This window comes from Dunckerocampus dactyliophorus, chromosome 16, assembly GCF_027744805.1.
Source record: "Dunckerocampus dactyliophorus isolate RoL2022-P2 chromosome 16, RoL_Ddac_1.1, whole genome shotgun sequence".
In the NCBI taxonomy this organism is placed as follows: Eukaryota; Metazoa; Chordata; class Actinopteri; order Syngnathiformes; family Syngnathidae; genus Dunckerocampus; species Dunckerocampus dactyliophorus.
In genome coordinates this window covers 11751559-12036527 of record NC_072834.1, presented here as the reverse complement: position 1 = coordinate 12036527, position 284969 = coordinate 11751559, and the positions used below count along the sequence as shown (strand labels likewise).

Below are 284969 nucleotides of genomic sequence, written 5' to 3'. Positions count from 1 at the left end.
CCTCATACCAGGGGTGCTCACACTTTCAGCCTGCGAGCTACTTTTAAAATGACGAAGTCCCAAAGATCTACTTCCTACTATGAATGTGGAAAATATATATTTACAGTCTTTATAAATATGAGTATTTATGTATATTGTACATGTATATCAGGGTGCAAGTTACAGTATAAGTCGACATGATCTATCCTTTACTATAAAACCTATAACATATACTGTATATGAAATCTAAAACTGTTATACTAAATAATAATGATTAATATTTCACATTCACAGTTTCAAAGTTTACAGGTAATCAAAGTAGTTTATATCATTCCCAATTCAATATGGCAATAAAATAATTACACAATTCCTCAGTAGTTGTGTACATAAGTAAATTAATATGTCAGTCAAAATAGCTGTGTAGCGTTCATTAGACACATACTTTATGGAGTATGTCCAGTTAGCATTTGCTATCAAACATCCCAATATGCAAGAAATGAAAATGATTATGCAAAAGGCGATGCAGCCGAAGTCAAAACGCTCTCATAACGGGAACATTTTCCTATTCGTCATGAAATAATAGTTTAAGAAAGGGAAGAGTAGAAAAACATGCATTTCTATAGTGGAGTTCATGACGCCAAGCAAAGCCCTCAAGTAATTCACTTTTTCTTTCTATTTAGGCATCTTACCGCTCAGCTAGTTTATCCATAATCGGAAGATGTATCGATGTTTCTTCTGTTCTTGTTCATTTTCTTGTGTTTTCTTTCTTTCTTTTTTTTTTAGGGAGAATGAACAGAATAAGAATTTCAGTAGAACTACCTGTTTTACTGTGCATATGACAATAAAACTCTTGAATCTTGAAAGTTGCATCTCTGTGTATAGTTTGAGACATCTGCTCACCATTGCAATCCAATCCAATCAGGAGGAGAGCTTAACATCAGCTGACGGATATGACATCTACCAAGTGACGTTTATGCGATCGACCCAAACTACCTTCGCAATTGACATAATGGGCACCCCTGCCTTACACTATATTTGCGTTTTAGTTCATTTAGCCATTATTGTGCTTGAAAATGCTTAATTTAGGCCAAGAATATGTACAATTTGCTTAAATATATATATATTTTTATTTTTAATAGGTTTTAGTTCATCAAGAAACAGTGATCATGAATAAATAAATTCATTAATTTTGAAAAAAAAAACGTAATGTTTGAACCGCAAAGTGGCAAGAGCCGACTGTATATTTAAAACACTTTGTGCAGCATTTAGTGACTGAAAAGTGCTTTCGAATTCAAGTTTGTTTGGATAGCTATGAGACACCCCAGCTATGTAACTCTTCTAATGCCAACGCGCTGCACACAAAACGGTGAAAAATGTGCAAAACGTGGCCATACTGTGTTGCCTGTACTTTTATTTTTCGGACAAATCCAGGGGTCTCCAAAGGGCGGCCAAGGGGCCGTTTTTGGTATTAATTTTGGCCTATATTTTAAAAGGTTTTATTTGTAGGAGTGTCATGAGACGCGACAATACACAAGCTTGGATCTACGAGACGGGATGAGATTTTAACATTTTAACATGTGTATTGTGTATACCGTGTGTTAATTTATTTACTATCGTCCCAGGCCTCGTGCCCATGACAGTTTTTTCTGAACGAGAACTCTTGTCACGTTATAATCTCACGAGATCTTGCGACACCTCTATTAATTTATTAATTAAACAAATTTGCTTTGTCACCAAGTGTATAACACAAAGCCAACTTGTTCACATTTTGTTCAGATAGCTTAGCATATGTGTGATTGACATCGGATTGGTTTTCATGTTTTTTTTCCTTTGATTGACAGAATGATAGAATTGAACTGTTGTATGAATCCCGAACAGTGTCTGCTTTCATTAGCAATAAGAAGCCTTCACAGGAAGCTACTGCTATTTGAAAGTGAAGTGACAAGAGTGGATTCACGCACGTTCGACATTCAGCATTCACGATTCTGAAAATGTGCTGATTTTTTTTTTTTTTTTTTTTGGTGAAAAAAAGACTCAATCGGGTTTTTTTTTTTTACTTTTCTTAGAAGACACCTCATTCACCATAAGTCAGTAATAATTTATGTACATGTGATAATACAGGTAAAAGGCACAGCATGCATGTGCCACTGTTAGAAAGCCCGCAATTTTTCAGTTATGTCTTTATGCTTCACTGATGTTTTTTCATTAGGCGTTTAGATTTCGCACTTTGTTTGACGGTCCTTGAACACACTATAGTTGTGTGTTTGACGGTCCTTGAACACACCATAGTTGTGTGCTGAGACAACAGTTTGTTTGGCTACAGAAGCACTGGTTTTGACAGTCATTTATTAGTGGTGAGCACCTATATTTTAAATGTGATAAGTGTATGAGGCGCATTTAAAGGATTGTGTTGCGAGTGAGTAATGCCAATTGAATGGGGGGGGGGGGTCTGGAGCTGAATCTAATAAAAAAAAGTCACTTCTTGCAAATGTTGATCCAAAATTTGGAGGAGAATGTCAACGTTAAGCTTGCAGGAGAGTTTCAGAGCAGTGTGTCAAGAATAGATAATATTTATGGGCATATCGATTACCCACTGTCTTGCCCTGCGCTGGTGATCTAGTGTACTCCAGAAAAACTCAGTGTCAGTATTGAAAAGTTGAAAACTTAAAAATAACTCAGTAGTCTATTTCATGCACTTTATTACGAACACCTCCAGCACAAGAGCTGTGTATAAAACACTCCGTTTTGATCCTGACAGCGTGTGGGCCTGCGTGTATGTACATGTTCAACCAGTAGATGTCAGCAGTGAGCTTCATTTGACACCAGCGTGCCAATTGAGCTTTAAGTTGTCGGACATAAAACGCATACATGCCATAGGTGCACTGATGGGTAAGTACTGACACTCTCATATACAGTAACAGCAGATTATTTAAACTGGGCTACTTTGAGAGTAGAAAGTGTTTATTCAATACCCTTTGATCAACAAGCTGCATACATTAAGAAAAAGCAAACACTTGATGTGTACAGTTTGAAAGGGAAGGCCATTATGCTATCTTATTGCAAGCACCCCATAAGCATACCTCTGAGTACAAACATATAGCTACTAGTCGTGAATTAAAAACATCATCAACAACACACTGGTGGCGTCAAATCAAACAACTTTGATTGCTACATACTGTTTATTGAACGTCTTCACTTGACCACCTGATATACTGTATATGAACTGCATGGGAGTAATCCTACTGAATGTGAAATCGCGGTGGACAATTTCGCAAAATGGCCCAAAGCAAATTAAGTAGAAAATTGCTTGCATGTATCAGAATATTTCAGTGATTTCTGGTTTGTTTTACCTACTTGCTTTTGCTGTACTGCGCGCACAGCTCCACTCCAACCGCAGTGCTTTCTACCCACTTGTGTTGTAGACAAAGAAAAGTCTCGCGTCGTATAATGGACTTGCATAGATCTCTGTAGTTTATGTTTAATTAACAAAAGTGCCGTGGTAGAGCCTCCGTGCGCCTTTCCCTGGTCCGTACTGTGCAAAGGGATGCGGTCACTCCTGCCCTCACAGGTGGGTGCCCTCCCTTGGGTGCCAACTGCCAAGTGATCCAATTTGGACGCGCTTTGACCAAAAATCCACCACCGTCCAGCCCAAACGAACCCCCCTCAACCATGCTGGGTCCACGCTCTGTGGTGCGTAATGGTCTGGGGATGTTGGATTTGTATACGTGCTAGTCCCGAACAGAGAGGAGGGACATGGGCGGGGCTGAGGCGCTTCTCCTTTCCCCTCCATTCTTAGTGGGGCGGCAGGGCTGGAGAGACCTCCGGGGAGCACAGTCGCCAGTCCAGCACGGAGACCCACCTGGCGGAGAAAAAAAAAAATAAAGAAAAAAAAAACTGCGCCTCACACTTGCCAGGATTGCCAAATATTTCCGAAAAATACACCTGCTATTTATGGCATGTGGCTTGTAACTTTACTCCTGCTGTACTCTCTTCAAGAAGGTAAGACAAATGAAATGTCATTTTATTGCGTGTTTAGTGTGATAGTTTCTAAGTTCATCCATTTGTTGTCAGTGCTTTGAAAGGGGATTGAGGCGTCGATGCGTCGTCGCATGCTTTCTAATTAAGACGGAGAAATGACGCTCTTTTTTTTACCCAAATAGAAATGACAGCTGAAAATGTGGATATTCTCAAGAAAGTGCGCATGAAAAGTGTGTTTTTTGTGTGTGAGTGTACGTGTGCTTTCGATCTTATAGGGCCCCGCAACGCCTGGATTGTTTTTCGCATTACCAGTAAGGATATGAATATGTAAAATGGCTGAATGGGGAGAATGAGGTGCAAATACAGCGAGAGGCTGAGGGAGAAGTGAAAACATGCAAATCATGCAAATGTATCAATGCACCCTCTCCATCGCAACGAATTCACTCCAAATGTTGCAATCTTTTAACTTTGGACCATGCAGCCTTTGTGATTTCTCATGTTTATTTCCCCCCCCCCTCGTCGTGCACATTTTGCTAATTGCAGCTGTTTTGATAGGGCCGTGTTAAAACTCCACCACAAAGCCAGTCATTTTCAACATGATTATTTTAGATAGATTTTTTGTGTGGAATTAGTGGCAATTTGTCACGATTAGTAATTTGATCAACAAAAGGCCTCTCCTTGACAACGGCCCTGTTAGTTAAATAGGTCGAAACCCGCAGAAAGGCCCTAATTGGTGCAATTAGTCGCTTCAACATTGCAGGGTTGAAATTGATGTATAAAAGCAAAATACGACGCGTGTGTTCCAATACAATGTTCTTCAATATAAAGCAAATCTCTGCTTTATAATAGTCATGAATCGAAAATGACAGAAATTAACTCCACAGCCAGGCCTAAGAAATAAAAAAACAAGTTACGTCCTCTCTGCAAACGAAAAATAAATCTATTTTGAATTCATACAATTAGCCACTAAGGCCACTCATTCCCTGCCTGATTATTATTATTCTTTTCTTAAAGTCACTATGGCAAATGTCCTCTTTTATTTATTTATGAACTTATGAAGGACGAATTAATGAAGCCATAGTGTGTCTATATGTGCATGTTTAGCATACGCAAATGAGGGTGTCCACAGGCGTGGGGGGCCAGATTGCAGACTTGCCCGGTCATGTTCCTCACTAATGGCGCACCTGGACCCCTCAGACGTGTTCGCGCGCGTGCCGGGACGTGCGCCCCTTGCTCCCTGTGTGTGTGTGTGTGCGCGCGCGCGCGCGTGTGTATTACGGAGGAGGAGGGGAAGAGGACGGGGACACCCCTGTTTGTTGTAAACAGTTGGCCACAACGCATTTGTATACAGCGGAAGGAAAAGTTTTCATCCGTTGATTTCATTAATGGCTTTTTTAAATCGAAAACACTGAGACTATATGAGTGGGAGGGGAAAAATGGCGGAAGCAGGCACGCGCTGGTGTACTACAGGGAGTCATTATCGAACAATTGGTGAAAGGGCCGACTCAATTACAACACAATGCCGGTCATTGAACACTCATTTAAAATATTCCACCAAATTGAAGGCTTTTATTCCGATGTTCTAGTTGGTCATTTCAAAGCACGGAACGAATAAGAAGCAGTTTGATGTATAGAGAGGCCTGCTGAGCCCTGCTGGCCTTCCCCCATTACAACGTGAGGCGTTCAAGTTAAACGGAAATGTGAAGCAATAAGGTGATCCTTCACCCTGGCACATTCGAGTCCTCCCCATATGCAGCTCAACCTCCACAAATAGAAATATGCTAAATTCGCCCGCCCTTCCTGCAGTCCAATTCCCAGTGCTGTCTTTGCAAGGCTGCACAATTAAAGCTGCAATGTGAGCAGTAGGCACCGCTCAATGACAGAGCTGTAGGCGCCACTGGGGTGACATTATTAAGCAGGCCTCAAATCTGTCATGTTTTACCTTTTAATCTTACATATGCAAAATTGTTGAGACGATGAAACCATTAATACAGATTGAAAATGAGAGCAGTCAGTATGTAGGCAATATGACTGATGATTATAAGGGCCTCACTTATCTTAACTTTTAAAGGCCGTGTGTTCAGCATTAATGACCCTAGGCAACCAAAATCACTCGCTGTATCCTACTTTTGTTGCTGCAAAGTTGGAGGTGGCAGACTATAGTGTGTCACTGCAGGCATTCATCACCCACAAGTCAATGAGTAATCACACAAGTAACATGAACTGCTGATGCAAAACTCCAAATCCGACGCGCTGGTCGAGCTGCACGTTTTTTTTTTTGTTTTTTTTTGCGAAGATGCATTCTGTAAATGTCAAATCTCGGAAACAAGTCGTTGTTTTTGTTCGATCTCCCTCTCCATCGCTCCCTCCCGCCGTAGCTTCCTCCTCTCGCAGCAACTCCCCTCCCTCTCTTTCCCTCATCACTAGGCAGAATTAAAGGCTGGGGGGAGGGGCAGTTTATGCAGACTGTGCTGGGACTTGTGATCCACAGATTTGATATTCACATTAGGAGAGAAACTGGCTGCTTTGATGTGAGGGGGAGCAGGTCCCAGGGGACTGCTGAAGTAGCACAGTTTTTTTTTTCTTTTTTTTTTTTTTTTTTACTGACACAGCACAGGCCAGGGGGAAGGAGGGTGTTGGCGGTGGTGGGTGGGGCGGGTTGCAGATTGCTGGGGACAGGGTGTACAGAAAGACACTAGATGGGGAGCTGCCGATACCCCTCCGTTGATTAGATCTACCCCAACCTCTCCCCCTCCTACTTCTCCTTCTACCGTCCACCTACTTACACGAGACCCCTGAGGATTACATCGAAGCTTACACCTACCTTATCTCCCTGCATCCCACCAATATTCAATTCACACCCCTTATGGCAGTATCCACCCACTTTGCCCTCCTCCCCGCGCTGCAGGTTTCCACACAAGAGCTATATTCTTTAGAAGTCACCGCTAAAACATCCACAGAGAGGGCAGTAAAAGCGAGAACATGACATTGACCTAACATTTTTGAAAAAGTTTCATGTGCCTCGGTTTTCGTACGCCCCGGTTTTCTTAAGCTCTCCTTTTCAACTAAATTTACGGTGGAACCTCAGTTAGCGTACATGTGGTTAGTGTGTATTTTGGTTAACGTTGAAAATTTGTGCCAATATTTTGTGTTGTTTAAGTATTTTTATCACAAAACGTCCTTGTTAGTATCTTGCTAACACATGGAAACAGGAACCGTAAGTCAATTCCATTGCCCGTCTATGGTGTCATCAATGGTTGACTATATAGTTATTTGCAAGCTAACGTAGTTACGCCACAATTCTCAAATGTTAACACAAAACATGTTTTTATCGTTTTACATATGCATAAAACAATTGTAAGTGCATATAAATGACAAATGATAAATGAACATTTAAGGTTATTTTTTACTGTTAATGAAGACGTGATTGTGGACAAAGACACTGTGGCAGTGAGATGAACGTGCACACCACCTTCATGTTTTGCCATAAGTTATTTCTTGAATTCAAAGGTGTTTCTCACCTTCTTTATCAAAACGCTGGAACTTGCAACTTTCTTTGGCCCCATTTTGGATCATTTTGCAGCCATGATCAAAAGAAAAGGATAGACTTGAGGTGATGAACACTACTGAATTGAATAAATAACTCATGGCAAAACACGAAGGTGGTGTCTGTGTTGTCGCTGCCACATCGTGTCTTTGTGTCACATCACGTTTTAAATGAAAGTAAAAGTAAACCTAAATGTTCATTTATACCTTTCATTCATGTACAGTATATGCGTTTATATGCATTTTGAATTGACTATAAAACTATAATTGGTAAAACTATAACATGTTTTTCGTAACAATTTTAGTTTTCAGAACAGATTAATTGGATTTACATGATTTCTTATGAGAGAAATTGATATGGAGAGTCGGACCTTCTGGAATGGATTAACAATACCAATCAAGGTTCCACTTTATTGCCAAAAATATGTCTCGTTTGTCGTACACTCTGTCATTGTAAAGCCAAACATTGTGCCTAACAATAGGCATTCATTTCATTTTATTTCTTAAACAGGGGGAATTGTAAGCAACAGTTGTGTTACAATTAACAGGGCCTGACTCAGTTTAAAAAGTTCTTGTTCGGCAGCACGAAAAAAGAAAAATCACAAGAGGTGCACACAAGACGATGACGACGACAACAAAAAAACACTCCTGCATCACATCCACACAGAGGTCTGTCCGGGACCAGGTCCGTGTGCACACGTATTATACCATGGAATCGAGTGCCCAAGCAAAGAATCCTACGTGGTGGTGTCTTAGTCTTGTGGTGTTATTAATACACTGTGTGAGTCCAACTGTGCTTCTAACGTGTCTTTATTGCAAAACGTGCCTGTTCGCCTGCTCTCAACTCCCACTCAAAAGTCTGTGTCCAACTCTGTTGCCGTTGTATGACGTCATCACTGGTTGACTGAAGTGTCTGCCTTTTATACGAGTATGGCGGCAAAATAGTCCCTGTGTGGCCAAAGAAAGTGGCAGCACTTTGGTAAAGAAAGTGAGACACAATTGAATTCAAGAACTGACTCATAGTGCGATCCGTGTGTGTGATTCGGTTTGTCAAATTTTTGCTAAAAGTTTGTACACTGTCTTCGTTTTCATACAATATTGCACGTAACAGACTAGTCTGCGTTAGCTCTGTATTGTATCGCTCCGCAAAATCGAGTCCTCAATCAAAGCACTAAATGTGTTGCTGACTCGCTGTCTGTGCATTTTTGGAGTGGGACTGCTAAAAATAACCCACCACGGGGCCAAAGAAAGTTGGCAATGCCATCAATTTGATAAAAAAGGTGAGAAACAGTATCGAATTAGATCTCGACAAGGTGTAAGGGAAGTCCATATCAACAGTTCTGTTGATGTCGCATTTATAATTATTTCACATTGTTTTCTGCATGTACACTTTTTTTTTTAAATATTTTATTAATATTTTTGTTATCTGGTACAGATTAGTTGGCGTTACATGATTTCCTATGGGAAAAATTGCTTAGGTTTTTGTAGAACCTTTGGGAACTAAACTGACGTGCCATTGTATATGAAAAGAATATTGTGTCTGAAACAGTTTGGATTTACATGATTTCTTATGGTAAAAATAGTTTGTTTTCATACTTTTTGGTTTTGGAAAGACCCTTTGGAACAGATTAACCACAAAAAAACGGGGTACCACTGTACAGACAATAACACCTACAATGACGCAGACCTGCAAAACTGCTGTAATATGCATGCCAGACCACTAGTTGGCGATGCGCACCAATGCTTTGTCAACTTAGACAAATCTTTCATTGAAATGTTTGCATTTCATGTTCTGAAATGCTGTTGTCAAGTAAACCAACAGCTAAAACAACACAGTTTCTGTTTTCACTTGGGAAAAAAAAAACAATCTCATGTAAACGACCCCGACGTTATTTGGTAATGAAGCTGATTTTGAAAAGGGAGAGCACATACAGTACTTGGACAGCTGTAGTTGGCTTCCATGACACATCTCAATCAAGTTGAGTTGTGCCCTGTTCCTCTAGCCAGCTTTATCATCAAATCAAATGAAGGATGAAGATAGTGGATACCATGTGGTATTACACCTCTGGTTGGCCATGGGGGTGCGACAATATGTATATATGTTGAAACATTGGTGGCTCTGGGGTTTGTTTATCTCCTCATCCCTGTTATAGTTGAGTGCTGTGTGTACACACACACACACACACACACACGCACACACATCGCAGAGAGGCGTAGATCAGCTGCATTATGCATGCTGAAACCTTGCATAGGTTATGACTTCTACCTCTACGACATACATATTCATGCAGTGTTCTGGCAGGATGTATAAAATAGTGGCTGCGGCTCTGACAGACCAAGCAGTAGCTCCAGCAGTATGGCGCTCCCTCTCTGACTCACTTTGAGTACAGCTGATGAAGCCTCCTGAGTGCAGGTGAGCATAGTGACTGTCCACATGCTGCTAAGATGACAAGCATTTTGTCACCAGAGGAGAGAACACTTTGGTGCAGAACTTCAGCATTTTTACCTCAGTTTAGCTCAACGGTTGTGGAGTGATGAGGTATAGGACAACAACAGAACTTTTTTCACTTTTGTTTAGGTCGGCAGATTAGGCAGAGGTAAAAGTAGATCATCTGAATGGAAAAGTCTGTACAGTTGAACAATTTTCCTCCTATTGATACACTTTTACACAAGATTGTGTTAGAGATAGATGTGAGGTGTGCGGCGTAACCATATCTGATAACAGATGCACAGCGCATAGGTGTTTGTGCATTTGGTATTGGGTTGAATTAGCATCTGCCACACCATTAGGTACACCTGTACAAAAATACTTAATAAAAATAATAGTGCTCAATTTTCAGTGGCACTCTCAGAGAGGTATTGATTTAACATGTACAGAATGTTTAGGATCATATTTGTGGTTTGCAGTGATGTCATACTGAATGGTATTTCTGATACACAGTGGTACCTTTTTGTTTTTTGTTAATTTGCTCCAAAAGGTCAAATGAAAACTGAAAAGATCAGATGAAAACTGAGGCAATTTTTCCCATAGGAAAATGTTTCTTTCAAACATATTGTGCAAAAGCAAACTAATTCAGGTGTACCTGCTTACGAGCGTTCCAAATTAGGCTCATCAAATGGTTCGATGCTGCTCAGAAAGAGAAAACCATTTATCAGAAATTACACTTAATGTATTTAAAAGAAAAAGAAAAGCAAAGACAGTGTGAATGGCTGAAAACCCATGTGAAGTACTACGTCCTACCAGAACCAGGTCTTACTGCACTGTTCTCCAGCAGTTCAAGGATCGAGTCCAGCCACCCCATAAATCACAAGTGCTCTAGTAAGCCTAGTGATTTACCGAGAACTAAATGAGTCATTCAGCCACACGTACCATTCTCCTGAGTACGTTTGTTTTATGATTATCTTGTGATTATCTTGTCTAATGGAGGCTAAGTTTTTTTTAAAGTTGATTATATGCAGAAGGGTTGCCGCCCTTGAACTGAGACCTCACTTGAGCAGTGCGGTAGAGGTATGTGCTGTACATGGCCGAGTCTGAAATACTACGGACTATTTTGTTACGCGCAATATTGTACGAAAACCGAGACACTGTACGAAAACCAAGGTATCATCAGATGTAAGTAGCCAAAATATTCAAAGGAAAAACGAATCACATGAAAATAAAAAAAGAGGTCTGACTATATTGCTTATCAAGACGGCCAATATTACAAGCACAGTGGCACCTCAGGTTTTGTTATTAATAAGTTCCAAAAAGTCCAACGAAAACAGAAATGTAGGAAAAGTAGGTTTTCCCATTGGAAAATTATGTAAATCCAATTAATTGTTTTTTAAAAAAAATATTGTTTTACTTGCGGAAAACAATGTGAAATAATTATACATGAGGAATGAAATGGATAAATGAACATTTAACATCACTTTTATCTTGTTGGGAAGACAGAGAGGAGCGGAGAGGGGAGACAGAGGAGGAGATCCACACCAACAACAAATTCTCGACTTATTCTATTGTTTGTGATCTGTTTTGTTTACCCCTTTCACAACATCATCTTCCTTGATTTCTTATTTTTTTCACCAGGATGGGACTTACTGTTGATGGGGCAAACTGACTAGTTTGTGCAACATTCTCATTTGAGTTTGACACATGAATGTGCCTTACAGGATACCTTTATATTGTGCCAACTAAGTATCGTGAGAGTCAGTGTTGGGAGTGTCATCCAAGATGGCTGAATAAACAAGCAATGGTGGGAGTATCATCCGTCCACGTATGCATTAATACCACAAGATTCAGTGTGTTAAAAGTATAAAATACAAGTTTTCTACGCGCAATATTGTACCATAACCCGAGACAGTGAATCTTGTTTTTTTGATTAATTGGGTATTCGGTAAGGCACTACACGAACCAAATCAATAGACACTAACACAAACAGTTAGCGTTTTGGTGTACAACATATCAGAAAAGAGGCAAAAATGTTGATCAGTGTTCACCAAAGTCAAAGCCGGTGTGTGTGAATTCTTGCTTTGCCTAAAACACAAAGATAATGAGTCTGCTTTCACAACTATAGACTTTATTAAATAACGACCTGTGTCAGTTACACGATGCTCAAAGCCATTTCAGATGAGCATGGAGAACATGTGCCATTGCTGACATTGTCATCATGCTCTCCATGTCTCTGAGGTGCACTTTGACCTGCTGTTCAAGTCAGGTCAACTGAATGACAGCTCCTTGACACACACTTACCTCCATATAAATAATAATCTGACGACTGTTCACACTTACTGAATCGGCACCCGAGCTGCTGTGTTTCTCCTCCAAGCCATGTCAATGTTCTGGTTACTTGCACTGTGCACATGTGTGAGACACTTTGACCAATGTGCATGTTCGTCACTATAAGGGTTTAAATTTAGATTTTTCACCCGGTTACTGTAGTCTTTTATGTTGCTGCTGCATTGTTTTGTTAATTTTTTTTGTATGGTTTTGAGCACAGCTTTCACATGCCAATGCCATCATGACAACACACGGTCCTCCTCCCAGTGTGACAGAGTTGCGTGTTATGCGCCTGTGGTGAGTGCATGTTTGCGTCACCTGCTCTTGACAGACCGAGTGGTGGGAGTTTGCTCTGATCCCACTTCTATTCCACTTCCCGGTCCATCAGTCCTCGGTGCTCCCCAGCCCCCCTTGTGCCCAGGCCCCCGGGGCATATAATCTACTGTCAGAGCCCTACCCTTCCCCATGAAGCTCTCAGGGTGACCCCCGCACTCCTCCACTTTAGTCCTGTCCCCCCATTGGGAGATTATAGATATTGCAATCTTTAATATGGGCTTTATGCTCAGGGGCCATTATCAGTAATCTGCAGTGGGGGGAGGAGTCTGACCTGGATTTTTCAGCCCACCACTGGACTGCTAGACACATTTCATATACCATCTGTAACATTCTGTACTGTACGTTATCAATCTCAAGCTTAGCCGTACTCTCACTTACGTGTACGTTTCACTTCTTTGTTGTTTCACTTTCACCCCACATAGAAAGTTTAGCGCACCATCTTTGTCCCCCACCAAATCAAGAGCTTCGTACCGGCACAATGACAGTGTTGAAGATCTATAAGCTTCACTTGTGTTGAGCAGGTGTTTAACCCATTTTCTTATAGTGCATCCATTTTTAGCTTCCATAGATTTATTTGGGTTAAATCATAACCGAGCGGACATTTTTACAGCAACTACCTTCAACTTTTATGTTCCTCGCATTAATCTCATACAGACAGACTTTTATGTATCTGGAATAAATGAAAGTGTCTGGTATAAAAGCACTGTTAGACTATATTAACTGTAGTCTACTGAGAGAATAAAGTGATGATATTATTATATACAAAACAAGCAGTATGTAGCGATTATGTCAGCGTTGGATTGTCCGCCAGCAGTGAGGATTAATCGGGGAAAAAAGCTCAACGAACCAACATAACTGATTCATTTGAATTATGTAAACCTTTCAAAAAATATGAGTGTATCCTTGCCAATATACTGCAGTGAAATTAAAGGATGAGCACATGGCAGGACAATCAGACGTCCACACTGCTACTTTTTTCTTCTTTAATCTTGACTATGATGACCCCAAATTACCAAGACCACCCCTTCCCCCGTCTCTATCTCCCCTCTCAGTCTCCGTTCTCTGCATGTGTTTAATCTGACAGCCAATGAAGAGTATTCCTGTATGTGTGGTATCTGTCCTTGTGTGTGTGTGTGTGTGTGTGTGTGTGTGTGTGTGTGTGTGTGTGTGTGTGTTAAATATGTAAGGAGATTAAAAAGACTTAAATCTCTGCGTCTGGCATAGAAATTCCAATCACATAACCTATCATCAGTGTTCTCTCGCTTCCTCTTTGTTTGTGTATGTGTACAACTGTACGGAGGTAGCAGGCTCCTCCCCCTGCGATCCACCTAAACCGCCACAGGCTTTAGCCTAAATCCCTGGCTTTCGGCATCACATGACTGATGTTTGCAGCTGGACATTTGACATACATTTGTTATGATTATTTTGCAATACATTTGAAGGGCATTCACACTCTTGAAATGCTTTTAGCGACATTATCACCTGCACCTCGGCCTGATTCCGTGTTGTATGTTTGCCCCTGCAGTACACAGTGAGGATGTGGGCTCTACCAGGCTGTACTTTGTGAATGCCTCCCTGCAGAGGGTAACCTACTCCAGCTCGGTGGGGGTGTCCCTACCCTGTCCAGCAGGGGGCACCCCCAGTGCCATTCTGCGCTGGTACCTGGCCACCGGCGACGACATCTACGACGTGCCCCACATCCGCCACGTGTACGCCAATGGCACCCTGCAACTGTACCCCTTCTCGCCCTCCGCCTACAACAGCTACATCCACGACAACGACTATTTCTGCACTGCCGAGAACCAGGCGGGCAAGATCCGTAGCCCCAACATCCGAATCAAAGCTGGTGAGTTGGTCGGATGTGGAGTTGGGAGGAGGGAGGATGAGTCATTAGACAAAGTAAGACAAGATCTGCATGATGGAGGGGAAAATAAGGTCAAAATGAAACTGCCTGATGAGGAGTGGATTGGCAGCAGAAAAAAAAAAAAGGCCAACCCACACACAGGATCACCTGCCTTAAAATAGCCCGTCTGAACCTGAACAGCAATTGACCTGGAAGACGCTATTCAGAGCGGACTCAGACACACACATTATACGGCTACAACCCCTCTAGCTCCATCTGCACTGCCGAGTGGCACCGTGCTGTCTAAGGCATGAAAGCCGTAACGCAACACACCCTGCAGCACATAACATAATAACTTGCACCTCCGGTGTGCTTTTTTCACGTCAGATGTAAAAAAAACCAAACAGATTTGATTGTACTCACCAAAATAACTTTTGTTTTTGGTGTTTGCAGGAGAGATTTATTGCAGGTCACAGAGCGAATGAATGAGCAGTGATAGGAAGTTCTGACCAGAAGATACCTCGGTTGCCGCCATTTATTCCCGTTTCTGTTCTCCCTCTCCGCCCATGTTCTTCAAACGGTCCTCCTGTGTCACACTAAATATAGCCACAACACACTTCTTTAATTATCTCTCATTAACAACCCTAATTGGTGCTTTTCATTGATTAGACTGTGTGATGTTGCTTTAATAAGCCAGACCTCATCTTTTGTAAAATAGTGCATTTGGGGGTTTGGAGTCCTTCGGTTGGAGAACAAGCTCAGATACATGAGACTGAAATTACTAAAGAAATAGTAACCTCACATCACCACCAGAGTAAATCTGGATGATACAGTAGTTGCACTGCGTCTGTTCTCTGTGGTTCATTCAGGCCAGCCGCTCCCTCCCCATCCCCCTCCCCTCCTGCCGTCAACATCTGCTTTCATATTCTGCCTCCCAACACCGACCTGAACTAATACTCATATTCATTCTAATACTAATACTAGCGCCAAGTTGCGGATTTGAGCCAGGACCCTGAGCTGCATGCCAGCCGGGTGCTGCCTTCATTCCCACATGACCCAAAAGCCTGGCGGCAGGAGACGAGGGATTAGCGTGAACCTAACATCCTGTAGCCAGCGGCCTGTGTTGGGCCCCGGCGTCTCTTGAAGTACTTGCAGAAGTTGTTGTATTGTTTTTGGGCTCAGACCTACAGGGTTGCGCAGGGTTCAGCAAAAAATTTGAGTTACCATTTTCTTGCTTAGAATTGACATGAGAATGTCTCACAAATTCCAATTAAAGTCCAGGAATTTGAATAGAGGTGCAAACAAGAGGTAGAATCGTGCTTTACATCTACAATCATGCTTTACACTATCTTCCATACATGACTGTTTTAAATATTATTTCTATGAACATCATGTACACATTATTTTTGAATTATAACAAAGTGTTTCATTGACAATTAGGAATAAAAGCATCTTTTATAAAACCAATCCTGTAATCATGATGTTTCAGATTATGGAAAATGGTCAAGAATTTTTAGTATTTAAGCCAAATTTCATTTAATTAGATTTTGTTTGAACTTTCAATTCAATATCTTGTGTGGTGGAGCCAATATCATTATAATTCCAATTCTTCTAATGAATTTAATTAAAATCCAAATGCCACATGCCATGTTCAGGGCCATTCATGCTGTTTTTATTATCATCATCGTTATTATTATTAGACTCCCCACTGTCTTGTCCTGCTTTCGAGAAACTTCCAATGGTCATTTTTCATGGGAGGTCCAAGAAGGACAGTGGATGGGGGGATTTTTTGTTGTTGTTTTCATAGAAATGAACAGAGACGGAATAAGCCATCAAATCTGAAAAGGGCATGCTTGCTCACTGCACAAAACATTCATGCATGTAATAAAAACAGGTCAAATAAAAAGTCAGTGAATTAATGCAAGTGAAGGATGATAGCTAGTGTGCCTCGCCAGGGTCAGGGTGAGTTGATTCCACTCCCCTGGCTGGCTGGCTCGTTGGGAGCTGGTGAGAGTGAGGAGGAAGTATCAGCTGAGTGTTTGTGTAAAATGACAGCGTATATATATAAAAAAGTAGATATATAGAAATTAGATAACATGTTAGTGTGAATTAACATCCTTGTTTTGGTGCTTCCTTTTTGCAATTCCATTACAACATGAGCATATCCCTTTCCGTGATTGACTGGAACTGAAATAGCAGTTCCTTAGCAACCTTCATGTACATCCAAAGCGTACGAGACTTTACTAATGAGCTCATTGTCATTCAACACTGTGTTAAAAACTGCGTCACTTACAAAAAAAAAAAAAAGAGACTCATGTTTCAAGGGATCTCTTCTTAAAAGTTTGGGACAAAATGTTGATTCCATGCCCTACTTGAACAAGAGGTGATTATCTTGTCTAATGGAGGCTTGCTCAATTTATGTAGAGAGCAGGGCATGCATTAGACCTGTTCAAACAAAATTCAAAAGCTGGCAAGTCTTTTCCAGTAAATATAGGATGTGCAAAGTGCAGTGGAAATTGATGAAAGAACTCTGTGTTAATGGGGTGTTTTTAATGATGTAAACATAAGTACATCATTATTTTATTCTCAGAGCAAAAAAAAATGTTGAACCTCTCCATTATTTAACGCTCAATGTTGCGACGGCAGTGTTTTCAACAATGAAATGTTTTCTGCATTTTGTTGTTTGATCTGTATCTCGTGTTTTTTTCTAATCTGACTTAGAGAAAACGTTTTAGTTAACCAGAGTATTGTGTGTGTATAGTTTTCAGGGAGCCCTACACGGTGCGGGTGGCAGACCAGCGCTCGATGCGGGGCAACGTAGCCGTGTTCAAGTGCCTCATCCCCACAGCCGTGCAGGAGTACGTCAGCGTCGTGTCCTGGGAGAGAGACACGGTCTCCATCATCCCAGGTAGGACATATAAGATGATGGATGTGTTGCATGCCACGTTCAGGACTTAGCATTTCTTTTATCTAGTTCAGTGACAATCACAATGGGACTCTCTTTCAGTGGGTCGTGGGTCTTAATCTTGCGCTTCTGAAGTGGATTTTTTTATGCAGCGGGGTATCATCTATTAATGCTCCTCTGTAGTGCTATTTGAAACCCACTGTCATAGAAGACAGCCAGCGTTTGTTCGCAGTCTACTAATGTGCGAGTTCCGTCTCTTGTTGAGCCTTAGAATGTGTTTGACTGTAAGTATTTAATGCTTTTAACTAGGAGCGTCACAAGACGAGATGATATACGAGATTGGGTCGAGACGAGATTTTACTTTGAAACAAAGTACAATAAAAAAATATATAATTTGCTTTCTATTATTTGACACTCTCCTGCACTCTATGTGCCAGCGGCCCCACATCCACCCACCGAGACAAAAAGACTGCATGACTAACAAAACGGCTCACGTCATTCATGCCGTTTTTCTGTGGAACAAACGCGCCAATGTGCTGAAACCAATGCACAGAATGAACGCTCTTCCTGCCTATTGGGAGGGGAGAGGCGAGGAAAACGGACACGCACGCACATGGCGATATACATGGCAAATTATTGAGTTCATTTTCATTTATTGTGTGATTAATTAATTTATTATCGTCCCAGGCCTAGTGCCCACAAGGCAAGTTTTTTTTCTGGTCATGTTTTAATCTCACGAAATCTTGTGCACAAGATTTTGTGACACCCCTACTTTTTACAGTACAGCAACAGACCCGACAGTGATAAGCAAATTTCCGTGAAGTAGGATTCCTTATTTATAAATCCAATACTTTTGTTGTTGGAGCATAGAAAACCAGCTAACGACTTTCTAAATACAGTTTTGAGCATTATTAAAGCCCTCTAGACATGAAATAGCACCCCTATAGTCACCTTTACGCTCTTATTACCCAATATCGTAGACATAATAAGAGAAAATAAGCCATTTAAGACATAAAGCAGACTCAGGTGTGTGTGTTGTAGTAAATGTGTTCCGGTGGCGCAGTCTGCAAGTGACGTCGGTGGTTCAGAGTTGACTTTTGACTCTTGGCCTGGGTTGCGCCCTCAACAGTAGCCCAGGTTTTTATTAGGGATTATTGTGCTTGTTGTGAGTTAACTTGCAATAAAAGTCTATTGTTCCGGCGATAGTCTGGTGCTTGTGTGTCTCAGTAACATGACTGACCAGTAACACTGCATGGCTTTGACCTTGACTTTGGCTGTGTGTTGACTGCTTTATGTTTTTATTTGAGTTAATTTAGCCATTTTTATGCTTGAATATGCTTAATTTAGACAAGAAATATGTAAAATGTGCTTGAATATGTTTTTTTAAAAACTAATAGGCCGCATTCAACCACAAAACAGCGTAATTAATTTAGTACAGCCGTGAAATTTGTCTTGTTAGTTAATTGTCATATTTGGAGGTGTGTGAAATCGCTAATGGTGATGGCTACCACATATGTGGGATTTTCAATGTAAATCAGCATTGCGCTAGCGCGTTTTGTTTAAATGTGTTAAATTTATGTTCAACGTCAGAAATTGTATTTTGTATCGTATATAGTAGTTAAAATTGACATGTATGTTGCCAGTTCAGTATGTACCCCGCCTCTCGCTCGAAGACAGCTGGGATAGACTCCAGCATACTCGCAACCCTAGTGAGGGCAAGCGCGATAGAAAATGGATGGATGGATTTTTCCGTGTGTTCAGCTTTGTAGTGTTTATTGAGAACCTGTTATCTGTCTAATGCGCTAGCAATAGACCGAAGTCAGCTACGTTATGTCGCCCGTTTTGTGATGTCATCTACTGACTCTCAAAACATTTTAACACAAAACATGTTTTCTTAGTTTTACAATTATAGTTTTACATGCATAAAACAATTCTAAATGCATACTAATGACAAATAAAAGAGACAAATTCCCAAAGATGCGATGTGGTAACGAGATCAACCACCACCCCCTTCCTGTTTTCCCATTAACAATTTTATTAATCCAATAGTGTTGCTAACCTTCTTTGTCAAAATTATGGCACTTGCAACCCTCTTTGGCTCCATTTTTGGTTACTGAGGTGAGAAACACCGTAGAATTCAAGAAATAACTCATGGCAAAACAGGAAGGTGGTGGTGGTTGGTCTTGCTATCACATCGTGTCTTTGGGAACAATCATCAAGAATTCTTCAATGAAGGTAAAAGTACCTTTTTAAATCTTCATGTATCCCTTTCATTCATCATTTATATGCATTTGTAATTATTAAAACTATAAATATAAAACTATTAAAAATGTGTTTTGTGTAAACATTCTTAGCTTTCTGTAACAAATTGGATTAGCATTTTGTCTTATGGGAAAAATTGTTAACGGTTAATGTAATTTTCGGTTAGAGTCAGGCCTTCCTTAACAAATTAATTACGCTAACCAAGGTTCCACTGTACCTCAAATTTAAACGGCACTGTCTTTTCATTAAATATGAGATAGTTGAGTTGAAAAATGTCCACGCTTCATTAAGGGATGATAGTGGGTCCCACAGCCAAACCAGTTGAGTACCACTGATCGGTTTTGATGTTTGACCAAATCCTTCATTTGTTCTGTCCTTCTGTCTGCTCACTGTTCTGGATCACTGATCTGGCCTTCCTCCTCCTTTTAGCTCACCCCCATCTCCTTTTGGCAGACTTTTCCATTTCTCAGATATCATCGGGTTTATAGTGCATACGATACAAATCCAAATTCTGACGTTAACTGTCATTGACATCCCATTGCGATGGACACCACAGTCCCACAGTTGTCTTCATCAGGTCTTACTATGGTGTCCTTGAGGGAGGGGGCTACAATTAGAGACAGTGGATGTCAATAGCAAAGTGTCCTCACATTCATCTTCATTAACCTCATTTGTGTGTGTTAGAGTGCACACGAGGCAGAAGAAGAACCGTGGTGTCAAGTATTATGTCTTTTGTTCCCCGCGTTATGTGTATTTTATGATCTGGTCACTGCTGTATTTTGTGCGCTATAGCTCTTGAATAATGTTGGAGAAATATGAGGGAAGGATAGGGAAAATGAAGCAAGGAGGGTAGTAGGGCAAGAATGGCCTCAGGTTCTGGCAGATGGTGTTTTATGTCTTATGTATGCAAAACAGGCAGACATTGTATCACACATACACAGGCATCAAGGTTGCAGTCATTTATTTTGGAGCGGTCCAGGAGTTTTTACACAATCCATAAAGAGCAAGATTAATTGCATATCTACAATGTATTCCGTTTGGATCGCTTTTTTTTAGGTTGACTTCACACGGTTCCTTATTGCAAATAATCTGGTTGAGAAATGCAAGAAGTTGTTGAGGATATTTATGCTTTTCGTGTTTGGGTCATTGCTGGGTATATCGTCACGAGGCCGCTGTGTGTAATTATGGATATATAGGTCACTTGATGAGCAGTGAGTGTGAAGATCAGATGCTGAACATGATGAGCTGCTCACTGAACTCTGCACTTGTCTCGGCACAAACAGTAGAATGCACAATGCGGAGGAAGAACTCTGAAAGCCCTGACAGGCTGGCATCAACCTTGACCCTCTTTATCTGTGTATGCCAATCAAGCTGTTGCATAAATGCAGCAAAGAAACACAGTAACCTGTCAGCAGGAAAATGACCTTGCTTGCGTGGTCTTAGATAATCAGTTGTCTTTAAAAAACACATTTTATGGTCATATCGCTGCTAAAATGCAATCAAATTCATACACCCCCTGAGCCAGACTGTCTGGATGGGTCTAATAATGATCTGAAGCTGTAAATTGATTTTGTGACCAGTAGCTTTCTCTGCGTGATTGAGTGGGGGGTCTTTTGGTGTGCATGCACAGTTTGTCATGCCAGCACACTCAGAAAAGGCGCTATAAATGCGCTCATCCTCAGTTGATGTTTACATCTGTATTCATTGCTGCTGTTTTGAAATTGGTGGCCAAGATCCAAGGTAGCTTTGGCCAAGTTAAGTTTTTCCAGGACATCTCCTGTTTTCACTTCCTGTGCTGACCGTCTTGGTTTTACATCATCTACTGCAGTGGTCCCAAACCTTTTTTGACCCACGGACCGGCTTGTGTTCCCACAAATGCCCCGCGGACGGGTGGGATGGGGTTTTGTACATTATCGCGATCTAATTTATCTTATTTATTATGTATTGTGTAAAACTAAGACATGAATAACATCAAATTAAAAGCACAAAATGAATGGCGACCCACTATCCACCAGTTCAAGTTCCAGCCAAGTTGTTGCAGAGAGATTATTACATGGCTGTTTGACGTGTGTGGTAAAAGGCAGTGTGCTAGCATGAATGAACTTGAGACAAATGTGCACATTAGCACTCAATAAGTCATCAAAACTTACCTTTATGCATTCCCACATAGTATCAGCATTTGAGACCAAATATGAGGTGAAAGAAAAATGGTAAAAATACAGTAGTAGTCTATCTGTGCGGCATGAGAGAAAGTTAGCACACGCACAATGGACATGCGTCAAGTGAGAGGGATGTAACAGAGAATACGGCCACTTTTCAAAATAAAACATTAAAAAAAAATGAAATAATGGAAATTATTTTTTCTTTCTGTGCGGCCCGGTACCAAATGACCCGGGGGTTGGGGACCACTGATCTACTGTATTTTCTTTACTGGTTGTCCTCACTAGGGACTCAGGTATGCTGGAGCCTATCCCAGCTGTCTTCGGGCAAGAGGCGGGGTACACCCTGGACTGGTCGCCAGCCAATCGCAGGGCACATATAGACAAAACCATTTGCACTCACATTCACACCTATGGACAATTTAGAGTCACCAATTCACCATATGCATATTTTTGGAATGTGGGAAGAAACTGGAGTCCACGTGCACATGGCAATATATTGAGACCGGGAAAAATGATGAAGTTCATTTCCATTTATTGTGTGATGAATTTATTTATTATTGTCCCAGTCCTAGTGCCCACGAGTTTTTTTCTGAATGAAAAACCTTGTCACGTTTTAATCTCGTGAGATCTTGTGACACCCCTACGGAAGAGACATTATTTCTATCATTATTTCATTCCAAAGATTTTCAAATTCTTTCTGCATCATTGAAACTTACCAAAGAGATATTATAGGCATAATGAAACATGTTGAGTAACCTCTGAGAAGCCTGTCTGAATTTGTGTCTGTGTTTACAGATAATAAACCAATTTCCTATCCATATAGAGGCGGCATACTTTATGTATTGAAATCATCAGGCATCTGTTGAGTAAACTTTGAGCATCATTGAGTGTCCTGGTTTTCGGTCATGAAAATATGGTCACCCTAGTTGAAGACTATTGTCCAAACGAACACGGATGCTCAAAAAAAGGCATATATCTCTATGCGTTTTGGCCTTTCGCCCACATGCAAACTTATAGGTTTTTTTAATAACAGAGCTTTTGGAAAACTTCAGTCAGGGTGAAGATTTTCCAAAAAAAGAAATCCTTCTTCAGTGTTTATGTGTTGGATGGGTAAAACAGAGCTTTTTGGTTTGTGTCATAAAAAATGTGAAAATTATGTATTTGAAGTAGGGGTGCTCTGATCAGGGTTTTATGCTGCTGATTCCGATACAATCCATGAGTGAAATTGGCCGATACTGATATCGATCACATAGATTAACTATAAATTTTTTAATTTCTTTATGATGAGTCCTATTGGCCAGGGGTGCCGTATAAGGGCAAAGACTTAGGACAATCACAAGGTCCCCTGACTGTCAAGGCGCCCCAAAAATAGGTAATTATTAAAAAATAAAAAGGGGGGCGCCCAACGTGATCCCAATTAGAGTCGCCAATGAACCTAACATGCATGTTTTTGGAATGTGGGAGGAAACCGGAGTACCCGGAGAAAAGCCACACACGCACGGGGAGAACATGCAAACTCCACACAGAGATGCCCAAGCGAAGAGAGCAGTCGGCAAACCCGATGTCTTTCACCGCTGAGAGACGCTGTTTGAAAATATCGGTGTTAGTGTGGACATGGCTGGTGGTGTGTGCCTGAAGGATGACATGCTTTAACAGTGTTTATAGTGTAGTAAATAAACAGTGCCCTCGCCTTCCCTTAATATTTCTTTAGCTTCTTACTTTTAGCTTCGTGCTGATTTTACTGCATTAATGACTTCACTTCACTACTTGTGCCTTTGGACAGACACCTTGATTAGTAACACAATCACATATTGGTCTCATAGTTTGGTTGATGACATAACACCATGCTGCCGTGCCCTCTGAAGCCCAACAGGTTCCATTCTGACAGGCGCACATGTTTCCCATCTGTGTTTGTGTATATTAATATAAGTGTGTGTGTGTTTTAATATGTCTGTGCGTGTGTCCCCATGTCTGCCCCACTTTCCTGTCCAGCCAGGACAGTGAGGGGGTTTTAAGAGGGGGGGGGGGGGGGTGCAGGCAGACTGACCTATTTCCCTCTCACTTTCCTGTCCCATACCATCCTTGTGGTGTGAAGTCTTGTGCCAGTGTGCACACGCGAAGAAATCGGGGCCCGCAAGTCTGAGCAGTGATCTGAAGCGGGAGTGTTGGAGTAGTGACAAAGAGATGGGGAGTTTGTGGACAGCCATTAAAAAACACCATGAGCACAGATTTAAGCTGTCAGTGTAACCAGCAGAGAGCTAATGAGTGGCACCGATGCATACAGACTGGACCAGCAGATGGCCCACAGAAGACACCCAACTATGCTCTACATAAACCACCTGCCACACAGTTTGCCTTTGTTTGTTTACTGGCACAGTTATTTCATACATGGAATGGTAATACTTTGAAATATCACAGGAAATAAGAACATTTATTGTAGATGAAGTTATTAGCTGGCTAGAATTGAGCAAATGATGATATTTGCTTTCTTACCGATATCTGATATACCAATATTGTCCAGCACTTCATCACCGATACCAACATTGGCAGCAGCTATCTCTCAAACTAATGTCAAGTCACATCCCGTGTAATGTACGAACACTTTATGCTTCTTTTACTGAGATGCTACTGGATGCATTTCACAAATAAACACTGTTTGTGCAAAATAAGACAAATACTGCAATATGCAATCCAAGCTATAAAAAAAGTGCCATTTTTAAAAAAATATATTTTGTCTCAAAAGTCACAAAAAAACCCACAACCAATAGTCAACTAGAATAAGATGTTCTACTATCAAGTAAGACAGGTTAGTCTTAATAAATACACAAATAAGAATCAAATTAAATAAGACTGGCAACAACACACTTTGGAAAGCTGCACATTTCTATGTGGCAAAACATCTGCATAAGAACAAAGTGCAAAGTATGAAAGTCTGGACTACCGTAAATTCCGGTGTATGAGATGCTACTTTTTTCTCAAACTTTGAACCCTGCGGCTTATACATCGGTGCGGCTAATATGTGGCTAAAAACTACATTTCCAATGATGCTTGGCGTGGTCATGTCCTAATCTTGTGACATCTCCTATACTTCAGGACTACTACAGCCCCTTTTTCTGCCTTTGCTCGTAACATTAACATTTTTTTTGCACACACTTGTTTTGGAGTTCTACATCTTGATTATGTTCATAAGCCAGATATAAGACGGTCCCTTCAGTAACGCAAAGTCGGCGTAACACTCCCTGTATCTGGTATGTCCGGCCATCAAAATAAAAGCATGGCGGTAAAACATGCACTGTTACGCCACACATTCAGTCAACACTTTTCACCCCAAGAACTTGCTTGCTACTTTGGCTTTGCGAGCGTATTTTTCAGAGCAGCCCTTTCTCTTTCTCATTCGAAAAAGAAAAAATCTCACCTCGATTCAAACGGCATTTAGCTCCTTTAACTCTGCTGCACCAGTATATATGCTAACTTGCAAAATAGTGGCATGTACTACGTAACACGCTGTTAATGAATCAATTGGCTGCGTAAGTAAATACATGCAAACAGGATCTTACCATTGGCTGGACAGTGTTCGTCATTGTGTTGTAGGTTGTTACTGCCTGTTGTCGCCTGTTGGCCACTGAGTTGCATTGCAGAATGGTACAGAATAAATTACGTGTTTATTTCATTTACAGTTCAGGTTGGATTGCATTTTATGCACTGCATGGATTTGTTGTGCGCTGAGAACGTGAGAGCCGTGCGCAATTAGAAGGAACGTTGATCCCAAGTTGGATTTCCAAAGGCTACACATCAGAAACTGCTGCTCGTGACCAAACATACTTGCAGGTGTTTTGTTTGAGTGCTTCTGTTGTAAAAATGAATAACACTGAATATGATAATCTACACAAATGAAATCGGTCAGAGTGTAATTCTGCCTCACGAAGTATGGCTACTAATGGATGTTACTGGGTGGCAAGGTCACTTACAGGCTACATTACTGATCAATTCTTTGCCCTCGGCGTCCTTGTTGGAGTCAGGCGGTTCAACATGCACACACACTCACATATACGCACACACGCTGAGTGCAGGGGTTAATTGAGAACAGCTGGATATTGCAGTTACAGTCAATTTGTGGGCTAAACAAATTACTGTAACAAAGCTAAACTGAGAGGTTTTGCAGAGTTATGTCAGTTTGAGGATGATCCCTGCTTGATCTCAGCTATGTCAGTTGGTCAGTATCGGTTCGTTAGTAGTGAAGTTAAATTAAATGCATTTAGTTACTTTTCTTTTTCTTCAAGTTAATTTACACTTACTACTTATTCTTCATTTCATAGGACTACTTGAAGTATTACATTGTCTTTACTCACTCATCATCAAACTATGTTTTTGTCAACTATTAACCTTTTCATCACCTATTATGTATATTATTATTTATCTATGGTGATTAATCTAACCTTGACTTCTATTGTACCACATTTTCATACTGCCTTGTCATTTTCTTTTGTATTTAAAAATTTGGAAAGAGGACATTTGGAACACAGGAAGTGAACAAATGTAATAACAGTTGATGTGAAACGTAAAGGGGGTAGGATTAAATAAGCATTGCTTCTTCCAACCCCTTTTTGGACAAGTGGAATTGTGAATTGCAATGTGTGATGCATTCCAATGTAGTTTGTATGCATGTTCAAAATAAATGATACCATTACCATGACCAATTATACACATTTTACACCATAAGTAACACCTCTCTTTAATTGTAATTTTAAAAAACATTTGTTTTACCTTCACATATGTGGTTTGATGCAAAGTTGAAACAAATCTGCATCTTCACCTAACTGAATGGCCTTAACTTTATTGGCAATATGAAAATTAAAAAAAACAATAATTATAACAATATAAATAATAATTGTCAATTAAACTGTTATAAATGTATTACTGTATGATTCCATAATGTAAAATGTGGCGAAATTGCACATTTCCTGATTGAACACAGATGAGGCTGCGGCGAGTCTCTCCTCTCAGCTTAAGTGTGCGAGCTGAGTGCACTGCACTGGTTTGGGTGGCGATTACAGTTTGTCAGCATGTCGCCATTACGTTTGCAAATATATTTCTGATACACCATGACTTTCTACATCCCGTGCAATAAGGCACGTAGTACTTGAGTTGGCAGGTGCTTGTCACTGCTGTCCTTTCATAGAGAGGAAAAGCCAGCACCGGCGTATTCTCTTTTAGATTTATTTGAATACACAAACCACATCCCAAATTAGAGCTGGATGAAGCAACAAGTCAAATGCAATAAAGATATTTTTATGTTCTGCTGAATGAATGAATGACTCTTACTGCATAGATGGAGGATTATAAATCCAAGATCAACCATACTTAAACTGGACTTTCAGACTAAACAGAAGGTTATCAAATTTTTACAAGTACCAGCGCTTTTGCTGGAGAATAGGGCTCATGTGCTTCATATATAAAGAAAAGGTAAGACCACAAATATTTTTCAGCTTATAAATACTAAAAATAAATGGGACGAAGAAGTGTTTTTTTTAACAAAAGTAAATTACTACCATAAATCTTACTGCACATCACTGGTTAGGACATCCACACACACACACACACACACACACACACACACACACACACACAAGTACTGTATGTTGGTAAATCTGTGCTTGCGAGCACAGAGCAAGAATACATCAATAGAAACACTTGTCTGGGACACCACATACTCATGTAAACACCGGTCTTACAAAGGCACTCACTTCTAGGGAGAACAAATGTTCAAGCCCACCACGTGCACATTCGGACACAATAAAGCCATTTCCAGATTTGACATGAACCTGCTTGAACGGGGGAGAAGTCATTAAACATTAACTGGGGGTACATTAAGGCTGCGCTGGGTTCTATGGCAGCAGGCCTGTATCTTGCTCAGACCGCCCTGGTGCAGGACGTGGTGTGACAGGAGGTTGGGGAGCACATGCGGTCTGCAAGGCTCATGGGACACAACCCCAAACTGCCCCCTGATATCACATGCCCCCTCCCATTCTTCCCTCCAATGCTCCTGTCCCTTGTGGCACACAGCAGGAGTGTGTGTGCTGTAATTGTGCAGCCGATATCATGGAGGCACGCAAACATATTCATCTCATAAAATAAAGGGAGGAGATTGTATCGATTAGTTTCTTCCATACTGTTCCTCTTAATATGCAGCTTTGCATTTTGTTCACCTACGTGTGTGCGTGCGAGCGTGCATGCGCATGTGTGCGTGCATGCGATTACTTTCCGGATTTTGTCCCTCATTTGCCTCTGTGTGCTAAGACCCAGGGAAGGCAAGGCAGGAACAGATGGGGTGCTGGCAGCCATCTTTTACTCAGTTAGGTTGAGTAGACACAGGGAAGAGTGTTAATTAGCACAAACTAGTGTGTATGCGTGTGCACGCGTGTGTGTGCACGAGCCACAATAGGCATAATTATTTCTGCTTGAGAGGCCAGTTTGGGCCGGGCGAGGTGGAGATGGGGGGGGGGACATTGAAAGGCGGAGTACGACAATGGCCCAAGCACAGGCTTTGTGTGTGTGTGTGGAGCAAAGGGCTGACAAGTGTCCGCTATTATTGACTATTTACACACTACGACACACGCCTGCTCACATGCACTTAACACAGAACACTCTGCTTTCCCCCTCTTTGTGTCTCTATCAAGCACACACTGCAAAGACACACACAGTGAGCAGCACACTTGCAGTATGAGCATGTTTGTCGCGCATCAGTGTATCAGTGTCAATCAGTGTAAGAGGGAGAGATGGGAAAGTCCCTGCGAGCACATCACTCTGACACAAAGCTGGCCACCACCTCGCCCTTCAAGCCAGGCTTAGTGACTGTACAACGGACTTACTGGAGACTTACTCCGCACTGGCTGACTATATTGAAATGATTCATTAATATTATTATTTCAGATTTAAGAAGTCAGATTAGTCCTTTTTTTTTTATTGGTGATCCTGATCTTCAGTTCAAAGTTGACGACAAAGTCTAGATGACTTGTGTAAAAGCCATATGGACTGGTACATCATATTGCGTTTTAGAACCGGAATCATTTTGTCAATATGTCCTCATATGACGGTGGTGAAGGAATGTGGTAATGGTAAAAAGTCATGCAGTGGGTGGGTGTCCTTGTAAGCGTAACATTTAGGGCTGATGCACATTTACGGTTGCATAGTCTTAACCTTACGACATGCCCTTACTCTATGGAGTAATTTTATTATAATGCAGCTTCAGGCAGATGAAATTAAACTCCTTACTAATGCTGATTTTTACCTGAGCTGCAGTATTTCCACTCACTGCATTTATTAGGGCTAAGTTCCACTTCTCATTTTCCAAGTCTTGTCTGTTGCTTAAGACGAGCGAAAGCAACGAGGCTTGTGCCAAGGCTTAGTGAAAATAAGTGAAGGAGTTATCTGGCCTGGATTGGGTTAAGAAATAGGATTTAAGTAAAGAGGTTTTACCCCTTTTCTCCTGCTTTTCATCCATTGTGTTGTTTAGGCCAGTGAAAGACGGATTAGTGCAGGAGATTACAGCACGCGTTACCAAGAAATTGTCTTTAAGGAAACACTTGTTAACAAGTTTGGTGATGGTTTTTGCCTCCGTCTTTGTTGGGCCCCATTTCTGTCTGGCTCTTATAGACAGCAATCATTTTCCTTTTAATCCCTGCTTAATCTTTAATAACAGCTCTTTACTTGTTACTGCTCGGTTTAACTTGATGTCATCTCAGCAGAGATGAGGACTCAAAATTATCTCCATGTTGGGAGTTGTATGACCTTGTTTTATCAGTTTCAAGTGATTGTTGCAAATAATAAACACGCCACATTGTCCAGTGCAGTGGTTCTCAATTACTGTCTGCCGTAGGAGACAAAACATTTTTGGATTTGAATGAACCTTCTATTTCATGAAAAGTACCGGTTGTACGGGGGTCACAAGGAGACATAATCAAGAATCAAATGTAATCCCTGGTGGTCCTCCATGTGTCATGTTCCTACATGACCTCTCAATCAGACCTATTGATTGGTCTCTCTATTTGCTGACCAAACACACAGAGGCCACATCAACACTGCAGACCCTTATTGAACCGATTCTGGATAGAAGGCTGTAAAAAAGAGCAAAAAACCAGCACGACATTCGTGTACATAGGCAAAGTCACGTTGGCATGTTGTTCATTTATGACTCTTAATTCTTCCGGAGGCTTTATTTTTTATTGGCCTGAAAAATACAATTTTTAAACAAGAAACAAAAAATAAATACAGTATATATGGTATAAATTCTCAGCATATCTTTTTAGCCTTCACTAAAATATTAAAATGAACCACATCCTTTGATTTTTCAGTATGTGGCTGTCTGAGGAAAATGTTCCCCCTCAGTTTAGGAGGTGGAACTTGCTCAAGCAGGAGACAGTGTCACTGTAAAAAGAAAAAAATCCATTTTATAGCATTGCTGTATAAACAGAAGTAGTGAGACGCCTGACCATGACACTGACAAGTAAAAATGGAAGAATCCCAAAGTACATTTGTGAGGTCAGAGGTCACTCACGCTGGACCCGACAAAAGTGCCTCACAGTCTTTTATTCGAGTTCATCCCAAAGCACTCATGTTCGTCCACACCTAACCCGTCCATGTCAGATTGGATTATTTGTTTTCTTTGCTGCCTGGGATTTTAGCTGTGCTCGCTGGTAAACATTGCCAATCTATGTGAGAGTGTGTGCGGGTGCCGCAGTTAAGCCCCATTTCTACGCACTGGGCAGTGACACTCCTCTGCCACCAGCACTCTAATGGGTGGGTGGTGGGGGGTTTAGACCCGGCAGCTCACTCAGCGCCACTAATGCAGCTTTACGGCCCCAGGCCACGGGCTAAGCTGGAGTGCACCTCGGCGCACACAAACACACACACACCATATCGTCAACTCTGTTGTTTATCTACTGCTCAACCACAATAAGTTGCTGGGGGTTAAAGATCATCCACTGGATGTGTGTGTTCTTTAAAATTATTTAATGACATTTTGGAAGAACAAACCCCTTGCAGTGATTGATGCTCCAAAGTGTAATTCAGAGTCACTGGAGGCGAGTTGTCCGTAGATTAGCGTCTTTCTCCAAAGCACGTTGCATGGGGATGTGTGTATGTGGTTTCTGTCTCTCGGGACCCTCATTATCACTGCTGTCCCAGATGTCACCAAGCACATGAAACACACATCATGAATAATGGAGCCCTATTTCTACATCTCTCTCCACTCTCCTCACCTCCCTCCACTTCATCGCACCTTTCCTCAGATTTTCTACTGATCCTTCTACTGCGGCCTGTTCCCTTCTTTCTGCGATGGTCCGTTTAGTTTTATGCAGCATCGTCTGCCTTGTTTATAGAGGGGAGCATGGCTCCGCGCTGTGAAGTTGTATCTATGGAAACTACATCCTTTGCATAGGAGGACATTTATGAGGGCCCCCGCTGTAGCACTATACATGTTCTCCCCACCCACCCATCGTTCAACATCCCATCCCCCCCGTGTTTACTGTTTAAAGTCACACAGGGTAATTTGGGACAGAGCAGTCAGTGGAGCAGAAGAGCAATGGAAACTGGACTTTCATTCTGTCTGCTCTGCCCCTCCTCTCCTCAATTTCCATTCTTCTTCACCTTTGTGTCCTCTTATCATGTCTGTCCACGCGACTGTCCAGCATTAGCAGTGGCAAAGGGGCGAACATGATTGAAAGACGACGTAAGCAGTCAGAATTGCTCGGGAAAGGGCGCAGCAGTTTGGATTAGACAGCGAAGCGTAGCTTTTTAATGAAAACATGACATCGCGGCCGCTGCCTCTTTCCCCCCATCCAGTCTCCCGCATCTACCAGAAAATGAAGAGAAAGGAAGCGAGAGCGAAAAGGCCGATATTGCTCATGCAGCGTGGTCTTAACTGGCAGCGTGACTTCTGCCCCGTCTGAGCAGTTCGGTCGCCTGAACAAAGTCTCTTTTATGGAGGAGCTGCAGCGGGGTGGGCTCCCAATGCACGATGACTTGTTATACATCAGTTGGGCCAATAAAACCTGCTTTGAATGTGAATTGAAGGAGTTAAGAGGACGGCATTCATGGATGTTTAGTAAGTGTGAAGCAGAATAAAAGCCAGAAAAGTGTATATATTTAATAGCCTGACACCTGCTTCTACTTGTGCTTCTAATCTACCCGCAGTAGAGAGAGGGAGCAATGTTAGGGTGAAGTAGGTGTACACTTTAAATACAGATGCAACACCCCTTTTTTTTGCGTAAGGATGAGAGCACACAGACATGGGCTGTTATAAGAGTTTTGTTTACATATTATATGATGCTGCTGCCAAGTCGGTACTTTTGAAACGGTGCCGGTGCTTCAACACTGCACAAACTTGTCATTTATAAACGGAAAACATCCACATTTTGTCCAAAAGCAATGCTTTTTTATTTTTATTGAATTTTGTGACATGTAAGTTGAACAGAATAGTCATTTAAATTAAGGTTGTCAGAAATAACGTTAAAGGCGGTAACAGAATTATTTAATTATGTAAAATCTTTTAACACATGCGCATCATGGCAAGCCAAACCTCTCTGTTATGACTGCAGACACAGTGTAGCGCCTGACGCTCTTTTGTAACTTTATTCTGACCTGAACACATCAACAGCAGTGCAATCGCAACACCATATTTTGTAAACTCTGGACTTGAAGCCGCTACTTTTTCACGTTTTCAACACTACGGCTTAAACAATAATGCGTCTAATTTATAGCTAAACGAACTGATGTTTCCATAATGCTTGGCGCGCAGATTCAGGAAGTAGTCATTTGGACTAATGAAGTGGATGCTAATATCAAATTTTGACATCTTATGCAGTGATAGTGTTTTGATCGGACAAATCTTAAGTAAATTTGACTACAGCTTTTGCTTGGACTGCTTGCGCTGTGGCAGCTGTTGCAAAAAAAAAAACCCAAAAAACATCTCATTCATCTGAGCTAACGAGTGACGCTGGGAGCACAGAGTGTAGGTAGGATTGCAAGGTTTATAGTGTGTTTTTCATTGTAAATATCCCATGTTACAACATGGACACCTTCAGCTTATAGACAAGTGCAGCCTATATATGTACAAAATTTACATATGTACAACATTTTTTCTTTACATTTGGTGGCTGCAGTTGATATTCAGGTGCGCTCAATAGTCCAGAATTTACTGTATACATCTCCAACTCTCTAACACATCTCTCTGTCCGTCCTCGGAACAAAACGTCGTCATTCTCACCACACTACTGCAAGTGCATTCACTGTCACACCAAACTACGAACATCACAACAATTTAAATCTTTATTATGCGTGTATCTGTGGTCTAAATGAACAGAAAAACAATAAGTGGATATTCTTATCACTGACACCCAAAGTAACTCAGGCTTGATGTAACACTAAATAATCATTAAACTATTCTATTATACTATCTATAAACTATTATGTGGCACCTTTGAACACAACCCCTCATTGCTCATAACAGTTAAGTGTGATCCATCCATCCATCCATTTTTTATGCCGCTTCTCCTCATTAGGGTCGCGGGGGTATGCTGGAGCCTATCCCAGCTGACTTCGGGTTGTTCTGCTATTATTAAAGAGACTAGTGGAGGCAAATAGATTTTCAGCCATTTGTGCTATCTTTTGGCTTGATTTAAATTTTAAGTTGATAGGGAGCTGTTAATACATACTGTACAGATACCGTATAATCCCGTCCTGTCATTTATCTTTCTGTTCATAAAATACAGTAAAAATAGGCATAGTTCAGACATATTAGCCAATGGTGATTAATCAATGAATTTGAAATGAAATCCACAACAAATTGTCATAATTATCACAGCAAAACCAGCAGCAACACAGAGCATGTGCAAAAAAAAAAAAAAAAGGGACCTGCTTGTTTTGAATTCCGCTTTCGGTTGCAACCCGGGTGCTGTCAGGTGAACGTGTGAACAAATAAAAATGAAATAGAAAAATAATATTCAAAGCGGTAAGTCATGAGTATGAGTCTGATTCTTTAAGCGTGTCGTTTTACGTCATTGTATTAAAATACACTTAAATGACATTGATGTTGCTAACAGAAATTAAAATAGTAAAAAAAAAGTAATGAAAAAGGAGACACTGAATTCCACTCTGGCTTAGGAGCTGTCATGACAGCAATAATGACTGTTGATTAATTGAACTTTTATTTACAGCAGCAACAGAACAGATAATGGATATATACGTGAAACAAAATACTTGAAAATTGAAGCTATTGTCTTTCCTTTTTATGGGCACTGTAAGAGCACTGTTTCACCGTGTCTCATTGTAAACATGCCAGCGCAGAAGCGGGCAGAGATAAACCAATCCCTCCAACAACAATCTCGAGCTTTCCTTACGAATATCATGGAGAAAATCAAAAGGGATTTGCCCTATCTCTTCAAATCCTGCCTTTTAACTCTTACTATCTGCGCCCAATGGACGCAGTGGATATCCACGAGATTGTCAATGTCAACCATGACGTCATTACCCCAGGGAGAGCTAAATGGTGATCTCTTATTGGTCAGTGGGTGGTACTGGCGGTTAGTGATTCTGATCTTGCATTGCACAAACGTAACTTACATGGGAGCAGGTTAGCGCCAGCGTATAAATGACCGTTGAAACGTAGCAAACGCACAACATCAGCATGTAGCCTGAGGCCATGTTTATTTATCATTACAGACCTCGTTATTCGGGCGCCACAAGTGTTACGCCACTTCCTGGTGCAACACATTACAAATTAAGAGCTAGTGATTTTGTTTCCCATACGATACAAGTAAAATTCAGGCTTATATCAGTGATACTGATTGGATACTGATACTTTGTGCGGGGTGATTTACAATACAGTACAGTCGTCCCTTGATACATTGCAGTTTTTCACAAATCAATTAATAAATGATCGCTGTTTCATGGTTGAGTACAGCCTATTATTAGTAAAACAAGCAAATTGTATGCCTTCCTGGCATAAGTTAAGCATTTTCAAGCATCAAAATGGTAAAATTGACAAAAATTCAAATATAAAACATTCAGAAGACCTGATACAAAGAGTTACAGTATACAGTGTCTTTGACTTGTTGTGTGAGCCTTTAAGAGGCGGGGCCTGGGAAGTGACGTGTGCGACGTCAGCTTGCTAGAGATGGCTGTAGCGGAGTGTTAGCAGCAGGTTAGCAGTCTAGAGAGTGGCTGTGTGAATGTTCACTTCACATGTGTTCTCTGCTTGTTAATAAAGCGATTGCGTTGCATCGTGAGTCCCTCCACAGCCGCAGTAGAGTAGTATTCGTCACTGGTCTCTAGATGTCAATAACGTTACATTGATGATGCAATAGCCACCACAGGAGCTGTCAGTGCTAAGGTGTGAGTATTTCTATTATTTATGTCTAAGATGGCTTATTTTCTATGATGTCTACTATATTGGGTAATACAAGTGTAAAGGCGACTATAGGGATGTTATTTCATGTCTACAGGGCTCTAATGATGGTAAAAACTGCATTTAGAAGGTCATAAAAAGGTTTTCTATTGTCTCACTACGAAAATATTCCATTAATATTGAATAAATACCTCTCGGAAATTCACTTATCGCGGTCAAGTCTGGAACCACTTAACCGCGATAAAAGGACGGCTGTATAACACAAACACATCACAATCCGCTTGATGTGTAACCCAGACGAGTTTGCAACTGTGGAATGGGCGCAGTATGCGTTTCCCAGCATGCTTTGCTGTAGTTAAAGTGATCACTTGAATACCTTATTCCTTTTGAAGGTGCTATTTTATACAAAGTGGTGTCATTTCTAGTCGTGCACAGTTAAATTAGTGTTACTTTTGGTCTGAATCTGGCACCATAAGTAAGAATGGTTGTGCTATATATATATATATATAAATGTCGCCACATTTGTTCTTTCAACACAAGAGGATCACAGTCATCCCTCGCAATATTGTGATTGGATTAGATGAGACATTACCTTACCTTAACACTGCATGAAGTCATGGCAGCAATGGCATGTCCGACATGATAGAGTGGAAAAAAAAGTTATCCTCCCATTCCGTGTGAAAGTGGTAAGTTGTTGGCTTTTTAAGTTTCGAAGAAATAAATTTGAGGCTAACTGGTAACCTTGTGAGCTTCGTAGCTCGATAGCTTACTAGCTTGTGGTCGTCTCGAGTCCCTGCAGCATGAGTCGCACAATGTGATGCAAACAATGAATAATAGGAGTGTAAAGGCGACTATAGGCGTGTTATTTCATGTCTACAAGGGCTCTAGGAATGTTAAAAAAAAAACATATTTATAAAGTCATAAACAGGTTTTCTATGCTCTAACTACGAAACTATTCAATTTATTAACATTGAATGTTGTATCATGGAAATTCATTTATTGCGGTAGGGTCTGGAACCAATTAACAGCGATAAACAGGGACGACTATAGTTGAACCTGTAAAAATGTCTACATTACACTGATAGTTGCAATTGCTTTGATTGTTGGAGTCAGTGATGCGGGCGAACTCAGTGCTGTCTTCCAAACGAAATTGCTGCCCGGGTTTGACACATATGACTTACTATAGATGATACTTGCACAATAGCACCTTCAAGCACTTGTTAAAGGTGGCTGAGTCTGCATTAATTTAGCACCGAAATGAGGCGCTGATAGCTTCTTTTTGGTACGATTTTTGGTACGTATCCTTAGCCGTTACCTATTCTGCCGTTTCCAGTTCTTTGCCTTTGCTGTTCTTCTCCTTCCTTTTTTCTTCCTCTCAATCATGTTTTGCCGTCCATTGTTGCTGCTTTCGCTACAACTTCCACAACTCACGCCATTGTGCTAAATTTACAACATGCTTTATGTTTTGTTCCTACGGAGAAACAAGAGTTGTCCTATTTTAAGCCTGGTTGTTGATGGCTGTGTGTGTTGTGTGTGTGTGTGTGTGTGTGTGTGTGTGTGTGTGTGTGTGTGTGTGCGTGCATGCATGCATGTATTGCGCTGTGCTTATACCAGTACCACAGAGAATACCAACATAATACGCAATTTTTTTCTCCTTTCCAAGACAGTCTCACGTATTTCATCCATTCTTCCCCCCTCTATCTTCTCACCTTCTTTCAAATTCCACTCTACTTTCCCAACGTCAAACTGAAAAGATTGCGTTTTAGAACTGTTTTATTGTTATCCAGTTACGCTGTTGCTGTTATTATGCCTGTTTTCTTTCAATACTCCACAAAAGTGTTTTCGCAAATGCATACTTGTGATTAATAATGCAGCAACTGTCACACCTCGGGTAAGAAGTTAGGTATTTCATATTGATGTCTCTCAAATGGACAGTGAGGAGCGCTTCCTGTTTCATTTCCATTCAATTGTGGCATAAAAATATACAGATGTCAAGTAAGAAAAATAACCCCTTAAGTGTTCTTAGACGGATGAAATTCCTAGGGCCTCAACTATGGATGTAGAATGTTTTTTGGGGGGGGGGTTGTAGTATTTTATTTTTATTATGTATTTTTTAACATCATTAGAGCCCTCTAGACATGAAATAGCACCTCTATAGTTACCTTTACACTCATATTACTCAATATAATAGACATAAGAGTAAATAAGCCATTTAAGACATAAATAAAGCTCTTGGTCATGTGTGTTGCAATAAATGTGTTTTCTAGGGGAGCTAATTGGCAGGTGGACAGGAAGTGAGGTTGGGTGTTCAGAGTTGAGTTTTAGCTTGACGTGGGTTATGGCCTTAAAAGTAACCTGTATTTTTATTAGGGATTATTGTGCCTGTTGAGAGATAATTTAAACCTGTAATAAAAGCCTGTTGTTCCGGCAATCAAGTCTGGCGCGTCTGTCTTTCACCGAACATTACAGTAACATTACTGACACCTAGTGACCAGTGTAGACTAGTACACCTCATTAACAGCGTCTTTGAATAGTCTTTTGAATGCTATATATATATATATATAGTACTAATTTAAAAATATGAGTACGTATTTATGTATATCAGGGGTGCACGCACTCTTTCAGCATGTAAGTTACAAGTCAAAATGATCAAACTCTTTCTATAAAACATATTACGTATATAAACTCTTACTGGAAAACTGAGTTTCAACGTGCCAAAGGCTAAAAAAACGTGCCATATTTGTACAACAACCAAAAAAAGAGGAAGGAAAAAGTTTGGAGAAAACTTCAACCAAAAACCGAATCATACAAAAACTGGGCAAGTCAAACCCAGCTTTGGCTGTACAAACCCTACATCTTCATGTCCAGATTTTGGCAATGAAGTTTTTTAATGCCATTGAAGCTCGAAACATGTCGTGTTTGTTGGAGTGCACTTGTCCAAGTATGGAGTAGCTTGAAATAGCTTCTTATATTGTTCAGTCAAAGTTCGCTGTCAGTGTAAATACGAATCTGCTAATAACTACTGTATGCTGCTGGTAATTGTCCTTACATTGAAAAAGAGTTTATAGTTTAGACGTGAAGGTCTAAAATTGTGGGGCTAAAAGGGCTAAACTAGCAGAGCTTCAGACCTAAAAAAAAAAAAAAAACAGTGTGTATGAGCGTGCGCATAGGGGTGTGTTTGTGCGTAGGAGTGTTTATGTGCGTGTGTGTGGGTGCGTAGGAGTGTGTATGTGCGTGCGTGTGTGTATTTTTATTTATTTATTTATTTTAGTTATTTATTTGGGGGGGGGGGGGCATACAGGGGTTTGCTCCGTGGGGTCAGGTGCTGGGCGATACATCTCTGCCGCCCGTGCCTCCGCCGGGTGGGTGGAGGGTGTGCCTCCTGCATCCCTTGGCGGGGCGGCCCTGTGTCGGGGGTCGGGCGGGGGTTGGCCCGGGGCGGGCCGGGCTCCGCTCCCTGGGGGTGGGGGTGGCGGTGGGGGGGAATTGGCGCTTCCGGCGCGGGCGGGCTTCTTTCCGGCTGTGGAGGCGTCTCTGGGCCTGCCGGTTTGTGGCCCCTGGTACCCGTCTGCCTTTGTGGGGTGTGATCTCTCGCTGGTCTCGGGGGTTGGCAGTCCTCCGGCCCGCTGGCGCCCTGTCCTTGGCTGGGATTACCTCTCTTCGGCCCCTTACTGGTCTTCCCGGGGGGGGGGGCTCTCTGGGCTGGCTCTTGGGGCACTGATCTTTGTGCTGCCTGCCCCTATGGGCCTGGTGGCCTTCTGGCGGCCGGGGCCCGGCCTTGCTATTTGGGGCGGGGCTCTCTGGGAGGTGGAAGGCGGCCCCTTTCCTTTCATGCACTCTCAGTGACAATCACACGCCCACACATTCCTGCACCTTTATATATATATATGAAGTCTTCCTTACATACAGAGATACCTGTACATATGCACACTCACAGTACATACGTACTTCCCCACATTACTCACTGAGTTATCCAGGGTGTTATTATGTTGTTGGTTTTATTACAGCGACGGTGATTTCAGCAGTATGACTATATATATATATGTGTGTATGTGCGGTATATATGTGTATATATATATATATATATATATATATATATATATATATATATATATATATATATATGTATATGTATTTATGTATGTGTATGTATGTATATATGTGTGTATATGTTTTTTTTTTTTTTTACAATGATGTGCATTACAGTAACTTTGATTCTATTCACTATCATGGATAATCATTTCATTACTACAGTTATGTGTGACTGTTTCAATGCAGTATTATCATGGTGATCACTATCATAATTCATCATTTCATGACTGCTATTGTGTGCGACTGTTTCAATGCAGTATTGTCATTGTGATCACTGTCATAGGTCATCATTTCATGACTGCTATTATGTCTGATTGTCATTGACAGCTTTGTCATTGTGGTTGTTGATATTGATTTGTCCTTTATCCTTGTTCGTCTTTATAGTTGTCACGGACATTTATTTGCTGATGTCGTTCGGTATGTTTCTGTTGTTCTGTCACAATTGTTGTTGTTGCTGCTGTTGTCCTTGTCTCTTGTCTCTCTTTTTTTTGTTTTTGTCCCCTCTCGCCCCCCCCCCCCGTTTCCTTTTCTCTTCTTCTCTGTCCCCTCCTGCTCCGGTCCGGGCGCTCCAAATTTGCTTTATAACAAGCATCAAGGTCGAATAAATTTTGTATGACAGGGGAAGTGTATATCACACTTCTCTCTGGCAGAGTAAATCTGTTGAGCACTTGACGGCATTTAGGTATACAATTCTATCTGCTTTAAAGGCTGGACAGGACAGGGGGAAAAAAAAAAAAAAAAAAAAAACACAAAACAAAACGACGCCTGCATGTTTGTTTGATTGAAGAGCTGTATTTAGCAACCACATAATGATTGTTTTTTTTGTTTTTTCCACTAAACTTCCCTCACGCCTTTACCAGTATGATTTTGCAGCTACACAACTAACAGTTTCACGGATTTATCTGTGATGACGGAGAACCTTGTGCTTTAATAATTGCTTAAATCACATGGATGGCAGTGAGAAGACCCTAGCAACAGGGACAGGATGAAGAACGTGTGAAGGAAGGAGGGAGATGGAGTGGGGGAAAGATGCAGAACATCAATAAATAATGGGCTCACTGAGGAGGTGGAAATATGGGCCTCGTTATCTTTGCGCCGACGCCTTCATTTGCATGTGGAAAAATGTGGCTGCTGCTAGCTCTCGTTCGTGCTCACATGCAGCAGTACTAGGCTACTGTGTGCATCCTATTTATAGACACTGTACTTTTATTTTTTTTCATTTTTCTCTCACACATTCATAATTTTCATCTCTCACCTTCATTTACCCTGTTACTATTATCATTTGTGTGTGCGGTCACGGTCATGTTGTCACGTTGGTTGTACCTTTTTATATTGTAGTACAGCGGTAGGGGTATAACGGTACGCCATAATCGCGGTTCGGTACGTACCTCAATTTTCATGGTTCATTTTTGGTACGGTAAGGGAAGAACATGCGAAACATACAACTGCTTAGTTTTGCGTTTAAATGTTGTTTTTAATTTAAAAAAAAAAAACAACCCTCCAATCTGCTGGTAGGTAATGCTAAAAAAAAAAAAAATCTCAAATTAAAAAAATTTATTATCTACATAGCATAGAAAAAAATTGAAGGGAAGGAGGGCCCTACATTTGGTACATTAAAGATCAATATACTGTACTGTATTAAAAGCTATATAAGCTTTGTGGTATGAGTGCCAAAGCAGATTAGTGTCATATAGAATAATATATCTCATTAATAATGAATTTTATTTTTAAAGGTTTTTAAAATTGAATTAAAGGAAGACTCCTTACTCACCCCTCACAGTACTTTATAATCATTGCATAAATTGCATACATTCAATCCAAAGGCCAAATTTGGGAATAATTCCAGACTGCGAGACATGCTGAGCTAGCAAGCTTTTTGCCAAGTGGAGCATGACGTTTTCAGTCGGGCGAAGACATCTTTATTGGCAGGAAAAAAAACGATATTGATAGGAACTGTTATCGCATTTTTATGCCAAAATCGGCTATTAATACTGGTCGGAAATCCCCTAGTCTCAGTCAACAATATAGTCTGTAGAACTAAAGTTTTCAAGTGCATTATTTGTGATGAAAAACAGAAAATAACATTTCATTGCCATTAAATGCACTGTGCTTGTAAATGATTACATATTCCAACATTTCCCCTCTAAAAATGCTTTCTTTTGCCACTAATGGGTTTTAATAAAGCTCGAATGGACCTCCTGCCAAATTTCAACAATGTCAGCTCTCCTGGAGACAACACAGTCTCTTTCTGCATTAATGGGCTCTTTAAAGAGCCATTTATGTTGAATAAAAACACGTGCAGTAAACCAAAATAAGCCTTAAAAGTCATGTATAGTTTTATATAGGTGCACATGTGCTGTCATTTCTGCCATGTTGGCGTCTTAATTCTCTGTTATGAAAAACACAACAGTCCTGATGGCTATTGTCCTCTGAAGGTTGCAATACCAAGAACATTTTTGTTAGTAAAATTCACTGAAAGAAGACATTTGGCACGCATTCCTAATGCATATGCCTAACAGCGCAATGTAAAATTTACCAAAAAGCACAGAGATGAGCCTCAAAATTGATCAGTCCATACAACTTTTGTCTCAAAAAATTCCAGACGGACTTTCTTCTTCTTCTTGCTAATGAGTGGTTTGCATCTTCTGGTGTAGCCATTGTACTTTTGTTAGTCTTTAATGAACAGTAGACAGTGATACCTTCACTCCTGCTCTCTGCAGGTTGCAACAGTTGTTTTAGGGTCTTTCTTTACAGCTCTCACCATGTTTCTGTCATCACTTCTGATGTTTTCCTCGGTCTGCCTGTTCGGCATCTGTTACTTAGGACACCAGTGGTTTCTTTCTTGTTCAGGGCATTCCATGGTTGTACTGGCCGTGATTGATAATTGCTTGTTTTTCACCCACGGACAGCTCTCTGGTTTTCATATTGCTTTCACCTCTAAATGTAGTCTACACAGGCAAAATGTATCCTACCCATTTTGAAAATGAGCATCGACATTCGGTGCTACGAAGCAATGCAATAGGACACACCTGGGCAACAAAACACACCTGTCAGTCACACGTTCCAATACTTTTGCTCACATGAACAATGGGTGTGTTCTGTAAAGGTGCCATCTTTGAGGTTGTGATCTTCTAGGTCCCAAATGTTTTCAGTCTACAGCAAAAATAGAAAGAAATTGACCTCACTGTTCCAGTACTTTTGGAGGGCACTGTGTGTGTGTGTGTGTGCGTGTGCAGTTTTTAACATACATTGGCTCTATTTCTCCTTAGCTTGTCAAGTAAGCAGGAATAAAAGCTGAGGGAGCGCAGTGATTTAGTAATTAATATTTTACTCTGTCTGCCACTCTGCTTGGAGACTGCAAGGAGGAGGCTGCGCTGCGAGAGACGTGAGCCGAGACAGCCGAGATGACTGGCGAGAGTTGACTAATGAGAGTTGACTATAAAATAGATTGATTCTATGCACAAGCCATTCATTGGAGATGGACAGACGGCGGGGAGGGGGAATCATGTGATTGAATCAGCAGATCGGATAAATTCAGTCTGCTGCGAAAGACAGAAATTGGGGTTTTGACACATCCTGCTGATCTTGCCGTTGTTCTGAGTGTTGTGACAGGCCACTTGTCAGTGTTGTGGGAGTAGCGCTCTTAAAGTACTCATTATCCTGCAAGGCTTCTTTGCGGGGGGCAAACAAAGCCTGCAGTGAAATTGCACCCTGTGCCTCCTCTCGCACTATGTAGGGGATGCAAGCGTGCATGGAATAAGTACAGCGTACTCGCTCAACCTTTTATTGGACCTGCATAAATATGGCACTTGTTGATTAAACATGAATTCTGACAAATACCCGGTGTACACGCGGGCCACGCAGTTGTTGGCCTACGCAGTTGTTGGCCTGTAGAAAACAAGGCTCATAATCAACATTAGGATAGACGAGCATCTGTTGAAACTTAACGGGATGTTGTTACAAATGAACAGGAGGACCTTGACGACAGGGGGTCCTGGGGTTCCGTTTCTACGACACATTGGAAAAACTCATACCTAAATTAACACTTAAGTCACTCACGCTGTACACAGAATGCATGGAGATAAAATACAGTAATAAAAACACTACATCCGAGAATTAAATGGAACACTACAAAAAGAGAGTCAAAAACCACTACTGGTTAGGTACTGTGGTCTCTTTCATGGGAGCAGATGCTTTAACATGCTCAAGGATACTGTTGTGACCCGGCGATTATGTGTACAGTAGTGTTAAAGGCTTTTGCGATTTACGAGAGTCCTGACTGTGTTGTGAGGGCAGCTGCGTGCAAAGAGAACAGTTGAGTTTGCTGATGTTGTTTTGGCATGGTTGCATGGTAACCGGTTTTGTTTTTGAGATAAAAATACATTGTTGATTGACCACCTCCTGACAAAGATCTGGTAGAGTTTGCAATATGATCTTTATCCTTAATGATGGTTGAGAGCAGTGCGGGCTGCGCATGAGCCACACATACTGTAGTGTATTTTTCCGCTGTAACTAGTTTTCTTGTTTTTACGGGCCACTATTACGTTTTTTTATTAGTTTACAAGAGCACATTTGTAACCATGAAACGCTGTAACATGGAACACCATAAACCGATGACCACCTGTACTTCAATCCTAATGCTCATGCCATTCTATCCTATCCTCTTTATCTGTTGAGTGGTGTAAGTGACAGCTGTGGGCTCAACACCTCTCAAAGGTGCCAGTTTTGAACACCACAATTGTATGTAATGGCACAGTTATGTTTTTAAGCCAAGCTTTCTGTCCCTCCTTTCCCAGGATGTAATTTTTTTTATTTTATGTTTTTCTAGGTAACAGGTTCTTGCTGACCTCCTTCGGGGCTCTTTACATCTCAGATGTTCAGAAGGAGGATGCCCTCTCCACATACCGATGCATTACCAAGCATAAATACAGCGGGGAGACGCGCCAAAGCAATGGAGCCAGGCTCTCTGTAATGGGTAAGACTTGTGCTGTCTGTTTTCTTTTGCATAATCTATGTAGGGATTCATTGACTCACTAGACTCACGGGGTTCATCATCATTTGCTGCATATTTTTGTGGTGCAGAACCCAGGCGACCGTGCACCTAAAATGGTATTGCTTCTTTAATTAGGAGTAAAGGTCCCGTATTTATACTAGTTTTCTAGAATTTTTTCTCAGATGTCCTACAATAGTATATTCAAAGTGTGTTGCCCAAAATCTATCCTTGATGCTGGAATTTAGTTGTGCTTTTAGTAAGCTCAACACAACTGCAAACACGCCATTTTACGCATCTGTAGCTTTAATGCTAATGAGATGTGCACGCCTGTCTCCAACAGTGTGTGTCTCTCTAAAAAGCGCTTTTGTGCACTTTTTACAAGCACAGCAATCCCTCGTTTATCGCGGTTAATTGGTTCCAGACCCGTGAATTTCCGCAGGGTAGGATTTATAAAGATGATATAAACATCTAACCTACCAACAGAAAGAGTAGACTCTCGTCTTTCATCAGAACAAAAAAGTTTGTTTCTACCTTTTTCCGTTAAAAGGTGTGCGCACGCATGCGCACATGCACAGTTAAAATTTTCCTACAATTGTAACCTTCTGCACACTACACTCTATCTCACTTCCTCCTTGCTGCCAAGCACATTAATACATGCAAAAGATCCATGCCGAGCTCTTATCAAATGCACGTCTGCCACCTTGTGACCCCTTTTATTGTGCACTTGCGTCATCACCTCTTTTTGTCTCTTGTGCAAAAAAAACGTAAAAGACGTACTATAAGTACATCTTTTGGATTAAATGAGTTAAAGACTATGTGAATGTCCCTCCTTTTTTACTTCCCAGACAGTGCAGTGTGTAGGTTAAGCTGTGTGTCACATACAGCGTGTGTTGACTTGTGTTTGCGTTTGTCATCGTGGCTGAGGTAGTTGTCTGGATAGCTGCATGTGAAAACCTACATAAACCATCAAAAGGTTGCCTCAGATAGACTCTGACTACTTGCAACTCATGCTGCCAGCTTGTATATTAGAACTTTGTTATATACTTTGGAAGCATATGGGCCCGCTGTGGCCCCCGAGCCGTAGTTTGCCCACCCCTGCTCTAGGTGCACATACCACTATTCTAACTTGAAGTTATTTTCATAGATTTATTGTCTATCACTAAACATATTCATGGAACCTGATTGTTTCATTGGACATCTTTTGTACATACTACATACACTATCAAACAAGGGTGCCCATGGTGATACTGTACATTGTGCTTGTCTACAACTCTGCATTTGTTGTTTAAGTCGATATTTCTTTCATATTCTAGACCCCAATGAGTCCTCACCCACCATCCTGGACAGTTTCCAAGGAGGGGAGGTGTATGCAGGCTATAGTATCGAGCTTCCCTGCATAGCAGGAGGTTATCCCAGCCCCACTGTGCGCTGGCTGAAAGATGGCCGCCCACTGCCCTCGGACACCCGCTGGACACGGCGTTTGACGGGGCTGACCATCAGTGACCTGCGACAGGAAGACAGTGGCAATTACGCATGTGAAGTCACCAACAGCTTTGGCTCAAAGGAAGTGTCTGGACAGCTTCACATAATAGGTGTGTGAGCACTACACACACACACACACACACACACACACTGGGAGACTACAACGATCTCCCTTCTGTCTGGCAGACAAACACATCCACACACTCCTCTACTATTGGTTTCACACACACGCATGAGTGTGTCTACCAAATGTGTGAGCGCTACAGTATATGATGCCCCAACATGTCAGCTCTCAAAATGGGCGACAGGGCTGTAATTCACTGAGACTTAAGCCATAACACAGCTGCCAGCACCACTTAGCATCATTGAGGAGGAGTCTGAAGAAGATGGAGGTAGAGACCAGAAACCAGGGGTCAAAGACAGGATGAGCAGACGTCCCGCCAAGACCAGACCAGAATGACATTATTAACAACGTAACAAGATAATAATAGTGTGGGGGACATTAAGGTCAAAGTGTATATGCATACAACGCAACAAAGACAAGACGAAGAGAGACGAGAGAGGTCAGCTTTGCCAGTGGGCACATCATGGCAGCACACTCTGTGACTTTGACAGGATGGGGGGGTGCTTGGAAGGCACAGGGATGCCCCCCAGCACACACCACCAGCTGCCTTATTGCTCGCTGACATTTACACACACACACACACACACACACACGCGCGCATGCACACACGCACAAGCGGACATAGATGTGAAGAGATATTTCCAGCTGCTTTTTTAAATGAGTGCGTCCAACTGATTGAGTCGCCGCCGCTGATTGTGCTCTCACTTGATTTTTTTCCCCCCTCCTCTATGAATTGAAATGTACACTGTACTCATAAATCTGTGTGACACTTGGTATCACTACACAGTCACTTGGCAACAAGAACATTGATGTCACTTTACAGTAAAGAATAATTCCGGGATACAGTAATTCTTCGAACAGTGATGACTGAATTTCCGAGAAGCAGGATTCCTTATTTATAAATGGAATGTTTTTGTAGTTAGAGCATAGAAAACCTGTTTATGATCTTCTTAATATATTTTTTAACATTATTAGAGCCCTCTAGACATGAACAGACACCCCTATAGTCACCTTTGCACTCGTATAACCCAATATAGTAGAGAAAATAAGAGTAAATAAGCCATTTTTATCACATACGACTTGCGGTATAAAGCTCGTGAGTGTTGCTGTAAATGTGTTGTCAAGGAGAGCTGAGTGAAGGGCGGACAAGAAGTGGCGTCATGGGTTCAGAGTTGAGTTTTAGTTTGGCTTGGGTTACATCAGCAACAGTAGCACGTGGTTTTATTAGGGATTATTGTGCCTGTTGTGAGATAATTCAAAACCTGATTTTTCCGGCAATCCAGTCCGGTGCTTGTGTGTATCACCAAACCTGACAGTAACATTACTGACACCTTGTGACCAGTTTGGTATACTACATGCAGTATCAGTCACAGCGTCTTTAAGTGTGTCTTCTGAATGCCTTATGTTTATATTTTAGTTCATTTAGCGTTTTTAATGCTTGAAATGCTTAATTTAGGCAAAAAAATGTATTCAAGATGCGTATTTTCTGACTAATAGGCCATATTCAGCCACGAAACAGCATGGTTTATTAATTAATATTTTTTTTAAAGCTATGATAGAGTGAAGCCGCGAAAGGGACGACTGTATTTTGTCAATTTTGTATTTAACAAAATAGAGAAAGTGAGTCACTAATCCACTAATGGTGACTTTCAACTACATTTTAATGACACACACTCAACAAAAATATAAAGGCAGCACACTTGTTTTTGTGCCCATTTTTTTGTTTTGTAGTTATTTTTTTTTCTAGTGTTAGTTAGCACTTCTTCTTTGCCAGGTGTGCCTTAGACTGGCTACAATAAAAGGCCACTCCAAAATGTGCAATTTTACTGTATTGGGGTGATTTTAAGGGGTTCATAAAACCAGTCAGTATCTGGTGTGACCACCATTATCCAACGCAGCGCAACACAACTCCTTCGCATAAGGTTGATCAGGTTGTTGATTGTGGCCTGTGCAATGCTGGTCAAATATTGTTCTCCATTTGGAAAAAAAAGGGTGTTGCCGTTGTTTGTTTGTTAGCACGGGAATGATAACAACTTTGAGACCTGTTGTTAGACAATTGCAAAACCTGTTGTCTTGTTGACAAGCAGACAAAACCACTGTTTTTTTTTTGCAGTTTACAATAAAAACCTGGAATGAATGGGGTTATTCATTGTTATACAAGAATTACAGATAAAACAACAGTTGTGTATTGACATTCACATTTTTATGACACAGAAATGGGGTTGGGAAAACCTTTTTTTTCCCACAAAAACAATATATTCATTTATCAAATGACTGTGGAAAAGGCTCATTGAATTTGCATATGCACATATATAAATTATCTCATCCAAATTGCAGACTACTGAATCGAATTAGTTTGAAATGTTATTAAAGCTACTACAGTATGTACCGTATTATGCTAATGTGACATTATTGAATTATCTGTGATTTATGCCTCAAATGTTTTCATGGTAAATCCTTCTTGCAGATCCACTTAGAGTCACCTTGTCCCCCAAGAACCTGAAAACTGGCATTAGCAGCACACTCTTCTTCACCTGCACTGTAGAAGGTTCGCCAGAATACACCATCAGTTGGTACCGAAACACAGAGCCCATCTTCCCCGACCAGCACATCTCCATCCAGGGGCAACACAATGACACACTGCAGATCACTGCAGCACAGAAGTTCCACTCTGGGGCATACCAGTGCTTTGCTTCTCGCAAGGGTCACACAGCTCAGGACTTTTCAATCATTCTGCTGGAGGGTATGTAGGAAAGACACCGTTATTTGTACAAAACACATCAAACACATTGTGAAAATGGTATTTATCGTGCCACAAGAAGTTATTGTTTGTCATTTCATGAATACTCCTAACCGATCATCTTCACATTAAAATCCCTTGAACCTCAGACGGTACCCCTCGTATCGTGACGTCCTTCAGCGAGCGGGTGGTGAACCCCGGCGAGCCTTTCTCCCTCGTGTGCGAGGCCAAAGGAGCACCGCCTCCCTCCATCACCTGGACGCTAGATGACGAGCCTGTGGTGAGAGACTCCACCTACAAGACCAGCCAGTACACCCAATCGGACGGCCTGACCGTGTCCCACGTCAACGTCAGCAACCCGCTCATCCGAGATGGGGGAGTCTACCGTTGCGTCGCACGCAACTCGGCCGGCAGCGCCGAGTACCAAGCGCGCATAAACGTAAGAGGTGCCTGTCTGCTTTTCAATATAAATGCACTCCACACCTGACTCTATACAAATAAAATAGAGATGATCTATGTAAATATACAGTATACATTCACTTCAATCTACAATCTAAATAAATATACAGTACTCACATACAAACTTTGAGCTGCCATATACTGTATATGTAGGGTTAAGATAAGAAAAAATACAAATATCCTCAGTCATATTTTAGCAAAGGGAGCATAACTAACCTCCCTCTCCACCTCTCAACTTACCCCAATCACTCTGTCCATCGACCTTTTATCGCTTCACCTTCTGTTTCCATGGCTGCTCCCTCGCTCTGCCATGACCTCCCTCACCTCATCGGCCCGTCTCTCCGACCACTGTGTCTGCCCCGCCGCCCCCTCCCTCTCGTCCCGGTGTCTCCAGGTCCACCCCGAATTAGACCCATGCGGGACATGACCGCAGTGGCGGGCAGGAACACGTACATAACGTGTCGCGTCATCGGCTACCCGTACTACTCCATCAAGTGGCTGAAGGATGGGATGCAGCTGCCCGATAATCACCGTCAAGTGTTGTTTGACAATGGCACCCTGAGACTGACGGACGTGCAGAAGGGCGCCGATGAGGGTACCTACTTGTGTAGCGTTCTGATCCAGCCCCAGGTGTCAATCAACCAGACTGTTCATGTCACTGTCAAAGGTAAGTGAAAGAAATCAATTCAAGTGGCCCACATCTAGCTAAAATGATGACTATATTTTTATACAGGTCCGTGTGTAGCGCTAGTATAAGATTGCAATATTATAAGTCAATTTCAGATCATTAAGCATATTTTATACAATATGTAGTTTAGATTTAATAATTAGTAATTATTCATTTTCTCTGAATAAACTTTTCTCATAATCCTTATGCTGCTTTTTTGGAGTAATTTCATGAGCAGTTGTGTTTAGTTTTTGGCATTTTTTAAAATTGGTTTTATGGATCACAAACGACAGAACCCAAAGACAGACCTGCCAACATGTACACATTTTTATATGGCACACATTTTGACCCTTGAATACACTTGTACTCTTCGCTGCTCTCAGGTACACATTTTGTCAGTTTCAGTCTCGAGTTTAGACGTGCACCTCCCAAAAAAAATCTTCGAGCTGCAGCAACGCAGACCAATAAGGCTGTGATTGGTCGGTTTGTAGTACATTACTTCCTGTCTGTATACGACTCCCTAAGAGGGCGGACAGCCCACTTCCGCAAACGTCTTCTCCTTCAATTTTGGATCGATATTTGCATTAAAAATGACTGTTGTATAGGATGTGTACCGAACACTCGTACACTCCCTGTCTCTCTTTAATTACCATTGTTCGCTTGCTATGAAGGAAGCTGACGAGCTAAATAGTGGATGAGAGCTGTGGTTGCTCACAGCATTGATGTCACGTCATGTGCTCAACCCTGACAAAGTGCTATAAAACCAGGGGTGCCCAAAGTGCAGCCCAGAGGCCACTTGTGGCCCGTGGCACATTACTGTATAGAAAAAAACGATTAAACACAAAAAAACAGCTAAATTTCTTCAAGGTTGGCAGGTCTGCCTGGCAACAAGTGGTCGCACTAAATGGTGCTCTACGTTGCCGCATCTGCGTCATGACTATAATATTTCATTTGTGACATGATGAATCATGAAAGGTTTTTGTTGTGTTGTTGCTGTTGGAAGGGAAAAAAAAGTTACGGTAAGAAAAGGGAGTGCAATTTCCTGGCGTGTAGTTGCTGGTGCTCCCCCATTTTTGCGGTGAAAAATACAGCGCTGGTCCCTTTTGGTTGCCATAGTTGTTTTATTTTGTGTTCTAGGACTGACTGATGGATTCATTTTTAGTGATGTAACGATGGTAGCAGGGCAGCTGCAGAGGTGTTTAAGGGTGTGTTCATGCGCCTGCGTGTGCCTGATTTAATTAGATGAATAATAATGAAGCCTAGATTAAATCCCCCAGATGTCTCAGCTGTAGTACCCCCACCCCAACCTCCATTACTATGGCAACCGAATGACTTCCTCCTGCCAATTGGATCCAAACCAGAGCAGCTATTATGGGCTACAAGAGATGGTGGCTGAAGGGGGGGTAAAGAAGAGGGGCCCTACTGGCCAATAACCTTCTCTCAGCATTGCTGCAGATGGCCAGGGTGCCACTCGTCCACATCTCCCCACTGCTATTATTCATCCCAACCTCTCTCTTCTTCGCAGTGCCACCTCTCATCCAGCCCTTCGACATTCCCTCAACCTCGGTGGGGAAGCTCATCTACATCGCTTGTGTGGTGTCATCCGGGGACATGCCCATACGCATTACCTGGCACAAAGACGGCCAGCTCATTGTGCCGGGCCCAACCTCTGGCGTTGCAATCGAGACCAAAGAGTTCATGAGCTCGCTTCAGATCTCCAAAGTGACGCTCAAGCACAACGGAAACTACACCTGCATCGCCAGCAACGCCGCTGCTACTGTCAGTTGGGAGCGACAGTTGATTGTTACCGGTGAGGCACTGCTATAGCGAGGGATGACGTGATGATGAATTGGGTCAGAATATCTGTGACTGCTAATTTTCAAGGGGATCTTTTATGCTACTTTACCAACCACCCTATGAAAACAGCACGGTTTTAATACAACGATCATTTAAGTCAGGGCTGTCCAAACGTTTTCCACATACTGAAAAATGAAAGGATGCAAGGGTACGCTGATATTTTGTTACTTTACTTTGTTTTTATTGTTCCTGATAATATTACGACTTTTAAAAATATAATATACTCTCTGCTTCTGAAATGACATAATTTTAGGAGTTTATTCTCATAAAATTGTGACTTTTTGTTTTTAGAATGCGACTATTTTTTTGTTAATATTTTAACTTCATCCTCTGGAAATTACACTTTCTTTTTGCACATTTTTTCCACATAATTATGACTTTATTCCCATAATATTTTAACTTTATTCTTGTAACGTAAGTTTTTCCAGAACCTAATTTTCCAAAAATTACAACTTTAGTAATATTAAAGACTTTTAAAAATAACATCTATTTTATTTAATATTTTAAATTTATGCTACCAAAATGTTTTTATTTTTGCTGTTAATGTTCTTCTTCTCGTAAAATTATGATTTTCTCATAAGATTGCAAGTTTTTTCTTATAGTATTTTGAATTTATTCTTGTAAAATTACTGCTGATTTTTTCCTTTTTTTAATATATTTTTTTAGTTTTTTTGTTATTATATTTTTAGAATAATTCAAAATATATATGAATATATATATTTAAAAAAACAGCCGCGAGCTTCAAATGGCCCTGCACTTTGGACGCCCCTGATTTAACTTGATTGCAATATTTTGTCTCTCAGTGCCGCCACGGTTTGTGGTGCAGCCCAACAACCAGGACTGCATTTACGGCAAAGCCGGTGTGCTCAACTGCTCTGTAGAGGGTTACCCACCTCCAAAAGTCATGTGGAAACATGCAAAAGGTAAAATAATCACTGCATAACAGCTTAAAGAAATGATGTATGAATAAGTGATGCCCCTCACATGTATTTATGTTGTCATGAAGGTGTCGGAAACCCCCAGCAGTACCATCCAGTCCCCCTTACCGGTCGGATCCAGATCATGTCAAATGGATCTCTGCTGATCCGACATGTGCTGGAGGATGACCGTGGATACTACCTGTGTCAGGCCTCCAATGGAGTTGGCTCTGACATCAGTAAGAGCATGATCCTCACTGTCAAGAGTAAGTACCAGTCAGTCCTTTTCTGCTTTGAAAACTGTTGTTTTTATGAGCACATATCCCAAACTGTGCATGGTGTTCATACACAGGCAATCCTAAGATTTTTGGTGGGGAGTCGACTCTTGCAAGATGCATTTTTTGCCCCAGGGTAGTACAGCCTGTACCAAACCTAATAAAAAAACACGTCTCTGTCCTTAACTGGGGGTGGATTTACTATTGATGGATGTGTTCCATCTGCCAGTCTGTGTGCTGCTCAATGTTTGGTGGGGAAAAGGGCTGATGAATTAGTGATGAAAACAAAACCACGGGAACCCCTACGATCAATAATCTATGTCTGAGCATGGGAGACCTGTAGAAGGAGACGGGCAGGAGAGATGCAGCGCATGAAGGCCAGCAGGGCTTAAAGCGTGAAATGTAACTGGATAAGGAAGGGTAGAAATAGATGTCTATACATTTGTAATATATCTTCGCTTTCCACCACCTCATTCCCGCTGCCTTGTCTCATTACGCCATATAATGCTATTTGTCACACTGACTCGTGTCAATGATTCCTCTCAGTTCCTGCCATGATCACCAGCCACCCCAACACCACCATGGCGAGGAAGGGCCAGACCAAGGAGTTAAATTGCACAGCTCGAGGCGAGCAGCCCATCATCATCCGCTGGGAAAGAGGGGACACGGTCATCGACGCGGAGCGAAACCCTCGATACTCAATCACCATCAACAAGAAGGGGGATGAAGTCATCTCAACCCTAAAGGTCAGATAAGGAATATGTCTTACATGACTTGTCCGATGTCTTTAGGAGCTGTATGACTGAAGAGTAGAGTTAATTAACAGTGGTACCTCAGTTTTCGTATGCCCTGGTTTTCCTAGGAATTGTTTTTTGGTGAAAAACGAGGTACTACTGTATTTAGAGTATGCACTGACGGTGAGCAGATGCATCAATACTGAGCAGTATTCTTTGTATATGTAAGGATATACTGTATTGCTAAGCTTGAAATGGGTATCAGGATATAAAACTGTGTTTCACGTTTCATCTTTACCAGTTAAATTGCTCTTTACCGTTTTTAGTCAGCTGGCAAGTGCCTTTTGATATTGTTTTTACTGTTAAATCTGTATTTATTTATGTATTTCTTTTTCAAATTGTAACATTTTTGTTTTTGTTGCTGCTCATAGCTTAACCCAGCAGAAAGAGGAGATTCTGTCTTCTTCTCCTGTCATGCAATCAACTCCTATGGAGAAGGCAGAGGCCTCATCCAACTCACTGTGCAAGGTATCATGCATAGCAAACACTTGCAAGCTATCATGTCACGAAGCTCTAGGGTCAATACGAAAGCACATACAGTTATTATGGCGGTCCGTCGAATGTATCTGATCTCACCTATTTTGCATATACAGAACCACCGGATCCCCCTGAGCTGGAAGTGAGGGAGGTGAAAGACCGGAGCATGAACCTGCGCTGGATCCAAAGATTTGATGGGAACAGCATCATCACAAGCTATGACATTGAGTACAAGAACAAATCCGGTAGGGACCTAAAACCAAAACTCTTCATGGCTTGTTTTGATATTCTGTCATAAAAACGCCACACGGCTCCACTTTTCAGACTCTTGGGACCATATGTACACAACCAGGAACATCTCACCCACCAACAACCAAGCCAACATTGTAGAGTTGCACCCGGCCTGCGTTTACAGCATCCGCATGTATTCCTACAACAAGATTGGTCGTAGCCTTCCAAGCAAAGAGCTGACAATCAGTACAGAAGAAGCTCGTAAGTGTTTATCTCTCATGGAAAGGATTTTAATCTCAGAAATGTGACCGCCATAATTGATTGGATGTCTTTCCACAATAGCACCCGACGGGCCACCAATGGATGTAATCCTGCAGCCCATGACATCACAGAGCATTCGGGTCACATGGAGGGTAAATTACTGAATTATAATTTTATCATGTCAGACCTGCCAACATGTACACATTTGCCATACACGGCACGCATTTTGACCCTTGAACACACTTTTTGTTGCATTTTGTTGTATTTCACTGGCTTCACTTTCGAGTTCAGTTTAGAGTTCAGTCTCTGCACGTAGCGTGACATGCACCTTTGGGGAAAAAATCCTCGAGCTGAGACGACGCTGACGGTTAAGGCTGTGATTGGTCGGCCAGTGGTACATTAATTCCTGTGTGTGTACAACTCATTCAAAAGACGGACAGCCCACCTCTGCAAACGCGTTCTTTTCAAATTTCAGGTCGACTGACTTGTCACGCAACGATTAGTTCCAGCTGCAAGAACACTCAGCTTCTCTCTTTAATTAAAATTGTTCACTCGCTAACAAGCTAAGGCTATGTCCACAGGAAGACGGATACCTTTTGTTGTATTTTTTATTATTATTGTTATTGTTATTATTATTATTAGATGATTAACGCACCGCTCCTCCACTCCACTCCCCGACACCAGTGTTAAATATATCCACGTCCATCCACACGAGTGGCGTTTTGAAAAACAGTAACCGGCTGTCATGGTGCATTATGGACAGAAGAAAAATCAACCAGAGCTGAATTGATTGAGCAATATAACACACCTGTTCATTAACACACTGAGATATTAACAGTGCAATGGTGTGTCCATTTTCTTTAAAATCAGCACACACTTGCATGAAGCTCAGGAAACATACCGTAAATGTTTTTTTTAATTCCATGATAAGGCGCACGCGCGTGAGCCTACCAACACCTGGAACTCCATAACTTTATGTTCCGTTCCTAAATAAGGTTTAAACATGAGCTATTGTCACACGTTTCTTATGAAACAAACCAAAAAACTCAGTTGCTATAAGAGAAGGGCCATTTGTGGCTTGTTTTGTATTGGCTTGCTGCACATTGTAGGAATAAAAAAAATAACCGCAAAAATGGGAAAAATTATACAGCAAAATAAATTTGTGTCACTTTTTGTTTTGTTTTTTACAGAATTACAAAAAACTTGTAGATTTGCTCCCTCTCACAAACCACTTTAAGGTTGCCAGATCTGTAATATTCTCTTTAAATGTCTTTCTATCTTAAAATGTGTGAATGCTGATGAGAGACTTTGTTTTTAGAACATTCTGTAGCTCTACAATCATTCAATCACAGCTATTCAGTTGTTATGCCTATCATTTCATAGTTATGCCACCCCAAAAAGTGTCTGCCATTTTAATTAATATCTGCTCTGTATTTTTTAATAACAGATTTGAATCCATTGTACATCAATATTTTTTTTATTTTAATTAACAAATCTCTTCAAGGCCCCAAAGAAAGAGCTGCAAAACGGTGTGATCCGCGGCTACCAGATTGGCTACAGAGAAAATGGCCCAGGCAGCAATGGCCAGTACAGTATTGTGGAGATGAAGGCTACTGGAGACAGTGAAGTGTACACCTTGGACAACCTCAAGAAGTTTGCCCAGTACGGAGTGGTGGTCCAGGCCTTCAACAGAGCTGGAACAGGCCCTTCTAGTACTGAGATCAATGCTACCACACTGGAAGATGGTAAGAGAGAAGCCTAAGGTGACAAGATGATGAGGGAGTAGGAGTGTATGAGACGCTAGAAAAGATGCATTTGTTTTGTTGAGTAAAGTGGCAACGGGACAACAGCACATTAGTCAAAACAGCTAACATTCATTTGTAGACACACACACACACACACACACACACACACACACACACACACACACACGAACACTAAAAATGGTTGAATTAGATTTGCAGCACATCCCCCCCCCCATGAAGCTTTCTACTTTAATTAGCACCCTCATTAGGTTTGTAGAGGCCCAGGAAGGAACAAGGAACGCTCCTTTTCACCTCCTTTTCCTCATCTTCCTGCTGCTTTTCCGTCTATCCTTGTCCGACACATCCAGTCCATGAATCCCTTCCTTTTTCATTTACGCTGATATTCCTGTCATTCAACCATCATATCTCTTGTCTTTGTGAATGGTGTGCACACCTTGATCATGGTTGCATGTTCCATGTGCGTGTGATTGACCAGATAGGTCATCTAGCATCAATTTCATTAAAGAGGAACATTATTGTCATCGTCCAAACTCATGCAACCCCACCCTCATTTGCATATGAACCCCTGAAGGTGTAGCTCTTTTACTATGCACTCAGCACTCTTGATGCTTTTCCAGCCCTCCATCAACACCTCCTCCCACAGACACTTCTCTTCCATTTCTCTAAAAGCTTGCAGATAACAAGAAGCCATTGAGAGCTAATTTGAGCTTATTGGACTGATTTATTCGTGCAGTGATTGCCTGTGGGTTGTGGTGTTGAGTAGTTCCTCAAATGTCAGCTGCTTCCGCAGTCAAGCTCGATAGTAGATCCGTCAGGTCATTTTAACCACAACAATAACCCGCGCGGCTGGTAACCTAAAAAGTCACACATTTGCAAGATACAGCAGTAAAACGCCTTCCCTTTTGTCTCCTCAGTTCCCAGTGAACCCCCACAGAATGTACGAGCCATCTCAGTGACTTCGGACGAGGCGGTGATCACATGGGCGGAGCCTCCACGGCTGACGCTGCACGGTGTGCTGAAAGGTTACCGGGTTGTGTTTTGGTCCCTCTTCCCCGACGGAGGTGGGTGCTGTGGGGGCCGGGCCCAGTGGCCAATGCAGAGTAATTATCATCTATCTCATTCTAAAGTTCACCAACCCTCTCACCTCATTGTCAGTGTTATGTTATGTCAGTGTATATGTTGACGTGTATCTCATAAAGCACTTCCTATTTCTGTGGATTTTTGGATTTGTTTGCTGTAGTTAAATGTGTTTGTGTCTGTGCTTGTTCTATTAGCATTATTGAATGTTGGGAAATTGGCAATTGCTTTTCTTAATACAGTGGAACTTCGGTTTTCATCATTCCATCATGACGAAAACCAAAACTCCCAACAACCAAATCAATATTTCCCATAAGAAATAATATAAACCCAATTAATCTGTTCAGAAAAACAAAAATATGAACACCAAACACATTTTATGGAAAAGAATTATGTTTACATGCGGGAAACAAAGTGAAAAACATATAAATGACGAATGAAATGGATAAATGAACACCAACATATCATGACTTTTACCTTTACTGACGACTAACAAACACAGATGAGTGGCGTTAGGAGGGGAGGGGGATAGAAGAGCCACGCGGATGCCGTTTCACTCTAGTCTGTTAAAAACTTAACTTTAAAGAGTAAGAGTAGAGCTCTATAATTGCTTACTTGAACTTATTGTAAACAGCAGCGTGTACAATCATTACAGTGGTGCAGGTTCCTACCTTTACATTACAATCCTATTGCTACGAAATCTTTCTTGAATTCAATAGCGTTTCTCACCTTCTTCTCAAAGTTCTGGCACTCCAAACTTTGTTTTGCAGCTGTCCTAAATTTACAAAAGCACAGATTCCTCTACCACTCAGAAAGATGCTGTGCGCCTGAACACATCATCAGTGCAAAGTGCAGTGCTTGAAAGGAGGAAGGAAGGAGACGGATACGGAGTTGTTCATCACGTTATGGTATAGTGTACGAAAACCAAGACATATTTGTGGCAACAGTGTTTGAGGAACTGAACTGAATCCTACGAATACTGAGGTTCCACTGTACTGTTATATATTGTACATGCAAGAGTACCACAAAATATGCGTTAGTTGCGATTTGCTGTAGTTGTTTGTTGGTGTCTGGTGATTTATGTTTTCATAGTTATGACTAATGCTTAAGGAAAATACAGTTACAGTTGTTATAATCATTTCAGAAATGTCCTCCCTTATTTTCTTTAGAGTGGGGAGAGATGCAGAACATCACCACCACACGTGAGCAGGTGGAGCTGCGAGGCCTAGAGAAGTTCACCAACTACAGTGTTCAGGTCCTCGCCTACACCCAAGCTGGCGATGGGGTCCGCAGCAACGTCCTGTACATCCAAACTCGGGAAGATCGTGAGTATACACTCTCAAGAAATTCTCACGTTTATTCCTTTCAGTTTGCAAAATGTCTGAAAGGAGGAATTCATGGGTTATGCTTGAGTACAAAAGATAGGGGAGTAGATAAATAGGTGCTGGGTGTATCTCAAACCCGTGACAAAAGCTTATTTGTGCTCCGAAGCTCCATTAGCAGTGCTAATGAGAATTAAGAGGCTTTGGGTACACGGCTCAGGGCTGAGTGAGGCCTGGCGGGAGACGCTGGGGGGGGGAGGGCTGCGCTCTCTCGCACAGCATATAACGCGTAGGAGTCAACCATCATCCTGAGCCTGCATCCTTTCCACCAGCCTTCTTGCCATAGGCAGAGGGATTAACTCTTCTTGGATTAGGAAGAATTAATTTTGTGCTTACACCATTGGAGGCAGGATTAGTCAGATCCATGTCTCTTTATAAAGGAGGGGTCTTTGGGTGGCAAACAAGATGCAATGATAGAAACGTCATACAGCCTATTGTATGTCTTGAGGACTTTCTCATGCATTTTACTGTCGATTGTCCCCTTATCAAGGCAATAGATCATAATGGGCCAATCGTGAAGGTGGCTCTGTTTCTTTTGTACCATTGTGCTCCTCCTCTTCATCATGACACAGACCATGATGGTTGCACTGCAGGCTGTTTGTCTGGGCAGATTTTGGGCACCAGATGGGACTTGAACCCTGCCACTCCCACTATGCGGTTTTATAGAGGTTCGGTTATGATAATGACAAGTGCTTCCTCACAACCACCCATCCTCACTCCCCCAGGATCTGCATATTCACTTCACCCTTGCCTCTCTTGTACAAGCTACCCTGCTACATCGTAGCTGAGAACGGAGGCATTGACTGGCTGAATGACGGGATCAGGGGGTCCTTACATTTCGCAAAAAAAGGAATCTGGAGATGGATTTACCAAGGTTTGGTATTACCCTGCAGTGCCTCTTTCTGCAGCCCTGAGATGAGGCCCACTGTCAGATACACCTAATATTTATGTCAGGAATTGAATAGGTTGGACACTGTGAATCCCACACTGTATAGCTAAGGACACAAAAGCCTCATTGTGACCCTCTTATGCCATCCAGTGCCCTGCTGTGTTTACTCTAAAGTGAGCATTTTAAACTCTCCTTGAGGCTTTAGCTTGATTACTTACAATGGAGCGTATTAAGTGGCATCCAGTGTAAGCTGAAGTGGCTGACAGAGGATCAGACACTCGTGTCTAATCTGTTTGTGGGTCTGCGAGTTAGGAGAATGCTGGTTGTCACAGTGTCAGAACTGCTGACCAATGTCTGAATGAACATATGTCACCGCTGGCCATGCAAACGCACTTCTTTCAAAGTCGTCCCGGGGCGGCTTAGTGCAGGATAAGACTGGAAATCTGCAAACAAGCCTGATCACTTTAATAGGCATCCAACACTCCGCGTGGGAAGGATGCAGTGGCACAACAACACGCATGGGTGCACATGAATATCCAATGCATGCCTGCCCTTCTAACTTGTATATTTGTTTTCTGTAGTTCCTGGCCCACCGGCTGGCATCAAGGCAGTTCCCTCCTCTCTGAGTAGCGTGGTCGTGTCCTGGTTGCCTCCCCACAAACCAAATGGTGTCATCCGCAAGTACACCATTTACTGCTCTAGTCCAGGGTCTGGACAGCCGGTAAGCATGTTTGTTCTTTGTGGGCTGATCACTGATTTAAACATGATTGACCATGCATGTCTGATGATATCGGCCGATATTAGTATAAAATCGGTTCATATCTGTATCGATTTTTCTGCCGATAATGATATCGTCACGCATGAGATGTCGCGGTGCTCTATCCAGCAACAAGCTTGCTAGCTCAGTACGTCTGTCAGTAGGTCTGGAATTTTTTCCACGTTTTGCCTTCGGATTGTAAATTAGCAATCTGCAATGAGGGGGGAGTAAGGTGTCTTCCTTTGATACTTTTAATTTAATACCACACCTCAGGAAGAATCACGCAGCTCACATTCATGCGGCAAAATAATAGGCGGCTGGAGAGTGTGTGAATGTGAATGTGCAGCTTTCCAAATTGTTGTTGTTGACAATTGGATTGTCATTTTGGCATTTATTAAGACTAACCTGTCTTACTTGTTGGTAGGAGTAGAATATGTTATTTTAGGTTATGGTATGTTATGGTTTTCTATTTTGATTTTAATTGTTTAAAAATAAATATGACACCTTTTGTAGAACTTGTGTTGCATATTAGAGTATTTGTTTTATTTTGCACAGTGTTTGTTGGTGAAATGCATCCAGTGGGATCACAGTCAAAGAAGCATACTGTAACGTGTTCATTCATTACACAGCGTTAGTTTGAGGGAAGAGCTGCTGCCAAATTCGGTATCTGTTGGTATCGGTGTCGGTAATGAAGTGCTGGGGTGTATCGGCTATCGGTAAAAAGCCAATATTGAGCATTTCTATTATTAAATTTACCCGTGTGCACAAATGTGTGTTTGTATGTGTCTTTTTTTTTTTGTCACTCTTTCACTCTGTTTGCGCCATCGCCTTATTGCCTGCCCTCCCAGATGAACAGATGAGGTTGTCTTGGCAACGTGATGAGACGTAGATATGCAAATGAGGCAGGGAACAAGCTCACACATGCACACTGCCGCATCAGAGAGCCACACAGACATCACATTTCAGCCATTTGCTATTTATACACCCGTGTGTGGTATTTCACTTTTTGGTTATATCATGTGCACACAAACAGCATCACACAGTGAATTCTGATATCTCCCCCTTTTGTTGTTATTCCAAAATGCTCCTCAATTTCTGTGCATGAGTGCCATGTAAATGAGCAAGGGCTGGGAGACGGGGAGGGAGGGACGCTGAAAGAAAGACACCATTAGAGGTAGGCACAGACTGAGGGGAAATGGGGGGGGATGAGGGGAGAGAGTGACAGACGGGCAGGGAAGGAGGGAGGAGCAGAGGAGGGTATCAGTCACATCGAGATGAGAGTGCTTTTGTCCGTCTTTTCATTATCTCCCTGTATCACTCCCTGGATCACCACAACACCGCCGCTATTCTGGTGGAATGTTCGCACCCCCTCCACACACATACACACTCGCACGCGTCCTCCCTCCCTCGGTCCCCCCCCCATCCTCTCCACCGATTTAGACAGAGAGGGAAAGGGGAAAGCAAATGCTGAAGGAGCCCGAAGATGAGCACTAAAAAGATGAACAGATTAAAGAGACAGAACGGGAGATAGACTTGAGAGAATGCTGTGTTTTCAGCCGCATTTTCTACGTGCCTGCAAGTGTGAAAATCATTTTAAAGAAATATTTACTAATAATACACATTTCATCCTGTATTCAGCCATCTTTTTACCAACAGTAGGCATGATTTAATTTGATCATATTACATTCTACCTGTATTCTTCATCCAAGAAGAATTCTTGATGCTAGATATAGTGTGCTCAATTTTGATTGATTTGGTTTCCAATGGTGTAGAATTACGGTTGTTTTAATATTTTTATTGCTTGAAAATGACCTAAAGGATGATGTGGTGCAAAACAATAAGCAAAATAATAAAAAGGTTAATGCAGAATTTGCACAATACAGCGGTACCTCGATTTTTGTTATTAATTTGTTCCAAAAGGTCTGACGAAAACCGGAACGTACAAGAACCGAGGCAGTTTTTCCCGTAGGAAATAATGCAAACCCAATTAATCCATTACAGACACCCAAATATATTAAGTAAAAATGCACTTCATAGAGAATAATTATAGTTTTATATGCAGAAAACAATGTGAATTCTAAATGAATGGAACTTGTTGATGCGGACTTCCCTGAATTCAGTTGTTTCTCACCTTTATTTATCAAATTGCTGGCAGCTTTCTTTGGCCCATGTCGGGTTATTTAGCAGCCCCCCTCAATCAAAAATGCACGGACAGTGAGTCAGCAACGGGCAGTGTGCTTTATTTGGGCACTTGATCTCGCGGAACAATCTAGTAGGGCAAAAGGACCGGTTTAAGTACAATATTGTACAACAACTGAGAAGGTGTATGAAAACTGAGGCGAGTTTCGACGAAAACTGTGGCGTACGAAAACAGAGGTTAGGAAAAACAACCACAAAAACCTTCAAAAAAAGCCTAGAAATGATATTCAGCACAAAAAGATCAGACATTTCCACACATAAATGAATGTTAATAAAACTAACAGTAGGACAGTATGCTTTATGTGTGATACAGTACGTCTTCAAAAAAAAAAAGACCTGTTGGAGCATTTATTTCTCAGCAAATGTTTTACTTCACTCCAGATTTGAAGGATGTAATTTTGAGCACTCCACTGTGAGTGTATGTTTGACAGAAGTGTAATCAATCCATCAAAAAGTCCGTTAACAGAAGACTCATACTCCCTTCCTCAGGCGCCCAGCGAGTACGAGGCCAACCCAGAGATGCTCTTCTACCACATCACACACCTGAGCCGAGGCAAACAATACCACATATGGGCTGCAGCCGTGACGACCGCCGGACGGGGCAACATGAGTGCAAAGGTCATTGTGGAGCCAGCCGGGAAAGGTGAGTCGAGAGGACGAGCCTTGTAAAGGTTGAGGCGGAGCGCTTTAAAAGATGGCTATTAAACAGCAACATGATCTGTTCACACATCGCTTTCATCACTCGCCGCCCTCCTTGCTCTGTCTGTGCTCTTCGCTATTGATTGACAGCCGTAGTATTGATTGAGTGCCAGCTATGTTGCTGTTGTTAATTATGTGGTGATGAACAGGGCCTATCTAGTAAAATGACCCGTAGGGAGAGCGGTAGCAGGCAGGAATCAATAGAGGGGAGGATCTATGTGTGGAAGATAGACTAGAGAAACGATGAGGTCAAAGGAGGGGCTCAGCGGCGAATAAAGGCCTTCCTCCCAGACAAACTGGGCCACTTGTATAGTAAACAAAAGAAGGGGGTTATGACACCCTAAAGGATAAGAGATGCTGGAACAGTGTTTGTTTGGGTGTCAAGCACTCAGCTGCTTTTGTGTCCATCTTTGCAGTCCCAGCCAAAATCTTGTCCTTTGGGGGAACAGTGACCACACCCTGGATGAAGGAAGTACGTCTGCCCTGCAAGTCTGTGGGAGAGCCAGCGCCAACCATCAAATGGACAAAAGACAGGTCAGAGTTGATTATACACAAACCTCGGCTTTTGTACACCCCATTTTTTTTTTAAATATTGCTAAACTTTTGCCTCGTTTTTTGTACAACATTGCACATAACGAACCAGCCACATTGCCCCGTGCTGTGTCATTCTGCAGACTCTAGTGCGCAGATGATGTCTATGCCAAAACAAAAACTAGTTGTGAGTGCCAGTGCTTTGATAAAGAGGGTGAGAAACACGATAAAAGTTCCATCCATTTGTCCTTTACCATTATTTCATATTATTAGTTAATATTTTTTCTGCATTTAAACTATAATTATTCTCTATAAAATATATTGTTTCTTCATATTTGTGGATGTCTGGAACAGGTTAATTGGATTTCTACGGGAAAAATTCCCTCGGTTTTCGTACCTTTTTTGTTTTCGTCAGACCCGTTGGACCGGGAAAACCGTGGTTCCACTGAACAGTACAACTTGCAACACTACAACAGCACACAAGAGCGCAAACCACTGCTAAGACACAAACATTGACAAGGATATGAAATGTTAGCTTTTCCGTCCTAATTATTATTTCACGTTATACATTGGTCACCTATTCTAAAAGGTTAAGATCATGATGCAAATTGCCACACAATTTGATGGGAATGTCGTAGAAGGTAGACCTTACAACTTAAAAAAAAAAAACCCAAAACATTAAATAAACTCCCACCAATGAAACCTAATGTCCGTGGGAAAGCCTCCACCTTGAGGATGAAGTTAACATCTGTAATGTGTGTGTCGCTTGCCAGTGAGGACTCGGCCATTCCAGTGACAGCTGACAGTCAGCGGCAGATCTTATCAAATGGCACGCTCGTACTGCGCTCAGTCAAAGCAGAAGATTCGGGGTACTACACATGCACGGCCACCAACACCCTTGGATTTGACACCATCATAGTCAATCTCGTAGTGCAAGGTAACAGCAAAGAGAAGACAAACTGTTTTCTTGATATCGTTTTTGTTCTGTTTGTGAAGTCACTGCCCATGTGTTTCCATGCAGTTCCTCCGGATCAACCCCGTCTGACTGTCTCCACCACTTCCACCTCCTCCATCACCCTGGCTTGGATCCCAGGGGACAACGGTGGAAGCTCCATTAGAGGTACACTCCCGTCATCCATGTCATGCTTCTGTCACACATCATGAAAAACGTATCCTCTGTGTGACGAATTGTTTTACATTGCCTCAACTCAGAAGTACCTATGCTGCATATGAGCTGCTTCTGAATAAGAAGTGGGCAGACTCAATACAGCTGACTGCTGCCACCTGGTGGTTACAAAATGGAACAGCCCATACATTTTATTTGCCCCGAGCACAACCTATCTCACTAAAATCTGTGTTTTGTGATCGTGCAGGATTCGTCCTGCAGTACTCGGTGGACAACACAGAAGAGTGGAGGGATGTGTTTATCAGCTCCAGTGAGCGTTCCTTCAGGTTGGACAATCTGCGTTGTGGAACGTGGTACAAGGTCAAGTTGGCAGCAAAAAACAGCGTGGGCTCAGGGCGCATCAGTGAGATCATTGAAGCTAAAACGCATGGCAGAGGTGAGTACCGGTTGTGTGGAATATAAACATTGCGATCCCGTTACCTGAATTTGGATATCTGCTGGTGCCAATACAATTGTGATACCAGAGCTCTGTTTGATTTCATATGCAACCACGGCAAAAGAATATCAGCAAATGTAGCTAGAAGAATATCAGCGATTGCAACGCACACAACGTCCGGGTCGCTACATTATCATTATTGCTGATTTTATATGAGGCTGATAAAAACTCCTCTCTAAAGGCAATATTGTAGCAACCCGGAACTTTTGTGTAGCGTTAACAGTTTGTGATTGTTTTGTGTAGCTGTGAAGGCATCAGGAGGAGAGCCTGTGTGTGCATGTGTGTGCAGTGTAAGTGAGGAGGATGGCTGCAATGTATGCGTTGCTGATACTGATGCCAATACTGGATGGGATCGGCCCCATCTGCACAATTCAACATGTCTGAAAAGGAGAAGGAAGAAGCGGAGCTTATTTAATTCTTTAATTTTTCTCCATGTCCATTTCTGATTATTCATAATAAGTTAATATTAAGTGTTAACTTAAAGTGTTTAATATTTTTGAATTTGGCCTCATCTTGATGTTGTTAATTTCCACAGAGCCCGTGTTCAACAAGGACCAGCCACTGCTCATGCACATCAACTCCACGCATGCGGGCCTCAACCTACAGGGCTGGACCAGCGGTGGCTGCCCTATCACTGACCTGATGCTGGACTTCAGGCCCAAAGGCACCTGGGCCTGGCAGAGCTTGAAGGCCAACTCCACCACTCAGCTCTTCCTCAGTGAGCTGCGGGAAGCAACATGGTATGAGCTGAAAATGAAGGCCTGCAACAGCGCTGGCTGCGGCAACCAGAGCTCCCAGTTTGCCACCACCGACTACGACGGAAGTAAGCGTATCGCATTTATTTTGTCGTCACCCATCATCTCATCATGCAATGTGATCTCAGACAAATTCTTCCATTTACAACAGGTACAATCCCTCCAATTAAATCTGCCCGTGGGGAGGGTGATGATGTCAAAAAGCTCTTCTCCATCGGCTCTCCTGTCATCCTGGTCACCATTGGTGTTGCTTTACTCTTCATTATCCGCAAGAAACGCAAAGAAAAGAGGCTGAAACGCCTGAGAGGTGAGATGAACGAGTCTAACAACTGCTTTCAGCTCTTATCTAATATGATTGTCTTTTCACACAGATGCAAAGAGCCTGGCTGAGATGCTCATCAGGTGAGAACTCTTTACTACCGTATTTGTTTAGGAATATTACTTTTTACAGTGACCAAACGTGGAAAAATACACAGATGGATAAACCACTTTTGTTCGTGTGTGTGCAGCAAGAACAACCGTAGCATCGACACCCCAGTGAAAGGCCCTCCTCAGGGTCCAAGGCTCCACATTGACATCCCTCGAGTTCAGCTGCTCATTGAAGACAAGGAAGGAATCAAACAGATAGGTGCGTACTTGACGCAAACACAGCCCTCCACTTATGTCATTAGTGCCATTAGTCATCACAGGCACGTGAGTGGTAAGTGGGGAACCTCCTGGAAACAATGGCAGGGCTTGAAGAAACCCCACAATATTAAATATAATAAGATAGAGTAGAATAGATCAATGGCAATTATAAACATTTGCTGATCTGGTAAACTTTCAAACAACTAAAATTATGCATAAAACAAACAATAACCTGCTACCCAAAAAAACGTAATACAATTCTTCTCAACAAGCGAGGAGAAATATGGCCTTCGGGAAAAATTAAACAACGCTTAAAACCTTCAGCATATTGTCAAGAATCCTACGGTAACAAGGGACTTTTTAGGAAAGACTTGGTCCTGGGCATGACCTAAAAAGGCATCCGGTGATGAGGTTGTGCAAGTGACTTGGGGAGAGTGGAGCTACCCCTTTATCATCATCGCTCTCAGGTTCATTCTGACCCGGAATGATAGTACCTGCCTAGGGTCCCAGCCAGGGGTAACTGGCGAGGACATGAGTTAAGGGAAACTATTTGCTATCATATACAACAATATCAGTATGTGGAATGAAATTACGGAACAGACTGAGTAAAGAACTCACTAAAATAAATGTACTAAATGAACGATTTCGAGAAACGGGACAAGCAGTTGATGTTCACAAAGTACAAGGAGGAAGAGAGTCGAACCACTCTTGCACTTACTAACTCTTCATTTCTTAGGACTTCTTGAAGTATTGCATTGTTTGTACTCACTCATCATCATCCAACTATGTTTCTGTGAGCTATTAACTTTACATCCGTTATAATTATATACTGTATGTATGAGTATTTATTATGACTGTTGTATAATGACTCTAAACCTTGACTCCTATTGTACCACATTGTTATACTGCCTTATCATTTTCCTATGTATTTTAAATTCGGCAAAGGGTACATTTGGAGCACAGGAAGTGAACAAACGTATTGCAATTGATGTGAAACAGAGAGGGGGGTGGGATTAAACAAGCTTTGCTTCTTCCTACTCCTTTTTGGACTTGTGGAACTTTGAATTGTACTCTGTGATGTATTCCAATGTAACTTGTATGCATGTTCAAAATCAATTTTACCATTATCATAAATAATAATAAATAAATACACTGGAATAAATCATACATAAATAAGTAGAGTAAAATAAATTAATAACAAATACATTAATAATAATAATAGGTAAACAGATTAGAATAACTAATAATAAAAATACTGGTAATAATGAGAGGAATAAATAATACATAAATAGAGTCAAATAAATAATAAATACATAAAATAATATAATAATAGATTAATATAAGTAAAATAAATAGATTAGATAAAATAATTAAATAAATAGAGTTGACCAAACATAATAATAATACATAAATAATAATCATTTGTCCTGATCTGCCTTTACAAGGAGAAGACAAGGCAGCGGTGCCAGTGACAGACACTGAGTTCAGCCAATCAGTGAATCCACAGAACTTCTGCACAGGCGTATCTCTTCACCATCAAGCCCTCATTCAGAATTCCGGGCCTCTGATTGACATGTCAGACATCCGTCCTGGCACAAGTAAGTTATGGATAAGAATGTGTCCCGCACATTCAAACAAAAGCTCCAAATATATAAACGACGGACCAAGCTGTTCTCTGAGCGTATGGACTGTCTCTCAGACCCTGTTTCTAGGAAGAGCATCAAATCAGCTCACAGCTCCAGAAACAGATACTCCAGCCAGTGGACCCTGAGTCGACCCAGTCAGAGCCAGTCCACAGCCTCCGCACGAACTCTGACCTCAGACTGGCGGACCATGGGCTCTCACGGCATCACTGCCACAGAGAGTGACAGCTACAGCGCCAGCCTCTCCCAAGACACAGGTGAGGCACATTGAGACACTTTTAACACAACACACCGCACACAGTTTGTCGCTTGACCCGAAGCACCATTTTTGTATGTTGACAGATAAGGGTCGCAACAGCATGGTGTCTACAGAGAGCGCCTCGTCCACCTACGAAGAGCTGGCAAGGGCGTACGAGCACGCCAAGCTGGAGGAGCACCTGCAGCACGCCAAGTTCACCATCACGGAGTGTTTCATCTCGGACAGCTCCTCCGACCAAATGACCACAGGCACAAATGACCCAGCGGACAGCATGACCTCCCTCAGCACGCCGTCGGAGCCTGGAATCTGCCGCTTCACGGCCTCGCCGCCCAAACCACAGGACTACGACCGTGGTAAAAACGTGGCTGTGCCCATTCCTCACCGCGCAAACAAAAGTAAGTCATAATCATGCTGAAACACGCACTTCCTGCTTTGCTCATTTCATCATCGATTCACCGCTGGTTTGTAGGGAGAAAAAAAGATCTAGAATGATTATGTGTCATTCTGATTATGAATAATTGATTGTTTTTCATCACCTGCCTCCCCTGACCACACATCACTGGTGATGTGTCTCCCTTAAACCATTCCCTCTGCAACATGTGTTTCAGGTTCCTACCTCTACATTACAATTGTATTGTACCTTCGTACTTTGCTACGAGTTCTTTCTTAGTGCACTTGAACGTCTCATCAGTGCTTGGCGATCATTGCTTATTAGAAGAAAGAAAGAAACCAAAAACAAGTATTCATCGCCCTGTGTGCATTCTATGAACAAATGAACCACACACACACACACACACACACACACATAATAAAAATAATTAAAAGATTCCATGGCACCGCCCCGTGGGAATATGAGGTATCGGACCACCTAATTTAGGCGCTTCGTTCCCTGTATGACCGTTGTCAGAGTCGGACCCCCTTCCAGTGAGGGTTGGACTCCACCCCGGCTGCCCTTTGGCACCGATTCTGTTCATTACTTTTATGGACAGAATCCAGGGCGGTGAGGGGCTCCGGTTTGGTGGCTGCAGGACTGGGTCTCTGCTTTTTGCAGATGTTGTGGTCCTGCTGGTAGCTGAGTGTGAAGCGGAAGAGGATGGATGGATGGATGGATGGATGGATGGATGGATGGATTTCATGGCCGGAATATGGCCATAGTGTCCCCATCGTAAACCAAACAATGTACAGAGATTGGGTCACCAATGCGTGGATGCTCTGTTTGGCCGTACGATAACCGAGCTATCATCAGAGCAAGCCTTTTTTCAGCCAAAGCCAGAGGGAGGGGTCAATGTTTACACCAACAAGTAGACTAACTAAAGCTACAGAAGCTGAAATAAGTCTGTTTTTTAAGTCTACGGAAACAATAAAAACGTACCTATTTAATAAATGTCAGAATGTTCTTGAAGATGACATTTTTAATACGTGACATGACGCCAGGACGCATACCGGTGTGTGGAAACGTATCAATCGGCCATATTTTAACACCAAAACTTATTTTTTGTATTTTTAAATAAATTAAGAGACTGAAAATGATGTGCGTATTTAGTTATACAGTGGCTGACACAGCAGCTACAATCTCCAAGCTAGACATAATTGGTGTCCTAATTAAACAGTGCTGTCTAAAATGTAATATTTAATAACGATACACTTGATATTTAAAATGTAGGAAGCTGCACACCAAACTCACACAACTCAACACTTGTCTTTGTAACTCTCCTCCTCAGGTGAATTCTGCAATCTACCCCTTTACATGAAGACAGACCCATTCTTCCGCAAGCAGGGGGAGCTTCACGATCCTTGCCCGGCCGTTCCGCCGCGGGAGGCGTCCATCCGCAGCCTGGCGCAGCGTGCGTATCACACGCAGGGTCGCCACAAGACTCTAGACTCTGCCAAGCAGCAGGCCGTGACGCTGGGCCACTCCGGACTGGGCAGCTTGGGTGCGAGCTCAGGCACAGCCACCTTGCCCCAGAGGACTCTCACCATGCCCAGCTCCAACGCGGCGGCCACCGCCTCCACGTCCAGCACGAGCAGCAACCCCACTAACAGCGGCAACAAGATGGGCGGCTCCAGAGACTCGCTGCTGGAGAGCAGCTCCTCTGCTCTGGGCCGGCTGCAGAAACAGAGCGTGGGTGCGTACTCCAAGTCGTACACGCTGGTCTAGTCCAATCAGTGCCATCCCGCCCCTCAGCCGGCGCCACTCCAGTACCCTGCAGTCCGGGCCTCAAAGGGCATGCCACCACCTTTTTTACCCAACTTAAGGGTGAGCTGCCCGTTGCCCTCTCCATAGGTGTCCTCCACGACAGAGACCCAGCTAACTTTTGCTTTTTAATCCTCACATGGGACTCTAGAAATGAACTACTAACTCCAACTAACAGTTCCAGCCGGCTGGTGCTCAGCTCCGCCCAGAGCAAATTATTGATCATACTGTACGTGTGGAGCGAAAAGCTCTGAGTCCACGACGACAAGGACTCCAAATGCCCTCACCTGTCTCATTTGCGCACACACAGTCCTTCATAGTTTGAGTATTACTGACAATTTGGAGGACTTTGACTTCAGTTCCTTATTCTTACTGTATCTTTTACCCTACGTGTGTCTCCCTGATAACTTTTGGCAAACTTCCTCTAAAAATGATCTTTCTGTAGACCGCCATATGAATTCATGGCAACCCAAATGAACCATCTGCAATTTCCCCCGAGAATGTTTGCTATTATAAAGAATGAACATATATATTTCTATGTAGGTATACTGACATCTAAGCTGAAATTATGACAAAGCATAAATGCTATGTACTACAATAGTATAGTCCTATTTACAGAAATTTTAATGACAAATTTAAGAAGAACGAGACAATCGCTCAATCAATAAATAAAAAAAATAAAGATTTAATAGAAGTTTGACTCGAGAAAGAAGTGTGGATGTTCTGGATGACGAAGCATTAAAGTGTCTATGGGAAAAGCAAGGATAGGCTGCTTATTGTTTATTGCTACTATTATTATTATTATTGTATTGGGTGAATGGATGATTATTAGCATTATGGTTGGAAGTACCACAAGTCTTTTGAGTGCATTTCATGAATAAAACATTGACCACGTGGCTGGATAATTGTGTAACTTCAGCTCATGCCAAGTGAAGCTCGTGGCGACCACCGAGCTCCCAGGAATGATGACAGTGACGTGAAAAGATGTTAATGTCAGGGATTGGAGTTGTGAACGCGATTAAATTGTCACTCATTGAATATCTTCGTCGGTGTCCCGTCAGAAGCACTGTAAATGTCCCTCGAAATGTGTACATTCACACAAGCTACTGGAATGTCTCTCTCAAGCATCTCCATCGTAGTGGCTTGTGCTTTATATTTATTTCTGTGTATCCATTTGGTTGTTTAGGGGAGGGTGTTTCTGTTGGTCATTTCAATTAGCTTTTTCATGAAAGTGTAGGTTGTAGATGAAACTCAAGTGTATGGCCTGTGGCTTCAACAAGTTCAGCCAAACCGAATCAGGGACTCGTAGCTCGTTTGGTCACACAAACTACTATTATATGTATATACATAGTGGAGTGGGAATGTAAAAGTAACACATTCAGGCTCCTAACCCTTCCACTCCCTTTACAGATGAATTCAAGTTGCAAATATCCCTAGCCCGAACATATTAGATGCAGAATGGCTACCTTTGTCAGTGTTGTTTATAGATGAAGTCTTGTACATAAAACACAGTTTTTGTATGAAGAGCTATTTTCGTCACAATGCTTCAGGGGGCACATCACATTGAATCCCCCAATTTCAAGAATTGAAATGCTATCCAAAATACAATATTTTACTCCAGAATGGGCAAAACACTTTTCTTTCCCTTCATTTTGATACAAATGTGTTGATTTTTTTTTTTTACATTCTTTTTTAAAGGTATTTTGATGTTGTCATTTGTCCCATTCTTTTTTTTTTTAATCTTTTTTTTTATTTTTATTTTGTTGATCCTCTAAAAAGTCATTGCATGCTTGCTAAAAGGGAAAAGCATTTGAAGGAGAAAAAAAAATGTATGAAAATGAAAAACTTACAAAAAAAAAAATGCTGAGGGTATCCCAAACATTTGTTTGAGTTGCTTGTTATAGCAATTGCTTGTGTTCAAAAGTACATTTTCTATGAAAAGAAAGCAAAAACTAAAAAGATCATTCTAACACCTTGTGCAATAAAGCTATCTTTCATACGTCATGGTTTCTGTTTGTTAACCACAAATGATCAAGATGTTTATTAGATTTAAATACAGTATGGGAAATGAGGCACATAAAAACGGATGCAGTTAATTACTTTATTGGGTCATGTCAATCTAATTTCTGCTCATTTCTCCAGTCTCTATGATTGACTTTTTTTTTTTTTTTTAAATGACCTTGTTCAGAGGGGACTAAGATGTCCTACGAAGAGCCTCTTGAGACATACCTCTTCGGAAGAGCCGTGGTTCTTATTTTCTGTCATGCCCCCACCGGGGGACAGAAATGTTTTCGCCCCACCCTGATTTGAAGTACTTTTGAGAAACTGCTATTTATTTATCTGTACTGTTCAGATTGAACTTGAAACTGAAACCAGCGAAATGCAGCAAAATGGTTAACAGTGAAGCATATTAAAGAGTCAAATTGCATGCTGACTACAACAAATTCATGTTGGCAGGTCTGCGCTAGTACTGAAAGTCCTCCCTGCCACTCCATGTCCTCACCATGGGGACCCGCCCCACTATTTGAGAAGCACTGAAGTACACTTTTTTTTTTTAAACCACCCCGTAAATAGCTGCTCTTGAACGTAACAGTCCACTCCCCCACAAGAGGGCGCTATACATCTGCGGCATAGAAAAGGGATGGACGGATGGACAGTTTATGCCTTTTACATGTTGTCCACGGTCACTGCACAGTACCGACTCGGCTTAGCTCTACTCGCTTTGGTTTGGGGCTGGATCTCTATTCCACTTTTTTTTTTAAGTACCCTAGGAATCCTTACATGCAGCTGTGAACGCATCAGTCAATCAGAGACAAGTTAGCAAATGAAACAGCAATTAAAGTAAACGAACGAGGATTTCTTTTGCGTTTACCTCACAAAATCAGAACTTTGGCCACGCTAAGGAGAGGACATTATTCAAAAGGAGACAAGAAAAAGTAAAGACTAACACCACAGCTCTCCAGCGATACAGCACAATAAGGTAAGCTAACTTTAGCAGGTGTGTTTTCTCATTTCTGCGATGACGCAGCAAGGGGAATGTTCTCGACCAATGAGAAACCAATGACGTCATCTACTGTATATATTACCTACTCAGCACGCGACAAATGCTAATGGTAAAGCGTCACCATATCAATTACAGTGGAACTTTTAACAGTTGGCGTTATAAATTCGTTTTAGAAGTTATGACTCTAACCAAAACAGAATCAATTTTTCCCATAAGAAATAATGTAAATCCAATTTATTTGATGAGAAAGCCGAAAATGTTAACACAAAACACGTGTTTACAGTTTTACAATTATAGTTTGACATGCAAAAAACAATTTAAATGCATAAGAATGATGGTGCATATTTGTTGGTGCACCTCTCTGGAAAAAAACAAGTCCTGCAGGCTCGTACTGATGGATGGTGGCTCTGTATTCATTTAGTGCTTTTAATTTGATGTTGTTCTTGTCATAGTTTTGCACAATACATAATAAATAAGATAAATTAGGTGGCTATAACGTACATATGTTGTGTTGAAAGTCCTTCCCGGTGACCAGTTAGCTAGTAACGCTAGCGAGAGCTAATGCTATTTAGAGTTATATTTGTCACTGACACAAGCCCCAAATAGCTGTCCTCGGCTATGCCTGCCCGTAGCTAGTAGCTCCTAGCCCAAATTTTAGCTAGCAGTTCAAAGCAAAAATCCGCCGAAATCCGGTTTTTAAAAATACCTGCAGTGCACCAGCAACTTCTGTCTTATTCCGGTGACGTACTTCATGACAACTCGACTCACAACAACGCAAGTAACTTTGATCTTGTCGAGAGAGGCATCTGCCAGAGCTGTGAAGCTAAACTTACCATTCAAAATATCCTTTTCTTTGCCCATTTCTGCTCAATATTTGTTATCAGCTGCCACCCTGCTGCCTCAAACTACCATACTGTATGGGCCGAGAGTAAAAAAAAGTTTAAAAAAAAATGAGTGCCGTTAAAGGAAACTTCCGTTAACGCGTTAACGCATTCACTTTGACACCTAGTAAAAATACGCAACATTTGCATAATTCTGCACTTTTTTTTTTTTACTAATTATAAGCCGTATTCAACCACCAAACAGCATGATTCATTAATATATATTTTTGAAAAACCGTGAATTCGACACGCAAAATAGCGAGGAATGACTTTACTTCATAAGACTACTACCTAGTCCTGTAAGGCACATTCGTTTGTCAAACGCAAATGAGAATGTTACGCAGTACTTTATTATTCCACTGACTCGAGCGCCCAAACAAAGAATCCCACACGGTGGTGACTCAGTCTTCTGGTGTTATTAATACACTGCGTGAGTCCAATTGTGTTCCTAACATGTCTATCTATCTATCAATCTATCACTATCCCCTTCAAGAAATAACTCTTAGCACAGTACAGGGTTTCCGCTATACGTAATTGATCGTGGTGGTGCGCCACTACAAAATAAAAGCCACCACACCTTAGAAATGAGGGGGGTTTTCAAAACTTGAAAACCATTTAAAGTCATATATTGTATGAGTGGATATGTATGCTATATGGATACACATATAGCTTGTTATTTACGCACATATTGACCACAATTATTTTGAAAACGATTTAAAATATAAAAATGTTTCACTGCGCTTTATTTTGATAAGCATTCACCGGAATCGCCTGTCTTGCGCATCTGAGCAGCTACGCGACACGTCTTGTGTTGACTTTCACTTAGTTTGTTATTATCTGGAGAATGAACAATAGCCCGTAAAATGTGTAATCAGTTGATGACAGCTTGGAACATGCTAAGCTTATCTATGCCAGCGTGTCTGATAGCTCACGTTTCAATATCATTCCACTTTCTGGCATTTTTGTTTACATGGCGTCTAGCTAGCTCGGAGCTACAAGTGGCTAATACGTTCATGGGATACATCAATCATCATCACAACTTACTTTTTTAAAGTGTCACCTCACAATCTTTCTCTCTTGTTATCATTGGAATACTTATGGCTTGTCTTCAAAACGCTAGTTTTGTGTCGACTTTGTGCAACAGAAACAAGTAGTGTGTACAGCTTTAAGACAGTTACGCTCTCACAGGGTCTCCAACAGGTAGCTCATATGCTAGCAGTAGCTCACCAGACGTTGTTCACCAAAGATTAGTATTTTTTTTATAAGTGTTCTATTCAAACATGACACCTGTGTTTAATGACAAATGAGCACACTGAGTGGAGCTGTGCTTTGTAAATAAAGTGCCATTAAAATGTTGGCAGTGCTCTCTGCAACTTTGCCATTAAATGAACAGTTTTGCAATGTTCTGGGTTCATGTTCTGCTAGAAAAAAGTTAATAAATAAGTCATAAAGAAATTGCTATTTGTCATTATAAAAAAAATGCAGATGCAGTAGCGGCATGATGTGGTGGCGGCAGTCCGCCCTCCCATGCAGACCACCACTACAGCTCCAAAGAATCCTAGGGGAAACCCTGCAGTGCGAAGGTGTCGTCTATGTTGCTCTTCCTCGCCGGTCTTCGCCAACAAGAGTCTTCAATCAAGGTAAAAGTGATAAATGTTCATTAATGCCTTTCATTCCTCATATCCATTTCGCATTTTTTCCCTGCATGTAAAATAGTTCTCTATAAACTTAAATTATTACTGATTAGTGGCTGAATACAGCCTATTATCAGTTTAAAAAATCTGCATTTTTTTCATATTCTTGGCCTAAATTAGGCATTGTCAAGCATCAAAATGGCTAAACGAACAAAACAACAAATATAACAAATATATTCAAATGATATGTAGTATTCTAAACTGGTCACAAGGTGTCTGTCAAAAAACAGCTAGCAACTCTCCCAATGCTAATGTGTTATATCGTTATATCTTATTTATGTCTAATAGGTCTTATTTTCTGTTATTCTATCTGCTATACTGGGTAATACAAGTGACAAGGTGACTGTAGGGGTGTTATTTCATGTCTGGGGAGCTCTAATGTTAAAAAAACGTATTTAGAAGGTTGTAAACAGGTTTTCTGGGTTCTAACTACAAAAGCATTCAATTAATAAATAAGAAATCCTACTTTGTGGAAATTCACTTATCACAGTCGATTACTGTAATTGGATTTACATTATTTTAATTTTTTACGTATCGGTTTTGGACAGATGAATGAAAGAGCTTGAAAATGCATTTTATACATCAATGAATCACAGGAAAGCTACAGACAATTTTACAAGATTTAATTTATTAACTATCATACAGTTCACATAAGGCCTTCATTTTGAAACACTTCCTCCGTCAGACCAATTCTATGGTTTCCTCTTGGTGCACAATACATGATAATAAGCTATTTGTCTTTTTTTTTTTTTTTAAAGTTCCATTCTTGGACTAATTTCATATTTTCAAAACTGGAAGAGGCTTTCAACGCACCCTCCCGTGGTGGGTTTTTTTTCAGTTTTTTTTTTTTTTTTTAATTCATGCAGTGGCCTTGAACCATTCACAAAAAATTGTTAGAATGGCCGTTCAATCATTGAAATACACACTAGAAATGTTTCCTACCACTGACTTGATGGGGTGTCCTTCTCCAGCGTACAAACGAACAAGCAGTATACAGTCACTCTTTGCTCCAGGTGGTGTGTTTAGAGGTGATGCAGGTAGGATGATACAGTATATTTCATTATGGATTGAGCTTACGGCTCTTAGTTTAATAATGACAGCATAGTGATTCCTTGAAAAATGAGTCGATCCAGTGATTGAACACAGAGATTCCTCTTGTAAGGGTTAAAAAAAAAAAAAAAAAGGTCTTCATTAGTAATGAACGATATGCTAAAGTACTTCACTCGAGCGTGTAAACATGTTTCTCGCATATCGTTTAAGAGTGTGGACACTCAACGGGATTGGAGGCAATATTGGAGCTTCAAGCGTATCAGATCTGTTTGGAACATCAAATATGGCTGCCGTCATTAAACCCAACTTCCTCAAACATCCAACAGCTAGAAAGAAGACAAAAGTCTAACACTAAATTCCACAGGGCCACTCCGGAATAATGGAGTCAATGAAAGTTTTTACATGAGGGGGGGATCCTGTTTGCACTAGAACGCCACACTCAACCACTAAATAATATGGACAATTCCAAAATGTAACGCTACACTATCAAAAAGTGCTTCAGATAAGTATGTGGATACAAAAAAACTCATGTAAACAAAGTTTGATCTGCCCGAGCTCTGTTCTGAAGAGACAATGGGTATGGCTGAGCAAATTAAAAACACAGTATGTCCAAAAAAATTCCAAAAAACAAAACAGTGAACGTTAAAGTGCATCCCTGGATGTGTAAGCCCCACCCCAATGAAATAAATCCCCAAGGCCTCCACTAGAGGGCGCAAATTGCCCCTAGAGAGAAACAGTGGACAAATCCAGTGGCAGTACTTTCATGAGGAAAAAGAAACACAGATAAAAACATGGTGGTCTTCCAGCTTACAAGGTTAGCTGTCCAGGCAACGCTGGCACGCCCCCATTGTGAGGTGGGGGGGGGCACTAACCCCCGCCCCGCCGTCGTTAAATGGTGTGCAAGTGCTCATGTTTGCGTGTCGTTTGCGTAGAGGTCTGGCGTCATCCTGGGCACACGCGGCTTCGTCATCTCACAGTGTCTCCTGTTCAGCGGGGGAGGGGTGCGGATGGGGGTGGGAATGCTGGTGCAAAGCAGGCAGCAGGGACTGCAGGGGTGACTGCGGGGTAGTGGGCGGCGACTGTTGCTGCAGGGGGCTGAAGTGCGCACCCGTGTGCGGCGGAGAGGAGCGGTAACAAGAGTAGGCCGAGGTGCCTCCCAGTGTGGTGGTGGGTGAGGCAGGGAGCCCCCCGAGGCCCGTGGGGGAGTCGATGAGGGGCTGGTTGTAGAAGAAGAATGCACACTGGTGGATGAAGGTCTCGATGATTGTCTGGTAGGTGCGCGTGGCCGTCAAGGCGTCCATGGTGGAGAAGTCTGGTCGCATGAGAGTGGGCCAGAAGCAGATGGACAAGTTCTCGCTGGTCATCAGGTTTAGCCTGCTCAGCTGGCTCACCCTGTGGCAAACACAAAAGCAATGAGTTCTACTGTTTTACACAGAGTTTTAGGCAAATTGATTAATTTACATGTAATCCTAACAAACAATACAACCAGTGTGGTCCTATGGTGTCTGACTTACACGTCCGCCCCCTTAGGATCCCGCAGAGTACTCTCTGCTTCACCTTATGACCTGTCGCTGTAGTTTATCGTCCGCTCAGCAAGAATTATGATGTCACACTAACAATGAAGACGTTACACAGGCTATAGAATGTCATGGTGTATAATAAATCTGCAAACATTATGCGGGTTGCATGCTGCAAATCAGAAACGGGCATGAGGTACACAACCAACCAGTTTGTAAGGGACGGCAAAATCACAAGTGAAGCTCACCTCTGGTTTCTGCTTTGTATATGATCAGCAAATGCGCAAATTCAGTGATTTGGATTTTTGAAGACGATGATATGCAGTATTCTACACTGGTCACTAGGTGTCAATGTTACTGTAATATTTGGTGAGACACCAAATTACAGGCTTTTATTGCAGGTTTAAATTATCTTGCAAGCAAGCACAATAATACCTAATAAAAACGGGGGCTACTATTGCTACTAAAGCTGAAACTCAACTCTGGATCCCCGGAGTCATTTCCTGTCCACCCCTCATTCAGCTCCCCTTGGGGACACATTTACAATGACACACACAAACCTGAGTCTTATTTAGGTCTTAAATTGCTTATTTTCTCTGATTAGATATACTATATTGGGTAATACAAATGTAAAGTGACTATAGGGGTGTTGTTTCATGTCTAGAGGGCTCTAATAATGTTAAGTAACGCATTTAGAAGGTCGTAAACGCGTTTTCTATGGCCCAAGTACACATTATTCCATTTATAACTAAGAAATCCTACTTTGCAGAAATTCACTTATTACTGTCGGGTCTAGAAACAATTAACCGGGATAAAACAGGGATTACTGAATTAATATAAACAATGGCAGCAAATAAACGTACATATAACATGTGTCAATTAAACTGTAGTCTTCAATCAGCGTGTTTATGTTAGCCATAGACAAAAACAACATTTTAGCGTTCACCCCCCCCCCATGGTTTTCTTGATGATAACCAAAATGACTGACTTCTTCTGAAGTTAATAGCTATAGCATTGTGCTGCCAAAAAATATTTAACTCTTCTGAGCTATTTTTGTTGTCATTGTTATATTTGTGCAAACAAAGGTACCTTTAGTTGTATCAGGCATTAAAGTGAACAAGAAATTGAAGAAACAACTCTAATCATTTTTTCCATGACTGTAAATTTCAAGAACTCTTCATTAGAAATAAAACTACTTGATTCAATAAGTAAAGAACTTACTTGTGTAAGTGGCTCACAACATACTTGAAGGCATCATAATTCTCCCTGGGAAACCTCCTCAGGACATCCTTCATTGTGTACAGCCTCTGTTCTCTGTCATTGATTTCTGCATTCACAGCAACAAGCTCGTATTAAAACCTTCTTTATCATTATTTGATTCCAAGATGCCCTCATGAAAATATGACAAAACCCGCCCCACCCTCTTAGCCCCTCAAGGAATCATATTTTTATGTTGGGGTCAAGACCCTCCCCTCCCAGCCCAGCAGTGTTTGCTTACTGAAAGCATCCAGTAGGTCCACCTGCAGAGCACAAGGCACCAGGGGCTCAGGCAGCTCGGAGAAGAAGCTCTTAAGGGCTCCAGCCACAGTGTTTATGGAGAAGTCTTTCTCCACCAGGTCTAATCCGTGGTCTTTATGAGCAGAATAGGCATAAAAAGGTGTAAAAGAAGTGTCAGATCTCTGGACTGAAGCATCACTTTGCTTGGTTAACTCACCCTGTTCAAACTGCCTCTGCATGCTTTCCATCTCGGACTTGTTCCCACTTACACGGTACAATCCTTCTGTGTTCAGACCTGAGGAAAGCACGGAAATGGGCATAGAGATGACCATATTTCAACAAACATCCGTTGTAAGTGTCACAGTCAAAAGAAGTACTACTTGAACTTGAGCCGAGGTGCGAGGTACAGATTCCTTGAAATAAACTAGTTACAAGTGTCGACACCTGCTAGCAAGTCTAGCTAACTGGCTAACTGCTGAACTTCAAAGCGGTTGCCTAGCAACAATGCCAAACACAAAGCAAAATGATACTGGCTCTGGATTTACGGGCTCAAATGCTGCCTTGCGCGCTGCTCTTAAGGAAGCTAGAAACCCTAAAGAAAATACAGCATTATGTAAGGATGTTAGGTTCTGCAGGATGATATCAAGGCATTATTGGAAGACAACGCTCTTAAGGAGGTTCAAGAAAATAGAGCATTATGCAACATTAACATTCTGTAGGATGATATCAAGCCACTATTGAAGGATAATGCTGCCTTTCGCACCACCCTTGAGGAAGTGCAAGAAACAAAGGAAAATATCACGAGGCAAATGAAACTCTTAATTGACGAGATGGATCAGAATGCACGAATGAATGATGCGGTCCCTTACAGGGCTCCAAATTACACCCAGGTCAAATGATGTTCCTTCCATAAAGCAACAGATTTCCAACTTCCTACAATCAATGAAAGTGGATGTAGATATCAACAGCATCGACACTTGCGTCCCACTATATGGCAGAAACAACACCACACCTGTCATCATCAAGTTCACCAACAAGGAATTCAAAACTGCACTGCTGAAACAGGGAAAGAAGCTGAGAGGCACAAACGTCTACATGAATGAGCATCTGACAAAACGCAATGCCGACATCGCTAAGAAAGCACGAGACTTGAGAAAGCAAAGAAAGATACAAAGCACCAATGGTAAAATCTTCATCGAACTAAATGGAGGTCCAGGAGAAGCAAGAGTACTTGTTGTCAAAGATATCAGCGATCTAGATACATATTAAAGATCACATTAATATGGCATTAAGGATAATGGAGAATGTAACCCACAAGAAAGAACCATGCAGCTAGAATAACAACGACCTCGATATAATTATTGCAAGGGCCAGCTCAACATATATCTACATTCAGTGACACTCACAGTGCAACACCAAAAACAAAGATAAAAAGAAAGAGGAAAAGAAAGAAAAATATATATATTAAAAAAATGTGTACCTGTATACTGTGATATGTGTGACATGAAGCATTCAATGTACACAGTATGCATGTTCGAAATAAATTAAACCATAACAAGATTTCTCTAGGCATTAGGACTGGGACAATAATAAATTAATTCATGAATCAAACAATAAATGAAAATGAACTCAACAATTTTGCCTACCTCAATATAATGCCATGTGCATGTGTGTGTGTGTGTGTGTGTGTGTGTATGTGTGTGTGTGTTTTCCTCGTCTCCCACCTCCAGACAGGCAGGAAGAGGTTTCACTCTGTGCAGTGGTTTCAAAAACGGTATGAACAGAATGAGCCCTTTTGTCAGTCGTACAGCCTCTTTTTGTCTCGGTGGGTGTAGGCGGGGCCAGTAGCATACACACAGTGTAGAGGAACGATGCAAGGTAACAGTATAAATTAAATCAGTAGGTAACAATATATTGTCATATGTGTTTTGATGATACTTTTGTTAAAAGTAATGTTAAAATCTCGTCTCGTTCTCGTAGAGCCAATCTCGAGAATGGTCTCACCCCTAGTAGAGAATAAAATCACACAATTCACCCACTCTGTTGGTGTAATGGTACATGGGCAGAAGGTGCCAGTTCGATCCAAACCCTGGACAGTTTTTTTTTTTTGGAAAGAAGAGGCTTGTCATGGGTGGTGGGTGGGGCCAGTCTGAACCAAAAAGTCTGGGGTGAATTTTTGACCCAGTCCACCCCTGTTGGTATGGCTGTATAAATCTCAAACCCCAAACATATGACGACCTGTCTTTTTCAGACTTTTTTGTAGGGAAAAAAATTCAATACAGTAATACCTCTTTCCGTATTGTACTTTTGATACAGCTCTTGCGTTGAATTTCATTAAAATTTCACAAGCCAGTGAGTGTGTGTAAAGTAAGGCAACAAAAAAAAAGATTTATAAAACACAACACCCACCTGTGGTCTCAATAAAACGAACACACTTCTCAATGAAGAGCGGAATAGGTCTGTCTGGGGACACCACGTTGACTAGGGGGACCCCAAAATAGTTACTCTCCATGGGCTTGGGAATAGCTGGACGGGGCTTTGGTCTTGTTTTCTAAAAAGGAAATGATAGACAGAGGGCATTAAATAGTATAATTGTGTTGTTCCCCATCAGAAACAGATTAGTAGCTACTTGCAATTTTCATATGCAACACATAGTATCTTTACAAAAGTAAGACACACCTTGGCTGTTCGTCGCAGACTCTTCAGAATATTCCTCTTCTTGGGGTCCTCATTCTCCTCATTAACCAGATTTTCACCTTTCAGCGTCCCAAAGTCATCTTCCTTGGACTTCGGAAGCGCTCCCATCTCATCATCACTGCCTATGAAGCTCGTGCGGAAGCTGCTGAACTTGCCAAGCCTCTTGGATCGGTCGCGGTACAAACGAGGCTTCACACCAGCTGCTGAGAATTTCCTCCTGCGCTCCAGAGAGCTGCTGTCTGCTTCACTGTCAGATCCATTGCCATTAGAGTGCATCCTATTGGAGTTGCGTATGGTGATTATCTTTCCTTGTGTGCTGTCATGTGGCACAGAGTATATGATCTCTTCATTACTGGGGCGTGGTTTGGAGACGGCGTCTATCGGTTCAGCGTAGTCTGAAGGATCGTAGCCCATGTCTCCCCCGGGGACCCAGGTGACAGCAGATGGCAAGGAGCGACGGTGGCCAAGTGTGTCGATGTATGGGTTTCGGCTGACCTTTCGAAAGTCGAAAGTGACACCAGGTTTAACTCTCACGTGGGGTGGCACTTTGTTGTTGAGTTTGCTCTCAAGGTCTCTAATATCAGAGATAAGAGAGATGTCACTGGAGTCCAAGTCGGGCAGGTTGAAGCCCACATTGTGAGATGTGAGAGTGCCATCATAGTACGGTGGTGATGGCTCAACATCGTCCTCTGAATCCAGGAACATGGTGACAGGGCTGGGAGAACTACAGCGTGGGGAGTATACGTTTTCATTGGTGCATGCTTCAGCAACATTATCGTACATGTGCGTGGCTTCCACAATGTTGCGCTTCTCCACTACCTCCATGAAAAATGGATGGAACATTTCTATCCTGTGCAGGCCTCCCACGACACCCCCGGATCCACAGACCACACTATTGAAACGACCTTCGATCTCATGGGCAAGTTCCTCTCCTTGGAGCTGTTGTTCACGGGCGTAATCGCTCTCAGTAAGCTCAGCCTGGCTATCTCCCACTGCCAACAGCTGGACTGGGATGATGTCCTGAACTTCACACAAGAATGCACACAGGGTCTCCAGGGATGCTTTTCTGGACACAGAATATACTGCGATGTAACCATGTACCAGTCTGCTCTTCCGTAAAGTGAAGGAAGCGTGGTATGACAGAAGAGAGAGCTCTATAGCCAGCTTGTGTCCTGCTATGGTCTGCTCGAGCAAAACCGAGGTGCCACTGTTTGACATGGGCCTGCACTGCTGATGCATCAGGAAGGGGGATAAGAGCTGCTCAATGTTGTAGGAGTCGCCACACATTAAACACATGACAATACGAAGATCCGCCTCTGGGACCGGCTGATGAGGAGAGTCTCTCAGACCTGGAGGCTCCGGGAGGAGAGGCGGGGAGCTGCTACTGAATGCTGTGCTCCTCCGAATATCCAGAAGGCCCCTTAGCACTTGGTTGATTTGTGACTCACTGACATTGTGTCCATAGCCTACACCTGGAGAGGCAGGATCTAGGAAGCTACACTGCAGTCTCCTTGCAACCTGCTGTCCCTGCGTTATTAAGTTTAAGGCAGTTTCTCCTCCAATGTTCACATATGAGCCTACGCCTCTTTTGGTGACTAAGAGCAGTGATGTTGGCAGCTGTGCTAGCTGGCTGTCTCTCCGACCTAGTGTAGATTCCCTAAGACGCTCAAGGCTTTCAATCAGATAGGAGAGGGACTCTTTTGAATTATAGAGACACAGACATCCGTGAGGGGTGAAAGTCGGAGTGTGGAAAGAATTTACAGGAAGACGTACATTTCCCTCAATAGGCCGCAGTGTCAGCTCATACATCTTTCCATCAAGGACGTACCAGTCATCATTTGTACAGAGAGCCCTAATTTCGTTGGCGAATTCTCTGGCTAGCCCATCCTTCCCCAGTATGACGAGGTTGATTCTGTCAGCCTTTGTGTCCCCGAAATGAGCTTTCACATCAAAAAAGGGATAACATGTCGGGAATCGTGACACAAGGAGTTGTTCAATCTTAGAGTCTCCACAGTGGGGACTGTTCGGACAGGTCTCTTTAGTAGGGTGATATACAAAGTGGATATGCTTCAATACCAGAGCATCTCTTTCAGCTGGAAGCTTTTGCAGCGCTTTGAACCTCTGCTCCTCTCCCAACACTTCCTGAATTGCCCCCATCTTTTCCTTACTTGGCTTGGCATCCACTTCAAGTTCATAAAAAAGCTCAGAGTACTCCAGTAAGAGCTCTTGGAAATCTTCCTTAGCGCGATCGATGATCTCCTTCTGATGGCGGTTGTAAAGATCCAAGTACTCTGTTTCCTCTAACCACTGGTAGAACTCTTCATTCATAATGAAGCTACGAGCCTCCTCCCAAGGTCTACCGGGCGTGACAAAGGGAGAAGAAGATAGTTTCTGTTTAAACTCAAGCCTCATCTCTGCACGCCGGCACTCATTACGTAAATGCTCCAGGTGGGCATTAAATAATTCCTCTGCTTCGTCGGTTTCCAAAAGGTCTGAGGGGATCCGCTCATCCTCCATGTTGTCGATGTGAGATGTGTCCTCCCAAGGAGAGTCCTCCAGAACAACGAACCAGTGCGCAAAGTGCTGCTTGGACTCAAGAACCTTCTGTACACCGGACCAGCTGAGCTGATCTATTTCATCCAGATCAGGCACCAAAGAGCTAAGTGCAAGAGGAAGCGTGCTTAGGTAGATTTTACGACGCCTCTCAATGTGCTCCTGTTTCAGACGGTACACATGCTGTTGAAAAAGCTTCTTGCATTTAGCCGTTCCCTCCAAGAAGACATACTCCTTGTATTCAGGGGAAGTGTTCATGCGTCGACTGGTGTTAAGCCACGTTTCGTTATGATTTTTCACTATCCGGTTGATTAACCATTCATAGCGATCCTTTGCAGAAGCGATCTGCTGACTCTGGAGCTTAAGTGCTTCAAAATAAGGGATGATCTTGGGCTTTCCTCTACTTTTATCAATCAGCTGAACCAATGTGAGGAAGGCCAGGTCCACGTTTATATTTGAACGAGCAGATGTCTCAACTACTGGTAGACTCTTTTTAGTGATAGCAAAGGTATGTGCATCTTTGATATAGCGTTCAACTCCTTCATCACACTTGGTGAGTACAAGCACAATAGGTTTCTTAGTCTTGCTAAGCTGACCATAGAGGTTTGTGACAAATTTCAGCTGGTCATCAAAGTTGCGGTTCATGCCCCGGCTGACGTCGACACAAAGCAGGAAACCGTCAACCTGCAGCTTGCCTTCAGGCATTTGTTTTTGCTCAAAGTCTTGCTCTAGGCCCAGTTGATCTGTACAGAAGTACATGAGCTTCTCTGCCGACGCCAGCTTGGTGGTGGCTGCCCGTTTGATGTAGGGCTGCATAGCGGTGCTACGATGGGGCTGAAATGTTTGGTCATCAATGAATTCCGTTTGCTCCACAACATGCATTCTACACTCAGGCCCTTCCTCCAGGAGGCGTGAGACTTCCCCCCAAAAGAGAAAGTGATCATTGTTAACCACTCGACCCCCAAAGTCACTGGTGCTCAACACTGACGTGTGGTCCAAGTAGAAGTCATCTGCGCTGGGCCGTACGTACCTATTACACAAGCAGGACTTTCCAACCCCACATTGTCCTTTCTCTTTCTCTGTACCTGACAAACCCACCACGATGAGGTTGTAAATGGGGGATCGGACATCTTGCTTTTTCGCCATCATAGCTGACTGACGATCATCCTGCCATAAACAGGCACTGTGTAAAAGCTTTGCTTAAATGTTTGTCCATAAAGTTGCTGTAGGGCTCAAATTTCACTGTCTTCTGCGGAGGCCTCTACTTTGAACATAAACAGCGCTGCAATATGTGGCAAAATTTTCTTTTATTCATCCCTTATGCAAGTCCTGCAACAAAAAAAGACAAAAGAGATACATTTTAGTAGGACACTCTTATAATATGAGAGTATCAATAGGTTACGACTTTGGCAAACCCTCAGCGCAAGCGGAGGAAAGACACTTCCAGTCATAGAGGCAAAGCAAATTACATATGATCAACCGATGTAATCAGCAAAATTGTACAGTTGCCACAGGAAATGCAATAGTTGATTATATTTTTGAGGTACATTAATAGTGAAACTAAAACAAAGGAACAAGTTTACCATATAAATATAATATATAATATAATATAAATATAATAAACCATCATACACAAATACTCACTCCCAAAAACATGCCACTTCATCATATCAATTTCTGCTTTCGCCTGATCACTTCTTGTCACATTAAATCAGAGTCAAAGTGATTCAATGTGAAGGACCCTGATGGGAGTGTGTGCTCTTTAAATGACATTGTTGTCAGCTCATATCTGATTGTGCCGCAGCCATAAAATGACTTCGAAGTACCTCATTACAGGCTCCCGTAACCAAAAGAACACAAAGCTTACTGCTTTGTTTTGCAAGAAACAACATGAACAAAAAATACGACACAGATAACATAAGATGACACAATCCTGATTAGGGATGCTCTGATCAATTGGTCACCGGTCAGTATCGGCCAATTTCCGTGAAAAATCACATGGTTGTCATATGCCTATGAATGCCTTTCAACGCTGTCCACAAAAGCCGATCACCTGTAGCTAGTACTATTGCAGTCGGCAGTGAAGCCTGAGTGCATATAGTGTCTTGCACCAACTCTAACGTCTTGGGCAGCGTCCTCCTCCCGCTTTCCTTCACACTGCTCAGGCAGTCATGTCTGCCGTGTGGAACTTAACTGCCAACACATGCCACGAAAACTATCTTGCGGGGCTAGCACATTAAAAAGCTTTAATTTAATTTGAAGAACAAACACTTGACGGAGTATGGTGAGTTTACGAGGTGATCATCAGTCAGATGGCAGCTAACGCAGCCATGTGGACAACACTCGCCCCTATGTGCGTGACAGTCAGAAGGCGAAGCAAATAACCCCAAAAATAATAACATTTAAATAATTCATCGGACGAGATGACCAGCCTTTCTCAGTGGTGGAAGACACCGGGTTCGCCGACTGCCCTCTCACTCATCTGGAAGTTCTGCGTCTGAGGCATCTCATCCTCTAAGTTTCATCAGTGATATATGTTCTCTTCAAAAAGTAAGTAAAATATGTTTTTGCCAAAATAAGGTGATATTATGGTTCCTTTTTTCATATCATATAGCCAGTGGCAGGGGTGCAACCAGGAATTCTGGGTCCCATGAAAAAAAAAACTCACGTTATTAGTAATTACCTATTTTTTGGGCCCACCGGCAGCCAAGGGACCTAGGAATTCTCCTGTCTTTTCTCCTTTATACGGCATCCCTGGCCAATAGCGTTCATCATAAATACATTGAAAAATGTTTAACTAATCCATGTGATTGATATCAACCGATTTCAGTCTTGGATGATCGGTGTTGGCATACGCAGCATAAAAACCTGATCAGAGAATCCCTAATTCTGATCTAGTAGTCAGATCATTTAGGGCAGATAAATGAGACTGTAACTGTTGTCATGGGGTAAATAAATACCCATGGGCCTAAACGTCCATTCAGTTGGCAAGGCCAAACCAATCAATGCAACTATGCTGCATTGCTGAGCGATGCTGTCAAGCGGTGTACATGAGGTGTCTGTCATACACCACTGGTATCATATAGACCACTAAAGTAAACAATCAATTGGCATTGCAATAACAGAGCCACTGTGCTCCTCAAGATTCAAGATTCAAGAGTTTTATTGTCATATGCATAGTAAAACTGGCAGTTATACTATGCAATGAAATTCTTATTCTGTTCATTCTCCCAAGAAAAGAAAGAAAACACAAGAAAATGAATAAGAACATCAAAAACATAAATACCAATAAATTAAGCAACAACAACAGAAGTCAGTGATGTTGAAATCACTTTGTGTTCTTGTTGTTTGAACTAGTCTAAGCTACTGTACTGTACTATACAAGAATAAACAATATTCTAAATGCAGGGTTTCCCCTAGGATTTTTTGGAGCTGTGGTGGTGGGCTGCATGGGAGGGCGGATTGCTGCTGCTCTGTCATGTCGCTGCTGCATGTGTAATTTTAAAAAAAATGACAAATAGCAATTTCTTTATGACTTATTTGTTCATTCACTTATTTAACTTTTTTTTCCAACAACTAGAAGAACATGAACCCAGAACATTGCAAAACTGTTCATTTAATGGCAAAGTTGCTGAGAGCACTGGCAACATTTAAATGGCACTTTATTGACAAAACATCTCCACTCAGTGTGTTCATTTGTCATTCAACACAAGTGTCGTGTTTGAATAGAACATTTTTTTTTTATTTTTAACATCGTGATTGTTAAAATTAAATTAATACGCAGACTTAAACCATAGCTATCGTGAAAAAAACGTGAAGCTCAAATTCAGTCCATTCAAACGGAAGGATGCCAACATCAAACTGCTATAAAAGATATGGAGGGTGATTACTTATCTATTTATCAGAGCTCATGTGAAACTTTATCAAAATGTGACCATTTAAAATACCCGTTTTTCACCCGCAATTACTGTAAAATTCATGAACCAATTCATTATGTTCAATATTTCAAGTTAATTAAGAAAAAAAGGTTTATGGTTTTTAGTTATGCAGGAGTAAGGGGTGCATGGCTTCAGGTCAAATGTCTGAAGGAGTACGCCGCTGTAAAAAGTTTGGGCACAACCGCTGTAGATGACTGATTCTTTAAAAAAGGGGGGGCGATTCGGATGCAAATGACATCAATTTTATGTATGATACGCTTTTAAGACTGCACCTTTAGGGGTACAATGGCTTGTCACTGAAGTGGCCTCTGTTCACTTAACGTTTTGATAGCTTTGTAGCATACTTTGTACTACTGAACCACATTGATGCTACATAAATTGACTCCTTTTGTACCTCTGTGATAAACAATAGAATGCCCATGATGCAATATGAGTCAATGGGAGTAAATCAGGACAATAGGGAGGCATTCTAAATAAAGAGAGGTAAATATGCGGACATATTTAGCTGGGTCAGAAGCAACTATTAGCAGTTCACATTGCTCAGCTGGGCTAGGCCTGACATCCAAAATAAATACACGCAACCCTGCTGCTTCCCAAATGCAACCTGGGAGCTCATCCAAACAAAGCCGCTACCTTAATCGACTACAGGGGGACACTATTTGGACACGTTACATACTACTCTCTTATCAAGGATTAACAGGCGGGGGGGGGCGCGCTTTGGGGTGGCCAGTCACAAGAGGGGCTGACCACGCCAGGCCTGCTGCTGCTGTCTACATAATGAGATTGCAGAAGCATTGAATAAATCTGCTGTGCCTTCACTGGTACACACACATCATGTTTAACTCGTGCTTTTTGTAAGCGTACGCACCGGTGCACTAAAGCCATGAGTAGAGTAAGAGGAGGGCGTGCATACCCCTGCATATCTCCCTTTCCCCTTTTGCATCTGTCAGGCCAGCTTGCCGCAGCCCAGCCGCCTGATGTGCAGCCGCATAAAGCCGCACAAAACACACCTTGGCTGGGCCGGTGTGCTACAGCTAACATTCCATGTGTGATTGTGTGCTAAACAGCAGTTACCCGTGTTTGCCTTCTCCTCTTCTGCATCACTTGTCCGTTTTCTTGCACCGTTGCAATTGAAAAACACTGGAAAGGCAATAAATATCCACAAAAAGACAGAACAATCCAATGTTGTTCACTGCCTCATAAGAAATCTCCGGCGTGCAAAAATAAAAGCCTTAAAGCCGCCCTCTCCTCACTTCACCACGTTGCTTGCTTTTCACTCATTATTGTGTCCATTGTTGTGCACATTTAAAGCTGGGCCGGCCGCACACGCCTCACACAAAACGGGCCACTTTGTTGCAATCGTCTCGCTGAAATCATCCACCGTTGCGTTCAAGGGTCCTGCATTTAAGAGCGAGATCGCCTGTGTGAAAGTGAGATTTGAGCCAGCTTCCCCGATAATGGCGGCGGTGGTGGTAGCGGGGGCCCTCCTCCTTCCCCGGACCCAGTCCTCCTCTTCTTTTCTTCGGGAGAGCGGAGCCGTGCAGGCAGAGGCGGCGGAGAGAGGGACTCACCCAGCGGCGCCCGCACACTACTGCAGCACGGCTCGATCATTGGGGGGGGGGTGGGAGGCGGATCGATCCAAATATCGATCATATAGATATTGATAACAGTGGTAACAGTATCGCATCGATACTGTTACCACTGTTACTGTTATGAAATCGACATTTTTCAGTTCTCTTCTATTTTTCACAATTCTCACAAGTATATGTGTTTTTGTTGTGTTCATATTGTTCAAATGCAAAAATTTAATTAATCGCTTTGAAAAAAAACTCAATATGCACGTATGGTCATTGTTATATTGATGTTGCAACATGTAGCCACTAGAGGGCAGCATCTATTGTCAATGCTATCATTGAAGCGCTATCTATGGACGTTAAGGAATACCTAGCAGATTTTGATATACAATACACTCCATTCCTAATAATTCCAACAATTAGGGCATTGCAGTCCAACACTAGCAGACATCATATGCAAAAATACCCTTGTTACATGTGGATATATTGAAATGCAATGTGATTGGATCTGCATATATTGATTTACCATTTCTAAAGGTAATGTATGCTGTCTAACATCGTTTCAAACCACCAAATAGAAGCCACTGAGCTGCGGTGCCAACGGCAGCCATCATCAGCATCTCAGATTACTGCTTGCAGTCCAGTGACTTGACTGTTGCCGCCCCCGTTGTGCACCTTTATAGTCTCTAAACCAACCAACAAACCACTGGAGTTTTACACTTTTGCAGGTTTTGTTCAAAGGGTAACTCTAATGTGCTTTCATTTTCTACGTTTAGATTCTGCACCTTCAGGTGAAAAACACATGGGAATGGAATGTAAAGTACGCACAAGTTGACTCACCTTCTGCTGTCAGTGAACAGAAGCAGACTGCTGCTGGGGAGGAATGCTGGCTAAAAAGTAGGCAATCTCATTGGTAAGTGCACATCTGCTCATTGTGTAATGTAAATGTGATTTGCATGTTTAGTTTGTACACAATATTAATATAATCACTTGCTAATTTACTCGTAATAATAACAATAATGTCTGCATGTCAATGTTACAAATACAGTGTATACGTACATTTGCTGAAACTCATATACTATCTATTTGATATAAGTGATACAGTGGCTTTCCACACCGTCGCCATTCAGCAGTCATGGCCTTGCAAATTCACCGATTTTTGGTAGAAAATGTATATATATATATGTATATATATATGCACTCCTGATTGAAAGTTTAAGACCGCTTGAAAAATTGCAAGAATTTACATTTTGCACTGTTGAATCTTAAAAATCTTAAAACTGCACTTTTTGGGGAATTTTGCCCATCATCCACAATCCTTATTTGAGACATGAACACACGTCCTTCTCTTTTCCGTGCGTTCTAAAGATATAAAAACAGATTAAAATAAGGCAGCTCATTACTGCACGTAATGGGATACACCTATGCTGTCTACAAAGGCCGCTATTAAAACAACTCCCAAAACCTCCAACAATGTTTTATGGTTTTTCTATACATGCTGTGACCATATATTAACAGGTACATTCATGATAACATGTAATGCTTACAGTATTTTGCCATATTTTGGTCCTTTTAAGCATTACTCTGGGCAAATTGATTTCACATAGCAACATAAAAACGAAGCCTACACCTAGAATTCACTTTTACAAACTCAAAAAGAAAAACACAGCAGCAGTAGCAGCAGCTCCAACATGTAGCGTTATGTTTTGGTAGGGGTCTGAGGCGTCGTGAGCGGGGCGCTGACGCGCTGCGGGCGAGTGTGTGGTGAAGCTAGTCGCTCGCCAGCTGGTAGCTAGCAGGAGTGGTGTGGCAATGTGTCAATTTGCCAGTAACGTAGTTTGGCGTAACAATGTTAATAATAATAATAACAGTGTCGCTGTACCTTGGTTAATATGCACATCACATTATACGTAAATAGAGCGTTGTTGGAGGGTTTTTTTCAGAAGGCCTTATAGGCAGAATAAGTGTTTCCCATTACGTGCATTCTTAGCGCCGTCTTTTTAGCTGTTTTTATATCTTTAGAAAGCACAGAAAAGAGAAAGACATATGTGTTCATGTCTCACATAAAGGATGATGGTAAGTAATGAGTAACTCAGTATTGAGTAGCTGCACCATTCTTGTTAATTACCTGAAACTCACGAACAAGTTGAGTCTTTTTGAACGGCTCTTTTAAGTGACATTTCCATGAGTGAGCTGTTAGATCCACCCATCCGTTTTCTATGCCGCTTATCCTCACTAGGGTCGCGGGTGTATGCTGGAGCCTATCCCAGCTGACTTCGGGCGACAGGCGGGGTACACCCTGGACTGGTCACCAGCCAATCGCAGGGCACATATAGACAAACAACCATTCCCACTCACATTCATACCTATGGACAATTTAGAGTCGCCAATTAACCTAACATGCATGTTTTTGGAATGTGGGAGGAAACCGGAGTTCCCGGAGAAAACCCACGCACGGGGAGAACGTGCAAACTCCACATAGAGATGCCCAGCGGAGATTCAAACCCATTTCAGAACATTTAAGAATGATCCTACCAGTGTAAAGATAAGTGAAGAAGAGTCAAAGATAAAAACAAAATCAGCAACAGTTACAACCGAAACAGTATCTTTAAAATCAGTGCACACTTCCACAGAGCCCAAGAAACATCATGAACGTTTTTCTTTCAATCGGCCGTGCGGCGCACACATGCGGCGTCTACCGCATGCCTACATGAAATGAAACCCACCAGTCATGTTCTGTTGTTAAGTAAGGGTTGAAACACGAGATAATGTTGCACATTTTTTTATGACTCACACCTAAAAGCTCAGTTTTACCCATTAACACTTAAAACACTGAAGCACTGAAGTGTTGCCAGCTCCGCTTCCACTAGGCGGCGCCACCAGCCTTTACTTTACTTATTTAGAAGTCCATTTTTTGCCTCTGTGATCAAGACAGAGCTGAAACGTCAACGCTATCTTTATGTTGCTGTGTCTGATTACCACAATTAAAACCTAAGATTCTAACCCATATGGCATCCATACAGTATTTGTTGTGCACCTGTATCTGTTCATCAAGAGGCCTTTGTGCCTGTAACAGGGATATGGGGTGATGAGAGGAGCCAAAGGTGAAGACGGGGTGAAAGTGACAGCAGATGGGTGCTGACGGAGCTCAGCACAGATGGACAATACCCCGCTAGCCGCTTCTCCATCAAGTGCATAATGCACAGTGGTGCAGGCTCAATAAAAGCTGCATGTTGAAGCGTATAGACTGCAACATGATAGGCTGAAGGGACAGGAAAAGCAGACCAACGGACATGGATAGCTTTGTGTGTGTTTGACAAAATAGAAAGAGAGGCAAGAATCCTTCCCATTTTCCACCCCGCCTTAAAAAGTCATCCCTCCATGATATATCAGCATGTTGAGTCACACAAGCGCTGCAGACTAAAATTAAACCAAACCACCAGGCGGACAGTTTATAACACGGTAGGTTATGCTTGGATTTCTGGATTCCTGCAAGAACAGGTCATATTTTCTTTTTAGCATGTCCTTCAAAAGCACACGGCTTGAAGTAGAGCCTAAGGAGTAGTTCAGGGTAAGGAAGGACAATCTTGAACTTCAGGAAAGTGCAAGGAAGGAACTCGCTCTTACAGGAACTGCTGGACAGAAATAGGAGCACTCAGTGTCGGTGTTTTTTCTGGAAAACAACGCTACACACAGTTTTAACACCTTTTGAGCTGTAGCGGGAGAAAGGCTCACCTGTATGTTTTGCACATGTATGTGGATACGCATGCTGCTGTGATTTATGAAGGCTCAGAGTGAGATTGTCTTCCTCATGCTGGAAATTCTGCCTCAGTCCACTTGGAACTGGAGAGCTCTTAAATATGCACAGTGAAGATGACTATTTTTAATATAAAGACACTGTTTAAAGACTGATTTTTTTCAAGGACTATATGCAACTCGCTCAAAATTAAGTGTTTTTAAACGAAAAATTCAATTCTTTTCATGTGTATGTCCGTAGCATGTGCATATACACAAAAGCAATCTCAGGGAGGTGACGGACAGTTTACGGGTGAGTGTTGCCCTGCGTTTTGGCTGCATCAGCTGCCGTTTGACTGACTGTTGAGCCTCAAAAACTCACCGTACTCCATCAAATGCCGTATTAAAATAAAGCTTTTTAACGTGCTACCCCGGCGAGATATTTTTTGTGGCATGTGTTGCAGGATGCAAACTTTACATCACTCTCAAAAATGGCGTAGACGTTCCACGCGCAGACATGTTTCTTTTGGTTTTGCTGCGACACACTCGCACAGTGTGAAGGAAATGGGGAGGGAGACACTGCACAAGGCATTAGAGCAGCTGTAACAGTACTGGCCACACCTGATTGTTTTTTTGTGATCAGCATTGAAAGCCATTGATCGGCATACGCCGATCACTTACTTTTTCATGAAAATTGGCCGATACTGATCGATTGTGGCATCCCTACTAGCCGTATGTTCGAATGTTGACGCCATCTATGCAGCTGCAGGGACCCGCTGCATACTTGTATACTCGTATTCCTCGTCTCTCTTCTCACATTCTTCTTCTCCGAGCGCACCTTGGTCAGTCGAGTGTTTATTTTTGAGAAAGTTTTGCCAAAAAGTCAAAGAAAAAGCACAGCGGTGCTGAGTTGAGCTCTTGAGTGGAAGGCTGAGGTCTTGCGATGCTTGCTTAGGTCTGACGTGACTTCATGAATGACAGCGGCTCCCAGTTTAAAATTTGGTGAGGCTTTTCCCAAAATGTCTCATTCCAGACTGCATGCACCAGGGGCAATCCACCTTTGATGTTTCACTGTACGAGTTCCGTTCCTGTAAGTCGGAACTTAAACCTGAATTACCTCCTGAGTCACTCACACTGTACACAGAATGCATGTAGAACATAAAATACAGTAATAAAAATATTAAATACAATAATTAAATGAATAAATAAATAAGCAATTAAAACAGGGGCCGCACGGTGGTCTAGTGGTTAGCATGTTGGCCACACAGTCACAGTCAGGACATCGGGAAGACCTGGGTTCGAATATCCGTTGGGCATTTCTGTGTGGAGCGTGCGTGGGTTTTCTCCGGGTACTCCGGTTTCCTCCCACATTCCAAAAACATGCATGTTAGGTTAATTGGTGACTCTAAATTGTCCATAGGTATGAATGTGAGTGTGAATGGTTGTTTGTCTATATGTGCCCTGCGATTGGCTGGCGACCAGTCCAGGGTGTACCCTGCCTGTCGCACGTAGTCAGCTGGGATAGGCTCCAGCATACACCCGTGACCCTAATGAGTAGAAGCGGCATAGAAAATGAATGGATGGACAATTAAAACCTACCGTCCTAAAATATTGTCCCAGGCTATTCTGGAAAGATAACCTCTTTGTAACAGTGCACGGAATCCATGACCCTGCTAGTATTCATTAGCATTCAATAATTGTGTGGTTGGGACCAAAACGGTGCCCACTATTGGTGAGCATTTATGTATTTAGGTTTTTATGATGTTTATTTTCACTTCCATGGTGATGGCTTTTCTTTTCTTTGGCGCACTGCCGCTTGGGAAACATAATGAGGTTTTTATAAAGTTAATTAAAAAGCAGTGTTATTCTTCAAGGGTGTGTCTGAGCAGGCACACACTGTATTCATTCAAGCGACTTTCATGTTTCTCAACCAAAAATGGAGTGTTTAATGTATTTATGGGAGCACGTTTGTAGCCACGAAACACCATAACCAGAGGACCACCTGTAAAGTATGAAAAATGATCGCAAAGGAATGTCAACACAATGATTGCGGTGTACCCTTGGAGCCAATTCACAGCTCACATAATCGCCTGTCCAGAATTGTTCCTCAGGGGACTGCTTTGCTTTGATAGGAAAGCAAAACAATACAGATCACTTTTTTCCCACAGAATACAAGTGATCAACTATTGTCTCTTTGTAAGAGTTTCTATTGAATTGGCTACCCAACTGAACATTGAGCTGCAGTCATGTATTATTTGGTGGAAAACAACATGAAGAATGGGGGCAAAAAACGCAGTTGAATTAAGAGTTTGTAGGTTGTGTGCACAGCATGTACACCAGTTTGGAGCAGTATTGTTTGAAACAGTCAGTAGAAGAGTTGTTCTCATAGGTAATAATGGAAATGAGTGAATCCTACCCTGCACCACTATAAACATTTAACATTTTAACTGCCCTTGCATTCATTTTCTGCACCACTTGTCCTCATTAGGGTGACACGTGAGCCGGAGCCTATCCCAGCCCCGACCCCACCTGACTTCAGTCACCAGTCAATCACATGACACATACAGACAAACAATCCTTCACACTCACGGGCAATTTAGAGTCTCTAATTAACCTCTTAGACGTGTACTTGTACTTTCCCAAGTTGCAGTAAGTAGCAGTTCTGATTCTATGGCCATCATCACCCTCAAGTATAACAGTGGTCATCCCTCACGGTCCAGCCCTACACATGTCCGGGCTTGATCCCTTTAGTTTTGACGGGTGCGTGTTTTTTTTATTAGATTTAACAGTAGTGGTTGATGAAAGAGGAGAGAACCGAAGCAAGTGACACAGAAGAACGAGTGAGACATACAGGGAAAGAAGATAGAAAGGAGCGATAGATATGGATAAAGAAGACAGAGGGACGAGTGACTGGCCCTCATCAAAAGTGGCAATGTGAAACTATGAGGCAAAGCACAAAGTTTTGACCAAACATACCCACTCAAGTCTGAAGCCAAGTCGCGGAAAATAAACAGTCTCACACCTATTTGAATTTGAGTTGAATACCCCCGCGTTACACCGTCACTGGTACGCTTCTGTAGTGGCATCACAAAAATACGAAGAAGAAGCCATTTTGTGGCATTCATCTTTTATATACAGTACATATGTAGATTGTTTTGCTCTGGTGGTGTTTTCCAAACATGCATGATACATTATAGGTTATAAATGATAAAAGGAACATGATGGATCATCTTGATTTGATCAATCAATAACACATACAGGAGGCATACATAAATAAGCCTTGCAGGAACATACAGTACTGGAAGGAGTCTATAAGCCACATCCTATTTGAATGTGTCTCAGCTTGTGAGAGAGAAAAGGGAGGGTGCAAACTCAACTCAACTGGGAGGGAAAGAATGTTTTAAGATCATCTCATTTTTTTAATGTTGTGTTACTCCTTCATTTGGGGCTCCGAGCAACATTTTCCACTCTCTGTTGCTCTGGCACGGCTTTTGCATTATCCACAGCAGCATACTTTCCCATGTTTTTTTTTTTTTTTTTTTGCAACCCACTTGTGACGTGTACGTGGAGTTCCTGCCCTTGTTTCATGCGGCACAGTTGAGAGAGAGGGTGAAAGGCTTTGGAGAGGCGGACGTATATTTGACCACTTCAAGCAGAAGGCCAATCGGACGTTTAAACGAGAGGAACTGTGAGTGTTTGTTTTTTATCCTCACTTGCAGGGGAGGTTGAGCAGGAGGGAGAAGGACGTGTAGAAAGTGAAAAAGGGGAGAGAAGACTTTGAGCTGTCTCGCACCGTCGCCCTCGGGCAACGCTGAATGAGAGGTTGCAGTTCAGGGGTCTGTCTGACACGAGAGGAGGAGCTCCAGCCCAGGGGGGGAACCCAACACTTCATCCTTCTTCAAGCAACTACAGGACAGGATGAGGTACCAAGGCAGGGTAAGCGCCACTACCATGATGCCCCTTTTGTTGTTTTCCACTGCTGGTAATAACCAGTGCTTCTATACTAAAACACCAAAAAAACATTTGGAGTTTGGGGGGATGTTACAAAAGTGGGTTTCATCCAGCTGTGGTAGCACCAAACCCTGCCAAGGAACAGCGTGGCGGGGCTGACCAAATAAGGAAGACTTTCTGGATGGAGTCAGCCCGGCAGAGTTTAGTCATGAGGCCAAGAGCCAAGTCCTTCTGAGAGGTATAGCGCAAACCTGCACGCCACAAGAGAGCCAAATCATGCACAGATGCATGCAAAAGCTGCGAGGGCTTTATAACATTTGCGTTGTTGTGAAGTATTTCTATTATGTCTTTTACACGAGGCCCATCATTTAAAGTACAAATGCTGAACTCGTGACTGCAGAGCGACTCAAAACAATGTTTGCTGTGTTGTGTGATGACACAAAATAGTTTGGTTGCCCGGAAACACTCGATGTTTATCAAGCGATGCCATTTAGAAGAAAAAAAGAGTTTATTGCCCAAACATTGAGGAATGAGGTCACCGCACAAACAGACTGTTAGCTTGACAGCTGATGCACATCTGCAAAAGCATGAGTGAGTACCTTTTAAAGGGGTTTCATCTGAGGAATGAGTGATTACGTTGGAGTTGTTGCAGAGCCAGATTGTTTTTGCCAATGGCTACAGTATCTGGCTCTGTGCAGTCTTGTACTGAGGTATGTTTCATCAGGATAGGCATGCCTACCTCTCACTATGTGAGTGTTTTTATTTCAAATTCAAGACAAAAGTGGTAAATTATGAGCGTTATTAACTGTATCTTCCGTCCTGTCGTTTCACTCGACTTAAATATACACACATACCCAGTGTTTGATTTAAAAACATGCACAGCTTTTGCCACGGAGCAACAAAAAAATCCCGCTGCATCCTCTGACCGCTTGCCCCAAAACCGACCCGAACATTCTTTCGTTGTGTTCTTTGGAAAATCTGACAGCCTACTGGTAATCACATCTGCAGGGAGCCCACCTGCAGGAATGAGAGAACAATGCTCCAAGGTGAAGCCGCGAGGAGTGGTGACTTTCCTTTGCTCTCACGCCTTGGCTACCTTCCACTGTTGTCCTCTTGTTTTTGCAAGGATTTCCCTGCGAATGCTAGTCAAGGGGAAAGGCCTTTTACTGACACGGACCGGCCAAATGAGCCCCCTGAGAGACACTTTTGCATTGAAGAGAAATCTTGTGGAAGTCTAGCGCCTTTGTTCCACTCACAGTCTTTCATAGCTATGTAAACACAATCTGCAGGGGTTGCAGATAGAAGTAGATAATGCGATAATGGAAAGAAGGGAAGAGTGTTGAGCGGCAAAAAGGAGTCTATTTTGGTTCTTTTAGGCACAGTCTACACCAGGGGTGTCCAAACTTTTTCCACTGAGGGCTGCATACTAAAAAACTCAAAGGATGCTGGCGCCACTTAAGTATTTTACCCACATTCCACACACCCAAGTGGCCAAAGTGGATCTGTTCTGGATTTTTTTATTTGGACTCTAGGTTTTAGTGGCTTGCTGCAATAAAGGTAATTTGAGTCTGTTATGTATATGCTATATGTATACACTAATCCCTCCTTTATCACAGTTGATTGGTTTCAGACCTGATCGTGATAAGTGAATTTCTGCAAAGTAGGATTCCTTCTTTATAAATGGAATACTTAGTTTAGTTAGAGCATAGAAAACCTGTTGATGAACTTCTAAATACGTTTTTTAACATTATTAGAGCCCTCTAGACATGAACTAACACCCTTATAGTCACCCCGTAGTAGACATACTAAGAGTAAATAAACTATTTAAGACAAATAAGACCCATGCTTGTGAAATTAAATGGATACATGAACATTTAACCTCATTTTTATTTTTATTGAAGACTCTTGTTGTGAAGACAGCAAGGAGCAGAGAGGGTCGGAGAGGAGGTGACGCCAACTTCGTACTTTGCAATGAGTTCTTCCTTGAATTCAATAGTGTTTGTCACCTTCTTAGTTAAACTTTCTTGGGCCCCATGCCGGGTTATTTTGCGCTCGCGCTCAATAAAAACAGTGAGACAGTGAGTCAGCAACGCGTAGGGTGCTTTGTTTGGGCACTCCGTGTCGTGGAGCGATACAGTACAGGGCAAACAGACTAGTCCATTGTTATACAATATCCCAGACAGTTTACAAAAACTGAGGCAAAATTGTGGAAAAAAATGTAGTCGCAGCATTTGATCACCGAGGTTTGACTGTATTTTTTTGACGATACCATCTGGCCCCACAATGTTCTAGCCCTCGGACAAATGTAATGGAGGACCCCTGTTTTATTTTGTAAGCCAACCCATGCAGATATGCTAAGAAGTTATATATATTTAAAGAAAGAACAGCCTGCATTGCAGCTTTCTGTTACCATGAACAAAGCTGACATATCATTAGCATGAAGTCTTTCACCTTAAATATTAACCATTGTTGCTATTTTTGCTAGTTTTGGTGTTGCTTTTTTTAAATTTACAAATATTTAAACTTTCTTTTTGTAATTGTTTGTTCTTGTCATATTTTGTCTTTATTCCCCTAATAGTTTGAGGTCATTCTAGTAACCTTTATTCATTGCTTTGTTTGTTTCTCATATTACGACTTATGATTTTTTTTGCTTGCTTCATTTGCTTAATTGTACATATAAAATCAAATTGAGCTAAAATTCATATGAAATTACATTTTAGTAAATGTAATTTTAGATTTATTCTTGTAAAATTACCACTTTTTCCTCGTAAGATTACACCTTTTTTTCTGTTAATATTTTTCTCCTAGTATTTTGACTTTATTCTTGCAAAAAATACAAAAAATAGTTTTTTTTTCCCCATTTTTTGCTGTTGTTTTTTTTTTTAAATCTTGTTTAATTGTATTTTAAGAATGTGCTGAAGGCCCCCAGGGGTGCAATTTGGACACCCCTGGTCTACACTAATGTACCTAAATGCATTCATAACTACACTAAATGTCTGTATTGTTGTACTTTTAGAGCGTTAGTCATCAATAAGGACTGCAAAGTGACGAATGTTTCCCTCTTGCATGCGTGAATGTTGCTGTGGTTGTGTGTGCGTGTGATATTTTGCACAGCGGCCAGAGAGAATGTCACCGCAGCCCACCAAATTCTACCCATGTGCAGCATCACGTTTGCCATGGTTGACATTGACACGCACTGTTTCATCGCTTGTCTTATCACATTATTTGTGTATGGTGTACATCATCGTCCCTCCTATAGATAAGCATGTCCAATGTGTTTATCATTTGGATTCTTTGGGTGTCGTCACCATTTAGTCCTGGCAAGGCTCTGCAGGACTGTCAAGTGTTGTTTACGGGTTTGCTTGGTAAGTGTTGAGTCATTTGCAATTTTTGTAAGACTGTTTTGTAACATCTTGTGTTCTGGAATGTTCAACATCAGACACTACAAACGAGGCGTTGTGTGTGTGTGTGTATGTGTGTGTGTGTGTGTGTCAAAATTGTTTTTGTTACATTCAAAAAGTAAATAAAATGATGTATTTGCATTTAGATTTATCGGCGATTTGAAGTGTTACATTTATTATAAACGTCAAATGAAATAGGAGCAGTTGTGCAGCGCCCTCTCGTGTCGAAGCTGCGCAACTACAACGACTCTTGTCTTTATAGGAAGTGGACATTGAAGGAAGGGTGCGTTTGGTGATGGAGAGCACCCTAACGGCCCGCGACAGGGTTGGGGTGCAGGACTTTGTCTTGCTGGAGAACCACAACAGCGAGGCAGCCTTTATAGAGAACCTGCGGCGGCGCTTCAGGGAAAACCTCATTTATGTAATGAAGCCACGCATTTGGTCTTCCCTCACAGCATACTGAACATCCACAACATCTGCTCTGCGTGATCTGATTCTTTCTGTTTTGTCTCAGACGTACATAGGATCAGTGTTGGTGTCGGTGAACCCTTACAAGGAGCTAGAGATTTACTCCAAGCCACAGATGGAACGCTACAGAGGGGTCAGCTTCTATGAAATATCACCTCACATGTGAGTCTTGTGTCAAACTTTCTGTTGCCGTGCAAGTAATAAATAACCTGGCATAACGGGATTTGTCAGCTATGGGTGACCTGCATGAAAAGTCTACCTTTACAAAAACTATCATGCTGAACATCTCTTAGAGCAGGGGTCTTAAACCAATTAGCTGGGGGCCGCTGGAGGTAGAGTCTGGTTGAGGCTGAGCCGCATCAAGTATTCTCCCCCCCAAAACACATAAATATAAAAATATGATATATTGTAGTGTTACTAGGGGTGCTTTCGACTTCTCAGCAGGCCTCGCGGCACTTGTTTTGTAAAAAGTTGCTAAAGTTATGCATTTAGAGTTAACACAGTTTGTTATTATTAAAAAGTGGTAGCTGTCTTATGTGTGTTTACTTACCTGTTGTCATTTTTGTGTTTGCACTGTGATTGAATGCCGATAAATGCCGTTCAACGCTGATCAAAAAAGCCGATCACCTGTGGCTAGCGCAGCCCGCAGCGATCCCTTCGTGCAGTCTAGTGTCTTGCCCTAATGAACGTCTTGGGCGGTGTCGTCCTCCCATTTTCCTTCACAGTGCGCAGGCGTTCCAAAACAAAAACAATCATGTCTGCCGTGTGGCGCTTAAATGCCAACACGTGCCACGAATTGTGCATGGGTCTATCTGGGGGGGGTAGCACGTTAAAAAGCTTTCATTTAATACGGCATTTGAAGAACAAATACATGACGGAGTATGGTGAGTATGGTCAGTCAGACGGCAGCCAACGCAGCCATGTGGCCAACACTCGCCCGTATGTGTGTGACACTAAGCAAAAAATAATGGAATTCATCCGACGAGATGACGAGCCTTTCTCAGCGGAGGAAGACACCGGGTTTGCCGACTGCTCTCTCACTCACCTGGAAGCATTAGCTCCACCAACGTACTCTCACATCCAAAGCCTCCTTAAAGAAGGTGTCTCATCCTTACCAGTGACATATGTTCTCTTGAAAAAGTAAGTAAAATATATTCTTTTTCCTATCATATCATCAGTAGTCAGGAGTGCCGCCAGGAATTCTGGGTCCCATGAAAAAAAATCACGTTGCCCCGTTACTTACCACCTATTTTTTGGAATTGTCTTCACTTTTCCCCCTTTATACGGCACCCCTGGCCAATAGCAGTCATCATAAATAAATTGAAACATGTAAAATTAATCCATGTGATTGGTATCGGTAACAGACGATTTCAGTCCTGGACGTTCGGTATCGGCAGCATAAAACCCTGATGGGAGCATCCCTAATTTTTACTCCAGTATTTATAAATGTTTTGGATTTATTTGTCTTATTTAATGTCTCCGTTTATTCTAACTTATTTATTTGTATTTATTAACAACAATGTATTTCTATTTAATTACATTTTGTTGCTTTTGGTTCAGCTACGCGGTGTCAGACAACACGTACCGGGCCATGCGGACCACATGGAGGGATCAGTGTATTCTTATATCGGGTGAGAGTGGCTCTGGTAAAACAGAAGCTTCCAAAAAGATCCTCCTCTACTATGCTGTCACCTGCCCCACTCATGATCACATGACCACCCTCGGAGACCGCCTACTCCAGTCCAACCCTATTCTGGAGGTATTTCATGGCACTGCGCAGTTAGACAGCATCTGTTTATGCTTAAATTGTTCATCTTGACCTTTTTTATCATAAGACTCGCTTGCTTTGCACAGGCATTCGGCAATGCAAAAACACTAAGGAATGACAACTCCAGTCGTTTTGGAAAATATATGGATGTTCAGTTTGACTTCAAGGTACACAATGTTTTTTACCTTCTTTGCACCATGCCAGAAACATTGAGCCACCATAATAATAACAATCGTTTTTTTGTCAAAAATTTTCAACAAAATGATGCATTGGTTTTCATGTACTATCTCAATTTTCATACAGAATTGCATGTAGTAAACTAGTCTCTTTGCCCTGTACTGTATTGTGCCCAAACAAAGCACCCTATGCGTTGCTGACTCACTGTCTGTGCATTTGTTATTGAGTGTGACTGCTAAATAGCCCACCATGGGGCCAAAGAAAGTTGCGAGTACCAGCAATTGGATAAAGAAGGTGTGAAACACTGTTGGACTCCATCTGGCCAGGATGTACGGGAAACCCACATCTACAAAAGCTTTCATCCATTCCCTATTTATAATTATTTCACCTTGTTTTCTGTATGTAAAACTAATTATTCTGTATAAAATGTATGTTTCTGTAACGGAATAATTGGATTTACATTATTTCCTATGGGAAAAATTCCCTCAATTTTCATAAATGTTTCGGTTTTTGTCTGATCTTTTGGACGGAATTAATAAAACCGAGATACCACTGCAATAAAGTGGATTTATCAAGGGATCTAAGGATGACCATGGATTGCATCTCTTGTTTATTTCCATTTTAATTCTCTGTAGGGGGCCCCAGTTGGTGGCCATATCCTCAACTACCTGCTGGAGAAATCTCGTGTAGTCCACCAGAACCACGGCGAAAGAAACTTTCACATCTTCTATCAGCTTCTAGACGGCGGGGGCAGTGACCTGCTTCAGATGCTTGACCTTGAACGAAACCCTCAGAACTACCAATATCTGGTCAAGGTGCGTAGTGTCATTGCGCGCATCATTCAACCTGAGATCACGGTGTGTGATACTGAGTCGTCTTGATCAGGGAAGCTGTTCCAAAGTCAGCTCCATTAGTGACAAGACGAACTGGAAAGCTGTGATGAACGCACTGCTTGTTCTTGGCTTCACTGAGGACGACGTGCAGGTTAGTTCAAATCACTGTGCTGCATCTTGTCTTCATCCAGACAGTGTTTCTTCCTCTCTGAGATTGGACCTCGTTTGACTTTGTCCTTTCTCAGACTTTGTTGAACATCATCGCCAGCGTTCTCCATCTGGGAAACAGTCAGTTTGGAGAGGGAGAGGAAGGCGAAACGCACATTACCACTGAGACGCCAATAGCAAACGTTGCAAAGGTCAGCGTGTTCCCACAAGTATTGGTACGTGTTCAAGTATGCACATAGAATTGAAATGAACAGATGTTTTCTTGTTTTGCAGCTGCTGGGTGTCAATGCCTCGGCCCTGAGTGAGGCTCTCACTCATAAGAAGCTCACCACCAAAGAGGAGGAGGTAAAGGTCCCATTGTTCTTGGTCTGAGTCAGAGGCGTCACTAGTTTTTAAGGACATGGGAGGCTTAGCCCCCAGCAGATGCACAGGAGGGGTTGCCAACGCATATTTAGAAACAACTGAATTGAAAAGGTATGTCGTTTGTAGCCAATGAGAGAATAAAACACCAGCTTTAGTTTGTTCCTGGTTGCGTAATGGTACACGCTTCTGCCTTTTTTTGGCAGCGAATGCATGTTGGATCCCCAGCTGGAGTACCGTCGGGCAGGGCATCTGGTGTAAACATTGTGGCCACAAGAAAAAGCTGAAAGACGGTTGTTAAGTTTCTAATAATGATAATTACGTTATTTTGCACAAAATAATAAATTATTGAATGTACTAATTCCATGTACTAATACTGTAGTTCTCAGGTTACGTACGACTTCCATTCCTAGACTGTGTTGTCAATCGAGTTTTTGTGAAAGTTGAATCTTATACCTAAATTATACCTAAATGAACTCCTAAGTGACTCACACTGTACACAGACATAAAATACAGTAATAAAACACTATGTATGAGAATTAAACGGAACAGTAATACAGTAATCCCCCGTTTGTTGTGGTTAATTAGTTCCAGACCTGACCGTGATCAGTGAATTTCTGCAGAATATAGAGTTCCTTGTTTATAAATGGAGTATATTCATAGTTAAAACATAGAAAACCTGTTTGTAACCTTTTAAATTGTTTTTTTTTCCCATTATTAGAGCCCTCTAGACATGACATAACACCCCTATAGTCACCTTTACACTCGTATTACCCAATATAATAGACATAATACGGGAAAATAAGACATACTAGACATAAATAAGAAACAATATAGACTCATTGGGGTTTTTTTACTTCCGGTTTTTGTACAGTACTTCCTGTGATGGTTATTGTCTCATCAGGGTGACATTAATGACATCTAATGACCAGTGTAGAATACTACATATCATCACAACGTCTTTGAATGCAACGTCTGAATTTTGGTTCATTTAGTCATTTGTATCCTTGAAAATGCTTAATTTAGACAAAAAATATGTAAAACTTTCTTAAGTATGCATTTTTGATGTATTAATTGATACATTTTTGAAAAACCTCCATAGAGTGAAGCCATGAAATTGGAAGCGCGATGTGACGAGGAATTATCGTAGAGTAAAAAAATATAAAAAATAAACACTGATAAAAATAAAAGCCAACTACACTTCATAGTTATTACTGTCACTTTCATAGGAGCAGACCCTTTAACATACTCAAACATACTGTAACGACCTGGCAGCGACTTATGTGTAGCGTTGAAGAGTTTTGTGTGTGTGTATATATATATATATATATATAAAAGAGTGGCAGACTGTGTCACTCTGTGGGGACGCTATTGTGGCTCCGTCTCTCATCATAACAGAGATGTGGCTTCACATGATAAGCTTGCATAAATGATGCAAAAGATTTTAATGAAATCAATTAGTTACCGCCGTTAACATGCTATTTTTGACAGCCCTAATATACCGTAAATTCTGGTGTATATGCCGCACCCACTAAATTTAGAGGAAAAAGCCGCACATGTCCACGTCATAAAATGGCATGTTGTGGCGCGCATGAGTCCGTGAGGACCAGGTAGCTCTTTATTTGACAGGAGCCAACCATGAGCTACGAAAAAAACTCACAACGATTTTGTCATCTCATCTCATATCATTACTCAAAATAACAGTCTGACCCATAGTGTCATCTCACAACGAACACTAAACTCATCACACAGAAACTTAACACTCAAATGGTATACCTAATAAATATACACACATGTACCAATATGAATTTAAAATGGGAAAAAAAAACATTTTTAAGTTTTCATATAATGCATTTCGTCTGAGCAATGCATTTCATTGGAGGACATGCAGCATAGAAAATGGATGGCTTGATTGGATGGATGGATGGATGGATGGATGGATGGATGGCGCTGCAGTGCTGCCTCTGTCCACTAGAGGGAGCATAGAGCCCAGAGGGAGGTTGACGTCATTGCAGCACCCTGCCAGGCACCAATGAATGCGTTGCTCAGACACAGTGCATTATTGGAAAACTTTAAAAGAGTTCCATTCCATTCCATTTTCCTCCGCTTATCCGGGTCCGGGTCGCGGGGGCAGCAGTCTTAGTAGGGAAGCCCAGACTTCCCGGCCCCCGACCACCTCCTCCAGCTCCACCAGGAGGACACCAAGGCGTTCCCAGGCCAGCTGTGAGACATAATCCCTCCAGCGTGTCCTAGGTCTTCCCCTGGGCCTTCTCCCGGTTGGGCATGCCCGAAACACCTCACCAGGGAGGCGTCCGGGAGGCGTCCGGACTAGATGCCCGAGCCACCTCAGCTGGCTCCTCTTGATGTGAAGGAGCAGTGGCTCTACTCTGAGCTCCTCCCGACTTTAAAAGAGTTGGGTTTTTTTTCATTTTAAACTCATATTGGTACATGTACTGTATGTATATTTCTCAGGTATACCTTTTGAGTGTTAGGTTGCTGTGTGATGAGTTTAGTGTTCTTTGTAAGATGACACTGTGAGTCAGGCTGTTATATTGTTATACTGTTACATACAATGACCTCCTGCGATTTACAATGGGTTGACAAGCTTGTTGTGAGTTCACTGATAGCTCGTGATTGGCTCCTGCCAAAGAAAGAACTACCGTTTCCTCACTGACTCATGAGCGGCACAGTATTTATACAATTAGTAGTAGTTCTGAAGTAAAGGAGATGTCACAATATTATAACTGTATAAGCCGCAGGGTCCAGCGTTTACGAAAAAAGTAGTTTTGGGTTTTTTTTCCAATAAAACAACACAAAATGATTTGTGGGGCCTTAAGAAAATTTTAGGGAGGTTTCATCCCCACCAAAATAGGCCTAGTGATGCCAGTGGACTGAGTTTGGCCTTGGTGGAATATGATGTTATAATTTTTTTTCATCATACTTTCAATGCAGGTGATCATCCCACTCAACTTTGAGCAGGCAGTGGCAGCCCGAGACGCTTTAGCCAAAGCAGTCTATGGTCGCACCTTCACTTGGTTGGTGGAGAAGATCAACCAATCGCTTGCTCTAAAGGTGAAGACGTTGCTCCCATAACAAGACAAACACGGCAGAGGCAATTTTAATGATGTCCGTTGTTGCCTATATTGTTATACAGGATGACATGTACCACAGCAACAAAGCCTTCCCAGTCATAGGGCTTCTAGACATCTATGGCTTTGAGGTCCTACAGAACAACAGGTCTAATAACGTTCATTCATCGTTTATCTGCTCCCCAGCACAGGTTTGTCACCTTTTCTCTCTTACAGTTTTGAGCAGTTCTGCATTAACTACTGCAGTGAGAAGCTCCAGCAGCTCTTTATTGAGCTCACCCTCAGATCTGAGCAAGAGGAATACACAACAGAGGGAATAGCAGTGAGTGCATTGCCTGATCTGTTCAACATTTGACATATTCGCGCTCACACAAGATTCCTTCAGTGGGAGATGGTGGAGTACTTTGACAACAAGATCATTTGCGACCTGATCGAGGAGAAGCACAAGGGCATCATCTCCATTCTGGTGTGTATCTAATATCCCTGCCTGAATGTTGTGTCCCGTTGTGATTGTTATCAGTTAAGTGGCATTCCTGTCTTGCAGGACGAAGAGTGCCTGAGACCTGGAGAGACGAGTGACGCCTCATTTTTGGAGAAACTGGAGGACACATTTGGCAGTCATCCGCATTTTGTCACGTATGATTGAACAATATCGAAGTAATACCATCCCTTATAGCCGCAGACCACTCTAGTTTTGTGTTTTTCTGTGTGTGTCTTGCAGCCACAAGCTGGCGAATGGGAAAACTCGGAAGGTAATGAGTAGAGAGGAGTTCAGGCTGCTGCACTATGCTGGGGAAGTCAACTACAATGTCAACGGTAAGCATTCATTCACTCATCAAGACCTTTTATTTTTTATTTACAGTACATGCACTACTTACAAAAAGTTCGGGATATTCAGCTTTTGGGTGAAATTTCAGAATGAAACTTTCACAGGTAAACCCAATTTGAGCTTTTCTAACTTTTAAATGCGCATGTCAACATGTTGAATGTTTTAGTGGATCACACGCCTTTTGTAAATTTCGCTGTCCAGCTCCTTGTTAGAGAACAGCAAGTTGTGCAAAAAGTACTGAAATATTGAACAGTCGGACATGTGCATTCGGAAGTTTTGAAAAGGTCAAATTAAATTCACCTGTTATAGTTACGAGTGTTTACATGTAGAAAACAATGATTAGAGATGACGAATGGATGGAATTTATTGTTCCCATACATCCTGATGAGATTGAAATCAATAGTGTTTCTCACCTTCTTTATCAAACTGCTGGCACCATGGCGGGTTGTTTAGCAGTCACACTCAATACAAAATGCACGGACAGTGAGGGGGGGCTGCAAGGGTTGCTTTGTTTGGGCACTCAATTTCGCAGAACGATACAGTACAGGGCCAAAGGACTAGTTTGTTCCACTCGATATTGTACAAAAAGCGAAACAAGATTTAGCAAACGTTTTTGATGAAAAGCGAATCGTATGAAAACCAAGGTGCATGAAAACCAAGGTTTGACTGTACATGGAGTCCTATTTGGATTGAATCATTATGCAGCTGTACCGATTTGCAGCTCCGATTTCCCAAGTGAGGAACAGGAAGTGTGCATTCAGTGTTGCAGTGCTCCTCAGCAAGCCTGGGTAGTGTGACTAAAAGTGGGCTACATTTTGGGCTATAATTTTATTTTATTCGGGAATTTTATTGAATGGAGAATTACCTGCCTGCTGATTGTGACTGCATTCTTGTACTGCGATTTAAAAATCATAAGCAGCTTTATGTTTGCATTTTGTTCCCTTATTGTACCAAAAGTGAACCGAACCATGGCCTTTATACGGAGGTACGTATCGAACTGTGAGGATGCCATGCCGCTAAGCCCCTAGTTATAGTGCATTTTAAATTCATCCTGAAAACACTAACAAACTGCCATGAAAAACTGGCATTGATGTCTTCTGTAGGTTTCCTGGACAAGAACAACGACTCTATGAACAGGAACCTAAAAGAGGTAAACAAGATTTCAAGTTGTTAGAAGGAGGAATTCCCACTGTGTTCACATGGTTGAATGATTTTGGTGTGTTCAGGTCATGTGTCAGTCAGACAACCGGATCATAAGTCACTGCTTCTCCATAGAGGAAGTTACAGACCAGAAACGCCCACAGATGGTATCAACGTTTCTCACTTTCCTCTCGCTCTCTCTCATGCAATGTTTTTTTTTTTTTTCTTGTGAGATGATTTTGAAAACGAAACTCGGTATACGTAGATCGTGAAACCAGTAACGTAACCATTGTTGTTGTGGTTTTTCCAGGCTGCCACTCACTTTAAAAACAGCCTGTTGAAACTCCTGGAGATCCTCATGACCAAAGAGCCGTCATATGTGCGCTGTATTAAACCTAATGATGCCAAGCAGCCAGGTGAAGTTACACTGCATACACTCTGCACACTCTTATTTGTTTAGGATCCCCGTGTGTTGCCACTGTACCCTTACAGTGTCATCTGCAATCTGTTCCAAGCACAATATATCACGCTAGATGATATAATTTCCACCCGCAGGTCATTTTGATGAAGTTCTGGTCAGACATCAGGTGAGGTACTTGGGCCTGATGGAGAACCTAAGGGTCAGAAGAGCTGGCTTTGCCTACAGGCGCAGCTTTGAAGCCTTTCTGCAAAGGTGACTCACTCATTGGAGTCGCAGCTCATCCAGAATATTCTTCGCTCTTCCTTCTGTCGTCATGTTTATGTGGTAACACCTTCAGGTACAAGCCTCTGTGTCCTGAAACGTGGCCCAACTGGGATGGCAGGCTTGAAGACGGCGTGGCCACACTGGTCAACCACCTGGGCTACCAACCAGAGGAGTACAAACTGGGCAGGTAATGTCTAAATTTGAAATGTAGTCAAACCTCAGCTTTCGTACACCCTCGTAGTCATATGATTTGTTTTTTGGACAAAAAACGTCCATAAATTTTGCTGACTGTCTCCATTATTGTACAAGATTGCACGTAACAAACTGGGGCGAGATCCCCAAAAAAAGGCACCCTACACGTTGCTGACTCCCCGTCCATGCATTTGTCAGACTGCTAAATAATCCACCATGGGGTCAAAGAAAATCGCGAGTAGCAGCAATTTAATAAAGAATGGGTTGGCAAGCTCATTGTGAGTGTACTGATAACTCGTGATTGGCTCCTGCCAAAAAAAGAGCTACCGTTTCCTCACTGACTCGAGAGCAACACAGTATTTAAACAATTAGTAGTAGTTCTGAAGTAAAGGAGATGTCACGAGATTAGAATTCAGCCATTCATATCCTCATATATAAGCCGCAGGGTTCAAAGTTGAAGCAAAAAGTAGCTGTTTATACACTGGAATTTACGGTATTGACGAAAACAGAGATACCACTGTACTTTACCCTCAAAGGGATTTTTAATCCCTTTTTTTTAGAGATTTTTTAGATATTAGAGGTTTTTTTGTGATATACATTAGTGATATTTACTCCTACTATCAACAAGAATGAAATTAAATAATGCTGGCAATGGTACAATGTTGAAAGCTGCGCATTTGGAAGTGGCACAAACATCAATACAAGAACAAAGTATGAAACTCTAATGTTAACGCATTAACGTGAGCCGTGTGTGAGTCTGAGTGGTTCTTCCTGGGGTGTGATATTTAATTAGAAGTATTCAAGGAAGATGCCTTACTCCCCCCTCGTAGAGCTGTACAATAATTTAAAATTGCATATAGTGTTCCCTACTCTATCGCGGGGCATAGGTTCCCAAAATAGCTTGCAATAAGTGAAATCTGAGAGGTAGCCAACTTATTTTTTTTTTACAATTATTATATTGTATATGTTTTAAGGCTGTAAAGGCTGTTATACACTTTTCTAACATTTTCTCACTTTTCTCTCTTGTTTAAACACACTCAAAGTTCAAATTTCGTTTGAATTTTAATGCTCAACCTACAAAGTTGGACAAGAAATGATTAAGTGACTCATGTGTATGTCACTCCTCTGACCGTGCACCAATACATCGCTCTGACACACCACAAGGATGCTGAACACAATGCGCGTTCATAAGCGCGATGTAACGAGGGAACACTGTATACAATCCTAAGGTGAAACTTGCAAATAATTCCAGACCACAGACATACTGCGATAGCAAGCTCGTTGCTGTGTGGAGGATGATGTCATCACTTGCGTGCCAATATCATTATCGTCAGAAGAACTGATACCGATATGAACCGATTTGTTCTAGTGTGTATTTTTCCTCCACTTTCCCGCAGGTCCAAAATATTCATTCGTTTGCCCAAAACTCTTTTTCTGACTGAAGACGCACTCCAAGCCAAAAAGCCAGAGATAGGTATGTGACACGATGACACACAACTCAGGTGATATCACCATATCCCATTTTTAAAGACTAATTCCCCCCCTAACTTGATGTTCTTTGTCCCAGCTTTGACCCTGCAGACGTCATGGAGGGGCTACAGGGAGAGAGCCAAATACAAACGAATCAGACACGCAAGTGAGTGCAACACATAACACCGTCACTTTTTAAAGTGTTCTCTGCGTGCCACTGGTGGTACGTGGTGGAAGAGATGTGTTTTTTGGTCCAAACACAAATTAATTAACCGAAATTGAATTCAGATTCAATCCTTTGCCGAAATACTAAGGTTTAGCTCACCTCATGTGATCCGAGCCAATTACCTGAGAAAACAAGTCAAGCCCCCCCCCCACTTTCTTCTTAAATAATCTTCAGAAATGTTCTTTTTGTAACATTATGACTTTATTGACATAACATTTTGACTTTTTTTTCCCAACCTAATTTTCCAAAAATGACAACTTTATTTTCTTTTGTTTGTTTCACATAATACCACAACTTTTTTTTTAAACATATTTGTTTTTTAATATTTCAACTCTGCACTACTAAAATGCTATTTTTTCCCTCATAATATTCCGAGTTTACGCTGGTAAAATTGACTTATTCTCATTAGAATACTACCTTTTTCTCCTAATATTAGGACTTCATATTGTATAATTACAGCTGTTTTTTCCATTTCTGCTGTGGTATTTGTTTTCATTTTCCAGCTATTACAACTTTCTCGTTGTAAATGTTCTTTTTGTAAGTATGACTTTATTCCCATAATGTTTGTATTTTTTTATTTTCATTCTCGTAACATTATAACTTTTTCCGCAACCTAATTTTCCAAAAATTACAACTTTATTTGTTGTTTAGTTTCTCATAAAATTACAACAAAAAAAATATTCTTTCTTTAATATTTCAACTTTGTGCTACTAAAATGACTTAAAGGTTCAAGATTCAAGATTCAAGAGTTTCATTGTCATATGCACAGTAAAACAGGTAGTTCTGCTATTTTTCCTCATAATATTACAACATTATTCCCGTAAAATGATGGCTTTTTCTTGTTAGATTGAGATTTTCTGTTAATATTTTGACTTTATTCTTTTTTTTTTTGCTGTTATTGTTTTTTTCTTGTTGAATTATATTTGTAGAATGTGGGGGCAGGCCAATAAAAAAACATCCGCGGGCCACAAATGGCTCCTGAGCCATATATATATATATATATATACCATGTGTACGTATATACAGTATATTTCTGCATGTATTTATGCTATTGATGTCATTAGAAGACGTTGTCTTTGTGGTAATAAATACACATATTTCATGTGCATCCTCTCATGTGTTCGTATAGTCATAGTGATTCAGTCTGCATGGCGAGGGATGAAAGGACGCCGGCGTGCAAAGAGACGTCGACAGGCTGCTGAGTTGATACGCAGGTGACAAACTGTCTTTTAAATCATACTCATCAGCCGCAAGAGCAGGTGCACAGAAGTGTTTTGTCTGGTTCGTTTATCCTTGTGTCTGTTTTTCTGTCAGGTTCATCAAAGGCTTCATCTACCGTCATGAGGACTACTGCCCAGAGAATGAATACTTCTTGGATCATGTGCGCTACTCCTTCCTCATGAAGCTCAGCAAAAATCTACCCACAAGTGTTTTGGACAAAAGCTGGCTGGCATCTCCTCCCTCTCTTACTGAGGTAGAATCACTGATTGTCTAAACATTTTCAGGCAAGGTCCACATACTGACATACTTGATACTTGATACATTTTTTTCCTCATTTTTGCTGTTGTATTTTGTTTTAATTTTCCAAATATTTAAACTTTCATCTTCAATAATATTCGGAAATTTTGTTTTCGGAATATTATGATTTTATTCCGCTTCTCCCAACCTATTTCTTTTTAAATTATAACGTCATTTAGTTTTGTGTCTCATATTCCGACTTTTAAAAAAATAACCAGTTTTGTTCTATCATATTTAAACTCTGTGCTGCTATAATTACATTATTTTTCTTCATAATATTACGAGGTTATTCTCGTAAAAAAAAAAAATTCTCGGTCGAATACGACGTATTTTTCTTAATTTATTTTGACTTTATTCTTGTAAAATTACAGCTTTTTTTTCAACAAAAAGTTTTTGTAGCTGTTTGTTATCTTTATTGCTTCCAAATAAGTCTCGGAAACAATAGCTCAATTTGAACGCACCAGGACGAGTGATACACAGCTGCAGGGACTCGTCTTCTGCACGGGTGCAGGAGCAAGTCCGAGGCACTTCAGGTCAGATGTCCTTTTACTTAGCGTAGCCCCCCCCTCGAGCAGGGGGGAGGCCATCCCCCTGTTGTACGTCTCTATGTGTGACCCAGTGGTCTTAGCTGATTCAAGCCGGTGGATAATGAGTGTGAGCAAAAGTGTGCGTAACGATAAAGATGAAGGCCAAGCAAGTGGAAAAGTACAGCGAGGAGACAAGTCTGCTCTGGTCACGCTATCTAGCATGTGCCAAGAGAGGCCTATATTTAATTTAACTACATCTAACACAACTATTTCAGCTTTCTTCTTGTAAATTTTCCTCTCATGCTTATGACTTTATTCCCATAAATGTTTGACTTTATTCTTGTAACATCATAATGGTTTCCGCAACCTAATTGTCCAAAAATGACAACTTTAATTGTTTTGTTTGTCACTTGTAATGATCCACATGGATCTTCTCTCATAACTATGACTTCAAAAACATAACGTCCTTTTTCTTTAATATTTCAACTTTATGCTGCTAAAATTATTATTTTTTTCATAACATTATGCCTTATTTTCATAAAAATACAACTTTTTCTCCTTGGATTACAACTTTTTTCCCTTAATATGTTCACTTTATTCTGGTAAAATTACTGCTGATTTCCATTTTTGCTGTTTTTTTTAGTTTCCTATTTAAATTATATTAGAATGTAAAACAAAAAAAAAAGCCCCTGTGTGCCGCACTTTAGACAAACCGACTTATTGTGTATAATGACCAGTAAACCTTGAGAGTCATGAATAGAAATGTAGATTGCCTATTTTCTTGTCACCTGCAGGCCTCAGAGCACCTGCGAAAACTGAACATGCGAAACATGGTCATGAAGTATTGCAACAGGATCCAACCTGAATGGAAAAATCAAGTTTGTGTGACAAACTGAGATTGAAGCATGAGCTCCCTGAGGAAGAGTAGTGCTGATTCGACGTTCTGTGGTGCCTTTCTCTCCACTAGATGACGCAAAAGGTTGTTGCCAGTGAGATCTTCAAGGATCAGAAGGACAACTACCCTCAGAGCGTTGGCAGGCTGTTTTTGGACACCAGGATCGGTGCTTGTTGATACCCTGCCAAATGACTGTAAAACAAATATAAAGTATACTAACTTTCCTGTTGCTTTTTATAGAACGGGAGCAGATCAATCTCAAAGTTCTCCAGACTCTCGGTAGCGACAAAGTGCTGGTGAGCCTTTTCTTGCGAGGCCTCAGGATGTTTGCTCTGCGGCGGCGTGGCACCGTACTTTATCTTCTTGTGCTCCTCAGTATGGCGTCCCCGTAACAAAGTATGACAGAAGGGGTTTCAAGCCTCGACCTCGGCAGCTCCTTCTCTCCAACACCTTTGCTGTGCTGGTGGACAGGACCAAGATCAAGCAGAGGATCGACTACGCGACTCTCGGAGGTCATAATTATCTTCATCATCATAGTTAAAAAATGAGTAGCTGTATACAGTACTGTGCAAAAGTGTCAGGCTTTTACTGGTTGTTATTTTAATGACCTTTTTCAAACACCTAGTAGGACAAGCACAGTTAGTAAGAAAGCACAAAAAATAAGATATTGGTAGTAATGATGGCATTGTAACGTCTGCCCAGACATTGTAAGGATGACGAGCAGGCGGTTTTATTGAAAAAACAAAACAGGCTACTGTCGGCCGAACCGCACCAAAACAACATCAGCAAACTCGACTGTCCTCATGTCACGTTCACAAACAGTCAGAAATCACAAAACTCTTGAACACGAACACATTACTGCCAGGTTTCTACAGTGTCCTTGAGCATGCTGAAGCATCTGCTCCTATGAAAGCGACAGTAATAAGTCAGCAACATAGTGGTGTTATTATTGAGATTAAAAGGTTGCTAGTGCTTTGGCTTTTATTTGTTATTACTGTATCATTTAATTCTTACATTTAATGTTTTATGACTGTATTTCACGTCCTTCATGTGTTCTGTGTACAGTGTGAATGACTTTGCAGTTAATTTAGCTGTAATTTTGGTGTAAGATCTGGCAACAACTCGACTTTCATCAGTCTAAGAACGGAACTCGTACGTAACCTGAGGACCACCTGTATAAGAATTTATTCTTACAGTTTGAGTCATTATGATATCAAAGGGACCGGTCCATCCCCCAGAATCATAATGGCACTCATCATCTGTTTGTCATCCTCCATAAACCAGGAAGTAGCCTGCTACATAACTAACAGATGGACGAACAAACATAAATATACTTTAAAAAAAAATGTTGTTAACAATTCAGTGTTGACAGAAGTGTGTGCTCTACGAAGTGACATATCATGACATAAAATAACACATCTAATGCTGGCCTAAGACGTTTAATACGTGCTGTTTACAGTGTCTGCGATTGGACCAGCCATATTTAAATTTTCAGCATTAACCGAAAAACGTGCTAACCGAGGCATACGCTAACCGAGGTTCCACTGTGCTGTTATTGCAGTTTTCTTGCATTCGCTTCCTGCTAAGTGACTCACGATGTTGTCATTCCAACATGAAGGTATCTCTGTGAGCTCTCTCAGCGATGGGATGGTCATTCTGCACATGCCCAGTGAGGACAAGAAGCAAAAGGTCGAGCAGTCAAGATCTGTTTATTAGTGTGTGAAAACGGGGTCACCCTCAATCTACCTGCATCTCCCCTCAGGGCGACGTGCTGCTGCACTGCAACCACGTGATAGAGCTGGTGACAAAACTAGCTCTGATAGCCCGCATGTTAAACTATATCAACATCAAGCCTGGCAGGTGAGGCTCTCCTCGATCGCTGCACCAGAGGTCCACAAACAGTGTTCTAAAAGAGCTTTCATTTTATTAGTATTAGGTTTGCAGGGGCTCGAGGCGATGAGGGAATTGTAGATTTCGTCAGGGGCTCCGAGCTGAAGGTGGCCAAGGGCAAAAGAGGACATCTGCTTGTGGTGAGTCAGCAGATGCTCTCATGGAGAGTAGAATCATAATCATTGTGGAATATTAACAAAAAAAAAAGACAACAGCCGACTTACTGCTGATCTGATTTTGTCCCATAGACTGCTCCTCGGATCAACACCACATGAAGAACCACAAAACCAAGCAAATGCTTACTAACACTTTTCGCTTACTGGAGAGTTAAGCCTCCTTGCCACCACAAACGCACCGTATATATTCCAAATCCCGCATACAATCATAACATATTTCCTCATATAGTGATCAGGGGATTACCACACGTCTATTTGGCGTAAGGCACTTGAAAATGGGGGAGGCCTATATAATATGTTAATATAAAAATATTAATATAATATCATTGAAAAAAATTATATCTGTATTGCATGATGTCATCATAATTTAAAGGACACTCCTCAGTTGTGTTTGCCCTGCATGGAAAAAATCTAGTGTAAAGGTCATTCTCTAACTTTCTTCATTCGCTGTCCAACAAAGGCCTTCTCTTCTCACTAGCAAACATCACAATAGTCAGTACATACCTGTCAGTCACCGACAAACTACCGTATTTTCCCCTTTTGCCCCTGTTTTAGGCCATGACCACATGAACACAGATATTTTCAAAAACATACATTTCCCCTACTGTGGTGTTCAAAAACGTTCACCCACATGAGTGGAGTTTTGAAACAATCTGTGGCCACATAAAAGCACATTTATCAGCCAATCATCAGCCTGTAAAAGCTTCCAAAGCTGATATACTGTATACAGTAAATATGAGATAATGTCACACATTGCTCATGACGCAAACCAAAACGGTCCGTTTTAAACGTCCACACACAAACGCTGAAGCCGGAGTTGTAAAAAATCGAATTAAGGACGAAATTATTTAAATGATTGCTGTTTCGTGGCTGAATATGCCCCATTATTCGTCAACAAATATTGAAATACAAGTCATATGTTGTATTCTGGTCACTCGTAGTCAGCAATGTCACATTGATGAGACATTACCTTCAATTACATCACCTTAACAATGCATGGAGTCAGCCATGGCATGTCTGACATGATAGAGTGAGAAGTTCTCCTCCCATTCCGTGTGGAAGTGGTACATTTTTGGCTTCTTACTTTGTCAAACTTTGACAAATAAATTGGAGGCTAACTAGTTAGTTCGGTAGCCTGCCCACTTATCCACATATCACGCTTGGGTCTGGAACCAGTTAGCCGCGATAAACGAGGGACGACCGTATCCGTAGTCGTGTGGACATGGCCTTAATAGTTTCCCGTATTTTTCCCATATTTAAAAATTTCTTTTTTTATTTTTATTTTATTTTTCATTTTTTTATTTTAACTTTCATTTTAACTGTCATGGAAAAAATGCTCTCCAGGTACAACATCATAATACATCCTGTAGCTGGCAAAGTCAGGCCTTCATATACTGTGAGTAAATAAAAGAATCATGCCGGGTTGGAGGTGGGGGTGCTGATGCAAATTCATGTGGAAGATCAGCATTTTTCCTTATTTTGCCTCATTTTTCTTTTATTTCACCATGTAAATGTTGACAGGTATGGATTACTGTTACTCTGGAACACCGAGCCTTACATGTGCCACGTGTGGTGCGGGCTGCGGTGAACAAGTCTACCACGACTGCAGCTATTGGAACCTCGGCATATTTGTTGAAGTGCGCAATTAATTGAGGCCACTATTTGAGGAAATATGCATGACATCATTCATTGCGTGGAAGAATTACATGAAGTCCTCACATGTTTCTACTTTTTATTGACAGCCTTATACAAACATATCCTTACTCTATAAAATATTAAATATGTAAAACACTGTATCTCTCTGTAAGAGAAATAAAACAACATGGAAATAAATAAGTCAAATAAATAGCAAATATCTTATTCTTTGGAAAGTCCAGTAGATTAAGAGCTTGGCTGACAAAACAGGATGTTGACTTTTGTTGTTGTGTTGTGGGATTTTAGCACTAATTTACAGTCAGAGGCAAGGCAGAAACAGTGGGAAATACCCAGAAAAGCCCTTTCACTTCACAACACAACACCGAAAGCTCTTTTTTTTGCCCAGAGTTTCTATGTTTTAGAAGCCAGAAGGAGGAAGTCACGGGCCAGCCTGGTGAGGTAAAGGTCCAGATCCCGCAGAATGATGTAACCTTCCACTCGGCTCTCCCACACCGTTTTAGAGTTATTGGCTTGGCTGGAAGGTGTCCGAGCGGTGGGGAAAGTTAGTTTCCTGCCCTTTATGTGGCTCATCTAGACATTGAAGCGAAATGTCAACATTTCATGTGCACGGTGTTAACGAGGATAAAAATGCGTGTGAGCATACCTGACTGCTGACTTGGCTCATCAGGTCCCTCACGTCCAGCTCAATGTGGGTGATGCTCTGAGATAAAGTGCTGTGCACATGCCTCTTATCTTTTTCCTCCTTCTCCAGACCTTTCCTCTTCCACTCCAGCATATTCTTGTAGCTTTGCAAGTCTGACAGAGCGGCATGTAGTCGTTCCCAATCCTGGACGCACAACAAAGTGTAACCAAGAAGTCGAATAAAGGTAACTTTTAGATAAATAAATAAACAGTCACTGACGGGAAGCTGGAGCCAGCTGTAGAAGTCTGTAGAAAGCACTGGTAGGTCCTTTAAATGACCACCTCTGTGCTCAAAGTGCTTGTTTCCTAACTGGTGCTCCTTCTGGTGAGAAAATCAGAACATTTGAGTCCACAGTGAAGCTGCGCATGCAGGCACAAGGTGGCCATCTTTTGGAGTTGCTCACCACTTACATATTTATTCAGCAGCTGCTGGACACGGCTGCGGGTGGACCTCACGAGGAGGAAGGAGTCATTGTATTTAGCCTTGAGGATGCCAGGAGGTGGAGCTGAGGGCTCGGCACACTTCAGGATGCAACAAAGAATGACGAGAGCACAGCACCAAAGAGTCATCTGCAAATAAAACAGGTATAAACTCAGCAATGAGACTACTTCTCGCCAACCCAGTTTTTGCATGTACAGATTATTAGTTTGATGTCCTTAGCAGTTCGGTCTTAAAGGGCTTGGCTTTGAACCAGAAGGTTGCAGGATCAAGAACTGAACAAAAAAAAAAGCTACAGATGCTCAATATTGGCTTTCTTAATGTATCAGGCCCGTAACCAGATATTTTTTGGGGGGGTGCAAAAATCACAGTGAACGGACCTTTTGGACCTTTCTGATGCATATTTTCGACATCATCAAAATGACATCATCAAGCTTGCAAGTGTGAATGTGCCTGGTGAATGTGCCTGAGACTTGATTTTTTATTTTTTTTTTAAACCAAGCGGACCTTTTGTGGCCTGCGGGGGGGTTTGTTCGAACCCCCCGAACCTCCCCCGGTTACGGGCCTGTGTATTATATACCGATATCCACCAATGCCGATATAGGCAGCAGCTCTTCCCTTGAGCTAATGTTGTGTAATGAACACATTATGCTTCTTCTACGGGATGCATTTCGTAAATAAACACTGTGTGCAAAATAAGATAAATACTACAATATGCAATACAAGTTAGAGGAAAAGTAATACTTCCTGAAGTGTGATACAGTATTAGATCAGAAGTATTGAAGGAAGTCACCCAATTCCCCCCTTGCATAACCAGTGCGTTATGTCATGTTCCACATGACAGGTTGCAGGTTTTGGTTTTCCTGTTTTATGTTCTTATTTTGGTTTTCTCTTTCCTGTTTGGCGCGATGTCTTTACGGTCGCTGGAAACCTCTATCCATCCGTTTTCCATGTCGCTTATCGCAGCTGACTTGAGGGGAGAGGCGGGGTACACCCTGGACTGGTCGCCAGCCAATGGCAGGGCACGTATAGACAAACAACCATTCACGCTCACATTTATAATTCACAATTTAGAGTTGCGAATTAACCCTAACATGCATGTTTTTGGAATGTGGGAGGAAACCGGAGTACCCGCACGCACGGGGAGAGCATGCAAACTCAGAGATGCCCAACAGAGAGCAACAGAGAGCAAAATTCATTGCAATAACTGCAAATTACATATTTACAATCCAGAGGCCAAATTTGGGAATAATTCCACACCACGGACATACTGAGCTTGTTGCTCTGTGGAGCACTGCCCGGTATGATGTCTCAGTCATTGAGTCACAGTCGCAGCCAGTGGCTCAATGTTATACGATGGAACCTTGGTTTGAGTCACTGATTCTATAAAGTGACGTAGAAAGTACGAGAGGTGCTAGTCTTGAGCAAGGTGCTTCAACTGCAGCTACTCAGGTGTCACTATGACATCGCTTTCACAATGTAAAGGAGAATTTCCCCATAGGGGTCGAGAAAGTATCATACATTGTGTTGCACTATGTGCACAGTTTGCATCATTTGTTAGTAGTTACTGTATATGCATAGAGACCAAGGGAAATTGCCAATGAGAATTTCTGGTAGTGTCCAATGTACACACTTCACACAGCACACACTCGCACACTCACACAGACCCACCGCACGACCTCTCCAGTATCAAGGTTAAGATAGAGTCACCTCAGCGCCTTCCACCTCTTTATGCCCACAAATGATAACTGGTATTTCTCCAAAAAGCAGTAGACAGCATTAGCATTTGCAACCCTGCAAATTTGCGAATTTTCAAGTTTTATTTTTATTATTTACATTTTTTTCAGCAGAAAGACATCTCTTTCACCCTAGGTTAGTAATAATCTATAAATATCTTTTACCTTTGATAGAATCTTTGTTAGCTTTGTTATAATCCCGCCTAAAAACTTGCAGCAGTGAGGTGAACACAATTTAATGTACGAGCATAGCCGCTTACTGGAATTAAAACAAATAAGCAGTGTGGATTATGTAGACGCGTCTTAAAGAAACACTTTAGCCGGGATGACTATGACTATGATGACTAATGGCTAGACCAGGGGTGTCCCAGGTGTGGCCCCGGGGCCATTTGGGGACAGTGGCTGATTTTTAAATCTGTCCTTTGCACATTTAAAAAATACAATGAAACAACAAAACTAACAAGAAAAATGAAAAAAAGAGCAGTAGTTTCATGAGAATAAAGTAGAAATATAAGAATAAAGTCATAATAATTATATTTAAAAAATTAATATTGAAAATTTTATAGCACAACTTTGTAATATTATGAGGAAAAAAAATAAAAATTCCACAATCATTTCCGCAATATTGGTAACAAAAGTTAAGCAGTTAAAATCAATTAAAAATATTATGTAATAAACTCACAGGGCTATGAAAAAAAATACAAGAAGACAGTTGAAATATTCGCAAAATTGAAAAACAGCAACAGCAAAAATGAAAAAAACGAACAGTGGTGAAAAACACACTTTGTCACCTATAATAATACAAAGCTGAGATGCAGGCTATTCATTTAGCTTGTTAGTATCATTGCAAGCAAACTATGGCAATTGAAGAGAGACGGGGAGGGTTCTGGAGCTGAATCTAATCTAAAAATACAGAGGAGAACTCTACCAGGAGGGTTTGGAAGGGGAGCAGCGAGCCATGTGTCAAAAGTAGCCATTTTTATATGCGTCTCAATTACTTGCATTACTTGGTTTACACCCTTAGCGGGTGGACTCAGACGGTAACCCCCTTAAATACACTGTAATTTGACCCTTAGAAACTATGAAGTGCTTTCCTCCTTGTCTTAAGTCAACATGCTGTACCTAACTGTTGGAAATGTACAGTGGTTAAAAGCTATTGTCCATGAAATAAAAATGATTACAGCCTTTCATCAATCAAGACAATCAAAAGCCAACATCAGCCTGCTGAATTGCACGTGTCACAACTCTCTGCCCCACAAGAAAACACGAAAACATCCCAAAATAATCATATCTATGGTATATTCCACGGCACGCTTACATTTGCCCTGATTATTATCCTACGTGTCCGCATACAGTGTAAAATATGAACATACCTCGGAGGAGCAGTGGAAAAAGTACTCTGAGCGCCTGGGAGCGTCATGTTAGTGCGAGGCTGCGCGTTCAATTTATATCACTCGTCATGTTTTCGGTTCCTGACAGATCGGGAGTTTTTTTTTCTCTCTTCTTTCTCCCGCATATTCTGTTACGGCATCTTGTTGTGACTAACATGAAGCATGCAAAAAAAGGGGAAGTTGCTCAATCAGAAACTTCAAAGTGCTCTTAATTGACTGATGTCATAGATTTCTCCGTACCAGGGAAGCTGGACACACAGAATGCTCTCTGCAGACTGAAATCGGAGTAAAGCCTTGCACATGTATGTTGACCCATGCCGCAAATAGTGGGCTGTTAGTCAGGCTGACATCCTGTTCAGGGAAAGCATGTAAGTGCTGTTTGCAAGTCATCTTCGTCACACGTTGCTTGTCCCATGTCGGCTGTCCCTTCATCCATGTCCATTCATTGAGTCCTGCGTCCATTGCGTGCTGACTCGCACACAAATTCACGTATGAATGTTGTTATGTAGATTGTGTCGGCCACGTCTGTAACAGTTGCTGCTTTAAAGATTTGATATGTGTCATATTCCAGTGCTAAAAGATTTCATGCTCGTGTTCCTCATCAAGACAAACTTACTTTGTTCACGTTTAATCTTGGAACCTTTTTTTCTTGCTGAGATGAATCCATACAGACTGCCTGTAACAAGACTCTAATCATTTTAAATACTTTTTTTTTTTTAAACATAATTATTAAGCTAGACCAAGCAAAAAGGGAATTTGTTGTCATGGAAATAGATTTAAATACACAGCATGTATGTTTTTTCATTTGATCAGCCATCAAACTTGCCCGTGCACCTTGAGGGAATATTCCAGAAGTCTCATGATACTGATGACTAATTACTAGAAGATGGTTTCGCCGAATCTCAAAAGGGGAAAAAAGTTAGTTTTTTTTTTTTTTTATGAATGATGTGGTGTAAGAGTGACATACTGACAGTATGGAGAACAATATTATATTTGTCAACAAATCTGTTTAGTATCTTAATGTTGAATTACATTGAATAACATTTTTAAAAAACAATAGTGTATAAGTATATAAATAAGTTACCGCTAAGTATAATTAAGTTCAAGCTTTTCCTGTTTAATCTGTGTGTTAATACACACAACTCCTAGAGGTTATCTCAACAGGGTTTTTTTGTTGACGTAATTTGCTCCTTCACTATACCTTGTATTGATTTTTAAATTTTAAAAAAATGCTTTGAATGTAAATATGTTGGCATCTCTGCGTTTCTTTATGAAAAAACTGCTGTTTATTATTCAAATCAATGCATTGTTCATGAATGCATAGTCTAATGAGATCCTGCATTAGCGGTGCAGTCGTCCCTCGCCACTTCACAGTTCGAATTTTGTGGCTTTACTCTATCATGCTTTTTCAAAAATATATTATTTAATAAATCAATAAATAAACCAATAATCCATAATAAAACAATATCCATATTGAAGCAAATTTTTACGTATTTTATAAATAAATAAAAATGGCATTCAAAGACGCCGTGAATGATATGTAGTATTCGACAGTGGTCACTAGGTGTCAGTAATGTAATGTGAGACACACAAATGCCAGACATGATCGGCGGAACAACAGGCTTTTAATGCTGATTTAAATTATCTTACAACAGGCACAATAATCCCTAATAAATAAATTTTAAAAAACATGGGTTTCTGTTGCTGCTGTAACCCACGCCAAGCTGAAACTTAACTCTGAACCCCCAATGTCACTTCCTGTTCTGTCCGCCTTCCGCTCCTCTCGGGAACACATTTATAGCAACACACATGAGCATGAGTCTTATTTATATCCTAAACGGCTTATTTACTCTTATTATGTATACTATATTGACTAATAGGAGTGTAAAGGTGACTATAGGGGTGTTATTTCATGTCTAGAGCGCTCTAATAATGTTAAAACCACCCGTATTTAGAAGGTTGTAAAAAGGTTTCCTGTATTCAACCACAAAACAGCGAAGATTTATTCATTATTACATTTTGGAAAACCGTGATAGAGTGAATCCGCGAAATTTGATGCACGATGTGGGGAGGGACGACTGTATAAGTTTCACTTTTGCGTCTCGGAGCAACCGTGGTGCATTCGAGCACCGCCGAGCAAAGTGCGAAGTCTCAGTGCTTGACGAGGAAACATTATCAGTGAAGCATTAACATAAGAATGTAAAAAATGCGGGCTTTTTTAACAGCGGTGCATGTATGCAGTACATTTTATTTGTATTATCACATACTTATAAATTATTACCGAGGTTGAATGATGTGATTGTAAAAAATTTCCAGTGTACACCAACTGAAATGTATTCATTGTCTCTGGGTGAAGAGTTTGTTGCTACTTGGAGGTGAATTCCTAACTTGGGACTGGTGGCGTTTATTCGTGATGGGAAGTCACCCTACATTTGCGGGAATGACAAGAGGGGGATGTTCCGTGATCAACTGCTGATAACAAGCTTATTTATACACAACAGCGTCAAAATGAGACCCATGCAGTTGTGCTGTGTCCAATTTATATTGGATTGGATTGTGAAAGACAGCCCACACATCAGAAACAAAAACAAGATCTTTCACTAAACCGTTTCAAAACATCAGAAAATTTGCATAAAACCCTTGGAAATTTCTCCTGCCTTGGTTTCAAGCCACCTCTTTGTGGCATGCCAGTTTCACTTTGGCATATGCGTTGCTAGGAGGGAAGTCTGAGCATTTGCTTTGTACTTTGCCTTGAAAGAAAGGTTATCTGCGGTGCATTAAGCGTTCACAGGCTTCAGAGTTCACCCTGTCTTCAGCCTTATCGCACCATAACCATGTTATTCTTTCTCCTCTCAAGGCAATTATTGTCAAATAAAATAACCATGTTTTCATCAATAGAAGAATGTATCACTGTAAAGGTATAGTTCTATGATTGCGCAATATTGTTATATTGCCTTATCTCTTTCCTAGGTATTTACAAAAGGCAAGAAGTACATTTGGAATACAGGAGGTGAACAAATATACTGCAGCTGACGTGAAACTACTGAGGGGTAGGATTAAATAAGCCTCGCTTCTTCCTACTCCTTTTTGGACATGCGGAACTGTGTGCATGTTCAAGATGAATTAAGCCATTACCATATTTAGTGGAACCTCAGTTAGTGGCCGCCCAGGTTAGCGTGTTTTTTGGTTAAAATTAAACATTTATGCTATAATTTTGCCTCGGTTAGCGCACATTTTCTGGTCAGCGTGTTGTCGTGTTGCTACTATAATACACTGAGTGAGTCCAACTGTGTTCTTAATGCATTTTTAATGACAAAACGTCTTTGTTAGCGTCCTATTAGCTTGCCGCTACATGGAAACAGGAACCGGCAGTCAGCTGCGTCACCTGTTTATGATGTCAGCAAGATTGACCCAAAAATATGAACACAAAACACGTTTTTGTAGTTTTACAATTATAGATTTACATGCATCAAACAATTCTAAATGCATATGTGTTAACATTTAAGAAACAACTTAAGTTAAAACAGAAATGTGGTGTTCGTGATTGTGTTGTTCATTTAAAAAATATCTTAGCAATAGCAATTTTCACTTGAGAAAAATAATCTTATATTGAGAAAGTATAGCTAGCCAATTCTTATGAAGATATTTTTTGCCAGAAAATAGTCCTTTTTTCCAATAAAAACAGCTTAAAACTTAATTTTGACTATTCTTCAGCAACAGATTAATATGAATTTGCCTTAAATTAGGAGCAAAAACTGCTTTCCTAACTTTAGAAATTTAAGAATGGACTCACACACAGGAAATATATCTAAAGATTGGCTGATTTCGGAGCAACACTGCAAGTTTTATTCGAGAAAAATAATCCTATATTAAGAAAATATAGCTAGCCAATTCTTATGAATATGTAACCAGCTAAAAACTTAATTTGGACTATTCTTCAGCAACAGATGAATATGAATTTGCCTTAAATTAAGAGCAAAAACTGCTTACCTAACTTTATAAATGTAAGAATGGACGCACAAACACAAAATAAATGTAAAGATTTGCTGATTTCGGACCAATGTGAAGGCTGCACAGCAAATTTCATAGAGTGTACCAAGATTTATTCAATTCAATCTAGTCATAAAATCTGAGTAATTGTGTAAAATGATTAAACTTGATTCAAGAAAATATTACTCTCCTTTTATCTAGTTTATAAATGTAAAAACTAGTCAATTTACATGCATATCATGCCAAAAAAGAATACTGATTGAGCCTGAGTGCTGTATCATTGCACCAGATGATATCCTCTCGGGCTGAAAGTATCGGTTGGGTCATCAAGAGAAGGGCTTCCCTCATTTTCATAATCCCCGCCCCAATGGTCTCTTTAGAGCAAAGTTCCCTTTTGAGGATTCAGGGTAGCCCACAGTCTATTTTCGGTCTCACTATTGGTTTTGCTATGCATTTCCTTCCCATTCCCCTACATCATTGTTTAGCAACACTTGGTGTGATGAATTTGACGTTGAGCTCACGGTGGGAAAATAATATGATCATGACCAAAATAATTTCAATAATTCATAAATTTTGTTTGATAATCATATTGATAATCATATTTTAACTGTAACTCCATAATCTGTAAACTCCAAACATTACGTAATATTACTGACACCCAGTGACCAGTGTAGAATACTACGCCATTGTCTTTGAATGCATCTTCTGAATGCCTTATAGTTGTATTTTTGTAAATTTAGCAATTGTTACGCTTGAAAATGCTTAATTTTGGACAACACCTGTGTGCTCGCTATCACAGATTTAGACAGATTTGTGAACAAGATTTGTGGGGCGTCTTTGGGCCTGCTGGTGTGTGGCCCCCGGTGACCGTCTGCCTTTGTGGGGTGTGATCTCTCGCCGGTCTCGGGGGTTGGCTGTCCTCCAGCCCACCGGCGTCCTGCTTCTGGTTGGCTGGCTCTTGGGGGGCTGATTTTTGTGCTGCCTGCCCCTGTGGGCCCGGTGGCTTTCTGGCAGCGGGGGCTCGGCCTGGCTATGTGGGGCGGGGCTTGCCGGGTGGTGGCGGGCGACCCCTCTCCTTTCATGTATTCTAAGTGACAATTACACGCTCACCCACTCACGCACCTTCATATATATGAAGACTTGCACACGTACAGAGATACCTGTACGCACGTACATATGCACACTCACAGTACATACTGTATGTACTTCCCCACATTACTCACTGGGTTAACCAGGGTGTTATTATGTTGTTGGTTTTATTACAGCGACAATATGATTCTAGTTTTTACAATGATGTGCATTACAGTTATTGTCATTGTGATCACTATCATAGTTCATCATTTCATGACTGCTATTATGTGTGACTGTTTCAATGCAGTATTGTCATTGTGGTTGTTGATATTATTTTGTCCTTTCCGTCAGGGTCTTTATAGTCATCACAGACATTTGCTGATGTAGCCCTGTTTGTTTCTGTTTTGTTGTCAGAATTGTTGTTGCTGCTGTTGTCCTTGTCTCTGTCTTTTTTGTCCCCCTCCCCCCTCGGCTTTTTTTTCTCTTGTTCTCTATCCCCTCCTGCTCCGGTCCGGCCGCTCCCAATTTGCATAACAACAAAACATCAAAGTCAAATAAATTCTGTATAACGGGGGAAGTGTGTCACACATCTCCCTGGCAGAGTTAATCTGTTGAGCACGAGAGGGCATTTAGATCAACAATACTATCTACCCTAAAGGCTGGACAGAACGGGGGAAAAAATATATATAAATATATATACTGGCCATCACTTTAATAAAAAATACATAAATAAATAAAAAAAAAGTAAAGTCAGCCAAACAACACAATTATTATTATTAATTATTATGTTATTGAAATTGTATTGCAATAATGCACTATGTGCATATGCATGCATTACGATGCCGGACACTTGAGTAAATGTGTTGTTGACGTTAAAAATGCACGGACGTGTTGGCAGGGTAGAGGTGAAACAGGACACAAAGTTGAGCAGAACAACAAAAGACAGCTGCACCAACTTTGGAGAACAACGCATTGCTGACTTGACTTGGTCGGTTGGTGGGGAGGAAATGGCTCTTCCTTATCTTACCAGCACAAAAAGAAAAACATTAATTTAACCGTTGTATCACGTGTTGGCTGGATGGAGGTGAAACGGGGACACAAAGTTGAGCAGAATAAGAAACGACAGCTGCACCAACTTTGGAAAACAACACATTCCTGACTGGACGTGTTCGGTTGGTGGGGAGGAAATGGCTTCTTCTTTTTCTAACCATCACAAATAGAAAAAGGTTCATTTGTGTTACATTCCATGTCCTCGCTTGGTTCCTGCCTTCTCCTTGTTTTCCCTCTCTCTTCAGACCCCACACTCCCAGCGGGAGGCGGAGCTGCTGGACGCACCTGACTCCAATTGACACCGACCTACTTAGGCCCTGTGCTGCCAGCTGTGAGGCGTCGGATTATTGAACCTGCTGCTACACCAAACGCCCGAGCTTTGTTCTCGCCGATTACTTTTTGCCTCCAGCAGCTACCTGCCTCAGCCAGGGTAAATTGTGTCTTTGTTTCTCATGGTACGTTTTTCACCATCGCTTTTTGTTCAAGTTTCGTCCATTAAAGACTCTGGCAAAAACCTGCGCCTCTCCTCGCCTCTGCATCTGGGGTCCAAACAAACACACGCCACACCGTAACAGAATAATCCGACCAAAGGATTATGGACCCCGCGGAGTCCGACCCCCTCAAGCGAGCACTCCACAACCTTGCGCATCGCATGGGTCAGCAGGAAGAGCAGGTTGGTGCACTGGGCGCCTGTGTGACCAACATGGCCGAGCGACAGGACTCTCGGTTGAAAACCCTCGAGACCCAGATCAGCGCCCTCCTGTCGGCCGTTCAGCTCAGCGCCGCCTCCACACCCCTTCCTGCAACCGACGCGACCCCTTCGCTCCCCGACCTTCCCGCGGCCCCTGACGCCGGCTCGCCCTCCATTTGCTCCTTGCTCTCAAGGCCTGAGCGCTTTTCTGGGGACACCGGTGACGTACGCTCTTTTTTAACTCAGTGTGAACTCCATTTCGAGTTACAAGCAGGGGCCTTCCGCTCTGAAAGGGCCCGGGTGGCGTTTGTCACCTCTCACCTGTCTGGACGAGCGGCGGCCTGGGCCACTGCCGAATGGGGGCGCCAATCCCCCGTCTGCTCCTCCTATGCAGTCTTCTCCCGAACTCTGGAACAAATCTTTCAAAGGACGCCGCCAGGCTGCGAGGCTTCACGTGCACTCCTTCGTCTCCGCCAAGGACGGCGCAGCGTATCGGACTACGCCATAGAGTTCCGTGCGCTTGCAGCCCAAAGTGACTGGAACCCCGCGGCACTTCTGGATGCATTTTTTTCCGGACTATCAGACGCCATCAAGGATCACATGATCTCTGTAGAATCCCCTTCGGACCTGGACGACCTCATTTCCCTGGCTGTCCGGATGGATAAGCGCCTCGCCGCCCGAGAGGAGGATAAAGGCCATCGACGGGCGCCCTCAACATTTCCTCACGCCACAAACGATGACGGGGTGCGCCACTCCTACACCAAGTCACACGGTGCTCTCCCGGGCGACGAGCCCATGCAACTTGGAGGCAGCCGCCTCACGCCGGCAGAGAGGAGTCGACGCCACCAGCTGCACCTCTGCATCTACTGCGGCCAAGCCGATCACCCCATCGCCCGCTGTCCGGTTCGCCCGGACCGCCATCGCTCTCCAGCAGCCAGCCCGCCGCGTAGGAACTCCTCGGCGCCGGCCCCTGCTCCCAGACTCGCCACATCGACGCTGTCGGCCAGCCGCCTACAACTCCCAGGTACGCTCTCCTGGTCCGACAAGGACATAGACATCATGGCGTTTATTGACTCTGGGGCGGACGACTGCTTCATTGATGAAGCCTTGATTAAACGCCTTTCTATTCCTGTAACTCCGTTGCACACTACTAAAGTAGTTCGCTCTCTCGATGGGCGTCCTCTGGCTGACGTCACCCGTCAGACTGATTTTCTCTCGCTACGCTTATCCGGCAATCACCTCGAATCCGCTAGGTTCTTTGTTATTCCATCTCGCTCAGCCCCTGTCGTGTTAGGTCTAACCTGGCTTCTCAAGCATAACCCTCACATCGATTGGGCTAAACCCGCTATCCTCAACTGGAGCGCATTTTGCCATATTCATTGTCTTAAGGCTGCTCGCCCGCGCCTCGCCGCCACCCATTCCTCCACCCCCGAAGCTATCGACCTATCCGTAATTCCTACTGCCTATCACGACCTCCGGGAGGTGTTTAGCAAAGATCGCGCTCGCTCACTCCCCCCCCATCGCCCGTATGACTGCCCCATTGACCTGCTGCCTGGCGCAGCACTGCCGGCGTCACGCCTTTATAATATTTCCCGACCAGAGAGGGTGGCTCTGGAAGAGTACATTTCGACCTCGCTCGCCTCTGGCCTCATACGCCCATCCTCCTCACCTTTAGCAGCAGGGTTTTTTTTTGTGGAAAAGAAAGACAACTCCCTCCGCCCGTGCATTGACTACCGCGCGCTTAATGACATCACAGTTAAAAACAAATATCCTCTCCCTTTACTAGACTCTGCCTTTGACTCCCTCCACTGTGCAAAATTTTTTACCAAACTCGACCTGCAGAACGCCTACCATCTAGTTCGGATCCGGGAGGGGGACGAATGGAAAACCGCTTTTAATACCCCTCTCGGTCACTTCGAATACCTCGTCATGCCTTTCGGCCTCACTAATGCCCCAGCTGTATTCCAAAATCTTATCAACGACATCCTTCGCGATATGCTCGGCCGCTTTGTTTTCGTTTATTTAGACGACATTTTAATTTTTTCCGCCACCCTAGAGGAACACATCCAACAGGTCCGGCTAGTCCTCCAGAGACTTCTTATAAACCGGCTGTTTGTCAAGGCCGAAAAATGCACCTTTCACGCTTCCTCTGTTTCCTTCCTGGGGTTCATTGTGGAGAAGGGGCAGCTCCGAGCCGACCCTGCCAAGATTCAGGCTGTGGTCGAGTGGCCCGCTCCTACAACAAGGAAGCACCTTCAGAGGTTCCTGGGCTTCGCTAATTTCTACCGTCGGTTTATTAGAAATTTCAGTCGAGTTGCAGAACCTCTGACTAAGCTCACATCCACTAAAGTACCTTTTCACTGGACCCCAGACGCCAATTCTGCTTTTGAAAAGCTTAAGACACTGTTTACTTCTGCTCCCGTGCTCATTCACCCTGACCCCGCCTCTCAATTCTTTGTCGAGGTGGATGCTTCCAACACCGGTGTGGGAGCAGTTCTCTCCCAGCGCTCCACCTCCGACCACAAGCTGCACCCCTGCGCTTTCTTCTCACGCCGCCTGACCCCCGCTGAGCGGAACTATGATATTGGCAACAGGGAACTATTGGCTGTCGTCCTGGCGCTGCAGGAGTGGAGGCACTGGCTGGAGGGTTCAGAGGTCCCCTTCATCGTGCATACGGACCATAAAAACCTTGCTTACCTTCGATCCGCTCAAAGACTGAACCCCAGACAGGCACGCTGGGCCCTTTTCCTCAATAGGTTCAATTTCACACTGACGTTCCGCCCAGGCTCCCAGAACGGCAAACCAGACGCCCTTTCCAGACTGCACTCCCCTCCCTCCGAAGAGGCTCGCCAGGAATCTATTTTGCCCCAGTCCCGCATCCTCGGGGCCCTGCAATGGGATGTTGAGAGGCGGGTTGAAGAGGCCTGCAAGGACGACCCCCGCCCTGAGAACTGCCCTGCCGGGCGCCTGTTTGTAGTCCCGGGACTGCGCTCAGAGGTACTGCGCTGGGCACATGAGTCTAAGTTGGCGTGCCACCCAGGAGTGTCCCGCACCATGTTCCTTCTCTCGCAGCGGTTCTGGTGGCCTTCCCTTCGCGCGGACACAAAAGCATTTGTGGCAGCCTGCCCCATCTGTGCCCGGAACAAGCCGTCTCATCAGGCTCCGGCGGGACTCCTTCGCCCGCTGCCCATGCCCTCCCGTCCATGGTCTCACGTGGCTCTGGACTTCGTGACAGGCCTCCCACCGTCCTGCGGCAACACAGTCATCCTGACGATGGTGGACCGATTCTCCAAACTGGCCCACTTCGTCGCCCTTCCCAAACTCCCCTCTGCCCTCGAGACGGCTAACCTGCTGGTGCGCCATGTGTTCCGGCTCCATGGCATTCCCCTCGATGTGGTCTCGGACCGGGGGCCACAATTCTCATCTGCGGTGTGGAAGGCTTTCTGCAAGGCGCTAGGAGCGTCGCCCAGCTTGTCGTCTGGTTACCATCCTCAGACTAATGGCCAGACGGAGCGGGCCAATCAGGACTTGGAGGCCGCCATCCGATGTGTGTGCCATCAACAACCCGCCTCCTGGGCCCTCCACCTACCCTGGATAGAGTACGCCCGTAACACCCTGGTTTGTTCTGCCACCGGCCTCTCCCCATTCCATGGGGCCTATGGATATCAGCCTCCGGCCTTCCCCTCGTTGGAGTCGGTTTCTGCAGTTCCCTCTGTGTCGTCCCACCTACGGCGTGCTCGCCAGGCATGGCGCAACACCAGGGCAGCGTTGGCACGAACGTCGGAACGGAATCAACGCCTGGCCAACCGGCATCGCACAGTCGCTCCGGATTATAAACCTGGACAAAGGGTCTGGCTGTCCTCCCGAGACCTTCCTCTCCACACGGATTCTAAGAAGTTACAGCCCAGGTACATTGGCCCATACACCATCGAACGTATCATCAATCCCTCCTCCGTTGTGCTTCGCCTCCCGGACTCCCTCAGGATCCACCCGGCGTTCCACGTCTCCCTCCTCAAACCGGTCACTTCCAGCGACCTGAGCCCTCCCGAGGTGCCTCCCCCTCCTCCCAGGCTTGTCGATGGTCACCCAGCATTCACGGTCAAGGCCATTTTAGACGTGAGAAGAAGGGGCAGGGGTTTTCAGTACCTGGTAGACTGGGAGGGGTATGGTCCCGAGGACCGCTCCTGGATCGCTCGCGCCCTTATCTTAGACCCCACTCTCTTGGCAGACTTTTACAGCCGTTTCCCGGAGAAGCCAGGTAGGCCGCCAGGCGGCGCCCATTGGTAGGGGGGGATACTGTTACATTCCATGTCCTCGCTTGGTTCCTGCCTTCTCCTTGTTTTCCCTCTCTCTTCAGACCCCACACTCCCAGCGGGAGGCGGAGCTGCTGGACGCACCTGACTCCAATTGACACCGACCTACTTAGGCCCTGTGCTGCCAGCTGTGAGGCGTCGGATTATTGAACCTGCTGCTACACCAAACGCCCGAGCTTTGTTCTCGCCGATTACTTTTTGCCTCCAGCAGCTACCTGCCTCAGCCAGGGTAAATTGTGTCTTTGTTTCTCATGGTACGTTTTTCACCATCGCTTTTTGTTCAAGTTTCGTCCATTAAAGACTCTGGCAAAAACCTGCGCCTCTCCTCGCCTCTGCATCTGGGGTCCAAACAAACACACGCCACACCGTAACACATTTGATCATTTCATCAAGTTAATCTTCTGCATCAGTGCAGTGCGAAATCCCCAGTTTACATCAGGTAGTAATTTACCAGTGACATGCGGTGAGGCACCGACTCCTTTGGAGTTTGTTTTTTTTTAATGTTAATCCAGGTTGCTCATTAAGAGGATAAGAAAAAGAAGAGAATAATTTACTTTCTTTAAAAACTTTGTTTTGAAGTATTCAGTCCCATTTATTTTATTGTATTATAAACTGAAAAAGACAATGTAAGGGCAGTTGTTGTGCTTCTACGTGACTGGGAATCATTTGGTCTATCGATTATCATGACCACTCATTAGTGGTGATCAACGATACGGATTACAAATTAAAACGCCTTGAAGTCTGTGAGGCATATTTAGGGCTTAAAGCTGGTTTGTGCATTTAGCACTGATCTTGTTCGCTTACGTCACGGGTGAACAATGGCAACTGAAGAGAGAGGGTTCTGAAGCTGAATCCAATCGAGTCGCTTTTATCGCAAATGTTGCTCAGAAATCGGAGGAGAGCATGAACATCACGCTAGCAGGAGATTTTGGAGGGGGAGGTGCGAGCAGGCTGCGTGGCAATCATAGACATTTTTCATTTTCGCTATACTCTGGTAGGTCGGAACTTAACCCCCCAGCAAAAAGTAGGGCTCTACTGTACAGTTGTCCCTTGCTACATCGCGGTTCCAACATTTTCACATTGCTTCCCTCACTCTATCGCGTTTTCTCGAAAATGTCTTAATTAATAAAGGACCGCTGTTGACTATGGACTACTATTGGTCAAAACAGACTAAATATTGATTATACTGGTCACAAGGCGTCAGGAACGTCACAGTGATGAGATATGACATTAGATTAGATTACCTTCACACTGCATGGAGTCATGACACGTTTGACATTACATGGTGAAAAAAAAGTCCTCCTCCCATTCCGTGTGGAAGTGGTATGTTTTTGACTTCTTACTGTGTCCTTCTTCCCCACTCCGTATGAAACCCTTTCTTAAGTTTAGAATAAATAAATTGGAGGCTAACTAATTCTCTCGGTAGCATGCTACAGTATTTTTGAAACGGCAGCCGTCTCCTGTGTCCCTGCAGTGATCCGTAGCCTGCGCATTACAGTTAGATACTTTATTCATCCATCCATTCATCCATTTTCTATGCCGCTTCTCCTCATTAGGGTCGCGGGGGCATGCTGGAGCCTATCCCAGCTGACTTCGGGCGACAGGCAGGGTACACCCTGGACTTTATTCATCTCCAAGAGAAATGAGAAGAGAATTTGAGCAACGTGCTGTAAACAAAGAATAATAGGAGTGTAAAGGTGACTACGGGGTGTTATTTCATGTCTACGGGGCTCTAGTAATGGTAAGAATTTTATTTAGAAAGTCATAAACATGTTTTCTATGCTCTAACTACAAAAACATTCTGTTTGTTTATATTGAATCCTACTTTGAGGAAATTCACAGTTGGGTCTGGAACCAATTAACCGCAATAAATGAGGGACGACTGTAAAACCAAAGAATGTCGTACATGGGACCCATTCGGGACGTAGGGTGTGCAGTGTTCCTTTTAAACTGTGATGGTGTGAGGTTGGAATTTTTAATCTTCAGCCAAACCAATGCATTTTGGAAAATCTCATGGGAATAGCATGGAGACTAAAAAGTATCTAAGAGAACCCAATTAGGTCTGCGGCGGGTTACGTGACATCCTGCTCAGACATGTTGAATTGTGAAACTGTAAACAAGCTGTACTTCAGTGTAATGCATGTTGGAAATAAACCAAACCATTACCATAAAAGAGGCTAAAAGCTTCGTATCCTAATTTGCTGTTGCATTTACGTTCCGATGTTAAGTTCACAATAAACAAACATATTTCTGGATGCAGATACTTAAGAAATCACGACGCAGCCCCTGTGTCAAAACACCAAAGGACAGCTGAATCAATCAGTCAAAGAAAGGACTTGAACAAATCCTTTTTATGAGGTCACCACCTGCAGGGACAAAGCAGGGTGCTTGTTTTGAAAGCTGGCTCTTTGACGTCATCTCGGGCTGCGCTTGGTCCCTTTAAACGCTGCTCAAACTGCGCAGGAAGGCAGAAGCACTCCAGTCCTGCATCCGCCATCCTTTCACACACAGACTTTCTTTGGAGCAGGGAAAATGTACGCAGCAGTTCTGCTCTTTGCCCTCATGTGCTGGACGGCCACCACCCGTGCGGATCACCATCAGCCTTGCCGTAAGAATTTCAGTTGTTCTCGTCCTTGTATTATGTGTGTGCGAAGAGCCTTGTCAAAGAGCTGGAAATATGTGCCTTTCAGGTTCGACCAATATGACGGGAGTCATGTCTGTGGTGAGTCTGAATTTGATGCTTGAGACCAAAATGTGGAACAATTTTGGAAACCATTTGTTTCTCTCCCAATGCTCATGGATGAGATCAGTTGGCAGTGCGGAATCAAGTAAAAGCTCTCGCACCGTACACGTACGACGCAACGAATAAGAAACTTCGGTTTCAATCAAACAGTAGCAATCCCTGGAACGCAACCTTGGAACTGGATTTACTGGTGTTCTTTGAGGAGGTAACGGCTTTTTGTCTCCAGCCGATGCCACCATCGCTGCTTCACTTTCTTCATTTGTCTGTCACTCTTGTGTCCGCCAGGGGATATTATACAAGATCGACAGCAAAAACCAGAGCTGTGAGAAGAAGGCACTACAAGCCACATACCACCCTTTTGCTCTTCCCAGTAATGCTGTTTTCCAGAGCCGTCTGGTCTTTGGGAGTGCATCCATTGAAGGGGAAGGATTAAAAGCCGACATATGGAGCATCCCAACGCCAGACCTTAAAGGTGGGACTAAGACATTGATAACACAGTGACATTTGATGAATTGAAGAAGTTCAATTGAAGATGGTCAGTTGTCCATAGACATGCATAAGAGTATGCATGCTTGTCTGTCTTAATGCTCAACCCTGAGATTGAGCATTTTTTATTCACTTAAAACACATAAAAACTGTTTAGTCTATGAAATAATTGAAAATGCTCGGACTGCATGTTAAGCTGATAACGATTCTCCAGCAGCTCCACTCAATGACACGACTAGCCTTACAGCAGGAGATCATTCATTAAACAAATAATACCGAAAAGAAAATTATCCATCCATCCATTTTCTATACCGCTTCTCCGCTTTTAGGGGCAGGGGGGCATGCTGGAGCCTATCCCAGCTGACTTCGGGCGACAGGCGGGTACCAATCGCAGGGCACATGTAGACAAACAACCATTCACACTCACATTCATACCTATGGACAATTTAGAGTCTCCAATTAACCTAACATGCATGTTTTGGGAATGTGGGAGGAAACAGGAGCACCCAGAGAAAACCCACGCACGCACGGGGAGAACATGCAAACTCCACACAGAAATGCCCAGGGGAGAATCGAACCCAGATCTTCCCAATCTCCAGACTGTTACTGTGTTACTGTGGCCAACATGCTAACCACTAGACCCCCAAAAGAAAATTATCAAGCCTTATTTTTCCCCATAATTGATAATAAAAAACCCTCGAATGCTCATCCATCGTGTGAACCTACCCTAACTCAATCAAAATGTGTGTCTTCAGAATTTATTTTTAGGTTTATATATTACTTTTTTATGTAAAACTATTAATAATAATATATAAAACTAAGAAATAATAAGTCAAAAATAAGAAAATAAACAAATGTATATTATATTCTTAAAGTTAATGGACAGAAAAAGTATGATGACTCGGCATGAGGTGGTCAACTAAGTGTCCAATGCAAATGCTCTGTCATCACGTGTCGTGCTGTTTACAGCCATACTGTATTTCCACATCATGCTGTAATCAACACAACAGTCCACAAGTGGTCAGCATGTTGGCCACACAGTCGGGAGATCTGGAACATCTGGGTTCAAATCTCCGTTGGGCATCTCTTTGTGGAGCGTGGGTTTTCTCCGGTTACTCCCCCATGTCCAAAACATGCATGTTAGGTTAATTGGCGACACTAAATTGCTCATAGGTATGAATGTGAGTGTGAATGGTTGTTTGTCTATATGTGCCCTGCGATTGGCTGGCGACCGGTCCAGGGTGTGCCCCGCCTCTCGCCCGAAGTCAGCTGGGATAGGCTCCAGCATACCCTCGCAACCCTAGTGAGGATTAAGCGGCATAGGAAATAAATGAATGAATAGTCCATACACAATTTCCACAGTACTGGACTGTAAATGCAATTCCGAATGATTATTGTGATAAATGCTGCTTTTTAATGGCAGATATATAAGCTTCAATACAGTTGAAATGTATTATAACTGCCTTGACATGCTTTGTTTTCTCTTTAAAGGCCAGAGCATCATGTCTTTATCGATGGGTTGTATACCTCTTAGCTTAATGCATGTGGCAGAAGACTCAATGCTTATTTTCAGGTATGTCTGTATGTTTCTGGAACTCTTGAAGCATAAAGTAAAGTCTTCTTATTCTTATTATACCCCCTACACCACCCTTTTTTTTTTTTTTTTTTTTTTGCAGCAACATGAACGTTGAACAGGAGATCAAGGATCCTGACCTCCTTGCAGTGCCGTCCTTTTGCCAAGGATTGCCTGTGGAGGAGACACCAGAAGGGACAGTATACGGTTTTATGACTGAGTTTATGTAAATGCAGCCCAAACATCCCACCCAAGTGTCACAGTCCCTTCCCTTTGTTTCATGTACGCCCTCAATACTTTAGCACGAGGCTGCATTATAACTGTTTGATCTTCTACTGCGCTATGCTGAAATGGATCACGCTGTATACATTTGTAAAGGAAGTAATGGCATGGATTTCTACAATTAATCATTACTACTAACTGTTTGTGGTTGTCACTTCAGTACTGCTTCCAAAACCCTTTACGATGATTAATGGAACAATAAACATCGAAGCTGTCCGTATTTACTACAAGACCTTGGTGTCTCTCTTTCTTTAAAGTAAAATGAGTGAAATGATAGAATAATTTACTTTTTGGTGCTGAAACAACTGTATTGTTTTATGTACTGCACAGTAGGTCCTCACTTTTCGTGGCGTTACATTCCCGCAAATAATTGATACGTCCATAAAAATGTCTTTCTGACACACGGCTCGCTCCTCCACCTCCAAACTCCCCGGCTAGCTTGACATTGACATTGTCCTCTGATTTCTGATCAACATTTGCAATAAGAGTGAGTGAGTGAGTGTTGTAATTGTTAGATTCAGCTCCAGAACCCTCCCCTTCTCTCTTCAATATGGCTCACACACATATTAAATGCATCTTTATCACTAAGGAATGATCATGTAAGATGGTCCGTGAACAGACGGAAGCGGGGTCACGTAGTGCAGGGTCAGGCAAAATGATCTGACACATTTGTAGGTTAAATAAAAGGCAAACAAAGTGAAGAAACAAAGTGTTTTTATTTTCGAAAAGTACATATAATGCCATTGTGTTTCATTATGTTTTAAAAATGAAATCAGTCAAATGGGATCCGTTATTGTCCACACACTCAATGCAGATCCAGTAGCTCTGAGGTTGGTAACCCATAACAAGATGGTGTTTGGAGCTGGTACGGGATCATGTCTACCGAGATTGAAGTGCAAACGGAACGCTCGTTGTGTTGCAGTTACAGATTTGTTTGTTTTGATAAACGTTTCCACAATGAAAGCGCGATGCTCACCAGTCCAATTCATGGCAGCAACTGAAAAAGAAACGAAAAACAATGGCATTATAAAAAAAAACTAAGCAAAATGGCATTATATGTACTTTTCGAAAATAAAAACACTTTTTGGTTTCTTTACTTTATTTGCCTTTTATTTAACCTACAAATGTGTGAGATCATTTTGCCTGACCCTGTAAAAGCTCTGGTAAGTTTCACTTTTGCGTCTTACAGCAACAAAGACCACCGAAGAAGGTGCGAAATCTCAACGCTTGAAGCAACATCAGTGCAGCACAGAGACATAAAGATGTCAAAATTGCGGGCTCCGGGCCTACGCAGGATTTTTTTTTCTAAATTATTTTTAGACCAAAAATCCACGAATTTGCTGCGTCATAAATGTGCTATAGCTATAGCTAGAAATGACAATCTAGCTAGAAATGACACTCATGCAGCAAACTGAGTCCTTGGTGTGAATATTTAGTGTGGGCACCGTTATTATGTAGCACTGCCTTAATCCTCTTGGGCAGGGAATTGACCAGCGCTGCGCAGGTTGTTACTGGAATCTTCTTCCACTCCTCATGATGACATCACTGGTGGAGCTAGTGGACGTTAGACAACTTGAGCTCCTTCACCTGCCGTCTGCTTGAGGTTCACGTCTGGAGACATACTTGACCACTACATCACCTTCAACAAGGTACTTGTCATCATGGAGGTGTGTTTGGATTCCTTATCATGTTGGAAAACTGATATACGGCCCAGTTTCCCAAGGGAGGGCCTCATGCTCTGCCTGAAATTCACGTTTCCCTCAACAAACCGCAGCTCCCCAGTGCCGACAGCACTCACGCAGCTCCAGACCACCATGCTTGGCTGGTGTACCAGGAGAAGTGGAATCATCATTTGGATTTGAACGATTCTGGTTCAGATTCCGATTCCTCGTTTCGATTCTGGTTCCTAACGATTCTCGATTCCGATGCGTTTAAAAGGCGGGGTCATAAAAGTTTGCATGGTTTAAATGAGGGCGCTTGACAGCGTTCTTTTTGGATGAAATGTCTGAACGTCCCAATGAATCGGTTAATGAAAATAACTTTTTATGAACTCTATGAATTTTCTCACAGAGCTATTTTCATACCAAACCATTCAACTTGAATAGAAATGTTATGAAATTTCTTTTTACAGTTGGTTGGCCTCACCGTCAGGAGATCAAGGGCTCGCACTCAGTATGTTCTCCCTGCACGTGTGGGTTTTTTTTTTTCTCCTAGTCATTTTTCTCCAGTCATTTAAAACTTTAAAACTGAATTGCCACTCACAGGCACTTGTCTTTTTTTTAACTCGCTCACTGACTCATCCCTGGTAGCTAAATTAAAAATGGAAACCAGGTAACATGTCATTAATTGTGCAACTGTTGCGTGAATGGGTGCATGGGCGAGTTTCTGCGCACACTTCATGAAGAGTGACTCGAGTGAATTGACTCCCTGATTCACTTTGGCGAGTGACTCGTAAGAACGAAAGTCAGTACAAGGAATCCATTTTCCAATCACTCATCACTAATGTATTCATTCTAACTTGGGAAAATGTTATTACAAGAAAATATAGAATTAATTATTAAATTAACACAAATCAGTCACATACAGGGTTTTGCATTGAACCGGTGGAATTTGTACGTCCTGTACATGTGCATATTTCTTTTGTGCCTGTTAAATGTGTGATTCTTTTCCGTTTAGTGTCACGGTTACTTTCACCAATGTGAATAAGAAGCATCGTCACGTATGCATTTGGTTTATGTCCACGTTATCTACGTGTTTGTTTTAGTAGTGTCTTTGAGCATTCAATATGTGAGCCTTTGTGATAGAGGCGCTCCACATCCCGCCATGCATCTGTGTGCTCGCTAGCCACTGTAGCATCCAATTGCTAGCTAACCACATTTGACCCTGTGAGTGTGCTGTGAGCGACAAGACATCCGGGCGGTGTGGATGGAAGATGGCGACACTTATCCTCCCAGGCGAATGGGTCAAAAATTGGGAAAAAACAGGAAAACACGAATTGTGAGTGGTCCAACTTGAACATACTGCTCAGTGTGGGGCGATGTGGAAAAGTAACCTATCATTGTGGAGCTATCTGCGAGGCCAACCAAGTGTTTGTCAGAGCTAACGCTAGCTAGCTTAGAAACACTTGAACGCCCGCAATTTCACTTGGAAAAATGTCGTGTTGAGCATTTAAAATTGACAATGTTGCTGGTTTATTCTTTGACCAGTTAGTGGCAATGGTTATTAAACTTTGCAAATGTTAGCTAATATTGCCTACATGTTTGTAATCAATCTATATAGACCTCATGGAATTGTAAACACGATGCTAGTTAGCCAGCTAGCTTAAATGCATGTCCATATCGCATTTTCAGAATTCAGACACAATGTATACTTGTGTTTACACATCTTGTCCACGTTACTGTACGTAATGGACGGATGTCATATGCGTATTTTGACGATTGCTGTGTAATATTACCTGCAGTAACGGTTAATAACGAAGTGGAGGGAAAGACGCATATTGACACAACGCTAGCATAGTAGCAGGACTGCTAGCCATTTTTGCTTGGACACATTCGATTTCATAAAGAAACCTGTAATGTGGTGAAATCCATCCAAAACATAAATGTCCTTTGAAGTGATATTTAACGTAACTTCAAGCAAAGTGAAATTGAAACGAAAATGCAGACAAGCCTTAGCATCCTGCGGGCTCTAATCGACCTAGCTATTGGTTCAGTGCGGTGGTCAATCATTTTGATATCCTTCATTGGAAGTGGTCTCAACCAGATTAACTGTGCATGTTAAGTGTAAACCGTCACTTGCAGCCACCAGCTTTCTTAGTTTAATTCCAAACGTTGGCCAAGCAGGTGTTTAAAAAAAAAAAACCCATTGAGAAACAGGAGCTTGAATACAATTATTTGTATTTGCACACAGAGAAATGCACCCAGTAGCCCTGTTGATATCTAGGGTGTGTTCACACTTGTCGTTTTTAGGCTTGTTAAAATGGACTAGAGCCCGTTTACTCTGCTAGTACGGTTTGTTTGGTCAAGTATGACTGTCCAGGACCAGTGCACCGGAACACCAGATACGATGCCACCAAATGCCAGTGAAACCAGGCGATGGTCGTGTAATTACTCTTGGCTGAAATCGTCAGAAACGGCGGCGTTTTGCAGCACATTAGATGTCTGGTGTGTGTGTGTTGAAAATGCATTCTGACTGTTGCTAAGTGAGATACAGTAGCTAGTTGGCTGCCGCTTGCAGCCGTAGCTGTCGTCCTTATTTCATGCACAAAGTCAGCGGGCCGCTAAACTAAGCTCAGGCTCGGTGACAAATAAGAGTGTTTTCGCTGACTTATTTCAGGAGGTTGCTGGTTAGTTTTTGTGAGGACATGCCGCTATGAATGAGCGGACCGCTGGGGAAATATTTCCCCACACAACCATTCCTTCTCCTCACAATTACAGCATTTCACAATATGTCAATATCCGCGAGATTCCGCATTTAATAGTAGATTCCGTTTTCATTGGCCAATTTTGTGATTCAGTCCGCAATTCCGTTAATGCGAAAATTATAGGACCCGAGTCAGCCTCCAATTTATATATTCTAAAATTAAGAAAGAGTTTCAAACGGAGTGGGGAAGAAGAACAAAGTGTGAAGCCAAAAACGTACCACTTCCACACGGAATGGGATCACTTTTTTTTCATTCAGTCATGTCGGAGATGCCATGGCTGACTCCATGCAGTGTGAAAGTAGTGTAATCTAAGTTAATGTCTCATCAATGTAACATTACTGACGCCTAGTGACCAGAATACCACATATGACTTGTCTTTCAATATTTATTGACAAACAGGCCACAGATAACCATGAAACAGCGATCCTTTATTAATACATTTTTGAAAAATCGTGACGTAGCGAGGGCCCTGTGTGTGTGTGTGTGTGTGTGTGTGTGTGTGTGTGTGTGTGTGTATACATATATATATATATATGTGTATATATATGTATATAGCAGCCTCTTGCAATATAACTTTTTGCACACAGTGTAGTTGCGTGGTATAGCCGTAGCATTGGTCTCTAGCTAGACTCTTATTAGAAATGTACTTGCTAATTTCTTGTTCATAGCTGGTTACTCTCTGCTGTAATGTTGTTCCATGTAGACTTCTGTTCATGTTTTCTCTTCTTCGCTACCGTATTTTCACGACCAGAAAGCGCACCGTATTAAAAGGGGCGGTCGTGGTTACAGGTGCTGTTTTTGTATTTAACACGTACACAAGGCGCACCGTATTATTGGGCGCAGGTATGCACGCTAAAGATTTGAGTTTTATTGTCATATGCACAGTAAAACAGGTAGTTCTGCTATGCAATGAAATTCTCGTTGTGTTCATTCTCCCAAAAAGTAAAAAAAACACAAGAAAATGAATAAGAACATTAGAAACATAAATACCAATAAATGAAGCAACAACAACAGAAGAGACGTTAATACAAATAAATCAATCAATAAATAATAAAGTGCTATGAGTGTGTGCGGCGTGTGTGAGTGCTTCGTTGAGAAGTCTGATGGCCTGAAACATACATTGTCGCTCAGAAGTCAGTGAGGAAGCGACAATGCTTTATTTCTTTCGATAAATTAAGAGCAGAACTCTCATTCTGTATATTAAACACACTTGAAATCAGGATGGTCATCACTCAACATAACAGTCTCAGTCATGGTGCACAACTAAAAACATCACACAGCAACGCAAACACAGACAAGACACTACTGCTATTTTTGCAGAACAATAACAACTATGTAGCTCAAAAATGTAAGTTTAAGAGCATTTGTACCAAAACACTACCGCAAAGCACGCTGGGGAACAGGAAGTGCTGCCAGCGACGCTACAATACGCTAGCATGCATGCTATTGTATGTTTTTAAAAAGCCAGCGAGAGCAAAACTGAGTTTGGTTGTACTTTATTGAAGTATTTAACAATGTACTCACGTTATTTTTGATCAATCCTCATCCACAAATCCATCAAAGTCCTCATCTTTTGTATCCCAAATGAACAGCGGGGCAGGTTCCTCATCAAACACGCCAGGTTCCCTGTCGTCATTGTCAGAGTCAGTCTCGTTGCCGTGCAGCGCCTCAGAAATGATGCTGGCTTTTGTGAAAGCTCGAACAACAGTGCATCAGACATGTTAGCCCAAGCATCCACAATCCATTAGTGAAGCTGTGTTCGCTAGCTGTCATTCATCGCTCCCACGCCGCTTGCAACTTCACTTTAAACGCCGTGTTTACACCGATGTCCAGCGGTAGAAGTTCACAAATTGTGGCGAAACTCGCACGGCGCTGCCTCCCAGTGTTAGTGAAGCTGTGTTCGCTAGCTGTCATCTATCGCTCCCACGCCGCTCGCACCTTCACTTTAAACGCCGTGTTTACACCGATGTCCAGCGGTAGGAGTTCTTCGTCAAGCCTCCCGGAATGATGTGAAGCTCCAAGTTCATTTGCTTCATTTGTGGTGACGCGTGTGAAAAAAACATCCGGTCTCTTTCCGTACACGTCACTCAGCCACTCAGCCATTTTCTCCTCGTCCTTCCAGCCCCTTTGATTGGTCCGGCTGGAAACTTTTCTTTAGGCAGCATCTTCCTCTTAAAAATCACCACAGGTAGCAGTTTCTGTCCATTACCATGGCAACCAAGCACAACAGTAAAAGCCAACTTCTCGTGCCCCGTTGTGTATCGCTACCGTGCTGGTCTCCTCAACAGTGTGGTTCACCAGGATGTGGAAAGTGAGCAGCTGTCGTCCATGTTGGTGATGTAGTTGGGTAGTAGTTGACTGCAATGTTTTTACTGCAGTAGGAGCGGAAGATGGCCAGCTTTCCTTGTAATCCGCTGGATGTTGCTACGCCACGGTAGTCCTTGCCCGGATGGATAGATGGCGCCATTTCATAAAATATACTTATGTAACTACTGGGGCGTGCCCTTAGTGTCCTCAGTCACGTCCACGTCCCTTTACTCTATACAAGCAGCGTGTCGGCAGGAGACGCTCCCAGTCAGTCGAGCGGAGCTCTCATAAAAGTCACACAGCAACACTTACAGATTTTGGAACTCGGTACACACATACGGCGCTCCGCATTATAAGGCACCCCGCCCATTTTGGACAAAATTTAAGACTTTTAAGTGCGCCTTATGGTCGTGAAAATACGGTACTTTAAATTCAAGCTAGCTTCGCGGTTAGCATGACTTCTCTTTGTTAACTTAGCTATTCCTCTTACTCTCTCAGTGATGGCGACACTTGCAAGAAATGTAGTTTATTTGCCGCCGTGGAGCCGAGGAATAGTAACTTAAAGGAGCGGCTCCACACATACTTTGTGTGCTGCTAGCTGCAGCGCTACATGCATGCACCTGTCAATATATTGAGTCCTGCAAAAAATGAGTTTGTTTTTATTTTTTGTGCGCTTAATTGATTTATTGATTGTTGTGACAGGCCTAGTTGTCTTATATTTAGGGTTGTCTCGTATCAATGCAGTACTATTCTTTTCATTTTTGGTGTGGCCCTATATGTACAGTATGTTAGCAAGAATTTAAGAAGTGTGAAGTAACTGTTAACTCTAATGTCACTGATCTTTTTGTCTTTTTTTTTCAGCGTACAATTCTGCAAAGGACTTACAGAGAAAATAGATCATGGATGTCGGATTAAAGGTAAGTTGTAAAGGAATAAGTACTTTTAAACTCATTTAAAATGCTTTGGCATACCAGTGATTAGCTCTTAACTGTTAAAGGGTCCCTGACATGATTCATCAACTTTGCTTAAATATGTTGCATATTGTTTGTAATTATGTGCTACATTGTTCAGTCTTTGAAAGGAGCGGTAAACGTCAAAAATCAGTTATCATTCATGACGCCAGCCATGACAAAGTAGCCCACAGCACAGCCTCATTTCCGGAAGACATCGGCGTGACACCTCTCAACTAAAGCAGAGTAAACAAATGCCTCTTGAGGTATATCGGCTACTTGGTTCAGTATATTTTTCATCAAAATGGTAGTCATGCCAAAATAGTGTGATGCTGCTGGATGTTGATGGTATTCCGCGTGATAATGAATTTACGGTATAAAAGCATTTTGAAAGAGGATGCTATTCCGCCGGTCCACAGGAAAAGAACAAGACAAGGAAGAACGACCACTATGTCAAAGTTAGCACTAGAGAATAAATCATGTCTTGTTTACATAATGTCTTCTAAACACTATTCCACGGTAGCGACAAGGTTTCAAAGCATTACACGTACTGTATTGTATAAACATCTTTTGATATGCGACATATTTACAATGAGGGGCAGGGGCAATGGCGGTGAACATTTATCCACATGTACAATCGAACAGGCTATAAAAACCCCTTTACGCTCATGAAGAAGCTGATTTAAAGCAATAATTGAAAGATAAGGAAGGCAACCAATCTTCATCTCCATGCCTTAGGGTGTTCATGTTCTGCAAGCTCTCTATTTCATCTCCAAATGTTTCTTCCTCCTCAAACTATTGACACATTGCTGAAATCTTTGCTATAACCACTGTAAACATCCTCTGTCTTGTACACCTCTTTGTTTACCTGAGTGATCTATCCTGATGGCGTCCCTCCCGGAAATGAGGCTGAACTGTGAGAGCTAGTTCATCATGGCTGACGCCATGAACTCTAAATGTAATTTTTGCAAATTTACCGTTCACATAAAAAAATCGAACATTGTAGAACATAATTACAAACAACATATAACATATTTAAGCACATTTGATGAATCATTTCAGGGACCCTTTAAATACATGACAATGTATGATTAGCATGTCTCTTTCAATTTATACACGAGTAAATTAAGCGGTGAATAAACAAAATGAGGGGTAAGGCTGTAAGATTTTTGTTAAGTAGTACGTGCATAGTTGTTTGCGCTCCAGTAAAGTCCAAATAGCCAGTCCTGCATCGTAAAGGTTTTGGCTCCTGTTGCAGGAAAAGGTAGCAGAACTACAGAAAAGGGTATTTATGTATTTTCTGTTGTTCCACTCAGATATCCAGACAGCCTTATATGAGCTCTGCTGGCAGGTTGTACAAGGTAACCTCAAGTTGGACCTCATCGTTAACGTTCTTGGAGAAATGATGGTAAGACTTTTTGTATTCCTGGGCTCCCCCTACGATGTGACTTTTTTTTTTATATATAACTAGTTGCTACAAGTGAACGGATAACTTTAGTTATAGATATAGGCATCTTAACGCTCAGTTTATCCGTAATTGGAATAATAAAGATGAAAGTTGGATTATCCGAGTGTCGCTGCCGACATCTACTTTTTTTGCCGCTGAAGCACAAGAGCAAATCAGGAGGGGGCTTAATGTCAGCTGGCTGACTGTCATATAACATCTGCAAAGTGACGGTTATGATGTAGGTGACACGCGACCCACACTACCTTCACGATCGCTGGAATGGGCACCCCTGATACAGCATATATGTCCATTTATACAATGTATAAGTTGACAGTGTTCACGTATATAAAAAAAAAACATTTCCAAAGTGTGGCAGCTTTTTTTTTTTTTTTTTTTTTTTTTAAACTGTTACTGTTTATTTTATGTAGCGGAAACCTTGTATTCATGATATAATATTGTTTGGGTGTCGTGAATGTAAGAACACCATGCAGTCACTTTGATGGAAGATGACAAAACTATTTTTGACTACTACTATGACTAGCTATCTTTCCTATGTTTTTTGACAGGAACTTCGAGATGACATGCCATCAATTTTAGTGGATGTGTTTAGTATTCTAGGTAATTATGGCTTTCTATGTTAAGTACAGTATGTCTCATGTCCAGAATTTGTACTATGATTGCCAAATTTGGCACATTTGTAATTCTGTTTTTGTTTTTTTTTCTATGGCAGATGTAGAAACCGTTGCACTGGAGGAAAAACACAAACGTGACCATTACATCCAATTAGTGGGAGCATGTCTGGTAAGAAAATCATGACATCATTTTATTTGTACCTGAGAGAATAATCATTTACACACGATGAGAATAGAACCATCTGAGTAGAGGTGATACACTGCAAAACCTGAAATCCAAGCAAGTTTAATAAAATATATTACTTTAATTAAAATAAGCAAAGCACTCTATGAACAGAACAAGAACAACTGACTTGCCAATATGGTTTAAAAAAAAACATTTGGGCGAATCAAATTTGCATGTGCAGTTGGCAAATTATTTTGCTGATTTCAAAATAGTGTACCCAACGAACAAGTCGATTACCCAAACAAAGCATCCATGCATTGGTGACTCAGTCTCTGTGAAGAATGGTCGGTGGTTCTTTTAGAGTTGAGACACTATAGATTAGGGGTGTCACAAGATCCTGCGAGATTAAAACGAGATGAGATTTGTCGTTTGGAGAAAAGCTGTATCATGAGAACAGGACAGTTAGAAGCCAATCAGACTGTGAAGTATGGCATTGCTACTATGAATGATAATATAGTATAATATGGAAGTGGCAGTGTGCAAAGCATTATTGAAAGCGCATATTAAGTGCTTTGTGCACACCTTGCAATCCAACCTACCTTGGTGTTCAGTGTCAGCGAGTGAGTTGTGGCCTTTTTTTCCCATCAGAGTTGAACAACTGCTTGCTACTGCTTGCTACTTGTTGATATCCAAGTAGAAGCTATAGTAATTCTACATTTGATTTTACTTAGGTGTGTGTGTATATATACAGTATATGTATATTTATAATGTTGTTTTAGAAAGACAAGTAGATGAGAGGAAAACTGTGAGCTGTGTTATAATAATAATAATAAAATAAATAAAATGTATAATAATAAAATAATAATAATAATTATTATTATTATTATTATTGGTTTATTTGGTCTATACAATTTTTGACAATAATATCTAAGCCTCAATTTGTGGGACAATAAACATTTCAAAACTAGGGTTTGGCACCAAGTCGCAAGCAAGGGAACCGGGACTAACATTGCGATTCTCCCAGGGGTCGTTCACGTTTTTTAATTTCGATTCCTAGTTTTGATGCTCAATTCACAGATAGCCGCGAACACCAACGACGAAGTGGCTAAACAGTTTCACTTACCCTCATAAAAAAGTGCAACATTTGCAACACATTATCATGCAAAGGAGGGTCAATGTGATTAAACACCTCTGGATTCATGGTGTGGAAATAACAATACCGTGTTTTGATGCGCTTCGTCCCGACTTCCTCGAAGCCGTCAGAATCAAGGGAGTCAAACAATAAATGATGACTGTCTCATGCCAATGTACCAGAGGGTTTCAGGGTGCTCGCTGATGTGGAAGTTCAGTGTAAATAAAGAATGGGAGTTACAGCTCTAGGAGGTAAGTTTATTCATGTGCACAGCTCATCTCATTTAGCAACAGTCAAGGCACCTTCTCAACCCACACAACGCACTTCTGGCCTTCAATATCGGAGCTCCCCAGGCTACATCCTGTTTATCCCGTGTACTTTTCATAGACAAATCTTCTTGTGCATGTGGTTGCAGCATCACACACTCCCTGACACATAAACAACAGCATATGTGGAAATGTTTTTCATTAGCTTTTGTGAAAGTGTACTCACGTAGAAAGCAACTTCATAACATTTACTGTACATTCAAGTTGAATGTTTTGATATTTATATTTTGTTTGAAAATAGCCCTGTGAGAAATCTTAGTAAAGTTGATAAAAAGCTCATATCATTAAACAATTCATGGAGAAATTCAGACATTTCATCCAAAAAGAACTTAGGTTTGCGTCCTCATTTAAACCATGCAAACTTTTATGACCCTTACCCTTAAAGCATCGGAATGGAGAATTGTTAGGAACTGGAATTGAAATGACGAATTTGAATTGGAAGCAGAATCGTTCAAATTCAAATTCAAACTCAAACGATGCCCAACCCTATTCAAAATGCATCTGCATTGTTTTGTGACTCGGTTAAATAAAATTCCAAACAAGGACTTAATCATTTTTATTCTGTGTCTATGTGTAAGTCAGCCGAGATAGGGTCCAGCATTACCCCGGCGACCCTAATGAGGAGAAGCGGCATAGAGTGTTTGTGCTTGTGTGTGCGCGCGTAAGTGAGCGGTTTATTTGTTCATAGAATGCACACAGAACAATGAACAACTCGTATCTGTCTGCTTTCTTCCTGCTATTAAGCACAGTGCGCTGATGGCTGGTGAGGCATTCAGGTGCACTGTGAATTTCTGAGTGTTAGACAAATCTGTGTTTTTTGTTTTTTTTTAATACAACTTCAACAAAGTTGCAAGTGCCAGAACTTTGATTAAAAAAAGTGGGAAACACCATTGAATTCAAGGAAGAACTCGTAGCAAAGTACGAAGGTCATGATTATTTCTTATGGGAATGATTGATTTTTGTACGTTTCGTACATTGGGTTAGTGTCGAAAACAGGCTCTAGGGACACACATTACTGTTAGAACATCATTAGTCGATATCAAGTCAAATGCATTTTGGATGATGGGGGAACCTTAAGATCTAACATAGAAAGCAACTGGTAAGAAAATGTTCCAGATATCCTGTTCTTGCTTAGATTTCAGATTGTGCAGTGTAGTTTGTTTGAATTCTATAATACAGTACGTAGTGTTGTCACCTGTAGTGATTGTCTTGGATTGTGTTACACTGCTTAATGCTAACGTACTAACTGTTATGTTTCAGGTTTTTGTTCCAGAGGTCATTTTGAAGGAGCGTCTGGATCCAGAAACCCTTGAATCTCTTGGATTAATAAAACAAGCCTTTCAGTTTAATCAGAAGATTGTAAAGATCAAGACCAAACTATTGTAAGTAGAGCGCATACACGTTTGAGTTGACATAAGGAATAAAGATCTATTTGACCTAGTCTCTTTCTACTTGATGATCGTTCACAGTTACAAGCAACAGAAGTTCAACTTGCTAAGGGAGGAAAATGAGGGCTACGCCAAACTAATCACAGAGCTCGGCCAAGACCTGTCCGGCAGCATCACCAGTCACATTGTACTTGAAAGCATCAAGTCCCTGATAGGTACAAACCAGGCTTTTCTTTCTGTCTCAGACTTACAGTTAGAGTGTAAATGTATAAAGAGGACACATCGTCCAGTCTAGAGACGCTTTTATGACACGTGGTCTTGTCATCTGCAGGCGATTCTTGTAACATAGAAATTGATCACTGAGACTGTGACCTCCATAAAAACGTGTAAAACATTATTTCCAATTGCAATTTTCTTATTACACCTATTTTTTTGTGCCAACAGGATGTTTCAATTTAGATCCTAACCGAGTTCTGGACATAATCCTGGAGGTGTATGAGAGTCGATCAGACCAAGACGAGTTCTTTCTGGCCCTCATCAAGTCCTACATGTGCGAGCCATTGACTCTTTGCCACATCCTTGGCTTTAAATTCAAATTTTATCAGGTAAAGAGTCTGACAAACACTTGTAATAGAAGCCAGCGCAGAGTATGTTAATGATTTCTAACCTGAATCCATTAGGACAGTGGTTCCAAGACTTTTTACAGTCGCATATCATTTGACCTGAAGCCATGAGCCCTACTCCTGCACACTTCAAAACATAAAAACCTTTTTATCTGAATGAACGTGAAATAGTGAACATAACAGTTTAATTATTTTTATAGTAATTCCATGCCGTATTTTGCATGATCACATTTTGATGAAGTTTCACATGAGCACTGATAAATAGATAAGTAACCATCCTACATATCTTTTATTCCAGTCTGATGTTGGCATCCTTCCGTTTGAATGGGTTGAATTTGAGCTTCATTTTTTTGTCCATTCACGATCGCTATGCTTTAAGTCTGCATATTAATTTAATCCCAAATTAAAGGGGAATGTCTAAAAGTCAAGGTAAAGCATTATCCACAGTACAAAAATACATACAACCAACGATAAAGCCTCATTTTCGGAGTAATCCCCACTCACAGTGACAGGTTTTCACCGCTGCGCCGTGCAGGGATTGGACCTCCAATATAAATGAAATCTCCAAGATTAAACACTAATGCACAAGATAATCATGAAGTTTACGTATTTGTTCATATAATGCACACAGAGCAATGAACAACTTCATGCACTATCTTTCTGTTGTGTTCCTCTCATGCCGTGAGGCATTCAGGCACACTTGTAATTGTGAGCGTTAGGCACCAATTGTTTTTCATTTTTATTCACGTACTCCTATCACAATTGGCGTACCCTGGGGGGTAGGAATTTTCAAAATGCTTTGTAGTCATTTTGCCATGTGTGGCAAAGAAAGTGCAAAGGTTTCACACTGACTTTCATGTTTTTGAGTTTTATTATACTGTATCTCTTTCAGGAACCAAATGAGGAAACGCCTAAGTCACTGTACCACATTGCTGCTGCTCTGCTTCATCACAATCTGATTGATTTGGAAGATCTCTATGTACATGTAAGGAAATGGAGCTGCCTTGTCTGCTTGTCAATGCTGTTTTCCTTGCAAATCTACTGCAGAACTATAAATAGTATATTATACCTACCAGAAACATTTTTCAATTTTCACTCCTGGTTTGTGTCATTTAAGCTGTTGCCACTAGATGCCACCATTGTAGAAGAACACAAACGAGTTCTTTCAGAGGCCAAACAGATTGCCCGCAGACTAGTCATGGTTGTGGTGCCTTCAGACAAAAGTGAGGACAAGGAAAAGGAGAAAGACAAGGAAGAAGAGAAGACTGAGCAGGTATTGGAGACTTTTCAATAATATGTTTATTTTCTATCAGTATATTTCAGCCTTCTGTAAATATATATATATTTTTTTGAGTTTATATATATTTGATAATGATTTTAAGATAAGTAAATGTTGCAGACCAGGGAATATGCACTTCATAACAAAAATATAATTTTTTTGCACCCATAGGCACCTGATAACCAAAAACTTGGTTTGTTGGAAGCACTACTCAGGATTGGTGACTGGCACCATGCACAGAGCGTAATGGACCAGTTGCCTTCCTTCTATGCTACTTCCCATAAATCTATTGCACTGGCACTCTGCCAGCTGTTACACCTGACAGTGGATCCTCTTTACCGCGGGTATGTATTTCGTCTTTTTTGTTTTTTTGATTTCATGCTTACCTGTTAGAACAGACAGGGTCTTGAACATATTTGCCTGTTTTCCACAGGTCTGGCCTCCCAAAAGGAGCACGGGGACGTGTGATTCATCCACTGAAGAGCAAGCGCGTCCCTCAACCTGCAGAGAGCTTTGAAGACTTGCGTAGGGACACATTCAGTATGCTGGGCTACCTGGGCCCTCACCTCGCCCATGACCCAATCCTTTTTGCCAAGATTGTACGCCTTGGCAAGGCATTCATGAAAGAGGTACATGACTGCATCACTGCTGGTAGTGGATCTCCTGGATTGCAAACACAAATTGCTGGCAGCTTTTCACTGCATTTGTAACATGCACACTTATCATTTTTAATGTGCATATCCTTTATTTACAGTACCAATGCAGCGAGGGCTCAGATGTCAAAGACAAGATGGTAATTGTTAATCATATTTCTATATAGCAAAATATAATATCGTGTATGTAACTGAGGTTCACACTGGTTGTTTGTTGGTTCCAGGAAACGCTACTAAGCTGTTTCCTGAGTATTGCAGACCAGGTGCTGCTCCCCTCCCTCTCTCTGATGGATTGTAATGCTTGCATGTCTGAGGAGATGTGGGGTCTCTTTAAGCTGTTTCCCTACCATCACAGGTGAGATGCGCACACATCAGTACATGGGTTATGCAAGCACGTTTGTGGCTGTGGGAGGTGATGTAATGATGTCATCGTATAATTTGCATAATTGTCAATGATGCGTTGCATGTAATTGGAACGGATGCTGTCGGAAAGAGGAATAACGTTGTGGGAAACAAAGTGATTTTTAAAAAAAAGATGCAAAGCACAGCAATTATGTTTAGAATTACAAATGAACTTTCTTCTGTTGTGTCTTTTTGTCACTTTTGTTTAATACCACGGAACCGCTTGCGAGTGTTTTGAGATGGAGGAGGGGCCCACAGCAGTACCCGCTGCTCATTGAGAAGAGCGATACGTGCTTTCATGTCAGAGTCTCTGTTAGAAAGCACACAATTTTAACATGTTTGTTTCATTGTTAATGTTTTTTAAGCGTTAAGCTTTCACACTTTGTTTGGTGGTCCTTGAATGCATCACTGTTATGTCCTATGAGATGCAAAAGTGAAGCCTCTTTGTAACTTTCTCCGACGTTGGAGCTAAACCAGTAAAATCCCAGGAGACATCTCACACACTAGATTTGTCGCTATAGCTTTTTTTTTTTTTTTTTTTAATTAAGAGAGAATCTCGAGTGGTCTGATTCCTCACTAAATTTAGTGTTGCTAACTTTAGTGAGGAATCAGACCGCACTGATCCTTCCTGCTACATCTACACCTTATTCTCTGACAGACCAGGTGCATGTGAGGCGTGCTAACAAGTGGAGTTACACAGACAGTGTCATTATAATATGTTCATGAGCAAGGGGGAACAGGTAGCGCCAAATCTATTTGTGGTGGTCCAAATGTACTGATTGTTTTCATTCGTATATCGTTAAATATTTGACAAGTGTATAAGTTGAATATGGACAAGAGCCAAATAGCCTTAGTGCTTCTGTTTACTCTTCAATTATCTAAAGGGTTAATTAAAATTCCTTGTATTTTTGTTCCAGGTACCGCTTATATGGACAGTGGAAGAACGAAACATATTCCAGCCACCCCATGCTGGTCAAAGTCAAAGCTCAGACAGTGGAAAGGGCTAAATATATTATGAAGTAAGTCCCTTTTTTTTTTTTTTTTTTTTTTTTTTTTTACATGAAAAGACATGCTTACTATTTTTAAATCAACATTGTGAAAATGAAAATGTTTTCTTTTCAGTTTAGAGCCAATTATGTGTGCAATGGTCAAATCTTCAGTGATGTCTTTTTTTTTTTCCTGTTTCCTTCATTTTTCCTGTTATGTGATTTTTTTTTTTTTGGTTTGTTTGATTTTTAGGCGGTTGACCAAAGAGAATGTGAAACAGTCTGGAAGGCAGGTTGGCAAACTCAGCCACAGCAACCCCACCATTTTTTTTGATTATGTGAGTGAATAACATTTTAATTTGTCTATTTGACTTATTCTCTTCGAATTACAACTAAGGCAATTGAATTTCAAGCAGTTATGTCAGCAACTAAAGACCTTTTTATGTGGAATACTCATACTGTACTTTACTGATGTGTGTAAAGACTGCTGTGTGAATTGACTTTACTGTAAAAGGTCATTGTGAATAAAATATATGTTGTCACTCTGTAAAAGCTGGTTGTGTCAGGTTTGAAATTGATATTCATTCAGCACTATCAACTATCTGTTTTTTTATCAGATGCTGTCTCAGATCCAGTGGTACGACAACCTCATAGCTCCAGTGGTGGACTCCTTGAAATACCTCACCTCCCTCAATTATGATGTCTTGGCATGTATCCTATGCTGTTCTCAGCCTGTTGACAAAGAGATTAGGCTTGTCTTGGTGTTTAACATGTGGGGTGTGCATGTCAAGGGGCATTGTTTCTCTTAACTTCTATATTCAGATTGCATCATAGAAGCTCTGGCCAATCCCGAGAAGGAGAAGATGAAGCATGACGACACCACCATCTCATCGTGGCTACAGAGTAGGTGTCTTAGAGGAAACTGCATACAGTCACTATACAGTGACACAAAAACATTCCAGTATCTAACACACTCCTGTTGTATTTGCCAAACAAGGCCTGGCAATTTTGTGTGGAGCCGTCTTCAGGAAATATCCAATTGAACTGGCGGGCCTTCTTCAGTATGTCACCAATCAGCTAAAAGCAGGAAAAAGGTAAGTGTCCTGTGAGCTTGCATGTACATCCCTATCATTTGTAATGACGATGTTGGAACTCCCTACCCAGATGTCACATTAAATATATCCCTAAACATTTGTTTTAATACTTGGATAAAAATCCCGCAGTCAGTGAATCCACGGACTTCATATTTTCACTTACCCAAATAATGTTGAGAAACTGAAAATAGAGGTAATTTACATAAAGTAGCTGTAATTTGTAAATGGTGAATGCCATACATTTTTGAAATTTCATAAAATAAAGCCAAGTCTACAAGGTCATCAAATCATTTGTTGTATGGTGGTGGTTATGTCTCAGTGCAAAAAATCATAAAGAAAACTAAGCCGTAACTCATCCAAGTATTAAAAAATGTTGTTATATTCATGGTACCAGTCATGTTTGGACACACATACTCACTGCTAGAAATGGGAAGGTCTGCCTTTGACTGGAGCTGTTTTTCAAATTAGTATTTGAATTTCAATTAACAAATGACTTTCTTATCTTCATGTATTTACATTGGATGTTTGTCTTCCTTCAGTTTTGACCTGCTAATCCTGAAGGAGGTGGTGCAGAAAATGGCAGGGATTGAGATAACAGATGAAATGACGTCAGAGCAGCTTGAGGCAATGACAGGAGGGGAACAACTCAAAGCTGAGGTATTGACTCTTGTCACTGTGAGATTTGTATTGCATTATATTGCTTGGCTTTTCATTTATTTACTGATGGAAATTTTGACATTGGAAGTGACTCTCTCCACAGGGTGGCTACTTTGGTCAGATTAGGAACACTAAAAAGTCATCGCAGCGTCTGAAGGATGCTCTTCTGGATCATGAATTTGCCCTGCCACTGTGTGTACTCATATCTCAGCAAAGAAATGGTGTGGTTTTCCTAGAAGGTGGCGAGAAACATCTCAAACTAGTCGGTCACCTCTATGACCAGGTATGTCACAGATTTGAAAGAATTTCTAACTACATATCCTAATTTGTTTCAATCAAAATCATTAAAAGTAAAACTGTAATTTTTCTGCAGTGCCATGACACATTGGTGCAGTTTGGGGGCTTCTTGGCCTCCAACCTCAGCACAGAGGACTACATCAAGCGTGTTCCTTCCATTGACATCCTTTGTAACCAGTTCCACATTCCACATGACGCTGCCTTCTTCCTTTCTCGACCAATGTATGCCCATCAAATCTTGGTTAGTGTGCACACGTTGGAATGGGAGAGCTTCTCTTCATTGCCCAAGACAGCAGTGCAAATTGCTTTTTGTCTGGCAATTCATATTGATGTGTATGTAATAGGGGTGTCACAAGATCTCGTGTCAGAAGATTTTGCGACATTAAAACGTGATTTCTCGTTCTAAAAAAACTTGCGGGCACTAGGTCTGGGACGATAAACACAGTCCCTTGGTCTCTGCGGTTGAAGGCGAGTGCCGGTAGAAATTGAATTAGTAGATTGCAATGTATTATTTTTTTTATTGTACTTTTCTTAAAAGTAATGTTAAAATCTTGTCTCTTCTCGTTCTTGTGTATCGTCTCATCTCATGAATTGAGTGTCTCGTGACACCCCTAAAATGTAATAATGCTGCAGTTTAATGATAAATTGGTCCCTGTGTGTTCTACCAACAGTCCAAGTATGATGAGCTAAAGAAAGCTGAGAAAGGCAACCGGCAGCAGCAAAAGGTGCAGAAGTACGTGGCGGCCTGTGAGCATGTAATGACACCAGTGCACGAGGCTGTGGTGTCCCTCCATCCACCCAGAGTTTGGGAAGACTTGCGCCCCCAATTCTACGCCACCTTCTGGTCTCTTACCATGTATGACTTGGCTGTGCCCCATGCGGCCTATGAGCGGGAGATCAATAAGCTCCAGGCTCAGATCAAGGCTATCGAAGATAATCCTGAAATTGTGAGTTATTGGCTCATGGCTAATGCCCCACCACCCATATTTAAATAATATACCATTTTACAATAGACGCCGCATTTGTACGGTCTAGCCTTATCAGTCTTGCGCCATCATAAATCAATGCTATAATTCAGCAAGAAAACATGATTTGAAGGGTTAATCTGCTAACATGCTGGACTGACATCAGTGTTGTAGGCATTGTGTGAATATTCTGGTTTCCTTCCACTGCAGCCTATGAATAAAAAAAAGAAAGAGAAGGAACGGTGCACTGCTCTGCAGGAAAAACTGCAGGAGGAGGAGAAAAAGCAGTTGGAGCATGTCCAAAGGGTGCTTCATCGCCTCAAACTGGAGAAAGACAAATGGTTGATGACCAGTAAGTATTTTGTAATGCGCATCTATGAAGATTAGTGTGTTTACATCTGTACAGTCTGTTGCTATAATATGTCTGTTGATTCAAGTAGCATGCAACAATGAACGAATTCCTAAATTATAAAATACATGAATGCAAAAAAATATTCATATTACTTTTACTGATTGGAACAATTCTGAAGTCTTTTGTATATTGTACATCGCAACATTAATCTGTTTTTCTCCCTGTCTGTTAATAATAAAATTTTGCCTATTAATTGACAGAGTCAACTAAGAATGAGACCATAACAAAGTTCCTACAGCTCTGTCTGTTCCCTCGCTGTATCTTCTCCTCCATCGACGCTGTGTACTGTGCCCGCTTTGTTGAGCTGGTTCACCAGCAAATGACACCCAATTTCTGCACACTCCTGTGTTACGACAGGGTAAGACGCTTCTTTGCACATGCAGCTTCTTCTGCTTTTATGGGTGGAATCAAAAACAGTAATTGCTTGTGCCGGCTGTATCTTTTGCTATTCAACAAGGGGAAAAAAATCAAGTGTCAAAGATTCACTCAACAGTGGTTTTTGATTAACACAAAAGTTAAAGTGCTAATTGTGTCCATTTGACCCAAGTCAAACCTTGCACACATAGAATGCAACGGGGTGTTTCAGTTGTGTAAACAAACACTTTAAAATTGTTTGGCTTTGCAGGTATTCTCAGCCATCATTTACACCGTGGCAAGTTGTACAGAGAATGAGTCTCACCACTATGGGCGCTTCCTCTGCTGCATGCTGGAGACAGTGACCCGCTGGCACAGCGACCGTGCAGTCTATGAGAAGGTATCTTTCTGCCTGCATAAGCGCTAACATCCCATAGTGTGTAAAATGTCTTACAATGGTAGATGAACTTGACATTAATCTCATGTCAATTTTTGTGGCATGGTCATAGGAGTGTGGCAATTACCCTGGCTTTCTGACCATCTTGAGAGCCAGTGGCTTTGATGGAGGGCAACAAGCAAATCCACTCGATTATGAGAACTTCAGGCATGTGGTGCACAAATGGCATTACATGTTGACAAAAGTAAGCCATCTTGAATTTTTCATTTTCCTCAAATCATGATTTTCTAGAAGACTAGAGTTCTGTGGAACATACAGTATCTAATGTATCCCCATGTCTGTGGCCCATCTAGGCTTCAGTTCATTGTCTGGAAACTGGAGATTATACCCACATCCGAAACATTCTCATTGTTCTCATCAAGATCCTGCCATGTTACCCTAAGGTTCTAAATCTGGGCCAAGCTTTGGAGTACCGTGTCCACAAGATCTGCGCTAAGGAGAAGGACAAGAGGCCAGACCTCTATGCCTTAGCGATGGGGTAACATAGCATTGTGTGCAGTTCAACTCATGTGGACCTTTCAAATGTAATGACATGGGGATTGTCCTTTTTTGATATAATACACCAGGTTGATGACATGACCTACTGGCTTCTATGTCATGACAAAAACACTATATTCACAGGGAAAATGAAACTTTACAGCAGCAATGTACGCAACAAAAACGCTTGTTTTTGCGCTCCCGTTTTTCATGAGCTGAACTCAAAGATGTCAAACTTTTTATATGTACACAAGACCCATTTCTCTTAAATATCACCAATCTATCTAAATCTGTTAGTGAGCGCTTCTCTTTTGCTGAGATAATCCATCCACCTCACAGATCTGACATATCCAAGATCCCTTCAAATGGCTACAATAAAAGGCCACTGCAAAACGTGCGATTTAACTGTATTGGGTCCGGGTGGCTGGGCTCAGGCATTGTTGGAGGTGGTGATGCTGGATCTGGACTTCCTGGGCTGGTGTGGTTATAAATGGTTTGCGGTTGTGAAGCCGGTTAGATTTAGTGCCAAATTATCTGAAACTCATTTGGAGACAGTTTGAGAAATAAACATTCAATTCATGGCAACAACTTTGGTGGACATTCCTGCAGTCACCATTACTATATTGCACGCTCACTTGACACTTGCGACATCTGTGGCATTGTGCTGTGTGATAAAACTGCACATATTGCTGTGGCCTTTTATTGTTGCCAGCCTAGGCACACCTGCGCAATCATCCTATCCAATCAGCATCTTGATATGCCACACATGAAGGTGGATATATTATCTTTGCAAAGAAGTACTCACACAGATTTAGATGCAGTTGTGAACAATATTTCAGAGAAATAGATCCTTTGTGTACGTATAAAAAGTTTTATATCTTTGTGTTTAGCTCATGAAAGACCAGAGCAAAAACAAAGGTTTTTATTTGTTTGTTATATTTAGTGTTTATATTTTTGTAGGAGTGTATAATATCACTTAATGCACTGCCAATGCAAATCAATGATTATTAGACTCAACATGGGAAACGGCAAGTAAAAATGAAGTTGTTCTGGTTTTACATTTGTTAGGAAAACATTAGCCTTCTTTGCTAATGTAAAGGATATAATTTTGTTATACTGATTTATAATCCTTTATCTGTCAACTACACTACAAGGAATCACCTTGTTTTTTAAATGTACGGCAGCCAAAAGCTCTGTCTTCCGTCTCTTCTGTGTAAAACCCTTTTATAAACCCTTTACATCTTGCAGTTACTCAGGTCGGTTGAAAAGCCAGAAGGTGCATATGGTCCCTGAGAATGAGTTTCACCACAAGGAGCCACCAGTACGCAATGCCACCCCTGCCAGTCAGCAGAATGGCCCCGGCAGCACAGGCAAGCCTGCCGCCACCACGATCAAGGCAGAGGATGGAGTCTCAGATGATGGTGGTGAGTGATTGGAAGTTGGCATTACTCTGATGATGCATTTAAGCCATTTACGAGCTGATAATAATGTGCTACATTTTTTTTACCTTGTTTGTCTGCAGATCGGGGAAAGGATAAATCTCAGACCACAAAGCCAGTAAACAAAGCCAACAGTGCAGCAACTAAATTGACAACCAGCAATGGGAATGGTGCCCTTAATAGGTAAGCATATCAGTGCTCCAGAACTCACCTTGCTCTAATAACTGCACCTTAAACGATTGTCTTAATAAGTAGATGTAAATGGAAGGTAATGAGATGCAGCACAGTCTCATAAGAAGCCTTTTGCAAAATCCAAATGATTTCTGTTTCAGCGCTAAAGCCGTAAAAGAGCGGGACGACAAAGAGAAGAGCGGCAAGGAGAAAAAAGAGAAAAAAGAAAAGACGCCAGGCAGCACTCCAGACACAAAGGCAGATGTCCGCCGAGAGAAGCTGAGAGAGGAGAGAGCAGGGAAGGATGAGCGGGCAGTTCGCGAGGGTAAGGAGAAGACACCCAAGTCTGACCGAGAGAAAGTTAAGGCTGAGGAGAAGAACAAAGACGACAAGGCCAAAGCAGGCAACGGGGAGCCCATGGAGCCGTGCAGAGAGCGCGATGCCATCAAGGAGTCGAAGAGCAAGGAGAAAGGAGACAGGACCGCTGTGGCCGGGTCCCTCAAGTTACCAGTTCCAAGATCAGAGTCAGCTGAATCTGAGAGGGGTAAGGGACCTCTCTGCTTGCCTGGTACACTGCCTCGTTCCATACAACTCAGTTGTATGGACAGTTGAGTTGACAAAAAGATTTTGCTTTAAGAAAAGTGTCTTTCCTCCTTTCAGATCACAAAAGACGAAAGCTCGACAGTCACTCTTCTCCGTCCCACTCCTCGTCTGTTAAGGTTAGTATGGCTTGAGGAAGGCTGTGCCCGTTACTTCTCTATCTGCCGGAGCGTTCCCTGGTGTTGCACATTCCAGCATCCCCGAAGATCACCAAGAAGAGTTTCCGTAAACGCAGGCTGCATGGCATCTGGAATACTCCATCAAATCCACATGAGTTGGAAAGCATTCCATGGACATTTGCAGAGTATTTTTTTCAGAATTGGGAGACAACTCCTGAAGGACTTAGCAAAGAGAATATTGTATATATGGAGAGTATTTTCATAGTGAAAGCTGTATCTATTTTCATACTATTGGAAGTGGTCGGTGCGCCTTTTTGGAAGAAATTTTATACGCATTTCTATATTCCTTGTGGATATTTTTTTTATTTTTATTTTTTACTTTTTTCATTCTTTGCCCTTTTGAGGAAAATGGCTTGGCAAGAGCTTCTGCATTTTTTTCCAAACTGAGAGTTTACACCATTTTCCTCCTTTTTTGTGAGCTTAGAAGATTTCCTGATCTCAGTGATGAAAGCTTTTGCTCCCCCTGTCATCTTCATCATTGCCAAATCCAGCAGAGAGTGGAATGTTGTTCTGCTGACGGAGTGCCTCTTCGCTGCGGCTGATTCATCAGCCCCATCCCCGTTGGTCGCTGTTTGATCAATCATCCTGTATGCGAGTCTGCAAATCATTTGGTCCTGCCAGCCACTGCGGCGCTGCCCTGACGACTACAGCCATCAGCATCGGCAGCCACACTACCTCCTGGCAAGCATTCCATGGAGCCACCAGCAGCAGAGATCAACATAGTTGATGAATGCCACAGTCTTGAATCAGCCAAAAATGCAGTGGAATATAAGCCTGCCACTACAACAAAGACAGGCTGTGGGCGTGAGGGAACATCTGGAGCTTTGCCCAATCTGCTGGGAGCTTGTGATAGGTCTATATTTAACCTTCCATCAGAGAAATAGGCTCCCTGTGTCATATCCTGAACTGTAAGTGACAGCCACAGTCATCTCTGTAGGGATGTAGTCTTTCTCTCTCTCACACACACACACACACACACACACACACACAAATGCAGAGTGATTTGTCTTGCACCCACAAGTGCAAACACTCAAACTATTTCAAGCACTTGCACTTTAGATGTATTCTCATACATATTGTAACATAGTAGGGCTTTTGTATATGATGCCTTAGGCCACACATGTCTCTATATTAATGACACTAGCAGTTATTTAATACATGCTCAGGGTTTTTTTTAGAAGTATTTACATCCACATGTTGAGCCAAATAACTATCCTCTATGTGATAACCATGTCAAAGCCTAAGTCCTCTAAGGTCAGATGTCAAGGGAGCAGTACGCCGTTGGTCCGGCCTGTCAAGCCCCTCCCACAACCCCCAAATCCTATCTTCCGACTCTCTACTGCTGTCTGACAACCTCCTCCCAAACCTCCCACCCTCCCTCAGCTCATCTGTCATCTCCATTCATCCCTACAGGACAATAGCAACGATCCCAAGGAGTCCACATCCAAGGTTTGAACCTAATCTGCTACTCCTGTCACTTTTATATGGAATGTTTGTTGTTGCCAAGTATGCCCAGTTCACCCATTCGAACGAGAAATTTACATACACACTTAATATGGGAGTGGAAAAACATGGTAAAGATGCTCCATAAATACACAAATTATTTAAGACAGTGGATACAGAGACACAAAAACCTGCCCAAAATATCACTTTTATTGACTAGCTCTGATATGAATTGTAACTGCATCCTTTGAAATGATTTACAGTGGAAGTCACTATTGATGTGCTTTACGCACACAGTTTTTGCTACACAGACACAGGAAGTACAGTAACTTTACAGGAACTTTGGAAATCCAATAGCAGTCGTTACCTTACGTGTCCGGCACCGTCACGCTTGTTAATTGCCGTGGGAATCAACTTGAAATGCTTCTCTTTTAACATACACCAGCTACAAACCAAGAAGCTATGCTATAGTGTGTGACCAAATGACTCCATGTGAATAAAATGTTATTTGTTTATCTTTAAATCATATGGTGTCCAATAATCACTGACATGAATGTTTTGCGAGTGCAAGGTTTTATTGGCACAATTTTTTTATGAACTTAACATTGTGCTGTTATCTTGTTAATGTTTTTATGACGTAGCAGTGATTGAACGTTGCAAAAAATAAGCAAATTTTAGTGCACCTCAATTTAACATTTTGAATCCCTGTCAGGTTTTTGGTCAGCAGGTTGGGAGATTGCGTCATACCATATTTGTCAGCTGGTAGACTTTCTTGCAACTCAGAACAGTAACATACGAGTCAGTGGTTAGAATTAATAATGAAGAGAAACATTTAACATTATATTGTATTGTATAAGGCAGCATTTATATTTTTTTACTTTATTAATGAACCATTTCTAAGGTGGTTATGGTATCTCTCAAAAGTGAGTACTTGACCCTCACATTTCAGCAATAATTTTTATCATACCTTCTTGAAGGACGATATAGAAATGAAACTTGGATACACAGTTCATTAGTCAGTGTACAGCCTGGAAATCAGTATAGAATTACTCTCCTTTGAACATAACTGCCATTATTGTCTAAATAGCTGGTAGCACAAGTCTCACACTGAGCATGTCCAAGTTGTGTCCAAAGTGTGACTATTTAATGTGAGCACCATTGTTATCTAAAACTGCCTTAATCCTCTTGGAGATTGAATTCACCAGAGATGCACAGGTTGTTACTGGAATCCTCTTCCAGTCTTCCATGATGATCCCACTGGTGGATGTTTGACACCTTGCACTCATCCACCCTGTGCTTGAGGATGCCCCAAAGGTGCTCAATTGGCTTTAGGTCAGAAGACATACTTGGCCACTGCATCACTTTCAACTTTCTCAGCAAGGCATGTATCATGTTGAAGGTGTCATGTTAGAAAACTGCCTTGCGGCTTAGTTTCCCAAGGGGCGGGATCACGCTGTGCTTTGGTGTCACAGTAATGTTATAATTCAACCCCAGACCATGATGCTACTACCACCATGCTTCACTTGAACATTTACCACTCTAAAGTATATACTATTGTCCGTTGAAGACATTAAAAAATGGTTGCTGAAATGTCAATGTACTCACTTTTGTGAGAAACTGTAAATTATCATGCTTTATTAGCCTTGCAAATAATATAATAACTTATCTATTGGTCAAAACATGTAGGCAACAATACCTTCACACAACATTTACAACAAACCTTTACATGTTCACACATGTATATATTTTTATGTGTACGTACTAGGGCTGCAAGTAATGATTATTTTTGTAGTCGATTAATCTGAAGTTTGTTCTTACGATTAATTTGAGTAATCGGTTAGGCCGTAGGAGGACCAAATCAATATGAAGCAAACACAGTTAGTGGTTTGGTCCGCTACATATCAGCAAAGACGCAAAAATGTCTTTCACTGTTTTCCTAAGTTGAAGCTGATGTATGTGAATATCTTGTTTTGCTTAAAATACTGTAGGTCTGCTTTCATGGACGACTAAGGAAATGAAAAATATTGACATTTCAAAGGCTCAAATCAGAGCATGTTTACTTTTTTAAATTAAAAAATGATTAATAGTTGTTGATTAATTGGATAATCGATTAAACGTTGATTAATTGTTGCTGCTCTAATATGTACAGTGCATCTGGAAAGTATTCACAGCACTTCACTTTTGTCACATTTTATGTTAAGCCTTAATCCTAAAGAGAATAAATGTATTTTATACACACAGCATCCCATAATAAAACGAAAAGCATTTTTTGAAATATTTGCAAAACAGTATATTAAAAATAAAAAAAACTAAGAAATCACATGTATTCACAGCCTTCAGAATGCACCTTTTGGCAGCAATTTCAGCCTAGAGTCTTTTTGAATATGATGCCACAGGCTTGTCACAGCTGTCTTTCGGCAGTTTCACCCATTCCTCTTTGCAGCACCTCTCAAGCTCCATTAGGTTGGATGGGAAACGTTAGTGCACAGCCGTTGGGATTCTGGCTGGGCCACTCAAGAACCTTGACAGAGTTGTCCTGAAGCCATTCCTTTGAGATCTTGGCTGTTTGCTTGGGATCATTGTCCTTCTCAAAGATTACCTGTCTCCACAGTCTGAGCTCTGGATCAGGTTTTAATCCAAGATGTGTCTGTACATTGCCACATTCATCTTTCCCTCTGTCCGGACCAGTCTCCCACTTCCTGCTACTGAAGGAGATCCCCACAGCATATTACCACCACAAAGCTTCATTGTTGGGAGGGTGTTGGCCAGCCGAGAAGTGGTACTTGGTTTCTTTCGAGCAGGAAGCGGGCCAGCTAGTTCTTTGAAGAGTCCTGGCAGTCCCAAACTTCTTACAGTTATAGCTGATGGAGGCCATTGTGCGACTGACATGCACTGTGAGACCTTATATAGACAGGTGTGTGCCATTCCAAATAATGTCCCGTCAACTGAATTTACCACAATTGGAGTCTCAACTAAGTTGTAGAAACATCTCAAGGATGCTCAGTGGAAACAAGATGCACCTGAACTCAAGGCTGTGAATACTTGCGTACTTGTGACTGCTTAAGTGTTTTCATGTTATTATGCGGTGTTTTTTAGGAGGGGAAAAAAAAAATCCATTTCGAAATAAGGTTGTAACAAGTGTAAAAAGTGAAGCCCTGTGAATGCTTTCTGGATTCAGAGTGGGGGGGGAGGGGAACATTCTCCTCGTATTCCATGTGGAAGTGGAACATTTTTCTTACTTTGTCCTCTTCCCCCTCACTCTTTTTGAAACACTTAAGTGTAGAGCAAATAAATTGGAGACTAGCCACCCAGTAGTTAGCTCAGTAGCTTGCTATATGCTATGAGCGGTGAACTTCTCATATGTCCCTGCAGTGATCCTGTAGCCTGCTTATTACAGCTAAGCAATGTGTTGGAAACAAAAAATAATAATAGGAGTAAAGGTCCCTATATGCGTGTTATTTCAAGTCTACAGGGCTCTCATGGTAAAAATTGTATTTAAAAAGTCCTAAACAGGTTTTCTATGCTCTATCTACGAAATATTCAATTTATTTATTTTGAATCCTACTTTGGAAATTCACTTATCGTAGTTGGGTCTGGAGCCAATTAACGGCAATAAATGAGGGTGAACTGTATATGTGCATCAAACCACTACAAATGTATTTTTTATTATCCACATCTTTTGTATCTCATATTTTGCCCTAGTTAAGTTCAGTTTTTGTAAAAGGAAGTGATTACTAGTTAATCATAACCAGATATTGAAGGTTTTTTGTTTTTGTTTTTGTTTTTTTACTTAAAAAAAAATATAGTCAGTCAAAGATGGATTTCTGGGTCAGAGGTGTCAGGTCCGTGAGGAAGGATGTTTCGTGGTCTTGACATCATGAAAAAAAGAACTTTGAACCGTTTGAGCACCTGTACTCTCAAAGGTGGAGCAAACAAGTGAGAGAGATTATAGACTTTTCTCCTGTTTGGTGCTCATACACATGCTCTAAGGACACCCATTGCTCTTATTTCATTAAAAAGTCACTTTTGCATAATAGGGGACTTGTTAAGATCATCCATTTTGGGTGAAATGAAAGTCCAACCATAGGTTCAGTGTGCATGTGGTGGGCATGTAGAAACTTAACAGTTGTTCTAACAAAGATGGATGGGACAGGTACCCATCATACATAGCTGACCCATCTTAATGTCGCACCCTAGGCAGGATTTTATATATTTGCAATAACTATGTACAAAATCTTTAATAACCATACAAATATATGCAAAAACTGTACAAAAATTATGTGACCAGGTTTGTTGTAATTTGTAGTATTATTAATTTGGCTTTTCATTTGAATCAATGTGAGCTTTTAAATTTTAAGAGTTAATAGTAATTTTAATAGAATTACCGTAATTTCCGGTGTATAAGCTGCTACTTTTTTCTTCAACTTCGAATCCTGTGTCTTATACAGCAGTGCAGCGAATTTATGGCTATGTTCTAATGTTGTGACATCTCCTTTACTTCAGAGCTATTACTAATCTTTTAAATACTCATGCGATTTGTCATTGGAAATTGCCTGAGGTCATTAATCAATATAACAGTGGCTCACAGTGTCATCTTACAAAGAACTCTAAACTCATCACACAGCAACTTAACACTCAAAATGTGGATAAGAAATATACAAGTACCAATACGAGTTTAAAATAAATTTAAAAAATGACTATTTTAACTTCTTCCCATCATGCATTTCGTCCCAGCATTTCAAAGCTGATTGATTCAGCTGCTTCTGTCCACCAAAGGGTGCCAGAGGAGCTCGTTATGAGTTTTTTCATAGCTTATGCTTGTCAAAGAGCTACCTGGTCGTCACGGACCTGTGCGCTCCACAATGTGGCATTTTATGACATGGTCATGAGCGCTTATAGTCCGGTGCGGCCTGTACAAATCTGTTTTTCTCTCTAAATTTAGTTAGTGCGTCTTATACACCGGAAATTACGGTATATTGTTTCACGATTTTTTGGTGCCCCCTGGAGGCCACGGTGACCTTAGCGTCTGCCTATATTGCCTAGTGGCCCAGGCGGCTCCGCCGTCCTAGATCAGCATTGGCTGAATTCATTCTTTTATGAACTTGTCAACCTCAGACATTAAGATACTTGCTCTCTGCTTTCCTCTGTTTGGGTCTAATTGTCATTGCAGCACCACATCAACTACAATTCTGTAGCCCGGTCCAAAAGCAGAGAGAGGGATCCAGAGAATGCACTAGGCCGTTGCAAAGAGAAGAAGGAAGAAAAGGAGCGCAAAGACAGGAAGAGAGTCAGTAGAAGAACATTGCGTAGATTTATGTTTTATTGTTTCCAATATGGCAACTGAAAGTTGTCTTTTCTGCCAGGACCATGCTGTTGCTGAGCGCGAGTCCAGCCAAGAACCCAAACGCAGAAAGGACGAGAACGGAACCAGTAAGTTGTTAGCGTCTCTGCCTTACAAGCACCAACACAAAGCCATTCTCAGAAACATCTCCTCTCCTCAGACTCGTCCAAAACCAGCCAGAGTGTAAGTCCCTGTGACTCCCCAGTCTCGGTGGAAAAAGAGAAGAGCAAAAGATCCAAATCTTCCAGCAAAGAGAAGGGAGACTCTGTCAAGCTTGAGCGGACCTCCACCGGAGGAAAAAAGGTGTGTTGGTGCATTCTCCTCCGTTAACGTCAGTGACCTGTCTCAATGGGCATGTGTGACTTTGTCCATGCTCTGCAGGAGTCCCGACACGACAAGTCTGAAAAGAAAGAGAAGAGGGACAGCAGCGGAGGAAAGGAAGAGAAAAAACAATATCCTTTTCCGCAGTGTCTGTGGTCCTTGCACTTATAAGACCATTACAAGACACTACCTACAAGACTATTCCCTTCTTCTTGTCTGTCAAGGCAAATGCAAACAAATACGACACGTACCAAATAGCAATATAACAGTAAAGCATAGAATAAAGAGCAAAATGCAGTTAAAAAGTGCATACGTGAAGCGGGATCAAAAGATTGTAATGTGATGTATAACTAAAAATGTAAGTCTTAAACCGTGCATAAAAGGTGTGTTTGAGTTACCATAAATTCCGGACTATAGAGCTCACCGGTATAAAAGCTGCAAAGAAAAAAAAGATTTGTATATGTTATACAGGAAGAGTGCGTGTAGCCTGGCAGGTTAAACATAGCTTACCAGAAAGGCATTCATTGCTGTCTTCGAGTTGAACAGCCTCATAATTCCTTTATCACACACTTTGTTAGTCCCTCTCTTTTGTTGTTGCCCTCAGTTGTCATTTTCATCTTGAGGCATATTAGTCCTTGAGACTGTCCTGTCCATCATGTAGTAGTCCAGACTTTCGAAACCCATGGTTGATGGTGGCTTTGTTGACAGTGCTCCACGCTGGCAGGATTCGTTGGCCGACTTGAGCAAAAGTTGCTAGATCGATGGCCTTCAACTTTAAAGCTGCATGCTATGCATTTCTTTTGAGTTTTCCACGATGAGGGGGTGTGAATGAAGCGCAAAATGGCTGTTCTGAAGTACACCAGATGTCGCAAGGTTAGAACGTGACCATAAATATGACACATTACTGTAGAAACCGCAGGGTCCAAAGCCTGGGAAAAAAAAGTAGCAACTCATACACTGGAAATTGCGGTAAGGTCAGCAGTGTCACGGATGTGTTGTGGAAGTGAGCTCCAAAGGGAGTGGAAAGCAACAGAGAATGCTGTGTTAAGCAATACATCGCTATGCTTTTTCTTCTGATATGTTGTCCATTTCTAATATCTTAATATCATTTTATAAGTCATGTTTTGTAACTTCTACACCTGCACTCTGCAAGCTGGTATCCTCTCATCCTCCCTCTGCATCAGCAGGGAGTAGCAGCTAATCATCAAGGCAGTCAGAGCGCGCCTGGCAGTCCAGCTGCTAAGATCAGGCCCTGTTTGAGATCAGCCAGTAAGCACTATGTCACTTGTTTGTTTGGTGTACCACAGCAGTGTGGTGTGTTCACTGTTCACTGAAAATGGGCTGTAAATATTCCAGATCCGATGATGATAAGTGAATTTCCGCGAAGTAGGAATCCTTATTTATAAATGGAATATTTTTGTAGTTATGGCATAGAAAACCTGTTAATTACCTTCTAAATAGTTCAAGTCCTCTAGACATGAACTAACACTCATGAGTCACCTTTACACTTGTATTACTGTATATAGTAGCCATAAGAGAACAAAGTATGACATAAATAAGACATAATATAGACTCTCATGTTAGCATTGGGAGAGTTGTTCTTGTTTTTGTTTTGTTTTTACTTCCTGTTCTGTAAAGTGCTTCCTGGTGACCATTGTCTCAATGTAACATTACTGACACCTAGTGACCAGTGTTGAATACTACCTATTACGTCTTTAAATGTCTTCTCAATGGCTTATTTGGATTTGATTTCATATAACCATTTTTATGCTTGAAAATGCTTAATTTATGCAAATTACTGCATATTTTTCACTAATAATAGGCCGTATTCAACCATGAAATACCACCCATTTATTAATATTTTAGGAAAACCCTAATAGAGTGAAGCCGTGACATTGGAAGCGCGACGTGGATGAGTTGACTGTGTTGGCGGCTCTGTTAGTATTTTTATTCATGCTTGAACGATGCTGGTGACAACTCATACCGTGCTTTGCACAAATAAATATTACAGGTGACTAGTAGTTCAAGTCGGGGGTGCATGACAGGGATAGGTAGTGAGGGATGGATGGATGGATGGATGGATGGATGGATGGATGGATGGATGGGTTCATGACAGAAAATAATTGCGAACCAATTTGGCAAGTGTTGGCAAATACCCACCATCATGATGTCTTATGTACATGTGACATTTCCCTTAACACGCACACCCATAAGTCGTCTGACAAGCACAGATAATGTGCACTGATCAGTGAAGGTAAGATGCTTCTTCATCACGCCCTGGTGGAAGGACTACGGTATGCTCGTCTCTAAACGCCTTCTCTCTCCTCTGGTCGTCGTGTCCACCAGCAGATATGGAAACGCTGCTTTTATTTGGGAGACATCCACAACTCCATCTGTACTTTGTTAACCTCCATTCCTACCTAGCTCCTCCTTTTTTATTTTTAATGAATGCCCTCCCCTGTGCTGTGTGCTGCTATGGCATCACATCATTATTTTACGATTTGTATCCCCCCCGCAGAAATGCTCTCCTGGCCATGTTGCAATTTAGTGAAGTGGTTACTGTAAGAAATGGAAACGATGATCTCTGTGTAGCACCTGCCTGTGGATTCATGTCTTTTTGTTTTTGTTTTTTTTGTTTGTTTTTTTTTGCTTTGGCTCATTTTATTGAAGTTAATATGCTTTCCATACTCAATACCCTCATATGCATAGATCATTTTTTTTATTTATTTATCTCCACTTTTTAATCCCTGCTTGACAATAGAATAAAAAATGAAAGTGAGTAAAAAAAAAAAAAAGGACCATTTTGTAAATTGTGTACAATAATAAAGAAGGTAACATGTTTTTTTTTCCTTTCCCTTTGTACGTCCCACAGTGTGTCATGATGTGGTTATGTGTCAATCGCATTTTTACATAATTTATGACTGTAAAAATGGCAGTTAGACTCGATTTAAGTACAGAATTGTTACAGAATGCCACACGGCAAAACATTCTGAAGCTCTGTTCTCCAAAATGAAAGACGTTTTGGAGATTTTATCTGCTGTACTCAATGAGTGATTGCTTGTTTTTTTTGTTTTGTTTTATTAAAAAACAGACAACAAATAAATAGTTTCCTATAGTGCGTCACTTTGCTATGGTCTCTTTCTTCTTCCACTTGGACAAATATTTGTGTAAACCCACTCAGTGTTGTTCTCCAGCACCATATGGACTATACAACCACGCCTATTTTTGGAAAACTATATTTTCAAAATGCAACTATTTCTAATCTTGTTTTCAATATCCGTGCAATAACTGAACCTTTGAGACCCTTGAGGTGCATCTGGCCACGTGACTGGTGTGCGCGCGTGTGTAACAGCAAGAAAAACTTGACTTATTTATTCAGCCGTTTGCCGCCACCTGTTGGTGTGCACGTATAAATCTCGACCCCCCACATGGGCTGTTTTAGTTTATCTTTTAATGTTGGTGAGTCTGCTGACTTAACAAATGGATTTTGTTCAGCTACCAGTGATGATAAAAGAGGCACTTTTATTACAGAATGCCATCTTTTTGTATGTTGAAGTTATACTGTGTATATTTCAAAGAAAAAAACAGCCTGCACTCAGTGACAAAACTTAAGTGACATTTTTTTGCCTTTTGTTCTTTTTTTTTTTCTTTTTTTTTTTTTTTAGCATTTTCACATCTTTTTAAATTTTCCAAATTCTATTCTTCTCGTAATATTATGACTCTATCCCCATAATATTTTGATGTTACTCTCATAATACAGTATGGCTTTTTGGTTTTTTTTTGCAGAGCTGCTGGAAATGTAAATTCCTCTTGGAGATCAATAAAGTATCTTTCTAGTGACCAGTGTAGAATACCACATATCATCGCAATTTGACTGTGTTTTCTGAATATCTTCTATTTGTATTTTACTTCATTTAGCCTTTTTTATGCTTGAAAGTGCTTAATTTAGGTCAAAATTATCCAACATTTACTTAAATAACAGAACAGCATGACTTACTAATATAGTTTTGAAAAACAGTGATTGGTGAGGGATTACTGATTATAACGTATATTTAAAGGCAAAGTGATGTGTTATTACGAGTTTTTTCTTTTTGCATTGTGGCTTTGTGCTCTACTTTTCCTATTTTTTGTGCATATTGTTTGGTTCGGTTTTATTTCTACTATGTGTCACCCCTGGTGGGACACAATCGGAAATAATTGTATTTAATGGGTGTCACGAGACGGGACTATACACGAGATTGGGTCTACGAGGTGAGACGAGATTTTACCTTTACTTTTAAGTATAAAAAGTACAATGAAATACATGACGATATTTTGCAATATAGTAGTTGAATTTCTGCAGTGTGTGTGTATGCTACCGGCCCTGCCTCCACTCACCGAGACAAAAAGACTATGGCTGACAAAAGGGCTCACCCCGTTCATGCTGTTGTTCTATGGAACAAACGCGAGGAAAACGCATTCACATGACAATATCTTAAAAGGCAAAATTATGGAGTTCATTTTCATTTATTGTGTGATTCATTTAATGTACTGTTGTCCCAGGCCACGAGACATATTTTACTGAATGAGAAATCTTGTGACACCCCTTTTATTGAACCAATCTACTCTTTTTTTTTTTTACATGATGATGTTTTGGGGTATTTAAAATCACTTACATTTCTCAAATGATTACAAATCTTAGCAAATCTGACAGGCACACACACACCAAGCAGTTGCATGTGGTCGAGGACAACAAAAAAAACAACTTTTATATAATATAAAGCAGCTTTTATTAAGGAAATGTAGTAAAATCCATTGTATGTGTGACCTTTCTACCGAGGTCCACCGTGTCCATGCATGCATCTCTCATGGTTCGAGGTACAAATGAAGTGGCAAAAAAAAAAGAAAATACTATTGGACGCTTATTAAAGAAAAGGATGAAGATGTCAGCTGGACAAAGAAATGTAGGCCATTGTATTCTCTCCTTGTGAAGTCTGTAAAAAGTCAAAACGTGTGTTTGCCTCTGGACTGTACAGCTCAACTTCTGCGTAACGCAGACACACGCGAAGCACCTCACGCAATCCAAAAGAAAAAAAAAAGCCAAAATGTGTAAATTCGCTGCTGCAGATTGCGCGTCTACGAGTGTACAAAGTGTAAACCAGAAGCGCAGTTCGACATCTGACATCACATGAGAATGAGTTGTCTCTACAGGGCTTTGATGCGCTTAAACACAACGTGGCGCTAAATGGCGGCAGGTGGGACGCATGAATCCCGTTTTTTAGCGCTGTCGCCACGTAATTTAGATTGTTGATCTTTTTTCATAAAACTGGCTTTTTTTTTCAAAAAAAAAAAGAAGAAGAAAAGATGTCGTAAATATAATGACACTGAAAAGTCTTATAGTAAAACAAGAAAATGACTTCACTAAATAGAACATTTATACAACTTAAGATTTCACCACAAAAATATGTCTCTAAAACGACTGAAATCAGTCCTCGGGGATGTTTTCCGTTCCACATCCTGGCTTGAAGTTGGTCCGAATAGAAAAGTGAACATCCCGGTTCTTTTCAAGTGAGTTGAAGGAACTGCCGCGAAGCTGAATGCTCCGTAAGGCACTACGGGAGGAACCAGAACCCCTGCGGTCCTGTAGCGTCTTGGCGCTGTGTTAGTGTGACCGTCCTCGCAAAAAGCGCCACACACACACACAGCGGTCCTTCCCGTCCGGATGCACCGCTGGGAATTCGGCACCTTCTTCCTTCTCCGTCCAAAAGAATTGGAAAAAAAGGTGCATAAGTTTGGATTGGACGTAAAACAACAAACATCACAGCTAAAGGCCTTACCCTTTAGATTTTGACACTCTCCGTCCCGTACACATTGTAGCCTTCACGATACGTGGCAAAATTCTGGGAGTTCGCCGGAGGGGCTGGCTTAAAGTTTTGGGCATTCTTTGCCAACTTGAGTCTTTTGGTCTCTTGCCGAGACTTGTAGCAAAACTCTATGAGCGCTACGGTCATAGCCAGGCCCAGCCCCCCCACCAGAATATAGAAGACCCCTGCCACGTTGCTCAGGCTTAGTGCACTTGTCTTGTCCTGGGGGAGGTAAGGACCACCATTAAGGCTTTTTTGGAACTGGTGCTCTGATGCTGCAAACAATACTGTCACTTCCCTAAGCTGCCTAAATAAGCGCCCTGTAAGGGGGGGGGGGGGGGGGGTCAGCTGGAGCACAGTCAATGCATCTACTTTCTGCTTCTGGCTAACAACTAGGAAGGTGAATGCAGAGAAGTCTGAAGGCGGCTGCTTTGCTCTAAAAGGAAGGCGGTCGTGGTCGTACAGGTCTACGCATGGAACCCTCATGTGACTACCTCAAAGCTCACTGCATTTCTACAAGCACAAACCATTTTGCTGCTATTAAACGCCAAACAATAATGCGCAAAGCAATTGGTTTTATTTTGAGCGCTACTATTTTACTATTTTGCACGAAAAATGTGAGCTCGCTGGCTTGTTGCTAGATTGTTACAAGACTATCAACCTCTCTCTTTGAACACGCAGCACACAAGCTTACTCCTGTTTGTCTGACGTGCAACGCATGGTAGTCGTTCCCGTATAACATGGTTTATTACTGCATTATAACACCATTATTACCAAGTCAACCCATTATTCATTCACTCCTCAGTCACAAACTGTCCTGGGGTAGTCTGAAGGAAACATGGCTGCCAATCGGAGCCTACAGCCTCTCCGACCGCCACCAAGCATTCATTCACCAGTGTGGGCAGCAAGGTGGGTGAAGTGTCTTGCCCAGGGACACAACACCAGTGACTGGGTGGAGGGAGCGAGGATCGAACCGCCAACCTTCCGGCTTCTGGACGACCTGCTTTACCTCCAAAATGTGCCCTCATTGGCCTGTTGCTGCTTTATTAGAGTGTTACAACAGTCCAACTTGGCGACATGACGATGAGCTTGTTGTTGCTGTTTACCAGGCTAATAGGAGCTCACCTGGTGATTACTACTTGACTACATTGTTGTGAGTGTTCCTTACTGACATGACCATTAACCTGCGGCACTCTTGGTCATGCTAATCTGTTCATGTGCGGTGATGGGCTTGCTAGCACACTACAGTGTTCCCTCGCTCTATCGCGGTTCACCTTTTTTTGTGCTTTTTTTTTTTTATTACAGCATATGAACGCTGTTAGAGGCCAAGCCTGGCCCTTTAAGAAGAATTGCATTGTGGGAAGTTGAGTGTCTAACTCTTCCCTCTCTCGTCTGTCTGCACCGCCCATTGTTTTCTGCGTCCTGATTGGCTGTAGATCATTGCCAATCAATCTCCTTCATGCCGCCCTGCCGTGTCTCCTGTGTCATCGCTAGCTAGCTTGCTTGCTAGCTTGTAAATGAATCTTTGGTTCGTGTGTAGCAGTAGGTTTTAACAAGGATACAAAAACGCTACAGTACAGTGAGAGTGTTCAAACAAGAGAGAAATGTGAGAAAATGTTATCACCTGTCTGAGAAAAGTGTCTCAAGTGTAAGGTGAGGGGTTTTACAGCCTTAAATAATAATAATTGTACAAAAAAAAAGATGGCAAATTCCTGGATTTCACTTATTGCGGGCTATTTTAGGAACCTTTCCCCAGCGATAAACGAGGGAACCCTGTACTTACATGACTGTTGCTAGCTTGTTAGCCGTTTTAAAAGAGAAGGTCCAGCTAAGTTGGAGTCATGTTTATGAACTCTTCACCACTCTTCACTTACTTTATTACACTCTTATTATTGATTCTAAATGGAGACACTCCCATAGGAAACATGGCTCCCTCGTTTATCGCGGTTCACTGGGTCCAAACTCGACCGCGATAAATGAATTCCCGTGAAGTAGAATTCCTTCTTAATAAATGGGATATTTTTGTAGGTATGGTATAGAAAACATGTTTACGACCTTCTAAATATGTTTTTTTTAACATTATCAGAGCCCTCTAGACATGAAATAACACCCCTATAGTCACCTTTACACTCCTATGAGCCGATATCGTACATAATCAGATAAAATAATCCATTTAAAACAGTTTTCGTTGTACGGGAGCAGTAACTTTGTCAGAGTTGACTTTTAGCTTGTTGTGGGCTACGGCCGCAATAGTCAACCCATGTTATGATTATTGTTATGTTTTTATTACTGTGTCGGGTGTTCAAGTCTGGCGCATCGGTGGTGTTCTCAGCAAACAATTACTGACACCTAGTGGCCAACGTGGAATACTACACTCGCAGGCTGTGGTCTTAATTATCCTGTATTCGCATTTTTGTTCATGTAGCCATTTTGCTGCTTGAAAATGCTTAATTTGGACAAAACATACATCCAATTGACTTGAATATGCATATTTTTGGACTATGTAATAATGGGCCGTATTCAGCCACAAAGCAGCATCATTTATTAATCAAAACCGCCAGAGAGTGAGGGAGCGACGTTCAAACTGCGATGTAGCGAGGGATGACCGTATCACTACTCTGCAGGTGTTATTGAAAATGCTAAATTGTGTCTTATTCCTACCTTATGATATTTTTATTACTGTTTAAAAATGGAGACACGACTATTCCTAAGCCGGGGTGCTAGTTAAGAGACTACATTATTACTTTGTTATTACAATACTGAGTTCTGACCAAGACCGAGCAGCTATGCTCCATGGTCACGCCGATGACTACCACACCCCCGCGAATGAAATAATGAAATAGCAGCAGGATGGTTAAATTCAGACGTTGATGGCATGGAGTTAAAAGGCTGCGTGTGATCATGCAGTCACCCGATAGAACAAAATGCATCAAATAGTTCTACATGCATGACTTATGACCATCCAGTAACTACGTGTGAAGCGTCAAGTCAGAGATGTACATGAGCAAGTAGGTCAAAATGCATTGTGTTTTTTGGCAGTATCAGCATAAAAAGACCTGCAGCGACTGACCTTACTTCCCGAGTCCTTGGTTCCACATTCACCTTTATCGTACCACCATTTGTTTTTCAGCTTGTCTAAGATGCCTTGTTCACTGAGTTTCAATACTGCAAGGTTTACAGGAGTTCTTCACGTGGGAAATAACATAAATAACATTGCATTATGTTATTTTATGTTATTGGACTTTTCAACTACTTGATACAAAGCGATAGGAAGTAGGGTGCTGGCCAAGACATACAGGTAGCAAGCAAAGACTAGATAGAGAAATACATGATACAGTATATGTATATGTATATGTATATGTATATGTATATGTATATGTATATGTATAGACTATGACCTGAGCCTACAATACGTACCCTAGCGTGCCAGACCCTACCTGTATCGCTTTGAGCAATCGGCACACGCTGATCACAAGTTTTGAAGAAGCGGCTGCATGACTTCCTCACAATGAAATGCACTTCCAAAGCTCTTTATTGCCGTGCGCAGGCTGGGATCGAACAGGAACCCTTTGTTGACGAACAACAAACGCGCAGCTCTCGTCAGCTCGTGTCTCACAAAACCAAAGGCGATTTGGCGCGCGCGTGCCGATGAAAGGATGGTTTCTTTCATGGGACTTCTGCGATCAAGCTCAATTTCCTCGGCTGCCACATTCCCAGACGTATTTCCTTATTTCAGAAAAGGTTGCAGGGTTTGTAATCTGACAGCATCAAATATATTGTATTCACCGTGCGCACGCGCGCGCATGCGCTCACGCACACACACGTCAATCATGTCATGCCTGACATCAAGTGGACGATTTTCAGAGCAATTTGAAAGGTAAAGTTATGATGATTTTGGAAATCAGACAGGGCTCTGTCTCTTTTGTCCCCCTCTCATTCCTGCACTCCTTCCTTGTTTTCTATTCTCTTCTTCTCTATCCCCTCCTGCTCCGGTCCGGCCACTCCAAATTTGCATAACAACAAAACATCAAAGTCAAATAAATTCTGTATAACAGGGGAAGTGTGTCTCACACTTGAGCATGTGAGGGCATTTAGATCAACAATACTATCTGCCCTAAAGGCTGGACAGGACAAAAACACATTTAAAAAAATGACAATAGCTATAATGTATATATAAACATATACAATAAAAATATTTATATTATTATATATTATATTTATATATATATACATATATATTTAATTACGACGAAGTATTAGGGGCCACATTGAAAAAAAAATCTTAAATTTTGAGAAAAAACAAAAAAGAGAAAAAATCCGAAACTTACGAGAATAAAGTCGTAAATTTACGTGTCATTCGTGTCAGAGAAAAAAATAGCAATCTTTTATTTCTACCGTGGCAGCGAAACAGAGCAGCTGAGCACAAACAGATGAGCATGTCTAGCCCTTCAAAAAAAGTCGTCAATTTACAAGAAAAAAAAGTCGTAATAATGCATAAGTCCCCCCTTTTCATAGCTGTCTCAGGCAACGCCTGTAACGTTTCTGTTACAGGTTTTTCTGTTACAGGTTCTGTTATGGGTTTTTCCTCGTAAATGTACGACTTTACTCTCGTAATATTACGAGTTCATTCTCGTAAATGTACGACTTTATTGTCGTAAATGTGTTCTCGAAATCTCACATTATTTTAATACTCCATCGTAACAGGCGTCGCCTGAGACAGCTATGAAAAGGGGGGACTTATGTGACCTTTGGCCTTTTTCTCGTAAATGTACAACTTTATTCTCGTCAATTTACAAGTGTTTTTCTCGTAAATTGAGAACTTTTTTGGCTCGGAAATTTACGAATTTATTCTCAAAATCTCCAATTTTTTTTTTTTTTTTTTTTACAATTCGGCCCTAATACTCCGTGGTATATAATATATATACAGTATTTCTATTATATTAAAAATATAAATAAAAATATGCAATGATCCCAGCGAATTGCGAAAAACTACAAATAATGAATGCACCCATAAAATACCAATTTTTAATCCTCTAAACCAGCCGTTCTCAATAAACTCATCCAAAGCATTTCATTTGGTTCGCCAAACATCACCCAAATAATGTAAACCTTTCAGTCTCACTAAAGAAGTGCTTTTTTATGCAGCACTGTGCAGCGGACAACAGCGATGCGTACACGTCAAAAAGGAAGCAGCAGTAGAAGACGAAGGTTTTCATTGAAGCAATTATAGTGTTATCAACTCTAAAGAAAAAAAATTGGACTGAGCAAAGTAAACACAACTTTGAAGGAATAATTCTTGACGGGTGAGGTGGCTTTGAATTTTTAAATTTGGACATGTGCAACACTGGACTTATGTGGCTTGCTGCAGTACATGTAATATAAAAAATAAAAATAATCAGTCCCAAGTACGCTATAACACGCCTCTCACAATTACAGACAGGCATACAGCATACAGTACTGTATTTACAAAACGTGGAGTTACCAAACATCACGTCTTGTCGAAGCATCTTCCTGCTGGAAAATCTTGAGTGAATTGACCTGTGAGGCAGCGCCCTCTGCTAGATTCATAGCTGCAGCACTCTTTTTCCCCTGCAGATAGCGCCATCAAACAATATGGAACGTGTCTATGGGAATTTTATGTCCATTAATCCCAACTTTCTTGTGACCTGCACCCTTACAAACGTTTCAATATGTGCTTGCACCCATCGGAGATAAAAAACTGAGGTGTCAAAATGAACACCTTAACCCAGGGGTAGGGAACCTATGGCTCGGGAGCCAGATGTGGCTCTTCTGGTGGTTGCATCTGGCTCTCTGGCTTTAACACAATCACATTTTTTCGTTGTAATTTTATTTGACGGAAATCACAGTGTTAAAAATAACATTCAAAATATAAAACTTCTTTACGCACTTTAATCCATCCATCCATTTTCTACCGCAAGCACAGAAGTCACATTAATGGTAAGAAGTATCTTACAGTATTTATTATTGGTTAGCTTCAATATAACGGCATTATTAAAAATAATAAATTCAGAGACTTATTATACTCTAAAATTGTTGGTCATGCTTAATAATGCACACATTTTGTTGTGTTGTCAGTTGTTGTTAGTTGTGTATGGCTCTCACGGAAATACATTTAAAAATATGTGGCTTTCTTGGCTCTCTTAGCAAAAAAGGTTCCCGACCCCTGCCTTAACCCCTTAACTAAATGTTAACGCAATGAATGCATGCACAGCGCACAGTGACCACCCATTTGGGAAACCAACTCAATGAAGAAGGATGGCTCTAAATAACATATTGGTCCTCTTATCGGGAAGTTTAAGTACTAAAAAATGCCACGACGGAACAATAGACCAACAAAAAGTAGTTTGCACTCGCTGCAGGGCGTCTTCCTTGGGATTCCTGGAGGAATGCTGGGGCCTCAGTCAGTCTACGTCTTAGGTTTTGCAAGATGAATCTCAAGATGCTTTGCACAAGGTGCCACCGAGAAGCACACTGATGATAATTAAGTAGAAAATAGTGAATTGTGATGAATCTAAAGTCATCCACAGCGGGCCTGGGATTATTCAGATTTCAAATACGTAATGTTGCCAGATGGGCTTGAGGTCTGAACACACTCTTCTCCACCACTCATCTCATAGTTATTATACAGTACAAAGTCTACACAATCACGTGTCGTTTGTCCAAGTGAGTGTTGTTTTTGCGTTGCATTGTTTAACGTCTAATATTCGTCTAATATTGGGTAGTCTTCTATAATATATTTATATTGTAAATATTAGTTTTAATATTGGGTAATCATTTTCATCAAATTTTCTCTCTAATTTCATTTGATCTACATTTGATCACAAATGTTAAACACAAATGTTTTCTTTGTGTCTCAGATTAAAAGACAAAAACGCTCTTATGTTTCTAAAATATTTGTTCAAGTCCTGTGTATTTATGAACTTAGAAATATATTTATATTTATCTTGTACATGTTAGTATACATGTTTGGGTAGTAATTGTATTTATTATTGGGTAATAATTCATCACATTTCCTCTCCTCTGCTGTGCATGTTTTTTAGTGTTTCAGATAAAAAGATAAAAACTCTATTATAGCCACATAACATACATTATATTTTATATTGTAAATATTAGTAATAATATTGTGTAATCAAAATGAATTTGTTATAATTATATCATTTCCTTTTACCTACATTTTTATCTGAAAACCAACACAAATATCTTCTTTGTGTTTCAGATAAAAAGATGAAAACTGTATTATATTCACATAACATATATCATATAATATATATATATTTATATTGTAAATATTCATATTAATATTGGGTAATAATAATTAATGTAATTTTCTTTCATCTGACATTTTTATTCGAAAGCAACACAAATGTTTTCTTTGTGTTCCAGATAAAAAGAAAAAACTATTACATTTATAAAATATTATGTAATATTTATATTTAAAGGTCAGTATTAATATTGGGTCATAATTAATTTAATTTTATTTAATTTCCTCTCTAATGTCCTCTCATCTACACTTTTACCGCAAACCAACACGAAAATGTTTTCTTTGTTTCAGATAAAAAGAAACAAAATATTCACACAATGTATATATTGTAAATATTAGTGTATTAATAATGTAACTACATACTTTAAATTTCCTTTACATTTTCATCCAAAAACCAAGATAAATATTTTCTTTGTGTTTCAGATCAAAAGAAAATACTCATATACTATATTTATATGATATACATTATATAACATGTATATTGTAAATATTACTATTAATATTGGGTCATCATTAATGTAATTAAAACTGATTTTAATTAATTTCCTCTCATGCAAAACCAAACATTTGCCAGTCGGATGACTTGTACGAAAGGAAGCTATGTGGCAATGAAGTAATCACATGGTTGACACGATCTTCAATCATCAAATAGTGTAAAAGGCTGCATGTGTTTGCTGAGCATCACTGGCGCCTGAACAATTGACAACAATGCAGTGGCAGAAATATTGGATTCTTATTTTTATCTTCCTAATGTGTGACAGACGTGGTTTTTGTTGTTGTTTTGGATTTGTTCCATCGCACACACAAGCGCCACTCGTACTTGTGTTGCAGCCCAATGACGCCGACATCATAACTTTACCCTTCAGTTTGTCTGCAAGGCAGCAACATCCGCTTGGAAATGTTGAAAGGCGACACAGAGCAACACAATACATGAACAGTGCAAACGAAATCCTGGCTCTGAAACCCAAATACGCACATAAAATACTACGGTACTTGTTATACTTCCCTATACAAAGCAAAGATTCTAATCTGTTTAAATAGCTGGTATGATGATTTGTTATATGTCGCGGTAAAAGCGTCTGTGGTTGTTGTACACAATATAGTTCCACCTTGCTGTAAGATTACCCACCAGTGCATGTCTGAAAGTGAAACAAGGACAAAGAAATGTGGCAGTCTCACAGTGCTCGTCTACTTTCTCTCCAAGCGAGGAATTGAAGCAAACAGCAGGCGAGAGGAGTCGGCTCGCTTTGCATTCACCCCCTCATGAGTATCCATATCCTGCTCACTCAGAGAGGAGAGCAAAGGAGAGGAGAGAATGACATGGATCGATAGACAGCAAAGTAAAGCGCGGCCTCCTCTTTTCCGACATAATGCTGCATGTGAGATTGATATGGTGCAAGCTCGAAGATCGGTAGCAAAGTGGCAGAGATGGATCCACGGCGGGACGGGCGTGTGCCCGGTGCTTAACATCAGGGGCCTCATTTGTGAAGTAAACAACATCATGCACACAATAAGAGCATGGGGACAAAAATATCACAGAAGAGAAAGACAGCACTGTGCAGCAGTCTTATCCTCAGGCTTGTTGTTCTAGCAATGTTATCCTGACCAAGTCTTCTTAGTGAAATACAATCTGAAAACACACAAAAGGCAAATTACCGTATTGACCCGAATATAAAAGGACCCTGAATTTAAGATTTTCAACAACTGTTTTTGGAAAAAAGACAAAATTCATCTTTGTTTAAAAATCAGGTTTTAGTGAAATAATTGGCAGATTGCAATTAAAAATGGAAATCATATTTCCGGCATATTTCCAGCAGTGATTGTCAACTGCTGGGGCACAACTCACTTTCTGTCATCAGTGAGTTACGGGTCTTAATCTTGCGTTTTTATCCAGAAAGGGATTTTTTGTGCAGCAAGGTTCTATTGATCTCCACGAGGTATCTATTGATACTCTAACAGGTGGCGACAATTTGAAACCCGCTGTCATAGAAGAAGACCGACAGTGTTTGTTAATAGTCTACTGCCATTAAGATGTCGAATGTGTCAGTCCTGTGTCTTGTTGAGCCTTAGAAAGAGTTTGCCTGTAAGTATTTTATGCTTATAAGTCTAAGCTGTTTCAGTGGAATGTGCATCTTCGTTATCTATTTAATTGTCATACTTGGAGGTGTTCGAAGTCACCATGTTCAACTGTGAATGCTAATTGCTAATGGAAATAAATGGGATTTTCAGTGTAAATTAGCATCGAGCTAGCGCATTTGTTTAAATGCATTTCATTTATGTTGAATGACACTGAGAAATTATTTTTTGTTTAACAGCTAACAAGCTGAATTTGTATCCCCTAAAGACAGAATCTGTTTTAGTGCTACTGATATTGAGGAAGATGAGTTTCAATAAACTGAAAAAATTTAAAAAGATTTTCCAGGATTGCCTATACAGTCGTCCCTTGCTACATCGTGGTTCGTGTTTCCTGGTCTATTATTAGTAAAAAAAAAAATGCATATTTGAGAAAATTATACTTATTTTTGGCCTAAATTAAGTATTAAACTAAATGAACTAAAACACAAATACAAAGCAGAAGAAGCGTTCTTATTGTGAATGTAGTATTCTACATTGGCCACTAGGTGTCAGTAATTGTTCGATCAGACAAGCACCAGATCGCTACAACAGGCATTTATTGCAGATTTAAATTATCTCACAGCAGGCACAATAATAATAATAAAATCATAATAATCATAATAGTAATAATAATCATATTAATAACACGGGCTACCGTTGGGGCCATAACCCACGACAAGCTAAAACTCAACTCAGAACGTCCGATGTCATTTCCTGTCCTTCACACATCTGTCCGCCTGCCACTAAGGTCCCCTAGGGCATACATTTACACACACGAGCAGGTGTTTTATTTACGTCTTAAATGGTTTATTTACTCTTACTATGTCTACTATATTGGGTAATACAAGTGTAAAGCCATTTAAAGCCGCCATTACAATACACTGACGAGACAACAGCCACCGCAGGAAGTACGCTGTCCAGAAAAAAACAAGAAACTGCTAACGTGTGAGTATTTTTGTTTTTGTTATTTATGTCTAATATGTCTTATTTTCTCTGATTATATCTGTTATATTGGATCATACAAATGTAAAGGTGGGTGTTACGTGTGTTATTTCCTGTCTAGAGGGCTCTAATCATGTTAAAAACTTATTTAGAAGGTCGTAAACAGGTTTCCTATGCCAACTAGGAAAATATTTAATTTATTAATATTGAATCCTACTTCACTTATCACGGTGAGGTCTGGAACAAGGGATGACTGGATATGTATGTTTTGGAAATGTGCTTTCAACACAACAGGCTTGCAGGTACGGGCTGGAAAACAAAATGGGGCCGTAGCTTGAGTTCTATTCATGATTCTATCTAGTCATGATTTATTAATTAATACATGTTTGAAAAAACGTGATAGAGTGAAGCCACACAGTTTGAACCGCGCTGTGGCGAGGGACGATTGCACGACTGTATACTGTTCGTACTACTACAAAAGGTCACTGAAACAACAAAGCTGGGGATGACTTTTGCACAGTATATGTAACAAAGAACATGTTGCAAATGGGGCCCCTGGTGATGTCCTGCATGGCTTAAACCACTTGCGACACTTATTAGTAAAACCAGACCAGCCGGAGAGAAGATGTTTGTTTTGTCATTTGTCTCATTAGAATTCTCACGTTTGCCTGTGATGCTTCGTCCCCTCAAGACAACGCTGTTCCCTGAGCACACTGGAGCGTGCATATGCTGCCAAGGTGGAGGTTGAAAAAGCTTAAACATTACAAAAACGTCTGTCGTGTTGGCATGTGGTTATAAAAGAACGGGCAAAAAGGCTGCCTGTCTTTCATAGCCACACGCCAACTCTCTCGCTCTGCGCTAGTAAAGGGTTTCCATTTGATCACAGTGGCACTATATTTGTAAAAATGAACATTACCATTAGGAACATTTATCCTTAAATGTTAACTTGAAGTGACGTCAGCCTTGCCGATTACTCTGCTTTAGGACACCCGACTTTGGTGACATTGAGGCTGACCTTAGAGTCACCTCCCCCGCTGCCGCACTCTCCCTTGTCGTACCACCATTTGTTTTTCAATTTGTCCAAGAGGCCTTGCTCATTCAGTTTTAACACTGCCAGGTTAACAGCATTTCTTGAAACGATAAAACATAACTTGTAAGAAAAAAGGAACAGGTCCGTGAGAAATCTAATAGTGATAAAAATAGTCTTCAATATCAATGGTTCATAGGGGGAGCACGGAAGGGACAAATTGGTAGAGATTTTCACTTGTGTGGAAAAGGTAAGAGTAAAAGAAATACTGAGAGAGGTGGCATGGAGGGTCACATTGTAAGTTAGCAAAGAGGACATCCAGCATGCTGCTCAACATTCATCACATGTTTCTCTCCACTTGCATGTGCACAAAAGAGACATCATTCAGGAGGTCAATTACAAGCGAAGGCAGCACACAAACAAGTGGGAGGAAGTGGCTGAAGGGGAGAACAATTGGAGATGGAGGACATTGAAATGATAGCAAAGAAGACTTTCCTTAAGGTGAAGGAGACAGGAGGAAGCAGACAGACAAAACAGAAGATGGCTCAATGTGTTGGCTAGATTCAATTACACTCGTCAAGAATTCAGGAAGAAGAAAATGAAAAAAGGTGGCATCAGGGTAGGTGGAATACTATAACAACATGGAGCACATTGTTATATTATCCCACCCACCTTAATGCCGAGCCTTTTGGTGTGGCCACGCCGTAGCCTTTAGAGTCGAGGTTGCCGCCCACTTTCATGGTGTCGCACGGCTTCCGCTGCTCTATGTACTCATTCATAGTGGACTCCAGGAGAAAGGCGAACTTGCCCTTCGACTTTCGTACCCGGGAGACCCCGTCAGGTGTTGTCTTGGCAAACACCGACGGCTCTGCTGATTTCATGTATGACCACATTTTCTCATAAACCGCTATTTTGGAGCGCTGCGTTCCAAGGGAAAGAAAGAGAAAAGAGTTAGAGTCATGCACTCAGAAGCACTGGCAATCAGAATAAAAATACAATACAGCGTCACATGAAAAAAATCACCACACATTTTGTTGTAATATTTTGAACATAGTTACATTCAATATCTGAATTCAGTACTTATTTTTGGCAGATGTGTTTTCTTACTGTGCTAGACCAATTTGCTTATCCTAAAGGCTCTGTCCCGTACTGCCGTTTAACAGTTCCGTCTATCCGTCTAAGTATTTATGCCAGACGTCGTCACACTGCGGCAAATTCAAATTTTTTGGCCATGGAAGATGGATAGAACAGCATGGGTAACGTCCAAATACGTCTCAGAAATGTCTCCTCAAGTATGAGTAATTACGTCCATCACCATCCAGTTTGTGTCTTATAAAGGTCTAAGCTCTGCCCATCACCTCATCACAACGTTCGAAGATCCTGGATGGCCCACACTGCTCCCTTTGAAAGTATATTGAGATCAATCTTATTTTGGAATGTGGCGGACAAGAGAAGGCATATCTCTCACACAGTCAGCGGTCACGTTGGGGGCGTGGTTTCCGTACAATGTTTGGGGAATGTGTTAGCGCAATAAACTGTATACTGCCCTCCACAGCCCACACTCTATAAACAGCTGCTCAGAACTACACAATACAGTAATCCCTTGTTTATCACTGTAAATTGGTTCCAGAAGTGACCGCGATCAGTGAATTTCCACAAAGTAGGATTCCTTCTTTTTCCCGAGGCAGCTATGTTGCCCGTCTATGACGTCATCAGCAGTTGACTCTCAAAAATGCTAACACAAACCACGTTTTTATAGTTTTACATGCATAAAACAATTCAAAATGCATATAAACGAAAGGGAGCATTTAGGGTCACTCTTGCCTTCTTTGAGGACGTGAGTGTTCCCAAGGCACACCACACAGACACCATCTTTCTGTTTCTTGAATTCGATAGTGTTTTTCACCTTTTTTATCAAAAATGTTGGCACTTGCAATGTTCTTTGGTTCCATTTTAGGTTATTGTTGTGACAAACACTATTTTATTATTCAAGAAATAACTCATGGCAAAACAGGAAGGTGGTGTCCGTGTGGCTCTCGCTGCCACATTGTCACGTCAAGAATCATGTCTTTAGTGGCCTTTAAAGACAAAAGTAACCTTAAATGTTCACTTATGCCTTTCATTCATCATGTATATATATTAAGGCTGTCAAATAATATAAAAAGTCCATCACATTAATCACAGTTTTCAAATTAATTAACCATGGTTAATCACCGTTTGCCACAATGTGTATTTTGCTATATTTTATGAACAGAAAGATAAATAACAGGACACTTGTATATATATTTGCATGTATTAAAAGCTCCAAATGAACTGAAAATTTAAATCAAGTTAAAAGATATCACACACAGTGGAAAATCTAATTGCCTAACACTCGTCTCTTTAATAGTAGCAGAACATTTGAATCACACCTTAACCGCGTTATTATGAATCATGAAGTGTTGGATTCAAAGACACCACATAACTTAAGTTGAATTCACACGATGAGTGTAGATGTATTTTCTGGGATTTCCGAGCATACTTAAATGCAGCAAATTGTACTTCCGTGGTAAGGTTTACGTTAGTGAGCGATAACAATATCCACTTACTGTTTTTCATTATATTTCTGTTTATTTAGACCACACATACACATATACAGTAATAGAGACGTTGTGATTTTCTGACTGTTAGTGAATGCAACTTGCTGTCGTCTAGTGACAATGAGGAAGTGTCGTTCCCTTCACAAGCAGACTAGAGACTTGTTTGAGTTGCAGATACATATATGGTGTTGGAATTGCACTGCTGTTGATGTGTTCAGGTCAGACGGCAGACTCTGTGACGCTTCTGGGGACGCTTTTGTGGCTCTGTCTGCCATCATAACGGAAAGATGTGGCTTGACATGAGGCAATGTTATGACGCAAAATGAATATGAATTTCTAATTGTTTACTGTATGTGAAACTATAATTGTAAAACTGCAAAAACGGGTTTATTTTATTTTTGGAATGGATTCATTGGATTTACTTTATTTCTTATGGGAAGAATTTATTTGGCTCGCGTCTGTTTTTCGGTTAGAGTCGAACCTTCTGCAACAAATTAATGATGATGTGAATTAATGATGCTAACCAAGGTTGCAAACGAGCTGAAAAAACAATAAACAAAAGGCCCAAAAAAAACGTATGCCTTCATTTTTCAGACTGAATCTTTAAACAGCGCCTTTAGTAATATGTCATCAAATCTGAGATGTACTTCTTAAAATGAGCAAAACTGCCAACAGAACAGAGTAAAAACATGTGACTTGCCAAAACCCCATTTAACTTGTCTTCCTTACTTGAACATCTTATTTTTGACCTTGAGCTCAGATATTTAATGTTACTTTGATTTCAGTTTTGGGATTTAGTGAAAATGATTGCAACTAAATCGAATGAATAATATTGTGCACTGTAGCTGTAGTTTGTGTATAAAATGACTAAATGTAAACTGAAACATGTAAAAAGCGTGTACATAGGTACATCTGACTTCATTTACAAATTGTTTCAAACCGGGGCTTTTGAAGTGTGAGGTGGGCAGAAGAGGTGCTGCAGCTTGAGAAGATGTTCAAAAAAACATGCGAAGCAAACTTGATTTATGTCAGATTGAAAATGAATTGATTTCAATTTTTTACGACGAGAGAGAGTTTGGGTTGATCAGAAAACTCCACAAAACATTCTCCAAAAAATGAGTTTTTCAGGGAGTAGGGGAAACACCAACCGTTATATAGTCTCCGAGAAGAGGACGACTGAAACACACTTTGAAAACCTATAATGAAAACCTCTGAAATACCACTATGATCATTAACTGAACTGGACATTTCTAGTTGGACACAAACATCAATGAAGTTTCTTAGTGTGGTTGCACTTTGCAGTGATGTGAGGTGTTAAGTCAATTTTTTAAAATTCTGTTTTATGTACAGATTACGAACAAGTTCCATTCCCAGACTGTGATTTTCATATAAGTGTGAATTTATACCGAAATTATACCTAAATGCACTCCTAAATCACACACACTGCACACAGAACACAAGAAGGACATAAAATGCAGTAATAAAAAGATAACTTCACACACTGCATCCTTCTGCTGCGCGTGACGCATATTCTTATGCATATTCTTTCAAAATAAGGCTATAAAATACGCCTCTCACTATCTTCCATCCATCCATTTTCTATGCCGCTTGTCTTGTAGGTTTGCAGGGGTATGCTGGAGCCTCCTCTCACTATCATGTAAGTTCTATATCTGACAACACAAGACAAGTAAAAGACAAAGACAGAGGCTCTCTCAAGATAAAATATGCAGTAAAATCACATCAACGTTTGCTGTTCATCCATATTGGCTCGTTTTAAGTCAACAGTTATCAGCCGATTGTAATTCAGCTAATTGAGTGCAGTTAGCTCTTGCTTTGAGGCAGAGACTTAGCGGGCTCTCTGCCAGCCGCCTGAGGTCAGACAATCTGGCAGCACAGCAGAGATAAATGACAGGCCGTGTTCCGACTCGGGCTTAACAGGAGGGAATGACCTCGTCCTTGTCTGCCCCAACCGGCAGGGCACAGCTTGGTGCCACAAGAATATATTTATTATTTTAATTAGTCAGCCTATATGAAAAGTTTTCATTCATGCCTGCTGGACCAGTAAATGCTAACAGAAATGATCGATCACGCATTTTCATATATTCTTAAGCACGTGAATTAAGACTAAAAGAGTAATATGTACTTTAAATCGAAGGAAAAAAACACATAATCAATAATCACTTTTAGACATTTGGGGGGCCAGAATTTATTTTAAGATGTGTAGCAAAGCCTGCTTTTTTACAAAGCTGTCATCATGTCCATGAGGCAGGATTTTTTCCTTCATGATGTCATGAAACTTCACTTTGGGCGCGTCTTTTCTCAAAAGTAGAGAAAACCAGTGAGGGAGCTGGCAGATTAAACTGGCTTTAGGGACACATATTACATATTACTGTTATAAGATCATTAAAAAGCACATTTTGCATAATAGGGGATCTTTAAGGTTCCATATTACATCTTTAATATAAGCCATTAAGGGCAATATGATTGACATCTATTTGTCATTGCATGGTGTAAACTTGCACTCCTTAACTGTCTTGTGTGTCTGTGCGTGTGTGTGTGTGTGTGAGACAGCTCACCTTTGTAGCTCGGTTCAATACCACACACACACACACAGACAAACACACACACACCGGTCACCAGGGAGCTGGAGTACATGGCAGGGGAGTGATGCTGCATTAAACTGGAGTAATGTGACCTTCTGTACGGCTTGAGCAAGGAAGAAGAAAAAAAGAAAACTTTTCATTACCTCTAAATGTCTTGAAGAGGCTGTTTGTCACCACTCTGCTTAGTGCATGACACTCCATAAGGACTCAGGCAAGCACAAGGCAGAAAAGCCTAAAAAAAATGACTGAATCGCCACAACAATTCTTTTGAGAAGTCCTGCTATTAAAGGAGATTTAGCCCTTTTCACTCACATTGCATTTTATTATGTGCATATTTAGTATTTAATGAATGAATCAAGCTTGAGCTCTACAGCAATATAAATAATTCACTGCAAACGTAACAGATTGTGCGCCCGGGCGATAGTATGTGAATCATTCTTGACATATGCACAATTTGAGTTCATCGCAGTGTTCATGTAAACACTGTTAAGATGACAGTAATGGCTGATGACAGTGCTGATCTTGCTGCAAACACACTGATTCTTCCTTTCTGGCTTACAAGATGTCAGCAGCAGGGTTTTAAAGTCATTAATTAGGGCCCGAGCACAAAGACCTATTACAGTAATTATTATTATTATTATTATTATTATTATTATTATTATTATTTTTATTAAAAGATAATAGAGTGACGTTCTCTTGAAGACAGTCTTGGCCTAACAAGGAGAATAACTCCTTTACTACTTTATTTTCCAGGTAATCTGTAGCTCCATCCCAAAAAAACTAACCTAAAAGATTGATACATAAAGACAGCCACATAAAACATGGACACTGTGGGGACAATTTGGACATTTTCACACACGGGTGTACAGTAATCCCTCGTTCATCGCACTTAATTGGTTCCAGACCCAAACGTGCTAAGTGAATTTCCATAAAGTAGGATTCCTTCTTTCTAAATTGAATATTTTTGTTGTTAGAGGATAGAAACGCTGTTTACGACCTTCTAAATATGTTTTTTTTAAACATTATTAGAGCCCTCTAGACATGAAATAATATCCCAATAGTCACCATGACACTCTTATTACTCAATATAGTAGACATAAGAGTAAATAAGCCATTTAAGACATACTGCTCATGTGTATTGCTGTTAATGTGTTCCTTTGCCGAGAGGAGCTGAGTGAGGGACAGGAAGTGACATCTGGGGTTCAGAGTTGAGTTCAGGCTCGGCATGGGTTAAGGCTGCACCAGTGCCTGTGTTTTTATTAGGGATTATTGTGCCTGTTGTGAGATAATTCAAACCTGCCAAAAGTTGTTCCAGCGGTCAAGTCTGGTGCTTGTGTGTCTCACCGAACATTGAACGCATCTTCTGAAGGCCTTATACTGGATTTGTATTTTAGTTCATTTGGCCATTTTTAGGCTTCAAAATGCTTAATTTAGGCAAAGAATACATAACGCTTCCTTAAATATGCCTTTTTTATCCTAATAATAAGCCGTATTCAACCAGAAAACAACATGATTCATAAATTAATAGATTTTTGAAAAAAACGTGATAGAGTGAAAGCACAAAATTTGAAGTGCAAAGTGACGAGAGATTACTGTACTCACTTTCGTTGCCAGCATCTTAGGCATGAATGACTATGTGTTATTTTGAGGTGACAGTACATTTACACTGTTACACAAGCTGAACACTGACTACTTTACGTTGTATCTACGGGTCATTTCTTCAGTGTTGTTGCTTGAAAAGATGTCAGCTTAAACTCCTCTTCCGTACCTAAAGTTCTATCCCAAAGTTCTATCCCAAATTGATAAAAGTTACAAGCAGTCTCCTTCCATTTTAAACTGTTCAGCTTGGCTGAAATCTCATTTCCCATACAAAACCTCCCCTCAAATTTAAGAGATGCAGGGTGCAGCGAGGTAGCCCACTAATGACAGCGATTGCTCCATGTCACTGCTTTCAGACAATGCTGTTATGCCTGGACGCCTTTAAAAATAGGCTGCACAGACAAATGCTGTGCGAACCCCCCCCCCCCCCCCCCCCCCCCCCCCCCCAAAAAAAAAAAACAATCTCATTCCTCTCCACTGTTAAACACACAAGAACATTCCCCAAAGGAAGTAATATTGCCAAAATATTTCCTCCCTCACCTTCTCTCTGGGGAGCAACACTTGCTTTCATTGTGATCCTAGTGGACTACTGACAATGCTCCCACAATTACAGCATTAAGTGCATGTTTACACATACATTCCCAGAAGATATTTTATCAACACCCTGAGAATCCTGGCAGACCGAGAAACAAGCAGTCCAAGGGACGGGTGTCTGTCTACTTGCAGTGTTCAAATGACAGCATAGAGCATGCGGAAATGACAAATATATGCAAGAAAATGCATTGAAAGTGTTGTCTCTCTGCTCTGCTCACTCCCTCAGTGTGTATATTTTAAAAGCTTTTTGTGAGTTGGTCGAAATAGCAGAATATGACGGTAACCTACGTATTCAACCATTTTAGTTTGGAATACAGTGCATCCCGTATGTTCAGCATTCACGTACCTGCAAATTTGTGGATTTTTGGTGAAAAAAGTTTTAACTGTATATATTTTTTTAATTGTTATTTTTGTTGTTTCCACCGAAAATAGGTTCACATAAAATTCCTTTTTGGCTTACATTAATTTGTTGTTTTTTTTAGACACAGCCTTTTCTAATTTTAGAAAAGACTAAATGGCCGAGCCCTCAATGGCCAAGCGTCATCCTTGGGGCAACAGAGCCTTTAGTTTTGCTGCCCACTCCCTCTGGGACTCGCACCCATAATTGCACTGACCTATCCACCTTTAAGTCTCATGTTAAAACCCATCTCTTCAAACTTGCTTGTAATGTTTAATCCCATTTTTGCTGAGTTATTCTCATTTTAACTGTATATGTCCTGTATTCTTCTGCTTTATGTTACATTGTATTGATTGCATTGCTGGTTCTATTGTAAAGTGCCCTTGAGTTTTTAGAGAAGAGCTTCTAAATAAAATCTATTAGTAGTAGTAGTAGTATAGAATAAAACTACAGGTACGTACATATTCTTTACAATTATTGTTGCAATGTACGTAATACTTTTTTCTGCCAATCATCCGACTAAATATTCTATAAACATGAAGCCACCCTGCTCTGGATATTACATTTAGCAAGCGTCATCCTTGAATAAAACACAGTTTATAAAACACCGGGCACCACTTTAGAAGTTTGGGTGTACATTTTGGTCCTGGTTCTGAATGGTAGAAAGTGACACACTCACCCTAAAGAACTCCTTGGTCGAGCCTGAGTCCAACGTCCCATAGGCGATCTCCGTCTGCTTGGCCAAGTCCTCGGCACTTTCGATGGGAGAAACCATCCTCTCCACAGTGAGGAAGGCAGCTAGGTTGGCCGTGTAGGAGGAGATGATGATGAGGGTGAAGAACCACCACACTCCTCCAACAATGCGGCCTGACAGCGACCTGGGAGGAGAAAGCAGAGTGGATGGAGACGTAAGAGCAGCAGGAGGACACATTTTCACTTTAAGTCTTTCCACAGAGTACAGGCATATTATTTGCTTTGTTTGTTTTTTCACTCATTATTTTACTCTGTACTATTTGTTTTTAAAATCCAACTCACACTATACGAGCAGAAATCGTCAAAGCTGACAGAGAAGTGCTCACACTGTAAGTTTGGGTCATTGCTGTTCCTCTTAAGTCCTTTAGGTGTCACTAACATTTATTTTTCAAACTGTTGTCAAAGCTAAACAAGAAGAAGTCAATGTCAGCGTTGCCAACTTGGCGACTTTGTCACTTAATTTGCCTCATTGGAACTCAGTCACTTACCTGTCAGTGTGTCAGCATGTGTGATGTAAGAATGATGTGTGATAACTTAAACAAGTAGGCCAAACTGCAAGATAAAAGGTGGAGGCTGGAGGCCGGTCCTGATGTAATTATTATGCTGTCTAGACTTTGAGAGGCGCTGGCCGAGATAAAATATTAAAATGATTTTGTTTTGATGAAGTGATGGCCAATTTTAAGTCAAGCAACCAAGAATCAAGTTTATTTGTAGTTCTAAACGTAATTAAAGTATTTTTACTCACTTGTTTGTCCCTAGTACGAGGTTATGATCTCTATGGCTCTTCCGCCCCTCCCTTCCTCTCCTGTTTGCTAATCTTCAATAAAGGTTTCATTCTTCATTTTATGTACAGTGTTCCACACTGTTTTCTGCATGTAAAACTATAATTATTCTCTCTAAAATTTGTTTTGTGTTAATATTTTTGTGTGTCTACCACAGATTTATTGGGTTTACATTATTTCTTATGGAAAAATGTATTCAGTTTTTGTATTTTTCAGTTGTCATCGGACCGTTTGGAGCAGATTAATGACAAAAACATATGTTCCACTGTACGTAACGTACAGTATATACATTGTACAGTGTTCCCTCGTTTATCGTGGGGATCGTGGTGAAGCAGCCAACTATATTTTTGTACAATTATTATGGATGTTTTAAGGCTGTAAAACCCCTCACCATACGTTTTATACATAGGTATTAACATTTTATCACATTTCTGGTTTCAGCACTCTCAAAGTTCAAATTTCGTTTGAATTTTAATGATCAACTTACGAGATTGGACATAAGAAATGAAGTGACTGCTTATTTCCCTCCTCAGATCGTGGCTTATCCTGCCGCTGTTAGGCTGTAGCGTTTTTGTATCCTTATTAAAAACGTATTCTTCCTTGTCGTCCTCCATGAACCGAAGATTCATTTACAGCATGCCAGGCGCCCTACAGCCGCGTAATTTCTGCCTTCATCGCTAGCGATCATATATTGATTGACAATGGTCTACAGCCAATCAGAACGCAAAACGCAATGGGTGGGTTCTCCCTTAGCCAATCAGGACTGTTGTGGTTTTATATTTACTGAGACAACTGGAAAGGCCTGGACACGTCTTCAACTCTCACGTGAGTATACAACACCCTCTACAGGTAGCACTAGTAAATACAATAACAGACCCATACAACAGAGAACCGATAGATCACTCTAATACACCACAAGGACGCAGAACACAATGCAATGTAGCGAGGGAACACTGTATATATACAAAACAGGATTTTAGCTGACTGTTCATCCACTTTACACTGCAAAACCTGACATCTAAGCAAGATTAAATATCTGAAATGTTCATACTTAATACTGCTTAAAATCAGCAAGAAAAATATCTTGTTCATCAAAAATACCATATTGGCCCAAATAGAAGACAACCCCTCTTTTTTAATACCTGTTTTAGGAAAATTATTATAAGATTAATTATTATTTTTTTTTTTAAGTAGGTTTCAAATGTGTTTAAAATAAAACTGGAAGTATACTCTTATAAATAGGATAGGATATTTCTTAACTACTTGATAGTTGTTTGATGACTCTGCTTGATTAATCACCATTATCTTAAAATTACCATCATAACTGTGTAATTGACCGGAAGAAAAGCTCAGAATTGATTCGGGGGTGGGGGGGAAAGTTGTTTGGTGATCCATATCGGTTTGCGTGTATAAATTGCCTGGATATCCACTTTTCTTCTAGAATATGTAAAAAAATATATACAGCATCTACTGATCAACAGTACGATTTTTCAAACTTAGATCTCAGATATTTTATTTTGCTTAGATTTCCGTTGTTGCAGTGTACACAGGCATAGTGGCAAAATGTATGTATTTTTATAATCAATGTATGCATGGTTTAATGCAAACAACAGTGTAAATGCTGAGTCATGCATTTAAACGGTCATTTTGCAACAAAACAACACAACATTTTCAACATTAACAGTCATGATGGCATTATCATTGCTTGGCTCAAACGCAATCAAATAAAATGTGCACTTTATTTGGAACAAGTGATTTATTACCTTTCTCATTCCAAACAGCTCTGAAGTATTGGACTTTTCGGTACAAAAGTAAATGGTGATGCCATGATACTGCCAGAAGAACATAACGCTTACAAAGCAGCCAATCAGATTGCTGTGATGTCACCCCCTTTGCTGCTCACAGCCACTAGGGGGCATATTTGCATGGTATCTGAGGATTTCCGTGAAATGCTGTGTCAACCAGAATGATCGTTTTCTTGGCATTTTGGGTCAGTAACATCATCTCTCAGCATTTGAGAGGAAACAGTGATTTCTTTTTTGGGGTCTTGGAGAATCCTTGAAGAAGTGGTCAGGGACGGAACGACAAAGATGGATGGAGTCATGGCTTTGGATGTGATGTGATGTGATTGATGCAGTCACTTGGGGGCACCTCATCATTACAAGGCGACAACGGCGTTTCCACATGAAATGCGTTATATGCACCAAGTTGATGAGCGTAAAATGGGACATGCAGCAAAAACACGGTAGCCCTCCAAGAGTCAACGAGGAAGTAAGACTTGACGATGAAATGAGCCCTGTGCATTTTACAGCCCTCAGCATGGTGAATATAAGTTATTTTGTGGATGAAGGGCACCGCTGCCCACACGCAAGTAAGGGTGTGACCGAGTGTCGTGAGGCAAGTGAGAGGAGGAGTTTAAAATAACCTATATGCACCATGGCGGGATGGAGATGTTTGGAAGAGACTATAAAATGCAAAGAGATGATGAGAGGTGGAGAAGGAACGCGGCAACCAACCTTGGCGAGATATCGCATCCTTGCTGCATGAAGGCACCCAGGGAGAACCAGAGGCTATTAAATATGCCAAAGTCGTTGGGCGGGTCAGGGGGGCTCTGAGGGTCTTTGGCCTCATCGTTCTCATCCAGATGCCACTCGTAAGGACTGAAGCGGCTCACTAGGAAGAGCACCACACTCACGCCAATATAGGCAAACACTATACACATCCAAATCTCATAGGCCAGTGGATCCAGGAAGGAAAAGACACCAGGTTTGGACTTTTGCGGCTTCTTGATCATAATAGAGATGCCCAAGCTCATGAAGGGCTTTGAGAAGTCGATCACTTCTTCTCGTACCAGTGTAATAGTGAGAGGAGCCACGGCTATGTCAGCTCTCTGTGGAGGTGGGGAACAGGCACATTGACAGTTATAGCAAATATATTCAGGAAAACAACACAGCCTTCATGTATGAACAGTGGAACCTCTACAGCTGAACATTACAATATGCCTCAAAACTCCGATTTCAAACCACCACCACACAGGACATCGAATATCAGGACACATCAGAGTCCCTAAAGGATGAGCTTTACTGTCTTTTTCTTTTGTTTTTGTTGTCATGCCAACACAGAAGGGCATCAGTGATGGCAAAGACGTGTGATGACAACCACAGAACCAGGAATGGAACTTATTGCACCACAGGATCTGGCTGCTCAGTACAACATGAGGCAATACATTTAATGAAATCTCAATTACATACACAAATGAATTTCACCAATTTTGACTCTGCTTTTTCTTTGTCACAACCAATGTTGAATAGCTATCATATCAACCGACCGTTGGTTTATGTATGTATGTACTTTATTTATCCCACAGCGGGGAAATTTACTATTGTTGTTATGCTGCTTGACATAGAAGTGTTATTAATTCCAGCAATGCTTATAAAATGCCACCAGGTGACCGTATCGCTATTGATGCTATCACTATTGTCTTAAAATCTATGTAGTTTTATTTTATTTTATTTTTATTACACAGAGGTCAGCTTCATTTTATTTAAGGTTTTTAACAGTGACCGTTTCAATTAGGACGACTTGGATGTCAACCAGCGTGATGGATGAGATTGTGTTTAACTATGGAGCACTGATGTCCAATAATATGGGGCATTTTGGCATAAAAGTTAGATATCAGTACATATCACGAGTGATGATGTGGTGCGCCGCACAGCAACGAGCTTGCTAGCTCAGCATGTCCGCTGTCTGGAGTTATTTTGCCTTCAAATTGTAAATATGCAATTTGCAATGATTGTAAAGCACTGCCGGGGTGAGGAAGGTATCTTCCTCTAATACTTCTAACCTTATATTACACCTCAGGAAAATTCACTCAGACTCAGACATGCAGCAAACTAATGATCGACGGGAGACGTGCTGAATGAGCCCAGTTTATCATTTCACTGATTAGTCTAGAGTTTCATGCTTTGCACTTTACTTTGTTTTTATACGGATGTTTGTGCCACATAGAAAAGTGCAGCATGATTTAATTGAATTCTTATTTGTGAATTTATTAAGTCTAACCTTTCTATTGTCTATTGGTCATCATTTTTAATGACTGTTTTATTGAGACAAAATGTCTAAAAATAAATATGGCACTTTTTCTATAACTTTCATTGCATATTGCTGTATTTACCTTATTTTGACGTCACGTAAGATGTAACCTGACATTAGTTTGAGGGAAGAGCTACTGCCAATATCGCTATCGGTTAATATCAGTATCTCTAATGAAGTGCCTGAACAATCAGTATATCGGATATCGTAAAAAGCCAATAATGAGCGTCTCTACTTTGGAGGTTCCACTGTATAACTTAGCCATCTGGTGAACTTCAGTGTATTTTATGTAGAAGAATGTGGTGGAATGTGGGAGTTCAGAATGCTGTGCAAGAGGAGAGAAAGAGAGAGGATCTTCTATCTGAGATGAGTCACCATCATTTGTGTTGGCTGGTGTCTTTGTCTTGATCCAACTCTCCATTATGAACCAAGCAAGAGGGTTGGAAGACAGAGGTGGAGAAGCTTATGTGGGCAGTTCTTGAAATGTGAATCAGCCTGGTAGATTCACCTCCAATCCAACCCCCAACAATCTCACTTACACATTTTATACAATGTGAGGGGCGGAAACTACTTCTACACAGCTTGTATGAAAGTAGGGGTTGTGCCAGCCAAACGCTGCCCTTCATCACTAATATTAAGAGGGGTTGCTGTCAGAAGTGCAGCGTGTTCAAAGACCTGTTACATAGCCACTTCAACATGACCAGACCAAGCATTTCTGAAGTCAAATTCTCGTTTACGCGTTTGTAATATTTAACATTCAGCACACTCCCAAATATGCTAACCCTAAACCTGGCAAGGAACCATATTTGGTAACTCAAAATGGATGCTGCATGCCTCACTATTAAGCATTAATTGGTATGGAATGGTGTGGTGTGTTTATTTCTTTTAGACATGCGTAACAAGTTGCATGAAGGAACATCACATGGTAACATTTACACAATTCAATATGTCTGAAAAGGAGTAGGAAGAAGCACAGCTTATATTTAATGTCTATTACGGATAATTCATTCACACCATGACTTTTACTTGCTGACACTTGCAATATTTCACTGTCCAACATTTGTCATTTACATTTTTTCCAGCTCCTGTATGAAAGAAAGAATGATGACAAATGATGAAAACAAAACCAAATATGAGTTTAAAAAAAACACTATCAACCTTGCGTTAATTAGCAAAATAATGTGAATTGAATGACTATGGATGTTAAAATAAATAGAATCCTTAAAAAAAAATCAATAAAGCAGCAATGCAAAATAATAAACAATATAATAAAACATAATGGTTTTTTTGGTGTTTTCGATGAAAAATTAAATAAAATACAAAATTTATAGAAATTAAATAATAGTATTTTAGCGGCACTACTAACAAAATACAAAATACAAAAAGGTTCACAATATATACAATATAAATATTATTCATTTTAATTAAATTAAATTTAAATATTAGTATAAAAACATAATTTAAAATGTTTTTTAAATGAAAATAATAAGTAAAATAAAAGTCCTATACGTCGCTTGTCCAGACATTGCCCAGATCGGTTAGGATAATTAATTTTTAAAGACATTTATTGTGTGCACTATAAAGATTTAAAGCAAATTCAACTAAGTATAGAGTCATCCCTCATTTATTGCGGTTAATTGGGTCCAGACCCGAGCGTGATTAGTGAATTTCCGCAAAGTAGAATTCCATCCATCCATTTTCTATGCCGCTTATCCTCACTAGGGTTGTGGGGGTATGCTGGAGCCTATCCCAGCTGAATTCGGGCGAGAGGCGTGGTACACCCTCGACTGGTTGCCAGCCAATCGCCAGCCAATCGCAGCAAAGTAGAATTCCTTATTTATAAATGGAATATTTCATATTTAGAACATAGAAAACCTGTTTACGACTTTCTAAATACATCATTACAGCCCTCTAAACATGAAATAACAACCCATAGTCACCTTTACACTCCTATTACCCAATATAGTAGACATTAAAGACAGAAAATAAGACATTTAAGACATAAATAAGAAAATAATAATTTTGACTCACACGTTAGCATTGGGAGAATTTCTTATTGCTTATTGCTTCTTGCGATGGCTATTGTCTCCTCAGTGTAACATTACTGACACCTAGTGACCAGTGTAGAAACATGTATTTAAATCTTCTGAATGCCTTATATTGGTATTTTAATTAATTTATCAATTTTTATGCTTAATTTAGACCAGAAATAAGCTAAATTTCCTTAAATATGCATATTTCTCGACTAATAGCACTAATAGACTAAACAGTGCTGATTTACTGAATATATTTTGAAAAACAGTGATAGAGTCAAAATGCAAAATTCAACGCGGAAATGACGACTGCACTGACGAATGGTTCAAAATAATGAAATGAATAAATGTCTCACTCTAGCTCATTTTAGCTGCAACACATAAGAATTGTTCTCAAATGATCTTGAAGTCATATAATTGAGCATTTGAGCATAGTTTTTGGAAAAACATGCATCCAATGAATATACACGGGAAGTTGTGTGGTGTTCCATCATCCTTCATACTCACCCAGGACAATAGATACCGTATGTATATTTCTACATTTACAGTGACCATTCACTTTGATACCAAAATCATCTATTAGACTTGTAGATGACAAGAAAATTTGGCTAAAATGTGACATGTCTGACAGTTAAGAGTTTTGAAATGCCATTTAAAAGATGGCCTATACAGTTAAAAATGTGTAAAAAAAATGGTTTTGAAATCTGAACAAAGGACCGGTTGTGTACAGCTTCAGAGGTTCCACTGTAATTATACACAAAGAAGTGGCTTTTCATTCAAATTGACCAGTGATGACTCTCTGATATAATAACTACATTAAAGTGACACTTACCCCATAAACCAGTTCACCCACCATCCCGTTCCAAGTCTTGGTCTCTGGATCTCTGGCTCCATACTTGCCATCCGGCACTACAGACAGCTTATATTTTATCCCCACATGTTTGGCAATTTCAGAAGCTAAATCGACACAGTAGCCTTCATATCTGTCATTCCCCTCCAGCTGCATATAGTTTTTCTTGTACATCACATACGGCGCTTCCTGTTAATTAGACACAGTTTGAGTAGAAGGTAAAGACAAAACGCACATATGCAGAGTGGTTGGACCTCAGCGGTCACACAGATGCATCAACACAGAGGCATGCACGCATGCTGGGGGGACAGCAAGAACAAATGACACACACACACACGCATACAGTGGACGGTGATCACTCAGCATCAGCTTACAGCCACGCAACTAGAGCACAGGGGGGTCAACACGCGCACAAAAAAAGCGGGCCGCTGCTGCAGTAAATAGGCCAAGTGGGCCAGCGGGAAGAGTAGCGCAGGAAGCGGAAAGTCAGGGCTCCCTCATACGAACCTCATCCTAAATCTATGACTTTGTGTGGGGGGCATGGTGGGAAGATTGGATTGTGCGTGCGTGCGTGCATTGCGTCAGCATAGCACATAGGGGAAGGAGGGTGCGTTACAAGCTGTACAAAGAACTTTTCCATTTCATAAAGTAAACATCAGTGACAGAAGAAACGTTACAGGCACTCCAGTGCCGATCTCATTGGACAATCATCCAGTCATTGTCTTGGATGGATCATTAGATGCATACTTTTCTTTGCATCTGTGAATATTCTCATTCATCATTGAATTGAAGGGCATTGAATCAGTCCCATTTGGACTGTTCAGTTTGTCTTTGAAGATGTTTTGCCTCTCATCCGTTCATGCTCAACAACTAGGTAGGACAGTTCTAGTCTGAGGGGTTGAAAGTATTTATCCTCTGAAGGTACAGACATGAACGGTTTCACACTTTTGTAGTGCAAAATGACAGTCGTTGAGATACTATAGTCGTTTGGGTGGTACCATTTCATTAGCCGTCCATTCCAATGTAACAGTGGTCATGGATGCGCCTGAAGCCAACGACTGTTGCTTTGCACCACAAAAGAGTCCCACTTTGGATCCCGCACCAACCCCTCAGACTGCATCTGTCCCATCTAGTCAGACTAGAGCTGTCCTACCTAGTAGTTCAGCATGAACGGATGAAACCTGCTCGGATGACACTCGGACACTTCTAAGACAAACTGAACAGTCCAGTTACAATAGATTCAATGCCCTCAGAATACCTTTCAGTGTTTATCATGTCTATCAGAATGTTTTTGCTAAATTACACATACAATAAGTAATAAGTAAAAAATAATAAGTATTTTTTTTTGTCTCTGACCCGTGCCTAGCTAGATGAGCCCGCCCCATAAAAAAGGAGGCTTCACTACACATCCTAAAATACCGCCTGGAGCTCTGCCAACTATTCATCAGTTAGCTACAGACATGGAGCTGTAACTTTGATTTGTTTTTTTCATTCAGCGGCTAGGCTAACATAGCATAATCTAAAATGTGAGTGTAATGTCACATAGCTATGCTAGTGTTGCTTGTGTCCTCCTGTCCCACTTCTTTTGGCTAGATTTTGGAGAACCACCCTTTCAATACACTATTATGGAACATTAGAAACGTGTTGTTAAAAAATACTATAATATGGGACCCTTAATAGGACACGACGACCTTTCATTACATTGTTTAACTTTAGCTGGTGAATTAAATGTGATGAGTGTGCAGGGTCACCGGATCTGATCCAGATTGTGCATTTGCAGCAATTGAAATTGACCTTGGAAAATCCCATTGGACATGTTTCGATGTTGATTTATGTTAGTCAAATCTCATCAGATCAGGTTGTATTTTGTTGCTGATCTTAATGAAACTTTCATCCAGAACTTGGATGGTACTAAATGACTATGATGCTCCTACAATAATACGAGGAATATCACACTATCACACACTCAAGATGCTAAAAGATTTTTTTTTTGTGTTCTGAATTTGCCTAAGATGAAAACATAATAGACAAAGTCAGAAGGAAGATAAGGCCAAGGTTTTAAATGTAAGATAAGGCGCACCTTATTTTACATTTAAAGATGGCTGATGAGTCATTTCGCTATGAGCTATGTATGAATCTTTACTGCTGGCACAAGAATATTACGATCCCCGGGTAAGTTTAAATGAGGAGTACATTTTATAGGGAAAGCAGGGATAAGCAACCAAGGGAGGCTGACCCTTGGTTGTTTATGTCCTCTCAAATCTCGAGGCTCTGCCACTGAGCTGTTTACTTGATGAGACGGAATCACTGTTACTTACGTACGCATTGAATGTGAATAGGTGTTTATCTCTATCGTTACTATTACCAAAGCCGTTATTGTGATGTCACTACTACAACAGCCCACTGGAGTATAAAAAAACCAAAATGCTTTGACACCCACACGGATACAGTTGAAACACTCTTTGTGAGTCGACTGTTTCAACATGTAGTGAGTGGATGGAAAGCAAACTCAAAAGAAAATAATTCTACCCTCCCAGGACAGATTGCAACAATGGACACCTTGACCTTGAGTGGCAGAAATCTTGAGGTGAAAACACTTAAAACCTGCTTGAGAGTGTACCATAATAGTAGTGACCACAATTGTTCGGTTTTCCACAGAAGACGACTCGTTGGTGACCTGCTGATCCATTACATATACAAATTTTTCATATTCATTCCAGTAGCCGATCTGAAAAAACAACAGAAATGATGAGGGTTATTACAAGAAGCCAACAGTCATACAACACAACCTCATTGCGATCAGTATCGCCAGTATGCCTACCAGCAAATGGGGAAAAACCACCATTAACTGATGCAGCCATATAAAAGTCTATTTTTGACACAAAGCTCGCATCGAAGGTGATATTGTGCAAGTGACGTTATGTAAGTAAACTCATTTTGTTCAATTAATACACAACTCTTGCACGGAGGATTAACTAGCAACCAGCCTTGTAACGCCAATTTAACATCACCACAATTGTGTATCAACTATCAATTTCTGCTCGAATGATGAAACATATGCACTTAGAGTACTGTAGAATATTTCTTCTATTTTCTTGTACATACTCTGTGTTCTCTATTGCTGCTGATTCTCCTGCAATAATCAAAACAATTTGTTATGAATTTAAGGATTTTTTTGTTAACTTTGACTATCATCCACAATCCTTCTGTAAGATATGAACACGCACGTGTTTCTCTTTTCTGTGCGTTCTAAAGATAAACAGATGAAAAGAGACGGTTCATTACTGCACATAATGGGACACACCAAGACTGCTATTAAAACACCTCCAAAAACCTCCAACACGGTTTTATGGTTTTATGTACATGCTGTGACCGTGTACTAACAGGTACATTCAAGATAACGTAATACTTACAGTATTTTGCCATATTTTGGTCCTTTTAAACATTACCGGACGTTGGTTTCACATAGCAACATTAATGCCTACACCTAGCATTAACTTTTCCAAACTCAAAACTAAAAACACAGCAGCAGTGGCGGTAGCTCCAACATGTAGCGTTACCTTTTTGGTAGGCTTGTGCGTGGGGCGCTGACACACTGCGGGTGAGTATGTGGTGAAGCTAGTCGCTAGCCGGCTAGTAGCTAGCCGGAGTGGTGTGGCAAGGTGTCAATTCACCAGTTTGATCGGTGTAACAATGTCAATAATAATAATAAAAATGTTGCTGTAGCTTGGTTAATATGCATGTCACATTATATGTAAATGTTGGCGCTTTTTTTGAGACTTTTTCAGAGGGCTTTTCCCATGACAAGCATTCTTAGCAGCGTTTTTTCTTAGCTATTGTTATATCTTCTATATCTGGAAGACAAATGTGTTCTTGTCTCACATAATGATTGTGGATGATGGGCAAAATTCCAAAATGTAATTGTTATATTACATTACATTACGTTATGTTGTATTGAAGTATTGACATTACAATTGGTCGTAAAAATAAAAAGGCATTGGACAAAATTTGTATGTTTTACTTTTGTCAAGAGTATCGATTTGGCAACGATGTCAGATAATATGTAAATGATAGCCAACGCTACCCACTGCTAATAATTATGTATTTTTCTTTCAATAATGCCATTTCTTTATTGTTTTTTGTCCAAAAGACAGGTTTCTCAATTACCCCTTTATTGTGACATTACCAATATCGCTTATATGGTGAGTTTCTCTGTTTCTGGTACCACTCACTTCACCTTGCTTCAGCTGAGTAGGAGGAAGCTATTCAGGGCTCTGCAAATGTTCTCTTACATAACAAGAAGGCAGCATGGGTTGAGGGAGACAAACGTAATGTTTTGCTGCTCTCATAACATAACACACATACAGTCATGGAAAAAATGGTTAGACCACCCTTGTTTCTTCATTTTATTGATCCATTTTAATGCCTGGTACAACTAAAGGTACATTTGTTTGGACAAATATAATGATGATAACAAATATAGCTCATAAGAGTTGAATTTAAGAGCTGATATCTAGCAACTTCCATGGTTTTCTTGATAATAACCAAAATCAATGAATAGCTATAGCATTGAACTACCAAAAAATGTAACTCTTATGAGCTATTTTTGTTGTTGTTGTTATATTTGTCCAAACAGAGGTACCTTTAGTTGTATCAGGCATTCAAATGAACAAGAAAATGAAGAAACAAGGGTGGTCTAGTAATTTTTCCCATGACTGTATATCAGTAGAGCATGAAATAATCCTTAAAGGGTCACTGACATGATTTATCAACTTTGCTTAAATATATTCTATATTGTTTGTAATCATGTTCTACGTTGTTTCTGTTATGAAAGCGAACGGTAAATTTGCAAAAATGACATGACAAACTCCAGTCGCAGAAAAGGGGCGTTTCCCAAGTGACATCAGCGCAGACGACCCTCTCAGCGAAAGCGCAGTAAACAAACGTTTGTCGAGGTAGCTCGTCGACTTCGTTCAGCATATTTTTAATCATAATAGTAGTCATGACAAATTATTGGGCTGCCGCTGGCTGTTCACAGTGTCCGAGTGATACTGTAAATTTGTTTTATTTTCCAAAAAACAAAGGTTTAAGACTACAATGAACGAAGCGACTGCAGAGGACGAGTGACAAATGGACACTCACCTCGCGTTCTGTTCTTTGCAATGTTCATTTCACTAAAGAAACATTTGGCTTGAAAGTATGGTATAATTTATAATAATATAAAATGGATGCTAGGATGCTATTGCTGATGCTATGCTACACAGAAAAAAAGGGAAGAAGAACAACGTCGAAGATGCCAGAGAACAGAGTAAGTCATGTCTTATTTACTGTAAAGATTGTATTCTAAACACTATGCAACCATAGCGACAAGCATTCAAAGCATTTTACGTGTTCTAAAACATATTTTCACAGCGATATGTTGACGGTGGGGGACGGGGCGGCGACAGCGACACAATTATAAACAATAAAAAAGGCTCTAAAGACCCTTTTATGCTCATTAAGAATCATTTAATTTAATCATTTAATTCAAAATAATAATTGCAGGATCAGCACCTCCAAGGTAATTTGCACTTAGCACTCTGTGCTTTAAAGCCGACTTCATCTCCATGTCTGTCATCGGACACCTCCGAATCAGACAGGCTAGTTTCATCGTCGGTTGTTCGAATAAACACGGCTTAGTTCCCCGTTCTGCAAGTTCTCTATTTCATCTCCAGATGTTTCTTCCTCCTCAAAAAAATACTGACACATCGCTCAAATCTTTGCTATAATCACTGTAAACATCCTCTGTGTCGTATACCACGAAGTTTGTTTACTTGTGAAGTTCGACTGCGTTGACGTCACTTGGGAAACGCCCCTTTTCTACGACTGGAGTTCGTCACGGCTCCCGTCATGAACAATTGATGTTATTTTTGTTAATTTACCGTTCACCTTCATAAAACGAACAACACAGAACATAATTACAAACAACACAGAACATATTTAAGCAAAGTTGGCAAATCATGTCAGTGACCCTTTAAAACAAAGTGTTAGGATAATAGTCTCATTGTACTCATGTAAGGATCAAGAATGAGCCTCTCATGAGACTCACTACTCACTCGGGTGTCACTGCAGGTGGCACAATGACGCTGTGGGTCGCTCGCTCACATGTTGCCGTGCAAGCTGAGACATGTGGACAGGACAGGGCGAGTTTCCATGCCAGCATTTGCAGGCGGGGTGTCAAGCCACTGCAGTGTGAGTGTGTGTGGCTTTGTGTCTCTGTGTGTGTGCAGCTACAGTACAGAACTACGAGATCACATTTGTTTATCTGCTGGTATTAAAGTCCAAAACCAATTTCATAAGTTATTTCTACCTGCACCAAGAAGGTTATGTTTTCATCTGTGTGACTTTGTGTGCAACTTCCTGTGTACACTTTTCCATATTGCAACCAGGATTTGTTTTTTTATAATAGACAGGTACTCTTTCATGATGTTCCATTTGGCAGTGATGTCATTATTAAAAAAAAAAATCAAGTTAATAAAAGGAAAAATGGAAATAAAGCTGTAATGTCAAACTAAATTTAACTGGATTCGATCCAGACTACAGTCATTTATATTTAACATATAAAAAGCAGGATGATGCATTCATAAAAGCAAATACATCTATAAACAAATTAACAAATTGTTGTGTCATTGGTATCATTTGTCATGAAGTAATTCCTATTTTCATAGTCAGAAACAGTAAAATCCATTTGATCATTGATTTTTGTTGAGTCCTTGATGGAGGCCTCCATTCTCTGCTGTTAATGTTGTGTGAGGAGGTAATGATTGTGCTCAAGTATTGACCAAAGGAGTTGGACAGGTCATCTTATATTTGGGGTCAAGAGATGTATTCATGTAAACCAACAGGTGGCACCGAACAACTTCTCCCCGAGCGAGTCAGAGCTTTTCTTCCTGTTGTCGCGGCACTGCAAAAAGTGTCTCAAATTTTAATTTTAAGACAATGGTGATCAGTGAAGCAGAGTCATCAAACAACTGAGTAGCTAGGAAAAACTAGGGTATGTAAACTTTTAATCAGGGTCATTATGCCCATTTTCGGCCTTTGTATTACGTTCTGGACTCCAGCTACACACGATAACTTGCACAGAACGCTTTCTAGATTGTCCAGCTTCTGCACCTCTTCCTGCAGGTTTCCTGCCTCCCGCTCAAACGGTCTGTGTAATTTACTCCACTTCCGGCCCTCCTCCAGGTACGCCTCCCTGCGAGCCCACTCCGCTGTGATTGGTCACACTCCCTCCGCTCGCTGTATGCCCACTCTATAATGCTACAGAGACAACCACAGACAGAAACCACCAATTCTGCCGGGGTGTGTCAGCTTATGAGCACAACTGTACAGGTATCTAGACGATGAAACCTTGGTTAGCGTCCTTAGTTCCTTCCAGAAGGTCCAACTCCAACTGAAACGGACGTCAATCGAATCAATTTTTCCCATAAGAAATCATCTAAATCCAATTAATCCGTTCCAGAAAGCCAAAAATGTCAACATAAAACACGTTTTTATAGTTTTACAATCATAGCTTTACATGGAGAAAACAATTTGAAAGACATATAAATACATTTCAATGATAAATCAAAGGGACAAATGAACATTTAAGGTTACTTTTACCTTCATTAAAGACGTGATCTCTCTGCCACATCATGACTTTGGGAAGAGTCAGGTCTTCAGTGAAGGTAAATAACCTTAAATGTGTATTTATCACTTTCATTCTTTTTGTGATAAAAAAAATACATTAAGAAAACAGTTGGACTCCCGCAGTGTACTAACAACATGACAAGACGTACGCCGTATTGTACGCTAACCGAAAAAAGCACGCAAACTGAGGCAAAATTATGGTGTAAATTTTCGACGTTACTCGAGCTTCCACTGTAATTCAAATCTGCTGAGGAAGCTGAGCTCTTTGCAAGACACAAGTCCTTGCACTTTTAGAGAATGATTGCACACACACACACACACACACACAAACACACACACACGTGGAGTGTCTGGCTGTTGTGCGGTGACGCACGTTGATGTCTGACTGTTTGTCACGGTCTTGCCGACAATACAAGGATGACAGTTATTGCTTGGCTGAAAATCCAAAGTAAATGTTGGCCACATGAGCACACAATAGATTTAACAGTCTCCTCCTCAAGGATCCCGAGGACATGTGACAGATCTGCTAAATGTGCTCTTTCATTTTGGCTGCATTTTAATCAGTCACAACAGATGGACATCATGAAAGGAGTCTTTTTAGAGGAGAGGTCAACCGTCCTATAGAACGTCAGGCTTCTTCTGTCAACTTCCATTGTTGCTAACGTGGTCAAGGTGAGCTTAATATCCAGTTGAAAGGCAGTCTAAACTCACGACAGCAAGGTATTGCAAGGCAGCAAACGCTCCCGATTTATATTGCGGTTTCGAGGCCATCTCTCTTTACACCAGGGTTCACCAACACGTCGATCTCGATTGACCAGTAGATCTTTGGGACTCTGCAGGTCGATCGTGAGAATATTAGAAAAAGAATGTATTATTATTATATATCAGCGCCTTCCCCTCCCTGAGAGTGACCAACAGGCATGTACAGTATTATGAACACTGAACATGCCCGCACGCCTCGCCGCTCTCCAGGCACGCAACCTGCAAGCTCCAGCCAGGAGCCCAGTCCCCAAAACCTGGCCGGAGGTACCAGCGCACGCACAATAGCTCACCTCACCCTGCGACCAACAAGCGTTGTGTGACAAGCTTGCAGAGGTTGAAAGAGAGGGAGAGAAGGAGTGAGGGAGGACATTGATGTGCCTGCGCACACAACAGTAGGTATCGCACATTATTTTTTGGCTCAAAATCTGCCTTTGCGACCTCAAAATTGATCTTCTTGTGCTGAATCTTGGGCTGAAAAAGGTTGGTGGTCACTGCTTTACGCCACTTGGTCAATCATCGCAGCAACCCCGCCTCCACCCACCGAGACAAAGAGACTGTTTGACTGACAAAAGGACTCACTTCATTCATGCCGTTGCTCTATGGAACAAACGCGCCATGGTGCTGAAAACCATGCACAGATTGAAACCTCTTCCTGCCTGTTTGGAGGCGAGAGATGAGGAAAACAAGCACGCATGCACAAGGCAATATATTGGGGCCGGCAAAATTATTAAGTTCATTTTCATTTATTGTTTGTTTAATTTATTTATTTATTATTGTCCCAGGCCTAGTCCCCACATTTTTTTTTTCTGAACGAGAAATCTTATGAGACCCCTCATATGCAGCAGATGCCAGCTGGTGTGTCTGTGCAAAAGTACGTTCGGAAAACTCAATCCCTGACACCTTTCGAGCCACGCTGGACAACAAGTTGATACCTCGGGGTTTTAGCTCATTGCTGCTCAACTTAATTGTCATTTAGTGGGTACACACCAACTAACTCAACCTTTGAGACACATTTTCCAGTGTCACGGCTCCTTATCACGAGTCACTTGTGTGCAGGCGTGTGAGTGACAGGAAGAAAAGCTCTGACTCGCTTGGGGGGGAAGTCGTTTGGTGCCACCTGTTGGTTTGCATGTATAAATCTCTAGACCCTCACATAACATTTTACGTACATTTTGTTCTAGAGGAAAAAAATTGTAAATACTTAAAAAAATAATAAAATCTTACTTTCTGGTCAATGCAATATTGTCTCTATAATACTGTATTATAACGGGCATTACAATTTATTATTTTGTGATGTCTCTGGTGTGCGCTCACATACCTTCCTGGGACCTCCCGTCTTCATTTCATACACATCGATTGTGTAGTTAGCCCTTCGACCAAATGTGTCAAACTGGATGTTTCCTGTCATACCTTGAACTTGGACCTGCCAGGCAACAAGAGGAGAGCAATGCTTTAATGGATAGAGTGGACATTGAAAGGCTGAAAGAAAATACATTTCTGGGGGTCATAGTAGATGAAAAGATGAGCTGGAAAGCTCACATTAAAAACATACAACATAAAGTGGCGAGAAATACATCAATATTGAATAAAGCAAAATTTGTCCTTGATCAAAAATCACTCCATACACTCTATTCCTCTCTGGTATTACCTAACTAATATCTAACTTACTGCGTGGAGATATGGGGAAATAACTATAAAACCTACTCCTCTCGCTAAATGTACTACAAAAACGATCAGTTACGATAATCCATAATGCCGCATATAAAGAACATACAAATCATCTATTTCTAAAATCACAATTATTAGAATTGACTGACTTAGTACATTTCCAAACAGCTCAAATTATTACCCAAAAATGTTATACAATTCTTCTCAACAAGAGAGGAGAAATGTGACCTCAGATGAAAATGTAACTTAAAACACTTACACGCGAGAACAACGCTAAAGACCTTCAGCGTTTTAGTATACGGAATCAAATTATGGAACGGATTGAGCAAGGAACTCAAACAATGCACTCAAATTTGCGATTTCAAGAAACAGTACAAGCTGTTGATGTTGGCAAAGTACAAGGAAGAAGAGTCTTGAAACACTGTGTACCGTACATACAATGCTATGTCTAAACACTACAACACTCACTACTAACTCTTCATTCCTTTGTGAGTTCATTGTCTGTACTCACCCATTATCCAGATATGTCATGTTATGTCTATTTTATTTGGCAATGCTTTGTCTAATCACTACTATACTTATTACTAACTTCATTCTTGTGAATTCATTGTCAGTACTCACCCATTATCCAACTATGTTCTTTTCTATTGTATTTGTCAGTGCTGTGTCTAATCACTACTACACATATTATTAACTAGGGATGTCTGGTATTGGCTTTTTTTGCCAATAACCAATATGCCGATATTCTCCAACTCTCTATTTCCGATTCTGATAACAACCGATACCGAAATGTGTAACATCACATATCTTTTTTTTGAGTAAAATTGGTGTAAAGTAACAATACTCTTAAATGAGTACAGTTATTTTGTTGGCTGCTCCACCCATCTCTGAGTAGATAATTCATGTATTACATATTTTATATAAGAATACATTTGTGTTTCTTGTGCCTTGTGCCTAACTGTTTCCCAAGTACACTAAGTCCCCAACTTACGAACATCCAACTAGCGAACATTCAGAGATACGAACACAAGCCGACTGGTCTATATTTTCATGTATTTTGCCTTATAAGTCCATATTTATTTATATTTAAGTCCATATTTCACATGCTTGACCAGTAGAGGGCACTGTGACACTGCTAATGGCACCAACAGATGAAGTCCAGGGGGAGGAGACGTGAAGAAAAGCTAAGTTGTAGCTGCACTACTACATCCAAACTCATATTTACATACATACACATATACTGTATTTGCATTGACTTAAGTGAATAAGAATAAGTGAATAAGAATGGTGTGTGGAAAAGTACCGTAACCCCCCCCCCCCCCCCCCGCACAAATTCTATGGAGCTGGTAAGTTCATTGTGAGCTTTGTTGTTACTCTGCCTGCTAAATAAAGAGTTACTTCTTCATCACAGGCTTGTGAGCAGCACAGTACTAATTACATGATTAAGCAATGTTATCACATTTTTATGCCAATATCGGGCCGATAACTATGAGTGGCTTATTGGACAACCCTATGATTAACCCTTCATTTCTTTGTAAGTACTCACCATTATCCAACAATGCTCTGTTATGTCTTTTTTATACTTATTATTTAGTATGATTGGAAGGAACTCCCGCACAATCAGAATGAACGGTACCGATAAACACAAAGCATCATTATCTCTGCAAAGGAAGACTTTTTGACAGAGATGCTTAATATTGGCTTTCTTACCGATATACTGATATTGTACAACACTTCATTACCAACACAATATCGATATCAACTGATTTAATTTAATAATATCGGCCATGGACGTCCCTAGACATTACCATTTTAGCATGCAGTATCATTTGTACAAAATATTGTTAGCACAGACGCTTACATGACTTGAGAGATGTCCAGCCTGGTCCACTTATATAAAAGACCATTTTGGTATGTGATGCAATTGCATTTTGATAGTTAGCATGCAAAAAATATGCACATACAATTGTGTGGAATGCTTTGAAAAGAAAGTCTGTAACTCGAGCTTTTGCAGCCATCAGAATAAAACCAAATGTGAGTTGGACAGTGAACATGCTCACCATTTTGAGAGCTCTCTCAATGTCAATGCCTTGACTCCAGGGCACAGCAGGATTAGCGAGGCAGTCGCCTGCACTGCCCCTGCGGGACACGTCCACACGCTGGCGCCGAAGGTAGCGGAAGGCCTCAGCAATGACAAGAATGGCGTCGTGGGTCAGCGCCGATGTGTACTGTGACACATAAGAAACCACTGGTCAGTTGTTTTAAGATTAAAAACAAACAAAAGACTCGCTGACCTTTAGTGGAGCGTTTTTGGCTTCTGGGAATTCTCTTTCATCAAGACGCTCCCAGCGTTGAAGGAACTGCTGCACGATGGCGCTCTCCGGGCTGATGATCTGGAAGCCTGTGATGTTGGCGCCACCGGAAAAGACCCTGTCCAAGCTCATGTTGGAAAAACCCTGCAAGTAAAAGAGTGCAACGGGTTAACGTTGGAATATTAGCTGCAAGAAAAAATCCCTAATTCACTAGTGTTTGTAAGTGACAGGAAGAAAGGCTCTGACTCATTTGTGGGCCTGTTGGCTTGCATGTATAAATCTATAAGTCATTTTCAGGCTTTTCTCTACAGGTAAAACACCATCTTATATTTTGATACAAAACCAAGTGATGTCCAATACTGTGCTGCAGCTCACTGAGACAAGTTTTTAAAATATTGCTGTTGTGTTGTATCATTTCTCACCAGGTTGGCAAGGATATAGTGGTATCCTCTGGTGTTCTTTCCTGCGGTCACCACCTACAAGGAAGAAACATCCAGTGAGTCACAGCTCCTAACACGGCAAACAGTTGTATAACCAAAACACATGAAGAACACAATGTGAGAAAGAGTGACATTTGCAAGGGAACGTGTGAGAGCGTTTCAACGTGTGAGGTTTTTTTTTTGGCGGGAGACACACATACATGAGGAGAGATGCCATGATGACAGCGCCTGTTCCTTTCCATTAACTTCAACAAGTAAAATAAGGTCAAGGCTGCAGCAAAACTGCCCTCTCGCTCTGCTTCTTCTCTGCAGTGGGCCTCCTTCCTGCTCCCACTCGCATCGCTGCCTTCTAATTAGACCCAAATTGTTGCAGTGCGCCACAGACAACTTCTTCACCAGGCAAATCCTCCTTTACTTCTCCATATTTCCTAGCCAGTCAGATTCTCTATAGCAGCTTAAAAATGGCACAATGGGGGCGGTGCATTGTGTTCTTTTTCTTACTTTTCTCTTGCAGCACTCCCCCACAGTTTAGATAAGCATAGTCAGGCAGCATTTCTACTGTCCACAGTGTCTTTCTGAGCACACTTGCACAACTAACTATTAGCCAGTATAAGGAGATGCATGGAAAAACAGAATAATGCTCAATTTTGATTGACACTCTTAGTGTCTGTCTCCAAAAATATGTCATTAGTTTCTACTGTATGCTCCGCCACAAATACAAGTTGGACTCCTACTTCTTAACCAATGCGCCCATGGGAGGAGGAGCTGCACTGACACAGGTGCAGAAGCACAACAAACTGCAAATGAAGCTACAAGACTCCCAGTGTTGTGCACAGCTCCTGTTTGTCACCAACACACTTTTTGTCTCACACCACAAAGTCTCGAAAGCTAACACCTCAATTCCAATAGGGAACGACTCAGCTGCTCAGCGGATCCACGCACATTCGCAATTCAGCATTCACGGGAATTTGCAGATTTTCCACTAAAAGAAGCATATGTTTTATTTTGATATTTTTTTCTTTGAAAATAGGCCCTTTCCCTCAAAAACCACACATCATTCCCCCTAAGTCGGTAGTAATTTATTAATATGTGGTAAGATGAAATCAGTAAAATGTCTGTTATAATTGCTATTTTATCATATTCGACTATTCACTGTATTTTTGCACATCTTTTATTATACATGCTCTCAAAATATTAAACAATATTATGTGTATCTTATCGCATTTTATGTGCCTCAGCGTTGCTCAAGTCTGTTGCACCTTATCACCATATATCACCATGTATATTTTGTCAATATTTCACATCCTATATTTTATATCTATATTTTTTTATACCGGTTACATTTGGAACATTTTAGTTTCAACATGTTTTAATGTTGCAAGAAATGGAAGTGGAGCCGCCAAACTAAGTTTCATTGTATATGCAATGTGCAATGACAATAAACATTCATCCATCCATCCATCTATGTGGAGCATACATGTAGCAATGTTAAAAAAAAAAGCCCACAGTTTTTACCTGTTTATGTCTTTAAGCATCACTGATAATGATTTTTCGTCAAGCGTTTAGATTTCACACTTTATTCTGCATTCCCTGAACGCACCATAGTTGATGTGATGCGCATTATTATTAGTAGTAGTATTATATTATGGATTATGAGTTTATTATGATAGGACATTCCAGGTAAAAAAATGTTTGGCTTTGGCACAAAACAAGCAACTGATGGTTGATGATACATTTAGAATAGGATAATAAGTATACCTGAAAAATAACACAGTCCGTGTTCTATTCAATGAGATCATCCGTATTCATATTATCTATTTCATATATGAATTGTTCCCGGTGTTGCCTTCAGCGAGTACTCGGACCCCTCTAGCGACTTAAAAAAAAAAATTGAATAGCGATCGGTAGCAGACTCAAACCATATCGAATTGTTCTGTTTTTGAAATATATCGTTTTTGAATTGTATCTTAACCCCTTGCATCTAGCTGCATATCGGGTCATTTACCTCAATCTCTAACAGCTGCTTTCCTTAGTGACATTTTTACTTTCATACCTTGCAAAAACTGCTGTCCTCTGTTAGTGTATTTGTTCAAGAGGAAAAAGCTTGCGGCCATAACAAATATTTTTAGGATCCTGATGATCCAGTTTCCTGCTCCCCTGGGATCACTGCTTTCTTTCTGTGAGTGCTTGAAACCACCAGAAAAGCTGCTGGAGGTCAGCATGACAATCACAGAGAGAACAAGACTCTTATTGTCACACTTCCTCTTAGCTCATTCAGTCAAACGAGTCAAACAGTTTTCAGCAAAAAGGAAAACAACATCTACAGTCTGACAGTGGCATTGTCACATTTTTCATTATTGCATACAAAAACATAGAAAAGAAAATTAACCAATAATCATTTTTTTAAATGATCCAACCAAAAATGCTAGAACTGGAAGACGAAAAAAGGCAAGACGTTTTGATGTACTTGCTATGATTGTATTGACCCAAAAATACAGTAAGACTGCTCTTTTTTGAGACAATATTTTAAACAAGGTCTCTTTTAAAATCATGTTGTCAATATCAGTGAAACAGCAACTGGTAGATTGCAATGATATTTCTTTGCTACTCTACTTTTCACTGTTTCCCATACATTCATTGGTTCACACAAATAAATACCTGTTCGCCCTCACTCGTGATTATGCTCACAAATAACGTAGCTTGTTGTTACAACTCTGTACAGTAGGTGGCGGTATGCTTCTTAACACACCTCATATGCACCTTGTTTGCCAGAGAATGAGAAGACGTGGCAAGAGGGATCACTGTTAAAAACTTAACGACTGCCGTGGGCCCCTCCCCATCTAAAAGCACTCACAGGTGGTTCAGTCTTGTTTGTGACATAAAAAAAAACAAAAAGAGTCATGCCAGTTATGCAAATTAGACCACACGCAGCCTGCATTTCTCCAGGTCACTGGTGTGTGTGAGTGACAGGAAGAAAAGCTGTGACTTCTCATGCTGATGTATAAATCTGCAGAATAGAAGACGACCCGTCTTTTCCAGATCCATTTTATGCTTGGGTCAATATGGAATTAGTGTGGAAATAAGTGAAAAATCATTTCGTGCTGTAGGAAGCTGCAATTTTACACTCTCATGACCTTCTATTGACTATAGAACAGGTTTACGATTGTGACATTTCCTTGAATTATTAATGACTTCTTAGTAATGTACTGGGGCAGTTGTATAGAACTGCACTACATCATTCCAAGAGGTATATTTAATATTTTGGTTACCTTGTTTGGCTAAATGAGAGGAGTAGTGCAGTTCTACACCACTGCAAACTATAACTAATATAAATGATGAACATATGGTTAAAAGAATAAATGAATACTTGGCAGTGTCAATCAAAAGTGAGCATTATTGTTTTTGTAAAGTCAGACATTTTGACACAGCTTACCAGGTGTACCTAATAATGTCTGCAATGAGTCTCAGTAGGCTCAGGCTTTTTTGTGCTATTTGATGTTGGGCTGCAGTCTGAATATTCCCAATGGAATCAAGTCTAATTACGCAGACAGGAGCCAGTGTGTAGTGCTGAGCTGGATGTGTGCCCGTGTGCCTTCAAGAGGATTTGCCTCTCTTTCCCACTGATGGAAAATTCTCTTTGTAACACGGATACACTGTCGTCTGCCTTCTTCACAACTCACAACAGTTGATAAGCATCCCTATTCACCAGTCAGCCAATTATTGTTGTGCTACGCCCAAAAAATTGTTGAGTTTGAATTGAGCTGCCAAAAAGTGCATGAAAGGAAGAAGAGGGACGAAAAGTAGGCTACATGAAACACTGGCCCAAATATTATTGTGAAATAGTACTCGTGATAATAGCTAATCTTTAAGAGCGCCATAGTTTACATAGTTGTACTTGGTGATTACACTATTGTTGTTTACATGTGTTAACTAACAGCAATACATGGGGGCCCTTTTTCCAGTGATGTGCAGATATGGACGCTTCACACCTGCAAGCACACAAGTAAATACAGTATGTGCATGGGGTTGTAAAGCTCCATGTTGTGCTCTGGTCCACTTGCATGTGTGAGTGGGTTTTCACTGCTTTTGTGCGCCCCAGTTTTTGTATGATTCGGTTATTGTTGGAAAATGTAAAAAAAAAATTCACTGTTATGGTTATCCTACAATATTGCGTTTAACAAACTTGTCCGTTTGCCTTGTACTATATCATCAGTGCCCAAACAAAGCACCCTACGCGTTGCGGACTCACTGTCCGTGCATTTTTTTCTTGAGTGTGACTGCTAAATAACCTGCCCTCGAGCTAAAGAAAGCTGCGAGTACCAGCAATGTGATAAAGAAAGTAAGAAACTACGCTGTGCATGTAAAACTACAGTTGAACCTCGGTTAGTGTACATTTTCCGGTTAGCATACAATATGGCACACGTATTGTTGTGTTGTGTTAATACACTGCGTGAGTCCAACTGTGTTCTTAATGTATTTTTCTTATCTTATATGGGATTTGCAATGTAAATTACAATGGAGCTAGCACATATGTTTAAATGCATTTAATTTTTTGTTGAATGTCACAGAGAAATTGTGTTGTATCTTATGTACGTTATCAGTCAAAGCAGAATAGAAAACATTTACTGACACTTTTTCTTAAAATAATTTTTGTGGATAAAAACCTACTGCTCCTGAAACTTTTTTTGCATTTGCAAACTGTGTTACTTTGCACTACCTGAAATTCACACTATTCAAACTACTATTAAATATATTTGAGAAATTTGTGTTGAAAAAGCATTGACGATGGGTCCGGCGGCCAAACCAGTTGAGAAGCACTGCATTCAAGTCATGCAGCAGATTGTGTCACTGATTCCATTCACAACTCCATGTGGCTTCTTCCCTCACGGGCGGAGCATCTCTGGGTCTCCTTTATCCATCCACAAATCTAAACAGAGTCTAAACTTGCACAACATGGCACAATTCCTAAAAGCTCTTGGCCCTTCTCTCTCTTTGACTCTGTCCAGTGTGCAGAAGAGGCTGGAGGTAACTGGCCTTCTGCCAGTGATTTGAAAACCACTGTGCTTCTGTTATTGATGAAAGGCCTTAAAGGTGTTTATCGCTGTGCCGGAGGAGGGCGGGCAGACAGATATTTTGAAAGGTGGTCAGAAAAATGAAACCAACATTGATATAAATCCTCTTCCTGCTGATATCAGTTAGCCCACACTGCCTAATAGATGCCTACACCAAACAGGGACATATAAATGCAGGTGCAAATGTAGATTCTAATGAGGCCTGAAGAGCGATTAAAAAAAAACCAAAAAAAATGCTGCCTCCTGATGCCTGCGTGATCTCGGTTGTGTTTGCTCACTCCAGCCTTTGTGAGAGATCTTCCCTCTGGCTAGGAGGCTAGGCTATTTATAGTAGGCTCATTGTTGTTGCTGTTATGGGACAGTGTGTCCTACTTACATTTGGAGCTGATATTACATTAAAGCAAGTGTTGATGTCACAGCTCATATAAGGGATTGTTCTCTAGAGATGAAGACGTGTTGAGCCTCTCTGGAGGGGACACTTGGCTGACAGACAATGCCCATAAGGCCCCCCCCCCCCGGTTCACTTGAAGGCAGTGTAGATGGTATTGTCAGAAGGACCTGACACCAATTCTCTGTTGGGATAATTACCTCCACCAAGGAAGGTATGTTTACATCTACATCTGTGTACTTCCTGCCTACTATTTGGGATGAATTATGATGAATTACTTCAGCTGTACAGTAGAACCATGCAACAATCAAGTAATTATTACTAAAAAAAGCGGAAAGTTATAATTAAATATAATCAGTGGTAATGGTAATGGTACTTTTTGTTTCGGACATACAGTAATCTCTTGTTTATCACAGTTAATTGGTTCCTGACACGACCGTGATAAAAGAGCTTGCACAAAGTAGGATTCGTTATTTAAAAATGGAATTGTCACTGTGCGCTTTTAATTTTCAAAAATGACAAATACCAATTTACAAATTACCGACCAGTTTCCTTGATAACACAACTTTCCAAAATCTTTGAAAAGCTATTCAACAACAGGTTGGGCAAATTTATAAATAGGAATGAATTACTCTCACAGAGCCAATATGGATGCATAGCGAACATTTCAACTTCCATGGCAATAATCGAGAAAATTACCAACACTATAGGCCGGAGAAAGTCAGCAGCTGTAGTATGTATGAATTTGACAAACGCTTTTGATACAATTAATCAATATCCTAATTCAAAAACTAGAAAGGTATTGACTCAGAGGGTTAGATTTGAACTGGGTAAAAAGCTACTTAGCGAAGGGGAATATACATCTGCGAGCTTAAATATATGATGCGGCGTACCACAGGGGTTAATACTGGGACCAAACCTGTTCAACCTATATATTAATGACATCTGTAAAGTCACGAAAGACCTAAAGCTAGTATTATTTGCGGACAATAATACTGCATGGCCGCACGGTGGCCGAGTGGTTAGCATGTTGGCCACACAGTCAGGCGATCTGGAAGACCTGGGTTTGCCCTGCCCTGCGATTGGCTGGCGACCAGTCCAGGGTGTACCCGGCCTGGGATAGGCTCCAGCATACCCCCGCGACTCTAATGAGGATAAGCGGCATTGAAAAAAAATGGATGGATGGATACTACTGCATCTTTTTCTGGAGAAAGCACACAAGAGCCAATAAAAAAGTCACAGATGAAATGATTATACTAAAAAGATAGTGTGATAAAAACAGACTCTCCCTGAATCTAAGTAAAACTAAAATAATGTTATTTGGTAATAGCAGAAAAGATACTTACACGTAAATACAAATTGACCATTGAACATTGACAGGGTAAACGAAAATACATTTCTGGGGGTCATAATAGATGATAATATGAGCTGGAAATCTCACATTAAACATATACTACATAAAGTGGCAAGAAATACCTCAATACTGAATAAATCAACATTTCTTTTGGACCAAAAATCACTACATACGCTCTATTGTTCTCTATTGTGAGTACATTGTCTATAGTCACTCATCATCCAACTACGCTTCTGTCAACTATTAACCTGTTCATCAGTTATTATTATGTATTTATTATTTGTTAGGACTGTTACATAATTTCTTAACAGTGATTATAAACCTTGACTCCTATTGTACCACAATATTAGACTGCCTTATCATTTTCCTATGTACAGGTATTTAAAATTGGCAAAGAGTACATTTGGAACACAGGAAGTGAACAAATGTATTGTAATTGACGTGAAACAGAGAGGGGGTAGGATTAAATAAGCTTTGCTTCCTCCGACTCATTTTTGAACATGTGGAATTGTGAATTTTACTATGTGATGTAGTCCAATGTAACTTGTATGCGTGTTAAAAAATTAATTAAACCATTATTACCATTGCACAATTCAACATGGCTTAAAAGGAGTAGGAAGAAGAGCTTATTTAGGAAGAACAATAGATGGATACATTGTGCAGTAATGAAAGAAAATGGGGGGGAAAAAAGAAAGAAGACAAAAAAGAAGTGTTAACTATTTTTTAAGTAGGTAAATAAATAATAAATAAATTATTTGAAGAAAAGTATATTCCAGTGGGATATAATAAAGAATCATAATTATTGAAAAATGAAAAAGTCATTAAAATATTTTCTTAACTAAATTACATTACTATTACTATTTTAATTGAAATAAAATGTAGAATTGCCATGAATTCCACTGAGTGCCCTACCGTCTTTAACCTGCTATAATTGGGTGTGCTTGCGTAGGTTTCATCCGTATATAAATCAAATGTTTACAGACTGTTTTCCACGCGTTATGACTTCACAGGTGACAACTATTTATACCTTGGTGGATGTCTGGATTTTCTTTCCAACAGAAAGGGTGTACTTCAAGGGTGCACTTGACAAGCTCTCGTAATTAATGAACATGCCGTCACTGAAAGAATTCCTCTCCTGTCAGAGAAAATTCAACGGCAGTGAAGGTCAGACAAAAACAAGCCAAATTACTGAGGAGATTACTGGGGATCATTATGGAAAGGGCAGGGGGCGTTTTTCTACACATACTGAAGATATCTCAACAAAGAACAAGAGGTTATAGGATAATTACGAGTGAATACCGTTGTATAAGCTGCTAGTTTTTTCTTAAACTTTGAACCCTGCAGCTTATAAATTCTATTCTTGTGAAATCTGCTTTACTTCAGAACTACTATTAATGGTTTAAATGCTGTGGCGCTAGCATGTCAGTGAGGAAAGGGTAGTTTAGTGGGGACCAATCACAAGTTATCCGTGCACTCACAACAAGCTTGTCAGCCCATTGGAGACGGCAAGAGGTCAGTATATATAACAGTATAACAATATAACAATCTGACTCATGGTGTCATCTAACAAAGAACACCAAACTAATCACACAGCAACTTAACACTCAAAAGGTGTACCTCAGAAATATACGAACATGCACCAATATGAATTTAAAAGGAAAAAAAAACAACTCTTTTAAAGCCCTCCCACAAAGCATTGCGTCTGAGCAACACATTCATTCATTGCAATGATGTCAGCCTCCCTCTGGGCTCCTCTGGCTCCCTCTGATGGACAGAGGCAGCATTGCAGCATCAACCATCCATCCATTTTCTATGCCGCTTGATGAAATGCCTCCAATGAAATGCTTGCTCAGACGAAAAGCATTATGGGAAAACTTTAAAATGTTTTTTTTTTCCATTTTAAACTCGCACTGGCGCATTTTTGTATATTTCGGAGGTACACCTTTTGAGTGTTAAGTTGCTGTGTGATTAGTTTGATGTTTTTCATTAAATGACACCGTGAGTGTGAGACCTAATTCTAAAACACACCTAATTCCTAAAACGGGAGACAATGTGAAAACTAAGGAAAACCAAAACTGAAGTTCAACCCGTCATGTGGGACATGACATAAAGTGCTAGTTATGCAAGGGGGGAGTAATAGTCTTCTTTCAACACTTGTATTGCAATATCACACCTCAGGAAGAATCACTCTGAGTCACGTGCAGCGTTTTAGCATTTTTTTCTATAACTTTCATTGCATATTGGATATATTTGTCTTATTTTACACCAACATTAGACATTAGTTTGAGGGAAGAGCTGTTGCCTAATCTGTATCGGTTCATATTGATAACAAAGCCAATCTAGTGTCTCTAAAATAATGCCTTTTCATGGCAAAATGTCGTCTTTTCAGAGTGTCACGTCTGCGGCATGTTGCCATTGTTTCGGAGGATTCGCCATTGTTTTGGACTCTGTCACTGCGGGGGAGGGTGCAGAGGCGCAGTGATGCTTAATTTGCTGGAAACACATTCAATTTGGACATAATGTAAAGCTTCATTTTCATATAATCTCCTACGAAGATCACTTTAAAAACATTCTGGTGTTGAGCTGCTAATTATACCAGGTAGTGATCGGTATAAACTTGTCTAATCTGCCCAAAGTCAAAACTAATGTGACTAGATCATAAATCATTCTAAAAGTAGTCACACTATGGACACTATGGACATGTTTGTTGTAGACATTTCCAGATGTAGTCCTGTTGTTATGTAGTTTTTGCTGTCGCTCTCTGTCTTGTCCCCACAATCGCCCCTCTGCCTCCTTTTCTCTCCTTCTCTATCGCCTCCTGCTCCTGTGAATTTCTGCAAAGCACGATTCCTTCTATATAAATGGAAGATTTTTGTAGTTAGAGCATAGAAAACCTGTTTACAACCTTCTAAATACAATTTTTTACCATTATTAGAGCCCTCTAGACATGAAATAACACCCCTGTAGTCACCTTTACACTCGGATGACCCAATATAGTAGACAAAATAAGAGTAAATGAGCCATTTAAGACATAAATAAGGCTTGTGCCTGTGTTTGTTGCTATAAATGTGTTCCCTAGGGGAGCTGAGTGGTGGGTGGACAGAAAGTGACATTGGGGGAGTTTTAGCTTACTGTTACAGCCGCGACAGTAGCCAGTGTTTTTATGAGGGATTATTGTGCCTGTTGTGAGATAATTCAAACCTGCAATAAAAGCCTGTTGTTCCGGCGATCACGGCTGGCGCTTGTATGTCTCACCAACAATTACAGTAACATTACTGACACCTTCTGACTAGTGTAGAATTCTACATAACACGTTTTTTGAATGCATCTTCTCAATGCCTTATATATTTCGTATATATTGTAGTATATATTGTTTAGTATATATTGTAGCTAATTTAGCCATTTTATGCTTGAAAATGCTTTATTTAGGCAAAAAATAACTAAACTTTGCTTCAATATGCATTTTTTTAAAATAAAATAATAGGCCGTATTCAACAATGAAACAGCATGATTTATTAATATATTTTTGAAAGAGTGAAATTGTGAAGTGGCAAGGGACGACTGCATTCTATTATTGTTGTTGTTTGTTTCTGTACATTTGAATTATCTCTGAGGTACAGCACTTTTGTTTTCAACTGTGGTTGTTGTTAAAGTGCTGAAAATAAAGTTGGCAACCACTTCTAGGCAATTCCACAGTCAATTTTCACTGTAAAGCCTTTATTTATGGATTTATGCAGTCCAAGACAAATATGTATAATGTTATGCAGAAATACTGGTTAGGATTTGTCACTAAAGAAACAGTGTATGCATATGTGCTGGATATGGTTATCCTAATTAACACAATATATGTTCTAGTTAAATAAGTACAATTCTCAATTTGAGTATATTACATACATACTGTATTCTCCAAAGTGCACTCATAGCAAGCAAACAGTCGGTGTGACTCATGTGAGAAAAGTGCAGCCTGCCAAGGAAACAAACATGAGGAGGCTGTTTAATTCCTCCTCCTGCCTGAAGCGCCGGTGACCTCAAACAAACAGCAAGCAATAATAACAAAGCCGAATGAATGCAACCATTTTGCCTGCTTTAACACCATCTTCCAATCGACCACCGTGACGTAATGATTGATATGAGTCAACCACAATGCCTTCAGAGTCATAAAACAATGGAAAATGTCTCACTACCTGCTCCAGTATGGAGTTAATCCGATCCACCTCACAGTCGATGAGGAAGCGTTTCTCCTGCCGGCGGTCCATCTCCTCAATGATGCGTTTGTACTCAGTGGGGTCCACGATGTTCCCCACAGAGCGAGCCGTCACCTGCCAGTTGTAAGCCACTGCTGACTCCATGATGGCCTGGAGGATGGAAAAACCTGCAGAAAGAACACAGTGGTGGCACTTTCAGACAACATGCCTACAACATGTTTTCTCTCTAATGGCATCCAATAGACCTCCAGTTGTAGAGCTTCATGAACAATTCTGCCTTCACAAAGATAATGCACTCTTGTGAGAGGCATTCATTGAGCAATATGTTTAGTTTTATTTATGCTTGTAGTTTGCAGTGGTGTTGAACTGCACTGCAACTACTGAAAAGGTTGTCAAATATTTTATTTAGTTACTGGAAAGGAGTGGATACTGCAATGCAGCTTTTCAGGAACTCAAACTACAACCACAGACTAGTAAAGCACTGATAACATCACAGACCTTTGAGTAATTCCAACCTGTATCAGCACCAAACTACATGCCCTCATAAATATCATTCGTAATTATGCATTATGAAAAAAATAAGTGAAAATATGCTATATTGCACTTTGTGGGTTACATTCCTAGCCTGCCACTGAATGGCAAAAATCCGCAAGTAATTGATATGCCCATAAAAATGTATATTTTTAACAATGCCTTGCTCCTCCCCCTCTAAACCCTCCTGCTCGTTTGACGTTGACGTTCTCCTCTGATTTCGGCTCAACAGTTGCATTATCAAGAAAAGTTGGAATTGTTAAATTAGATTCAGCTTCAGAACAATTTTTGATCAATAGCCATTAGTTACTAGCAACAGAAGCTAACAAGCTAAATGCAAAATGCACAGTCCACACTGCTTAACTGTTAATTACCATTAATTCCAGTAACGACTTACGATCATATATTAACTTGAGTTTACCTCTACAGTCGTCCCTCGTTTATCACGGTTAATTGGTTTCAGGTCCGAATGCTTTCTAAATACAATTTTTAACATTATTAGAGTCATGTAGACATGAAATAACACCCCTATAGTCACCTTTACACTCCTATTATATTTTTGTTTAGACCACTAATGCTAATGTGCAGACAAGGGGATCACTGCAGGGACACAAGAGACATAGCATGCCACCGAGCTAACTAGTTAGCCTCCAATTTGTTTATTCTAAACTTAAAGGGATATTTTAACTGCGTTCTTCATCACAGAAATCTGACCAGAACTGGACTTAGGAGACCAAGTGGGGGGGTATTGGACTACAATGCTGATGGGGATGTCATACAACTTCATGTCAAAAAATCTGAACTATCCCTTTAAAAAAGGGTTTCAAACGGAGTGGGGAAGGAGGACAAAGTAAGAAGCCAAAAACTTACCACTTCCACACAGAATGGGAAGATAACTTTTTTTCACTCACAATCACGTCGGACATGCCATGGCTGACTCCGTGCAGTGTGACGGAAATCTAATGCCATGTCTCATCAATGTAACATTACTGACGCCAAGTGACCAGAATACTACATATGACTTGTCTTTCAATATTTTTTGACTAAAAATAGGCCATAGTCAACCATGAAACAGCAGTCATTTATTAATTAAGTAATTTTAGGAAAACCGTGAAAGAGTGAGGGAGCAATGTTCGAACCGCGATGCAGTGTACTGTAGTTCTACTTTTGCATCTCACAGCAATGATGCGGATGATGCGTTCAAGGACCAACTGAACAAAGTGAGTGACTAAAATACACTATCAAAGAAGCATAAAGACATTAAACATGTAAAAACTGTGGGCTTTAGTATTAGTGGTTACAAGCGTACTGTACATTTTACCTGTATTATCACGACATTTTTACCAATTTAGGGTGAATGAGATGGATTTTCTGTTGTCAAAAATAGCACGTTAATAGTGGTAACAAATTAATTTCATTGATTAAGCAAAAATATTTAGTGTAATTAACACATGTGCATCATGGTAAGCCACACCTCTCTGTTATGACCGCAGACAGAGACACAGAGTAGCGCCCCCACAGTCACAAATAGTCTGACACTCTTTATTATTATTATTACTTTATTCTGCCCTGAACACACCAACAGCAGTCAAATTCCAACACCATATATGTATCTCCACCTCACAAACACATCTCTAGTCCGTTCAGCCTCAGAACGACACTTCCTCATTGTCACTAGACTAGAATAATTATTTTGAAAACGGTGATTAATTTTATTAAATTTAATCATTTGACAGCCCTAATATATATACAGTCATCCCTCGTTTATTGCAGCTACTTGGTTCCAGACCGAACTGCAATAAGTGAATTTCCGCAAAGTAGGATTCAATATTAATGAAGTAAATATTTTCATAGAGCATAGAATTATTAGAGCACTGTAGACATGAAATAACACCCCTATAGTCACCTTTAAACTCCTATTATTCTTTTTTACACCACATTGCTCAAATCTAATACGCATGCTACAGGATCTCTGCAGGGACACAAGACAGCCACCAACTAGTTAGCCTCCAATTTATTTATTCCAAACTTAAGAAAGGGTTTCAAACAAAGCGGGGAACAAGGACAAGGTAAGAAGCCCAAAAAAAATGTACCACTTCCACACAGAATGGGAGGGGAACTTCTTTTTACTATGTCATGTCAGACAGGCCATGGCTGACTCTGTGTAGTGTGAAGGTAATCTCATCTCATATCATGTCTCACCAATGTAACATTACTGACGCCTCGTGACCAGAATGCTACATATTACTTGTCTTTCAATATTTTTTGACTAATAACAGTCCATAATCAACCACGAAACTGCTGTCATTCATTTTTGAAAAACCATGATAGAGTGAAGCGAACCGTGACGTAGCGAGGGACGACTGCATATTTTTTGTGACCAAAAATCTATGACTTTGCAGGGCGGTGAATGCTGAATCGTGAATGTGCGGGGATCCACTGTACATTCAGTGGTAATGTTGTGGGCGCCGAGTGTCTAATCTGCAGTGAAAATGGCGAGCTGAAGAAGCAGTTTAGCGAGCACAATAGGTGTAAGTCGGTGGCAGAGCTCAGTGGGAAAGAGTGGGAGGAATAAGGTGAGTCATTTTAGAAAGAAAAGCTGATGGTAATCTGGTTGAGCAGCAACACAGAGTTCACACAGGAGGTTAAAGAACCATGGTCAGCAGTCATATCAAGTCATGGACAAGCTTATGAAATGTTCTCTCTGTGCTTATGTGGGTTACTTTTGGTTATTACAGACCTAAAACAGTCATATTTACTTCACTGGGGCCTGCAGATATGAATGTAGGAATGTCTAATGACCGCTACTTGAGGTAAGTTATTGCTTTGTGTCTATACTGCATTCATGATGCCTTCTACCAGGGGTCGGGAACCTATGGCTTGCGAGCCAGGTGGGGCTTTTTTGATGATTGCATCTGGCTCGCAAATAAAACATAAAATATTATCGCTTGTTTTAATCCATCCATTGATTTTCCACTGCGCATGTCTTGTTCAGGGCTGCAGTTGTTTAATTGGATGATAATAGCCTACGTTGGCCATTGCTGGGTAAACAGGTAAACGCCCCCTTTTGCATCAGTCTGCTCGGTCATTAGCTCAAAGCTAACCCTTCGACGAAGATGGCGAAAAGAAAAAAAAGATGACTAGTATCGTACATTTCAGGATGAATGCACTGAAGAATTTGCCTTTGTGAAGAGAGCAGGCTCTGCGGTGTGCCTAATTTGCAGTGCCAAAATTGCATAGATGAAACGGCCGAATGTAAAGAGGCACTTCGACACACGCCATGCTACCTTTGCATCAAAATACCCTGCGGGAGACAGCAGGAAGAAAGCGTGCCAAAACCTACTAGCAGGGTGCAAGCTAGCCAGCAGCAACTCCGCGTATGGACCCGGCAAGGTGACTATAATTCCACTAGTTTTGTTGGATCTTTAGCAATGGTGAGGAACGGAAAACCATCCACAGATGGCGAGTATGCTACAACGTTCGTGCTGGATGTAGCCAATGAACTTTTTGACGATCTTCCGAACAAAGACAAGATAATGAAACGAATACAAGACATGCCTCTGTCGGCAAGAACTGTTCATGATCGTACCATTACGATGGCAAACCAAGTGGAGGAAACGCAAGTGAAGGACATAAATGCAGCGCCATTCTTTTCCCTGGCTTTTATACTCACATTTAGTTAAAATGTTTTAAAATGTATTATATGGCTCTCACTGAAATACATTTCCAAATATTTTGATTTTATGGCTCTCTGAGTCAAAAAGGTTCCCGACCCCTGCCTTACGTATACCAAGGGTTCTCAAACCTTTTGGAACCATGGACCCCTTAAAAGAGAGAACATTTTTCAAGGACCTCCTTATGAATCATGCTCATTAAAAGAAAAAGAAATAAAAAAATCCGCCATTTTTCTAGAGATGCCATAGGAATTATTTACACGGTCAAACCCTGGTTTGCGTTAAAAATGTTTGCTAAAATGTTGAATCAGTGTTCGCACACTGTCCGCGATTTTGTACAATATTGCACTCAACAAACTAGTCCGTTTCCCCTGTCCCCAAACACAGCGCCTTACGCACGCACTGCTGACTCACCGTGAGCAACACAAATGTGCGAGTGCCAGCAATTTGAGAACGAAGGTGAGAAACACTATTGTATTTGAAGTCGCCTTGATGTGCAGGAAGTTCCAACCAAATGAGTGTCCCTAAAGTGAAGATTGTAACAGTGTTCATTTAGCCTTGGCTTTATGGGTTCATTTGCACGTCACATATCGGCCTTCGGTCATTGTTCTCAGTCATTGTACTGTCATTGTACTTTATAAGCTTAGCCAGTTTGTTTTATTGACCTAGTCTTCCCTATATCATAGATATGCACTTTTTTTTAACTTAGTTACTTAATTGCAAAGAAATTATCACAGACCCCCAACCAATACTTTTCGGAACCCTTGGGCTTTCTCTGCACAAATACTGGCAGAGAAAGGACAGGTTCATAAAAAAATAAGTACGACTTGGAAACTCCAACTCCTAATTGGCTGTTGGCAGCAATGAAGCTCCAACTGAATGAAGTGGAAACTGTGCAATTGTTGGGATTGTCCCAGGAAGCTCCTGTTGAACGTTTTCCTTGTTGACCATTTAGAAGAGGGGTTTCCAAAGTTGTGGGCCTCCCCTGTGAGGTACCAGAAGGCTTCATGGGAGACCCAACAACAAGAAAAACATCCTTCTCAAACTAACTTCAGTTATGTTGATAGTATGTCTTGTGGTGAAACGGTTGACAAAAGTGTTGGTTCACAGTACCCTACTTTTCAACCTACGCTTGCTAGTTGTGTCCCGAGGTGCTACATTCTTAACGTGGCCTGAAGAGTCGCTAAGTCTAGCAACAAAGTCAATTGGAAGCCTCGGTGTGCAGAACTGTTTTTAGCGGAAATACGAAAATTTGACTGGCTGGTAGTGTCATGTGGGGAGCAGAGATGCGCTGTGTCTTAATGTCGACCAGAAGATAAGGTGACAACAGACATGCAAGCACATAACTTTGAACTTGTTTGCATTCACGAGGTAAGGGGAGGATAACACATTTTCCACGATAGCGTCACCATTTCCAGGACATTTCTTCATTTTCCATATATTGTCCATGACTGGAAACTAAGTCAATTACAGGACACTTGGGAACGCTGTATCTACAGTATGTATAGGTCTTAACCATTTATGTCAAAGAATTCGTATCAACTGAGAGGTGTTACTTTACCCTGCTTTGTGTGCTTCATATGTAGCTGGAGCTACAGCTACAAAGTCGTTACAATTGATTTTTACTCTTGCAGTGAGAGAGGAATCAGAGCCTGGGATGATGCCGTAATGCCATTTTTTGGGAGTAGGGCAGACCCCAAAAGTGTTATATTCTCTGAAAATAATTTTGACTGTGAAAAGTAACTTTTTAAAAACATGTAATGATAATCAATAAATACTGTATACACTTTTTTCATTCCATATTTACTTACTTTACACTGATTGACTGCAAGCAACTGGGTCACTGCCACAAGCCTGAGGCCATGGTCCTTTAAAGTGGTCCATCTCTGGTATAGCACCAATTCTGTCACTCTGCTGCAAAATATGTGACAGTGTCTTTACATACATCTTTTAGATTTATTGGTATTACTGATGCTAAAAGTTGTATATGCGGTCTAGTTTGGGAACGCTTTGCGCAATATTGTAGTACAGTATGTATTTTTACCCTGGTGCCAGCAGTTGCTAAGAGAATGTACTTTGTGCCATTCAGTCTTTTATTTACAAGCCATTATTCCATTTTTTTTAAATAAGCCTAAAATGCACCCAAACAGACCCATTTGTTCCTCGTGACAAAATCTGGTGAAATTGAAAAACACTGAAAATGTCATTTTTGATCTCACATTTATCTTAACATAAACTAATGTAATCCTTTATGTTAAGATTTCAATTAGGACTACTAGCCATCGATTTGTGTGTTTTATATTTTTCCACCAGATGGTGCTGCTTTTTCCCATTCAAAGCATGCAGAAACATTTCACACCTTTTTATGGTTTTCTGTAAAACCCCCAAACATAAAATCAGAAATTAAAAAAAAAGAAATATATATTATTATTATTATTAGTGACTATAACTCTCCTAAAAAAGACACCATCTAGATGGACGGTCATCAGAAAAGGCCGTCCATTGGATGCTGAATACGTACTGATTCATCTGTAGCACAGGACCAGCTATGCTCAGCTATCACCATGAATTACAGTACATCAGCCAGCTAATGTGCATCGATCCACTAATATACTGTATGCATGCACAGTTAAATGAACCAGCTATTCACTAGTGGCAGGCCCTGATGGACGTGCGAGTTTATCCGTTCCCCATAAGACAGCAGAGTGCAGGCTGGGACTCAGGTGACACGGTGACCTTCATGGTTAAACATTAAGCAAGCAGCTCTCCAATCAGCTGTGGCCTTTAAAGACAAGCACATCCTCGCGTTGGCTACCCAGGATGTCTTAGACCCAGGGATTTGTGGGTAAGAGGCTGCTGACAACACCAAACTGGGACATAATTTGACCTCAACCTAGCAAGTCAATATCAAGTATAAACACCAGAAAATGAATGTAGTATCAGTAGTATTAGTAGTGGCAATGAAAAGGCTGAGTGTCAGTAGCCCTCCCACTATTAGAGTCCCAAAAACTGAGCCCCTGTAAGCCTGGCTGTGCATAACACTTCAAATATGCAAAGAAAAAAAAATAATTTTCAAATGGGTTTTATACTTGCTCCTTTTCCCCTGACACTAAACTAAGCTAAGCTGGATATTTCGGACTCAAACATTTGTTTAGCTTTTAAGCTTCCCAGAGAGATCAAGCTTGGGTCGGACTAAAATTTCCAATACTGAAGCAGTGTAATTCTTTATTAAGCACAAAACAAATGTTAACTCTAAATGTCAAAGGCAAATAAGACAAAGTCTCTTGGTGGAAACGAGTGTTGCGATTTATCAGTCAGTGAACAATTGACAAAGTCTTTTAGTCTTTTGGTTGACTTTGTAAACAGATGGCACCTTTTATGAGCACCAGAAGGCAGGACAATCATCAAGGGCATTTTACTGAGTCAATTATTCAGTCCTGCCCTGAAAAAAATACATATTCAAAATGGAATGTAATTTGCCAAGGCTATATATGCAGCCCTGAAAAACCCCCAGCTCTGCTTACCACAGCCCCCTAAAGAGTTGGCCATTCGTTTATTTCATTTTCAGTTTGCAATTTCTTACTTTAAGGAGATTATGACTTAATTGCTCTTTGTTTTTATGTTTGTTACAAAAAAACATGATTATGAGATTATTATTTATATAGTAATTATATTTATATCTTTTTAGACAAATATGGAGAACACTTTTTCATTTTCTTTCATTGTTTCCTCTGATTAGATTATTATTATTATTATTATTATGTGGAATGTAAAGTCATTATATTTCATTATATTTGTCAATAACATCTTTTTTCCTTTGGATTTCTATGGAGTGCAATATTTTTTTTTAATTCTTTCTTCACTATCGTTTTTTTTATCATGATAACAAGGAATACACGATTGTATTTGACCATTCAGTGAATTCCCACACATTTGCAATTTAGCATTCATGGTCCCGCGATTTCACAGATTTTTAGTTAAAAAAAAAAAAGTTTTTATTTGTATTTTTTTTTTCTCGAAAATATTCCGCAGAAAACACATCTGATTCTCCGTAAGACAGTAATATATTAAAAATACGTGATAATGCATGTAAAATGTAGAGCATACACCGTTAGAACAGCCACAGTTTTTACATGTTTATGTCTTTATGCTTCACTGATGATGTTTTTCTTCAAGCGATGAGATTTCGCACTTTGTACGGCGGTCGTTAAACGCACCATAGTTGTGTGCTGTGACTGGCTCACCGGGAATCCGTTTCCATCTGTTCATGGATCATTTTACATTATCATTCATTAGTGGTGAGTACCTAAACATTTTATACTTTAAAATATGTTCAGTAAGTGTGTGAGGCATATTTAGGGCTTAAAACTGGATTGTCAGTCACTTTTATTGCAAATGTTGATCTAAATAGGAGGAGAAAGTCAACATCAAGCAGGAGGGGGCGAGCTGTGTGTCAAAAATTGTTACGGTCGTATCAATTATTTTGAAAAAGCAGTTATCTACTTTATAATAAATGCGTTATTAATGACATCATTCATGGCATACAACACAATATTTTTTGCTTTCTGCCTTGTTTTTTCTTTACCATGATTATATTTCAGCATGATATAAAATCAATTTTACATTTTATTTCTTTGCTGGTGTTTGGGACATCAGCTTACAAGCATTTAAAAAATAAATACAAATTGTCAGAGAATAATGCATGACTCTTACTGACAACTTTCTGATAGGAGATATTTGTGTTGTATTGATATTTGTCTTGGTTGTGAGCCAAGTTCCGCGCTCAATTGGGTACCATTCTAGTTTGATATTCTGCATTTTTATCATCTCCACCTAAAGAATATTCCTGGATTTGTATCTTTTAAGTAATGAAAGAAAACATACTTTGACCATATTGGGACATTTAATTTGGCAGGAGGTGTATTTCCTCTGAAGGCTAGAAGAACTAACTGAGGGACAGTTGGCATCCAACTACATTTCCTCCAGTGTGTCTTGGGTGCTATAGTGTAGTGTGTATAGTGTGTCATCTCATCTGTGACTCAGACGCCCCCCTTCTCCGCCTCCCTGGAGGAGGTGACCTCTTTAAAATCCTAAAGCAGCCATCTGTACCAACGTTGTGAGCCTTAAATCTGAGAAAGCTCAGACAAAAAAACGCTCTAGAAATCTCCGAAGTTAAAAACAGGATTGTTTTGAGTGAGAAAACACTTATGCAGTCCGTGAAAGAACATGAGTTTAATGCCTAATGAATTAGCCTAACCATGCAGACTTCCAGTGCACAGCCTCTCTCCATTCCCAATTAGAGCCACTGCACCATCGCCCGGCCACTCCTGACAAAAGCTCAAACAGATCATCTCTTATCTAACAGCCGCCGTGTATTGGCTGACAACATGTTGAGCATTCCTGCCCCTATTTGTGCCACTGTTGTTGTTTTGATCATTGTCAAGTTGTAACATCAAGAGACTCACAAACAAAGCACACACGTTTAAATATAATCTGCTTTCTCTCATCCTGTATTTTCTTGAGCAAATAAAAATGCTGTTTTCTTTTTTGGGGGGCGAGCAGGGAAGCGCATGTCACATCAGTCCCTTTCATAATGCAAAAAGACATCTGCTGTAATAGCCTTTCGTTATCCTGAAAGCGATAGTCCTGAAATAGATGAGGGAAGAGTAGCGGAGTAAAGCGAGCAGTGCCTCATAGCAGAGAGATGGGGTGGGGGGCTGTCTATTACTCACCTGCTTCCTTAAAGCACTGAGGTTAGTGCAGATTAGATATGACAAGCTAGATCTTACACAAAAAAAAATGCAGAAAGAGAGAGGCATGAAATTCATGAGGTTAAAAAAAAACATGGGTGCATCTGACAGCATGGCTGACAGTGCTTGGCCCCCTGTGCCATTGGCTGCTTTGTGACGCAGGCCATGCAGGAAAAAAGGCTTTGCTGACTCCTCTGTTCCTTGCCTCACTCTCCGCCGCCTCCATACACTTTCATTTGCTCCTCCACTCCATTGAAGATGCAGCCATTTATCCAGCTGCAAAGATGCTGAGACAACCAGTTGAGAAAAGGAGAAATTCTGCCCGATTGCTCTTGGACTGGCTATAACCAAGGCAGACTTTGATGTACAAGTGGAATTAAGCCTGCACTTTATATCTAATAGAAAAATAGATGGCTTCTTTGTGTGTGTGTGTGTGTGTGGTACTCAGTCATCTCATGAGTGCGGAGCCCCAAGGCCAGTATTTTTGGCTTGCATACACTTTAAAAGCATCAATCTCTCCCAACCACTGTGCTGATCTTGCAAGAAAGGCATATCTTATCCTCTCCCGCTTCCCTCTAATAGCTGTCTGGATGTACTGTATGTGTGTGACCTGAGGCTCTACTTGGTGTAAATGGTCCGCGGATCATCATATCATACAGGATGTAAAGATAACAATAACAACTATTTGGGTCTCTGGATTGCCTGCCCAAGTCTTTTTATGTTTGCTCCATTTTTCAGTAAGCCATTCAGATTTTGGCCCCACTGTGGCGTAACATTCTGATTTACATAAGACAGCCCTCACACCGAGTTTCTACCACCATTGTCTTTTGGCTCAACAAACTATGCGGAACCACCATCACTACTAAGCCAAAGGCTAAGCAGAACTGCAGTGTTGTTGGATGCACAGATTGTCACACATCATCATTACATGATATTCCAGCCACAGAGGACATCAGGGTGAAGTGGATCACTTTTACTTACAAATGGTTAGCCATTCGAGCCCCTCCAAACTGGCTGCTCTGAACAGAGCTGTTTAGAGGGGGATTTCACTGTGCCCTAATTCTTGATACTTAGGGTATTTTGAACATTAAAACTCATACCCTTTATTATTAATGCACATAAGAGTGGCTCAGGAGGTAGCGCAGTTTGGCCAGAAAGTGGAAAGTTGGCGGTTTGATCCTCGCTCCCTCCGCCCAGCTACTGTTGTTGTCTCCCTGGGCAAGCCACTTCACCCACCTTGCCTCCAGTGCTGCCCATACTGGTGTATGAATTTATTTATTTTATTTCCTTTATTATACTCAATTTGATTCCCGAAGGGAAATGCAATTGACACACTTTTGTATATTTTTGCTGCACACCACACACAAGTAACGTGACCAGACATGTCGGTGTTTAGTATTTTCTTCTATTCATTTATTCCAGTTTATACTTCAGTTTGCTCTGCAACTGCATGACGCCTCTGGAAGAGCACATGCAGGTTGACAGTGCTGAAGGCATTACCAAGAGCTGTGCACAATAAGAAGTGTACAAGGTCCTGAAACAAACATGTCTTTCTATCGAAATGACAACAATTTCCTAAAGCAAACTATGGGAAAACAAGTGTGCAGGGACACAGCACATAAAGTGCCTTTGCCCTAATGGAAGTTGTCTATGATCTGCACACGCTTATTGCATGCTGCAATAATTACTTCACGTATGTTTGATGTCTGAGCTGCTTAAACAATATGTAATGAGACCAAGCTTCAAAGATGAAGTTCAAAGTAGGTCTGACTGCAGCTACACTTCCGGGGCTGTGCTTATTATTTCAACGTTGAATCTGCAAATAATTAACTGAGAAATAAAAACGTTGGTTTTAAAGCCACTTGCCTGCGAGGCTGCCAAAATCTAAAAATTATTTTGGTTTCTTGTGCTTTTTTACGCTGAATGAGTGTGAAACCACAAACAAGAAACTGAACCGAACCGAAATTACATTTTAGTGTACCGTTACACCCCTAATTTCTACGTATTGGCGCTGCTGGATGCCTTGATGATGGCAAGTACGGGAGCCCATAGGCCTATATGTTGTATTCACTGAACCATGTTGTATTCACTATGTCACTATGCATTCTTTACTTGTGTATCTTGCTTGCTGCTGTAAGAAGTGAATTTCCCTGCTGTGGGATTAATAAAGTACTACTACTACTACATATATACACACACCTGTTTTTTATCGGTTTTCATTATAGGGAAAAACCTGATACCGATATCAACCAATATTAAATTTTTATGGCAATATCGGGTTGTCCGGGATGTCCGATAATATCGGTGGGCCAATATTATATATTATTCCTAGTTATGATGGATTCAATCCAAAGGTCATATTTTGTGTATGCATGCACATTATCATAAAAATTATAATTTAAATGAGTCTCTAAAGCACAAGGGAGCATCGTCTATTGTGTGCAATTAAAAAGGCCCAGTTTTATAATGAGAGTGGTTGAATTAAATAGAAATCCTGCGTGACCTTGCAGATTTCTATGTGAAAGTAGCTTTCACATCTGCATCTCTTTGTTTTGGGCACCATTGAAAAACCTTGGAAAGTACCATTCAGGCTCTACGGGGCTGTGCTTTCACAGTTTTGTTCTCCTTTTGTCCTCTGCCATGTGTATGAGCTACAAAAGAGTCCTTGAGGAGGGAAGAAAGCAGCTCTTGAAGCAGAAGGGTGCGACTGATGAATCTCTGCGTCTGTCCCGATATTAGAAGCTGGGATAAAAAGCGGTGTACACAAGCTGGGGGTCAGGGTCAGAACTTAATGATATGTGTCCATCTCCAAGTGAAGGTGCAGTAGAGTGTTTACAGAGTGGAACAGCTGCTTTGAGCCATTTCTACTTTCTTTACTACTCTCTTAATGAGCCTGACTGCTGAGTGCAGCTCTTTAGCAGTCTGCAATTAATCAGACGTTTCCTTGAACAGACCAACAATGAATGTTAAGTATCCACCATCCCGGCCATTGTTGTTTGTTGGAGGGGGCAGGATGGTGCCGTTATGGTTGTTAGATCGTTGCACTTTATGGACTTCAACATAAAGCACAGCTACATCTCAGTGGAGATATGATTGCACAGTGTGATCTCATTATGTGCAAAGTATAAAAACCCCAAACAGTGGTGCAATTCACCCACCTACCGAAGAGTCTTACAAAAAAAGCAGGATGTACTGTACATCTCTGGTAAAGTAAAAGTATTCTTACAATGAATTTGATACACACCTACAAACAACAAACAAGACATAAGCCTACACTGTAATGTAGATCATCAAGGAAGGAATTTGGAAGCTGTGTGTCAAAAATAAACATTTTTATGGGCATCTCAATTACTTTCGCCATTAGCTGGTGGTCCCGGAACATAACAATCTACTGTATGTGATACACGCCTGATCAAAATCTTAAGACCAGTTGAAAAATTGCTAGAATTCGCATTTTGCACATTTGGATCTTAATGAGGTTTTAAGTAGAGCAAAAGCAAGAAGGGGGAGTGAGACAAAAAGCACTTTGAAAATGTAATTTATTGAAAACAACAATTAAACTGAAAAAGGCTGTTTATCAGCTGATAAAAAGTTTAAGACCATTGCTAAAAAAATAACAAAAAACTCTCCAAACCAGAACAGAAAATGTTCTCAGTAGGAATCAGTAATGAGTAGCTCCACCGTTCTTGTTAATCACTTCAAAAATTGCTTTGGGCATGCTTCATGCGAGTGTTTCCAGGAGGCTAGTGGGAACATTGCTCCAAGTGGTGAAGATGGCTTCACCAAGGGCATCAACTGTCTGGAACTGATGGCCATTTTTATAAACTTCCCTTGCCATCCATCCCCAAATGTTCTCTATGGGATTTAAATGAGGGGAACATGCAGGATGGTCCAAAAGAGTGATGTTATTCTCCCTGAAGAAGTACTTGGTCAAGCGAGCATTGTGAACTGCACCGTTGTCCTGTTGAAAAACCCAGCTGTTACCACACAGACGAGGGCCCTCAGTCATGGGGATGCCTGCTGCAACATCTGCACGTAAGCAACCGCCGTTTGACGACCTTGCACCACCTGAAGTGCCAGTGTTCCGCTGAATGAAAAAGCACTCCAGATCATGATGGACCCCCTCCACTGTACCGGGTAGAAAACATCTCAGGTGGGATCTCCTTCTTTTTATGTTTTTTAAACCCTTTTCCAGCAGATGCCGTCTGATGGTTATTGCGCTGCAGTCGGCACCAGTAAGGGCCTTAATTTGGGTCGAAGACCGCCATGTGTCTTCATGGACAGCCAATCGGATCCTCCGGCTCAGCGCAGGTGTAATTTTTTTGGGTCTACCACTTGACTTTTTTGTTCCATAATGCTCAGGATCTTTAAAAAAAATTGAATGACTGTCTTACTGCGCCCAAGTCTCAGCAGCAATGGCACGCTGCAAGAGGCCTTGCTTATGCAGCCCAACAATCCGACCACGTTCAAAAAGAGAAAGCTTCTTAGCTTTAGCCATCAGGAGGGCATGACAGTGTGAATGCCTGACTGATGGCTCATTTTGGCTTTTATAGCTTGTGGTCTTAAACTTTTGGCCAGGTGATAAACAACCTATTTAATTTTTTTGTTTTATTTTGTTTAAATTACAAGTTCCATGTATTTTGTCTCACTCCCCCTTCTTGCTTTTGCATATTGTAGCCCTACTTAAAACCTCATTAAGATCCAAATGTGCAAAATGCAAATTCTAGCAATTTTTCAACTGGTCTTAAGATTTTGATCAGGTCTGCATATGAGATGTCGACCACAGAATCAGTACAACCGTAGCTTCGCCTTGCCAGATTGCTAGCTGACACCTACTGTAATGTGAACAAATGTTTTTATTGGATTGACAGAGATTTTGTAATGGTATGCGCAACTGATTTACAAGCAACTGTCAAACTATTTGTTAGGACAGTATTATCTTAAAGTGTGATCATCATAACAAACAAGATTCTTCAAGGATGCCGGGATGGAGGGGGTTTAATTTGAATCCATATTGGTTGAATGAAACCCTTCATTTTGATAAAGCTACAAAAGCCTGCATTGCTGCATTAAATGCAATTAGCAGTAAACCATCAAAGCATGGAAAGGTCCCACACTGAGCGGCCAGCTGGTGAAGACCAGATGTTCCTCAGTTCGAGAGGTCTTTTCTGCCGGCAGGCTGGTAAATGAGGACAAGCCAGTACATCCACCACAAGGAGGTGACGTCACATTGCAGCAGATAAACTCGTCAGTAAAAGGTGCAGCGCTTGTGTTGTCTTTTGATGAAACTGCAGACTGGCTGTCTCAGTTCCCTCCTTTTGTCTCACTTACGTTCATCAAACAATCAACTGATGCAATGAAAAGTGGGCTGCATGAAGCAGCACTGAGGGCGGAAAAAAAACGAAGCTCATTATTTCCAAGTCACAGTCGGTGTGTCAGTTCCTTTTAGATGAACAGCACGCACTGCACATCACTTCCATTTTTAATACAGTAGATCCAAGCTATACGCCGGGGTTTACGTTCCACGACCACCAGCAAATAGCAGATAAATGTGAGTAATTGAGATGCCCGTAAAAATGTCTAATTTGATACTCTGAATTACGCTGCTGCATTGAGGCTCCCCCCCTAACACTCCTGCTATCTTGATGTTGATGTTCTCCTCTGTTTTCCAATAAAAATTTGTTATAAAACGACTGTTGTGATTATTAGATTAGATTCAGCTCCAGAACCCTCCCCATCTCTCTTCAATTCCCAATGTTCACCCGGGACGAAGGAAGCTAACAAGCTAAATGCATAGAAGCAGAATCCATGTTTAAGCCCTATATAAGCTTCACACACGTATTAACCACATTTTAAATGATAAAATGTATAAATAAAATATACAGGTACTCACCACTCAAATAGAACAGATAGAATCTGCGTCACGGTCTAGCCTTTAGCCTGGTCATCAGGCTAGCGCTATAACCACACTTGTCTGTTGTAGCGCTGCCTCCATCTCCCTCTAAAGTGGCTAGTGGTGGTTTAGTTCATTCAGCCATTCTTTGTCACGGTGCCACTTAGCATGGTGTTAATGCTGGTGACGACCCCAAGATGCAGAGATGAGGGCCAAGTGCAGGTAAAATGTATATTTTTAATAATAAACATAATCAAAAGCACGTGTAACGCTCATTCAAAGCACAATGCACCAAGGCAGGACCGACACCAAAGGCTGAAGTAAATAATCACATGCAAATGAGAAGCAAGTGCATTGGAACAAAAGGTAAAAACAGATGAAAACGGAACAGAACAGGAAGTACCTACAAAATAAGGGCATGGAAACGGAACTAATGCATAAAAAGTGAACATAAATGAAGTGTCACGCAGGCACACACACAGAGTGACAATTTTTATGCTTGAAAATACTTAATTAAGGCAAAAAATATATAATATTTGCTCAGCATGCATATTTTTTGTTACTAATAATAGGACAAAACAGCATGATTTATTAACTAATATACTATATTTTCTAAAAACCCTGACAGAGTGAAGCCGCGAAATTTGAACAGCAAAGTCGCGAAGGATGATTGTATAAATAAAATGAATTCCATAAAGGGTTTATCCTGGACTGCATTTTCCAATGCATTCGAAATCCAATTTTACAGTTACAGTCTTTGATGGCGGTTATGGCTTTTTTATGGAGTGTGATGACAGAGTGCACTTTATAGTGTGGACTGATTCTTTTTATTTAATGACGATGCTCATTTACAACCAAACCCTTTTGGTCGCAGGGCAAAACATAATTATAAATATGTTGTTGAGAGACAGATGTTACATTAAAATTACACAAGAGGTGGAGAAAATGTTTTGGGATGTGGCCATTTCACCTTTTGGGGTGCTCTGCTCCACACCAAAAATGGAAAAAGAAGATACTTAATGATCAGTTAAGTGCGGTTCGTTTAGCATTCACACTTTTTGTCAGTGGACCACCTAATGATAATTATCATATATGCATAAAGTCACGCCTCAATGGCATCTGCGACGTGTACGTTGTCCATTATCACTGTCAATTTAGAGGATCAGCCACCTGGCAGTTATGTGTAGTGTTATACAGTTATGTTATTTCCACCCGTCTTTGACGTGAGTCCTGACTGTGTGTGTGGCTGCGTGCAGAGAGGACAGTTGAGTTTTCTGATGTTGTTTTTGTGTGGTTCCGCCTACAATAGCCTGAGCGTGATCCCTAAATTGCGTCAGCAAACTAAAAAATGGCAAATCTTATGAGTTGGCATGTTGCGGGTAATCTACTATCACTGTGCAATTTTTAACAGGTACCGGCTGCCACCATGGAGAGTTTGGGAGAGCAGCGTGGCCGTTAAAAAAAAAAGAGGTTTAAAGCCATGGAGTTGGAGGTCTCGGTGGAGGATGCACGTAAACACACTGGTGAACTCCAGCACAGATATCACATCATGTTATAGTGTATTTTGTCATTTAATATACATGTTTTACACTACATGTCATGAAATATACCTGTTTGACACTACTTAACGATGAACTGTACGATTTATTAGGTTATGATATTCATGTGGACATGTGGAAAATGTACTTAAATAGTGTTATCAACTTCCACATTAGTTAGATATAGTAGCTGCAGATACAGGTGAAATCCACACTGAAATCCACATATATATATTGTATATATATACAATATATATTGTATATATATATATATATATACAATAAAAAGTGCCACAACGGGGTCTCAAACCACAGGCACACTATTAAGCGGCGGCCATATTGCCATTACGCAGTTAAAACTCTAACACAATGTCTACCAGACCACCGCAATGCCAATAGTGTATCACGAAAAATATAAGTGCCCTTATCTTCAAATATATTGTCACAGATACACCTGACCCACATTACTGCTTGTAATTTTGAGTTAGTGACTAATTTCCACCAATGATCGGCGGCACACTGCTTGTAAAGTTGGCGCTCAGCCAAATGTAACAAGCATAAATGCAACGGCCCGGTGATTAAGGTTTAGACAGCTCCAAACATCTACACTAAATTATCACCTGGAACAGTTCACAATCAATATTTATCTTATAACGTGACAAAAACATAAAACATAAAAAACATAAAACATCTATTCAGATTTTAACTTCTCCTCAGTCAGCCATTGTGGGAGGAACTTCACTTGTAGAACAATGTTGCTCTGATCAACCAATCAAAGGACAGAAAAGTACGGGTGTCTCTGTGGCTAGCTGGCCCTGAGAGGTGAATCTGAAGTCTGATTGGCTAAACAAAATATAGCCCCATTGCTAATAGTGTGATAGTGTTTATGTGACATAGGCCAGCACTCCTGATTCTGAAGGCCCTGGGCAGATTAGATCAACATGGCAACATATACTGCAAAGTTGAAATCTCATTGGACAAAAAAATCTAACATACAAATAGTGCAGCCAAGAAAGACGCTACGAAATAAAATAATCAAAAATAAAATAAAATTCAAGGAACAAATACTAGAATTTAGGTTGTAAAGGTATGTCAGTGCTTCGGATAGTGTTTAGGCCATCAGAGAAGGCCTCGCTGGCCCTGACTGCACACCACTGAGTGGATGGCTCGTTATTACACTGGCACAACCGATGCGGTGGAATGATCCAGATGCAAGAAAATGCAGTGTTGCAAAATGTTTTTCCACAAGAGACTTAAATAGGAGCTCTAAAATGGCATTGCTGTCTCTACTATTTTTATTTTTGACATCCAAATATGTTGACAAACTCAGTGAAGATTCTCTCTGTCATTGTATGCCTCCTTCTCGCTACAATAACCACCTGTATATACGCGCCAGTGTGCACCTACCTTTCAAATGTGCTAAAAAAGACACAAAAACACAGACCGCAAACAGTTGCAGGTTTGATAAATCACATTGAATGTGCAAAATGATTACATTTGCATCTCCTCCTCCCAGTTTTTTGTGCAGTCTGCCAATTTGCATATATTCTGCATCGTCATGAAGGTAAACGCACAAAATAGATTGCCACTGCTATTTTGTTCATAAGACAGACACAATCATTGCACCCGGTTAGTAGCTCAACTTTGCACACGCTACCAAGTTTGCATGTGTTTTTGTACACGCAAACCTTTAGTAGATCAGTGTATTCTTCAGCGGTGCACCATGACTAGTTCTTGAGCGAGTCTTCTGTTTAGGGACCAAAATTAAGTTTTTGATTCATTTACGTGAGAGCATACGGGAACCACAAAATGCCAAAACTTGTGTTTTTATATTTTTGGGTTGAAAAAAAAAGAGAATCTTGAGCCAGCTGCAAACAGCCCCTTTAATTCTTCTTTTATGATGATTCGACTTCTCACTTAACCATCGCCTCGTTTTGCTTGCATTTGGTGACATCACATCGAGGGTTTGGTGCTTTGGTGCGGTCGGCATTCACACTTGCCTCACTCAGAACTAGTGTCTGCCTGCTTGGTGGTCCTGTCCTGGGACTCGTTGACTGCGTTCGCACTTGACCAAATGAGTTGTACTAGCAAAAAGACTACAGTTTGTTTCAACCGGGCCAAAAAACGACAAGTGAACGCACCCTAAACCAACCCGTCTTTTTCAGACTGAAAATATCATCTTATTTTCGAGTCAACACGTCAAAGGGCCAACTGAGTCGTCGTCTCCGTATTTTTGTCCACGCCTCAGCTGAATTTTACTGTCATATTGTCACAAAGAGCCTCCTTGTCCGACTCTAACACTATAAGGTGCCCCTTTCCTCTAATGGAAGTCAAGCTGACGTGTGAATGAGTGGTGATTGCATGGCTACAAAAGCCTGACAGGGAGGAGACAGCCAAAATAGGATGGCTAATGTGCCTCTCAGTAAACACAAGCTGTGCAGCATGTGGGAATCCATCCTAAGCTGCAGTGTTTACACTGCGTCTGGCTGTGGAGTGTTAAAGACGGCAGGCCAGAAAAGTCACTCAATCAGGAGGGGCCACGAGGGCCTCATCACAACGCGCTTCCGAGAGGAATGAGTGCAGCCAAGGGAGGCTACACACTCCTTAATCATTTGTCACTCCCCCCCCACCAGCGGCCTAATTATCAGCTTCTGCAATCTGAAAGGTATCTGGTTAGATCAATGAAAATAGCGCCCCCACCCACCCAAATATGAGCTCAAACATGACGAATCTCACTTTTGGAGCATCATGTGGGTAGAAAAGGGTTTTGAGAAAAGTGCTTCTACTGGTGTTATCAGATATCTCTTTGAGAGTCTGTTTCATGAGTGAGCAGCAGATTAGACACCCACCTGAAATGGAAATATGTAAAGTGACACGGGGGAAGTGGCGGAAAAAGAAGTGCTCTTGTCCTAGAAATGCTCAGTGTCCGTTTAAAAGTACTTAGGAGTGTGAATATTTTTAGGGGCAGAACATTATGGGTATGAAGTTTTTGGGTGGCCGCCCGTCACGCATTGCAATTTGTACATTCTGAACACAACGATCCTTTTAGTTAGACACCACAAAATGTGTTTTCAACGAAGTGAATAGTGCACTGTGACTGTGTGCTTCTACCTGCAATCATTCAATCTTTGTCACCTCAGAAAACCGCAATACATTTAAGTATGCATGGCAGTCACTTCATCAATCACCCTACTGGAGTATCCAGAATAAGTCTCAATAAATAACCAGAGACTTGATTATAATAAACCTGCTTCAAGCTGTAGCCTTTTGCTAATGGAACCTAAGGCAAAGAAAGACTAGACTAACATAGTCAACATGGGACAAAAGTTTATGCAGAGTTAATTTTGTGAATATCAGGGGTGTCTTAGAATTGTTGATTAGATTGAGAGTCAGTCTCACTGCTGAATCATGTAAAAAATGTCATGTGATCAAAATTGTACCATTTTGACTTCATGAAGGGTGGCCACGGCTGCTGCTGAGCATACAGTTTTACAAAGAATGTCTTTGTTTTTGTTATAAATACCCTATTTTGATACAAAATTAGACTAATAAAGTGACGTGTGTGTTTAACAGAAGACCTATACTTACCACGCATGAATAAAATGGCCGCTTCAGTCGCACAATCCAAAAGGAGCTGAGGTGAGCGGTAGCTTTGAACGCGAAGAAGGCCGTCGACATCGACAGATCGATTGAATGATTTTTTTTTTTTGTAGCTAATATCAGCCAAAGTGTGGATCTATTTTGAATAGGTTAAAGACAAACAGGAAATGGGCATGGTTTAACCGGAAATAGGTACATTACTTGAAGTCTGAAATTGACATGGATTGATCAGAAGTTGCTATAGTTATTGTTTATTATTCAGCTATATGTGTACTGTGTATGTGTGTAAGTCATCTGTAAGACTTTATTACTTCATTATGTTTTAATGATCTGTGTGAAGTTGGTGATTCATGCTAACATCCACTGATGACAAAGAGGGAAATAATCTGTCAGCCTTGTTCGCTGTATTTTTCTCAAAAGCACCGCATTCAGTACTACAAGCAAAGTTTTCCAACTGACTTTATATCACCAGCAAAATTATAAGCAAGCAGACAAAAAAAAAACATGAGCCGTATACAGCTGTCTTGTGAAATGCACCGCGTACGTTATGAAACAAGTTTAAGATTGCAATGTGCATCTGCAACATATTGAGAGAGGTGTGATATTTTACCACACCTCTAATGTAGTGTGATAGCCATACAGGCAGAACGTCAGCTCTTGTACTGTGCGGGTGTACCTAATGTTGTGGCCAGTCCATGTATGTTACTGTTACCACTGTCTGTGTACTGCCAACTGAAAATGAACAAAATTCTTATATTGAAGGTAGCACGCCTGTTTTATGGTGACTTCATGGAATAAGACAAAAATACATTTCAAGGAAAAAAGCGGTCATGCTACCCCAATTGAGTTGCATAAGTGACTGACGCAACACAAGCCTGCACAGCGCTGTCTTGTCAAATGCGCCGCGTACTTCACGAAACAAGTTTACCAAGTAACTTTAGATACAAACCAAAATAGAGGCAAGCTGAGGAAAACCTAAAAAAGTAGAGGCAGCGGGCAACGACACACAAGCTCTTTTCAACTTGCCAAATGCATGAGGCACCGATCAATTCCTCTGTGGTTCCAGCCTGCAGAGGCTGTCTCGGGAGGGGCGGTCCCTGTGTGTGACTGGCCAATCACAGAGCGTGAAGCGTGAATACACAATGAGGATTTTCTTTCATCATAATTACGGATAATGACGAGATGTACTCGTTTCATGCTCGCATTATTATGCATTTTCTGCGTTAATAACGAGTATCCGGCTCGTCCCTACCAATTTACTTATTCTAAACTTAAGAAAGTGTTTCAAACGGAGTGAGGAAGAAGGACAGAGAACTTACTTTACTAGAAACTTACCACTTCCACACAGAATGAGTGGTTATGGCATGCACGTCTCAGCCATGGCATGTGGGTTCGGCTCTGCTGGCTCAGTAGCCAGACTGCATGCAGTGTGAAAGGTAACGTCATGTCTCATAACATTACTGATGCCTAGTTACCAGAATACTACATATAACTTGTGTTTCAATGTTTTTTTTTTACTAATAATAGGCCATAGTCAACCACGAAACAGCAACCAAGTGTTAATTAATTATTTTTTAAAAAGTGCGATATAGTGAGGGTGCGATATTCAAACCACAATATAGCAAAGGATGACAGTATATGACAGTATATTAACGACTGTATATTAGTTATGATCGAAAACAAGTAATTCAAGTGTAAACAGTAAGAACATAAGAATAAAATGCAATATTATTGCTACTATCACCATTGGTAAACTTAGGGGTGTTTGAACACCCCTAAAAAGGATCTAGATACGCCCTGGAGCTACCTGCAAAAACTCTAAGATAAGAAATGCTAATGATGCACAACGAACACCGCGAAGTATATTTTAGTCACCACCGACAATCAGTGCCCTGTTTGTGGGACACTCTGCAGACCTCAGAGGACTACTAGACCCAAGACCGTAAATAGTTGGCCTACATGAGGGGAGCAAAGAGCTGTGAAGCACATGCACAACTTACAATATGCTGTTATTTCGTGATGTAATCCAATTACAGCCAAATGATAATCAGAGGGCGCTGAGGATTAGAGGAGGCGGGAGATTGGCTGCACCTGTGGCTGACTCACTCCTTTGGAAGCAAGGAACTATTGAACACTTCTCTTGAGAGGCATTCAACTGTGCAGTGAGGCAATTTAGGGTCATTAGAAGTATAGATTTAAATGTATCAGATGAGAGAGAATGAGGGATTTAAATGAGAGACATATTAGACTCTGTAATAGCATGGCAAGAAGATGCGCCGCATGACTCATGTCAGCCTTTGCAAAGCCAAGCGTGTCTCTCCCCCAGACAGCAGCTCTTACCTCGATCAGTGTCGTAAAGGTAGACAAACTTCTCCCACTTGTAATGGTCCAGAAGGCTGAGAACGGCACCTCGCAAGCCGGGCCTCATCTGGATGACAAACTGCGCGTCAGCATCGATGGGAAAGCTGGGCGTGATGAAGGAAGTGTGCAGCGCCCCGCAGAAGGAGGTCAGCGTGTTCATGGACTTCCTATCATAGAAGCCGAAGATGGCATAGACTCCTCGGGAGAACTGAGAGCAGACTGGTGACAGAGCGAGAAAGAGAGATCAGGGTCACTTCACTGTCTTTCGTCTGGAAAAAATGCCTTTCAACATATTGGAAATGAAAGATTAGACTCAAGTCTTCATCACCAGACCTCGAAGAACGTTTATCACCCCATACTGATATTGGCAGCAGCTCTTCCCTCAAACTAATGTTGTGTAATGAACACATTATGCTTCTTTTACAAATTTCACAAACACTGTGCAAAATAATACTGCAATAAAATGAAATAAAAGTTATAAAAAAAAAGTGCTGTATTTACTTTAAACATTTTGTCTCAACAAAAAGGTCCTGAAAAAATCATGACCAACAGTCGACTAAAATAACATGTTCTCCTACTATCAACAAGTAAGACAGGTTAGACTAAATTCACCAATAAGAATCCAATTCAATAATGTTGGCAATGATACGATTTGGAAAGCTGCATATTTTAATGTGGCACAAACATCCCTATAAGAACAAAGTAAAGTGTTAAAGTAAAGTAAAGTAAGCAAATTACTTATAAAAAGTGATTAGGTGGTTACGAGTTACTTCGCCAAAAAAGTAATTGAATTAGTAACACAATATCTCCTTCAGAAATGTAATTAGTTACCGGGGAAAGTAATGATTGTGTTGCTTTTTAGAAAAACCTTCAAATACGTGAAATAATTTGGGTTTAGCTTTGCAGTGCTGTGTGTGGTTGAGAGATGTTTTATGAGATTAAGGCAGCATGCTGAGCTCATGACTTTGTTTTTCTGAGCAACCACAACTTTCACTGACTAGCTATTTAGCTTCCTGTGTAGTAGTAGTAAACATTGGCAGTTGAAGCACCATACAGATCGTTGATATAGAGATCAGCGCATAATAACGCGGCGTATTTCACTGTCATTTGAAATAGTAACTAAAACTAACACTGTTATTTTTAACACCTGGTGATGACAAGTATAGGCTGAGGAGGGATCGGTTATCCGGCTTGCTTTGAGGAATCGACTGACTCAACTGAATTGAACAAGAACAACACATTTGCTAGGAGGAGCAGGTGGACAAGGCAATGAAAATGCAGCGCTTTGATTGGCCAAAAACTTGTCATGCAACAAAACGTGCACCTGAAGAGCAGCAAAGCGTGCTCAAGGGCCAAAATGTTAGTACAAAAAATGTGTACATGTTGGCAGGTCATCATCACTAATTGGTGGGCTGTTGCCTCACATGACCAGGCTCTGATGTCCCATGCCCTTCATTTGTCCTCAGGCTTAATGCAATGGGTAATCATGTAGAAATAATGGGGATCATCAGTATCACCCTGAAACATGAGCATGCAAATGTGCAAACGCTGGGCTGTGCTGTCGTTGATTTATACTGCGCCCAATCCTCTGCTGCGTGCAGGTCCATGGAAATGAGCTCCAACCATAAATACTGAGCCATGCACTCTTGCCCCAACACGTTCTAAACTATCTGCTTTACTTGTACAAAATAAATGTTTTCACAACAAAGGGCATCACTACAATCAGAGATATGAGCCCGGTCTTACGATTAGCAGTAACTGAGGCAAATGCTCTGACCAGCTGCTGAATGCTGATAATAGCACAGTTTAGTTGTGTGTTGTGCCTCAAAATTTCTTTTATTATGCATTGTGTGTCTGTTCCTGCTATGGCAACTCTGGTTTACATGTGTTTTTCAGGATTTCTAACAGGAACAGTATCGTAACAACAGTATTGTATGGACTGTACAATACGGATGGACCCCCTGCAGGTGGGTTAAAGATGGTTACCAAGTAGATGTTAATTTCAGTATGTGTGTCTGTTCAACATGAAACAGATCATTCTTAAACTGAAGTTACAGTGCTTGATATTCAGGTCTTGCTGCTTGTACAAAATGAAAGGGATAGTTCTGATTTTTTGACATGAAGTTCTATGATGCAAATGTTTTAATCTTTTGATCACATATTATTTTGAGAAGCCAAAGTCTTTACTTAATTGTCCCCAGCAACTAAGCGGAACTACGGTCTTCATCACGGAAATCTGACCAGAACTGGACTTAGGAGACAAAGTGGGGGGTAAGTCGCTGTTATTGGACTACAATGCTGATGGTGATGTCATCCAACTTTATGTCAAAAAATCCAAACTATCCCTTTAAAGACACCCATAGAACCAACAGATCATCCCACTCAAGACAGTGCAAGGGTTTGTGTGTAGGCCTGCTTTAAAATAATTTAAACACTGAACTATGTAGGCTTCTTTTGAGTCGTTCCCATGTTTGTGTGAAATTAACAGAAAACGTAGCCGACTTTAACATAAAAAAAGCACATCAGATTTCACATATCTGCATCTCAGTGTGTCTGCTCAATATCGTTGACATCGCCTGACTCAAAACAGGCAATCAATAAGCTTGCACTGAATGAATGTCATCAATTTGCCGACTGGTGATGTTTGTCGCCATTCTATTGGTCCCGTCCTTCAATGTTTTTGAGGCGAGGAGCATTTCTTTCATTTTTGGAATAGTTAATAATAGTAGTAACAATTTTAATTCGGAGAATAGATACCGTGATATATTTATGAGCGACTCTTTCATGAATTTATTCTCCATCTGTGAATGGCTTCCTCCTCCTTAAGATCTCCAGTGCAGTCACAACACGAGCAGCTTTAGTTGAGTTTGGAGCCCTCATCCACTTCTTGAAAGTATGTTTGCTCTGCTCAAACTTCCGTAGTAATTCCGAAATCGCTCCATCACGCCCATCTGCAGGCGGGTACTTTTCAGAAAAAGCTGAGTGCTTGTTTTGAAAATGTCTTTCAATGTCACATTTTCTGATGTTTGCTAATTTCTCGCCACATATCAAGCGCACGGGTGGGTAGTGCCATCGACAGTGAAGGCAAAGGAATTCAGAATTCAACTTCGATATTTTTCTTTTTAGAGGTGTATTCATGGTTACGGATAGCGTACCGCGAGGTTAGCACACTGTCAATACGTCTAACCACTTCCCCCTTCCCTTGCTCATCCAACCAGCAGTCACAATGCAGTGTAGATGCATTCACAGGCTCGTGGTGAGTCCAATATTTCAAACTCCCTTTGAAATCACACATTTCCTCTGCTTCGGTGTTAAAAAAAAAAAAAAATCACAGAACTCGGCATGGGAGCCGCAAAAAGGAGGCTGAGGAGCCGATCCGCGGGTTGCCGACAACTGATGTGGGTGATTAATACCAGTAAGAGGTGCCCTCATTACGAGGTACTGTCAGGGTCAAGCACAAGTCATAACTTTCTTTTTAAGAGGGTGTATGTAAATTAAAATCTCCTTAGCAGGCATTTCCTTATACTCACCGGTCTAATCAGTAGGTATAACTACATACAGTAAGTGCAACGAAATAAGGTATAAAAATAATGGATGGGAGAACTGCAGAGGTGTTTCTAGTATGTTGTTTACCTGCAGTATGTACAACAATGCAAAGACTAACTATAATGAAACACATATTGTAAAAATATTACCTCAAAGTTAATATCATTTAATTCATCTATCACTGTTTAATAAGGTTATTGCTAGTGTATATGTTGCATTTAGTTTTTTATTTACGTACATTTTTTGTATTTGATTTCATTTTACTTATTTATTATTTCTAATTGTTTTTATTTATGTACTAATTTACCTATTTATTTCAACACTTATTATTTCCTTTTCTTTCATCACTGCATAAGCCTATCTATTGTTATACATTCTCTGTCCTTTTCGCTGTGTTACACGTGGCCTCACGTCCAGTTGCTGTCATCACTGATGGGCGGCAAACAAACGTATTCGTAGCAAGACATCAGAGTGACAATGGCGCATACATGCGCTGTGGAAATCGCACAAATAGCGATTTCAGAATAAGACAGTCCATCATAAAGCGCAAAAAGTTCAAGAAACGCAGAGAGAGGTGGCTACTGAACCTGGAGCGGAGTATGAACACGATCCAGTTTAATCTACATACAGTCTAGTAGCAAATATGGCCAACTGCAGGTTGTCGGGACTGGGAAGTAACTTAACAGAGTCGTGATCGCATTGTTTACAACTATTTAATGTTCCTACGCGCATGCGCAGCAAAACAATGAAGAACATGCAAGAACGTAGTCATGTAGACTGACTAGTTGTAAGACTGCAGACAGACATGTTAGAAGCATTATTTTCATCTACTACGTTCCTTATGGAGGCCGCACGGTGATCTAGTGGTTAGCACGTTGGCCAACACAGTAACAGCTTGGAGATCGGGAAGACCTGGGTTCGATTCTCCCCTGGGCATTTCTGTGTGGAGTTTGCATGTTCTCCCCGTGTGCGCGTGGGTTTTCTCCGGGTACTCCGGCTTCCTCCCACATTCCAAAAACATGCAGGTGAGGTTAATTGACGACTCTAAATTGTCCATAGGTATGAATGTGAGTGTGAATGGTTGTTTGTCTCTATGTGATTGGCTGGCGACCAGTCCAGGGTGTACCCCGCCTGTCGCCCGAAGTCAGCTGGGATAGGCTCCAGCATACCCCCGCGACCCTAATGAGGAAGAAGCGGTATAGAAAATGGATGGATGGACGTTCCTTATGTATGACACGGAAGATAAGCTTTCACCACTGTTTGATCGCCTTGTTTTCAACTGCTTCATGTCTTTACGCAACACACCACGCACACTCACACAATTGGAGCAAATCATTTATTTGCATCCATCTGCCAAACATTGTACAAAGATACTGAGCCTTCTAAACACAGGAAGTGGTGCGGCCTGCCTCTATGTCACGTGTTTGTATGTGATCACATGGTTGCAACCCAGTTAGAAATCGGTTACATTACAAACCGGACGTGAACAAACTACACTGTCAAAACTAAATTTCAAGAAAGTAAAAATGTCCCATTTTAAGCAACAGTTTCACATTTTTTCCTGAAAAGAAAATTTTCACATGAAAAAATAATGTATTAAAAAAATATATCTACCCAATTCTTAGGAAAATATTGTTGCCAGAAATCAGTTATTTTTAATTTTATATATAATAACAAGGTAAAAGCTTCTTCAGCAACAGATTAAGAATATTTGTCTTAAATTAAGAATATTACTGGATATCTAACTTTCTGAATTTAAGAACGGACTCATACACAAAAAATGTATAGATTTTCTGATTTTGGACTAATGTGAAGGCTGCACTGCAAATTTCCTACAACGTACCGAGATTTAAGATGATTTGTTATATATATAATTTATTATATTATTTATATTAAATCTAGTCATAAAATCGTACTAATCTTGTGTTCAAAATGTTTTAATTAAATATAGTTATAAGTACAAGCTAAATGTGTAAGATTATTAAACTTAATTCAAGAAAATATTACTCTTTTAATGTAATTTACAAAATCTAAAAACTAGTGAATTTACATGCAAACAAGCCAAAAAAGATTTATGACAATAGGTTTTCTGAAATTAAACAAATTTGAGACAATTTTTTTTCTTTAAATAATAAAGTTCCATCCATATCATTTGAATTTGTTTCATGATTGTTTAAAAGCTCTGACATGGAAAAACAACGAGTCTGGTGATATGTGAGTTAGCATGTGTGTCAGTTGCCATGTTGGTTCCACAATCTGGGTTCAAATCTCCATTGGAACATTTCTGTGTGGAGTTTGCATCTTCTCCCTGTGGGTATTCTTTTCCCACGTTCCACAAATATGGAACATGTGAGGTTAATTGGAGACTCTAAAAATTGCGAAAATCTCTGTTTAAGAGTAATATTTTCAAATCTCCCAAATCTAGCCTCATGAAAGCGAACGTTATCTCATTTTGGAATCTCATAGGAGCATTTGGCTTAATTCTTCCCTGTAATAAGAACATTTTACGTAACTCTATGTATTCATTATGTATTGTTGCGCTACAAATTTGACGTGATCTGTCCTATATTTATTTATTTATTCTTATTTATTTTTGTTGTCTCTCATGTCTTGCCTGGATTGTTTCATTTTATTTTGTGATTTAAGTGATTAACTCCGTTATGACATTTGCAGAGCAAATTTTGCTTATCCCATTGGCAACATTTTTTGCATGAAATAAGAAAAGTTGTCTCGCTTTAATATAATTTGGCCTTGTTTCAAATGTGTCTGTTTTTGCAGTGTACCAGTAATTGCTGAGATGTAGAAGTAGAACATCGGTTGGCTTAAATAAGCTCTGCTTCTTCTCCTTTTCTGACATGTTGAATTATGTAAACATGAGTGTTGGGCATCGAGTCTCGAGCATCGAGCATTCCGATTCTCCCGGGATCGTTCAAATGGTTTTATTTCGATTCCTAGATTCGATGCTGGCCGACCGGAAGGAATAGGCGCGAACACCAACGAAGAAGAAGCCACCGAGTACCAGCGAAGAAGAAGCGGCTAAAAAGTTTGCACCATTGTCCACACAATGATATCATGCAAACGAGGGAGCACAACCACCATGATTAACGTTCACACACCGTGTCAAAATAACACAGTACCTCGTCTTTGATGCGCTACGTCGTACTTCCCCTAAACAGTCAGAATGCCGCACATCTTCCAAAGACCCAAGAGAGGTAAGTAAATCTTCAATGTAGGTAAGAAACATGAGAGAAGCGTTTGAGGAGTGGTCACGCTGAGATAGTGGGTGAGGTGAGAGGACTGAAGTGTGATGGGACGCCATCTTGCACAAAAGGTGACAAAAAAAATCCACTTTTTGCCATAGTGGCAAATGTGCTTGCAGCCCTTTATGTGTCAGAAATTAAAACTAGGCTTGTAGCTAGGCTTGTGCTCCGATACTTTTCTGGATATTTTCAGCGTATTTGAATGGGTGCCCTAAAAGATGTATTTTGCTTGGTCATGTGTCCTTTGTTGCAGCACCTCATAGAGTGATAATGAAAGGATAAAGGAGAATGCTGCAGGAATTGCAGCAGGTTGTTTTCCCCAAAGACAATTAAGGAGCTGTCCTGCTTTGTCAGGGTCACTTCGAGAGGACGCAACATAAAAATGCAGCTGCTGTCCCAAAATGGCTGTTTTATAAATGATGGGGTCAAAGAAGTCCAGTTCTATTATTACACTAGCAGAAGGTCTCACATGAGGCTATGATGATAAATAATAAAGTACTTTGTCCTCTTTTTCAACACAGATTCTTTAGAGAAGCATCTGGTCGGAAATATTGGTTCTGCATTTAATAATGACTTTTAAATGAATGTAATTAGAGTAAACGTGATGAAGAACACGAGCCAGTTGTCACCCATTATTGTCCACAATGGGCAGGTTCGCTACAGAGCAATGTATGGGAATTGGAATGTGTTGTTTCTAGGACTGTCAAACCACTAAAAATGTTTGAAAAATGCCCTTTTTCAACATATTTTATTAACAAAAAGATAAATGACAGGGCATTATTATATATATTTAACATACGGTATGTTTATTAACAGCTTGAAATGAATTTAAAAGTCTAATCAAGCTAAAACATAAAACACTATCATATACAGTGTTTTGTCTCTTGGCAATGTCTCTTAAGTAGGCTGTAGGCTGGAGTTACAGGTATTTAGAACAGTATTATCATTTTCAAAGGCACTATAGTATGAATACTAAAACTAAGTGATACCATACTTTCATTCAACACAGTTAAATTGGGCCATCTTAGCCATTGCTCTTTTTTGTGTGGAAAATAGAAGACTGCTTTAGTAGTTGAAGTCCAGTGGTCTCCTACGACCTGCTTTTGATGTGTTGATGTTTATCGTTCAGATTTTCCGTGAATGCACCTCGTGGCACTGTGGTGGAGAATAAGGAAGTGTTAATCTGAGAATGAATGGAGAGACGTGTTTGCGAGTTGGACATACTGTATATATATGGTGATGGAACTGAGCACTGCTGTTGATGGGTGAAGGTAGGAATAAAGTTTAAAAAAAAGAGTGTCACACTGTACTGTACGTCTGCGGAGATGCTACACCTTCTTCCATCAACTGTCATGACAGACGTTTTAAGGTTATTAATTAAATTCAATAGTTCCCGCTGTATTATTTTTGACAGCCCTAGTTGTTTTTGTAGAGGAGCAAGTTTTCTTCCCAACCATCACTTCCCTCACTCAATCTCTTCCAGTCTATTTGTGGCTTATGTGGGCCATCATCACTAACAAAGCGTAAAAATATTCCCTCAAGGAAAGCAAAAAACTAAAGTTTTTCTGCAGGGTATAAAATGCAAATGAAGGTGATCTTTAACTACATGATAATGGGCAAGTTTCATTTTTTTTTTTTACTCTTCTACATATGGACCAGAACCAAACCTGCACACACACGCAGGCATGGGAAAGGTTTGGTTTTAATGCCTCACTCAAAGGCACCTCAGCAGCGCACTGGAAACAGACTAGCATCTCTCCAGCAACTAGCTGCCATTTCTTTCCATTCACAGCAGCATTTGAACCATAGACCGCCTTAAGTCGAAAGTCAACAACCATACGGCACAGTCTGGGCATATTATATTAATATTATATACAGTGTATTGTGGTGAACTTGAGTTCCACAAGAGATGGTCAGAAAGAAAGCAGCACTTTAATTGGGGAAGTAATAACACTGAACTTGCACTGAACATGTCATGCAGTGAAATGAATTAGAGGGTCACTAGACAGAACACTGACTACAATCACGGTACAAAAACAAAAATGACAGCACAACATGTAACAGGTGAGTAAACACACATTAGGCAACTGCTGCTACTATGGAGAATAATAAACAACAACTTCATTAACTCTAAGCACGCAACTAGCAACTTTTTACAAGGCATGCTGGGAAGCCGGGATTGTCTGGTTAGCGTACAATATGGCACGTGTCTTGTCGTGTTATTAATAGACTGCCTGTGTCCAACTGTGTTGAATGTATTTACTGAATGCATTTTTTTTAATCTGAAACCGTTCTCATGACAACACGATCCGTACCAGAAACACGATCGGTTTTGCACATAATAACACGGTTTAAAGTGTGATTCAAATGTTCTGCTACTATTAAAGAAACTAGTGTTAGACAGATAGATTTTTAGACTTGTGTCATTGCAAATGTAGTGTTTTGTTTGTACAGTCAAACCTGTCTTAGCGGCCACCTGTATAGAACGGCCACCTGCCTATAGCGGCCACTGAAAAATCCCCCGCAGAAAATTTGCGTGTTATAGACCCTGTGTATAGCGCTCACCTGTCTAACGCGGCCAGCGGCCACACATTTTGTATACCTTGGTCAATATCTGACCGCATATAGCGGCCAAAATACCGACTCAACAGAAGCTTTATGCACGAAAAAGTTTCGTTTTTTAAGCAATGAAGCCGTTGTGTGTAGACTTTAATTACTGAGTCCTACCTCAGTCACAATCATTCACAAGATCCACACAAACTGTCAGTTGTTCGACATAAAAAAAAGCCGTCTTCTTTGGAGCTTGTTGCACACAGTGACACCGTTTATTTCCTGGTGTGAGACAATGTGCACTGGTCAATACTGTAATGCCCCTTGTTGTGGGGAAGGAGAGACTCACATCGCCGATGCACTTTAATCACTTTATTAACAGCGGTTTAGTAACCTAGTACTGTAGTTCTTTACAATTTTTATCCGCAGTCCCACAGTGCCCTCTACTGGTCAGGATGTAACAGTATAATTATATGTATCTGCAAACACAAGCTTCTAATCACAGACATGTTATTATGTGCGCGCGCAAATTCAAAATGGCCGCCAACCTGTCTATAACGGCCACCTGCCACTTTTACCGTTTCCCTTTAGTGGCCGCTATAGACAGGTTTGACTGTATTTACTTTATTTATTCATACTTGAGAGGCAAGGGCAGTCGTATATTCAGGGTTGTCTTATATTCAGGTCAATATGGTATATTTGTAAATATTAACCGCAGTTAAAGCTGTTACTGACCCGTGTGGGATACAATATATTTTTAGGTTTTACAGGAATGGGGCTGGTATGATGTTGGGCAGAGTGAGTTAGAGAAAGGACCCATCGTTACAGCATTTGCTTCAGTGCTTTGCTGCTTCCCAGAATGCAAAGTGCACAGTACATGCTACAGGGGCCTTTTAGCTCAACTTTGTAGAGTATTTGTAGATGGTATCCAACAACATTGCCCTCACAAGTACTGTAAAAACTCCCAAGTATTCATTTGGGGCTGGACTGAGTTTACGTCCTCTGTGACGTTCACGCTCGGCTCCTCACACTGTGAGAGGAAAACAAACAAGAGCCTGTTTAAAGCGGACTAAAATGTGTAGGCGTGATGACACCCATATACAACAACCTGAGGTGATATTTTGCAGTTATTCAAGCACGTACGCTCACCTGCCATATTATTAGATACACCTGATACTCTCAATGCAAATGCAATGTTTACACCCTTATAGAAAAACTAGAGATGGTCTATATTGGCTTTCTTACCGGTATTGTCCAGCACTTTATTACTGATACTAATATTGGCAGCAGGAGCAGCTCTTCCCTCAAAATAATGTCAGGTCACACCTTGAGTACTTTTACTGTCATGCCACTGGATGCATTTCACTAGGGATGAGTCGGATAATCCATTTTTGCCGAATACAAGCATGAAATGAGTACATCTCGTCATTATCTGTAATCGTGATGAAAGAAAATCCTCATTATGTATTCACTCTTCTCGCTCTGTGATTGGCCGGTCACACACAGCGACTGCCCCTCCCGAGACACACTGTGCAGGCTGGAGCCACATAGGAGCTGAGCGGTGCCTCATTCACGTACACGCTGCAATTGGCAAGTTGATAACGTTGTCGCCGCTTTATTAGGTTTTCCTCAGCTCGCCTCTACTTCGGTTTGTATCTAAAGTTACTTGGTAAACATGTTTCGTGAAGTACGCGGCACATTTGACAAGACGGCGCTGTGCAGGCTTGTGTTGCGTCAGTCTCTTATGCAACGCAATTGGGGTAGCATGACCGCTTTTTTCCTTGAAATGTATTTTTGTCTTATTCCATGAAGTCACCATAAAACAGGCGTGCTACCTACAATATAAGAATTTTGTTCATTTTCAGTTGGCAGTACACAGACAGTGGTAACAGTAACATACATGGACTGGCCACAACATTAGGTACACCCGCACAGCTGCATCAAACATCTTGCCAGTATGGCTATCATACTACATTTGATATTCTCAATACGTTGCAGTATGCATGTTGCAATCTTAAAACTTGTTTCGTAACGTACGCGGTGCATTTCGCAAGACAGCTCAGTCAGCTCAGCTCAGTCACTGCCGTTTTTGTTTTGTGTTTGCCTGCTTATAATTTGGCTGGTGATATAAAGTTGGAAAATTTGGCTTGTGGTACTGAACACGCTGCTTTTGAGAAAGCGACAGCGAACAAGGCTGACAGATTATTTCCCTCTTTGCCATCAGTGGATGTTAGCATGAATCACCAACACAACACAGATCATTAAAACATAATGAAATAATAAAGTCTTACAGATGACTTACACACATACACAGTACACATATAGCTGAATAATAAACAATAACTATAGCAACTTCTGATCAATCCATGTCAATTTCAGACTTCAAATAATGTACACATTAAACCACGCCCACTTCCGTTTTATGCCCCCCCCCCTGTCAACTATTATAACAAGTCTTCCTGTTATCAACGGCAACAATACCATTTGGAAAGCTGCACATTTCTACATGGCACAAAAATCCGTATAAGAAGTACAAAGTACAGTGCAAAGTGAAATTCTGGACTAATAACTGGAGGTTATAGCTGGCTAGTTGTTTTTGTTGCATAGCGTTGCGTTTGACTCTGAGTGATTCTTCCACAGGTGGGATATTACATTAAAAGTATCAAAGGAAGACGCATTACTCCCCCTCGCTAGCGCTTTACAGTCATTGCAAATTGTACATTTACAATCCAAAGACCAAACTTGGATATAATTCCACACCACAGACATATTGGGCTATCGGGCGGCAATTAACGATTATTTTCTTAGTCAATTAATCTGAAGCTTATTGTTTAGATTAATTGAGTAATCTGTTAGGCCCTAGACGGAACAAATCATTATGAACCAAACCACAAACAGTGGTTTATCAGAAAAAAGGCAAAAATGTCGATCACTGTTTTCCAAAGTCAAAGTGTGTCAATATCTTGTTTTCCCGAAAACACAACGATAATAGGTCTGCTTTCATGGACGACAAAGGAAATTAAAAAATAATCACATTTGAGAGGCTGACATCAGAGGATATTTACATTTTTAAATCGATAAACAATGACTCAAATACTAAAATTGTTGTCAATTAATTGGATAGTCGATTAATCATTGATTCATCGATTAATTGTTGTAGCTCGACTGAGCTAGCGAGCTTTGTTGCTCTGCGGAGCACGGGCGCTGTTGATGTCTCACTCATGCGCCGATATCAATATTGGCAAAAAAACTACCGATGTCATCTGATATGTCATCTTTACGTCAATATCGGCCAAAAATATCAGACATTCCTAGAAATAACCACTGTAAAGTACAATCCAAAAAACCTGCTGAATGAATAATCTCTTTGAGAGCGCCAATCCAACCTGCGCATCTTCATGGCATGAATGGTGATAGAGCTCATTGTATTGGATTTCATTCGATGCAGGTGCAGGTGTACCTCATGATGTGACCAGTAGATGTATGACACCTGTGTTATCCCAGTTAAATGTTTCACATGCACATTTGTGTTAGTGTCCGCATTGTTGTGCAATCCGTCTCATTTGACCAAGCACAGCGATAAGAGAGGGTATGTCAGGACTGAAACTAGGTGTTTCTCCTCTGGCGGTGTCTCTCTATAGATAATAGCTTTGCAAAGCACACATTGACTCCCAGGGTATTTACCCAATGTACAGTAGATAGAAGTGTATCACGGCTGGATTAGCTGAGATACACAGCTCCATGCGGCTCATGCGCCGAAGCAACATAATAGGAGAAAATCTACAGCAGCACCACAGAGACACGGCCTGTGGCTATTAGAGGTTTGCAGGGAGAGAGTACACTTTATTATTTCACTGCAGCAAAGTGAAAAGGCTGCTAACACTCCACCTACGCTGACTTTCCATGCACAGCAATATAATTACCTTAGAACCACTACAACAGGAGGTGGAAGAAATGGGGCTACAAGTGCTGCAAGCCTCTCCACAAGACACTTGAACAAGGAATGCAAGTGCTTGTTAAAATGAATATCTATGAAGAACCTAATAAGTCTGGAATTAAGGCTGAGTATTAATAAATAAAGAGCAATTCCATTATCAGCATTGCAGGAGCATTGATTCCACCAAGGCCTAAATATTTGTCTCCTGTGAAATCAATGAGTAAACACCTTATCCACTTTCAGGACCCAAGTGAAACGAGAACGGCACCGATTGGAAATTAACCATACATGGTTGCATGGTGGCCAAGTGGGCAGCATGTTGGCCCCACAGTCAATGGATTGAGTGTTCGAATCTCTGTTTGGGCATCTCTGTGTGGAGTTTGCATGTCCTCCCCTTGCATGTGTGGCTGTACCCCTGCCTCTAGCCCAAAGCCAGCTGGGATAGGCTCCAGCTCACCTACGAACCTGATGAGGACAAGATGTATAGAAAATGTATGTTTTTCGAGTCAGCATAAATATATCTAAAAAGTCACACAGAAATCATTTTGTCTTTTTTCCCCTTTGCTTTTATACAGTATGTCTGACAAGGCCATAGAAATGGAGCGTACAATCGTCACTCATTTATGGCGGTTAATTGGCCGGAATGAGTGAATTTCCGCAAAGTAGGATTCAGTATTAATAAACGTAATATTGTCGTAGCTAGAGGATAGAAAACCCGTTTATGTATAAATATATTTTTTAACATTATTTCAGCCCTCTAGACATGAAATAACACCCTTATACCCTTAACCACCTTTACACTCCTGTTATTCTTGGTTCACATCACATTGCGCAGTCTACTGGATCACTGCAGGGACAAAAGAGACGGCCACCGCTAGCATAGCAAGCTCCCGAGCTAACTTGTTACCCTCACCATTTATTCCAAACATAAGAAAGTGTTTCAAACGGCGTGGGGAAGAAAGTCAAAGAAGACAAAAACGTACCACTTCCACATGGAATGGGAGGATAACTTCTTTTCATGTGAAATTATTGTGAAAAATACAGATTTTTTTTATGGGTGTACTGGTAACTCTTTGGCTGATGACCGATTTTTAAAAAGCTGACCTGCTGATTCCGATTTTGGCCGATACCGTTTTTTTTGTTGTTGTTTTTTAAATAACTGACAGCAAACACCTTCAATGTTCCAATCTTATTTTGTTGAAAAACACTGAACAATATCCTTGACACAATACAAACTTGTTTGAACTGCACATGAGGTAGTTCTCTCAAAAATACCGTCGTCCCTCGCTACATCGCGGTTCGAACATCGCTCCCTCACTCTATCCCGGTTTTTCGAAAATTAATCAATTAATAAATGATCGTCTCTTACTCCAGAGTAATTTTCACTGACCATTCTGTGTTTTGAAGGCAACCAATCTTCATCTCCATGTCTTAAGGCTTAAGTCCATGTTCTGCAAGTTCTCTATTTCATCTCCAAATGTTTCTCCCTTGTTTCCTCCGCGAAAACTATTGACACATCGCTCAAATCTTTGCTATAATCACTGTAAACATCCTCTGTCTCGTACACCGCTTTGTTTGTGCAGCTGAGTGATAGTAATCCGATCGCGTCACTTCCCAAAATGAGGCTGAACAGCTAGAGCTAGCTTGTCAGGGGTGGCGGCATGAACTATAAATGTGATTTTTGCACATTTACCGTTCGCTTTCAAACATTTAACAATGTAGAACAGATTTATAAACAATATATAACATATTTAAGCAAAGTGGATCAATCATGTCAGGCACCCTTGAAGTTAAGAATAACTAAATTGGAGGCTAACTAGTTAGCACACACCACTTGTGTCCCTGTAGTGATCCTATAGCCTGCACATTAGCAATGTGGTGTAAAAAATTAATAACAGGAGTGTAAAGGTGACTATAGGGGTGTTATTTCATTTCTGCAAGGCTCTAATAATGATACAAATCATATTTAGAAAGACATAAACTACTAGTCTATCTAACTACGAAAATATTAGCAGAAATTCACTTCTTATGGTCAAGTCTGGAACCAATTAACCGCAATAATCGAGGGATGACTGCAAATGAAATGTTTCGAAATGTTCTGTCCAGACTAATAAATTATATCAGTTTCTTTAGTCTTTCATTTTTCAGATTGTAAAACCAAACAACACTTGCACAACAGGTCACACTGCAGAACTGATTTGAGCATTTGTGGATAGCGACCGAAAACGGCTGGTCATCCAATGCCATGAACTCCATAATTTTCTTTGTAGTAGCTTTGCTCTTTTCACTAGTCATAAGCTTTAACAGCGGCCGCTGCCTGGCTCTTTGCTCCAGCTAGATTTATCTTTAGCCTCAGCTGGAATGCTAGCTGTCAGTCTGCCAGAGCGAAAAGGAGACAGTAGCTGACTTTCAGACCTTCGCAGAGGTAGATAAGATCGGTGGATAAGATCGATTTCGTATGTAAGGATCGGCTGATTGCAGATGCCCCAGAAATAAGGAAATCGGCACCAATCAATCAGGTGCATGCTTAATTTTTTTTGTATAATCTGTACTTTTAAACCACCATTTGTAACACGGTGGTGGTGTACTTTTTGGTCTCAAAAAATGTTATTTTGAGTGAGTTGCACACAGTCCCTTTTCATTCGTCACGTTACAAAACCAAACAAAAAAGCACTCCAGGTCATTTCTTTTTTCTTTCAACTCATCGAATCTGCAATAAAGATATGTACATTTGTCCACATTTAAAGAATGAGTCACGAGTCTAATAGCATCCTTGTGTGTCCTTGAATCATTTCAGGTAGTATTTGCAGGAATAAGAGGCTCTCTTTCTGAGTGTTTCCGCAACAATGTGCCGCAGCGTCACTGTCGTCTGCCTTGTCACGAGTCATCACTGTCGCTCTGCTGTTGCACTGACGTGTGAGCACATTGAAAGATTGAAAGATGAGCACATCTCCAGTGCCTCCAAACCCATTTGGTTGAATAGCAAGATACATTTTACAACATTATGGCTGGACCACACAGTGGCAGCGAGCTCACACATAGTGAGGGTGCTTCGGCAAGCTGATTAAATACTTTAAAATATCTTTTTTACACGTAGAGGTAACTGTGTCATCACACAACTGATACTCCTGCAGTTAAAGCCATTTATTGTTTAATTCAGAGTAGAGGTGTCCAAAGCGTGTCAAGCAGATTGTTTTGTTATTGACCTACAACTTATTCTAAAAAGAAAATTAAACAAAACAGCAGCAAAAGTTGACAAAAGAGCATAATTGCGTAATGTAACATGAAAAAGCGGTTAATACTCTTAAGACTAGTAATAACAGGCATTCTTAAATATACTACACATACACTCCCTCATACTATTGCATGAGAAAGTGTGGCCAAACTTTTGACTGGTTTTTGACTTCTTGCTCTGGTGGTATAATGGCGCACACTTCTGTCTTTCGTGTACAGTATACGACGCGGGTTAAATTCCCGGCCAGGGCCCCAACACCCAGCCATTGGAGACGTCCAGCGCCATTCCCAAGCCGGGACAAATGGGAGGTTTGCATCTGGTAGGGCATTTGGCGTAAAAACTAAGCCATGTCACTCACACGAATGAATCGCTGTGGCAACCCTTGATGGGAAAAGCCATCAAGAAGACAATTAAAAAATGCATATATAACTTCTTAGCATATCTACATGGTTTTAGCCCATTTACAGGATTAAAAATACAGTAACAGTACTCGGTTTTTGTTGTTCATTTGCTCATTAAGGTACATAAATCGTAAACTCACAAAAACCAAGCCAATTTTTCCCATAGGGAATAATGTAAATCCAATTAATTTGTTCCTGACACCCAAATAAATTAACAAACAATACATTTTACAGATAATAATGGTAGTTTTACATGCAGAAAACAATACAAAATAGTTATAAATGAAGAATGGATGCAACTTATTGTTGATGTGGCTTCCCGTACTCCTGGCAATATCAAATTCAATAGCGTTTTTCACCTTCTTGATCAAAGTTCTTTCTTTGGCCCCACGGTGGGTTAATTAGCAGTCGCACTCAATAAAGAAATGCACGGACAGTCAGTCAGCAACACGTAGGGTGCTTTGTTTGGGCACTCGATTTTCCCGGAATGATACAGTGCAGGGCAAACGGGCTAGTTAGTCACATGCAATATTATACAAAAATCGAGGCAATGTATGAAAACCGAGGCAGAATATAAGCAAAAAATTTTTGACAAAAGCCAAATTGTACGAAATCTGGGGGACTACGAAACCTGAGGTTTGGCTTTATCAAATGTTACTTTGATTTCTCGGTGAATTTCTCTGTGAAAAAAGCTTGGATTCGGAGGGACTTTTTCAGCGGTGTGATGACCCATGCATGTCAGCCTGGCCAACAACAACACACAACATCAGACCGTATCTCTACACTCACTCAATGTACAGTATATACAGTTCTCCCTCGCCACATCGCGGTTTGAATTTCGCGGCTTCACTCTATCACAGTTTTTTCAAAAAAATATTAATTAATAAATCATGCTGTTTCCTGGTTGAGTTTGGCCTATTTGTAGTCAAACCTTATGCATATTTAAGTAAATGTTATGCATTTTTTGCCTAAATTAACCATTTTCAAGCATAAACATGGCTAAATGAACTAAAATACAAATATTCAAAGTACTTGATTATATGTAGCGTTCTACACTGGTCATTAGGTGTCAGTAATGTTACTGTAATATTTAGGGAGGCACACAAATGCCAGCTTTTATCGCCCAAACAACAGGATTTTATTGCAGGTTTGAAATATCTCACAACAGGCACAATAACCCCTAATCGAAATCTACTGTTGTCGCCACTCAGTCTCCTCTACTAGGGAACACATTTATAGCAACACACACGAGCACGAGTTTTATTTATGTCTTATTTATACTTATTATGTCTACTATATTGGGTAATACACGTATGAGTGTAAAGGTGACTTTAGGGGTGTTATTTAATGTCTGGAGGGCTCTAATCATGTTTAAAAAAAACTTATTTAGAAGGTTGTAAACAAGTTTTCTTGTCATGGGCGAGTCATGGATGAGTCATGATCAAACTACTGTATGTTCTGTTATGTCAGTTCCATACATATTATTTATTATAATATCAATTATAAGATAATATAATATAATAAGATATTTGACTACTATTTCACCACATTATTACATTACCTTATTATTTTCCTACGTATTCAACCAGAAGAGAGTGTATTTGGAATACAGGAAGTGAACAAATGCATTGCAACTGATGGGGGGTAGGATTAAATAAGCTTAGCTTCTTCCTACTCCATTTGCACATGTGGAAGTGTGAATTGTAATATGTGATGTATTCCAATGTAACTTGCATGCATGTTCAAATAAATTCAACCATTACCATTTATAAATAAGGCATCCTACTTTGCGTTAATTCACTTATCACAGTCGGGTCTGAAGCCCATTAACTAAAGTGTGTTATTGCAAAATGGTAAACGCCATATTTGTATATGAAATCTGAAAGTGTACCCTTCAACCACATCTCGAGCATAAGAAGTGTAAAACTTTAACAATTAACCGCGATAAACGAGGGACTAATATATTATAGAATGTTGGAAAACTGAATAACCAACAGCACAAATTTGTTTTCAGATGAATATAATAAGCAAAGCGTCTGTGTAGGCTCTCAGTCGTACAGGAGTTGTCCATCGAGGATCCTATCCTATCCTATCCTATCCTCAGGATAGGATTATACCACTGCTCCGCCCAGGCTTAGTGTAACGAACCAATAGGAGGAGGGTGTTGGCACACCAATTCCGCCCACTCTTACTATATTTAAGGCCTAAGCTACCAGCACTTATTAGTTTGCTGACGAAGCTCTTCGGATGAGGAGCGAAACGTCCGACACCTTCTACACAGAAGTACAGATGACGTCTCAAGAAGCCTTTTCCTCGATATAATAAGCAAAATACACATGAACATGTTTGCAATCAATGAAAACACTTTAAGGAAGAGCGCTTGCCATCTTGGGGCAGGTCATTCAAGCTGACAGGACTGTTGGCTGCAGTATCTTAGATATTTTTAACCAAGCGTGGTTATAGTAGGACATGCTTTTGGGTATGACTCTCCTCCCTCGCTGTTCAAGGGCTTGCAAATCCAGATGAGCCAAATATCTACGAGTGAGCGTGAAGTGGAGGATGCACGCTATTGAATATAATTTTAGGATCTCCAGGATGCGCTTGTACAGTGCTGCAGTGCAGACTGTCTGTTCATTCCATGCCTTGCGATTATGTGATTGTACTGTGACTGCTGAGAGAGCCCAGCATTAACAGCCTTCCATGCAATCGTTTTATATGCCGCTTATAGCAGCCTGCGACAAAAAAAAAAAAAACGTATCGCAAAGACTTACATGTCTGAATCTATTTACCACAGAACAGGGGCAGAAAATGAGACAGAGGATGGGATCAGGCGTGGTGTTGCATTCATTGGATGGTCCACTGCCTATACACACTGTTAGTAACACTAGCCATTTGTCTTTGCAGCAGCACAACAGTTGACTCATAGCAGAGGAGAGATCATTATCTGCGCTAACGTGACATGTGATGAGGCTAACCTATGGGAAAACTATAGCAGGGGTTGATGCATCATCTGGTGTCCAATGAGCTTTGAGTCTTTATCAGTGGAGTTGCACAATTCCAGGAAGGTGAAACTGTTTTATTGGAGCACTCGTCATACAATTCTCCTTAGTTCCTTGGACTCTCAGAGTATTGATCAATCCAATTATTTTAATGCTGGCAAAGAGAAAGTAAATCATGATCGCTGAGGCGAAGGGACAGTATAAACAGGACTGGGTTTAGCCTAAGTTAAAAATCATTCTGGAACTTCCAGCGCCACTTCTTATAAGATTTAGGTGACGGTATGTACGTACATATATATGGGAATTCAAATAAATCTATTGAGGCCACACTGCGTCACCCTGTGTGAAAGTCTTTCACAAGTGCCCCTTAATTTGCATTTGCATATTATTTACATAATAATTAGCCTACATAGAGGAAACAAATGAACTGCAGTTAGCTGATAAGTTATTTAATACTATTTCATTTAGTTACTTATTAATATATTTGCACAATTCAAGATTTTTTCAATATTTTTTTGTATTTATTTTTTCATAATTATGAAAATATTCCAAATATTCCATTCCAATTCTACTTTGCAGAAATGTACTTATCGCGGTCGAGTCTGGAACCAATTAACCGCGATGAACTTTATTTTATTTTTAAGCAATTTACTTTTTACTTCTAATTAACTCAAGGCTTAGGCCCAGCGATTAACTTATCCCCCTCCCGTAACCCGTAACCCTCCTGTAGAGGGTGCCCATGAGCAAATGAGCGCTTGGCACAAATCAGTATGAACACTTTCTCCCTACTCGTCCTGGCTGCGCTAAGCTCCAGCATACCCCCGCAACCCTAGTGAGGACAAGCGGCATAGAAAATGGATGGATGGATGGATGGATCCTTGCTGCGTCCCCTTAGAGCAGGGGTCACCAACGTGGTGCCTGTGGGCACCAGGTAGGCCCCCACGACCACATGAGGTGCCCGCAAGCCCCTCTTTTCATTCAGGTTTTCAGTTAATAATGAAAGAACAGTAGAAAGAAATGCATTCTGAAATACAAAATGTGAGTTGTGGACACCAGCATTTTGTTAATGTTCTGGTAAAACAAGCATATTCGCTTTGTTTGGGTTTAAAATAAGCTCTGAAAATAAATGTAAATACAAAAATGAGTATCTCTTGGCCATTTTCATTTTGTAAAAGTAGCTCTCACAAGGAAAAACGTTTGTGACCCCTGCCTTAGAGAATGCCGCCTTGGGCAATTGCCCATGTGACCCATAACTGGAACCGCCACTGAGTAAACGTAGTGTAAAGTCCATCTATAAATCAACAGTACCGCAAAAGATAGAGATGAGTCTGTGTTAAGACCCGAAAGGATTGAGAGAATGTTCTTTTATTGTAGGTGTGTGAGTGGGATCATAGGCAACGTGCTTTTTATTCAACATTTGCGTTTTGTCGTCGTTGTGGTTTTGAAAATGGATTCAACTTCTTTCCTGATTACCATGGAACATTTCTGGGATTTTCTTGGGATTTTTTACGAGCCCTCTTAAATTAAATTAAAAATGATTTGTTTTATAGAAAAAAATGTGTGTTTCTAAGTGATTTTGGAGTATTGATTGTTCTGCGGATGAACTGCACTTCATTATGGTTGAAGAGTAATTAACAGAATTGTTCAAAGTTTAATGATTTTTTTGAAAATTGGGTGCCCAAAATTTGACACCTGTTTTAAAGAACAAACTATTTCGGTAATTAAAGAAGTTTGCAGTAAATGGTAAATGGCCAAAGCGCTTTAAGTCACTGTTAGCACAGGAGTGACACTGCTTTTCATGTACACTTAATATAGTAAAAAACATAAAAACTGTCTCCGCATCCAAAAATACAATCCTACACGCACATTTAATAAGATCCCGCTTATCACATTCTTCCCACCATGATTTGTGACTTCGTGTTTATCTACACAAGCCGCCCTACTTTTATGTAAAGCGTTATATTGATACCACACTGCAGTCTCCCTGCAGCCACAAACAGATTCATAAGGTCTCTCTGTTGGGATCAGTCCAATCAGGTATTAGTGACAGGTTTCTATATTCTATTATATATTGCCACTTCAGATTTGTCTTTTTAACGATGCTGGTATCACAATGAAAATGCTGTGCCTATGACCATGGGGGGAATTGATTCTTCCATACAGGGGAACAAACTGGACCCACACACAAACACACACAGCAAAGTGCTGGACTGCAGCCCTCCATGTATTGATCAAAATGCCAATAAGAGACGTTTGCCAGGAGGGATTTGTATATAGTCATTATCTAGTGACCAGCCAGAGGACAGCAGCCATCTTTATTCCACTCCGCATCACAGCACATCACGACACCTCTAATTCATTTGTTTTTAGTCAAGTTTTGCAGATGAGACGAAGAAATTAACAGATTTAACATCTCAGTCGTCTTGGCACGTGTTTTTTCAACCATGGCAAACGCTCAGGAATGACTAACCTATCACTCTCGGCAGAATAGAAATGTGTCAAAATAATCAGCACTTTCACTTGCTGCAGAAGCACCCAACGGGCTGGCAGGATGTTATGCAACCCACATGACTAAAGTAGGAAATATTTACTTTTATATTTAGTTTTAGTTGTCTTCATAAATGGAGAAACTGTCTTGTTTAGCTTGCGTTTCCTTTTTTCAGCGTTACTACAGTAATCCTCCTGATTGGCTTGTCAATATTTTCATCAATAGGCGGAAAAACCTTAAGCTTGCCAACAAATAGAATCAGGTTGGCGAATTTTCCACTAAGGAATGAAAATGACCAGCCTCCTACTTTCTCACTTGAAATGGATGCTACATGCCTCGCAGGAGGAAAATGCGTCAAAGTACGTACAGTGGCACCTTGGTTTTCCTTTCTACAGTCATCCTTCGTTTATAGCGGTTACCGTAAATGGTTCCAGACCCGACTGCGCTAAATTAATTTTCGAAATATAGGATTCAATGTTAACAATGGAATATTTTCATATAACATAGAAAACCTGTTTATGACGTTCTAATGTTTTTAACATTATTAGAGCCCTGTAGACACAAAGTAACACGTCTACAGTAGTGGTCGACCTGTTGTTGGCTGGGCCGATTATTAGGGCTGATATTTGGAATTTTGACGTATATCGGCATTGGCCAATTTCAAGCCAACGGGCCGATATCAAGAAATCAATTTACAACTGGGTTATTTTGGCTCGGATGCAGTCGCGCCTCTCTCCTGCCACTTCTGTCTCCAGCATTGCTCCACCCACGGCGCCATCTGATTGGTTAAGCAAGCCACAGCACGTGTTAGTGGCAGAGCCAATCCGAAACAGCCAAACAGTCCGTGATAGTAATAGTATGGTTTCATTGGAGGGAAGCATGCCAAGGTGGAGGCTGGTTAGCTTAGATAAGTTATATATAAATGTTACGTTATTTACTGTGGAATCATTACAGGGAGCTATTTATTGAAGTTTTTATTCAACTTCTAAGAGATGCTTCTGAGTCTAGGAACGCCATGCTCTTTTTCTGTTTGGTTAAATAAACATGCTTGAGGCAGTTAATCGAAGTTAAGTGTTTGTATTATTCAACATTTTTAACGCCAATTTTTTACACTTTTACTGCAAATGAATATTGGCTCCAAATATCGGTTACCAGCCTCCTTAACTGCTAATAATCGATATCGGCCCTGGAAAACGCATATGCGTCAATCCCTATCCTATATTCACCTTTACACTCCTATTATTCTTTGTTTACAACACATTGCGCAACTGCAGGGACTTGAGACGTCCGCTAGCTAGCAAGCTAACCAGTTAGCCTCGAATTTATTTCTTCTACGCTTAAGAAGCCAAAAACTGAAACGTACAAAAACCAAGGAAACTTTTCCCATCGGAAATCATGTCAATCTAATCTGTTCCAAACACACCCAAAAATATGAACAAAAAAAAGTTTTACAAACAATGCAAAATAATGATAAATGATGACTGGATGGAACTTATTGTTGATGCAGACATCCCGTACATCCTGGCGAGATTGAATTCAATAGTGTTTTTCACCTTCTTCATCAAATTGCTGTCACTCACAACTTTTTTTGGCCCCATGGTGGGTTGTTTAGTAGTCGTACTCAAGAAAAAAAATACATGGACAGTGAGTCAGGGTTCTTTGTTGGGTGTTTGGTTCTGCAAAACTACACAGTACAGGGCAAACATACTAGTTTGTTATGTGCAATGCTGCACAAAAACTGGGATAGTGTAGGCAAAATTCTGAGGAAAATTTCCGACAAAAAACATAATAAAATCGGGGTGTACAAAAACTAGTGGTGTCCCGATCCAATATTGCTATCTGAAATCTGTTCAATATGAGCCCAAAAAAGCAGTATCGGATTATATTGGCCTGCATCTAAAATTTCCAATATTGGCACTCCAATACAAGCAGTCCATTCCAGACTCCACACCAGCACTTCTATCCAGCAGAAGCCCTTCTATTCGGCATGCAGAACCCATGTGTGTTATGTCTTGGTAGGTTGTGTGACCCCAAGATGCAGAGACAGAGGTGAGTGCAGGTAAAGAGAAAAAAACAGAGCACCAAAAATACAAAGGTGGAAACAGGTGGAATAAGCTCAGAACAAACCAACTTCCAACCAACACATGCAATGATCCAACAACTAGCTGAAACGCCAAGCTGAACTAAATAGTAACTGATTAGCAATCAGTATCAGGTGTGTTCACTGCATTCACAAAGGAAAGTAAAGTCGCTGCCTATGGTGCAAAACAAGGAAACACAAATTACAAAATAAGAGCACCAAACAGGAAATGACAGTGAAAACGAAAAAAAATACAACAACAAAGCCAACCAGTCACAAGGATCGGGACAACGTGAGCACAACAGCAGCGTGTGCTATCGAGTTTAGCAAAGAGTCGGAGTGATGTCAGCTGTGTGGCTTTGGTTTTCGTCGAAGTCTGAAAAAGACATTGCAGCTGAGTGCCAAATTCCCATGGTGGCATAGAACCAGGGAGGTTTAATACGACCAACCTCATCATGCACTTGAAGGAGGGTTTTCGCAACACCACGGCTTCCTGAAACTGTTTGACACATTTGCAAAGAGTGAGAAAACCCCATGGGACGGCAAAAAGTATTTGGCCATAACAGAAAAGAGCCAGCCCCTGACGGTGGTGAGTGATGTCGGGTTTAAACGCTCCGTTGAGCATGTCAAGCCTCGCTATATTAAGCCTGTTGTTGATAAAACTATACAGCAGATCCATCAAGAAGTAAATGGGTCAGTTTTTCTCACACCTCCTGTTGATTACTATGATTCTCTGTTTGAGTAAAATCACTTGCTTTTCTAACATTCCATGCTACTAAACAAGTATCAATATCGCTAACATTCAAGGTTGCAATATCTGAATCGAATCGGAAGTGAACAGGTTGTATCGGGACACCCCTAACAAAAACCGAGGTACACAGCGGAAATGCATTGTGTTGCAACTTTATCACACTTCATTTGTAAATATTAAGTGTGAGAAAGGGAAATAGAGATGTTCGGATTAAGTAAGAAAATAGACATACAATACATGTGGGATGCAAAAACTCAATTTCAGTAATACTTTTTCCAGGCGTGTGCAGGTTCAGAGTACAACATACTGCATCATTATATTCCATTACAATGTGGCACAGTAGCTACATTCAATTGTCATTCATACATAAAAGATACAAATACAAAAATGGTGGGATTTAACATGTTCGCATGAGACGTGCACAATATTCATCTAAACCGTAGCAGCAACTGCCCGAGTGCCCTTGAGCAAATAAGTGACCTCCCAGCAGCTGCAGTGTATTTAATAAACAGCTGACAGTGCAAGGCTGTCACTCGGACATGTGTTTGCGAGGCATTACAATGCAAACTTGCATGGTCTGGCCATGTGTCAACAGCAACAACAACGTGTCAATAAGTCTCTCGAGAATGTCGCAGACGCATGACGTAAAATGGCAGACTTGCCTTAGTGTGATTTATAGCTGGTGCAGAAAAAATAACAAATGCACTGTGGACCTTTTGTGTGGCAGCAATAGGTTGTATACAGTAAATACTGTTGTGGTCAGGAGTTTACATACTCAAGACAATTCTGCTTCTTGAATTTTTATTGATGACTTTCCCATTTTTCTGAGTGTTGGCTCATCCAATAAGTTCTGTCAAACCCGCCAAAAAGAAACTACCAACTGCAGTCAATCATAATCACTAACAGGAAACTTAATGTGGCTCGGCCTTGCCAAGTTAAAAGTAGGGCTGTCAGTTGATTGAAATATTGAATCGTAATTAATCGCATTTTGTCCATAGTTAACTAATAATTAATCGCTGATGGAAAGACGTTTTTATCTACAATAAGTGTATCTTTGAATGATCATTTTAAAGTTTTTAATACATCTATCAACATAAGACTGGATAATTTCGTGGTACAGTTCAACACAAAATGGGCCTCAATGTATAAAAAACAAACACAATGTACAACAAGTTGAAATTGGTAAGGTAAACTGTCCATCACACACATATCATTCTCTTCAAGCAAATAATCTCACAAAATATAATTGTGACATTACAAATAAAGGTTTGCAAAAACACCAAACAACTAACTGAAATGAAAACAGGGTGTTAGAAAAATAAATATGGACAAATTACAAAAATGAGAGTGTTCAAGAACAGGCAGTAGTTTACACAACTAGAATTGCGCACCTTATACTGTAGTGCCGTCAGGCTTATATTTCACTTCCAAACACTCTTTCACAGAGACATACTTTTATTCTGTCATCCTTGCCAAACACAGCAGTTCAAGCACAAACGCTAATAAATCGCTAATACATAATAACGCTAATAAATTCCCTCGCAAGCCTTTACTGTCATGTCATTGAGAGCTGTGTGTGCACTTCCGACACAGCGGTTAATTGGTTCAGGTCCAGACCCGACCGCAATAAATGAATTTCCGCGAAATAGGATTCATTATTAATAAAGTGAACATTTTTATAGTTACAGCATTGAAAACCTGTTTATGACTTTCTAAATTCAGAGTATTAACATCATTTGAGCCATTTAGACATGGAATAACACCCCAATAGTCACTTTTACGATCCTTTTATTCTTTGTTTAGAAGGCTACGGGATCTCTGCAGGGACATAACAGACAGCCGCCGCTACCATAACAAGCTACCAAGCTAACTGGTTAGCCTCTCCAAGTTACTTATTCTAAACTTAAGAAAGTGTTTCAAACGGAGGACGACAAAGAAGCCAAAAACGTACCACTTTTTCCACAGAGGACCGCTCGCAGAAATACTGAAGGATATGGGACGGGGCCATTTGATACAGTTTGCACATTAAAGATGTTAAAACCAATCCATTGTAGGGCAATATATGCTTGGTGTTATACGTGACAAAGCAAATTAGTGAAATATCTAAGAATATATCTCAATGATAATTAATTCACTTTATTTTTAGCGTATGCAGAGAGCCAATAAACAAACAGTAGCCCTAAGGCCGCACTTTGGACACGCCTGGTGTGTACAAAATGCTTGTCACCAGGCAACTGCAAATAGTAAGTAAATGCAAGAGCACAAATCTTGTTTAGTGTTTTGTATACACTGTTTACACTGTATGCAGTGAGAGGAGGTCTGAGTTTATGTGCAAACATTATCAATATTCTTGTCTGTTTACAGGGATAGAAAATATAACATATCGCAACTTCAGGTTTGACCACAGGTAAAAGATGGGGTTTCTAATTTTCTGGCCCTATCCAGTATTAACCAAAATATTTGACACTTGTTTTAAAATGGACTGCATGGATGGAATTTTGACATTGCCACTAGGTACCTATTTTTGTGGCTGGTAAGTCTTCGGTCAACACTTTTGTTTTATGACCACTCTTGACCATAGTCGACTAAGTGAAGCACATTGCTTTCAGTGGAATTATTTAATTACTTTAGAGACTCACAGAATTTTCCAAATTACCGCCCATCATGCACCATCATCCAGCTGGTGATTTTGGACTACACGACTAGAAGATTGTGTGGACATCTGGCAAGTCTTGGTGGGAGTCCATGAAAGTTGCGCATTGTAAAGACTCCAGCTATAAAACATATGGAATTTAGGTTTATTCATCCCAATGTAAAATGCAATTTGGGAATGCAATCACCGAAAACAAAGCTTTTCCAACTTGGAAGCATACATTCAGGTACAAACAGTCCAAGAATTAGCACTAAAGGGCAAAGTGTGTGCCTTCAGGAACACCAATAAATCTCACTGTACCACCATTTCCATCAGCTATATGAATTGCATCAACTTCCAAGCATCTGACCACTTAAAACCACACGAAAAATGACATTTTCACCTCCATCAGTAGGCAAAAGGCGCCTTACCAATCATTCAATGCATGACTACTCACAGGCATGTGTGACAGAGAAGCTGTTGGAGGACTCCAGGTTGTCAACATTGTAGTTGAGGTGGAAGGGTTTCTCCGTCACGTTCTGGTTGGTGTTGTACAGCTGCACTGCAAACCTGAAGGCGCTGTGCTCCTGGACTGTGGAGCGCATGAAGAGTCCACCTACAAACAAGGAACAGTGCCAACTTGATGCAAATGACACTTGGCAGCATACAAGTCCAAATGTCTTATAATTGCATGTTATTTTGAACACTACTACCTTCACATACATTCTGACAGGTGTTATGCCCTAATTGTGCAATATTTAGCTGTTATTAGGGATGTGTGAGCCATGAGCAAGTCGTTCAAAACCTGTGAGCCTTTTACTGAATCGGGACTAACAGGAACTTCTTTCCCTTTCCTGCATCACGGCCTCAACAAAACGAAGGATTCACTCACTCAGCAACTCGAGTTTCACTGACTCACAGGTTGACAAAAACTCCAGTTTCACTAACTCACGGGTCGTCGACGACTTGTGTTTCACTGACTAACGGGTGCTTGACAAAGACTCGAGTTTCACTGGTGCTCAGGTTGAGGAGGACTCGAGTTTCACCGACCACCGGTGCTTGACAAAGACTAAAGTTTCACAGACTCTCAGGCTGATGAAGACTCGAGTTTCACTAACTCACAGTTTGATGAAGACTCAAGTTTCACTGACTCACTTGTGCTTGACAAACACGAGAGTTTCACAGACTCACAGGTTGAAGAAGACAAGAGTTTCAATGACTCACGGGTGCTCAATGAAGATTCTAGTTTCAGTGACTCACAGGTTCTCGATGAAGACTCAGTTTTCAATAACACACGAGTGCTCGGCAAAGACTCAAGTATGACTGACTCATATGTTAAAGACTGCTCGAGTTTTACTGACTCACGAGCACTCGACGAAGACCTGAGTTTCACTGACTCACGGGTTGACGAAGACTCGTGTTTCACTGACTCATGGGTGCTCGACGAAGACTAGAGTTTCACTGCTTGACCAGTGCTCGACAAAGATTCAAGTTTCACAGATTCACAGGTTGATGAAGACTCGAGTTTCACTAACTCACAGTTTGATGAAGACTCAAGTTTCACTGACCTACCTGTGCTTGACGAACACTCGAGTTTCACAGACTCACAGGTTGAAGAAGACAAGAGTTTCAAGGACTCACGGGTGCCCCGTGAAGATTCTAGTTTCAGTGACTCACAGGTTCTCGATGAAGACTCAGTTTTCAATAACTCACAAGTGCTCGACAAAGACTCGAGTATAACTGACTCATATGTTGAAGAGGACTCGAGTTATACTGACTCACGAGTACTTGACAAAGACCTGAGTTTCACTGACTCTCGGGTTGACGAAGACTCGAGTTTCACTGACTCATGGGTGCTCGACGAAGACTAGAGTTTCACTGGTTGACTAGTGCTCGACAAAGACTCAAGTTTCACAGACTCACAGGTTGATGAAGACTCGAGTTTCACTGACTCACAGTTTGATGAAGACTCAGTTTTCAATAACTCACGAGTGCTCAGCAAAGACTCGAGTCTAACTGACTCATATGTTGAAGAAGACTCGAGTTCTACTGACTCACGAGTACTCAACAAAAACCTGACTCATGGGTGACTAGAGTTTCACTGGTTTCACTGGTTGACTAGTGCTTGAAAAAGACTCAAGTTTCACTGACTCACAGGTTGATGAAGACTCGGCTTGAGATTGTAAACGGTAAGCAGTGATGTAATGGTATAGACAGACACTTGATCATGTCATCCAATCCAATGTAATCTGTGCTCACAGCCGCCTGGTATTGCTATGATATGTTGTTATGTTTAAAACTCATTTTACTCGTTGAAGCTTTACGACATAATCTATCAGCATTTCGATGTAATTTCCAAGAGAAATATGATTCCTAGTTATAAACCAAGCGAAAGCTCACGCTGAAGTGAACTTGGTGATGAATTATGCAAACCTAATCAATGGAGTTTGACGCAGGGTCCTATTTCAGCTGTGTGCATAAAGGCTGCATCTCAGTCAACTTACCAATGTTGATTTGGTTTGGAAAGCCAGCCTTGGAGACTCCACACCAACACAACAAAACTGTCGTCACTACGGCCAGCCACATTTTTCTCTGAGAAGTGAAACGAACTCCTGGTGAGGTGGAGCACAGCGCACCATGTACGCGGAGTGGTCGGGAAAGAAATCCACAAGATGCGTGGGGGGGGGCTTCTGTGCGCACACACACTGACTGCGAGTGTGCGCCCTGCAATGCTTGTAAACGCAAAAGACGGCGTTTTGTTTGCAATGATGGAGGTGCTGCTAGAGGTGGGAAGAGAGGAGACGCGGCGCTCCTTTGCTGTGGTTGAGGAGCGCGCAAATGGACCACTGAAAGAGAGCGAGAGACAGTTAGAGAGAGAGGGAGGAGGAGGGTATCAAACTTGTGTTGCCAGCCAGTTACTGCAGTGTGTGTGTGTGTGTGTTGCTTTAGCTGGTATGATTGCACACTTTACCCAATGAGCACACATGCCTCCATGAGGGAAATGTGTTTCCCAGGGGTGCTTTTGGCCACTCTTGTAGCGCCCTCTTCTCAGTCAAACAGTACTACAGGAAACATATTTTTACCTTTGTGTTCATTCATGAGAGTTACGCAGTGCGCTTGAACTAGCGATGTGTCGGTCGCGAAAGAATCAGCTCTAACAGCCGGCCCTTGAAGTGAACGACAGGAGCCAGCTCGCGTCGTAGGGAGTCAATTGGGAGCTGATTACTCTTTTCCTCTTCTTTTTTTTCGTTAGAGGTGAATGTCGGTGGTCAAGATGTGTGGCAGAGTCTCTGTGTCCACACTGAGCATGGGGACGGGCGGGGTTAAACACACACTGTGGTGCTCGTAGAGCCGATTCGTTCGTGAGAAATTAGCATAAAGAGATTTGACCTATTTTGTTTTTGTATTTTATTTATAATATAACATTATAATATATATTTGTAGCTGCTCACTGAGGTTTAATAAATCCATTTAAATAATAACCATTTCATATCATGTATTTTTTTACATTAATAATTAATTTTACACAATACACATATTTGGTAATAAATTAATTTAAGACCAAAAAGACAGCGCTTGCACAGCGCAGGGAGTACAGTGCAGAAGAAAGGAGACAAAGCAGGGAGTTCTTCCGCTGTTGCTGTTGAAGTTATTCATTGTTCTGTGTACATGATATGATCAAATAAATAAGATTGATGATTATATTGTGCTTTAAGAGTGTTTAATCATGACGATGTCATGTATATTGCGTGTTCAATGAGAGCCGGTCTTCTTACTTGGTGACTAATTGGCGTGTTTTCTGAGCTTTCCAGAAGAAAAAAAAAAATCGAATAATTAATTAAATATATAAACAGTGAGAAATAATTGTTTCATTGTGTGCTGGCAGATACTGGTTTATGTTTGCATGTGCAGGGGTAGGGGTGCATGACTTCAGATCCAATACGGGACTGTGAAACCACAGCGGGAACCACTGCGCTATAGTATCCAGTTTCCTGGTTTAGCTTAGCTTAAGTTGTAACACACACTCCAAATTATAAAAGCCTACCAACAGTTATTGCATTATTTGTCTTTTACAACGCACCTTTATTACTGTATAGTTCCTCCATGAGAGCCCATTCATGCATCTGCGTGATGTGCTTTAAGTTTACAGAGATTTGGTTGTTGGTTAAAGATACACACTTTTGGGCTTTATTTAAAGCCATTCAGAGCGCTTTATGCATTTATTGCTTACTCACTTTACCGCACATTCCATTAGATTAGTGGAGTACTACAAAATCCATTATACCCACAGTGTGGTTTGATAGACCGGGCATTTCACTGTGTGTGTGTATGTGTGTGTATAGAAATCTTTGTAGCCTTTTCAGTCTGAAACACGAGCACAGCAGAACAGGCTCAGTCTGTAGTTATTGACTGAAATGTCACTTCATTGCTTGGCATCCAACACAACAAAATTCCCCACTAGTATTTATGCATTATGGTTCCACTTGACTAAAACAGGGCCTTGTTAATTAAATTG

General features: G+C 41.0%; 7 protein-coding genes across 17 annotated transcripts; 4 read left to right on the top strand and 3 right to left on the bottom strand.

Annotated features, from left to right (window-relative positions):
* The first annotated feature begins 3727 nt into the window (after window positions 1-3727).
* Window positions 3728-72934, top strand: LOC129169576 (cell adhesion molecule DSCAML1-like). Its single transcript, XM_054756119.1, has 33 exons — window positions 3728-3978; window positions 14124-14444; window positions 17203-17349; window positions 44093-44239; window positions 45571-45849; window positions 48331-48606; window positions 48753-49049; window positions 49457-49729; window positions 51255-51539; window positions 52390-52509; window positions 52593-52769; window positions 53325-53524; window positions 53944-54040; window positions 54166-54294; window positions 54374-54541; window positions 54623-54693; window positions 56046-56286; window positions 57222-57407; window positions 58554-58709; window positions 60237-60376; window positions 63101-63254; window positions 63727-63844; window positions 64615-64778; window positions 64863-64961; window positions 65215-65403; window positions 65999-66286; window positions 66370-66525; window positions 66590-66620; window positions 66728-66846; window positions 68291-68443; window positions 68545-68745; window positions 68831-69142; window positions 70469-72934. Exons 1-33 carry the CDS (start codon window positions 3936-3938, stop codon window positions 70903-70905), a joined length of 6174 nt encoding a protein of 2057 aa, XP_054612094.1. The 5' UTR covers window positions 3728-3935; the 3' UTR covers window positions 70906-72934.
* Window positions 72935-73678: 744 nt separating this feature from the next.
* LOC129168742 (unconventional myosin-Ic-like) lies at window positions 73679-128033 on the top strand. Of its 3 annotated transcripts, XR_008566332.1 has the most exons (36): window positions 73679-73921; window positions 76312-76466; window positions 92123-92259; window positions 98801-99017; window positions 102696-102854; window positions 102948-103063; window positions 104462-104660; window positions 104756-104836; window positions 105482-105661; window positions 105732-105830; window positions 105925-106038; window positions 106121-106192; window positions 109160-109279; window positions 109362-109444; window positions 109513-109618; window positions 109682-109762; window positions 109841-109932; window positions 110018-110112; window positions 111229-111275; window positions 111352-111432; window positions 111576-111681; window positions 111821-111938; window positions 112024-112137; window positions 113540-113616; window positions 113710-113778; window positions 114968-115052; window positions 115153-115312; window positions 116678-116761; window positions 116851-116944; window positions 117019-117074; window positions 117155-117290; window positions 118397-118467; window positions 118541-118638; window positions 118709-118808; window positions 118917-121766; window positions 127718-128033. XR_008566332.1 is itself a non-coding variant. In XM_054754355.1 (32 exons), the coding sequence occupies exons 1-32, from the start codon at window positions 99000-99002 to the stop codon at window positions 118941-118943; spliced, it is 3138 nt and encodes a 1045-aa protein (XP_054610330.1). In that variant the 5' UTR covers window positions 98526-98999; the 3' UTR covers window positions 118944-122131. The 3 variants fall into 3 exon arrangements, 1 of the variants encoding a protein (XP_054610330.1); XR_008566331.1 differs by lacking the exons at window positions 73679-73921; window positions 76312-76466; window positions 92123-92259 and having other exon boundaries at window positions 98526-99017; XM_054754355.1 differs by lacking the exons at window positions 73679-73921; window positions 76312-76466; window positions 92123-92259; window positions 127718-128033 and having other exon boundaries at window positions 98526-99017; window positions 118917-122131.
* arhgap35b (Rho GTPase activating protein 35b) lies at window positions 77257-91332 on the bottom strand. Its single transcript, XM_054754354.1, has 7 exons — window positions 90847-91332; window positions 83264-87163; window positions 82994-83135; window positions 80802-80879; window positions 80586-80717; window positions 80309-80414; window positions 77257-78962 (listed from the first exon to the last, which is right to left on the bottom strand). The coding sequence occupies exons 2-7, from the start codon at window positions 86981-86983 to the stop codon at window positions 78542-78544; spliced, it is 4599 nt and encodes a 1532-aa protein (XP_054610329.1). The 5' UTR covers window positions 86984-87163; window positions 90847-91332; the 3' UTR covers window positions 77257-78541.
* Window positions 120595-131962, bottom strand: LOC129168744 (uncharacterized). The gene is made up of 5 exons (XM_054754357.1): window positions 131871-131962; window positions 121593-121751; window positions 121402-121503; window positions 121144-121326; window positions 120595-121070 (listed from the first exon to the last, which is right to left on the bottom strand). Exons 2-5 carry the CDS (start codon window positions 121749-121751, stop codon window positions 120891-120893), a joined length of 624 nt encoding a protein of 207 aa, XP_054610332.1. The 5' UTR covers window positions 131871-131962; the 3' UTR covers window positions 120595-120890.
* A 6354-nt stretch (window positions 131963-138316) lies between these two features.
* epd (ependymin) lies at window positions 138317-141176 on the top strand. Its single transcript, XM_054754356.1, has 6 exons — window positions 138317-138470; window positions 138553-138584; window positions 138673-138810; window positions 138891-139077; window positions 140583-140664; window positions 140768-141176. Exons 1-6 carry the CDS (start codon window positions 138395-138397, stop codon window positions 140892-140894), a joined length of 642 nt encoding a protein of 213 aa, XP_054610331.1. The 5' UTR covers window positions 138317-138394; the 3' UTR covers window positions 140895-141176.
* A 2616-nt stretch (window positions 141177-143792) lies between these two features.
* Window positions 143793-174985, top strand: thoc2 (THO complex 2). Of its 3 annotated transcripts, XM_054755699.1 has the most exons (39): window positions 143793-143943; window positions 148538-148593; window positions 149943-150034; window positions 150640-150691; window positions 150804-150874; window positions 153590-153711; window positions 153799-153932; window positions 154162-154322; window positions 155233-155325; window positions 155458-155613; window positions 155791-155963; window positions 156053-156248; window positions 156374-156412; window positions 156497-156627; window positions 157592-157693; window positions 157914-157998; window positions 158278-158371; window positions 158483-158563; window positions 158658-158754; window positions 159294-159411; window positions 159515-159694; window positions 159785-159949; window positions 160380-160655; window positions 160884-161025; window positions 161286-161443; window positions 161711-161839; window positions 161949-162080; window positions 162190-162374; window positions 163622-163797; window positions 163896-163995; window positions 164145-164527; window positions 164644-164702; window positions 166176-166211; window positions 171376-171492; window positions 171569-171635; window positions 171707-171849; window positions 171928-171998; window positions 174075-174121; window positions 174217-174985. In XM_054755699.1, the coding sequence occupies exons 1-38, from the start codon at window positions 143879-143881 to the stop codon at window positions 174100-174102; spliced, it is 4665 nt and encodes a 1554-aa protein (XP_054611674.1). In that variant the 5' UTR covers window positions 143793-143878; the 3' UTR covers window positions 174103-174121; window positions 174217-174985. The 3 variants fall into 3 exon arrangements, 2 of the variants coding, with proteins under 2 accessions (XP_054611674.1, XP_054611673.1); XM_054755698.1 differs by having other exon boundaries at window positions 174075-174985; XR_008566418.1 differs by lacking the exons at window positions 171569-171635; window positions 171707-171849; window positions 171928-171998; window positions 174075-174121; window positions 174217-174985 and having other exon boundaries at window positions 164644-165670; window positions 171376-171486.
* An 851-nt stretch (window positions 174986-175836) lies between these two features.
* Window positions 175837-283352, bottom strand: gria3a (glutamate receptor, ionotropic, AMPA 3a). 7 transcript variants are annotated; one of them, XM_054755700.1, is made up of 16 exons: window positions 282958-283299; window positions 280911-281069; window positions 252554-252793; window positions 229207-229394; window positions 218191-218244; window positions 217751-217912; window positions 217517-217684; window positions 215107-215211; window positions 207979-208086; window positions 205341-205547; window positions 200900-201273; window positions 197528-197726; window positions 189749-189996; window positions 180781-180895; window positions 177684-177932; window positions 175838-177598 (listed from the first exon to the last, which is right to left on the bottom strand). In XM_054755700.1, the coding sequence occupies exons 1-15, from the start codon at window positions 283037-283039 to the stop codon at window positions 177687-177689; spliced, it is 2655 nt and encodes an 884-aa protein (XP_054611675.1). In that variant the 5' UTR covers window positions 283040-283299; the 3' UTR covers window positions 175838-177598; window positions 177684-177686. The 7 variants fall into 7 exon arrangements, 5 of the variants coding, with proteins under 5 accessions (XP_054611680.1, XP_054611675.1, XP_054611677.1 ...); XM_054755702.1 differs by lacking the exon at window positions 180781-180895 and adding an exon at window positions 189065-189179 and having other exon boundaries at window positions 175839-177598; window positions 282958-283352; XR_008566420.1 differs by lacking the exon at window positions 175838-177598 and adding an exon at window positions 189065-189179 and having other exon boundaries at window positions 177785-177932.
* Window positions 283353-284969: the final 1617 nt, after the last annotated feature.

What these genes read in the sequence shown, in the direction of transcription:
- LOC129169576 (XM_054756119.1), top strand. Translation starts at nt 3,936, where the DNA reads ATGTGGCTTGTAACTTTACTCCTGCTGTACTCTCTTCAAGAAG. An exon ending in AGCCAGGCTCTCTGTAATGG is followed by an intron (nt 44,240 to 45,570) that starts GTAAGACTTGTG and finishes TTCATATTCTAG; the next exon opens with ACCCCAATGAGTCCTCACCC. An exon ending in AGCGCGCATAAACGTAAGAG is followed by an intron (nt 49,050 to 49,456) that starts GTGCCTGTCTGC and finishes CGGTGTCTCCAG; the next exon opens with GTCCACCCCGAATTAGACCC.
- arhgap35b (XM_054754354.1), bottom strand. Translation starts at nt 86,983, where the DNA reads ATGATGGCGAAAAAGCAAGATGTCCGATCCCCCATTTACAACCTCATC. An exon ending in TCGTTTTATTGAGACCACAG is followed by an intron (nt 80,880 to 82,993) that starts GTGGGTGTTGTG and finishes TGCTTTCCTCAG; the next exon opens with GTCTGAACACAGAAGGATTG. An exon ending in GTTGTGAGCCACTTACACAA is followed by an intron (nt 78,963 to 80,308) that starts GTAAGTTCTTTA and finishes TGTTTGCCACAG; the next exon opens with GGTGAGCCAGCTGAGCAGGC.
- LOC129168742 (XM_054754355.1), top strand. An exon ending in TCACTGAGGACGACGTGCAG is followed by an intron (nt 105,831 to 105,924) that starts GTTAGTTCAAAT and finishes GTCCTTTCTCAG; the next exon opens with ACTTTGTTGAACATCATCGC. An exon ending in AACCTGAATGGAAAAATCAA is followed by an intron (nt 116,762 to 116,850) that starts GTTTGTGTGACA and finishes TCTCTCCACTAG; the next exon opens with ATGACGCAAAAGGTTGTTGC.
- LOC129168744 (XM_054754357.1), bottom strand. Translation starts at nt 121,751, where the DNA reads ATGACTCTTTGGTGCTGTGCTCTCGTCATTCTTTGTTGCATCCTGAAG. An exon ending in AGCAGCTGCTGAATAAATAT is followed by an intron (nt 121,504 to 121,592) that starts GTAAGTGGTGAG and finishes TTTTCTCACCAG; the next exon opens with AAGGAGCACCAGTTAGGAAA. An exon ending in ACAGCTGGCTCCAGCTTCCC is followed by an intron (nt 121,327 to 121,401) that starts GTCAGTGACTGT and finishes TTGTGCGTCCAG; the next exon opens with GATTGGGAACGACTACATGC.
- epd (XM_054754356.1), top strand. Translation starts at nt 138,395, where the DNA reads ATGTACGCAGCAGTTCTGCTCTTTGCCCTCATGTGCTGGACGGCCACC. An exon ending in GGATCACCATCAGCCTTGCC is followed by an intron (nt 138,471 to 138,552) that starts GTAAGAATTTCA and finishes TGTGCCTTTCAG; the next exon opens with GTTCGACCAATATGACGGGA. An exon ending in TGACGGGAGTCATGTCTGTG is followed by an intron (nt 138,585 to 138,672) that starts GTGAGTCTGAAT and finishes GGATGAGATCAG; the next exon opens with TTGGCAGTGCGGAATCAAGT.
- thoc2 (XM_054755699.1), top strand. Translation starts at nt 143,879, where the DNA reads ATGGCGACACTTATCCTCCCAGGCGAATGGGTCAAAAATTGGGAAAAA. An exon ending in AAGAAGAGAAGACTGAGCAG is followed by an intron (nt 155,614 to 155,790) that starts GTATTGGAGACT and finishes TTGCACCCATAG; the next exon opens with GCACCTGATAACCAAAAACT. An exon ending in AGGGCTAAATATATTATGAA is followed by an intron (nt 157,694 to 157,913) that starts GTAAGTCCCTTT and finishes TTTGATTTTTAG; the next exon opens with GCGGTTGACCAAAGAGAATG.
- gria3a (XM_054755702.1), bottom strand. Translation starts at nt 283,039, where the DNA reads ATGTGGCTGGCCGTAGTGACGACAGTTTTGTTGTGTTGGTGTGGAGTC. An exon ending in CCTTTACGACACTGATCGAG is followed by an intron (nt 229,395 to 252,553) that starts GTAAGAGCTGCT and finishes TTCTTTCTGCAG; the next exon opens with GTTTTTCCATCCTCCAGGCC. An exon ending in ACTATATCCTTGCCAACCTG is followed by an intron (nt 217,913 to 218,190) that starts GTGAGAAATGAT and finishes TTTTACTTGCAG; the next exon opens with GGTTTTTCCAACATGAGCTT.